The following is a 262,473-nucleotide window of genomic DNA, read 5'->3' as shown; positions in this document are numbered from 1 at the left end:
CCATTCTCTTAAAATCCAGTATACATGCACTAAACGCTCTGCTCTCTCTCCTTAAAATTGATATAAGTTGGCACCAACCACTATTACTCAGAAAAAATGCTGCCACGCGAAGTCATTACCACATGGAAATAACAAGTAAATTGGCTCGCGTCGCTTCAAAGGTTGCCGGACCCTGGTTTACAATAATAACCTACGTAAGGTTTGGTCAAACCTCGAAAATGAACCCAACGAAGCAATTTCACCCCGAGAAGCCATCCAACTCAAATAGCGAAGTATCTGCGCTCATTTCCTGAAAAATCGGGCCAAGAAAAAAATCATCGTTCTTTTTCCTGATTGCCGTCGCGATTGTGGGTTTGGGGGGGTGCGGGGGTGCGCCACGTCACGGAACAGTGAACGTGAAGGCGAGAGTCTGCCATAAATTGCGTCGAGACTATTTGTTCGTCGATAACAAGGCCCGCGAACCAGCAAGGCGCGTGTCTCTTCAGTCAATATTTACTTAATCGTTTTTCTTGTTAATCTACGATTAAAATGTTGCGCGCATCAAACGCAATGCGATTGAGTCTCTGATAAAGGTTAAGGAAAAGGCGCGGATACAAATATTGTGATCTAATATATGGGTTTCCAAGGAACTTCTACAGTAACCGTCCTGAACTACTAAGGGGTCGACAGCCTTTTTTTGTACTGCAGACAGTTTTTGAAACTGAAAGTCTATCGCGGACCTGCCTACTAAAAACTAAAAATATTCAGCAATAAAAAAACGACTAAATTAGTTTACCATCCCCGGGATACATGTGCAAAATGTTTTAAAGCATTTGGCCTGAAAATTATACGGCCCGATACTAAACTTCTCGCGGACCGGTGGTTGCCGACCACTGAACTAAGCCAGTGGTTCCCAACCGGGGAGGAATTCTTCCAAGGGAGAAATTTCAAATAATTGAGGGGAGGAATTTTCATGTGATTTGTAGACAAACACTTAAACTCTGAGAACATCACCTGTGAAGTAAAAACCATTCCGACCCACAAATGCTAAACAGCTAAACAGACGATACTAGTTACATTACAACTCGGCATTTCAATACATTAGGCCGAAACACCACAACAAAACATTTTCTGAGTGTTGATTTTTACTTCAGTTAAAACAAAACATTCAGTGAGCTTGTATATTCATTTGCACTGATGATGACAATAGCTGTTGTAAAAAATACCTAACAAGCGTTTGGTTGCATATTTACAAATTTGTCGTTCAACTGATGTAATGCTAAACAAAATACTCGTTGTTTTGATCAAGAACTTGTATTTTTGCTCACGTTTCGCCCACCAGAACGGTAGGGCTTCTTCGAAGCCAACGTCCTTATAACATGTATTTACCAAGACCTGGCGGTTGTGCTTTAGATTAAATCTGACCTCATAAAGTCGTGATGCCTCTGCCATGTCACGAGTCAGTGCCACACTTTCAAACAGGTTTAAAACATCGTATTGTGCCAAATGATAAATCACCTGTCTTTCGTTCAATCTTCATATAGCTAATCTACCGTTACCAAAGCCGAGAAACAAAAACGGACACATGTTGATCAAACGAACCTTTATGTCAAACACGAATTGAACCATTTGTTACAACTATGATATTTTCAGGCACTGTAGAAATAAGCTTCTTAAAATATCTTTTTGATTGATTGACGTATTGAATGACCCGGTGTTAAAAATGTGGACCAATTTTAGCGCAATAAAGCCGCGGATATGTACACATGATAAAGCAATTTTTTACGTTACCATAACAAACAAAATTTTATCAACGGCACCCAAACCGTTGATAAAACCTTAATAGTTTTAATTCAAAATAATTTATGTACTTTAAACTTAATAATAGAATCTCCCAGCTTGTTGCTTGGTGGAAAAAGTACGTAATGAATGTTAAGTACACTGATTTAAGCCTTTTTGTCCTTAAGATTGAATGTTTGTTACGAACGGATGGAATCGTTAGTTAAAACTGCTACATTTTTAAGTACAGGGGTAAAGTTTTTGTTAGTACATGTAGATTAAATATGTCACGTTTGATTGATTGACATATTAAATGACCCAGTGATCCGTGGACCAATTTTAGCGCAATGGACTCGTGAACACATGTTCATGTGACGAAGCAATTTTGTACGTTACTGTAACAAAGAACATTTTTATTTATAGTTAAAATTTTGGCAATTGCTATGTGTGACAAGTATTGAGAAATGTACTTTACGAAAAGAGAAATGCAAAACGAACCAAAATGTTTCACGTTTTTTTCATTCAAAGTGAAACATATTATTACAACGCCTTATCGGTGATTATCCGCCTAATTAGAATGTTTTGGACCCAAAAATTAAAGTAAAACTATGGGAAAAAATAATTCCTAAGTTATGGGGTTGCCATTATTGGCTATTTGCATGAAGCTCCTTATGGTTACAAATATTTTACATTTAAATACTTTAGTGCAGGACGATTACAGTGAAAAAAACATTTACAGTGAAAAATACGATTTACATTAAAAAAAGGAGATTTAGAGTAAAATAAATTGACTTTCAGTAAAAAAGGACGATTTACAGTGAAAAAAGACGATTTGCAGTGATTGTTTTCAATCTACCAGTTGAAAATCCACACGAAAACCAAACATCACCGCGATTATTTGACAACTCGATCTGATGCGGGCGACGTTAGGGCCTGAGTTTATACAGCAGACAAAACAGGCGCCATTCACCCCCGTCGTGGCGTCTTTCATGTGCCATGGCGTGTCCCGTGTTAATCAAAACATCGCGGCACAATCGGTGAAAGCGCCGCAATTTACCTTTCGCCAATTGACATCGAATCTGGCCTTTTAGCGCCAGTTAATAACTTGGCGCCACGTCCAGATGCGCACTGAGGCGTGACGGCGAGAACCGCAGAGCGAGGTCACGTGACTGTCGGAGAAAACGTCTTTTTTGGGCGTGACGTAACAATTCGGTTGAAGACAATATACTGTGATGCAAATGCCGTACAACATTGGGTTTTATCATTAGTGGGATTCAGCCGGTTTGCACCGGTGTTATAGAACCGTCTCACGAAATTTGATGAGATCAGCGAACCGGTTAGCATTACTGGTTACTGTCAATGGACTTTTTGTAACAGAACCGGCTGAAAAATATAACTTTTGTGATAGAACCGGCTGACTAAAAATTGAATCCCACCACTGGGTTTTACCTATTACAGACTTGGAACTGTTCTTGCAACCATCGGTGAACTTCATGATAATGAAATTTTTTTATTTGTGGATTCGAAATTTAGTTTTATAAAAAAAATCGCTTGTTAAACAAAAAACATAGCGACACAATTGTACTAAAATCACCAAGTCGGAAATAACTGCGCAACGTTGAAGTGTTATGGAGCGCCAAACAGTGGATGGCACACTCGGTAGATAAATGGCTGAACGCGCTGCAGCTACACCGGCATTGCGGTATAAGCAAATTGATTACATGAGGTGTGTGTGGGTGAGTCCAGATAGGTGAAAATGGGTGTGGCGGGTGATTAGGGTAACGCCCAATTTCGGCATGCAGTGTTTGACGTCACAAATAAGATAGACAGTATTTCTTTGATTCCCTGTTAAAAAGGACTTACAATAGTTAATAAACCAAGTTAAAATTATACAACTTCAATATGAGAGCATTGTGCTTTCTTTTACTTTTTGCGAGTTTAGTTTAGTATGTTTCGCTTGGTGAAAAAACACATAGCAACACAATTCCACTAAAGCAATCACCAAGCCGGAAAAAATTAGAATAGGACAGAATCTACCCATAAAAATTACCGAACAAGTGTTTGGTCCACCAGGTTGCATATTAACAAACTTGTTATTTGTCAACGGTGAAGAAGCCGTTCTGGTGGGCGAAAGTCCTTGCAAAACAACTAGTATTTTGTTGAGCATTACACCAGTTGAAAATTTGTTAAATAAAGAACGTGCTTAGAACAACAACAACGTAGTTCTGGACCTGGTTCGTTGTTACCATCAGAATACAACAGAACTGACTTTGATGCCTCGATCATTACCGGCGGCTTGTCGGGAACATTTACGGTACATGTGGATGGTATCTGAGGTCAAGATAACTGGAAAATAAGAATGGAGATATGCCACGAAATAGTGTTCAATCCACCTAACCTTTCTGTAGGGTATTTTACTTAGGCCTTTTATAGTCAGAAACAAATATCTATCAGGTTTTTAATGTCTGTACACCGGTCAGGCGCCCTGGACTCTTCGGCCAAAGCTACTAACGTAAACTGACGTTGCTATAGCGCCATCTCGTGGGTAAATGTTTCAGGAATTGCTTGACCCGATATATTTTGTTCAAAATCAGAGTTGATTCGGGGCAATATATAATCATGTTTGTAAAACCAGTTCCAAATCATAATTTGTAAATATATTCAAAGCCGTTTTTCTTGAGGAAATCGGTGTAAGGTATCATAAAAGAGTCAAAATTGTCGAAAAACGCACAAAAATGCTTTAAAAGATTGAGTACAGTTTAGTTTTCAACTTGATTTTGAGGAAGAAACTGTCGGCTGTTTAATTTTGCTGCACAAGTTAAGAAAGGAAGTGAAATAAAAGAAAAAGTCAAACTATTTGCCAGCAGCAGAATCAGAGCACTAATGAAATGTCGCAGTGTGTTGCCAGCGGTCGTTTCCTCTTCTTAAGAATCCATTGCTGATGCAAATGAAGTCGTCGAAAACGTTAAATCCTTCGGTCATTATTAAAGTGAGACCGCAAAAACAGTGAAAAAATTCATGAATCAGTAAAACTATTGAAAAAGAAAAAAAAAATATTCCCGCAAAGTGGCGATTCCAAAATCTTCCCAGAATAGCATTTTTTAAGATAAATGGAAGAATGACATCTTTATGCACTCTTTAATACAATAACATTATTATTAACCTGAAAAAAATATTGACACACCACATTCTTACTTATATCAAAACTTGTTTCAAGTTACACCATAGGACTTGGTATACCACCGAAATCAATTTGTTTGACAAAAAATATCATTTCCCACTTGCTGGGTTTTCCTTTAAGAAAATCTCATCGTGAAAAGTTAATTGAAACTTTGTCATATGATCGATTAAGTTAATGACATCGTGATATTACATCATCATCATCAATCACAAACCCAAAAAGTTGAACATGTCTTGAAGCTGCAAACTTCTTGAAGTTGCAATCATTTCCTTGTGTGTCTTGGCAAGAAACATGCGTCTGCAAAACTACAGAAGTTCGGTTCGTAAGATTTCAAGCAAACCTCTGTTGTTGGGGACAATTTCACTCCTAGTTGTGGCATTATGCGTTGGTAGTTTTGTGCACAGAGCAATCGTTCAACTCAGACAGTAAGTTGGCGTTAATGTTTTATATTTTTTGTAAGTTTCTGAAATTTTTCTTCTTGTTTTCCCCTTGGAAAATATTAAGATAACATTTACCCTAATTTTTTTATTGACGTGGCGATGCTGTATACTTTAAAATATTATTATTTTAACTGTAGCATTTAAAATGTTGCCCTAATGTTTATGCTTGTATGTTTTGTTGTTTAGCTTCGAGCAGTTACTAGAGGAACAGAAGTCTGGAACTGCTGGAGCAGATTTGGGTGGAAACCGTCAACAATTGCAACAAGTTCGTCATAAAAGATCATCGGTAAGTAAGAAATGTGAAACTGAAAGTCATTGTTGGTTTATGCTGATCGCTTTTCTAGCAGGAGGAAGACTTGCCAGTGTTAGCAACATTCGGAACAGGTAAAGATTTAAGTGACTACCCAATTTTGTTTTGCTGTCGCTATATTTGCTGTAAAACACCATGAAATAAACAAACAGTATTGTGCAGTCCCCTGTGTAACTGATCCATCCTTTAACTTTTTAACTTTTCTTAAACTTGGTCCAAGTTACGAAATCAGGCTTGGTATACCATCAAAATCAATTCGTTTAAGATAAAATATGTTTTCCCACATGCTGGCTTTCCCTTTAACGAAAATCTCGTCGTGAAAAGTTAATTAAAACTTTGTCATATGATCGAGCAAACTTTGCGGGCGGGCAAACACTATGAAATAAACGAAACGTAACATGTATTCCTTCGTGTAGCTGATCCAGTATTTACCACTCAAAGAGCCATCAGAACTTGTTTTACACACGAAACAGATTACTGGGAGCTTTAAAAAGTCCCTTTTAAAGTTTAAGGTTCAGAGTTTTATTTTAAAAATAATTGAAAAACCTATTTTAGTAAAATGCTCATTAATAACTGAGGAAAACAACGGCCCCAATACTCTTGAAAAAAAAACGACATGCTTTAACAATAATCAAAATTTCGGCAAAAGCTCATGCCCTCATCAGTGATATCAATTAATGACTCAATAATTACTTCCCAAATTGAGTCGCATCAGAAGAATTAAAGAGCCGTATATGACCCCGAAGGCTGATATCTTGGATTTTCATAGAAATTAACCGAAACATTTCCATTTCAATCAGGTACAACTTACGTTCGTTGGGGAAGATATGATTGCCCGATCAAGACTGGAACAAGTTTGGTTTACCATGGTAAAATACTTCTGCACTGTAAAGTCCGAACTACAGGATGACAAAGTAATTTTGTGCAGGTTATACTGGTGGATCTTACTACAGCCACGTCGGAGGTGGATCTGATTTCTTGTGCTTACATCATAATGTGACGTACACCCAAGGACATTACGTAGAAGGAACGCAAGGTTCGTTGCAAGAGTATGAGTATTACAAGAAGTGTAAAATTATTGTGTTTCGCGTTCGTTACAATAACACACTCTTAACCAGTAGCGGCTTCGTTAAATCTTCCACTCTGACTCGACAGGACCTGCTCACATTTACGGAGCAGAGTACAGAGACGGATCGAGTAGATATTCGCTTTTCGATTTATCTTTCATTGAGGAAGAAGCTCTTCAATATCAAGGAGTTCCTTGTGCTGTTTGCTTGGTGCAAAGCCCAGCGAAGGTGGTCGGCCATGTTATAAATTTAAGCAGAGTTGTAAGTCGGGTTCGAGCTCGAGTTGCAATAAACGGATTTTGTTCTTGTACTTTCAAAAACAAACCGGGTTTAGGCCCCAATTGTAGGCCCTCTTACAATTCTAAATTAAATTTGTTTGTTTTTCAAAAACTGATACGAGCATAAAAAGTTCGCCTTAAGTTTTAATGACATACGTTTAAACGTTATGACTTTGTTTTGTTTTATTTATAATTTTCAGCTTATGATTCCAAGTCGAGAAACTTGTCCGGAAGGTTGGACGTTAGAATACACCGGATATATAATGACCGGCTCCCACAACACAAAGCACTCATCCAGTCATCTTTGTGTTGACAGAACGCCACAAGTGATTCCGGGAACAAAGGGAAGCCAACATGGTGCTTATCTGTTTGTTGCCGAAATCGCTTGTGGCTATAATGTTCCTTGTGAACCGTACGTGCAGCATAGAGAGGTCACTTGTGTTGTATGTTCGCTAGGATAGGGAAAAGTGTTTGTTGGTTAAAATGGGTTAAAATGTATCCAAGCTTTAAGGAAGTTTTGTTTACATGTAAATCCAATTGGTCGAATTGTTTCATTGTAAAAACAAGACACATTTACCTTTCAAGCAACATCATCAAGAATTCATTATTATGTTAAAAGTCATTATTGCTCGCATAAAGTAACCACCTTCACCATGTATATATGCCTTGTTGAATTTTTCCCTCCTATGTGTGGGTTAGCTATCTAATAAGTGTAGAAAGTAAATATTCACCGTTAAGTTTCTTATGACACAAATATTGTCATTGTGTGAAGTTTGAAATCCACTTTACAAGTAAAACACAGTTGTACCATCTCGACCACGTCTATCTCTATGAACAAGAAAATTAACGTGGCATTGGTCTAATCTAGTGAAGCTTCATAGTTTGAACTAAACTGGTCACCAGCTCCAAGCGAACATAACAAATAAAAAAATAATCCAATGGACTTAGCAAAAAATGGCATTGCCCCAGTTCAGTAAAATCTGAAGAGTATGAACTAAATTGAAGTCACCAACTGCCAAAGTCGAAATAATTGAATAAAAAGGAATTTAACGGATTTGCAATAAACCAGTCAGCTCGACGGCGGACTCTTTGGGAGCATTACGCATACTGGATTGGCCCGCACACCGAGCACAGAGGATAATAATGAAACAATTTAACAAACTAACACATATTTCGTAATAATATCAAGAAACGGATTTTACCAGAACAATTATTCCAAAGTATTTATTTATTTATCAGTAAACACTAGAGACATCTTGAAATGAATAACATGAAAAGAATTTAAGGGAAGGATCAGTTTTTGAAGACGAAAGTTTGCGAATCATCTTTTGGTCAAATTTTCAACTTATGGAATCGAAAAATCGAAGAATGTAAAATGTCAAACATATTCTGCAAAAAAAGTCATTAAGGTCATCTTTAAACAAGATACTGATGATGCTAATAAGACAAAATACATACATCACAAAATCGTACAAACGAAACACTGAATGTTTTTTTGATGAACTTTAACCTACTGACATAAAGTTTAATATTGTCTTCATTTACCAATTAATGAGCTGGTATTACATCATTCACTAACTTTCAAAATTCTTGACGCATAATTGTCAGACGTTAAAAGTTGAGTTAACCGAATAACGTCGCCCACTGTAGGTCGGTAATGACGTCATTTACCCTTTAATTTAATGAAACTTAAAGCGAGCAAGACGGCGTTATTTCTCCGTTGAAAATTGTGATACGGACATGTTCCTTCGGCTCACCCGATGAAACTAAAAGCGACTCTAAACTGTAACGAAAAGAAACAGGTAAGGAAGAGATTTATGAAACACTTATTTACTTAAAAGTATGATTAAAGTTTAACATATCCGTGTCTTAATCTGGTTGCAATATCGCGACTGATTTCTGTTCACAAGGTTGGGGGTTCGAACCCGGCCTCATCCACTCATGTTTTTCTGAGCAAAACTTTAAATGGCATCGCCCAGTCAAGAAAAATTGAAGGAAGACGAACTAAATTGAAATCACCAACGTCTAAGTCGAAAGAATGATTCAACAGACTTGATTTAAAGCAAGTAACTCGAGTGCGTTTAACCTTTTGTTGCGAGCTTAACAGATTCAGGCGTTGCCCGTCCACCGAGAACAAAAATAAAAACCAAGCCATTGATTTAATCATGAACATTACTGCCAAAGAACTGGTTTTTGAAGAATACATCAAGCAGACGTTTCAACAATCTCTGTTAACATCAGTGCAGGTCTTTATACACCACGCAGTAATGTTCATGATTAAATTACGTTTCAATTCCGTGTATAGTGTTCCTAAGCCATTAAGTCCTTGTAAAAATTACCCACCAGATATTACTGTGATCGATGTATTTTGGTTTTTCTTTAGAGTCCAACTTTGCGATTTTGGCTTTTATTTTCTTTCTCACACGAGGTGAATTGCCAACCTCGGGAAATGCGATTGTATTTTCGGCAGTCGAAAGAGGAATTTTGCTTGAAGAAGGCTGACTTTGAGAGAAAATGATTGCAGAAGTTTCCATAGAATCTGTGGTCTAAATATGTCAGGGCAATAATTAAAATGAACGAATAAAGTTTTGTATTACCTACACACAGTGGTGGGATTCAAATTTTGTGTCAGCCGGGTCTACCACAAAAATCATATTTTTCAGTCGGTTCTGTTACAAAAATTCCATTGACAGTAACCAGTAATGCTAACCGGTTCGCTGGTCTTTTAAAATTTTGTGAGACGGTTCTATAGGACCGATGCGAATCGGCTGAATCCCACCACTGCGTACAGAGAAAGTTGTTTCACGAAAAACGCTATTGTTAAAACGTTTAATTTATTCACAAAAAATGTTGGACCTTTCTTGTGAAGAAAAAGAAACAACAAAAATCATCAGATATCTTGTGAAAAAGGGTATCGCATGCGACTTAACGAAAGTCTGAATTGAGGTGCAGTTTTTTGAAAATATTTTGTCCTAATATTACAGCACCATTGGATCAAAATAAGGTACGATAAAGTCAAACGTTGCTAAAAAACTTTGTTGCGCTATTATAATTAACAATCCCTGCAAATAGTAAAGAACTGTTGTGCTAAAACAGTGGTTCTTAACCTTTCGTGGATCGTGGGCCCCTAAAAGTAACATTTGGGCCTCGTGGCCCCTTCAAGTAACTCTGTAAGTCATGTGGCCCCCTAAAAAGTGTTAATGGCCCACTCGTGTTTAAATTCGGTACTAATTTCGGCTTTGAAAAGGTCGAATTGAGTAAACAAGAATCCGTAATCGTGAAAAACCTCAATAGAGACAAATAGTATGTGAAATAGTCGAGTAAATCGACTTGAGAACCACTGTACTGAAACATGTTTAAATTTAACATATCAACCAGTGTGTAACTAGATAACATTATTGTGGAATAATACACAGAAAACCTTGGAGTATTGACGTAATTGTAGTTTGTTGGAACGCTTAGAAGTACGACTGGGTTTGTTTTTCACTTTTACAGGTTTCTTTCGTCTTTGTATCTCAGCTGCACATTTGGCGCGGTGTGATTTGTTCACATCCGGAAAAAATCTGTTCGTAAATTTTACAATTAACTTCATAATTGCAATGATTTTTAGCGTTGAACAGTTCACAGTAAATGCGATGGTATTTTCTCTGGTTTTTTCGGTCGACTTTAACCTTGTGTTATTTTGTCGTTGTTTGTAGGTGATCTACCTCGCAATAGGGGCGATGTTCCCGGTTGGTAGAACGGAAGTTCGAACAGAGCCGAGTACAATTTGTTCCGATGTGATCACGTGACTTATGAACTGGCAACTCGGGTCAACAGATGCTGTTGAATAAAACCCTTTTCATCAGAAGTCGTTTTATATCATAGTACGTCAGGCCTAGTGAAGTCGTTATTTTCAGTCCCTGATGATCTCCAATAGTGGGTTCGAGTCCCACTGCAACCCTTATTTTCCGACTTGATTCGGTATAACGCCTTCAATAGACCTGGTGTCATATGATTTATGTGTAATTATGCCTTCGCTGGTCGACATAAACGCTCCAGGGCTGATCCAATAGTGAATACATATTAGTAGTTTGGTGGCAAAATAGTTTGCTGTACCTGTCACTTGTTGAAAGTTTAAAGTTTTGTTGCAAACGTTCAAGGGAATCAGTAATTGACAATTCTGCTGGAATTGTGGTTGTTGATGACAAACCACTGCGTCAAACTGTTGTTGACTAACATTGTGCTGATCCTGGTTGAGTTCAAGTACTTGGTTGTGGCTGTATTGTGGTTGTATTGCAGAGTTTGATCGTTGTAGCTCCACTAAGCTTGGCGACACCTCGTGTTCGGTGTCGGAATTTCGAAATGAACTACAAAATGTGGATGTTAACCATCAGGTAAAAATATTAAGCTCCTAGCATAGACCTTTTCATAAAAAAGTTGAAACAAGTTTGACCTGTAGTCGTGGTTTTGTTCGTCCAAACTTTTAAATTCCTGAAAAGCCGCCTCAAAGTTGAGATTAACACAGCAGGTTTCAGTTTGGGAACCGAACACATGGTTAAAGAACTGGCTGTCCAAAGCAAACGGCTCCAAGGATTGATCAAATACATTACTTGTGATTGAATTCATCACTTGTATGTCTGCATCACAAGTATATGAAGCAATAAGATTCAACTTATGAAGTCTAATTTATGACAACACCACATCGAGAATGACGTTATGGCTATTGCGCCATCGGTCACGTGTGTTCAAGTAAAGTCGGATCAAGCGAATGTGATGACGCAGCAATAAAATTTAGCAGATCTTTCAAAATAGTTATAAACACTTTGCGCTTACAACTCCGGCCCTAACGATCATTACCACAACTTCCCTTGTGTTCCCTTGTGTCAAGATGAATCCCTTCATCGTCCCCTAAACTTTGCATTTGAACTTGACCGAATGCGGCATCGAATGGATTTGTTTGTGAGGTTGTTGTTGCTTGCCATTGAACATTGGATGCGTTTTCCGACCTAAACACACAATGTAGTTTTGCTTGTCAAATTATACAATGTTTAAAGTCCAGAAAGGCTCGTGTCATAAGTTTGAATCCCATCGCTGGATACATTTTCTAGTCTACGTCTTGCCGTGTGGGAATGCTAAGGATACCGGCTGATTCGGTATTATGTCTTTAATGGGCTTGGCGCACTATGATTTATGTTTGGAATAATTACTAGTTTTATAAAAGTGGTCGAAAATGAGGAGTTTTTTTGAAAAGTTTAACTGTTTTTGTAACCGATTGTGAAATAATCGTATTTCAGAGTTTCGAGATTTTTCGAAAGAATGTGATAACACTTTGAATATGTGAAAACACTTTGAATAAGTGTTCAACAACACTGAGCGGATATTTCACGAAACTTGTCGGTTGTTTTTGTGAGTAGGTTGGTTAATCATAGTCATTGTAGTTGAATAATAGTGTTACACAAATTTCCTTGTAACAAGGCATTGTCCTTGGCAATACAAGTAAGCAAATAAATTACCTTAAATAATAACAACACCAGGTAGATACTTTATGAAATGCGTCGTTTTGTTATTATGAGTAAGTTTGGTAAGTCAGGGTGATTATAGAATCAAATATTGCACACTTTTGCTAGCAAACAAAACATTGCCCTTTTATAACAGGCCAACATATTTCACAAGGAAAACGTAAAACCCAGAGCGTTGATCTATCAGCAAAAAACTAGGTCAACGAACAGTACCACGAAAACATGACGTCACAACTTTCGAACGGCGCAAACAGTCACGTGCAATTCAGGGAAAGTTAAAAAAGTTCAAACTGCTCAACATTAACGAAGTTAACGTCGTGCAACAAGTATTGCACAATCGCTTATCGCGTTAAAATCTTTGCGCCTTTTCTTTTTTGACTTTGTTATATTTCGCATTGCGTTGTGGAGTTCGATAGTGACGAAACAAGCGATAAGTAATTGTTTGTCACAAGCCAATTCAGCCGGTTCTCACCCGTTCTAAAGAACCGTCTTACGAAATTTTATGAGATCAGCGAACCATTAGCATTACTGGGTACTGTCAATGGGCTTTTTGTAACAGAACCGGCTGAAAAATATGACTTTTGTGATAGAAGTGGTTGACAAAAAATTTGAATTCTACCACTGGATATGGCGTATTATTAGTTATTCGTAAATTTACTTCTTACATTTGTTGGTTTTGTTCCCTGGATTCTTGTTCCACAGCCAGAACGTAATTTATTAAGTCCTCTTCGTTTTCTAAGTCTCTCTGCAACAAAACAATCCTAATAATATTGCACAGTGTTTCCAAACCTTTTTTTAATTAAAGTACAAGTTTAGACATGATTTTAATTGACTTCTTATAGTTTAAGACGGAAAAGGGGAAATAATTACCAGTATTTAGAAAACGTCACCAAGAAGTTTGATAAATTTTTTAACTTACACGAAATACAACAAACACATTGCTACACAGTTTGTTACAAATCAAGTACAAAAAGCAAAATATGGACTCACCAGATGTGATAACATTGACATTTTGTCTTTGAAATCTTTCCAAATCCAAAAACGTCTAATGCACCACTTTGATTTTCAAGAACACAATCTAACGTTAATTTTTTCCACACGCTAAGATGACAGCAAAAGCTGCTGACAAGGCAAAATACGTTCAATAACAAATGAAGGTCAGTTTGAACTGCTCCTGGCCGACTGCCAAATGTTTTTGCGTCACATCGAGGTTTGTTGAAAGTTAATTAAGAGAGTGTGGAGTCAAGAGAAATAAGGAGGAGCTCCAATGCTCTTGCTTTTCTTGCTTTAAAGCTTTAAACAAGAGTGAAATGGAGACTGGCTTCCTGTTTACAAAACTTGTCTAAAAATCTTAGTTCGCTGATTCTTCTTGTCTGGTTGAATTAAAAAATCGTTTAAAACACAATGATTTAACGATTATAACAATCGGTCAGTTGAAAAAGCAACCATTGTGTAAAAAGTATATTAAACACTTTGAAGTAACCCAACTTGGAGGATATCGTGGAATTTTGTAAAGGCAAAGGAAAAATGCGTTTAACCTAAATGATAAGCAGGTATACTAATGCTGGTTTAAATGAAACCCAGATTTCAATGTAAAACTATTTTAGCCACACACGGCTTAATTCAATAGCAAAACATTTTCTTGAAGGTTTCCATTCTTCAATCAGTTATTACATTTCAATCCATATCCGCAAGGTGGCACACCGCTCCATCTCTTTGCCTTATGATGCTTTGTGGATCTCAACGTATTCCCTGTGCCTAACACTTGTATACAACAGTTTGCGACAATCTGTAACTGATCTCTCGTTTACGTTTTGTAAAGCTAGATTCCCCTAAAACAGAGAAAAGTTATAGCCTTTGTTTATTATTTCCAAGTTCGGATTCAAACTGGCATAGTTTCGATGTCTGCAATACAATCACTGTTGTGACAAGGTCAGGTCAAGGTCGTTGATCTAAAGTCTGGACAATAAAATAAAAATCCACTTCTACTGAAATGTATGCACATATACTAACGAATGCTAAACCACACAACGACTTGTTTCCGTCTCAACTGGAAACAGACAATCACTGTTTGTTAAAGATGCTTTGTGAGGAAACAAACCAGCAAGTGTTGTCAGTTTTTTCACATAGAAATATATGCCGCAAATTGTAATGTTTTCATTGTTAACAAATAACCAAGTTCAAGACCAAATTAGTTCAATTTGATTTTTTTACAGTATTTACTTTCATTGCCCCGGCGACCACTTCCGGTAAATATGATTGTGGCAAACTCTTGGCCCATATGCCGTAAATATCAATATTAAAACATTTATTTCGTTTATTTTTGATCGCAATGTTTTAACTTTGGCCGCTAAGTGGTGCTCGTGCTACGATGGCGTTTTTTCGTTTTGTGTTGTTCCTGCCGATCGAGAAACTGCTACCACCAACGTTTGATTTAACTTAAATGGACGGGCATCGTACAATCAGTAACCACTGTTGCCATCAGCAAAGTGACGTCAAACAACGACCTTGATAGCAGAATACAACTTAAGGCTTCCTTGCATTATGATGTGTTACACTTTTTCGCTTGTTAAAAAAATAGCGACACAAATGCACTAAAACAATCACCAAGCCGGAAATAGCTGCACAACGTTTAAAACGGTATTGAGCGCAAAAAAGTGAAGGTCACAATTGGTGTATTACGGCTAAACGCGCTGCAGCTACACCGTACTTGATGAGACTGCCCCTGTGTTTTACCGAATCTCGCAGCTGAGTGAGGTTTTATTGTCAAGTCCGGTGCAATTTCTTCTTTATGTAAATACAAGTTACGCCAGGGTTCGAAAAATCGGTTAAACTCCAGGTGTCATTACTATAAACATGACGAAACGCTTTCGTATTTTCTCCTAGTGTAAAAAAAAACGCTGAGACAAACAGCCTGTCGCTTTCCTCCGAGCTGGAAATCCCAGTCGAACTTCATCCAAGGCCTATCTCGATAGGTTTATCACAGTTTAACATTAGAAAAGCGCAGGTATAGGCTATGTACGGATAATGCGAGTGTATTCTCAGAAAATCATGTAAGAACTTCACCTTAGCATTATGCATAATCAGATGTAAACGTTCCGTACATAACAACCCTATATTACTATGATTATCACCAGAAAATCGTACGTGACACAAACATGAACGAATCGGGACAATTTTCCGCCTGGGCTGAAACATTACACAGCTACGAACTGTAGTGAACTGTAGCGTCCTTCACCAGGAAGATTCTTGTCAGTTTGGTGTAATCAAAGGTGAAACCAAACCATGTGCTTTAGATTTTCTTTTTGTTTTTTCACATCACACATGAAAAAGCTACAAGAGTTAAAATTAAAAAAACTACTGGAGCATGTTATATAGTCAATCATATTATACAAAAAGTTAAGTCATGCGCTTGTTTGAACTCAATTTTCATCTCACAACGTAATTACCTTTAACTTATGTTACTGTTAACAAAATGAAATTCTGCCACAAATCAATTTGAATTTACAGTCATTTGCTGGTAGAAACAAATATAGAAAAACAAACATTCACTACAGATTTTGCCATTAAAGGTTTAAGGCAAAAAATATTTTGATTTCTTCAATCTTTCCTGTAACAGTTGTGTGGGGTAAGTCATCCTTGTCTCCGAGATAACTAAACAACAAAATAAATTGATTATTTTTAGTTTTTGCAAATCAGCTCGGTATCATGTAAGCTAAGTTCAATTAAAATAATTCGACAATACCATAAACCTGCTTTTTGTAATTTTTGACATAAATTTTAGACACATAAAATGTATAATGATGAAAACGTGCCTTTTTATCGCAAGCTAAACTTTTATACTCACGTTTTGATTATAGCTTTTGCCTCATTGAGTCGTAGTTTGTGTTTGGGAACAAATTCGATGTTACCAAGCGAATCCTGACTGGCTTCGTTTTTTTTACGTGACCCGAAAACCAACTCCAAACGACTTGTCTGACCCATTTCAATCGCAATTTTGATGCAAGCAGCAGTAGGAATGTGCTTAATGTCTTCGTGGTTCAAATGAAACGGCATTTTGGGTTTCGCCATCTCTAATGCCAAGCCATAAAGAAAATGGCGTTCAACTAGATCCATTTTACTGAATGTGGTGCACCATAGTTTAGGAAAAGTTTCTGCAAATTCCCTGCGTTTTGTTTCAAGATCAGCTGGCTCGTATCCTGGTGTCCCAAGATTCCTCCAAACTTTACACATCCTGTCCGAAAATATAACGTCCCAATGTATTGTTTCATTCTCATTTTCCTGCGGTGCGTCAAAAAGTTCTACCCGGCCCTTTGTAAACACAACAATCGCTGCATCAGGCTTGTCGATGTCTTCCACCGTCAACCCGATACACATGCCAGGTTTGTAAAATTCCTCTCTGCTAAAAACCGAAATAATTTGCCGAACAAGTAAGTTTCCATTTGAACCAGAAACATCCAGCGATTTGTAAGTGAGCTTGGAAAACGTTAGTTTTATTTTCTTCTTCTGCACAATTTTTTCAATTCTTTTCTTAATTTTTTTCTCCAACTGTCCACCTAACTTTTGCATTTCCCACAACTCAGGCACAACTTCATCGTTTGTCGTTATTACGTCACAAAACTGCTCAACGGCGTCGTCAATACTACACGTCATGGCTGTCAGTTTACGTCTTGTTGGGAAGTAATCCAGATACGAACTGTGCTTTTTATTGAAGGTCCCGGTTTACTTGTACAAACAGATTGAGCCACACTGTCGAAAAGGAGAATCCCCCGTTAGCTCACTTTTGTTTCCCCTATGCGAGTTAAACCTGATCACGATATACGTCACAATAGGACGCGCGTGGATTCTACGTTGACACAGTGGGGGTCAATACTTAATTATCATCACTGGTTAGGTTTGCGTTACTTGTCCATTTTCGGCTTCAATAATGATTAAATATTGCAACAACTTCTAACTTAGTGTGAACAAAGTTTACAACCAACATGTCCCTGACGCGTCCAGCAACGTGATATGTTATGGATAAACGATATTTCACTGATCAAATTCCCACCCATGCCCTTTGTTCTGGTGTTACGCCACGGCTTCAGTAATAGATAAAGAGTAAAGATGAATGTGTTGCGTCATGTGTAAGCGATTTGATTTACGTTGCTGAGGTGGCCCGCAACACTTTATAATAAATATCGACCAAGAGTTAATATTAACTTAGCGTCATAAAGATCATGTAAGAATAATTGACGAAGTATTTGACAGTGCTTTCTAATCAGAATTAGTCAACAAATGTTGTTTAACGATATATATTTCACCGATAAGGGCATCATCAGTCGTTCTTATTCAAACAGAATCAAACTAAATGTCATAAAGATCATAATCGTTTATTACCAAATTAGTTTTGAAATATAGCAACATAATTGTATTATGTTAAACACAAACATAAAGTAAGCGCACACGATATACGATGTTATTCCATTGGCAAGTTGCCGCTAGTTTTCCAAGGCAAAAAACTGCTTCACTTCTTCAACCTTCGCTGTAACGTTCTCATGTGAAAAGGTTTCCCCATCTTTGTCTCCGAGAAACCTAAACATGAAATAATTTGGTTACTACCAACGACATCGTTATCGCTTCAAACCGTTTTGTTTTGTTACTGGTTATTTGCACCGAATATGTTTGTAAATAATTAACCGAATATCCGCTAAACGCGTTCATATTTTGGCACTAACTTTCGATAATGTCCGGATATAAAAAAATGAGCAAAAATTAGCCAGACTGGTTTGTAAAAAAAAGTTTTGAGGACGCCATAACTTATTAAGATAGTCACACTAATTTCTAAACTAACGATTTGTTAACGAAAGTAATGAACTAACACGTTAAGTGTTTTGCCAAAATTTACATTTAGCCTCTAAAAGATATATACTTCTCTGTCTCAGTTCGAACGGGTAAACTTACATTCTGATGAAAGCTTTTGCTTCACGAAGCCGCCGTTTGTGCTATATTCAGAATAAATTCAGATGCGTGAACTACATCTTGACCAACTTTACTTTGTGCCTGCTGTCTGACTCGCTTTGTACGCGCCCCAAACACATTCTCCAAACGACTTGTCTGTCCGGCTTCAATTGCGATTTTGATGCACGCAGCAGTAGGAATGTGCTTGTATGTATCGTGATCCACATGAGACTTCAATTTGGGTTTTGCCATTTCTGTTGCCAAGCCAAAGAAAATGTAGCGATAAAGTGGGTCAATTTCCCCGAATGGAGAGTTCCAATCTTTGGAAAAAGTTTCTGCAAAATCTTTGCGTCTTGTTTCAAGGTCGTTTGACTCATATTCTGTTTTTCCTTTTTCCCTCCACACATCACACATGCTGTCTGCAAATATTTTATCCCACATTGCTCTTTGATGCTCAGTTTTCTTCGGTGCGGTAAAGGTTTCAGGTCGGCCTTCATTGAACACGACAATCACTGCATCCGGTTCGTTATCCACCATCAATACGATACACATGCCAGGTTCGTACATTTTTTGTCGCTAAAAATAGCAATGATTTGCCGAACGAGCAAGTTTCCGTTCATACCAGAAACCGCGAACGATTTGTAAGTTGGCTTGCAAAATGCTATTTGTTTCTTTCGTTTTCCCTTAGGATTCGAATTCTGTCCATAATTTTGTCCTCCAAAGCTCCCCCCAACTTATCCATATCCCACAACTCAGGAATTACGATATCGTTCATCGATATTACGTCACAAAACTTCTCGGCAGCGTCATCAATGCTACACGTCATGATTGTCAGTTCATGACCTGTTCGCGGCAAATCTGGTGCAAATGCGGCTTTTTATTTGAAGTCATAGTCAAGATGAACATGGCCCAACAGTATATTGTGCCATACAGGGTCACGCCCCCTTTGGCTGACTTTCCCTTTCCGTCTCGCGAAAACCCTAACTTCCGCAATTTGCCTTTTAAGAATTCGTTCTGGAGCACGTCCAACCAATACCGCGAAAACATTACAAAGCAGCGTTTGAGCTTTTTTTAGATGCAGAATCTATTTAGATGTTGTGGGTGAGTCCATCTATAAATGTTTCTGGGCGCGTCAAAGTTCAATGTCACGGCTGATTGAAAGACAATATTTCTCACACAAGTCTGTAACTGCAGTTTTTGAAACCCTTGCACCATCGAACTTGTACTTTCGGGTTCGGGCTCCAATTTCAGGACCGTTTACAACTCTACTTAAGACTCATACGGTTGGGGGTAAATAGGCCAGATTGTTACTATGCGGCCTGCTCCTCTGCACAATGTCGACCTGTGCAAAGTTGAGCGAAAATGCAAATGCCGGTGCGAAGACGATTGAGCTTGACCCAGGTAGGTCTAGGTTTCTAGGGAAATGCTTTCCAGGTGGTGATCATGCGCTGTCGACACTAAAGAGCGCATGGAGTCGGGAAGTACTTCTCGCCACAATCGATACATCGTGTATTATAAAATCACGTTTAAAAATACAACAATCAAACAGTGGTAAAAGCAAATACAGAACAAGTGCATACGATGTAAAAGGTTGCTATCAGTTTTCCAAAGCGAAGAAGTTTTTCATTTCCTTAAACTTCGCTGTGACGTTCGCCCGAGAAAAGTCATCTTTGTTTCCAAGATACCTGAAAATCAAATCATTTGATTGCTTTACAATTGCTTCCCAGCAACTCGGCATTGTGTTACAAATGTTATGTTCTATATAGGCTATTTGGAAATTAGAACTGAACAAGTTTACCGATTATTTAAATTTATCGTCAAATATATATTTTCTTTATGAGTATAATATCTTCACAGAACTCGAACCAATAAACAAAGCTTGTTGAGCTAACTTCATACTTCTGAAATGTTGAGAAAACTTAACGCATCAGGTCTTTGTGTCTCAAACCGAATGTTTTGACTCACGTTTTGATCATAGACTTTGCTTCACTGAGTCGCTGTTCGTATTTCAAAATCAAATCGTTGCTGTCAACTAAATCCAGGCCAGTTTCGCTTTTCGCTGGTCCATCCTGCACTCGTCGCGAACCAAAAATCCATTCCAAACGACCAGTTTGACCAGTTTCGTGCGCAATTTTAATGCAAGCGGCAGCAGGAATATGCTGGTAGCGACGATCCCAAAAAAACGGCATCTTCGGTTTTGCCATTTCGAGAGCCAAGGCATAGTTTTTGCTGTAGTACGCTCAGAGCTGTAAGCGAAGCCGAACTTGACCCGGGTCTAAATTTTTTCTTCAAATTAATCCCGATCTAGAGCTAGCTGCAACTTAACAAAAATACGACACAGGTGTAGCTAAGTATAAAGTCAGGTCCGATTCAAGCCCGTTTTATTCAAGCCGTTCCCGAACCTGGCCTGAAAAGCTCGGCCGACGTACATCATCTATTAGTGCGCAGCCGCTAGTTGGTGCTACATGTTGTTACGCCGGCAATTGTTTTTTTGTTTTGTTTTCGGGGCGGAACTTGGCCGAATGTCCTGGCGCGCCTGACCCACATACATAAAAAAACTTTGATCGGGATTCGTCCCCGGAAGCGTCGAACCCATTGAAAAAAAGTTCTCTTATTTTTAAGAAAGGAAGTTCAATTTAAGAAACGCCATAACTGATATATGCAGGCAAATAACGCTATATTTAAATAACACCTTGTCCAACTTTGTTTTGCTGAATTCTTTTACTCCTTGAAAAATTACATTTACAATTACATTCATACAGCACATAGCGAAATTTCCTTCAGAAACTTATGCGACCCGGCTATTCGTTAATATTCAGGACACTTGTATCACGCTTATTGGATTAAATACACCTAAAGTTATAACTGGGACCAGCCCTGAAGCGTAAATGCAGACCAGCGATCACGGCACAATCATATCGCAATCACGGTACGCCTTGTAGCGAGGTGTTTATTCGAGGTGCATCGTAATAGGACAACACAATGTGCGAATACGACGCATAAAACGAGAGTCAGAGAAAGAAGGCAATCTGTCCAGTTCGCTGTAGTATGGAAGCACACGACAACGGTCGTGAGAGAGGCCGCTACAGTCTGGCCTTTTGGCGTTAACGCCTTCAACAGGTGTGGTGTACTATGTTGCTTAGTACAGCCCTATTAGCATATAACATAACTTAATGGTGCTGTTTTAAAATGAAACTTTGCGGGTTGTGTGACAAAATAAATTGAATTATAACATCATAATCATATATGTGATAAACACAAACATGTAACAAGTGCACACTATATACAGTGTTGTCCTAGTTTTCTAAAGTTGAAACTAGTTTTCTAAGGCGAAAAACTTCTTTATTTCTTCAACCTTTGCTGAAACGTCTTCATGTGGAAAGTTTTCTCCGTCTTTGTCTCCCAGATACATAAACATAAAATAGTTTCATTACTACCAACGACATCGTCATCGCTTGAGTACGTTTTGTTTTGTTACTGGTTGTTTGCACCCAACATGTTTGCATATAATTAACCGAATATCCGCTAAATGTCGTTCACATTTTGCCACTTAACTTTTGATAACATCCGGATATAAAAAAATGAGCAAAAATTAGCCAGACTAGTTTGTAAAAAAAGTTTTGAGAACGCCATAACTTATTAAGATAGTCACACTAATTTCTAAAACAAACGATTTGTTAACGAACGTAATAAACTAACACGTTGAGTGGTTTTGCCAAAATTAACATTCCACATCTGAAAGAGATATACTTCTCTATCTCAGTTTGAACGTGTAAACTCACATTCTGATCAAGGCTTTTGCTTCACGAAGCCGCCGTTCGTGCTTTGGAACTAATTCAGATGCGTGAACTACATCTTGACCAACTTCACTTTGTGCCTGCTGTCTGACTCGCTTTGTACGCGCCCCAAACACATTCTCCAAACGACCTGTCTGTCCGGTTTCAATTGCGATTTTGATGCACGCAGCAGTAGGAATATGCTTGTAGACATCGTGATCCACATGAGACTTCAATTTGGGTTTTGCCATTTCTGTTGCCAAGCCAAAGAAAATGTGGCGATAAAGTGGATCAATTTCACCGAATAGTGAGTTCCAAAGTATGGAAAAATGTTCTGCAAAATCTCTGCGTTTTGTTTCAAGGTCATTTGGTTCATATTCTGTTCTTCCTTTTTCTTTCCAAACCTCACACCTGCTATCTGAAAATAGTTTGTCCCACAATGCTCTTTGATGATCAGTTTTCTTCGGCACTGTAAAGGTTTCAGGTCGACATTCTTTAACCACGACAATCGCTGCATCCGGTTCGTTATCCACCGTCAACACGATACACATGCCAGGTTTGTAAATTTCCCTATTTGCAAAAACAGCGATGATTTGTCGAACTAGTAAGTTTCCGTTCGTACCAGAAACATCCAGCGATTTGTAAGTGAGCTTTGAAAACGTTAGTTTTATTTTCATCTCCTGCACAATTTCTTCAATTCTTTTTCTAATTTTTTCCTCCAACCCTCCCCCTAACTTGTTCATATCCCGCAACTTAGACACAACCTCATCATTTGTCGTTATTACGTCACAAAACTGTTCAACGGCGTCATCAATACTACACGTCATATCTGTCAGTTAAAGTCTTCTTGGGAAGCGAGCCGAAAACAAATCCACTTCATATTGAATTTTCCAGTTCATATACACAAGCAGATTGCGCCATATCATTGAAAGGGGGCATGTCCCGTTTGCAGACTTTCGTTTCCCCTTCGCGTGATAAACCTAAACGCGCTACGTCACAAAGGGGTTTTGAGTTCTACGTTGACACAGTGAGGTCATTACTATCAATTTTATATCACTGGTTAGGTTTGCGTTAGTTGTCCATTTTCGGCTCTAATATTGCAGCAACTTCTAGTGTGAAAAATGTTTACAACCAACATGTCCTTGACGCGTCCAGCAACGTTGTATGTTATGGATAAATGTAAGACGATATTTCACTGATCAAATTCTCACCCATGCCCTTTGTTCTGGTGTTACACATCGGCTTCGGTAAATGAATAAAAAGGAATGTGTTACGTCATATGTAAGGGATTCGATTTACGTTACTGTGGTTTCGCGCAATACAATCAAGTAAATATCCACCAAATAGTTAATTCTTAACTGAGCGTCATAAACTTTTCAAAAGTTCGATATCTTGGTAACAATCCAACATTATATTTCTGTACAAGGCGTGGGAATATTTCGTTGTTTTTTACGGTTTCATTTGGCTTTCTTGGCGGCTTTCATAGTTTTGCTGTAGTACGCTCAGAGCTGTAAGCAAAGCCGCACTTGACCCGGGTCCAATTGCTTTCTTCAAATTAAGCCAGATCTAGAGCTAGCTGCAACTTAACAAAATTAAGACACAGGTGTAGCTAAGTATAAAGTCAGATCCGATTCAAGCCCGTTTTATTCAAGCCGTTCCCGAAACCGGCCTGAAAAGCCCGGCCGACGTACATCATCTATTAGTGCGCTGCCGCTAGTTAGTGCTACATGGTGTTACGCCGGCAATTGTTTTTTTGTTTTGTTTTCGGGGCAGGAACTTGGCCGAATGTTCCGGCGCGCCTGACCCACATACATAAAAAAAAATTTGATCGGGATTCGTCCCCGGAAGCGTCGAACCCATTGAAAAAAATTTCTCTTATTTTTAAGAAAAGAAGTTCAATTTGAGAAACGCCATAACTTATATATGCAGGCAAATAACGCTATGTTTAAATAACACCTTGTCCAACTTTGTTTTGCTGAATTCTTTTACTCCTTGAAAAATTACATTTACAATTACAATAATACAGCACATAACGAAATTTCCTTCAGAAACTTATGCGACACGGCTTGTCGTTAATATCCAGGACACTTGTATCACGCTTATTAGATTACATACACCTAAAGTTATAACTGGGACCAGCCCTGAAGCGTAAATGCAGACCAGCGATCATGGCACAATGATAGCGAAATCACGGTACGCCTTGTAGCGAGGTGTTTATTCAAGGTGCATCGTAATAGAACAACACAATGAGCGAATACGCCGCATAAGACGAGAGTTAGAGAAAGAAGGCAATCTGTCCGGTTCGCTGTAGTATGAAGGCACACGACAACGGTAGTGAGAGAGGCCGCTACAGCCTGGTCTTTAGGCGTTAACGCCTTTAACAGGTGTGGTGTACTATGTTGCTTAGTACAGCCCTATAAGCATATAACATAACTTAAGGTGCTGTTTTAAAATGAAACTTTGCGGGTTGTGTGACAAAACACATTTGTGATCAATAGATCGTTTATTACAAAATAAAATTGAATTATAACATCATAATCATATATGTGACAAACACAAACATGTAACAAGTGCACACTATATACAGTGTTGTCCATTGGCAAGTTGAAACTAGTTTTCTAAGGCGAAAAACTTCTTTATTTCTTCAACTTTTGCTGTAACGTTGTCCTGTGGAAAGTTTTCTCCATCTTTGTCTCCCAGATACCTAAACATAAATTTATTTTTCATTACATCCTTCTAAACAGCTATATATAGCGTCTATATACGTTTCGTTTACCTTTCGGAAATGTAAACTCCACTGTTTTAGGTAAAATGGCTTGTTTTAACCCAAATTATTCGATGATTTAAATTTACAACAAATATTTGAAGTTATCCAATAAAAAAGTCGATTTTTTAACGTTGTGTTAGACCAAGGGTTCTTAACCAGGGGTACAGGTTCCCCTTGGGGACACAAAGCACCAAAGCAGGGGGTACGACAGTCGGTGTGAAATTATACATTATTTAGGCATATTTGTGAAGAATGCGTAACAGATTACTTTGTTATGTGTAGTTGATTTGAATTGACTGATTGTTGGTGTTGAACTTACAAGACTATTTTAATGCATGCATTCAACATGTAAGTTATAAATACACTGAGTTTAATTCGCATTACTGTTTACTTCCATCGGCCATTGTAGACAGGGGGTACGAGAAAATGTCATGAAAGCTCAAGGGGTACAAGCACTAAAAAGGTTAAGAAACACTGTGTTAGACGAACGCTGCTACTCACATTCTGATCATGGCTTTCGCCTGATTGAGCCGCCTTTCGTGTTTTGGAACGCATTCGGTGTTGTCAACTTCATCTTGACCAGCAGCAATTCTTGCCTGTGGGTTTGGGGGTTTACGCGCCCCAAACACTGTCTCTAACTGACCTGTCTGACCAGTTTCCATTGCGATCTTAATACAAGCAGCAGAAGGAATGTGTTTAATGCCATCGTGATCCAAATGAAATGACATTTTGGGTTTTGCCATCTCGAATGCCAATCCGTAAAGAAAATGGCGTTCAACTGGATCTATTCTCGCAAATGGTAATTTCCAAATTTTGGGAAAATTTTCAACAAATTCTCTTCGTTTAGTTTCAAGATCAGTCAGCTCAAAACCTGGTATCCCATTGTTCCGCCAAACTTCAGACAACCTGTCAGAAAAAATGTGGTCCCAGCGGACGGTATTACATTTCGGGTTTCCCTGCGTTGTTATAACTTCTGACCGCCCAGCTCTGAAAACGACAATCGCCCCATCAGGTTTGTGATCCACCATCAATACAACACACATGCCAGGCTTGTAAATTTCACTTTTGCTCAAAACTGAAATAATTTGCCGAACAAACAAGTTTCCGTTTGAACCAGAAACCTCCAACGATTTGTAAGTTGGTTTTGCAAACGTTATTTGCCCGTGTTTTTCCTTTTTCAGAACTCGAATTCTTCTCATAATTTTTCTTTCCAACGCTCCACCTAACATTTCCATGTCCTTCAATTCTGTTATAACGTCATCGGTTGTCCATGTTACGTCACAAAACTGCTCGGTAGCGTCATCGATACTACACGTCATGTCTGGCACTTCACAGGTTGTCCGCAGATAATTTCATAACATACAAGTGAAGATTTTAAAAAAGTCGCAGTCCTTTTCAACATGATTGAAAAAAACATTTCACAATACAATTAAAACGGTAAATCCCCCTTCTGGTGACTTGACTCTCTATTTCAAAGTACTTTGTCACAATGCTGTCACTCATCAAATTACTCTTCTCCTGTTACATATTGGATGTTCCAAAACAGGTTTTGAAAGGTATTGTTTGACGTTGCGCCATCACAGTAACGCAATATAGTCGTGACAGTTGGAAAACAAACTGGTTTTTGTGAATGTTGTGAGCAATCAATTTTTATATAAAATATAAAAATATAAAGCAAGAATAAAGTTATTTATGTTCACGTTTTGTTGACAAACTTTCGTTCACCATTGCATTGCCTACTTTGAGCAAAAACACTTATTTGAGGGCGTTTATTAAACACATTGCGGAAGCACAATATATAGTGGAGCGGACAAACCACAGAGAAGAAGTCAGAACCTCCATAATAGAACTCTCACAAACATTATAAATTTATCTGCAAAGTTCCATTTATCCAATTATGTAACGCCACGATAACCCAAACAGGTGATGCAATAATAACGCGAACTTGTGACGTCACATAACCTAAAAAAGTGACGTCATAATACCTCCAACTTGTAACGCAAAAAATCTTTGGACGCTATTATTAATAGGTGTGAATATTCTGTGTTCTGTTTATAAAAAAAATATGCCACGTTCGGAGCAAAACACATTTCAAATCAACGTAAGATTTATTATAAAATTTGATTTTTATTTACGATCTGTGATGAACACAAACACAGAAGAAATGCACACGTGTTTTCACTAATTTTCTAAGGCGAAAAACTTCTTCATTTCTTCAACCTTCGCTGTAACGTTCTCCTGTGGAAAGTTTTCCCCATCTTTGTCTCCAAGATACCTGAACATGAAATATTTTAATCACTATCAACGACATCGTTATCGCTTCAATACGTCTTGTTTTGTTACTGGTTCTTTGCACCAAACATGTTTGTAAATTAATTCTAAATGGTTGACGTTTCAATTTGCCACACAACTTTCAATACCGACAGGATTTAAAAAATCACAACTGTAGGCAGTTTGCGAACATAAACCAATTAAATTCAGTAATACGCGTTACTTTTTTGAAAAATTTACCCGAAATATTGATCAGCATTACAAGAGATATTTGCCTTAAACTGAGCAACTTCACTCACATTTTACTCATGGCTTTCGCCTCGTTGAGTCTCCATTCGTGTTTTGGAATAGATTTTATGTTGTCAACTGCATCTTGACTAGCTTCGCCCTGTGCTTGTTTGGTTGGGCCTTTACGCGCCCCAAAAACATTCTCCAAACGACCGGTTTGCCCGATTTCAATCGCAATTTTGATACAAGCAGCAGTGGGAATGTGCTTGTATGTATCGTGATCCAAATGAAACGGCATTTTGGGTTTTGCTATTTCGGAAACCAATGCATAGAAAACATGACGATAAAGTGGGTCAATTTTCCCGAATGGTAAGTTCCAAAGTTTAAAAAAAGTTTCTGCGAAATCTTTGCGTTTTGTTTCAAGGTTAACTGAGTCAAACCCTGCTATATCGTTTTCCCTCCACACATCACACATGCTATCTGAGAACATTTTGTCCCACAATGCCCTTTCTTGCTCAGTTTTCTTCGGTGCGGTGAAGGTTTCAGGTCGACCTTCTTTAAACACAACAATCGCTGCATCTGGCTCGTTATCCACCGTCAACACGATGCACATGCCAGGTTTGTAGATTTCTTTGTCGCTAAAAACAGCAATAATTTGCCGAATAAGCATGTTTCCGTTCGAACCAGAAACCTCAAACGTTTTGTAAGTTGGCTTGGAAAATGTTATTTGTTTCTTTTTCTTTTCCCTCAGAAATCGAATTCTGTCCAAAATTTTGTCCTCCAGCCTTCCCCCTAACTTGTCCATATCCCACAACTCAGGAATTACGTCATTGTTTGTCGTTATTACGTCACAAAACTGCTCTGCAGCGTCATCAATACTACACGTCATGACTGGCAATTCACGAGTTATTCGCAGAAAGCCCTTTCAAAATTGATGCTTTGATTTCATAAGTCCCAGTCCTTTTAAACATGGTTTAGAATGAGATTTCACAATAGAGTTAAAAGGTGAATTCCCCTTTCGGTGACTTGACTCTCTATTTCAAAGTAGCCTAATTTGTCGCAATGCTGTCACTAAACACAATACCGTTCTCCTGTTACATATTGGATGTTTCAAACAGGTTTTGAAGGTATTGTTTACCATTGCGCCACCACAGTAACGCAATATAGTCGTGACAGTTGAAACAAACTTGTTTTGGTGAATGCTGTAAACCAGTGGTTCCCAACCTTTTTCGTCCTGTGCACCCTTTAAATCGATATTCAAATCTAATTTTCCCCTACAAATTTAGTTTGCTAAAATATCGTTTACATTAGAAAAGAAATTAAACTCTCGATTATATAAGCTCTATAGCCTCAAATTTTTCCTCTTTGAACTATATATCATGAACTTTACTAAAAAAATGCACAGACAGCCAGTAAGAGATTAATATTCTAACACCAATTTCCCGCTACAAATTACAAAATTTCCCCCTAGTGGGGAATTCCCTCCTGGTTGGGAACCACTGCTGTAAACAATCAAAGCAAGGATAAAGGTATTTTCGTTCACGTTGGTCGAGAAACTGCTGTTCAACACAATACATTGCCTATCTCGAGTAATAAACATTTATTTTAGGACGTTTATTAAACACATTGTGGAAGCGCAATATAGTGGAGAGGACGAACCACAGTGAATAAGTTGGGACCTCCATAATAGAATTCTCACAAACATTTCAAATTGATCTCCCAAAGTTGGTTGGTGTACGAAAAACATCAATGCAAACGCGTTTTTTTATGTTTGGACCAACTAAAATTGTTATAATGTGCTACCAGACGTCATATTAATTCAAGTATGTGACGTCACATTACCTTGAGCTATGACGTCATAATACCGCAAACTTTTGACGTCAAAAAAACTCGAACTGGTTACATCACAAACCCGAACAAGAGTTGACGTCAAACAATTTCTTTTTAGCAGCGCTGCTGTAGAGTCTAGTATTTTACCAGCGGGCCAAGCAACACTTAGAAAGTGACACCAGCAAATTGACGAAAACTCGTTGTGTCCAAGAAAACCAAGTTCCAGTAGTTTCGCAAAACATGATACTATTTCTACAACACTGAATTTATAGACAAGCAACGTTTAGGCTTGTCACCATAAACGTCTTCTACGTTTCAAGGCAAAAATGTTAATACTACAATTTTGTAGTGACAAGCCGTACCGAGTGTCCTTTGTATGCCATAAACCGGTAACTTTGTTAAAGAAAAAGTCACTGGTTGCAAAACGATGGGCAATACCGCCGATAGGAAAAGCTGTTTTATTGTTTTAGACTTGACTAAATAGGTTTGTGTTGAGCTTGCAGACAAATTGAGACCCAAAAAGTTGAAATATAAAAATTTCATTTTTAGACTAACGGATAGTTGGGGATTTGAATCATCAACTTGCTTGGAAAGAAATTTTTAAGGTCTATAATTCTAGATTAATAGATACGAAGCATAAATATAATCGTTTAAGTAAATAAAACAAATATTCGGTCGGCACTGTAAAGGTTTCAGGTCGACCTTCTTTCACCACGACAATTGCTGCATCCGGTTCGTTATCCACCGTCAACACGATACACATGCCAGGTTTGTAATTTTTTTTGTCGCTAAAAACAGATGATTTGCCGAACTAGTAAGTTTCCGTTCGTACCAGAAACATCCAGCGATTTGTAAGTGAGCTTGGAAAACGTTAGTTTTATTTTCTTCTCCTGCACAATTTCTTCAATTCTTTTTCTAATTTTTTTCTCCAACCCTCCCCCTAACTTGTCCATGTCCCACAACTCAGGCACAGCGTCATCGTTTGTCGTTATTACGTCACAGAGCTGCTCGACAACGTCATCAATGCCACACATCATTTCTGTCAGTTCACAACTTCTACGCAGCAAATCTGGTGCAAATGCGGGGTTCTTATTTAAAGTCATAGTTCAGCAGATAAACATAGCCCAGCAGTAAACTGCGTCTTACAGGGTCACGCCCCCTTTGGCTGAATTTCCCTTTGCGTCTCGCAAAAGCCCCAGCTTCCGCATTTTGCCTTTAAAAGCATTCGTTTAGGTTCACGTCCAACCAATACCGCGAAAACAACACAAAGAAGCGTTTGAGCTTTTTTTAGATGCAGAATATATTTAGATGTTGTGTGTGTGACGACAGAAGTCCATCTATAAATGTTTCTGGGCGCGTCAAAGTTCAATGTCATGGCTGATTGAAAGACAATATTTCACACACAGGTCTGTAACTGAATTTTTTTGGAAACCCTTGTACCATCGGAATGATGTAATAACATCACCAGCTAATAGTTATCAAAAGTTTTTGTAAGTACGTGAGACGACTAGGTTATTTCAACAACCAACATCGTTGTGGCATGTCACGACATTAGCAACACCGAGTCAACAAACATATGTATGCTCATTACGTTGCATGAAGTATAATCAACACCAGTTTGATTAAGATAAACATAATTTCATAACTGGGATCAGTCCTGAAGCGTCCATGCAGACAAGTGAACACGGCACACTCATTTCGAAATCACAGGACGGATTACTTCATACTTTCTGCTTCAAAATTATCCTAATGACTTTTATACTGCAAGCATAGCAGCATATAGTATAGAATCTTCCTGGGTGCGTTGAGTCGCTAAGGAAAATTGATATTACACGTTTTGTACTTTCAGTTCTGTAAACTGGGATTCTTCTTCGTATGAGCAGGATAGTTCAGAAGATCATCTATTTAAATTGATAGATTCGTCGACAGCTGTCCGACTTTAAAACCCATTCGGATGACGGTAAATGTTGCAGGATGTTATGATGTGTTCTGATCTTCTGTGTCAAGATATATGTGCATTGACGGGCGAAAAAAGAGATTAAGCTTGACACAGGAAAGTCCAGAAAATTGCATTCCAGCTAGTGTCGAGCTGAAGACGACACTAATGAGCGCTTGGAATCGGAAACTGCTTCCTCGCCACACAAGCTTCCATTTGTGACCTGCCCATCGAGACACACCGGTGCCATGCAGCTCATTAGATTCTTTTAGCAGCTCCAGTGAAATGAATGTTGTGATTTGTGTTGCCAGTGTCCTATGTTGTGAGAAGCCAGGAGGCTGTAAGGGACCATGTGTTCAGGTTTTTTGTAGTAAACAAGGCAGAAATAGTACAGCTTTTTGTACGAAGCTCGGTTGGCAGAATTCCTGCTAAAACTACAGATTTGTCGTTGATGTGGCTAGCGCAGGCATCTAGAGTCTAGACACGAAAAACAATATGGCGCCGCGAAACCAGACTTTGGCACAGTAGTCGGTAGAAGAGCGTACCATTAGTCTCTTTATTTTTTGGGCCTGTCAAGATCTATCTTATTAACACCATCCTAATAGCCCGTGTTTATATTTTTTAGGTATATGATTTCCACTAAATTTGAAATTTTCGTGAGAGTTCTGTAACGGAGGTCCCAACTTATTCACTGTGGTTCGCCCACTCCAATATATTGTGCTTCCACAATGTGTTTAATAAACGCCCTAAAATAAATTTTATTTTTGTTTTTTTGTTTTGTTTAAGATAGACAATGCAATGGTGAACGAAAGTTTCTCGACGAAAGATGAAAGCAAAACCCTTTATCCTTGCTTTGATTGTTCACAGCATTCACAAAAACAAGTTTATTTTTCCAACTGTCAGGACTATATTGCGTTACTTTGGTGGCGCAATGGTAAACAATGCCTTCAAAACATGTTCGAAATATCCAATATGTAACAGGAGAATAATAATTTATTGAGTGACAGCATTGTGACAAAGTACTTTGAAGTAGAGAGAGTCAAGTCGCCAGAAAAGGGATTCACCTTTTTAACTCTATTGTGAAATCTCATTCTTAACCATGTTTAAAAGGACTGGGACTTGTGAAACGAAAGCTTTACTTGCGAGTTATAAGATTATCTGCAGACAACCCGTAAAGTGCCAGTCATGACGTGTAGTATTGATGACGCTGCCGAGCAGTTTTGTGACGTAATAACGACGAACGATGACGTTGTAACAGAATTGAGGGACATGGACATGTTAGGCGGAGCGTTGGAAAGAAAAATTATGAGGAGAATTCGAGTTTTGAAAAAGGACCGGCAAATAACGTTTGCAAAACCCACTTACAAATCCTTGGAGGTTTCTGGTTCAAACGGAAACTTGTTTGTTCGGCAAATTATTTCAGTACTTAGCAAAAATGAAATTTACAAACCTGGCATAGGTATTGTATTGATGGTAGATCACAAGCCTGATGGGGCGATTGTTGTCTTTAAAGCGGGGCGGTCAGAAGTTATAACAACCCAGGGAAACCCGAGATGTAATACCGTACGCTGGGACCACATTTTTTCTGACAGGTTGTCTGAGGTTTGGAGAAACAATGGGACGTCAGGTTTCGAGCTGACTGATCTTGAAACAAAACGAAGAGAATTTGTTGAAAATTTTCCCAAAATTTGGAAATTATCATTTGCGAGAACCGATCTAGTTGATCGCCATTTTCTTTACGGCTTGGCATTCGAAATGGCGAAACCAAAAATGCCGTTTCATTTGGATCACCATGGCATCAAACGCATTCCCACTGCTGCTTGTATTAAGATCGCAATGGAAACTGGTCAGACAGGTCAGCTGGAGATGGTATTTGGGGCGCGCAAACCTCCAAACCCACAGGCAAGAAGCGAAGTTGGTCAAGATGTAGTTGACAACACTGAACATATCCCAAATCATGAACGGCGGCTTAATCAGGCGAAAGCCTTAATCAGAATGTGAGTAGAAGCATTGGTCTAACTCTAACCAAATATTGGTCCACTTTTTCAAATAATAACTTCAAATTTTGTTTGAATATCCTGTGATTTTCGTCGAATAATTTGGGTTAAAACTTTGGGTTAAAACAAGTCAATTTACTTTGATTTCTTTAATAGAACGCAGCTTGCTGTAAAATTTATAATTTTTTTTAACTTTAAGGTATCTGGGAGACAAAGATGGCGAAAACTTTCCACAGCAGAACGTTAGAGCCAAGGTTGAAGAAATAAAGAAGTTTTTCGCCTAGGAAAACTAACGATAACTTGTCAGTGGACAATATATTAAGTGTAGGCCTACTTATTGTACATTTGTTTTTGCCACTATATGTTTGTAAATTATCAACATTGCTTTGCGCCTTTTATGTTTTGGCAACAAGCTTAAAACTAATGGTTTTGTAGTTTACATTTTCCAATTATTTTTGATTGACGTTTTTACTACAAGTCGCATTTTATTTGATAATGATTGACCGGCAAACGAGATGCAAACCTGTACTTACTCTGTGCTTGTGTCTAAAACTTCTCAATGAGCAGGCCAACGACACAAAAGTTATCAAAAGAAATTAGTTTGCAACGTTAGTGTGATGGAATTGCTTTTATGACAAATAAGTATGAAATAACTTTAAAACGTTATCATGCAAGCCACATTTGTTCATCAAACCCGAAAACATAAGAGAATGTTTCCAGTACAAAATAACGAATATTCCGCTGCACGCTTTGACATCTCTGCGGGATCATCAGCGTGCCGCAGAATACAGTTGAAGAATCACTGGGTTAAGTATTAACTGATTGGCGGGTATTTACTTTAGAGTATTGCGCGAAAGCTCAACAACGTAAACCAAAAAGCTTACAAGTGGCGCGATACATTCCTCTTTAATCATTGATCGAAGCCAAAGTGTAACACGAGAACAAAGGGCATGATGGGGAATTTGATGGTTGAAATGTTGCTGAACGCGTCAAGGATATCTTGATTGTGAACTTGTCCAGACTTGAACCTGTCGCAACATGTAAGTTTCCTTTGAAGCCAAAAACAGACAAATAACCCTAACTTTACCATTGATGAGAAAAAAATGTTGATCTCATTGTTTCAACGTAGAACCGACGCCCGTTTCCTTGTGAGATATCGCGATTCTATTTGCATTACTTCCCAACAAGACGTAAACTAAAGAACATGATGTGTAGTATTGATGACGCCGTTGAACAGTTTTGTGACGTAATAACTACAAATGATGACGTAATTACAGAGTTGTGGGATATTGACAAGCTAGGGGGAGGGCTGGAGGAAAAAATTAGAAAAAGAATTGAAGAAATTGTGCAGGAGAAGAAAATAAAACTAACGTTTTCAAAGCTCACTTACAAATCTTTGAATGTTTCTGGTTCAAACGGAAACTTGCTAGTTCGGCAAATCATTGCTGTTTTTAGCGACAAAGAAATCTACAAACCTGGCATGTGTATTGTATTGACGGTGGATAACGAGCCAGATGCAGCAATTGTCGTATTTAAAGAAGGTCGACCTGAAACCTTTACCGCACCGAAGAAAGCTGAGCATCAAAGAGCATTATGGGATAAAATATTTGCAGATAGCATGTGTGAGTTATGGAGGGAAATAGGAAGAACAGAATATGAGCCAAAAGACCTTGAAACAAAACGCAGAAATTTTGCAGAAACTTTTTCCAAAGATTGGAACTCACCATTCGGTGAAATTGACCCACTTTATCGCCATATTTTCTATGCATTGGCATCAGAAATGGCAAAACCCAAACTGCCGTTTCGTTTGCATCACGATACATACAAGCACATTCCCATTGCTGCTTGCATTAAAATTGCGATTGAAACAGGCCAAACAGGTCGTTTGGAGAATGTGTTTGGGGCGCGTAAAGGCCGAACCAAACAGGCACAGAATGAAGTTGGTCAAGATGTAGTTGACAACACTGAATTTATTCAAAAAGGCGAATGGAGACTCAATCAGGCAAAAGTAATGATTAAAATGTGAGTAGAAGCATTGGTCTAACCCAACATTGAAAAGTCAATTTTTTAAAATGATAACTTCACAAATGTATTGAAAATTCAAACATCTTCTGGTTTTTCGTCGAATAATTGAGGTTAAAACAAGCCGTTTTACATGTTTGTTTTTTTAAATTGAACGCAGCTTATAGACGCAATATATTTAGCTGCTTGAGAGGAAGTAGAAAACATATTTTATGTTTAGGTATCTCGGAGACAAAGATGGGGAAAACTTTCCCCAGGCGAACGTTACAGCAAAAGTTAAAGAAATGAAGAAGTTTTTCGCCTTGGAAAACTAACGACAACTTGTCAGTGGACAATATATTGAGTTCACCTTTTGTACATTTGTTTTTGCCACTATATGTTTGTAAATTATCAACATTGCTTTGCGCCTTTTATGTTTTGGCAACAAGCTTAAAACTAATGGTTTTGTAGTTTACATTTTCCAATTATTTTTGATTGACGTTTTTACTACAAGTCGCATTTTATTTGATAATGATTGACCGGCAAACAAGATGCAAACCTGTATTTACTCTGTGCTTGTGTCTAAAATTTCTCAATGCCCAGGCCAACGACACAAAAGTTATCAAAAGAAATTAGTTTGCAACGTTAGTGTGATGGAATTGCTTTTATGACAAATAAGTATGAAATAACTTTAAAACGTTATCATACAAGTCACATTTGTTCATCAAACCCGAAAACATAAGAGAATGTTTCCAGTATAAAATAACGAATATTCCGCTGCGCGCTTTGACATCTCTGCGGGATCATCAGCGTGCCGCAGAATAGAGTTAAAGAATCACTGGGTTAAGTATTAACAATTTGGTGGGTATTTACTTTAAAGTATTGCGTAGAAGGTCAGCAACGTAAATCAAAAGCTTACAAGTGGCGCGATACATTCCTTAAATCATTGGTCTAAGCCGATGTATTAACATAAGAACAAAAGGCATGGAAGATAATTTGATGATTGAAATGTTGCTGGGCGCGTCTGGGACATTTTGATTGTAAATTTGTCCAGACTCGGAACCTGTCTCAACATGTGCGTATCCTTTGAAGTCGATAAAAGACAAATAACGCAAACTTTACAAGTGATGAAGTGCTAATCTCACTGTGTCAACGTAGAACCCACGCCTGTTACATTGTGACGTACGTATATCGTGATCAGGTTTATTAAGTGAGGGGAAACAAAAGTCACCTAACGGGGAATGCACCTTTTTAAAAGTGTGGCTCAATCTGCTTGTATAAGTTAACCTGGAACTTCAATAAAAAGCGAAGTTCCATCTGGATCGCTTCCCAACAAGAAGTAAACTGAAGAACATGACGTGTAGTATTGATGACGCCGTTGAACAGTTTTGTGACGTAATAACGACAAACCATGACGTTCTGCCTGAATTGTGGGATATGGACAAGTTAGGTGGAGAGTTGGAGGAAAAAATTGTTGCCAGAACTCGAATAATAAAAGAGAATTTAAGAAAGCAAATCACATTTTCCAAGCCAACTTACAAATCGTTCGAGGTTTCTGGTTCAAACGGGAACTTGCTCGTTCGGCAAATCATTTCGGTTTTTAGCAGAGGGGAAATTTACAAACCTGGCATGTGTATCGTGTTGACGATAGATAACAAGCCAGATGCAGTGATTGTCGTATTTAAAGAAGGCCGACCTGAAACCTTTACCGCACCCAAGAAAACTGAGCATCAAAGAGCAATATGGGATAAAATATTTGCAGATAGCATGTGTGAGTTATGGAGGGAAATAGGAAGAACAGAATATGACCCAAATGACCTTGAAACAAAACGCAGAAATTTTGCAGAAACTTTTTCCAAAGATTGGAACTTACCATTCGGGAAAATTGATCCACTTTATCGCCATATTTTCTATGCATTGGCATCAGAAATGGCCAAGCCCAAAATGCAGCTTCATTTGCATCACGATACATACAAGCACACTCCCATTGCTGCTTGCATTAAAATTGCGATTAAAACAGGCCAAACAGGTCGTTTGGAGAATGTGTTTGGGGCGCGTAAAGGCCGAACCAAACAGGCACAGAATGAATTTGGTCAAGATGTAGTTGACAACACTGAATTTATTCAAAAAGGCGAATGGAGACTCAACCAGGCGAAAGTAATGATTAAAATGTGAGTATAAGCATTGGTCTAACCCAACATTGAAAAGTCAATTTTTTAAAATGATAACTTCACAAATGTATTGAAAATTCAGACATCTTCTGGTTTTTCGTCGAATAATTCAGGTAAAAACAAGCCGTTTTACATGTTTTTTTTTTTAATTGAACGCAGCTTATAGACGCAATATATTTATCTGCTTGAGAGGAAGTAGAAAACATATTTTATGTTTAGGTATCTTGGAGACAAAGATGGGGAAAACTTTCCCCAGGCGAACGTTACAGCAAAGGTTGAAGAAATGAAGAAGTTTTTCGCCTTGGAAAACTAACGACAACTTGTCAGTGGACAATGTATTAAGTGTACTTATTGAATGTTTGTTTTCGCCGCTAAATGTTTGTAAATTATTTACATTGCTTTGCGACTTTCACACTTGGCAACAAGCTAAAAATGCTTTTGTGGTTTTAAATTTTTCAATCATTTTTGATTGACGTTTTTACTACAAGTCCCTTTTTGTTCGATGGTGCTTGGACGTCAAAGGAGACGCAAACAAAAGACCTGGATTTACCTGGTACTTCTGTTTAAAATTTCTCAATGCGCAGGCCAACAACACAAAAGTTGGTAAAAGAATATTCCGCTGTATGCTTTGACATCTTTGCGGGCGCATCAGCGTGCCGCGAAATACAGTTTAAATATCACTGGGTTAAGTATTAACAATTTGGTGGGTTTTACTTTGAAGTATTACGTGAAAGCTTAACAACGTAAATTAAAAGCTTTCACGTGGCGCAATACATTATTTAATCATTGATCAAATGCGATGTGTAACATTAGAACAAAAGGCATGGAGGGGGATTTAATGTGTGAAATATTGCTGGACGCGTCAGAGACATCTTGGTTGTAAACTTGCCCAGACTGGAACCTGTTGCAACATGTAACTATACTTTTGAAGCCGACAAACAGACAAATAACGCGAACTTTACCAGTAATGTAGACCGAAAAAAATGAATTGTGTCAATGCAACAGAGTTGTTACTCGGTCGGGTTTGGGTTGAAGTTTTTTTCAAAAAAGGGCCTGTTTTACACTCGGTGTCAGTTTTTTAAATAAATTTAACAAGCAAAGTAGCCGTTGCTAGACCCGACCGACCGTGTATATAGGCCTGTCAATCAAACTTTCAGGCCTAACGGGCTTCTCAAAAACGATTCGGGAACGAGCCGGGTTCAGGCTTGTACTTTCAGGTTCAGTCTCCAATCTCATTCTCGTTTAAAACTCTGCAACGCAGACACTGCGACGCTCGTTTCATCGCGACGTAGCCGGATCACGTTTGCCAGGTTTAGGGGAAACAGAAATCAGCAAACTGGGGATGCCCCTTTTCAATGATGTGGCGCAATCTACTTCTACATATATGTGTGTGGACTGGAAACGTTTTTAGAAATCTCATTCGTATCTGGATCTTTTCCAAACAAGACAAATCCAACAGCTATGACGTGTAGTATTGATGACGCCGTTGAACAGTTTTGTGACGTAATAACGACAAACGATGACGTTATGCCTGATTTGTGGGATATGGACAAGTTAGGGGGAAGGCTGGAGGACAAAATTATGGACAGAGTTCGAATCCTAAGGGAAAAGAGAAAGAAGCAAATAAAGTTTTCCAAGCCAACATACAAAACGTTTGAGGTTTCTGGTTCGAACGGAAACATGCTTATTCGGCAAATTATTGCTGTTTTTAGCGACAAAAAAATTTACAAACCTGGCATGTGTATCGTGTTGATGATGGATAACGAGCCAGACGCAGTAATTGTTGTGTTTAGTAAAGGTCGGGTAGAGGCTATAACCTTGCCAAAAAAGACCGATAAAGATAGAATGTACTGGGATAAAATATTTTCAGACAGCAGATGGAGAAATCAAGGGCTATCGAGTCATGAACCACTTGACCTTGAAACAAAACGCAAAGAATTTGCAGAAGTTTTTCCAAAAATCTGGAACTTATCACTGGAGAAAATTGAACCAGTTTATCGCCATATCTTCTATGCTTTGGCTCTCGAAATGGCAAAACCGAAGATGCCGTATTATCAGGACCGTCGCTACCAGCATATTCCTGCTGCCGCTTGCATTAAAATTGCGCTCGAAACCGGTCAAACTGGTCGTTTGGAATGGATTTTTGGCTCGCGCCGAGTGGTCCAGGGTTTAACAACGAAAAGCGAAGCCAATCAGGAATTAGCTGACAACAACGATTTCATTTTGAAATACGAACAGAGACTCAGTGAAGCAAAGTCTATGATCAAAACGTGAGTCAAAACATTCGGTTTGAGACATAAAGACCTGATGCGTTAAGTTCAGTCAACATTTCAAAAGTATCAAGTAAGCTCAACAATATGTTTGGATGGTTTAAGCATAATAAAGATATTATAATCATGAAGGAAGATATACATGACGATAAATTAAAATTATTCGTAAACTTGTTCAGTTCTAATTTTCAAAAATAGAACATAACATTTGTCACACAATCGAGTTGCTGGGAAGCAACTGTAAAGTAATCAAATGATTTTATGTTCAGGTATCTTGGAAACAAAGATGACTTTCCTCGGGCGAACGTCACTGCGAAGTTTAAAGAAATGAAAAATTTCTTCGCTTTGGAAAACTGATAGTAATCTCTTATATCGAGTGCACTTGTTCTGTAGTGCTTTCTACTGAGTGATTTGCATATCTTTCAAAACGTGATTTTATAATACACGATGTATCTATTACAAATGTCCCTTGTGACACACCTGCAGAATATTTTCATCACGATTAAAGCAGCGGAAAAGAGAAAAAACAGAGGATTAATCGCGTTGCCGGGACTCTGTATGAGCGATGAATTCAACAGTTGTTTATAAGCGACTAATCAAAGTTTACTTTGGTTCACATTATCAGCTTTCTGGAATACTTATACCTGGCAGATTATGATGAACACCGGCCGTTTGTTCTGGCCACAATTTTGTCTTCCAACTCTCCCCATAACTTGTCCATATTCCACAACGTCATCGTTTGTCGTTATTACGTCACATAACCGGTTTGAAAACCAAACTTATTTTTGTAAACGCTAAGAAACATCGGAAGCTAGTCAAGTTAACATTAAAACTCGAGCAACTGTTTACAAACTGTAGTTCACCATTGCATTGTCTACACCAGTAATAACACTTATTTTAGGGCGTTTATTAAACACATTGTGGAAGCACAACATAGCGGAGTGGACGAACCACAGTGAATAAGTTAGGACCTCCGTAACAAAATCCTCACAAACATTTCAAACTTATCTCCCAAAGTTGTTTCGAATACGAGAAACAAAGATGCAAGCGCGTTTTTTTGATTGAACCAACTAAAATTGACTAAATAATGTGCTTACCGGACGTCATTTTAATTCAAGTATGTAACGTCACATTACCTCGAGCAATGACGTCACAATAAGTCAAACTTGTAACGTCATAATATCTCACACAGTAACTCGAACTTGTGATTTCACAAAGCCGAACAAGTTCCTTTATGTCGTCACTGAGGCTCTTATTGACGTCAGACAAAACAAAGCACGTTTTTTTTTCACCCAAGTTCACGTTTAACACTAAGCAAGTGTTGACGTCAAACAATGAACGAGCAGAGCTGTTTAATTCCAGGCCTAGCAACACAAAGTGACACCAGCAAATTTACGAAAACTCATTGTGTCCAAGAAAATCCATTTCACTTTGAGGATTTACAGACCTAGGAGTGGTTAGGCGTCATCATAAACGTCTTCCACGTTTCAAGGCAAAAATGTAAATGCAACAATTTTGCGATGGCAGGCCGCACCAAATGTCCTCTGCAGGTCATGAACCGGTCCAACTTTGTTAAACGATGGGCAATAACGCCCACAGAAAAAGTTAATTTATTGTTTAGAACTCAACCAGTTCCGTTGCGTTAAGTTTGCGGACAAATTAAGGTTGGGAAGACGTAGGCTATATTCATAAAATTCACAAGTCCAATTTAAACCAACCGATAATTGGAAACTTCAAAGAACGATGCGAGTCGTTAACTGTTTGGACAGCACTTAATTTTTTATAGGTCTATAATTCCAGAATAATAAACGCGAAGCAAAAATATAATGATTTGAAAAATAAAACAAATATTTGGTTGCAGAAAACCAAAAACATAATAACTTCGTTTTTTTGCGACATGAAACGGTGTGAATCATTCTTCGCCAGTGAACTTGAACAATGAACTCAGATTTCATATGACTTGATTTCCAGGACAATCGCAAAGAGGTTGTATTGTCTCCAAATTGCCCTAAAACCAAAAACTAAATAAATGAACTCCAAAACTAGACAACCCAGCTTCAGTCAAGCGTGGCGAAAATTCCTCTGATTTCTATGACTCCTTGTTTTGTTGCATCATCATCAACATTCCCAGGGATTGGTACCCGGGGGGTGGTCAGGTTTGGGGGAGCCTTATCACCCCCACACCCCCTCCAAGTCGTCTGTAGTGCATTCCGTCATACATTCTCCACGTGTTAGCTTCAGGAGTGAAAATCTCAATCGTTTTGAGGTAGCTGGTTCCGTCAAAGCCTCCGACAGCCATAAGTTGTCCGTTCACTACAGCTAAGCCAACCTAAAAGCGAAAAAAATGGGTTAGAACCTGCTCGAACCTCTTGTGACTGCACAGATGTTAACATTTTTATAACTTAGTTGGGTCTGATGAGCCACAAACCAAAGTTGTAAGTCGGGCCGGGTTCTGTTTCGGGCTTAGGTTTAGTCGAACAAACGGGCCTAATTCAGGTCGGACTTTAATTTTTTTTCAGATTAATTATGCAATTCAGTAGCTAGTTGCTGGACTTCACCTAATGCCCAACAGCATCAAAACGCGGTTTTTAATTATATTCTGTACAGTAGTACGTCTTGTGAGCTTTTGAAGAGGGACCTGTCAATCAAACGGACCAGGCTTCGGACTTGTACTTTCAGGCCCGCTTACAACTCTCCCACAAACCAATTTTAACGAAACATTTTGACCACGGAATAACACATCCGCAATAAATGCTCCTTTCTTGCAATTTACCCCGCTTCTTCGTGAGTTCATAGCGACAACTGTGCTCCACGTATTGGTGTTGGGGTTGTATTTTTCCACTGTGTTCAGCTCAGTGGTGTCGTCTCTTCCACCAACAGCGTACAGCATGTCCTGTGTGTAAGGGCTAAACTATATTCACTTTTACTCGGCACTCAGCCAATCAGAAAACTTTTAACCGGCACTTAATAAATCAGAACACTTTTACCGGCACTCAGCCAATCAGAACACTTTTACCCGGCACCCAGCCAATCAGAACACTTTTACCCGGCACTCAGCCAATCAGAATATTTTTGACCGGACTCCACCAATCAGAACACTTTTAACTGGCACTCAACCAATCACAACACTTTTTTCCGGCCCACAACCAATCAGAACACTTCCAGTTTTTGCCATTCCCCTTCTACTCACCCTGTAGACCGCACAACCGAGATGTTTTCGTCTTGTGCTCATGGGTGCCACGTCAGACCAGCGGTTTTCCTTAGGGTCATATCGTTCCACGAGATTCCAGGGCGTTTGTCCGTCCGACCCTCCAACTGCATACAAGTAACCCCCCAAAACCGCTACAGATACCCCGAGACGTTTGGTTCGCATCGAACACACTTTGATCCAGCGGTTTGCCTTTGAACTGTATCTACAATATAAGTAATGTTGTTTAAGTAAACAGTTATGCATTCCAGTTACGAGCGACATAATTAGAATATCAGCAAAGTAGTAAATTTCTAATGAGTGATTCAGAAATTCGAATGTAGGTTTTTTTTTTATAATAATTTAAACCATTACAATACTTGTTTTGCGCTTGTTTTGATATGAAAATCCTAAAAGGGTCTACACGAATATGTTTGTATTCTGATAACAGGTTTAATCAGCTCACACACATCGCTTTTACACACACACAAACGTTGGCACTTGAAGTCATTGCTATTCTGAGGGCAAGTAAATTGGTACACGGTGATTAAAAGGCCGCCCACGTCTGATTTAAACAGCGATCACCAAATTTCAAAAGATAAACGAAGTTCAGTTGGTTAATTAAAATTGCTGTGCCACGATTTAACTACTGACTTTTAAATTATCGTGTAAGTGCGTACAGCCTGTAGGTACATACACATTCAGAATCAGGACCTAAACTTACCGCTCAACAATGTTTAGACACGACATTCCGTCTTGCCCTCCAACAGCATACAGATATCCATCCAATACTGCTACACCAACACTGGTTCTACATGTACTTGTAGGTGCTACGTCGCTTGACCATTGGTTCGTCTGGGGATCGAACCTTCGAAATCAAAAAACAGAACAAGATAAATCCACACTTTCCATCATACGTCCTCAGCCCCTTTTCTCTTTTTTACCCATTTGCAGATATCGAGGATAAAATTTAACCCCAAAATTTAACATTCTAATTTCGCATGCATACATTTTAATATATCTTGTTATTATTGCTAGACGTAAAGCATGTCAGTATGGACGTATAATGAGACACTATAATTTCCACACGTTCCGACAAAAGTCAATGCAATATATTTTTGACAAATACAACAAACGACTGAGCATTTTGCTAAAACGTTTATGCAGGTTTTTTACGTCCGTTTAGGCTTCTAAATTTCTCTTGTTGAAATCTCACAAAACACTTGGGGTCTGGAAAAGTTCAAAACTTTTGAACAGTAGCCAGATTAACACACAATATGGGACACGGCGTTGCTGACAATATTGTGCAAGAATGCCCAGCAAGTGTTTTCAAACTGACCCTTTAATATGCAAATTCCATTTTGGGAAGTGTGTCTCAAGATTAGGTTACGAATTGGTTGTCTACAACAGGATGGTCCAAAAGTAAGAATATGAAGGGCCACATTAGGGTTTGGTAAATACTTAAAGGCGATCCAATTTTTGAATTAAAGGACTGGATTTGCTGTTCTAATCGACTTGTTTTGAGACCCAAATGTTATAACGCACAAAGCACTTTTGCTAGAGCACTCAGTTACAACTGTTTTAAAGTTTATGGAGTGTCGATGCTTGCAACAAAAGCAAATCACCGCATTTGTGTGGTCACAAAAGAAAGACTGTATAGCAACATTACGTAACACACCTTTCGACACTGTTTAGGTAGGACGTTCCATCGTGTCCACCCACCGCATACAACAGGTCGTCTAGTACAGCCACGCCCACGCCACACCTCCGCTTGCTCATCGGCGCCACCAAGCGCCAGTCACGTGTCTCCGGACAGTAACGCTCCACCGAGCTGATTGCGTCACCACTGCACCAACCTGTGTGAAACAAACGATTCAAATAAATCATGAATCATCGTTTTGTTTAACAGAGCTTGTTTACCTTCTTTAACCTAATAGTTTATCACAATACCAGTCTTGTATTATGAACAAGGGCTCTTAATTTGGAAAGCTTGGGAGACCACATGTTTTCTGAGCCCTGCTTTCAACGTAAAAATAGCTTCAAATTATCCATTATCAAAACCAAAATTTGTAGTATTTTTCTTTGTTATTTGGTGGCACAAAAAAGGGGAAAACAAGACTTTATCTATAACAGTGGTTCCCAACCTTTTTTGTCCTGTGCACCCTTTTAGTCGATATTCAAATCTAATTTCCCCCTACAAATTTAGTTTGCTAAAATATTGTTTACATTAACTTTTTAAAGTAATTCTTAGTAAACTCTCGATTATAAGCTCTATAACTTTCTTTTTCTCAGCTCTTATATGGCAAATGCAGCAATAACACATAGCACAGACAACCAGTAAGAGATTAATATTGTGGCACAAATTCCCCCCTACAAATTACAAAATTCCCTCCCAATGAGGAATTCGCCCCTGGTTGGGAACCACTGATCTATAACAAAAAAAGTGGAAAGTAAAAAAGTTTAGAAACACGCTATGTTCCATAATAAAAAAAGAAATACAATGTACTTACCACCAACTGCAAAAAGGACTTCTCTTGTAATTGGTCGTCTTGGTCTTGTCCTTGGGCCCTGCATTAGAGGTCGTTCTTGTGGCAACAACATATAGTTCTTTGCCTCATCCACTAAATCCCTGCACTGCTCATCATTGTGGATGAGAGGGTCGACACTTACAACTCCAACAAGAAATTTTGGGGTGAGCAACGGGAGACGAACATGTTGCAAAACCTGAATGAATATTTGGAACACTATATCTGGATCTGTTTATAAGTTTAATGATGAAAATAGCAGCACAAATAGATTGTTTCGGCAAATGTATTTCAAATGTTTCAGCAAATGCTCATGCCATCATCAGTAATATGAAGGACACATCGGTTGTGTTTGAAATATAAAGCATGTCGCTTTTTACATGTATTTGGTCCGTTATTTTAACCATTAAACTTAATGAATATGTTTTGCATTTTACACAGTTGCTTATAGTTTGAAGCCTAAAGCACAAGTATGTGGTCATGCATTGAGAATCTCAAATTAGAGCATGATATTTGAACAGAGATTAGGTATACAATTTGCAGTTTTAAAAATCCTCACCAGAAACAAACAAGCCAGATTATTAGTTCTTTTTGAGAGTGACACAAATGTTTTACACTAATATACTGACTTTAAACAGGTTATTGAAACAACTGTATAATCTAACATCATGACAATCACATCTTTTATGAGTCGGACAAGCTGCATGCACAAGGAAATCCCAGGTTTAATAGAGAGGTACTAAAAGTCACATGGGTGTGAAAAGGTGGTGAGATTTGTCATTTTAAACATAAAACCTAGGTGTGATGTGCTGTGACACACAAACCAAGCTAGTTTTCACCAAAATGCTAGGTAGAGTTAGTTTCTTAGTTCAACATGATATGTATATGAATGTTTAGTGCATTGGGGTTTAGCACAAGTTACAAAGCTACAGTCTGAATGCATAAACTTCCAAACAAACTTGTCCTTAAAACTTTTGGGCTTTAAACAAAACTTCCAACCACCACAAACTGCAGCTGTCAACACAACACAGCTGATATAGTAAAGGATATACTCAATGGTGGGATTTAATTTTTTGTTAGTCGGTTCTGTTACAAAAGTCATATTTTTCAGCCGATTCTGTTACAAATAGTCCATTGAAAGTAACCAGAACCGGTTCGCTGATTTAATAAAACTTTGTATAAAGGTTCTATAGAACCGGTACAAACCGGCTGAATCCCACCACTTGGTATACCTGAATGTGACCTTCGCAACTTTATGTATGGCTACTTATAATGCTTTACCTTAGGTAGCAATGGTCTTCTCTCAGCGATATCATGTTGTGTCCATGTCATAAGTGCTTTGTAAACATGTTCCTCGGACCTGACATTCAGATCATCAGAGCTTATGATTTCTATTAACTGTTCCACAGGCAAAAGACGAAATTCTTCATTCTCTTTCACCTTCACACACACAAATAACATTTTTACAATAATTTTTATAAAAATGCAACCACAGACTGAACTGTGAAATAAATGTTTTTCCTACAGCTACATAATGCCCAAGCCAAATTTGTTTGCACATACAAGAAAGCAACATGAAACATTAACCTCAATATATAATAGGGTTGGCAAGCCGGTCAATTGACCGGTCAAATACGGTCAATTGACAGCACTTTATTTAACCGGTCAAATACTATTTTTAATTTCAAAAATAAAATGTGGTAAATTTTCTTGGACTTGCTTTTTGGTTGTTGAAAAGGGTGATTTATTTCTAATAACCCTCAGGTAGAACAGTTTAGGGCATACTCTTGTATTAATAAGTGATTTTTAAGCTAATGTAGATGTGTTTTGTTCATTTGAAAAAAATCCCATAACAATTAGGATATATATACTTTTCATTTGAAATTAAGATCTGATTTACGTTATGGCAAACTTTGCACGGTTTCCAATGCAATTAAAAAACATGGATCACTTCTAGCACCGTTTTATCTTAATAAATTTGAGTGTGATAGGTCCATGAGGGGAAGTTAGTTCATTGGTATTTACTTAGGCATTTTGCAAATGTTGCACATTTTTACTGACAGATAAAAAATCTAAGTAATTTAAACCATCTGTGTAAACTTGTAGGCCCACAGTCCTTTTTTCTATAGTTGATCCAAAAATTGTTTGTAGCTATATATTTAGCTTATAATTGCCCAGAATAGATTTTTGTAGATAAGTTACTGTTCAGTACTTATTGGGATAAAGTACGTACATATCAAGCTTTTGTATATTCCTTTTTTGTCATGAATGGACAACAGCTTAACAGCATAAATTACGATTTTAAGCAGGATAAGCGAGTTTTGCAGTTAAATCTCAGTCAAAATTAGACTTTAATCTGATGTATATAGAATATTATGAGAATCCAGTTCACAAATGTGATTACTGAATGAAAATTACAGACACACAGGTGGGGCCATTGATGAAATGAAGCATGCAATGCGGTCGGAAAAGTCTGTAATATAATATAAACTGAACATTTCCTATTTCACAAACAAATTTACATGAGTTGAAACCTCCATTTCCATTACTTATGGTTTAGAAGAAGATTAAACTTCCAACTTTTAACTAAAATTGCAATTTAGTAATGTGAATAGTATTTGACCGGTCAATTGACCAGATTTTATTTGACCAGTCAATTGACCAGATTTTATTTGACCGGTCAAATGCCCAACCCTAATATATAATACTCTTGAGCAAAAAGATCAAAGCTAGTATTTAATCTTCTGAAGGCTATCTTTGCTTTTTGCTCAGAATGTTTAAAACCACATTATTTATGCATTGTGTACCTAAATGTAATACTGATTCAGAATGTTGCTTTTGCTAAACACAGATGATTTGCAATGCATTTTCATGACACCAGTAAAGGTTCTTGTCATGTTTTCCAAACCACAACAAACTTACCTCTTGAAAGTTAGCTTGTGTGAATTTGTCGGCTACTCGTAGTAACTCTCTGCAGGCATGAGTGTCGGCAAATGCACGAATGCCGAGACAGTTTGATGGGTCCAGTTGTCTTTTCAGAAACTCGCTGCATATTTCTGTTTAACAAGGTCACAGTTGAGTTTATTTCGCTTTGTGAGAAAACATAGCGACACAATAGCATTAAAACAATCACCAAGCCGGAAATAGCAGCGCAACGTTAAAACGTTAGTTAAAATAAACTTGCACCAAAGTTTGTACTTTGATTAAAAAAAAGATAAAGAAAGACTGTAAAAAGAAATCTAACCAAGTATTGCTCATCCAGCAGTTTTATAGTAAACAATCGACATTTTGACGTCCTATACAAGACACCTTTATCAGGATAATGACATATCTTGCAGGACAAAATTCTTATAAAGCGACAAAATGCAACACACACACTCGCACCAATGCAATGATAACACAAGCTCAGTGGTCTAATAAAAAGGAGTCTGTTCAATCCTGGTATTTTTTTGAAAATTAGGTTTAAGCAAGAAGTATAATATGCTTATCAAAAATAAAACTTTTCAACCCTAAATCCGATGAGTTGATTTATGATTTGCATAAAACAAGTATATGCAACACCTAGTAGTATTAAGTTATCACTTTGAAATTAGCTTCTGGGCAAATAGGCCAATTCTCTCAGCTGTTAAGTAATGCTTGCTACAGTTTACAAAAACAATATCCTGGTGTTCTAGAAACAAAACTATCCACCACAACACTACACAAATCTACCTTGAATCTCAACCATCTGTAGCAAACAAGCAGCAGGCAACAGAGACTGCACGTTGCTTTCCTCCACTGTGATTTGCGATGTGTATGCGAAGTCAACAAGCAGTTCCATAGCCCGTTCTTCAATGTCACGAATCTCAATCTCTCTTAAGTGACTCTCAGCCAATTCAACAGTGAACATTGCCTAAAAAATTTGAAAATTAAAGGTATAAGACAGGGGTGGGCAACATTTGTCACTGTGGGGCCAAATACAATTGCTATGATTAGATCGCGGGCCGCACCTTTATATGACACAAGGTGATTTTACTTCGTTGCATACCAAAAATGCCTTAATACAAATAAAATTTGCATTCGATTCTAGCAGCATATTGTAATGTCACTGAACAATATACCAGGCGCATTAATCTCCTTAAAACATATATATATTATAATTGGACTCATTTGCCAGTACATTTGAAATCCATGTGGCTCTGCAGGCTGCACAACTTTAATCAATGGGCCGCATGTTGCCCACCCCTGGTACAAAAATGATGAATGATGATGATGACTTCTTGAAGCTATTGTGTTGTAAACGCTTTTTTGCATTTACGCAATATGTAGTACTTCTGGCAGATGCTTGCCATTGTGAATTCAATTCCTTTGTTGTCTATGCCCAGTTGTGAGATTAAACAGACTTGATGAGACGTGGCTTTTAAGCCTGTTACTCCCAACAAACCAAAGTGCCATAATCCAGCAATATTAGCCTATACAACCAATGTCTTGTCACCAGCTGTACTGATGAGACCTTTTATGTCGAAACAGTGTACACTGTCTGCAGCTTAATGTTCACAGTACTTACATGAAAATATGGTGATGCAGCAGCCAAAACTGCTCGATGGGCAAATAACTTGAGAGTTCCTACTATAATTGTGACATCACAAAGTTCTCTGCGTTTGCGAAGCATGTTGAAAGAATCCATCATTCTTCGTGGATGTTTGTCCGATGAATGGGAGAGTGAAGTAGGTTGGTATGAAGTACCAGTGGATGGGCTCCGTGGCCCACATACTGATGTTATGTCAATGGACATAGGTGTGCCATGATCAGCGTACATTGCCTTGAATTAAGCCCTTGTCAAGATAGCTGGAACACTTGACATAGGCTAGATGGAACGGTGAGAAAATGTCATGACTGCTTAGTGCTTGGGAAACAATTTTGCTATAAGTTGACTCAAAAACACTATATTCAAACTAACCAAGACTTTGTCAAAAACACTATATTCAAACTAACCAAGATGCATTTGTAAAAAATAAAAATTGAGCAAAAAGAATTGGTATACATTGGTATAAAATCGAGCAAAAAGAAACTGCATGTCTGGCAATATTTGGGCGTTTAGAATAATTAAAACGGAAAAAAACGGGAAAACGCCTGTATAGTCCTCCGATGTCCTGGCCTTGTTCATTTACACTAAGCTAAATTATTTCGTTTCTATGATACATGATTAACTAAAATGGCCTTTTTCGTGCAGCTTTTTCAATTTCGTTCATTTATCTGCCTTCGTGATCAAGAATACAAGAGTCAAGACTAAGAGCTTAGAACTTGACTTGATTATTCACAAACAGAAGCGACGAATAACAGGGCAACCACAGGGTGACGTCAGAATTTCTAAAAAATGCACGATTTCTATGGGGTTTGGTGCTGTTAAAAAATCAAGCACCAGAACTTTTAATGAAAAACTTTTCAAACTTTGGGATGTGTTGAATTCATCCGTTTAATACGCTTAAGATACAATTAATACTATTGTTGCGAACAAAAATTATCGTGTTGCAAAAATCATCTTTTTAGGTAACGAATTACGTAACAGTGCTTCACCAATTTTGGGTTCGAAGCCGTAAAGTTGATTGAAATTCCGTGTCAAAACTAGTGAGTAAGGCCAGTACTACAGGCTTTTCGATGTATCATGTGCCAGTAAAAAATGTAGAAAAAAATACTTTTTGATGGCTGGGACCTGGTGTAACCATCAGATTATGTTGCCTGCGCCAGCTAGGATTAAACTGTGTATTTGCCATTTTTTGGTTATCTTGGGATTTTTGGTGAGGGAACTTCTCAGTGGCAGCCCTGGCAGCGCGTCTACCATCTATCTACCGATTGCGCCCTCAACTTTGTCGCGCTTTTCAACGTCTGAACGTTGCGCAGCTATTTCCGGCTTGGTGAATATTTTAGCACAATTGAGCACCTACGGTTTGTATCACCGTTGAAATAAACTCAACTCAACTCATTCCTAGGTTATATTTTAATACTGCAGCTTTACGTAACCCACGGTCCTTCCAACAGCCCACAACCCTCTCAAAAAGCCTCTATATACAATGTAATAAATCCACTGGTGTGGAAACAAGATCATTTGCTACATACTTTATTTTTCGTTCCATCAATTATTATCGCTTACTTCACTTAAGTGAAAACACATAACCCATTGAATTGTATATGAAGGCTTTAGGGCCGATGTCAGTTTGTGTGTATGTTCACATTAGCATAGATGGATCGTATTTATATTGATAAAGCATTCCAGTTTAAATTCACCGCTTTACCCAAACGATAAACAATGAGTGTATTGTAAATAAAATTAATTTATAAATGCAGCTAGGCCAGGCCTATGGTTTGATGCAGCCTTCCTGTTTTTTGGTTTACCCACTGGATGCAAACGGTTGCCGGCCATGCGTAAATGCTTGATATGTCAGTTCTGGTTCGGTTACAAAACTTTGGCGTGCGGTGAAGGTAATTGAAGTTGTCGCTACGACTGGTTTCCTCCTTCAAGCTTTAGCATATACGATCGCGTTTACGGTTGTTAAGTGCACGAAACCGTGAACAAACGTTACAAAATTACCTGTCGTTCATGGCCAATTCGTATTGTTACCCATTGGCTGCATTTATTGCGTTATGTATGTATTGCAGGGGCGGACAACCTACGGCCCGCGGGCCGCATGCGACGCTTTATTAAAGGTTGTTCGGCCGCAGAGACGCTTGGATTTCAGAAGTACTGGCAAACGAGTCCAATTATTACATATTTTTAAGCTGATCAATGCGCCTGATGCTAGTTTTCTGCGATCTGGCAAAATGTGGCTAGAATCAAATACGAATTATACTTGTAGTTAAGCATATTTGGTAAGAAACAAAGCAAAATCACTTTGTGTTGTGCACATGTGCGGCCCGACATCCAATTTTGACATTTATAATTGGCCCTACAGTAACAAAGGTTGCCCACCCCTGATGTATTGTGTCAGCTATCGCAATAAAATATAAAAGAAACAGCGGAAAGCAAAAATTTACAAAGGAAGTTTCCATTGTCTGAAATTGTTTGCTTTTGGGAAATTCCCCTAATTAAAAACTACACTTTCTATTTACCGACGACAAACATTTACGCAACCTTCTAACGCGGCTCAGTTTTAGTAACCCGAAAATGAAAATTACAATGCATAACATAACTGTACCCGCTTCTGGTAGCTACAACCGCATTTATACCTTGAAACGAACTAGCGACGCGCAGGTTACCACGCGACGTGAGACGCTATTTTTTTCGCAGTGTGTGTGCGCGCGCACTATATGTGTTAAACAAGGACATATTCTCAGCAATGTAATAAACGTTAACAGTGGCATGACATTTCAAAAGAGCTTTGTTTACCATGTAAAACGGCTCGGAATACTCTTTGAGCAGTAAAGGTTGGCGACTCTTGGTATATATGCATACATAGTACATACAGTCTGTCATGTACAAAACGAAAAGATTATAGGCGGTCTATGAACGAGGTTATACAATTACATTTTGTTTGTTAGCACCGAAGAGTATAATGATATGATAAAGAAGTCTCAACTTGACATCATTGAGATTGTTGAGAGTGCTGAAATGGTAGGCCTATAAATTAATTAGTGGTATGAGTATAATTTTTATGTTAAAAGTTCTACTGCCTGTAAAATTCATTGCATATTGGAAAATCCGATTTTATCAAAGCTTTTCTAGATTGTTTTTTGGTAATTGTTGGTTTGATTTGATAAACCCCAAATCAACACCCCCTATCTCGAATTTGAAAATTATAAAAATCTCATTTTATTTTTGTTTCATATCATGCCTTAGCATTGGAGTTTGTCGGGATAATAGACCAAACTTTCCATACTGTTATATTCTTGCAGGCATCAACCCCAAACAAACAGACACAGAAACCCATAACATCAGGGAGAACATTACAGAGTAAAACCAAGGTGTTTGTGACATTCCACTTGTAAATTTAAAGAACAATTTGTTTTGAATCCTGCTTGATTTCTAAAGCTGGTTATATTAAAAAAATACTGCCTTGATGAAAAATGTAGGGTGCGATTTTTTTGTAATATGCTATTAATGTAGTTTTATTTAAACCTGCTTATCTTATATGTGATTAATTGTTGTTTGTTCCACATTGTTGACGTTTAAAATATTTTTACTGTGATGGTTTAAAACAAAAGTTTAACTTGCTTACAGCATATTTTAATACAGAATTTTCTAAGTAAAAAAATAGTGTAAATACACATGTCACACACACACACAAAATACTTGTTATGTTAATGCCATAACTTTTTGCTGTTTAATTACCTATAAATTACCCGTTGTTTAATTTGCCAAAATGTTATATTTTAGGCCAAGCGAATTAGATCAGAAGAGCAACAAGAAAAAGCAGAGAAACCGGTAACAGTGTTTTCCACTCTAACAAAACACCTCATTTTTGGTGAAAAAGAATATAGAAATTACCTGTTTGTTATTTATTTTGTTTAATTTTGATTTATTTAAAACATTTACACATTTGCACAAAAGTTGCAACTTTATTTTAGCCCATATAAAGAGTTAAAGAGCCTTACCATGAAGAAATGCCCTCTAAAAGTAAACCAAGAGAATTACTTTGACATAACATGTACAGTATTCACATTCTTTTTGACATTTTAAGGTTAAGTGTGAGTATTAAGAATTTGTAGTAATGTTGCAAAAATAAACTACAAAATTGTTCAATACGGTAGGACATAATTAAGAAAATTGTAAGGTTTTTTCGACTTACCTTCAGGCACAGGACAGCGCGCCAATAAGAGAAAGTCTTTGCTGTTTAGACTGCCAACCACCGTATCATGGTCAGTGGTTTTATTAAATTGCCAGTCACAAAGTGCAAATTTTTATTTAAATAAACTGGTTTGTGATTTTCCAGGTGATTTCCTTAAAGAATATGCTATTTGTCCTAATTAGGTCTTATTAGTCATTGTATAAGGAGCATATTGATTGTTTTGTATACATCTTATAAATACATGCCTTTTTCAGGAGAACAACTGATGGAAGCACTCAAATACCAAGCTGGCAAAGATGCAGAGTCAACAATTTTTGGTGTTGACATTCAGCATGACTGTGATGCTGTAGAACTTGAGCTTACGGAAGTTAAAGTTCAGCATTTAAATCACTATGAGTCTACAGCTTTTCTTTCAGAGCAAAAGTTATACCAACGCTCACAGTTGCTTACATTGTACAATGAAATGAAAGGTACATTATCCATCGATCAAATATTTATCAGGTCACAAAAATGTGCTAAAAGAAAAGCTGCCAAGTTAAACAAAGATGCACAGTACATGGAGTTAAACAGCAAGATTGTTGGTGTAGTAGGTCAGGCAGGAATTGGCAAGACAACATTTACCAAGATGCTTGTAGCAAACACCTTGCACGATGAGGGGTACCTTGGCCCTGTTTCATTCATTTTTTATCTTTTTGTACGAAAAATTGATTTCTCTCGGCCCTGCACTGTATTTCAATTTTTAGTAGAGAATGCTGTACCTAAATGGCAACTGGCAGCACACTCCTAAATGCAACAAGGCCATATTAAAGCAGATTGCCAAAGACAACAAGGTCTTGGTGGTGATTGATGGTTTGGATGAAATATCACTTCCGAGTGGGAATATCCAAAAAATTTATTCTATTAACAAACAGACAAGACCTGCAATCATTCTACTAAATCTATTGTCTGGAGCTATTTTGCCAATGGCAAGAAAAGTTTTTACTTCCCGACCAGAACATATGTTTAACCTTGGACAGCCTTATATTCCAGAGTTTATAGTGCAAATTAATGGCCTAGGTCAAGACTCCCAGGATACATTAGGTCAGCAGATTTGTGGAGATGCATTTGAAAAAGTGAAAACTGATATACATTACAACTCGGACTTATATTTGTATTGTCACATACCAATTTATTGCACTGTGGCATATTCATACCTGTTCAAGAAAAAAGAAGTAACTTCTGTTTCTCCTACTCTAACCTCTCTTTTGACATCAATTTTTGTTGATTTTGTGAGTGCCAGTAAACTGATAGAAAGAGGTTTTGAACTGAAATCATTGGGTCACCTTGCTTGGATTGGCATTCAACGAAAACAGTTCATTTTTTCTAAGGGTATGCAAAAAGAAGTAGGTCTTGATCCTGAGCTTGTAAAAATATTTACCAATCATACTTTACTACGGGGATTGTATGTTAGTATCCTTGCAGGACGTCAGTTGACTTTTTCTCACCTAACATGGCAAGAGTTCTTGGCTGCCATCTACCTTTTTTCAGGCCAAACAGTGAGACAATTTGAGAGCTCACTTGATAGCAATATTCCTGAAGTCATGTTCAAATGTTTTTTTGGTCTCTGCAATCAAAATACCTTTTCACAGATAAAAGAAGTCTTTCCCGAACTTTCTGTGGAAGACTGGATCTTGAAGAAAACTCTTCTTTGTAAATACATGTTAAAGAAGTATGGTTCTTTTACAACAGTAAAATTTAATCATTTTGCCCGTTTGTGGGAGGCACAGGATGAAAGCATGTGTGCAGAGTTTGTTAGTAATGCAGCATGCAAGTCTGAAATGACTTTAATTGGGCAATGGTTTCCAGTTGATGTTGTGAGTTTGTGTTATGCTTTGAAAGTGGTTCAGACACGATTTGGCAGTGTTACAGAAGTGCGTGCTGCATCTGACCAAGAATACCAGAAGTGTATCTTTGTGAGTAATTCTCTTGAAAGATTTACTGATGAAATCAAGTCTGGTATAAAGGTATGTTTTTTCTATCTATGTCCTCTTGCTATTGTGATGTGTGTGTTTTTTGCATACTTATAAACTGTAAAAAATAGTTCAGAATGAACTGAAACTTGGTATAAAATAGTAATACCTTAGGGGTCGCCAACATTTAAAGTAAATTTGGAGTATTATAAAAATATTATACTTTTTGAAGCATAGGACTGAAAAGCATCTACCAAATCTCTTTTATAAAAAAATCTGCTAGACATAGCAATATTTAATTTTTTCTGTGATTATAAATTTTCTTTTTATCTTTTTTTAGCTTTTAATTTCTACTCCATGACGCAAAAATAAACTGTATTGTTGACACAGAAACCCTTTATTAAACATAACAATGCCTTGTCATACATCACAATGAGAAATTTTATAGTATTTTGTTTCGTTTAATACTCACACTTTAGAAAATTTTTCATTAAAAACAATGAACTTTCTGAGGCAACAAAATGATCTCTGTTTGAAGTAGATTTTCTGGCCCACAGTTCTGCAAGATGACCAACCATGTTATTTTGTTTAGATTGACACACTCATCCTATCCACACTTAATTTGCAAGAAAACTGCTGGAACTCCATCTCAAGCAGTGTTCATCTCTTCAAGCATTTACATGTTGAAAGATGCAAAATCACACATCATGGATTAGCAAATTTAAGGGACAACCTGTTAAAACTGGATGATCCGGTATGAAATTCCAGCCACTTTCAGATTGGAAAAATATGTTTGCTTTGCTGCTACATTTTTGATGTTCCATTTTAGCCATTTTTAAGAAACTAAATCTCTTTAAGTCTGATTTTTTTGATGTGTTATGGCCATGTATAAATTTTGTCTTTAACTTACATATTGTACAGATAACCGAACTGAAACTTGGTGGAAACAAGCTGACTGATGCTGGTGCAGAACTTCTTGCTCCAGGCATCTCCTACATCAAGCAGCTGCATCTAGATGATTGTGGCATCACCCATGTTGGGGTAGAGAAAGTGGTTCAAGGTTTGAAAGACAACAATGCACAGGTGTCTTTTCAGAAACCTTTAATAATGCCAATATGATGCTAATTGTTACTTTTAAAGTTAACAAAAATGTTTTTAAGACACAGAACTCCTCAGTTGTAGTATTTACAATCACATGAGTACCGTATTTTACGGACCATAAGGCACAACTTAAATCCTTTTTTTTCCTGATAAATTGATCGTGCGCCTTATAAGCCGGTGCGCCTAATGTATGGACCAAGTAGTGCTTAATTGCTTTGTTTAATGAGCGTTATACGGTAACCCATACTCCTTAAAATACGTTGCGTTCTATAGCCCGCTGCGCCTTATGTATGAACAAAAAACTAATCAAAGCAATTTATTGACAGTGCGCCTTATAATCGGGTGCGCTTTATGGTCCGTAAAAAACGGCATAAAAAATGACAGTTATTATGTCAATGCAAAATTATGCTGTTAATATTATGTGCTCTTCAAAAAAGCCTATAGAGGTGGTAACCTTTAAGCAAGTTACTTGTTATTTGCATATGGTCATGTCTTGTGCCAACACTTTCGTGAGTAATAGGCGTTTGTTCCAGCTAATCTCAATAGTAAGCAGAATGCAGAGTGCTTTGCATGTAGACTGGATTTTATGATTGTTGCACAGTAAAATAGTGAATCAGCATCTTGACTCAAAAACCAAAAGGTTAATCGTTCCTTCCTATTTTTTTTCTATTTCCTATAAATTTAAGATTTCATTTGCTGGTAAAAATAAACTTTGATTGATTGAAAACAAGCAATGTAATGGTTTAAATAAGTACTTGGAAATGCAAATTGCTTGATTGAAAAAAGATAATCGCTTGTTTAAAAAAAATAAACAAGCAAATTGCTTGATGTGCTAATCTTTAATTACTTTGTTCACAAAATTGAAACACTAAATATGTCACTTTTCAATCACTCTTTTGGCACTTTTCAAACTACATTAACTGTTTTTGCACACAATCAATTTATAAGTAGCTAACCACACAGTTTCTGATTTAAAGTGGCTTAGTAACTGTGTGGATAGTTTAAAGCACCTTTAAACATAAAGAATTGTTTCAGCTTGACTATCTTAGCCTTGCTGGAAACAAGATTGGCAATGATGGAGCTGCTGTGCTTGCTGAAGAACTGCATAGAATAAAAGGACTAAACTTGCTTCTATGCCACATTACTGAAGATGGTGTAGTCAAACTTGCAGCAAAGGCAAAAGAGCTTGAACATCAGGTAAGTGCACACCACAAAATCACTCTGATAGCAACTTTAAACACTCCAGCCTTCAGACGACTGTTGATGATGAGCTCTAAAATGAAGCTAGAAACAACTGCGTTAAAACGTTATTGAGCGCACAACGGTGAAGGGGACAATTGGTCGATAATGGTTGAACGCATTCAGCTACACTGTATTACAAGGCGCTATCTTACAAGAAAGAGAGGTTGGCGCATTGTGGTTTGCACTGCGGCAAAACACTTCTCGCATAGTAAACATTTATGCTATATATATCACATAATCATTTGGAGATTTAACATTTATATTTTTAACAAACAAGTTCTGTTGTAGATGAGCCTGCTGGATTTTTCAGAAAATGTGATAGGAGAAAAAGGAGTGAACGAATTGTCTCTTTGTGGAGGGAAAATTCGCAAACTTATACTACGATTTTGCAATTTGTCAGAATCTCTGGAGAAAGAACTAAAAGATAAATTGGTATGAACACATTTTTTCAAGTTGTTGAAGTACTAACTCCTTTTTTCTTTAGGTCACAAGCGTGATTTTTTCAGAAGATAATTGATGACTACCTGAAATGATGATTGACAATAGTGGAGAGTGAAATGGTTACAATTAAACTGAAATATCCACTTTGATGTTAGTAGAAAAAATTGCTCTGTACATTGTTGTAATCATATGCTTGTGGTTATCATGTACCTAAAAATGTCGGTGTATTGTGTGGTGTAATTGTTTTTAGCTTTAAACTTTCATATTTAATTGATTTTGGATTTTTTAATTGCAATTCTTTAAAGTGTGGCCGATGCTTTTATTTGTGCTTTTACTATGTCCAGTATCAAAAGGTTTTAAGAAATTGACTTTTTTGTTTTAAAAATTTGAGTAAATCATGCTTTATTTCCACCAAGCTTATAATGTTTCATAACAGCCTGTAATTTCTTGTACAAAATAATGCACCTTTGCCTGATAGTTGTGTACATAACAAAAAATGTAAGTTTTACCAAACTATCCATAAGTGGTTTTAGACTGATGCCCTATTAACCTTGATGCTTACCGTAATTTTCCGTGTATAATGCGCAAAATTTAATTAATTTATTGTCCTAAAATCTAGGGTGCGCATTATGCATGGGTACAACAATTTTTGAATAAAATCTGCCTCGAAATAAACCTTGAAATCAGACCTTTCTTCTTGTTTGTTGTCAATCGCGCATCACATTTAGCCATCCTGCCCAACACACTTAGTCAGTAAAATTCATAATTGACGACACATCGTTTGATGCGATGGTGCAATCCTTGATGCTGTGTTATTGTCAAATACTGCACACTGCTCATTTAGCGACAACGTAAATGGGGTGATATCATTGCCGATATGCAACGGATCGAACTAAAATTTTGTATATAAGTTTGAATTTAATTATTCTGATTTTTAGGTATTTTAATCTGATACATATTAAACTTCATTTGTGTTTTAAAAATAAAAATGTTCTCTGCAAGTATTAAGATCGGTTCCGCTTGAACGCGACCAGTAAGATCTCGTTTGCTGTCACGATGTACCCTACACAAATCCTAAACATTTTTCGCTATCGAGTTTGCGAGCGCATGCGCAGTGATACTGACCGGCAGAATAACATCCGGTTGTTTCAAAAGATGATCTTTTTTCTGAAATAATTTTACGTTTACGGATTTAAGAGTAAAAATTTGGGTGCGTATTGTACATGGGTACAGGCTTTTTTCAAGCATCGACATGCCATTTTTAGGGTGCGTATTATGCACGGGGGCGCACTATACTTGGAAAATTACGGTATGTTTTGAGTGAAGTTAAGCGTGCACTGAACTTGCTTATAAAATGTAGTGGCAACTTTTGTAACACAGGGCCAGCTTGATAAGTAGCAAGTTAGGTTGTTATTTGGCTTTAAACGTGTTTTGTGACAAAAAGCTCATGAACTGTAATCTTGTTGTGTACATACATAATAAAATAATGGTACTTAACTCTTATTCAAGCACTTGAGATAAAGGTAGAGTTGAGTTTATTTTGCTTGGTGTAAACTGAAAAGTGTATTTGTTAGCCTGAGATAGTTTAAGCGGAGTTGTCTTTTTTTGTTTGGGATGAAAATAAAACCAGACCACAATGGGTGATCAGTATTTAACAGTCATTGCAAGTCATCAAAATATTCCTGTAGTGGAATATGCCAGTACAACAGGGGTACCTGATTTGCGTGTTGAGGTGTCACATTAGCAAAATTAGACCTTGCAAAACTTATGCGCTGAGTACAGAAAACATGCTATTCAATTCTTATTTTTGTACAGTTTAAACCTTTCCATAGAAGTTGTAATGAATAAATGGATTGAATCATTTAATATCCCAAGTTAATAAAAATTTCGAATGGTAAACTGTTGTTGTGTTTACTTGCAACGGTTCGTTTAAAGATTGTAAATATTGTTTGCCTAATAACGACTCAATTTAATGTCTTTGCTTCTCTCGCTACCACTTAATCCGTGTTGGCAAGCGATGTGGAAATTACCGGTATTCCCCGTTGTATCTCTATTATGTGTGTAAGTTTTAGGCTCAACATTCAATTCGATTTCTTTGTTTTTGGATTGCTAAGAGTAGAACCAATAAATGAAACAATTAATTAACTTCTGCAGGGTGCAGTATCCAAATCGAAAAGCACGCCAGGCAAAGACCCCCCGAAAAGCACGCCAGACAAATATTATAGATGGTTTTACAAAACTATCAGATTAAGCTTTGTTTATACACATTAGGCTTGATACACCAGTATGGTTCTAATTTAAAAAAAAATTGCAGTCTGTATCTCAGTTGAGTTGTTTTTGCTTGGTAAAAGAAAACACTATACCGGGTTGACTAGTCCTATCTTAGGCTGTTAATTTTAAGTTGTTGGGGTCAGTACAGGCTTTAAAAGCTAAGTATCCGTGTTAGGAAAGATGGGTAGGGTTCGACAGGAAAAGAAACCGCTAAGAAAACCTGGCAGAAAGGTTCAAACAAAATTTTACAGCTAGCCTTTAACTTTTCCCGTAAATGCCTACTGGTAAGTCGTTTCCGATTCCATTACACTCTTTCATCTTTAGCAGATGCAGGCACTTTTATTTACGAATGCCGAGTGTGCATGGCTTCATGAACAGACGTGACTTTTATAGCCCTTCCGTTCGTGTTTAGACAGTACATTTATACGTTGCCCATCTCACGGTTTATATTTGATAAGTTTCGGATCGGCTCTTGCGACAAAATGCGAAAGAAACTGTAGCGGTCGGGAGCCGTAACGTCGAAAACTGCGAGCCCGCTTAGCCATGAAAGAGGTTGCGCGAGGCCTAAACGGACTAAGCAGGGTGTAACCGAGCGCAAGCGGAATATATGGGTCGGGCCGGGTTTAGGTTTTCTTCCAAATAGCGGGCTTGATTCAAGCCTGACCTTGCATTTTGTGTCAGTATTTTTTTCAATAAATTTAACTAGCTAAGTAGCCAGTTGCTGGATCTGACCTAATGTCAAACAGCCCTAAAACGCTGTCAAAGACCAATTGTCTATTGCGTTTGTTGTGTTGGTCTTTCCTAAGACTTATTTGTATAGGTCTGTCAATCAAACTTTCGGGCCGAAACAGGTGACAACATAAAATATATTGCGCCACCTTGCGGTAGACCTCTCTGTTAGCGCCTGTTGTGCCTACTCAACTCGCAATATCAACTAAATGCTGGTTAGCCTAAGGCCCTGTGTAGCCCTTACTCTTGCTGTAAGTAACGAACGTTATAGTCACGATTCGATCGTGTTCATGTAACACTTTTTAACACTCGGCACAGTTGTTTCTAACAGTGGTTGCCTCTTAATTATATTGTGAATTATCTTCACTTGTATGAGTGTGACGTAACAAAGTTATTATAAAATCCATTGTAACGTCATACGCGCAGTTGGACGCCGAATGGCCTGGATTGGCATTTATTGTTTATTGAGATGTGTGACGAGCATTAATGCGTTACGCACATTAAACAAAATAGCGCACAGGCACATTGCTATTCACAGTTTTGTCTAAAATTACAAGATTTAATACTAAAACAGCCGGTCAAAATTTCTTGAGGGGGAGGGGGGCATGGCACCTTGTCAGTACTGCATTATTGTATTGTATTTTGTTCATCTGCACCCTGACGCAACAAACATAGTAGCACATTATGATAATACGCCAGCAAAAATGCACGGTTACCTGGTATAGAGAAAGAGCCTGAGAGGTTGGGATCTCGCGGCGCTAAAGGCAACGCGACTGGGTTTGACATCAGGGGTAGATTACAGCCGGCTGAAGAACAAGTACATTATTGTGGTTACAAGGAAACGTTCGTGAAAAAGCATGCTTTGGTGTCTGTTTATACTTGCCTAACAGTATTTTTCACAAATTGTGTTGTTATCGGGGTTCTTGCAAAATTAGTCAAAATATCAAGGGTTTCCTTACACCAAAAAGATTGAAGAGCATTGTCTTGAACGAAATTAAAGTGCCCAGTACCAAGGTAGCGTGCCAACTATCTGTGCCCTTTGTGATCGTATATTGTTTCGGAGGGAGGGCTATTGAAGCTCCTAACAAGGTGGGGCTCATAACAAGGAAGGTACGTTCAATTACTTTACGGTTCATAACGTCTCAACATAGCGCATTGTGACTGAGGTTACCCAGAAACTGTTTTGCTACGCTACGTTGCGTAATAGCTACAGGACTCAGCCAGTTTTGCAACCGACATGATAACCCAGGAGACTACAGTTTGTCTGAATATAAATAAAGTCATTAATATCTTCAATATTTGGTGTACAATTTTTTTCTCAAATTCAAAATAATTTGAGAAAAAAATAAATGGTGTACAAATGCATATTTGGCCACTGGCCTTATTTTGGGCTATTAGAAAACATACTTTAAACACAATTCTAGGTCATACTACGGCCCAAGCCCCGAACTCCTTCCTCACAATAATTTATTGTATGTAACATGTATCCTTGTCTTGCTCATTCAGATTAGACTCAAGCTGAATCGTTTCATTTCTGTGATACATGATTAACTAAAAGGGCGTTTTTTCATGCGTCTTTTACATTTTTGTTCATTTGTTTTCCTTCATGATCACGAAAGACAAGAACTTGACTTGATTATTCACAAACAGAAGCAAAGAATAACAAACCAACCACTGGGTGACGTCATACTTTTTGCACTGAAAATCGCATGATTTCTATACCATACGCCATGGTAAATTTTAAATTAAAATATCAACCACCAGAACATATAAAAATATATTTTTAGTGGTTTTTGTCGCTTGATGAAGGAAAACATAGCGACACATGTAAACTAAAACATTTTTAGATTTTAACAGTCAATCCTAGGCTAGATTTTAACAGTCGTAGCTTTACACAGGTTTTCTTGTATCGTCGACAAAAAAGTTTTTCCACGTTTTGAAACACGTCTGGAAAGTTGAAAGGTTGTTTGTATGACGTAACAAAAACTGTAAGACTTGATTTGTTAACGTTCGATGGCAAAGATTCCTGCAACATTTACTTGTTAAAAAAAGGTTTTAAACGTAGAAACTACGTTGTGTGTTAGCTTGGTAGCCATTACTTTTACCGTTAATCACGGATCGGCAATCTACGGTCCTCCAGCCAACTCAGCAAAGCGTCTATTTATAATGTGGTAAATCTTGTAGTGTGAAAACAGGCTATCATTTGTTACATGCTTTATTTGTGCGCATGTGTGAATAATTTGATTCGTTCCATCAATTAGTATCGTCTCACGAAGTACTTCACTTACGTGAAAAAACATAACCCAGCAGTCTATCATTAAATTGTATGAAGGCTTCAGGACTGATCTCAGTATGTGTGTATATTCACCTTAGCATAGATGGGTTGTATTTATATTCACAAAACATTCCAGTTTTAATTCACCACTTCAACAACATGATAAACAGTTAGTCGATTGTGAATAATATGAATGTTATAACAGCAGGCCTATGGTTTGATGCAGCTTTTCTGATTTTGGGTATTGCCTGCTGGATGCAAACGGTTGCCGGCCATGCGTAAATGCTTGGTATGTTTTTTTTACGGGGTTCGAACCCAGGACTCTCCCTGGGACGAATCCCGATCAGGTTTTTTATGTCTGTATACGGGCCAGGCGCGCCAGATCATTCGGCCATGTCAGTTCTGATTCGGTTACTCGGTTTCAAAACGCTGGCTTGTGGTCACGTTAATTGAGTTTGTCGCTATGGGAGGATGCATCATCCAAACTTTAGCCTATTAAGCGATCGCATTTACGGTTGTTGGGTGTGCGTGTGCACGAAGCCGTGAACAAACGTTACAAGATTACCTGTCGTTCTTGGCCATTTCATATTGTTACTTATTGGCCGCTTTTTTCGCACTGATGTATGTTTGTGGTGCTCTTGGCTCTCGCGATGAAATAGAAGAGAAACAGCGTGGAGCAAAAATTTACTGAGGAAGATTTCCATTGGCTGAAATTGTTTGCTTTTGGGAAATTCCCTCATTAAAAACTACACTTTCTATTTTCTGACGACCAATTTTCACCCAGTAACTTTGTACGGTATAAGTTACGTGTAAAAAACGTTAAACAAAGCTCATTCAATTCCAGCAATACACTTATGCATACGTTTACAAATAAAGTACTGCTTTTAAATCAGTCTGAAAGTAAGCAATCCGTATGTCCATGCCTTTTTTATCTTGACGATATCGACTGTATCAATATTCACGACAAACAAACCTGTGTATCTACAAAAGGTTCCCCATATGATGTTTACCAAGCGAGAAAACGTTTTAAAAATGTACTAACGGCGTGGTTCGCCCGTTTTGTCTCGGTTGAAAGAGTAAATTAGTTGAGATGAGATTATAGTGGCACAATAGCACTAAAACAATCCCCAAGCCCAGAATAGGAGCGCAACATTAAAACGTTATGGAGTGTAAAACAGTGAAGGGAACAATGTGTGTATTATGACTGTATCGGACTTTGGACTTTTTAATTCAAAACATTTTAATTCGTGTAATTGTCGTGTCATATCATCACGGTCAACCCCGTTCATAACTCGCCTTTTTCTACACAAAAGCTTGACCGGCTATTTAAACATGTTTTTCTTATGACTGAACCGGTCAATTACTGCTTAAGGCTATCGTTTTATCATCCCCTTACGTGTTAACGTAAAGCAACGTCTTAATCTGCTTCCAGCCATGTTAAACTTGACACTTCTATAAGCAATTTAAAGAATAATTACGGTTTAGAACACAGTTAATCTTCTCGGGCGTACGTTTTACGACTATGCCGGTGATAACGAGATTTGACCTGAACGCTATAAAGATCGACACATTTTAGACTTAAAATCAGTTCTAAAGTTACCTTAAGTTACCTTAAGCTACCTTAAGTGACTAGAGTACGCATTAGAATTGATGTCTCACAGTTGATTCGTGCGCGGTGACTTTTGTGTTGCGTGTTTAACCGCAAGAGGCGCTTTCGTGGTATGCCTTATTAAAATATAATGTGGGAACGTTAATTTAGCTTTGCGTCTTGTTGTTTGTTTAGATAGCGATAGTTTAATTATTGGAGTCAGATATACGGCAGTGTTTAATTGTCTACCCACTGGGTCAGTACATGACTAAACACGCTGCAGCTACACCGTAGTTAGTTGTTTAAATCTGTAGCACTACTTGTATAGCAGTGATGTGTAAAATCATACTTCTTCACTTTCAGCATAACCGACATCATAAACTATTACAGTAGCATGGCACATATCAGGAAATGGTTACAAAACCCCCACGCTTATAGTGCGTCAAACCAACGACCACATCTATCATTTTCGTGTGGGCTGGTATATATGCATACATAGTCTACAATATACAAAACGAAAAGATTATCAGTGGTCTATGAAAGAGTTTGTACAATTACATTTCATTTGTTGACTTAATGGGAGTTTTTTGAAGTATAACTGCCAGCTTTGGTCGATTTTGGCAAATTTTCCTTTTTTCACTTTAGAAATTTTAAATAATTCCTATAGAAGAGTGCAAATCTGTTAGCATGGAGGAGTATGATGATGCGATGAAGAAGTCTCAACATGACATTATGGAGATTGATGAGGGTGCTCCAATGGTAGGCCTACAAATTAATTAGTGGCATTACTTTTATGTTAAAAGTTCTACCGTCTGTAAAATTTATTGCATATTGGAAAATCTGATTTTATTAAAGTATTTTTGGTAACTGTCAGGTAATGTATAAAAAGAAACAAGCTAAGACTCCTTAAAATAGGCTCTTGTTATGAGAAATTTGTCCTGCAAGTTATGTCATTATCCTGATGAAGGCGTCTTGTATAGGACATCGACTGTTTACAATAAAACTGCTGGATGAGCAATACTTGCTAAATACTCTCTATCGGGACTCTAAAATCAAAAAACAATAGGTTGCTGTTTTATTTTTGTTTCACATCATATTTTCGGCATTGGAGTTTCTCAAGATAATAGACCAAACTGCTTCCTATTTTATATATTTTTGCAGGCATCAACCTCAAACAATAGTCCACAGAAACCGATAATAACAGACAGAAGATTACAGAGTAAAACCAAGGTGTTTGTACCACTCCACTTGTAAATTTGAATAACATTTTGTTTTGAATTCTGTTTTTTTTCCAAGTTGGGTATGTTCATAAATTATACTCTGATTAAAGATATAGAATACTTTGCTTTTGTAATATGCCATTGAAGCAAGTTTATTTGAATCTGCCTGGCTTACACATGTTTAATTTGTTTTTGTTCCACATTTTTCATGTCTTTGAAATAAGATTGTTTTTTTGTAAAAGATGCTACAACTTTGTGTTGTTTTAATATCTAAGACCAACTAGACTTTGATTAAACTGCTTATATAATATTTCTTTACCTTTGTGTCTGTTTTAGGCCAAGCGAATCAGTCCAAAAGAGCAACAAGAAAAATCAGAGAAACCGGTAACAGTGTTTTTCACTTTAACAAAAACTACCTTTGCTTGGAAAAACAATGTGAAAATAATCTATATGATGTAGATTTCATTAAACTTTAAAAAAAAAAAACTATTTATAACACATATTTATAAATCATAGTACAACAGGCGTGTTATAGTGAATCTGCCAGACACCAAGCATTCCCACAGGTGATATTCTTTTACGGAGATAACATATGCAGCATACAAGGCAGGCTATGGTGCTTGTAATTTGACCTTCAACCCCCCAAAAAGAACATGTTGTGGTGTCAAATCCAACGGCAAAATACATTTGTCTAGCCTTGGCCTTGCCATATTTGGGAATGCTTGTTAACTGGCTGATTCGGTATGACACCTTCCATAGGCCTGGGGTGCTATGATTTACATACTAGTGTGCCACGATCGCTGGTCTGAATGAATGTTTCAGGGCTGATCCCAGTTATGAATTAATCTTCATCTTAACACTTACTGCTATTTTTGAAAATGATTTTACTTTATTTTAGCCCATAAAAAGAGCTAAAGAGCCTGATCATGATGAGTTGCCTATTGAAAGTGAACCAATTGAAGTAAGTGAATACTTACACCTAACATGTACTGTACACACATTTTTTGACATAAGTCCATGACATTTCATAATAATGTTGCGAAAATAGACTGCATTATTTTGCCATTGGAGTAAGACATACTTGAATGAAGTGTGATGTTTTTTTTGGCAAATCTTATCTTTGTTGCAGGCACAAGGTAGTGCCACAGTAGAAAGCGGTCTTTGCTGTACAAGCTGCAAACCACCATATCATGGTCAGTGTTCCACTACTTTAAAACATCAAAATTTTGACGTTTTTAAAAGCTGTAGACAGTGCGCACTGTTGCAAACTATAAGGTCTCATCACTGTGGCTGGCATCAAACAGAATTGGTGCGACATAGCTTTTTAGCCAATCGCTGCCAAAAAACTGGATTGATGTTAGATGGCTGCACCAGCCAATAAGGCCTACCTCTTGTCACCAGCTGCACTGATTTTATAGGTCGAAACAGTGTGCACTGCAGCTTATCATTTGTTGGCTGGATGCTTTCAAATTCACATTTTTAATTTGGTAGTTAATGGCTGATATAAGGTGTCAATCAGGGTACAAATAATTGATTTAGGATCCTTTGGACCCCTATGATAGTTTAGGTATTTTTTTATTTTGTTTATTCACAAGCTAACAATACATGGTGCATAAAATACCAACTACATTCGGTTCAAACCAAAGTTTCAATCCTTGTGTTTGGGTTGGGATCGGAAATCAATAAGAAAGACCCATATTATTGTGATGTGACAGTGTTTGCCACTGACAATTCACTTCTGTTGCATCACAATGAGATTAAAATGTCACCATGCATTTTGGGGCGATGCCTATGAAGAAGGTTTTCAAACAAGTTTCCTGCGTATTTAAATAAGCATCTTCAAAAATAGCCATTTATTAATGTGGTTTCGCATGAATTAAAAAGTTGTCACAGACCCCCTGAAATTGCTTTTCAGACCCCTGCTCTAAAGGAAGAACCAATATCACAATAGAAGGACCTTTTGTACAGGGTCTTCCATGTTATAAGTGCTTGCATATGTTTTTCAGGAAAACAACTCATAAAAGAACTGAAATGCCAAGCTGGCAAAGATTCTGCGTCAACAATTTTTGGTGTTGACATCCAACATGACTGTGATGCTGTAGACTTTGAGCTTACAGAAGTTGAAAAAGTTCAGCATTTAAATCGCAGTGGCAGCTATGAGTTTGAGCAAAACCTATACCAACGCTCACAGTTGCTCATAACGTACAATGAAATGAAAGGTACGTTATCCATCGATGAAATATTTATCAGGTCACAAGCAAGGGCTGAAAGAAAAGCTGCCGAGTTAAACATAGATGCGCAGTACATTGAGTTAGGAAGCAAGATTGTTGGTGTAGTAGGTCAGGCTGGAATTGGCAAGACAACGTTTACTAAGATGCTTGTGACAAACATTCTTCACGATGAGGAGTACCTTGGCCCTGTTTCTTTTATATTTTATCTTTTTGTACGAAAAATTGATTTCTCCCACTGCTGCACTGCATTTCAATTTTTGGTAGAGAATGCTTTGCCTAAATGGCAGCACACTCCTGAATGCAATAAGGCTATAATAGAACACATTGAAACAGACAACAGGGTCTTGGTGGTGATCGATGGTTTGGACGAAGTATCACTTCCAAGTGGGAATATCCCAAAAATCTATTCTATTGACAAACAGACAAAACCTGAAATCATTCTACTAAACCTGTTGTCTGGAGCTATTTTGCCAATGGCAAGAAAAGTTTTTACCTCCCGACCAGAACAAATGTTTAACCTTGGACAGCCTTATATTCCAGAATTTATAGTGCAAATTAATGGCCTAGGCCAAGACTCCCAGGATAAATTAGGTCAACAGATTTGTGGAAATGCATTTAAAAAAGTGAAAAATGATATGCATTACAATTCTGACTTACATCTGTATTGTCACATACCAATTTATTGCACTATGGCATATTCATACCTTTTCAAAAAAAAAGAAGTAACTTCTGTTTCTCCTACACTAACTTCTCTTTTGACATCAATTTTTCTTGATTTTGTGAGTGCCAGTAAACTGCTAGAAAGGGGATTTGAATTGAAATCATTGGGCCACCTTGCTTGGATTGGCATTCAGCGAAAAGAGTTCATTTTTTCTAAGGATACGCAAAAGGCTGTAGGTCTTGATCCTGAGCTTGTAAAAATATTTACCAATCATACTTTACTACGGGGATTGTCTGTTAGTATCCTTGAAGGACGTCTGTTGACTTTTTCCCACTTGACATGGCAAGAGTTCTTGGCTGCCATCCACCTTTTTTCAGGCCAAACAGTGACACAATTTAAAAGCTTACTTCATAACCATATTCCCGAAGTAATGTTTAAATGTCTTTTTGGTCTCTGCAATCAAAATACCTTTTCCCAGTTAAAAGAAGTTTTTCCCGAACTTTCTGTTGAAGACTGGATCTTGAAGAAAACTCTTCTTTGTAAATACATGTTAAAGAAGTATGGTTCTTTTACAACAGTAAAATTTAATCATTTTGCCCTCTTGTGGGAGGCACAGGATGAAAGCATGTGTGCAGAGTTTGTTAGTCGTGTAGGATGCAAGTCTGAAATGACTTTAATTGGGCAATGGTTTCCAGTTGATGTTGTGAGTTTGTGTTATGCTTTGAAAGTGGTTCAGAAACGATTTGGCAGTGTTACAGAAGTGCGTGCTGCATCTGACCAAGAATACCAGAAGTGTATCTTTGTGAGTAACGCTCTTGAGAGATTTACTGATGAAATCAAGTCTGGTATAAAGGTATGTTTCTTCTATCTATGTTGTCTTGCCATTGTGATGTGTGGTTTTTGCATACTTATTAACAATGAAAAAATAGTTCAGAGTGAATTGAAACTTGGTATTAAATAGTAATACCTTAGGGGTCGCCAACCTTTAAAGTAAATAAAAGAAATCATTTGGAGTATAATTTTTTGGAATATTATAAAAATATTATACTTTTTGAAGCATAGGACTGAAAAGGATCTGACAAATCTCTTTTGTAAAAAAATCTGCCAGACATAGCAATATTTAATTTTTTCTTTGATTATAACTTTTTCTTTTTAGCTTTTAATTTCTACTCCATGACGCAAAAATGAACTGTATTGTTGACACAGAAACCCTTTATTACACATAACAATGCCTTGTCATGCATCACAATAAGAAATTTTACAGTATTTTGTGCCGTTTAATACTCACACTTTAGGAAATTTTTGATTAAAAACAGTGAAATTTCGCGGGCCAACACAATTATCTCTGCTTGAAATGGATTTTGTGGCCCACAGTCCTGCAGTTGGACCACATTGTATTTTGTATTAGATGGCCAATCATGTTATTTTATTTAGATCGACACACTCATTCTCTCCAAATTAAATTTGCAAAAAAACTGCTGGAAGTCCATCTCAAGCAGTGTTCATCTCTTTAAGCATTTACACGCTGAAAGATGCAAAATCACACATGAAGGATTGCCAAATTTGGTGGACAACCTGTCAAAACTGGATGATCCGGTATGAAATCACCTTTGGATTACAAAAATTTGCAATGTTTTGTTGTCGCTACATGTTTACTGTTACATTTCAGTCATTTTCAGGGGACTTTTTTCTCTTCAAGTCTGATTTTTTTACTATGTTATGCCCATGTAAAAAATTGGTCTTCAACTTACATATTGTTTAGATAACTGAACTGAAACTTGGTGGAAACAAGCTGACTGATAAAGGAGCAAAACTTCTTGCTCCTGGCATCTCTCATATCCAACGACTACATCTTGATGACTGTGACATCACCTACGTTGGTGTAAAGGAGGTGGTTGGAGGATTGAAGGACAATGCACAGGTTTGTTTTTTAGAAATCATTTTTAATACCCATATGATGCTAATTGTTACTTTTAAAGGTAACATCGCATGCTTTTTGAGAAACGACAGATATTATGTCTATGCAAAATATTATGTACCCTTTTTGAAACAAACTATAAACCCTTTCAAGTGAAATGCATGACTTTACTTGTTATTTGCACGTGGAAATGACTTGTCATGCCAATATGTTCAGGAATAATAATTTTTGTGACAGTTGACCTCAATAGTAGTCAGAAAGCAGAGCACTTTGGGCATGTAGGCTGGATTTTGAGATTATTGCAAAATAAAAAAGTGAAAACAGCATCTAGAAGTAAAAACTAAAAGGGTAATTATTGTCTTCCCTACTACTTTTTAATTGAAGATTTGTGTTTGCTGGTAAAAATAAACATTGATTGATATAAAACAAGCAATGAAACAGTTTAAATTGTTACTTCAATATAAACATGCCATGAAAAATATGCTTGAGTACCAACCTTGGTGCGCATGCAACCGCTGCTATAGTATATATGCAACATGGTAAAAGCTATTCCTTACCCAACTTTTGTTCACAAAATTAAAACACTTAAATGTTTCACTTTTCAATATCACTATTGGCACTTTTCAAAGTACAATAACTGTTTTTGAGTGCAACAAATTTAAATTTCTATCTATCAAAACAAAAGACTGATGGTATTAAATAATTAACCATCCAGTTAGTACTATGCTAATAGTTTAAAGCACCTTTAAACACAGATTATTGTTTTAGCTTGAATATCTCAGCCTTGCTGGAAACAAGATTGGCAATGAAGGTGCTGCTGTGCTTGCTGAAGACCTGCATAGAATAAAGGGACTCAACTTGCTCCTATGCAACATTACTGAAGAAGGGGTAGTTAAACTTGCAGCAAGAGCAAAGACACTAGCACAACAGGTAGGCATGCACCTCAAGTTCTAAAAGTGTGATTGGCACTTTAAACTTGCTTCACAAATAATAATAAAACACTTGCTGCATTATAAATATATATGTAACAGAGATTTTTTAATTGTAATTAAACCTGGCATCTACTGGTAACTTTCAAACATCAGACAGCTTAAAAGTAAATCATGTGGAGATTAAACGTTTACATTTATCAGTAAGAAACAAAAATGTTCTGTTCCAGATGACCTTGCTAGATTTATCAGAAAATGTAATAGGACGAAATGGAGTCAGCGAACTGTCACTTTGTGGAGGGAAAATAGATGAACTCATACTACGATTTTGCAATTTGTCAGAAGCTCTGGAGGAAGAACTAAAAGATCACTTGGTATGAACACATTTTTTTTAAGTTGTTTAAGTACTAATTCCTTTTTTCTTTAGGGCGCTAGCGTGATTTTTCAGAAAACAGATAAGTGATGACTATCTGAAATGATGATTGAAAAAGTGGAGAGTGAAATGGCTACACTTAAACTGAAATATCCACATTGATGTTAGTAGAAAAAATTGCTCTGTACATTGTTGTAATCATATGCTTGTGGTTATCATGTACCTAAAAATATCAGTGTGTTGTGTGGTGTAATTGTTTTTGGTTTTAAACTTTCATATTTAATTGATTTTGGATTTTTTAATTGCGATTCTTAAAAGTGTGGCCGATCCTTTTATTTGTGCTTTTACTTTTTCCAGTATCAAAAGGTTTTAAGAAATTGACTTTAGGAGTTTTTGTTTTAAAATTTTGAGTAAAAACATGCTTCATTTCCACCAAGCTTATAATTTTCAAAACAGCTTGTAATTTCTTGTACAAAATAATGCACCTTTTTTGAATAGTTGTACATTGCAAGCTAATGAAAATTTTACCAAACTATTCATAAGTGGTTTCAGACTGATGTCCTGTTCGCCTTACTCCTTCTGTTTTGAGTGAAGTTAACCATACCCTGAAATTGCTTATACAATGTAGTGGCAACTTTTGTAACACAGGCCAGCTTGATAAGTACCAAGCCAGTTGTCAAAAGTGTTATTTGGCTTTAAACCTGTAAGTGTAATATAACAACAATCTCATGAATCGTAATCTTGTTGTGTACATTTATAATAAAATAATGGCACTTAACTTTTCTTTGGGCAGATAAAGATAGAATTGAGTTTATATCGCTAGGCGAAGAGTGTATTCGTTTGACTACTATAGTCAAAGCGGAGTTGTTCTTTTTTAGTGGGGATGAAAATAAAACCAGACCACAATGGGTGATCAGTATTTAACAGTCATTGCAAGTCATCAAAATATTCCTGTAGTGGAATATGCCAGTACAACAGGGGTACCTGATTTGCTTGTTGAGGTGTCACATTAGCAAAATTAGACCCTGCAAAACTTATGCGCCGAGTACAGAAACATGCCATTCAATTCTTATTTTTGTACAGTTTAAACCTTTCCATAGAAGTTGTAATGAATAAATGGATTGAATCATTTTATATCCCAAGTTAATAAAAATTTCCAATGGTAAACCGTTGTTGTGTTTACTTGTAACGGTTCGTTTAAAGGTTGTAAATATTGTTTGCCCAGTAACGACCTAATTTAATGTCTTGGCTTCTCTCACTACTACTCACATTTCACGTCTATGTGTTTACTTAATCCGTGTTGGCAAGCGATGTGGAAGTTACCCGTATTCCCGTTGCATCTATATTATGTGTAGTAAGTTTTAAGCTCAACATTCAATTCGATTTCCTCGTTTTTGGATCGCTAAGAGTAGAACCAATAAACGAAACAACCAAATTAAGGGTACAGTATCCAATTAGCAAAACACGCCAGGCAAAGGCCTTAATCATACAGAAGTTTTTGAAAACTATCAGATAAGGCTTTGCTTATACACATTTGGCTTTATACAAGTATTGTCCAAATTTTGTTTGGAAAGATCGGTGGGGTTCGACAGGAAAAGAAACCATGGCAGCAGCATAGCCTTTAACTTTTGCCGTAAAGGCTTACTGGTAAGTCATTTTTGATTCCGTTACACTCTCTTTTAGTGTTAGCAGATGCGGACGCTATTATTTACGGTTGCCGAGTGTGCATGGCGTCATGAACAAACGTGACTTCTATAGTCCTTCCGTTCGTGTTCAATCAGTACGTTTTATACGTTGCACATCTCACGGTTTATGACTAAGTCCAGTTTCGGATCAGCTCTTGCGACAAAATGAGAAAGAAAATGTGGCGATGCAGGAGCTGTTGATGAACCTTAACGTTTAAAATTGCGAGCTCGCTTAGTCCACGCCATAAAAGGGGTTGAGCGAGCGGTGCCTTCAAAAACAGCAGGTCCTCTTGGTGCCCTAAGTGCGCTTATTCCGCTAGGTACTTCGCTAGGTATACTACAGGTAACTCGTTTTAATGAAACAAAGCCCGTAAATAGTGCAGGTAACCTATTTTAAAGCGAGGAAACTGGTAGTTACTGCGACGTAACGTCATAATGCTGTAGGTACTGGTTTTAATGTTTGGGTTAAGGTTAGGGTTGGGGTTAGGTTTGGGTTAGGGTTTAAGCTTTAAGTTTGTGGTATGTGTTAGGACTATCTTAACACCTTTTCAGCATTATTTGCGTGTTTTAACGTTCACTGGAGCAGTGGCGTAGCAGCCACTTGGCGGTTCTGGCTCTGCGCCAGGGACGGCAGGCTATGAGGGGGCTGCAAAATGACTAATATTTTTCAAAAAAACGTTTTTTGTTCTTATAAAAAAGGAAATTATATCAAGATTCTGAATCTGTAAGCCTTTTTTCATAATTCAAATTATTTATTTGTCAAAACTTACTTCAAAGTGAAAAGTGCTCTCAAGTGTGTCGATGGTAAGAAAATTATCAGTATATGCTAGTATGGACTAAATTACACACTGATCAGTTTTATGAACTATAACCTAGTCAAGATTTCGGAGATATTATGGCTGATTTTGTTTCGGCGAAAGCTCGAAAAGTTCAATTTTAAGGCGGCTATTGATCTTTTATTTGCCTAATACATTTGTTCTCCATTTTTTGTCTTTTATTGTTTTGTCTATTATGCCTTAACGCTGAGTCAGTGAGACTTCTTTCTCGAGCAATATACCACTTCTGAGACGCGGCACATTATTTGCAATTATTTTTGTTGATAAGATTGCTTGAACATAAAACTATTTCAAAATTTGCTGCAGTCTACTTAGGGCGGCATTTTCAACGAAAGCCAGGGGCGGCAGCATATGATCCTACGCCACTGCACTGGAGTATTTCCGATTTGTCGCAAAAAAGCAGGACAGCTGCATTACTTTCGAGTTACGTCGTAACTGTTATGAGTTTAATCGCACCAAAGAGAGTTACCTGCACAATTTTGGAGTTACGTTGCACAAAAAAGGTTACCAAGCGCACCTGTAGTATTCGAAGGCACCCTTGAGCGAGCGCTTAGCGGACTAAATAGGGTTTTAAACGAGGTCCAAGCGAGCTTTAGCGAAATAAACCAGACCAAAGAGCTATAAGGGTGACGCGTGCTAAGTGGCCTTAGTGTAATCTTAGCGGGCTAAGTGGGCTCGCAGTTTTAGAAGGCACCCATCGTATTGGCCAGCGTGTGTTTGCTTCTGGGAAATACCCGTAGTGAAAACCACCCAATCACGTTTTACGACGACAGGTAGTTTTAGCTTGCAATGTTTTGCATGAAAAAGTATATGCAATGTATTATGAAAAAGTATATACAATGTATAACTATATATTATACATGCAACTATTTTTTAATTTTAATTTAAACAAACCTTACTTCCTAATGGCAGGATTTAACAATCGAGCTCAAACTTCGTGAAAGCTGCCAGAGAGTGGTTTTCCCAACACTGCTTTCCAAAGATTGGAAGTGGGCAAGCTGTTTTAAATTTGGCTCTGTGGTCCTGATGTGTGATATCCACCTATATTAGGTTTCAGAATCATGAAAATTGGCATAAACCGCAATGCTTCAGGCTGTGTTATTATAAATGAGCAGGCTCTAATTAATCCTGGTAATTGTTAAGACTTTAGGTGTGTAAAACGTATAATGTTTTGTCTTCGTCATGTACAAGTTTTTGTTCATGCTCCGTTTCAATGGTAGAAGTTGTACTAGTTGCTACATTATTTGAACAACTATTTTATATTTAGAGGTCTATTAAGAATTAAAGTTGCTAATTGATTAAGTTTTAAAATCTACCTAATCATGTCAAAATCATCTAAGCTTAATATTTCAACATTCTGGATTGAGTTATCTGGGTCTGCTACCGAACATAGTTCTTCTGTTCTTGGGGCAACTTCCGAATATTTTTCAAATGTTAATCTTGGAACTGCTGCAAGAATCTTGGAGGAAATCTACATCACACTATGGTCGAGAGACTCATTCGTTTTCAGTTTTGAAAGATCTCAGAAATTGAAACTAAAAGTGGTCACAAAAAAGGAGGAAGCATCATTTAATTTGTTTAGTCGATGTCACTCTGGACAACTGCTACAGCAAATAAATGACAGCATCTCGGCTCTTACTCAAATAACAGGGTTCAATTGTGGCACAATTGAAAGCACAACCATTACTGAGATGAAATCAGATTCTGTCAGCATCCAGGAGTATAATGAAATGATGACTCAATCTCAATTCAACATTTTGCAGCTTGTAAAACAAGATACTCAAGAGGTTACAACAAATGTAAGTTTTTTTGTTAAGAAATCACTAGGTTTTACAATAATATAAACACATTCCTTACTAAATTTGCTGAACAGCATGTTTTGCTCTGAAATCTGACAATATTATTAAAACAGATCTGCCTAATTGCATACTGTTTAATCATACAGTCTGCTTAATTGCACATAGGGACTGTTAAACTACACCCTTTCACCTGTGTAAAAAATTATCTGCTTATCGCATGGAAACGCTTGTCAATTGGTTTAATGCGATTAACCTGTATGCAATTAAAGCAGATTCATTTCTATAATATTATCAGATTTTATAACAAGCTGCAACTTGGTGCTACTACATTTTTGCAGGCATTAACCCAAGATGAGAATACACAGACACCAACAACACCAGCCACATCACTACTCAAAAGTGCAGGAGCCCAGCCAGAACAAGTTGAGGTAAAAATCAGATTTAGTAGGTGCAGCATGTTTAGGGCTGATCCACCCATTGCGCCCACCACTATTTTGCGCTCCATAACATTTCAATGTTGTGCAGCTATTTCCCGCTTGGCGTTCGTTTTTGTGTAATTGTGTTGCTATGTTTTTTCACCAAGCAAAATAAACTCAACTGAACAAGGACTCTAAATGTTGCAGGATGTTGGCACAATTTCACCAGCTGGACAGAGCAACATCACTGCAGAAACCATCCACAATCTCCACATTAATGCTACTCAAGCTCCAGTTCTAGATGTTAAGGCTTTAGGTTTGTATATTTTAGCAGCAACTGATAGAAGTTAATGCAGAACTTTGTGGTCTCAAACAAAAGCTCTGTTTTTGGGAAGCAAACAATTGTAATGATAAATACTGACAAACAAAAAGTTGTGGGCAGACCCAAATGTTCTCAAATCTCCTGACATTAAATGTGTTTGGTATTTAAACAGATCATTAGTAACAGTTTTTGTTTTGTAGATTGGGATACTGTGGTTGGCCCTTCTTTACTTCACAGAAAAAAATTTGCACACAAATGTATAGGGGCCTGCTAAATAAATTCACCTTAGGTTTATGCTGCCCTAGACATGAAGATTTTGTGGCACAATATGAAAACTCAATACTGTTACCATTAAATGCTGTGACCATTAAATGCTGTGTTACTTTTTTTGAAGGAGACAATCTACAGCAACAACTTTGGTCACAAGCTGAAGCCAGGTCAAGTTCCTTGGAATCTTCTGTGGAGATTAACAAGGCCTACGAAATGGTCCAGCTTGAGTTAACAGAAAAGGCTGGTCTAAGTAATAACAACTTTGAATATGAAAAAACCTTTCATGAACATAAGAAAGATTTACAGAAGTTCAGTCATATTCCAGGCAATATGTCGCCAAATGAGATTTTTATAAAGTCACGAGCATATGCTGAATCACAGAAAGCAACACAATCCAGGATGAGACAACCAATAAGTACAGTCCAACAACTCAATCCCAACATTATTGGTTTGGTAGGTCAAGCAGGTATTGGTAAAACAACACTTACCAAAATGTTGATCCAACAAGTGTTGTCCGGCCACTTTCCAGAATCTGTTTCTTTTCTCTTCTATATCTTTGTGAGGGAAATAGATTTTACCAAAGATTGCAATGTTCTTCAGTTTCTTGTACGAAGTGGCTTGCCAGAGTGGAAATTTACGGAAGAACGCGATCATGCATTGATAGATAAATTAATAGCTGATGAAGATATCTTAATTGTGATTGATGGGTTTGATGAGGCAGTGCGCACAGATATCAAGTATTCACATATTTCTATCTACGATCAGACTTCACCTGAATTAATTCTTCTAAATTTAATGTCTGGAAATATTTTGCCATCGGCCAAAAAAGTAATTACTTCTCGACCTGCTGAAATGTTTAATCTTGAGCCCTGTGTCAGACCAGCCTTTTTACTGGAAGTTCTTGGCTTAAGCAAAGAGTCACAGGAAAAGGCAGACAAATTTGTCGTGAGTCGTATGAAGATCTGAAAATAATGTTGTACAAAAATCCTGATCTTTCTCTGTATTGGTATGTTCCAATCTACTGCATCATGGCTTTCTCTCACTTTGCTAACACAGAAAACATGGAGTTAGTTTCTCTTACCCTAACTTCTCTTTTGACAGCAACTTTAATTGATTATGCACAAACTGATCACATGCAAGATAAGGGTGTTGAGCTTGAAAACTTGGCACATCTTGCTTGGGATGGTATATTAGAAAAAAAGTGCATTTTTCCAATAAGTTATTTGAAAGAATTTGGTCTAGACTATAGCACAGTTCAGGCATTTCTTCAGATAGCCCTGTCCAAAGGTTTGAGAGTTAACATGAGTATTCTCCAAGGTTATAAATTAACCTTTTTTTCTCATCTGATATGGCAAGAATTTTTCGGTTCCATCCATGCAATGCAGAAAGTGTCCACAATGTACCTTCATGATTACTGTCGGAATTATTACAGTTCTCAAGTTGTCATAAAAATTCTGTTTGGTTTGTGTAACCGTAAGGTTTTTTCACAACTTCAAACAATCATTCCTGGGTTTTCAGCAGGAAAGTGGTTAGAGCAAAAAAAATGTCTTGCTCAATATCTGCAAAATAAAGCCAGTTGGCGTTACACCCATTTGTTAAACGTAGGTTCACTATTACTAGAAGCTCAAGATGATGATATGCTTGCTTCTGTTGTTGATAAACTGCTATCATGTAGGGAAAAATCCATAACATTAGAAGGGTCAGTGCTTCCCAGTGATGCTGTCAGTTTGTGCTATGTGTTAAAAGGTTTCACTAGTTTGTCCAATTTGTCAAAATGGAAAAAAATCGAAAAAGTAAAAGTGCAAATGAAACCAAAACCATGCAACTTTGTTGAAGATGCCTTTTACAGGCTTATTAATGAAATTGGATCAGGCATTAAGGTAAAATCATTAAGGTATTTGGCATTAACTTGAATGTAATAGTTTTGTGGCAGCTCTTTTGTTAAAAATACAGTAGATACCGCGTTAACTATTAAATAAAACCCAAGCAAATAAAACATTTTAGAAATTGTTGGCAAACACCACAAACAAAAGGGAATTGTACACTGTTTTGATTGATTGCTAATATGACTTATCTTATTTCTAAGAAATGTTCCTTTGTTCTTCATAATTGCATCTTAAATCGCAACAAAATAAAATGTTAATTCCTCTCACTTTAGATGTTGTGCAAAACATAATCTTAAAATTATTTCTTACAACCTGACAATGACAATAGCACTTGTCAAAACGTAGTTGTGTTTTACACAAATATACTGGCTCATGATTTTTTTTGCTCAGATAATCCTAAAACATTCTTAAAATGTAATATGGTCTATTGTGCATGTGCAGTAACAATATGACTAGACCAACCATCCTAGAAATTTGTTTCATTTCTTCTAGATCCAGAGGTTTGTCCTTTCTGGTGTCAAGTTCAGAGATGAGGGAACCAAAGCAGTCTCTGGTTGTATTCCCCATGTCGAACAACTGAAAATCGAGAGATGTAACATCACACAAAATGGAATTCCACACATTGCTGAGAAACTGTCTGAACTAGATGAACCGGTATATTACAAATTGGTTTCATCAAAAACAAATTGCCAGAGAGTGCACCAGCATTATTAAGTGTTTCTTACATACAAGCTCTCAGGCTGTTTTGTTTTTGAAAGGTTAAGTTTCAGGTCAAGGTCTAGTGTTTTTATGGGGCAGGTTGGTTTAAAAAATGATAAAATTATTCTGCGTAAAAAACCCTTTGTTGTAATTTGGTGCTAAGCATTTCCCTGTTGGTAGTCAACCACTTATTTTGGTTTCGTATTGAATAAACATAAAGCATTCAATAACGTTTACACGGTTAAAAAAGTTTTGTAGTTCAAGACATATAGTTGTAACATCATTGTGTAATAAACTATTTTTACGAGGACACTTCTTCACTATACAGATAACTGAACTGAAACTTGGTGGAAACAAGCTGACCGATGTTGGCGCAGAACGTCTTGCTCCAGGCATCTCTCATATCAAGCAGCTACATCTTGATGACTGTGGCATCACCCATGTTGGTGTGGAGAAAGTGGTTCAGTACTTGCTTCTCCGTTCTGAACCGGTAACTTGTTTTGTTATAGTTGGTTTCATGGATTTTTTTGTCAGTAGAATTTTTCAAGTTACTTTGGCTCCCAGAGTAGATTCTCACTGCAATGCACAGCATGTGACTGCATTAGCTGTTACTGGTACGATAAAAATCATGCTCGTAACACCTATATTGCACAACAAAGCACTTTGGTTTTTAAATTTTTTAGTATACAATGCAAGTCATGCCAAAAATGTATTGAGCTTCATGCGTCAATGGGATCAGTGTGTTTTTAATTTAATTAACAAGAAAATCCATCAGATTAAACTTAAGGAACCATAATAGGAGATACAGGTTTATATCACACAATATCAGAGGGAAGTTGGACAACAAACATCATAACTTTTTTTAAACTTTAGATGGACTTGTTGAACCTTTCTGGGAATAAAGTCGGCAATGAAGGCGCTAAATCGCTCGCTACAGGTTTGGACAAGATAAAGAAACTCATCTTGCTCATTTGCAACATCACAGGGCAGGGTGTGTTGGAACTTGCAACAAAAGCAAAAGAACTGGAACATAAGGTATAGAGATGGTTAACAATTGTGGTGGTTTACTAACTGCATCTGACTGCAAATTTATAGGTCAGAAACCTGCCTTAGTGGTTACCCTTTGTATACTTTTTAAATATTGCACCAAACTGATGATTTATATCAGTGGTTCTCAACCTGTGGTATGGGTACCACTAGTGGTAGGTCAGGGCTTTTCATGTGGTACACGAGTACTATTCTGTCACACTCAAATAAAGAATTGCAACTCAAATCTGTCAACTGATCAGCTCTGGTTTGGGGTGCAAGTCATTTTGGACATTCTTTTGAATTGCTTACCTTGCTGGTTTCAGGAAAAATGCTAGCCAGCCCAAGAAAAAAATCATCGGTTGTACGCATTCTGTGTAAGTTTGAGGTTCACTGATGTATACTCATGGTACCAAATTGTAAAACTAATGCTTCTATAGTGCAAGCATGGGACATACTATTACCATAAAAAACCTAATTGAGGTTTACGCTCTCATGACTGCAATAGTTAAAAAGCGTTAACATGACTTTTTGCATTAATTGTTTTTTGCAGATGGATTTGCTTGATTTATCTGAAAATGAGGTTGGAGAGGAAGCTGTTCAAGCATTGTCACTTTGTAAAGGGAAAGTGGACAAACTGAAGCTTCAGTTTTGCGAGGTTTCAGTTCACCAGAAAGAACAGCTGAAAGTAAGTGTTTTTCTCAGAAGGGTTTGAACAAGTATGCTTATAGTATATATTACAGCTGTTGAGAAACAGCAATTGTGTTATATACTTAACGAATATGAGATAAACATCTACCACTATGCTGGCACCAGATAAACTCAACTCATATATTTACTAGTGATGGGACGATACCAGATTTTGAAGATTTTAGAGAAAAAATATACGTAACCTGGCAGAACTTTTTCCCGATTTGTGCTGTCCAAAACAAATATTGGCACAAAGTTGCTCGTATTCTTATAGTGTAAACTGGCTTTATCGAAAACTGAGGCAAAATATTTTTATACTGAGTATGAGTGTCAATACCACTGAAATCATACCAAGTACCGGGTACTTGTCCAATCACTAATATTTACAATTCATTATATGTATCTAGCAAAATAAAATGTATCAGATATATTTCACCTGGTAATGATATATTCACCATACCTTCATACTAGAGATTGCAACTATATCAAAAGCACATAGTTCATTTTAATGCAATAAGTGTGTATGGATTTTAGTATGTCAAGCAATAGAAGACATCCTTACAATTTGTGTTTAAAAAAATGGAATAATGTTTCTTTTATTTACAGGACATGGATGTGGAGTATTGAAGTCCAAGAAAAAAACAATTTGTTTTATTCATCCAAAGTTTTTTATTGTCTCACAAATTTGAAAACTTGCTAATCTCATAGTTTGTTTGTTTGTTTTATTCCTAGTGAGTTCACGTATACACAGGGGACATAATAGCTTTTATTATACATGGTTATGTATGTTATTTTGCATGTTTACAAAAAGCATTGTAGCTGCAGTTTTTATGTGTACTTTTGATATTTTTTGTATCGTTTAATGTAGATATTTCCAATTTCTATCTGTCTGTGTAAGATTTTGGCAAATGTTTTTGTATCTGAAATGGACATTAAACCCTATTAGCACAAAGGTTGTTAAATTTTGCATATTGGGAGAGATAAGCAATACATAAGACCAGTGGTTTGTATTGTTTTAATGACTCAAACCTTTTTTAACATTCAATTTAGTAAACTTCTTCAGCCTACGTTAACCCTTCTTGTTTTTGTTGTTGTATTTAGTCTTTTGTATTTGTGAAACGAGGCAGCTTTTTGAAACTTTATTATAAACATTACCATGCGGGTAAAAAGACTCGCAAGTTAAGAAAAAACAGAAAACGCAAAACAGACGACACTCGCGAATTCTGGAAAAGTAGTTTAAAACCAGTTTAAAACAGTTTAAAACCGTAAAAAACGCCACAAAACAACAAAGTCAAATATTAGCGTTTGTTTGGAAAACGTACGTTTACACCGGTGCACTTAACCGGGGATCTGCATAACGTTTGAGTTCCGTGCAGCACTATCAGCGGTTTGTAGTTAATTAAAACCCAAGCTAACAGTATTATTACCATCGTTACGACCAGTAACGCTCCGAAAACAATGCAATATACGACGCAAAAACTCCACGTCATTAAAAATATTGAACGATGAGTGTTTCCTTTGTTGGGTTTCGAGCAACAGGTTAAACATTTACCACGATTTTTATTGTGCCTGTGTAACGCTTCACCGACAAAACGAAAACCTTTTTAACACCCCAACCAGAGTTATAAGTCGGGCAGGGTTTGTTCTTTGGTTTTCTTCGAAAAAGCGGGCTTGATTCGGGTCCAACTTTACACATTAGAATAAATGAATTAAGTAGCCAGTTGCTAGACCTGACCTAATGTCAAACAGCCCTAAAACGCCATGTTTAAGACCAACTGTCTATTGTGTTTGTTGTCTTGGTCTTTTCTGAGGCTTAGTCAATCAAACTTTCGGGCCTAAACGGACTTCTAAAAAAACGATTCAGGCTCGGGCCGGGTTTCGAGCTTTTACTTCAGGTTCAGGCTCCAATTTTAGACCCGTTTACAACTCTGATCCCAACATTACCTAAGGAGCAGAAAAAACCAGTTAGTTGATTAAAAGAATAGGCTACGTACAATATTGTATCGAAGTCAGTACTGCATTGTTGTATTCTATGTTCTTTACGTGCACCTTGACGCAACAAACATAGTAATACATTATAGTAATGTGGCACAAAAATAGATGGGTACCTGGTAAAGAGAAAAGACCTGAGAGGTTAGGATCTCGCTGTGAAACAAGTAGCGCTAAAAGCAACGCGACTGGGTTTGACAACATGGGTGAATTATAGCCGGCTGAAGCATACATTATTGTGGTGATAAGGACACGTTCGTGAAAAAGCATATTGTTGTTAATTGGGGTTCTTCAAAATTAGTCAAAATATTAATGGTTCCGCTACAAAAAAAAGATTGAAGAGCACTAGTTTGAACAAAATTAGAGTGTCCAGTACCAAGGTAGTTTGCAGAGTCTTTGTTTCCTTTGTGATCTTGTATAGGCTAGGAGGGAGGGTTGTTGAACTTCTAATAAGACGCGTTCAATTACTCCACGCTTCATAACGTCTCAACATAGCGCACCTGTATTGTGACTGAGGTTAGCCAGAAACTGTTTGTCGCGCTTCATGGGGTCTCAATGCGCAACGCTGCGTGGCGTAATAAGTACAGGACTCAAACAGTTTTGCTAGAGACATAATAACCAAGGAGACTGCTGTTTGTCTGAATATACAGATAAATAAAGACATTGGTATCTTCATCATTTGGTGATCAGAATTATTAGGTTTGTATTAGGGAAATACCCTAATTAAAAACCACACTTTCGAATACCTCGTGATACAAGAAACAGATTTTCGCTTGCTTCCTGTTTGCCTTTTTCACAAAGCTAACAAAGGTGTTAGAACAGACTGAAAGCGTAGGTTAATGTCAGGTTCACTTCTGTAGCAATATTTAACGTAACTATGAGGAAAAGCAGCAACAAGAAAATTGGTATCATGGAATTTTGGTTTATAACTTTCGAAGCATAATGACAACTTATAATTTCATTGGCTTGCCAGAACCGACTTGTGTCTTTTTAGATGAAAATTTGAGCATATTAAAATGTTGTGTATGAGTATTTTAAGACACTTGTATGATAATTTAGGTTCGCGGAAATTATATTTTTGTTTAGTGCATGATTTGTTGCATTAAGTACATTTTGTTGAAGTACCTGTGTTTTCACACAGCCTATAGTAGTCTTTCAAGTAGTTCAACTTAAGCCAGATGTGTGCAAACTGCAGCACGCGTTTCAATGCGATTCAACATTCAACAATGCTGTTTGAGTCACTTGCGAATTTTACTGGTAGCTATTGCCTCAACATAGGCGGGTTTGGTGCACCATATATTTGTACGCAACACACAATTCCCCGATTCAACAGTAAAGGACTGGTATTGGTCAGAATAAAAGACTGGTATTGGTCAGAATTAGTTTGAGTTTGGGAAAACCTGGAAGTAGAAACTATACTCTTGACTTTGTGTTGTTTCCAAGAGACTGTCATGGTTTGGTTTAGGACGTAAAATTTGAGTACAATGTTTGCGCTATTACAGGATAAATATTTTTACCAGAATCTTTCAAGCGTACAAGTTAATACCCAAACCTAGAAAAAAAATTAGAAAGCTGAGCTTGCGGTTAGATTTTACTTTACGAAACATAGTATTTCATAAAACATTCACCGAAAAAGGTTAAGAAACAAGAAATAGTCCATAGAAAATCTGTTTTATAATCATCCAAGTTTAAAGCTCTGAAAAATGCCTGCTGTTCTGGAACCTCTATGCCGATTAAATCTATTAGTTTGTGAATATTTGTAAATGTAAAATGTTTATCAGGCAAGACACACATATTTGATAACTAGTCCTGGCTAGAAAAATAAGTTTAAGTTTGGTAATTAAACTAATGTGTAACAGAAAGTGTTGCCAGTGGCTGTGGCAGGATGTGAAGCAGACATCACTATCTTTTTGTAACAACGTTTTTTTATTATTTTAAAGCAAATAATGCATTAGGCAGCTGATGGGTTGTTTGAAGTTGTGAATGAACTGCCTAAACATTTTCCACTTTAGGAAACTCTTATACATGTGAAAAAAATGTCTGACGAGATTAAATTTTTTACTATTTGGTTTGAGCTGTCTGGCTCTGCAATGAAGTATGCCTCTTATGCTCTTAAGCCATCTGCAGCATCTGATGGACCGATGACAGACGAGGATCTTAAAACTGCTTCAAAAATCCTAGAGCAAATCTACATTGCACTTTGGTCAAGACATTCATTTGTCCACAGTTTTGTCATATCTAAAGATATGAAAATAGAAGTAGTTACTTCTTATGAGGAAGCAACACTTGAGATGATTAACCAGTACCATTCTGGTAAACTAAAAGAGCAATTGAATAAAAGTATTTTAGCTGTTCAGCACATGGCAGGGACTTATGGTCTTGAGATTAGTTTCATATGTCTCACTGAGATGAAAACGTACTCTGTTAGCAGCCAGGAATATGGCGAGATGAGGGAACAGTCACAAATCAACATTATGCACATTTTGAAAAAAATGCCAATGAGGTAGGTGTGCAAAACTGGGAAGTTTGGGGCAAAAAACTTTTTTTAAATTAAAAACAAATCACACACTTACATTTTTGTTGCTATAAAATAAGAAGGTACACAATTCACGGTTTTAAAGATTCTAACCAGAAACAAACAAGCCAATATATTTGTATAAAGCATAAAAATGAGGAACGCAAGCTTTTAATAAAAATGTTGCATTGTATTGATTTTAGAAAACACAAGAACCTCAAGCTTCACATGCAGACCCCAGAAACACGGACAACATAAAAGCCCAGGCGGGACCATCTCAGGTAAAACACAAATTTAGGAGATACAGTATATAAACTCAGATAATACGGATCCTGCCTAATATGGACACAATTTATAATACAAATGATTTGTAATGTTTTTCCTAACTTCTCCAAATTAATTTAGGCTTTTCAGGTGCCATTAGATGGTATATATATAAAATATAAGTGTATAACTGTAGCTTTACGGTATAGCTGCAGCGTGTTTAATCATGATCCACCAATTGTGCCCTCCACTTTTTTTGCGCCCCATAACATATCAATGTTGCGCAGTTATTTCCGGCTTGATGGTTGTTTTAGTGCAATTGTGTCGCTATGTGTTCTTTTACCAAGCGAAATAAACTCAACTCAACTCAAGTATTTCTCTACATCATACCCATTAATGGTTGTGTAAAAATTTCTGTTTTAAAACGGGGTCGCAGAGCAAGAAAGTTTGAGTAGCCCTGATCTAGAAAACGTAGGGCTTAAAAATGACATTGGACCAACCAGATTTTGTATAGTCCGACAATTTTTAGGACCAATTGGGTCTGGTATAGGTTTACTGTATGTATTGTACAAAATAAAAGAATATTGGTTTGGCAGCACTTTATTTAACATGAAAAGCAACAACACTTTTTTACTTTCAAAAAAGGTATGTTAAAATGCCCATGTTAAACAAAACACTTGCAATTTTGATCCAGACTTAGATATTTTTACAGGTCATTCTTTCTTTAAAAATAATGTTTAATGCTCTGACAAATACCAATGCCTTTAGCAGTGAAGAATTTGGAAAGAAATTGTACCACTTAAGTCAACCAAAGCGCAAAATGACCATACTTGCCTCACTAAATAAAAAACTAAGGCACTATCACCCAACCAAGATACTACAGCACTTACAAAATGTTTTGCAGGAAGTTAGCACTACAGTTCAGGTTATACAACCTGAGCAAGTCACATTTAACACAGGAGACCACTATCACCAAACAATTAATCGTGACAGCACTGCACTGGATGTCACAGCTCTTGGTTTGTATATTTTATCCTACTTGCTTGTTATTAAGTTATATCAAAAAAGTGAGTGGCAAATGTGTATTAGTAAAGTTGGTTGAACTGTGACAACCTTGTACCAAATTTGCACACATGCTTCTTTCTACCGTTTGCACTATCAGCATCAGTTGCTAAATGCACTTTTACCAGGTACAAAGTAACTGAAGTGTGTTATTGTGTGTAGATGAATTTGGCATTTGTAGGTTTTGATTATTTTTTTGTACCACCATGTCTGTTTTTTAAATTCTTTCATTTCTTTTTTAGTGCAGTATAATTATAAAGCTTTTTTTATAAGTATTGCTTATATTTCAGGTAACAAATTGAAGCAAGAACTTAAAAACAAAGCCAAAAGCCGCTCAATGTTCGATGAAGCTCCATTTAATATTAAGAAAGTCTATGAGATGGCACGACTTGAGATTGCAGAAAACAAACCTCTAAACGTCAGCAACTTTGATTATGAAACAAAATTCCATGGACGTGAGAAGCTTTCACAGAGGTTTGGTCAGAGTCAAGGAAATATAAAAATAAATGAGATTTTTATTAAGTCAAGGGAACAAGCAACAGCCAAAATACCGGCATATCGCCCATCTTATTTAATCAGAAATACCCAGGAGTTAAATACTGACCAGTTAAAAATTTCCAATATCATTGGTGTAATTGGGCAAGCAGGAATTGGTAAAACAACATTCACAAAGATGTTAATCCAACAAGTCTTGTCCAGGCAATTTCCAGAACCTGTTTCCTTTCTCTTCTATCTCTTTGTGAGGGAGATTGACTTCTCTAGAGATTGCAATGTTCTTCAGTTTCTTGTTGGAAGTGCTTTGCCAGAGTGGGAGTTTCATGAGAAAGATGATCATGCACTAATAAAAAAAATAAACACAGATGCAAATGTCTTAGTTGTGATCGATGGGTTTGATGAGGCAGTACACACTAATTTAGGGCATTCACATATTTCTATTTATGCAGAGGCATCCCCAGAGTCAATTCTCCTGAATTTAATGTCAGGAAAAATCTTGCCCTTGGCTAAAAAAGTGATTACTTCTCGTCCTGCTGAAATGTTTAATCTCCTACCTGACACACGACCAACTTTTATGTTAAAAATTCTTGGCTTAAGCCAAGAGTCTCAGGACATTCTTGGTGAACAGATTTGTGGTGAGAAGTACAAAGATCTAAAAATGATGTTGTATAAAAATCCAGATCTTTCTCTGTATTGGTATGTTCCAATCTACTGCATCATGGCTTTCTCTTACTTTGCCAACACAGAAAACATGGAGTCAGTTTCTTTTACCCTAACTTCTCTTTTGACAGCAACTTTAATTGATTATGCACGAACCGATCACATGCGAGATAGGGGTATTGAGCTTAAAAAGTTGGCACATCTTGCTTGGAAAGGCATTTGGAGTCACCAGTGCATTTTCCCAATGATAGATCTCGAACAGGTGGGCCTGGATTACAGTTCAGTTCAGGCATTTCTTCAGATAGCCCTGTCCACAGGTTTGAGAATTAACATGAGTATTCTTCAAGGTGATAAGTTGATCTTTTTTCCCCATTTGGTATGGCAAGAGTTCTTTTCTTCCATCCATGCAATGCTAAAAATGTCAATAACAGAAGTATATAACTACTGTAAAAACACAAAGAGGACCTCAGAGGTTGTTACAAAATTTCTTTTTGGTTTGTGCAACCGCAAGATTTTCAACCAACTGCAAACTATCATTCCTGAGTACTCAAGCCAAAAATGGGTCGAGAAAAAAGAATTTCTCACACAATATCTGAGAAGCAGAGTCAGATGGAATTTTAAAAGCTTGCTTGAAACTGGGTCTCTTTTGTTAGAAGCCCAAGATGATGATTTGCTTGCTGCTGTTATTGCTGCTTTGCAATCCAGCACAGATAAAGCTTCCATAACTTTGCAAGGGTCAGTGCTCCCAAGCGATGCTGTTAGTTTGTGCTATGTATTGAAAGGTTTCACAAACAAGGGTGGGAGTATAGAAAGAATAGCTGCCCAATCCGATCCTAAAGAAAACAAACTATCCAACTTTGATGAAGATGACTTTAATAGCCAGGGTAACATATTAAGTCAATTTCCCGCACAACCAGCATACCATTCCTACGAATATCCGGTAAGTCCCACCAGTTGCTATTCATAAAAACATTAAACTTAACCCACCGTATTTAACTTGCACTTTGCCTACTTAACACATCGTCCGAATTTAAAAATCTCTAATCGTCGTCTTCATACGTTTGTTGAAAACCTCTTTTCCAGGGAATATTTACAATTTTACGCCGAGAAACACATCGTTATTAAGGTTGTTAGGCCACTTATGAAAATTAGCGCCAAACAGCCCTGTGTACATCTTTTTTGTTAAACAGATGAAATGCGCATATGCATTGCGAAACAAACACATACACCATGCCGTGTGTTAACCTGTGCATCGCCGCACTTTGGAAATGTAGAGACATAACGCATCATGATGTTAGCAGTTTTAACAAACTAATAGAATCTGGTGCAGTTATGTTATTCTACCATAATATATATTTTTGACTTTTTGTCCACCTGTCAGACAAATGGCGAATAATAATTTCCTGCGAGTAGGAGTGATTTCCTGGGAAAGAGCTTCCCAACTTCCCCACTTTTTCCCACCATGTTAAAAGATATGATGATAAAATTAAATCTGGTATTAAGGGATTTTAAAAATACCTTTTATTGGGCTATATTCACAGTTTTTTGTATCTTGTGTTTTAATTTATTTTAGACCAAAAAAGGTGGCCTTGCCGATGTTCCCGAAGAAAACAAACCATGCAACTTTGATGGAGATGCCTTTAATAGATTCGCTGATGAAATTAAATCTGGTATTAAGGTATTTTAAAAATACCTTTTATTTGGCCTAATTCACAGTTTTTATGTATTTTGTGTTTCAATTTATATCAGATCAAAGAATTTGTCCTTTCCGATGTAAAGTTTGGAGACGAAAGAACCAAAGCTGTGTCAAGTTGTATTCCTCAGGTCGAACAACTTGCAATTGAGAGATGCAACATCACACAAAATGGAATTCCAGACCTTGCTGGGAAATTGTCTGAACTGAGTGAACCAGTATGTGACAAATTGACATGAAATAAAATGTTTTATACTTGTTTGTTAAGACCACACTTCTGCGATTGGTACACACATAAAGTTTAAAACATAACTTTTAGTTCTAGCTTTGTTTTAAATTTACTTCCATTATGTATTAATTTTTTTCAAGATAACACTTCTTTATTTTACAGATAACTGAACTAAAACTTGGTGGGAACATGCTGACAGATATGGGTGCAGAACTTCTTGCTCCGAGCATCTCTTATATCAAGGAGCTGTATCTAGATGATTGTGACATCACTCATGTTGGGGTAGACAAACTGGTTCAAGGCATAAAGAACAACAATGCACAGGTTTGTTTAAAAATAACTACTATGCAGTACTGTACTTGCTCTTTTTCTGAATATGCCAGGACTATTGAAGGTGTTGTACCGAATATGCTGGTCACCAAGCATTACCCATATACCAAAGCATAGGCTAGAACAGCGTGGTCCAGCTGCAGGCCCGCGGGCCAATTGTGGCCCGCAAGATAATTTTGTTGGCCCGCGAAAGTCCCAACATTTTAATGACAACCAAGAGTTTTGTCGTCATTAATTCAATGTTTTTAATATATCAGTATTAACGCACACTAAATACTATAAAATCTCCTATTGTGACACATGACAAGGCATTGTTATGTAATAAAGGGTTCTGCTTCTCCAAACCGTTCTGGAAACTGAATATTTTTGACAGCTTCTATTAAGTAAATAACTATAAAATAAACTTATCTATAGGTAAAAAAAGGTGTATAGTTACCCTAGAGTTGGCCCAGAAAAGGGTTTTTACTGCAAAAATTTAAACCTTGGTCCGCGTAGTAAGTTAACAATTTTAAATGGCCCGCAACAAAATAATGTTGGACCACACTGGGCTAGAAAGATTTAGCCTGAGGTGGGATTTGAACACACAACAGGAGTCTTTCCTGGGCGCTTTTAATCACAAGCATCGTTGTTTGCCTTGTATGCTGCACATGTCAGCTTTGTAGTAGGGGATCACCAGATTGACCAGTAATCTACTAATCTTCAGGGTTGGTTTCAGCTATTCATCTTTGTCTTAAATCATTTTTTGTGTTTCAGATGGAACTCCTAAGCCTTGCTGGAAACAAAGTTGGTGATGAAGGTGCTAAATCACTCTCTACATGTTTGAACCAGATAAAGAAACTCATCTTGCTCATGTGCAACATCACAGGGCAGGGTGTGTTGGAACTTGCCACAAAAGCAAAAGAACTTGAACATAAGGTATAAAGATGGTTAAAAGCGATATTGTGCTGAATATTTGGCCCACCATTTCACATAGATTCAATTTTTGTCAAATAATTGATTTTGTGAGACACAACTTGTTTGCCTGGTAGTAAAACCTAAGATTGAGACTCAACTGTTTGCCTGGTAGTAAAACAGTTTACATGTAAAAAGTGTAGCACAAAACTTTGTGTGACAGCAAAAATGATTGGGGTAAATAAATGTGACAAAACTGCCAAATGATCAGTTGCGGCCCTAACCTGATGTAGGTGACTTGGTCGATCACTAGTTAAGAGTGTGGTTCTCCATTTATATAATAAATAAGTTAGTACAATTCAACAAACTGACAGTTCTACAGGCCGAGTTTTTTTTCACTGCCTTCCTGCAGTCAAACAAATCACAGGATTAATACCGTCAGATTTTTTTCTCATTAAGAAGTAAAATATATGGTATACACCAATCTTAATTGTACTAGGTGTGTAAACTGGTATTGTACATAATGTGATTGTAGATGGACCTACTGGATTTATCTGAAAATGAGATTGGAGAAGGAGGACTTCAAGCACTGTCCCTTTGCACAGGAAAAATAGACACACTGAGGCTACTGTTTTGCAGTGTGTCAAATCAACCTTTGGAGGTAAAAATTTAGACTTTTTGAAAGTAACAATAACAATATTGACTGTTTTGTTTTTTGTTTAGGGCATTAATGTCATTTACTCAGATGACTTAAATGATGAAAAAGAAACACTTTCCAAGCGTCGAAAAACTGAATTATAGACAGACACTAGTGATGGGACGAGTACCCAGTACTGAAGATTTTGAGTAGTATCGACACCCATACTCGGTATCAACATATTTTGCAGTTTTCAATACCAATGTTCGATACCGAAGGCTGGTTTACACTATAAGAATACTGGCAACTTTTTGCCAATATTTGCTTTAGACAGCACAAATCAGGAAAAAGTTCCGCAAGGTTGCATATATTTCTTTGCTATTGTGTGGTAATCACATTTTTCTACATGCTTCTTCATGTGTGTGTGTGCATATGTAACCCGACCATGGTAGATAAATTAGCTAGTGATATACAACTGAGTACAACACTATATTTAAGCACTTGGTACTCCTACTCGGTATTGAAGGTATATATACGTGGTACTTGTACTTGCTTTTGGTACTCACTGCAAAATCTGGTATTGTCCCATCAGTCATCACTAACAGACATATTGTTTATTAGGGTTTTTGTATGTCAGGGGTCTCAAACGCGCGGCCCTCCAAGGGTTTTTGTGCGGCCCGCGAAGGTACTTTTAGAAGTTATATGTGTTTTGCTCGGGTGGAATAACCTGTAAAACCAGTGAGTTTACGTAATATAATCATTCTCTGATAGTGGTATTTGCAACGTTTAAATGGCATTATCAAAATAGTGCATCTTCAGAATCAGCAATTGCGATTGTTGCATCATTTTTTGATTGTTGTGTCACTGTATGCCATTTTTTGTGTCTTTCACTGTATGCCATTTTTTGTGTCTTTCACTGTATGCCATTTTTTGTGTCTTTATTACTGATTGTAAATTTTTGGATATACTTGTGTACCAATATTTTGCATATGTTTTTGTATAAAAGCTTCATAGAAACAAATGTTCAAATCTGGCAAACTAGTATTTTCAACAGCTCAGTTTCAGTTCCAGACAAACTTACATTCATTGGTTGAGGGGCCCTAAACTGATGTTTTTCATAAAATTAACCATTGATTGAAAGTTAGATTTACAAATAACCTAAAACAGAACTGTTCAAGTTTTAAAAAAATCGCTTTGCTAGTTTACTTCTCTCAGATCTTGGGCCACCATCCGGTCTGTTTACCATTTTACAGCACAATGCTTAATAATTATAAACTGCAATATTATAACACAACTCACATAAGTTTTACTTTATATTTTGTTGAGTTTTCTCTTTCTATGTGAATTATTGCCCCAAAAACAGAACAATTAATATCATACTGGATACTGAAATATGTAATGCTATTTTTTAAATATCTACTTATCAACACCTTATTTTCTTACACTGCAAAAAGCATTTAAATATGAATCATGTAACAATGCTAAACCTAATTTATTATTATGCAAGCTAAACAAAAAATTCACTTAACTGTTTCTTAAGTTCCGTTTTCCACAAATTTAAATATCCTTCATGAGAAATGCTGTATCCTTGTTGATGATTTTGTTCATGTTCATCGAGATATTGCCTCTTTCAGGGTCACATATCCATTCAATATTGTAAAGCCATTAAAGGTAAAGGTAATTGCAAAGATGTCTTGGGTTGCCCACTACAAAACAATTATATCAATATGCACAGCACATATACTTAGTAATGATAAAGTAAAGTTTTAACCCACCTAAACTTCGTTCTTTTTTAATGAGTTTGTCATTGTCTTCTAATGACCAATTTAAAGCACCTTTTTGTTCTACGGTTGTGCAACAATATTTATCACTTTTGACAGTTAGGTCTAATAAGTCGAAAAATCTTTAAAAAAACAATTCATTTTTTTAATCCACTCAAACCGTAGTTGAAAAGATAATCATTGTATAACACTACAGCACATTTGTGTTACGACTACTTTGTTCAATTAGCAAACTCAATTAAAAAAATCAAAATACAGCAAAATTTATACAATAATGCGCGGGCATATTAATGGATAAGGGAAGCCTTCCGTTTCCGGCAATATTTTTTTATTGTCCTGTTTCGGTCGAATCGTTTTTGCCGTCCTGGTAAGGGCCATAAGAAGCCAGGCCGGTATTTTGTGAAAGTTTGGAATGTAGGGAGCCAACCAAACGCAAACGAATCCAACCAACATTGCTCGCACACTTCTCATACTTATAAAGCTACCTATGGTAAATAAATAAAACCGTTATTTAGGCCTACGGTTATAACAGCAATAGGCAATACCATTTGTTAATTTCAATTGGCCCCGAATCTCTTTTCTTGTGAGCAGTTACGGTCGCATAACGCTTTACAATACGGTGCAGCAATCACGTCCTATATTTTTTGCACTGCATAACATTCCAACGTTGCGACAAAAGAGTACAAGAGTAATTAAATCGCCACATTCCGCGTTAACCAACGTACGAAAAACACGTTTCAACTTTTTTGATTCAAAAGATTTTTTTAGTATTATATCATAGTACGCCAGGCCTGTTAACGGCGTGTACCGAATCAGCCGGTCTCCCAAGCATTACCCTATGGCAAGGCACAGGCTTTTTTAGTATTAGGTTATTTTAAGGTATTGATTCGTGGACACGCAAGTTTAAAAAGTAGTTTATAAGGAGTAACAGTAGTCATGGCGCAAAAACGTCCACCAAGCAAACCACAAACGAGCAACATGCAACTGGTTGCACTATTGAGCAACAGAAATCTTTTGTTTGTGGTGTCCAGTAACATACAAATACGTTTTACACTTTAAGGGCTTGTGGGGTAAATGTTAGGACTACAGGGTTGAACGCAACAATCGACACATATAAATGGCATACTATACAAGAAATCCAAATTTCAGCCAATTCTGACACTGTTTAAAAACTCACCCATTTTAGGGGGCGAGCGGGGTAAATACTGGGGTTATCAACAAAAGTGGGATGCACATCTACATGAATATATCTACCAGCTGTGTAAATTTCAGCCAAATCCATCAAACATTTGATGGAAAAACGAGTCGGACAAACTTTGGGTAAAAACACCCATTTTAGGGGGCTAGCGGGGTAAATTGTGGGGTTATCAACAAAAACAATGTGGGGTGCACATCTACATAACTATATCTACCATCTGTGTAAATTTCAGCCAAATCCATCAAACATTATTTGATGGAAAAACAAGTCGGACAAACTTCGGGGGGAAAATACCCATTTTAGGGGGCTAGTGGGGTAAATTGTGGGGTTATCAACAAAAACAATGTGGGGTGCACATCTACATAACTATATCTACCATCTGTGTAAATTTCAGCCAATCCCATCAAACATTATTTGATGGAAAAACGAGTCGGACAAACTTTGGGAAGAAAAAAAAACAAGACAAAAAACAAACAATTTGAGTAAAATCAATATGTGTCCCCTTCAGGGAAGAGGACATATAAATATACGGGATTGAAAGAAATTGTGGGATTTTGTTGCGTCAGCACCATGTACTCTTCCTTTTTTTACCGGTGAATAAAGTTCCATGGAAAGCCTTTGCGTTAAGTGGCAAGTCGCCAAAACCCCAAAACGTAATCAAAACTATGACGTAACATACGCAACAGAATTTAAAAAAATCCGCCGCGGGCCACGTAAAATGCCGCCGGGGCCGCACTTTGGACGCCCCTGTTGTAGGCTATAAATGGTAGGGCAAGGTAGGTTAGGTGCAACTAAGTATAGTGTAAACGGGCCTAAAGTTTCAGTATGTTTGTTCACTACGTGATGTTTTATTGGCTTGAGAGGGTTTTGAAACTACACGCCCAATACAAAGACTAGAGCGCATTAAATTTCTTCACGCCCACGTCTCAACACCGCGCCACTGTATTGTGACTGGTGTTCCCTAGAAAATACAAAGACTAGAGCACATTGAATGTTTTCACGCTTACGTCTCAACACCGCGTCACTGTATTGTGACTGGTGTTCCCTAGAAAATACAAAGACTAGAGCACATTGAATGTTTTCACGCTTACGTCTCAACACCGCGTCACTGTATTGTGACTGGTGTTCCCTAGAAAATACAAAGACTAGAGCGCATTGAATGTTTCACGCTTACGTCTCAACACTGCGCAGTTGTATTGTGGCTGAGCTTCCCTAGGAAATATCATCCATCACTGCCCTTGCGCTTAAGTGAAAGGCAACAGATCTGCTAACGCAAGAGACTGCGTTTGTCTGAACATACAGATAAAAAAAGACCTTGGTATCTTCAGTATTTTATGATCAGAATTTTACGTTTGTTTTAGGGAAATACCCTATTTAAAAACCACACTTTCGACGAGATGATGACAATAAACAGATTTGTGCTTGCCTTATGTTTGCCTTTTTCACAAAGCTAACAAAGGTATGGTGACATTAAACAGGCTGGAATGGTAGGTTGACAAGCTTAGTGTAAGGTTTAGCTCTGTAGCCATATTTAACGTTAATAAACGAAAAACAGCACCAACGCAACGGAAGTTTGGTTTGGATATCTGCGCAGTATGTGTTATGGCTTTTACTTGTTAGATCATGTTTGTTGCATTTTCACAATAACTATTCTTTTGTACTACATTTTTCAAAAAATGTATCCCTTTTTATGTTGGTTATCTTTTTAATCAAGGCCCAGTTTGGTTTTTAATAAACAATTTGGGATGAAGATATCAATTTTTGTGATCAACGGGTTTGCTGTTAACAAGGAAAATTTAAATAAGTTACTCATGCTACACTTGTGCAAAATGTGCATGCTTTTAACCGGTTTGGGTTTTTGAGTTACCATAGTGACACAGTTGCAATAGAACAGGGGCGTACAACCTTTGTGCTCTTGACGATCACACGACAGGCTATTTTACCAACCGCCGTATGATTGTTTATCATTTAATGGGAATTTTTTAATGATATCCCATCTACTGTAGTGCCTTAAAGTCAGGATTGATTGACAACTTAATCCACAGATTGAGCATGATTTGGCGATCTAATTTTGCATGTTTTCACACATTAGGCGTAAAAAGTCTGTCCGGTAGCCTACTAGGCCGGCAATATATCTTTCCAGTCACACAAAATCCTTTCGGATTAAATTTTAAAGTAAAATGTCCAGGAAAAGGGTTTTATTTAATGCATGGACACGAGAAAGTGAATTTCGCGCATTGTAAACACGAGTGGGGGATGATTGTGCGTCATATGAACTCAACTTGGTTCGCGATTGGTTGAAAGCAAAATTAGCCGTTAGAGAAACGCGTGATTGGCGCTTAAGGGCTCTGCACACCAGACGCGGTTGCGGCTAGCGATGTCAGCGCCGGCGGTTGTTGGCGGATTTTCCGCGTAACGTTGGGCGCGACGTTGGCCCTTCACACCGACAGTGCGGTTGACGTCAACGACTTTTTTTGCTAAGAAAACTAGCTCAATGTGTTTGACATATTGAGTGTTTCTACGTATTAAGAGAGTTGCTACAAAATTCCGTTGAGTTTATTTTGTGACAATATATAACGTTGGTCATCTTCCTACTGTAAAATGTTTCCAAAAACAATTGCAACAGCAAGACTGGATTTAGTTTATTTCTGTCATTGCTGTTGAAACACACGTTCCTGTTTTACAGACACCTTCTGTTTAAAAGTTGGCAATATAATAACAATAACATAAATGAACACAATTTAGAAAACACAAGATTGCAGAAATGCAAAGAAAACACTCATATAGCAACATACAAAAATGCCTAAATGTAAAAAGATGCATATACATTTTAATTTTATCACAAACTTGTAGATTGTTGCACAATCACATGATTCTAGATGTTGTCAAATGTGAGAAAAAACTTGTATTCTTTGGCTGGTGGCATTTTTTTAAGTTTGTAACTTCATCATTTTGCTGTGCAATGTTGGATGAGGTTTTCAATGGGAAATTGCTTTCTATAGTCAGACAAACATGTCACAATTTCATGTCTTGAACTCTGGAAACATATGGAACAGTTGACCAGCATAAACTACATTTTTATTCAAGTATACCAACCTGGAAATCCAATTATATACACATTTTCTTTTCGTGCAATAAAGTTTTTTGAACTACTGCACTGGAGTTGCTGAATCAGTCATAGACATGTAGATTAGAAAAAGTTCCTACAATTCTGCACCAAATCATAGTTGTTAAAGGAACGATACCATTAGAATTTATACCAAAATTCACCTACACATAGCCTCAAATGAATAGTGTTTCCATCCTGGTAAGATTTCAACAACAGCACCTCTCTTTCACAAAGTAGTGGTTTCATAATTACAAAATCATTTCATTAAAAATGACCAGTTGACCACCCAAGACTAAACAAACAAGGTGTATATAAAACTTATCTGTTACAAAAACATTAATCGACAATTTCAAACTAATTTGCTAAAAACAGCCCCAAAACAATTAAAACAAGACAATTTGTACCAATACTATCAGTACTTCATTAACTCCATTCTTATTTTCTTTGGAAATAACAACAAAACAATCCACCCACAAACAAAAAGTTTTTCATCCAGCAGTCTAGCGCAACCACTGGAAAAGTTAAATACAATTTAACTTTGCCGTCAGCCGCTTCAACCGAGAAAATCACGCCGTCACGGCATTTCGCTGTCTGGTGTGAATACCCCGTTGCTATCTGCCAACCGCGTCTGGCTTTCTGGCGTGAATCTTGCCATAAGCTTGATGTTTCCACATTTTAGATTGAGTTGTCTGGAAGTGCCGCTGAAAATGCTTCCTATGCTCTTCTTCTGAACATTTGTATCTTGGAACTGCTGCAAAAATTCTAGAGCAAATCTACATCACACTGTGGTGATAGGAATCATTTGTGCACAGTTTTGTAAAATCTGAAAAGTTGAAAATGAAAGTGATTACAAAAACTAAGCAAGTCTCAACTAATTTGATAAACGTAGTGAGACACATCAACTGTGGCAGCATTTTAACAATAGTATCTCAGCTGTTACCCAAATTACTGAGATTCATTGTGGCATGATTGAATACACAACCGTTGCTGAGATGAAAAAAGATTCTGTTAGCACTCAGAAGTATGATGAGATGATGACAAAATCTCAATTCAATATCATGCAGCTTGTGAAACAAAATGCTTCTACGGTAACAATGTTTGGTACTTTTTACATGAACTTATAATTTGTGTAGCAGCCAACTTGCAACAATAAAAAAATAACTTTTATTGTGTTAAAAATTTAAATTTAAGTATTATATCTCCACAATGGTCAGAATAGGCTTTTTCTTGTATATCGTTTTTATTGCATATTTATGGGTCCCCTTCCCTGAAGGGGTCACGTATTGTTTTTGTCTATATATTTTTTTCTTTTTTCTGTCTAACGCTGGTTTGTCATACGCGTTTGGTCAAGAAAGACTGCTTCAAATTTATTCAAATTTACAGAGATGTTAGTTAATAATCCAAATTTGATCCTCCAGTTTGACCCCGAATAACCCAGCGGTTCACCCACAGCCCCCCAAAATAGATTTTTTTTAAAACGGCTATACTTACTGAAGTACAGCATCTCTGAGTGATATGCTTTGTTGTTTGGTACAATACAAGGTATTTCAAAGAATTTTGTATCTTTTTTTCGATTCACCCACTTTCACCCCTTAAACCCCAAAATATTCACTTCTGTCTAATGCTAGTTTGTTAAATGTGTTTGGTCGAGAGAGAGTGCTTCAAATTTATTCAAATTTGGACAGATGTTAGTTATTAATCCAAATTTGATCCTCCTGAAGTTTGACCCCAAACGACCTAGCGGTTCACCCACAGCCCCCCTTTTTAAAGTTGGGTTATTGCTCTAATAAGTTTTAAAGTTGGGTTATTGCTCAAGTAAGTTTTTACTTAAGAATCTAAAAATAACCAGGATGTTTGATTACCGTAAATCGGCACAAACGTTAGTGTGGGGACCCATTCGTTTTTGCTTGCAAAAACAATCATATGTGTAGATCAAATGATGTGTATAGTAAATTGGTAAATATCCTATATAATATATAAAATGGAAGTATATCAGAAAGCCACTTTTCTAGTTACATAATGCACTGTAACTGGACTTTTTACGTATACTTGATTTTTTGGTATAAAAGTGATTTGGCTTCATGCAGGTAATTCTGATTTCTATCTATTATTGTTAAGCTTTGAAATGTTTTTTGCAATGGGAATGGACATTAAACCATTTTAGTATTTTGCATTATAGTATATTAGGGACAAATGGTGAATTTTGTGTGAAGAGTGTCTAAATTGAATGAAATTTAAACAGTTTGTAGAATACACATCTCAAGATTTTGTTGTGTTTTAGTCAATGACCCATTAGCCTCCCAAAATGATAAGTTTTTAGAACAATGTTTATATTGCAGGGAGTCAAACCGCTTGCCATATGGGTTCAGGTTCACTTGGTTTTGTTTTTAAGGGATCGGGTTCGGTTAAGGTTTTTAAAAATGTATATTTTCGGGTTTTGGTTTGGCAAATTATCCGGGCCAAACCGGTTTGCGGTTTTTAAACCGGTTCAAATTTTCATTTGTTTTAATTTAATTCTACCCATCATCTACCTTGCCTTATGAAACTCCAAAAGAATTTTGCCTCTGCACTGTTATTTTTGACACGCCCTATAAGTGTTATCTTGCGCATTCTTCAGTGCGCTGTTTTCAAAAAATCACAAAATAGAAAACAGACTGCATTTTTTACTGGTTTGGTTCTGGTTGGGGTCCAACGCCAAACAAAATATGGGATTGAACTCCGGTTCAGGTTTTCCGAAAAACGTGATTAGTGGTTCAGGTTCAGGTTTAATGAAATTAACTGCTCAAGCTGGTTTGCGGGTTTGGGTTCAGTTCCGGTTCGACTCCCTGGTATAAGGTACATGCCATTTTTATAGAAAAAAAGGCAAATGTGTGGCAACAAGAATTAACTTAAACATGTTTTTTTGGATTAAGTTATTTGTTGTTTAGGAATGACATTGTACCACAAGTGTTGTGTGTAGTTAAGTGGTAAGCTTTAGTTGCCATGTCATTGTATTTGACGCTTTCATTGTGACAAACTGCTCAAATTACAGAGTCAACAAAAATCATTTACTTAAGTACATCTGTCCCAATAAAAAACACACAGGGTGAGGACTACGCAACAAGGGAGGTCTTTAGATCAGTCGTATGTGAATAAAAGAATAGTGAGGCTTGCTAAGGCTCAGTTGCTTGTAGTATTAGCATCATTACTTCCAAAAAACTCTGTATTATGAAGATCATATAAGTAATACGATTTCTGAATAATGTTTTTGGGTTGCAGCATTTATTAAATCATGTCACAATCAGAAAAACTTGATATTGCTACACTCTGGTTAGAATTGTCTGGCCCTGCAACTGATTATGCTTCTTCTGTTCTTCCTGGAGCAACAGCAGGGCCTTCTGCACTTTTGCCAAACATTAATCCTAAAAGTGCAGCAAGAATTCTGGAAGAAATTTACATCACCATTTGGTCAAGAGACTCATTCATTCAACATTTTGAAAAAAATCAGAAGTTACGACTAAAAGTTGTAGCTAAAAAAAATGCATCAATAAAATTGCTCAACCAATGTCATAATGGGGAACTACTGTTGCACTTGAATAACAGCATCACAGCTGTTTCTAAAATTTGGGAAATAAAATGTGGTGCTGTCAATGGTGTTTCTGTCACCAACATGGAAACAAATTCTGTAAGCACTCAGAAGTATGATGAGATGATGACACAATCTCAATTCAATATCATGAAGCTTGTGAAACAAAATGCTGATAGGGTAAGGACGTTTAGTACTTTATCAAGTTTTTCATTAACTTACAATTTGTGTAGCACCAGCCTTGCAAAAATACAAAAATACTAGTGTTTATTTTTTTTTTCAGAGTGCAGTAAATACACTAATTCATGCATGTTTATTACAAAATATATGGAAAAGATACTTTTTCATGGTTTCTTTTCCTGTCAAGGATGGATAGCTTTTCTGATGATGTTTACTAGGCAACTGCAACCTAATACTCATGTGATAGCTAACACGTCTCCCATTCATCACGCTGTAGCTAGAGAATACAATCGACCATTGCTACAAACAATGTGCCAGATCATGTGATTGTATCTTACAGAACATCAATGCACAAAATCACAAAACATCTAAACAACCAATTACATTCTCTAATGAATGTCTCTAATGATTTTTGTGCACAGTCCACAGATAAATTTTGCAATATTATGCTGCTGTGATTCACATCACAGAACAGAATAATACTTGTAAAATTCGTAATTTAAACTTTGCCAGTATACACAGGGGTTTCTGAAAATGCATTCAAACATAAAATTTAAGTTTAGCAATTTTTAGAAGTCTGCTAAAAAATCATAAAGATTGTGATGAAATTATTATGTTATTGTTTTGGATTTACCCAGATCAGACACCCTTGGGATCGTGCGTCATTTTCTTTAGGAAATACACCAGTGCTCGATGAAACCAAGGTAAACTAAATCAAATTTGCAATTAGTTTGTGTCGTCTAAAAATATGGTTTTATTTCACCTGGATGTATTGTCAATTTGTTACTTGTGTTTGTTTTAGCCCAAACAGATCCTACAATCTCAATATGGAGAAAATATATGGCTGATGCTTAAATGTGGCTGATGCTTTAATCACATGCACCCTTCCTTATCACAATTTTTATCACACCATTTATAGTTCCTGTATGAAATGTTTTTTATTTTATTAGTGGATGAAATAATGTTGGTTTCTGCTATAGGGAAGATTTGAATTTGTTTGCTTCATCATTATTCTTTCCTATAGAAGAAACTCCTTTTTACGATTTTTTTCTTTTGCCTTACACACCCTCTTTCCTTAAAACAAATGGTTAGCTTTTTGTCTGCCGATGTTGACTAGGCAACCTGTAACACAATAGTCATGTGATACTACTCTAAAACAATGGACACAAAAGACAACCTTCAAACCACTTGATTCACACCACAGACCAGTCATCATACATGTGCTGTGACTACACAATACAAAGAATTTTACTGCAGCAACTCACCATATTTGTCATCTATGACATTCATTGGCCAGTGAATGGAAACTTCCAGAACACTAATGTATAATACCACAATAAAATTTGTACGGTACATTCAGGGCTTTCATGCTTGTTTTGTAAATACTTCACTAATAACTTTCTGTATCCATGCATTTTTGTACACAGTCTCACCAGCTATCCCATACAATAGGTCAAGTTCAATCCATTCTTCAATTGAATGTAATTTGGATAGCTTGTTTGCAGAATACCATGATTAAATTTGTAATGTATCAAGCTACCAAGTTTGACATCATGGCACAAATGATATTTGTATCTGCATAATTTACATTTTACATGTACACACTAGAGTTTCTGCCGGCAGAAGCACCCAAGTTACCAAAAATGCATTAAAATATAAAACGGTAGAGTGAATGTAAACCATTGTTATAGCACTGTCAATATCCGCTAAGCTACCCTCTCAGTTTTAGAACTCTGATAGTTAATATAAAGAATCATAAAGATTGTGATGAAATTATTATGTTTTTGTTTTGGATTTACCCAGATCAGACCTCTTTTCGGCCCTGCAGCAATTAAAGCACAAAATACAGATCTGCTTGATGAAACCCAGGTAAACTTAATCAAATTTGCAATTAGTTTGTGTTGTCTAAAAATATGGTTTTATTTTACCTGCTTGTATTGTTACTTGTGTTTGTTTTAGCCCAAACAGATCCTAGAATCTCAACCTCAGCATGAAGAAGACAAAAAGGAAACCACAGAAACCCAGAGGGAAACATCTCAGGTAGAAATCGCATGTGGCTATCATTGTACAAAATCATTGCAAATTCGGTTTAATTGCTAAAAAAAAATTTCTGGTAAAATCTAAACTACAAATTCAAGCAATGTTCAAAATTCAGATTAGGATAATTATTGGTGTGTAGTAGGGTTAGTTTGGTTATCAAAATATAGATATACTGATATTCTGAACTTAGCTATCCAGTTAACCGAAATAATAATGAGTCAATTACAATCTCAAATAACTGAGGATTATATATTGGTTTTAACAATACACCAATTTTCTTATTCCCCTCTTATGGTCATTTTTCCAAGTAAAAAAGGGCCCAAAACAGGGGTTTTGTCATTATGGCATATGAAATACATTTCAGAAAGCTTACAATGTTGTCACTTGACAATGTATGTATTATAATTATCTATTTGATTTGTGTTTCTTTGTGACATGTTGTGTCAATTTTCTGATAGGTTTTTCTAGCGGAAGGGAAAATGTAAAACAAATGAATATACTTAAATTGGACAACAGGAAGTTGTTCGCTCTAACTATATGGTCTCTTAAACTTATAAAAATGGATAAAACACTTGGGCAACAATATTATTTTGTTATCCAGTTAACTGACAAAAAATATCTCAGTAACAGAGAGCAACTCCTCAGTAAATTAGTTAAACGTTATGTGTATGATTTAACCTTGGTGCTTGGTACTTAAATATGGATGGTGCTGCTAAAATTCATGGTTGAAAACATGGTTAAATTTAGTCACATGCACTTTCCATTTTCCCTGTTTTGTTTCTACATTTCACTAGCAGAATAAAGATTGTATTGTTTCACTTTTGTGGTACAAATAATGTTGCTTACTGTTGCTGTAACTCAGTGGTTCTCAAACTTTTTTAGCTTGCGGTGCATTGAAAAACTATTTTTTCTTCCGCGGCACACTTCGCATGTAAACATGACAAAAGTTGTTCTGGAAATATTCATTTTCAACTTTATAGTGGTGGGTAAGGATGCTTTTGATTGCCAATGACAAAGGTACGAGCTTTGAAACGTTGTCATGCACACCAGCATTTCGTCACAAAGTCTTAAACCGCCAAGGAATGTTTTTATTTTAACATAGGAAATATTTCGCGGCACACTTGGAAATCTCTCATGGCACACTAGTGTGCCGCGGCACACAGTTTGAGAATCACTGCTGTAACTACTTAGTGAAAATTCCCAACCTGCTATGATTTCAGCAGGAAACTGGCACATTTCACTGGGGACCCTCTGAGCAGACAAACATCTACACAGGAACTGTCAACCAGTTCAAAACATCTGTTAATCAAGAACCTGTTGTGGATATTGAAGCTTTAGGTATGTAATATATTTAACCGTTTTTGCAACAGAACCTAATACAAGATATGACGCATCTAAAACACAGATATGTGGTTGTGATAAACAAAAAAATGTGAAAAAACTTTTTCTGTTCTGTATAGAAAGGCCATTTCTTGCTTCACCTAAATACCAATATATTGGCTAACAAGTTGCAATTAAATATGGGAGATGCGGGACCATTGGGCATGAAGGACCTTTGGGCCATCATGCATTTCTCTCAAACTGGTCGCTGTAGCGAGTTCTCAGTCATACGTTAAAGTACTTGTGTTGCAATAGTTTTAAAGCTGTAACAACAAGAAGGTCAGTCACTTACAGAAGAAAACTGAATTTTGGTCCAATGGTCCCGCATCTCCCCTACATTTTGAAAAGTATTGTAATATTTTTTTTTACTTGAATTAATGTACAACATTATTTGAAATATCGGAGTTTACAAGAAAGTTCTAAGGGGTGGTTTTTGAAAAAAAGCTATGGTTATTTTTTCATTTATTCAGTCTGCAGTAGTAAGTTTGCCCACAGATACTATTTTCCAGAATTAATAACATTGTTTATGCTTACATTTAGTTTTTTGTGTTTGTTTTTAAGGACAGGAACTTAGTCAACAACTTTGGTCCCAAGCAAAAGCCCGTTCAAGCTACCTGGAGTGTCCTGTAGAAAATGAGAGGACCTATAAAATGGCACAGCTTGAGATTGCAGAAAATGCCTCTATGCAAACCAATGGCTATGAATATGAAACAAGTATTCAACATCGTGAGCAGCTCTTACAGAGGTTTAGTGAGTGTGCAGGCAACATATCAATAAATGAAATTTTTATTAAGTCAAAGGCACATGCAGGATCACAAAAAGCCAACCATAACCAAAATGTTGCTTTTCCATATGGCGTAACCATGGGTACTTCCCAACCACCTAATCCAAACATTGTTGGTGTGATAGGCCAAGCCGGAATTGGCAAGACAACATTTACAAAGATGTTGATCCAACAAGTATTGTCCCAGCAAATTTTGAAATCTGTTTCTTATCTCTTCTATATCTTTGTAAGGGAAATTGATTTTAAGAGAGATTGCAATGTTCTTCAGTTTCTTGTTCGAAGTGCTTTGCCAGAGTGGAAATTTACAGAAGAGCGTGATCATGCATTAATTGAACAAATAAACACAGATGCAAATGTCTTGGTTGTGATCGATGGGTTTGATGAAGCAGTGCGCACAACATCACGATGTGAAAAAATTTCTCTGTATGAGCAGACGTCCCCTGAGTTAATTCTTTTGAATTTAATGTCAGGAGACATTTTGCCATCAGCAAAAAAGGTGATCACTTCTCGTCCTGCTGAGATGTTTGGGCTCCATTCCACCGCCCGACCAGCCTTTCTGTTAAAAATCCTTGGCTTAAGCAAAGAGTCTCAAGATATTCTTGGTCAACAGATTTGTGGTGATTCTTATGAAGATCTGAAAATAAAATTGTACAAAAATCCTGATCTTTCTCTGTATTGGTATGTTCCTATCTACTGCATCATGGCTTTATCCTACTTTGCTAACACAGAAGGAAAAATTTCTGAATCTTTTACTTTTACTTCCCTTTTGACTATGACCTTCATTGATTATGTGACTACTGATCACATGCGGGGAAAAGAGGCTGAACTGGAAAAGCTTACCAATCTTGCTTGGATTGGAATATTAGGCAAAAAGTGCATTTTCAGCATAAGTTCCCTCAAGAAAGTTGGTCTAGACTACAGCTCAGTTCAGGCATTTCTTCAGATGGCCCTGTCCAAGGGTTTGAGAGTTAACATGAGTATTCTCCAAGGTGACCAGTTGATCTTTTTCTCCCACCTAGTATGGCAAGAGTACTTTGCTTCTATTTACTATTGTTTGATTATGCCAATTGATCAATTCAACCAACATTTAAAAAGCAATATGATTGTAAACTCTGGTGTTGTGCTAAAGTTTGTCTTTGGTCTTTTGAATCATGATATCTACTCTCAACTGCAATCAGTTTTTTCAGTCTCTTCAGAACTGTTGATGGCTAAAAAAAAACTTCTCTACTCACTTATGAAAGACTTAGGTTCGAAAACAAACAATTCTTTGAAGGATCTTCTTGAATATTCCTGTCTTCTGTGGGAAGCCCAAGATGAAAGCATGCTGCAAGCTTACATCACTGGAATCAACCCTGCTTATGTATCCACACCAATAACCTTAGAAGGGTCATTACTTCCCAGTGATATTGCTAGTTTATGCTATCTCTTGAGAGGGTTTCAAAACCAAAACACAAGTGTAAGAGGAATACACATAGCAAGTGGACCACAAAACAGATGCACCTTTATAGGTGATGCTTTTACCAGACTGGCCCTAGAAATCGGATCTGGATTAAAGGTAATTTAAGTCACCTTTTATTGAAATGGCTTTATTATCATGAAAAGTTTGAAAATGACTCTAATAGATAGATGAAGGTTTCAAGGGATTAATGTGTTTTATTTTTATTTTTTTGCAGTTTACAATTTTTTTACAAACAGCTCTGTACATTTTACTGCATATGTTCTGTCAGATTAAGAATGCATGTTGACCAAAACAACTTCATTTTACCTCAGCTTGAGGAACTTAAACTTTCTGGCTTTCGGTTTGGTGATGAAGGAGCAAAGGCAGTCTCAACTTGTGTGGCAACAGTGAAACAACTGCACATTAATAAATGCAACATCACCCAGAAAGGACTGCCTGAAATACGTGATAGACTGTTGCAGTTGAATGATCCAGTAAGTTGGTGTAATTGTTGCAGAAATAGTTGTTGAACCCAACATTGTTTTCTAATCGCAGTGTGATTTAATCTGACTTAATCCTAGTTTTACTCAACTTGTACATTTTGACCTGTTGTGACTTGTGACTTGTATAAAACTTCAAATGGACCAAAGATGTTTGTTACTGCATGCTTTAGATGACAGAACTTAACCTGGGTCAAAACAAGCTGACAGATTTTGGAGCAGAACTTCTTGCTCCCTGCATCCCCTACATTCAAGAGCTACACTTGGACAATTGTGACATCACAGAAGTCAGTGTGCAAACAATAGCCCAAAATGTGGTGCTATTAAATGGCTCAGTAAGTACAGTCTTGCAGATACTAATTCTAAAGATTAGTGTGATTACCATTAATTTGTAACATATTTTAAGTTTACAAAAATTGATGTAAATACTACATGTAAGTAAGCTGCAGGCGGGGCACACTTTTTTACCAGCAGGGTCACTGGCTAAACAAGCTAATGTAGCCACCTTGTGACACTCAAGTTTGTTAGGCGTAGCAGACTTATAAACCGTGTCTCACAAAACCTGATTGGTGCCTTGAACATCACATGTAGTAAGGTGACCCTATTGTTTGAAACAGCATGCACTGTCTTTAACTTACTTATCCGTTACTGGCTTGGTGCTTTTGTATTGATATTTATGTTGCATTTAAAGATTGAACTTCTAAATCTTTCTGGAAACAAAGTAGGCAACAAAGGAGCTGCTGCACTTGCTAAAGGTTTGCACAAAATAAAGCAACTCATCTTGTTTTTGTGTCACATTACTGAGGAGGGCTCAACTGTACTTGCAACAAAGGCCAAGAATCTACCAAGTCAAGTATGTTAGTATTTCTTTTTACAGGTGTAGTTCTCAGTTCTTTGGCATTCAGAAAACCAGAACATATTGTCAGTTTTACTGCAATATTTAGGTGCATTTTTCCATCAGGCCAAATAACACTTGTTTTATGCCTGATCACGTTTAGTTACTTTATGTGCTTGTTTAATCTTTACCAGTTTGTATATATGATAAGAGGCAAGCTGCAGGCAATTTTACATATTACAAGGAATTAAACCAACTCTACAAATACAAACTAATTACCAATTTAGGATTCCTGGTTGTATGTTATGCTGTTTCAGATGGATCTGTTGGATTTATCCGAAAACAAAATCGGAGATGAGGCAGTTGAGGCATTTTCCCACTGCAAAGAAAAAATAGGAACACTGAAACTAGTGTTTTGTAGCATGAATGCATCCCAAAAAGAACTATTGAAAGTAAGTCTTGTTATTTATTGAGCCTACTCGATTGTAAGCTGTTGCTTGTAAGTGTTTACTGTTTGTGCTGCTTACATGTTTGTGTCATATGAATACTATTTTTACATTCCCGCTTTTTGATTTACTTCGAATTCAAAATTGTTTTTACATGTAGCCATTATATACAAAGTGAAAATCTGTTCTGTTGGGTATAATTATTTGCGTGACAAACAATTGTTGACAAATAGTTGGACTATGTAACCATATAAAAAATTGTTCTTAAACAATAGTACCGAACTTTGTTACATACGGCTTACATTGGAGCAAATAAGGTATATATATACAGCAACTTGAGTAATACTTTTCTTCCTTTGTAGGACATAAATGTGGAATACTAATGCCGAGGGATACAGCATGTCGGACAACAAAAAATAACCATTTAATTTTGAACATTAGCTTGTAATTTATGTCAATATTTTTTATGTAAATGTTTTTATTTGTTTTTTTAGCCAGCCTAGTTTTGCACTTCTTTAGTTTCTACTTTGATGCATAACCCTGTCTTTGTTAGTACTTTGTAAAAACATGTACCATTTCGCTTATTGTACAAATTGTTTGCAATGTCTTGTTTAGAAACCACCTGTGTATAGACTTTCTTCAATATTCATCAATCGACAGTTTTCCTTTATATGCTGTATCGTGTTTATGCATCATATTCCAATGTTTTGATGTCTTGTATAAATCTATTATACACCAGTACATAGTCAACTTAAATTAAAAAGCCTTTTTGGTTTGCTTACTGAAAAAAATATCACTGTAACTGTTGATTATAATTTCAAATGTCATACACATGTGCATGTAAATAAATTAAAGTTGCTTAGAAACAAGTTTTCAGCGCTTTTGAGCTTGGTTCTTTTTTTAATTTTCAGCTATACAAACAGAAAACGTCATTTTAATTTTAATTCTTAACAAGCACTAAGTTACAACTTCACAGCATGTATTTAGCCTAGTAATTCTAAACCGCGGTTCTCAAGACCGCATGCGGCTTTAAACAATAATTCTTGTTGCTCACATGAGACTTAAATGGTTAACTCAACCATGCCTAAACAAATCCGGCATCTCAGAATGACTTGAAAGAAAATTATTTCAATTTGTAATAAATGCTTGCACTTCCAAAGCGTGTTTGATTTTACATTCAAAAAAGTTTGAGGACCACTAATTTAGGCCAAATTATTCCAGCCCACTAAAACTGATGTCACATGCGGCAACATTTTTTTGACAATGCGGCATGCAACGTAGTTTTTTTGATGTAAAACGGCAAAACGGCGATACAAGCAAAACGTGATGATTATAAATGGATGAGGGAAAACGCACAATTCCGACAATAATTTTTAATATAAAAGTTGCTTGGGTGTGAAAAAGTAATGTTCGTCTGTTTCAGATTGTCGCTGTACATATAGGCTTTGGGATTCAGCCAGATTGCACCGGTTCTTTAGAACCGTCTCACGAACTTTCATGAGATCAACGAACCGGTTTGGATTACTGGTTACTGTCAACGGACTTTTTGTAACAAAACCGGCTAAAAAATATAACTTTTGTGATGGAAGCGACTGACAAAACACTTAAATCCCACTATTGCATATAGGCATCCCCACTGTAGGCAACGCCAAAAATATTTTTTTACCTGCCAAAAATGGAACATAACATGAAAAAAATGAAACAAATTATTACAAAAATTATCATCTGAGGGTGGCAAATTAACAATAATCACGCATATTTGCTGTCTTGTTTCGGCTGAATTGTTTTTGTGGTTTTGGCAAGGGTCATGAACAGCCAGGCGGGTATTTTGAGGAAGTTTGGAATGTAGGGAGCCAACCAAACGCCGACGAATCCAACCAACATTGCTCGAACACTTCTCATACTTAGTGGAGTTCTACCTGTGTAGACAAAGTGCAAAAAACGTGTATGATGGCTAAAACAACGCAAAATTTTAAAACGTTATAAAGCGCAAAACAGTGTAGGGAACAATTGGTGGATAATGGTTGAACGCGCTGCCATTACACCGTATTGTAAAGCATTGTGTGACTGGGGCTCCCAAGAAAGTGAGGTAGGCTCATTGTGGGGATACAAAGAACGCACAGTATTTTTACAGTGGATGATTATTATTTACAGTGGATAGTAGGTTTACCAAACATCTCCATGCGCCAGGACGAAGTGCTATAAAAACCTTTTTGCAGACTTAATTTTTGTATAATGTCATTCAGTTGAAAATACGTTGTTTTAAGCAGAACTCGGGCGAATTTGACATTATAAGTTGTTTAGTTTATATCAGTGATTCTCAAACTTTTTAAGTATACGCACACAGTGCCGGATGAACCATTAGGCAAAGTAGGCACGTGCCTACAGGCCAGTCAAAAATCTAGACCACTTTATAATCAGTAGAATGATTTGGCAACACTGACAGTTCTAATTTTTTAGTTGGCAATCCTGATTTTCGGGCCACTTATAAATTGTGCCTACAGGCCAGCAGACCCTTAATCCAGCACTGTGCGCACATTTGCAAAAAATATTTTATAACGGCACACTATGAAGGCCAGCAATAAAAAAAAACGCTATTAGAAGCATGTTAATTTGTAACTTAGTGCGGTGTGGCAGGTTGATTGCGTTTGTAACAAAAAGGTAAAAAATAAGCTTTTAAAGGTTCTCATGCAGGCATGCATTTTGCCATCACGTCCTGAATCATCAAATAATGTTTTAAAATTTTAAAATAATAACTAAGATGAATGTATATTCATAACCGGGATCAGCCTTGAAGCGCCGATGCAGACCAGCGATCACGGCACACTTGAGCATGCCAGTCGCCAAGTCTATTAAGTACCGAATCAGCCAGTCACCCAAGCATTCCCATATCACAAGGCACAGGCTAGAAAAATCTAATAATTTGAAACAATGAATTTTTCTCTGCACACTTCAAAATCTCTCTGAGCGCAATGGTGTACCGCATAATAGAGCTTGAAAATCACTGGTATATACCATCGATGTCTTTCAATCCATATTCATCAGCAATGTCAATTGAAAAGAAAACTTTTCCATTCCGTTTCATGATGTCGGGATCTAAACAAGAATACACGTGGTTTGTTTGGTGCAAAATCTGCCTGGATTTGCAAATGGGCCGGATTTGGAATCTCAAATTTGCAAGTCGAAACATCAGTATTACATTACCGTGCTAAGCTTAAAATGTTTGGACGAGTTATGTTCAATGGTGGGATTCAGCTGGTTCGCACCGGTTATATAGAACCGTATAACGAAATTTTAGATCAGCAAACCGGTTAGCATTACTGGTTACTGTATGTTGACTTTTGTAACAGAACCGGCTGAATAATATGACTTTTGTAATAGAACCAGCTTACAAAAAATTTCAATCCCACCACTGTTTATATTTCGAAAATCAGTTCTTACCAAGTAGCAGACTTGCAATACACTTCCCTGTAAACTCTGTCGTCTCACCGTGCTCAAATAACCACTGAACCTTTGAGAAGGGACAAAATTTAAAAACTGTATGTGACAAATTATTAAAATGTCGACAAGAATATTGTAGAAAATACTGAACATACGTTTCGTCCACCAGGTTTAATATTTATTCAAGTTATCGTCAACTAATGTGGTGTTAAACAAAATACTAGTTGTTTAAAGGAACTTGTAAATAATATACTAACTGGCTAACAAAGGTATTGTAGGAACCAGAGTTGCAAACGGGCCTGAAACTGGAGCCCGAACCGAAATCGTTTTTGGGAAGCCCGTTTGGGCGCGAAATGATTGACAGGAAAAGTCCAAGACAACAAACACAAGACAATTGGTCTTAAACAAGGCGTTTATTTGAGCTGTTTTACGTCAGGCGAGGTCCAACAACTGACTACTTAGCTAGTTAAATTTATTTTTAAAAATACTGACACACAAAAAAACTGAAACGTAGGACTTCTTCAGAGCAATGAATGACGAATGCAAGCAACAAGCGAAAGGCGCAAGAACAGCGTGATACCATGAAAAATAATCGCTACTCTTTTCGGATGGCCTTTGTTATAATATAATTATTTTTCATGCTATCACGCTGTTCTTGCGCCTTTCGCTTGTTGCTTGCATTTGCCATTCATTGCTCTGAAGAAGTCCTACCGTTCTGGTGGACGAAACGTCAGCGAAAATACACGTTATGGATAGAAACAACTAGTATTTTTGTTTAACATTAACACCAGTTGAACGACATTTTTGTTAAATATGCAACCTGGTGGACGAAAACGCCTGTACAGCATTTTCTATTATCAGAAGAGATTATAATGAAGCGAGTCTACCAGCGGTCAGAAGGTATGTCAAGGCAGTCGATATCGGTACCATCAAAAAAGAATATGGCCACATCAGATTTGGATAGACTACATTACGAACTTAGGCCCAATCGCTCCTAGGGGACAGCTCGATGTACCAACGGTTTGAAAAGGAATCCACCCAAGACGCCCGACCAATCCATCAAATTTCGGACATTAATGCCGCTTCATCGTTTGGCAACGGACGCTACTCTTTTCGGATGGCCTTTGTTATAATATAATTATTTTTCATGGTATCACGCTGTTCTTGCGCCTTTCGCTTGTTGCTTGCATTTGCCATTCATTGCTCTGAAGAAGTCCTACCGTTCTGGTGGACGAAACGTCAGCGAAAATACACGTTATGGATAGAAACAACTAGTATTTTTGTTTAACATTAACACCAGTTGAACGACATTTTTGTTAAATATGCAACCTGGTGGACGAAAACGCCTGTACAGCATTTTCTATTATCAGAAGAGATTATAATGAAGCGAGTCTACCAGCGGTCAGAAGGTATGTCAAGGCAGTCGATATCGGTACCATCAAAAAAGAATATGGCCACATCAGATTTGGATAGACTACATTACGAACTTAGGCCCAATCGCTCCTAGGGGACAGCTCGATGTACCAACGGTTTGAAAAGGAATCCACCCAAGACGCCCGACCAATCCATCAAATTTCGGACATTAGTGCCGCTTCATCGTTTGGCAACGGACGCTACTCTTTTCGGATGGCCTTTGTTATAATATAATTATTTTTCATGGTATCACGCTGTTCTTGCGCCTTTCGCTTGTTGCTTGCATTTGTCATTCATTGCTCTGAAGAAGTCCTACCGTTCTGGTGGACGAAACGTCAGCGAAAATACAAGTTATGGATAGAAACAACTAGTATTTTTGTTTAACATTAACACCAGTTGAACGACATTTTTGTTAAATAGAACTGGCTGACAAAAAATTTCAATCCCACCACTGCTTATCATATACATCTCGTCACCAGCTGCACTGACGAGACCTTATAGTTTAAAACAGTGTGCACTGTCTGCAGCTTATCAGGTATTGGCCCGATGCTTTTACATATCATGTACCTGTTTCAGTACATCGTCTCGTCTTTTTCGACGACCCCCAAGAAGTAGCCAAACATATCATTTTTAAAGCGATTTTATATTCAACAAAGCAACGCAGCACCCATACATACGCAACCGCTTCTAAAATCGACTCCTGAAATCAACAAAACAGCCACACACACATCAAGATTCGCGGGCATTTACCAATCAACCACTTGTGCCTAAAGCAACATTTCAATCGCAGTCACAGCCCATGCCAAGGAACGCATTCAAAAACAAAAATTTGTGACAAGCATGTGCTAGTTGTAGTCACCAGAAACGTATAGTATGATTCCAATTAAATTAGACAGTACATGGCTAAAAGCACAAAAAACAGGGCCTATTCCGTAGGTAAATCTTTTTAATCTAAAATAAATTGACTTTAAGCTAATTAACATTTTATTCTGTACAATGATAATCTTTTATAATTGATTCAATTTTTTTCGATTTATGTTAAAAAACGAAGCAAATTCTCGGCAAACCAAGAAAACTGTGTTGCCTATTAACGTGCCGATGCCCGCAGTGATAAAGTACACGATGAGAAGAACTAATTTGTTGTTGTACCTTAGTCCTACTTGATTAATCGCGTCCCATCCGTCGATTGGTTGATCCCAGAAGGTTTTGCTCGCGTGGTCTATCATCCACTAAAACAAAAACTATTTGTCGTGAAAATTTGTTTGCCGTTTGGGACTGGTAACGTATAAATGTTTGAAAATAAAAGTATGTTTTCATTTGCGCAACTATGTTAATTTATTCCCCTATATAGGCTACGTTAAATGCTTTGCGTTTTTATTGTCCACCACTTAGATGTTTGTCCACCACACTAACTGGTATACACTTAAATCACTGATTATGACAAGTGTTTTTACCCAAATGTTTTAGAAGAAAGCATATCTTTGAGCCACTATTTCAGTGTTTTCTTCATATAAATCATAGTACGCCAGGCCTATTACAGCCGTTATGCCGAATCGACCGATCCCCAAGCATCCCCATAAGGCAAGGCACAGGCTAGAAAAACGGGATTCGAACCTTTTTCTCTTATTATATTTACATTAATAGCCGAGTAGGCGTTGTTGACAGGGTTGCCAGGTTGGCCTATTTTCGGCCAGAATCGCTCATTCTGGCCTTGATTCAGAGCCCTTGGGCGAACAAAATTCGGTCTGGCCGTCTGGCCGAAAGTTTGGGCGTTCTCACACTTTTATCATGCGAGCACGCTTCTCAGCAGGATTTGACGCTTTTCGGTCCCGACCTTTTTGTTCTCTTCGCTATCGCGATAAGCGCCGTGTCTCGAACGATATTGCAGCGCAACATGACGCTCTGAATCCCGTCGCTGCTGAATAACACCGACTTTATCCGGTTTTGTGTCTAGTATCATTGTCTGAACTGTAATACTTACTCCGACTTCATGGTTTCCATTCGGTTAGCGCCATTATCATTGTCTGGATAACTTATCAACAGCCCTCTACCCCCCGGCAAATTTAAAATGCTATATAACTTGTCCCTTGTCCGGACTACCTGTATTACATTTTTGAGTAATTTTTCAAATTGCCTTGCAAACAAATTGTCCAAAATGAGTAAGCAGTGGAAATCTAAGTATGATTCCAACCGAAAGTATCAGACTGAATGGGAGAAGCAGTTCAAATGGGTGAGAAGAGCTACAATTACCGGAGAAGATGCGTACTGCAAACTATGCAAGGTAAAAATTACTCCAAAGCATAGTAGACTGGCTGACCACGAAAAGTCCAAGAAGCATTCAAGTCTTATAGGAGCAGCTGCCTTAAGTGGACCGCTGAAATTCAAATGTATTGACGTCAGCACAAAAGTTAAAGAAGCTGAGTTACACTTAGCTGTTGGTATAGCCTGCTACTGTGCCATACGTTCAGTTGACCACTTGGGTGAAATTGTTGCAGCGCATGGCAAAGGTAGTACATTAGGATTAGGAAGCACAAAACTTGTTTAACAATCTGCTGACTGATTTTGACAATTGATACTCGTATTATTTTTTTCGTATAGTCTTGGTGTCGCGCATGCCATGTTTTCTGAATAAATGTTTACTTGAGCCTCGTTTTTCAAAAATAATAATACACATTTTCCGCCACTTGAGGGCGCTAAACGAGCAGTTTTAGAAATTTAGCATAAATTGAAAGTTTGGGCGAATTTTAAGCGTTCTGGCCTACGGTCTGGTCGATTTGCAAAATTTTAACCTGGCAACCCTGGTTGTTGACCAGCAGATCAAGGCGACCGCCGTTTTCTTTCGCGATTAAGTTGAACAATTCTTCGATCTGATCATCCTTACTGTGATCGCATTGAACTGGGATGCATTTGCCACAAGCTTCTCTATTTACTGCCTGCAAATAAGAAACTCTTGTTATAATACTCGCAAAAAGTTGTAACTCCGTTGTAGGCTATAGGAGACGTTATCTGACACCGTCTGATTATGAGTTATGTCTAGACGGGCCGTTATTTGTGTCAACATCCAATTAAAATAAGTTATGTATATATGTTTAGTAGTGGATAGAAAAGGGACAATCACTTATATGTAGCTAAAATAATCACAATCAAGAGGTAAAGCAACTTCATATAAAAATAAATGTAGCGGAATTTTAAAATTGCTTGGTCATGTACATTTGCATTGACACATATGAGATACAATATATGGTTCAGTACAATGGTATATATTTTTTTCATGCTTTAAACTCGGCCAAACCCGGGTGAATTGCATATGCCAAATTCCATTTTACTTTTAAAAGCTTCATAATCATCATGCTGCAATGGAATGCTTAAAATATTGGAACATGTATTTGCAAGGGGAAAATGAGACAATTCAGTAAATTGAAGAGAAGGTGGTGGTGAAAATCCTAATGGGGTTATTTCATCTGCCCCAGTGGCAAAAATTAAGATACCTTGAAGCGAGCATTCAGAATCTTTTTCTGTAATAAAAAATCATTAAAAAAAAAATTAAGATAGTACACACAACAATCAATATAACAAAATATTAGTCAAAGTACCTCCCACTTCATCTACAAAGTGTCTCCACCAGCTTAGCACCAGGTTTTCCCTATGTCTTTTGTTGCTTCCAGATTCAGATAATTTTGGGGAAAACATTGCTATAATTTTATTTCCTGAAAGCGGATCACTGCAGTCACTTGCAATAAAAAGCATTTTAAATGCATTTGGTGCATTTTTCATTTGCTCCAAGAGGCCAGTTTGGTTTAAGCCTAAACTGAACCTAAAAATAAACAAACCTTATTGAACTTGCAAATGACAATTTTGAATGTAACAAACCTGTGAAGTGGTTCTGACTTGCCTTCTGTGTAAAACTTCATTGCAGTCTTTATAATTTCATTTTTACCCGTTAAATTTGTGCAACGTGTGTGGTAACCAGCTAATTTCAAAAAGTTAAATGAATCCATCAAGCAATCATTCAGTTCATCAAGGGTTACTGCATCATGTATCTGCATAAGCAAAACAAGGTAACTATGTAACAAATACACACATATGTACAAACAGGAAATGATGAAAATTGCTTTACCTTCTGAAGCTGAGAAATATATTCACAACCAATATCAGTCATATCCGTTAGAGCCTCCATATAGTCCCTCGGGAGATTTAGAATTTGACTGTACAAAAGCTTAGAAAAACATTTTGGACCTGGGCCACCATGCAGTAGTGTGAGAGATATGAGAGTTCCGTAGATGTAATACATATCTTTAGCAATAGCTAGATAAAAGAATACACATGAAAATGCTATGTTGTAAAAAAATGTTTATGTATTTAAAGTATTACCTATCGGATTGTGAGTAAGAAATCTTTTATTTTATTTTCCTTCGAAAATTATACTGTTCATGATTGCATGCATTACCAGGCGCAAAAATTCTCTAGTTGGACCTCCAGCATCCACTGCTCCTTCAAATTGGCCATTTTCATCACTGAACTCAACACTAATACTGGCCATTGGTTTAAAAAATTTGCGTTTGACAGTTCGCACAGCCCCATCTAATATGTTTGACCTAATAACATGAAACTTATTGACAGCTGATTCATCAATTTGTTCTTGCAAAGTTTCTAGGCACTGTTCTGCGGTGACATTGTTTTGGGATTTCCTGCAATGTAAATATTCGTTGGTGACAGTGTACATTATTGACAAAATTAAAGGAAATATAAATACATATGTAACTGACTCTGATATGGATGGTTCTCCAAGCAAAGATTCTTGAATGGCCTGCTGGATGTCCCCATCACTTGAACAATTAAATTCTTCATTGCAACTCGCAATGAGATTGACATACTCACTACAGAAAAAAGATTTAACTTGCAAATTTGTTATGTATTTCTGTATGTTTTCTACTTGTAAATTGAAGATTCTGCAGTGGTTTCAGAACATTCATTTGATGTATCTTCTAAAACATTGCCTTTTGAACTGTTGGGAGTATCATTGCATTCCTAAAGAATGAAGTTTAATTTATTAGGTTAATGTACAAAAGAATAAATGGCAATTGTAAAACTAACATACCATGTCACAATGGTTAATTGCAATTTCCACAGTTTTGATTGCAAGATGATCCTTTGTGCAGATATATATATATTTAGTATTTAATGCAAGCACTGCTCTGGCATTCCACATAAAGTTATCATCCACTGCTGCTTTTGTCAGTAAATTAAGGCCTGGTTTGTGCACCAAGAAGTCAAAAGCAGAAAAATGTGAAAAGCATTCTCCAAAAGCGTTGATGATTGCTGTTTTCATTTCAGTCATGTTCCACGCATTGTTAATTTGCAAAACATGGTGCAAACCCATTGTTTTTAATTTGTTTTGGCATCTTGGTATAGCCATAAACCATTCACCATTCATTATTTGTATTGTTTGGAAAAACTCTTGAAGCGGTATGCACACCACAGTCCTTGAACAGTACCGTTGTTTTTGTTTATTTTTAAGAGATAGTTTACGACCTCCTTTGATTGCAGTTGGTGTGTATCTTTTTCCTGTGTATGAATTAAATGGACGGAAAACTTTCTTTCGCTCCTATTGAAACAGACAAAAACCATGTATAATATTTTTACATGTATCCAAATACAAATATAAACATGCAAGCTTACAGGTTGAAAGTCATCATCATCACTATCTGTTAGAGTGGGATGACTTGGTTCATTTTTGTCATTATCAAAAGTTGGATTCTGTAAATACATCACAAATATCATATAAAGCAAAAGCATTTTGGCGTAGTAACCCAGGGTATAAACAGATACAAACATGCTTAGCAATCTATAGCATGTGATTTTACATACATTATTTGTCTGCCCTGTCCGCTGGTGATGTACCTGTCCACTCCTGGAAGTTGATTGTCCAGTAAGAGTTCTACAAGTATTAGCACTGACGCGTCCGGTTTGTTGCCTTGATAGTTGTAGTAACAACTGAAGTCAACTGATTTACAACTTCTTGCAAGTCTAATTGCACGTATTTATCGTTGGATTCCATCATACAATCCAAACCGCTATTATTATGTACTAATAGCAGAATACATACGCACTCAAGTGCAATAAAACGATATGAATGAGCAAAAGGATTAAACATCATATTTCGCGGGTATTACAACCACGTTACCGGAACCAGCTTCGGTTTCCCACAATGCACCGGGTAACTTGCGACGCTAAGTTGCGGCAAGATAGCTATCTTGCAGCAACTTAATTTATTCGACAACGGCGCCCCATAACAAATACACCAGGCAAGTTCATACAGATATCCTGTATTTTTTGTCAGATGATCACCATTATAACAGATGGTGCATTCACAAAGTAAAAAAACAACAACCTCAAAGTTGTTTAAGTTTAAAATGTGCAGCATATCATGTTACAGACAGTGTCAGAAATGATTACAAAACATACACAGTGGAAGTGGAACAGCATACACACAAAAAATATTTAATCTGTTTCCAATCCCTCTGTAGTGTATTTGTTGTCGAAAAAGGCTGGATTGTAATCTTGCAGTGTCATAAAGCTTGAGGGTTTGGGAGGAGACTGAAACATTCCAGTGGAATTTCACCAGAGACAATAAAGGTTGCTTATTGGAGAAATATAAACCCTATTATGTCTGAAATGTTTGGAAACAAATTTATCATAAATGTAAAATGGAATTGCAAAATTTCATAATATCACCATGGCAAGATAATAAAGACCAAAACCAAATGCACTCAATCGAGAAAAAAAAGTCACATAGTGTTAAAATAGTTGAAATATTATTTTATTTTTTTGTGATTTTAATTAATACGTTATTCCACATGTTGGTCAGAATTTCCTGAAGTTTGATAACAGTCAAAAACAGCAGTTTGGATTAGCACAAGGTAATGTCACACAAAGAATTACATCATCTTGTGTGAAGGAAGTAGCCATCTTGTTGGATTCATGTCTAAAATACTTAAAAAAGCACGCAAACCACTTATATTGCATAATAAAACATTTATTTCCACTTAGTAATGATTTATTTCAACACTAACTTAATAACGTATATCCAGTACACCTACACTAATACACATCACAGTCAATCTACGCATATTTATAGGTTATTACACACTCGAATACATGCGTCCTATTAATCTACAAATCATATCTGCAAAAATCGCTATAAAAATGCCTAAAACAAAAATTATCGTCATTTTTCCACTCTCTCCCCATTGCCCGCAATGCATTTTTGGGGCTTCCTTTTCAGCCGCCATTACGCTTCAATTTGCTTCAACCGTGACGGCCAGTAGCGCAATCCAGGGTTTATACCATCAGTGTTTTGTGATGAGAATGTGTTTGTTTTAGGGAAATACCCTAAGTAAAAACCACACTTTCGACGACATAGTGACAATAAACAGATTTGTGCTTGCCTTTTTCACAAAGCTAACGAAGGTGTGGTGGATTTGGCCAGGCTAAAAGCGTAGGTTGACAGGCTTAGTGTAAGGTTTAGCTCTGTAGCAATATTTAACGTTAATAAATGAAAAACAGCACCAAGAAAATTTATGCAACGGAATTTTGGTCTAATAATTTGGATGTTTGATATGGACATTGATTTAGTGTATTGACTTAGCAGAACTGACTTTTGTTTGGTGGGTATAATTTCGACGATGTTTAAATGTTGTGTATGGATATTTTACGACCCTTGTGTGATAATTCAGGATGACCGATATTATCTTTTTGTTTGGTGTGTACTGACCCAGTGGGTAGACAATTAAACACTCCGTTTATCTGACTCTAATAATCAAACTAATGCTGCTTAACTAAACCTAAAAAGACGCAAACTGATTTAACGTTCCCACATTATATTTCAATAAAGCATGCCACGAAAGCGCCTCTTGCGGCTAAACACGCAACACAAAAGTCACCTCGCACGAATCAACTGTGAGACATCAATTCTAATGCGTACTCTAGTCACTAGTCACTCTTATGATAACTCTAGATGACTGACTTTTAGTTTGAAACACGTCGGTCTTTATAGCGTTCAGGTCATATAGTTGTTATGCGGCATAGTTATAAAAACGTACGCCCGAAAAGATTAACTGTGTTCTAAACCGTAATTATTGTTTAAATTGCTTATAGAAGTGTCACATATAACATGGCTGGAGGCCGAGTAATACGTGGGTTACTGTTAACACGTAAGGGGATGATAAAACGATAGCCTTAAGCAGTAATAAGTAAAACAGGTTTAACTGGCGGTCAAGCTTTTGTGTAGAAGAAAGGTGAGGTTTGACCGAGTTTGAGACCGGGACAATATGACACGACAATTATACGAATTAAAATGTTTTGAATTAAAAAGTCCAAAGTCCGATATGTTTTAAATGAAAAGTCCAAGGTCCGATACAGGTGCATGGTTTTAGTTAAATTAAATACATTCTTAAAAGTAGTTTAATTGGTGATCTGTCGTTCAAGTGCAAAAAAGACCAAATCATATTTTATTTTCTTCTAGAAGTTTTTACTTTTTTGAATTTGCTGAATAATGGCAAAATCAGATAAGCTTGATGTTTCCACCTTTTGGATCGAGTTGTCTGGGACTGCAGCTGAAAATGCTTCCTATGCTCTTGAGGTGTCAACAACATCTTCTGAACATTTGCCAAATGTAAATCTGGAAACTGCTGCAAAAATTCTTGAGCAAATCTACATCACACTGTGGTCGAGAGAGTCATTTGTTCTTGATTTCACAAGATCTCAGAAAATGAAAATTAAAGTTATCACAAAAAATAAGCAAGTCTCGTTTAGCTTGTTTAGTCGATGTCATTCTCAACAACTGAAACAGCAATTAAACGATAGTATTTCAGCTGTTACTCAAATCACTGGAATTGATTGTGGCACAATCGAGAGCACAACCATCAAGGAGATGAAAACAGATTCTCTCAGCAACCAAGAGTATGATGAAATGATTACTCAGTCCCAACTCAACATTATGCAGCTTAAAGAAGATGCTCACAGGGTAAAAACAAACAAACAAGACATGTTTTCTTATCATTAAAAGCACTCGACAAAAAGAGGACCCTTTAGTATTTCTTTTGTTGGTTCAAATCAAAATGACACATTATTGAAGTATTTAGTTACTAACAACAAAAATTAGTTTGCATTCTTGAATAGCTTAGACAGAAGCGGATTTTTAAGCTTTGAGTTGTTTTAGCATGAATTTAGTTTTAAGAAATCTTATTTGTATTTTTGTTTGTTGTTCACAGGTAACTAACGTTGCTTTACTTTTAGTCCAAACCAAGACTAAAGTATCCAGGTAAACCAACAACAGGTGCAGAAACAGAAACTGCACCAGCCACAATACAAACTCAGGTATATTATGCAAGTTAACACATAGTTATACACAGAATATTTAAGGAGTTTTTTTATTTATTTTGTTAGATTAAAGCATATAGTTTTAGAAGTACACTGCAAAATTTCTCAAGAAGAACTTTGTTGCCTAATTAATGATCATGTATGCTTTATCTTAAACTGAGGAAGAGAAAAAAATGAAATGTAATATTGTGTAGTTGGAAATAACACCAGTTGGAAGTGTACAGGCCACATCACCAGCAACGGTATCACTTGGTGAAACTGAGGTAAAAATAAAAAAAATCTGTTACACTGTGGTACTTGGATAACACACATAACTTGGGATGTTATAAGTAAGTGTAAAAATTTTAATGCAAGTTATACATTCGTTTAGTTAAAATTTATCCTAAATTAAAGTGCAATAGCTCATGTGTGTCACAGCACAGAAAACAGCACTGTATCTTGTTAAATGCTGTGTTCCTGTCAGAGAAAACTTCTAGTTTCGAAGCATTGGTTCTTACATGTGAGATAATTGTTTTTTATCTTATACAGACAGAAGAATTCCAAGCACCACATGCAAAACGTAAAAAGATAGAAACAACCGATGCTCAGCCAGGAACATCTCAGGTAGAAAACATATTTAACAAAACATTATTTGTTCAAAATTAGATGAGTATTTTCTTAAAAGCATAGTGATATAGATTTTTGAAAAACACAGAACTTAACTTAAAACTTTGTTCACCAAAAAATTTAATCCATTGTATTTTATTTGATTTAAATATTTAACAAACTATCCTAGTGTGCTATGAAACACATGAATTATTATTATAAAAGTAAAAAGAAAAGCGAAAAATGTTGCAGGAAAATAGCACATTGCAGTCCCAACCTTGCGAGCTGACCAACATTAATGCAAGAACTGTGCACCATCTCAACATAACAGTTCCCCGAAGTCATTTTTTGGATTTTAGGGCTCTAGGTTTGTATTCTTATTTGTGCAAACAAATTTATTGGATCTGAAACAGATTATGTCATGTAAAACAAAACTAATGAACTCGTTAACACAAAAGATATACTATGAATACTTTTCACCGAATGCTCAATATATAAGCTTGCTGTAACTGGTTAAAGCTGTTTAAAGGTGGAAGTAAAAACTATCTGGCACTGATCAAATGCACACAAACTGTAATGAACAGATGGTTTCAGTAAAGCATAATACCCTGCTATATGACTTTGTGATGTTGCCTTTCTTACATAAGATTGATTGCAGACACACCACTACCTTCCAATGAAGCTTGAAATATGCTAATGACCTAAGCTTGTGTACCCAATCCCTAAATCTTTAAACAATCCTTTAAATAGCTCATTTAATCTTGTTTGTTTGCTTTCACATCTTCTACAACTGTATTGAAAAATTAGAAGGGAACTTAACAACATTAGCTTACATCAGGTCTGTCAAAAGATGCAAATAGGGAAAGCTATGGTTTTTAGCACACTCAACAAGGGAATTTTTTATGATAATTTCTGTTACATTCGTAGCATGTGTTGTTTTTATGGTTTTAAGGAGACAAGATGAAGAAAGAACTTTGGACCCAAGCTGAAATCAGGTCAAGTTACTTGGAATGTCCTTTAGAGATTAAGAGGACCTATGAAATGGCACGACTTGAGATTGCAGAAAATGCCCAAATGCAAACCAATGGCTATAACTATGAAACAAGTATTCAAAACCGCAAGCAGCTCTTAGAGAGGTTTAGTGAGTGTGCAGGCAACATATTAATAAATGAAATATTTATTAAGTCAAAGGAATATGCAAAATTAAAAGAGGCCAATACTTACCAATCTGTTCATTCTCCACAAATCATTCGAAATGTTTCATTTGTCACAACCATAAGTACTATCCCACAGTACTACCCCCCACTACCCAATCCCAATATCATTGGTGTAATAGGTCAAGCAGGGATTGGCAAGACTACATTTACAAAGATGTTGATACAACAAGCACTGTCTGGCAAACTTCCTGAATCTGTGTCTTTTCTCTTCTATCTCTTTGTGAGGGAGATTGACTTCTCTAGAGATTGCAATGTTCTTCAGTTTCTTGTACGAAGTGCTTTGCCAGAGTGGAAATTTACAGAAGAGTGTGATCATGCATTGATAAAACAAATAAACACAGATGAAGATGTTTTGGTTGTGATCGATGGATTTGATGAGGCAGTACTTTCCAATGTTTCTTATGCAAATGTTTCAATTTATGATACGACATCTCCTAAACTAATTCTTCTAAATTTAATGTCTGGAAATTTTTTACCATTAGCCAAAAAGGTGATTACTTCTCGTCCTGCTGAAATGTTTAATCTTGACCCCTATGTTCGACCAGCCTTTCTATTAAAAATTCTTGGCTTAAGCAAAGAGTCTCAAGATTTTCTTGGTCAACAGATTTGTGGTGAAAAGTACAAAGATCTGAAAATGAAGTTGTACAAAAATCCTGATCTTTCTCTGTATTGGTATGTTCCAATCTATTGCATCATGGCTTTCTCTTATTTTGCTAACGACAAAACAAGAATTTCAGAATCTTTTACTTTCACATCCCTCTTGACTATGACCTTAATTGATTATGTGAGCACTGACCACATGCGACAAAAAGAGGTGGAATTGGAAAAGTTTGCCAATCTTGCTTGGATTGGTGTATTGGACAAAAAGTGTATTTTTAGAATACGTCACCTCAAGCAAGTCGGTCTAGACTACAGCACAGTTCAGGCATTTCTTCAGATGACCCTGTCCAAAAGCATTCGCTATAAAATGAGCATTCTTCAAGGTGACCAGTTGATCTTTTTCTCCCATCTTATATGGCAAGAGTATTTTGCTTCTATCTACCTTTTTCTGATTATGCCCGTTGATGAGTTTCAACAGCATTTCCAAAATGACCAGTTTACACACTCTGCTGTTGTGTTGAAGTTCATTTTTGGTCTTTGTAATCGTGAGGTCTTCTCCCAACTGCTATCTGTTACCTCAGTTTTGTCAGAAGCATGGGTGGCTAAAAAAAGATTGCTTTATGCATATGTGAAAAAGTTAGGTTCCAAACCAGATTGTACTTTTCAGAAACTGCTAGAATATGCCTCTCTTTTGCTTGAAGCCCAAGATGAAAATATGCTTCAGGCTTTTATTGCTGGAATTGGCTCCAAATATGACTCAACTCCAATAACTTTGGAAGGGTCCCTGCTTCCCAGTGATGTTGCTAGTTTTTCCTATCTTTTGAGAGGTTTTCAAAACCAAAACATGAACATCAGAGGAATAAACATAGCAACACACAGACAACATATTCTGTGTACCTTTATTGATGATTCCTTTACCAGGCTGGCACTAGAAATCGGATCTGGATTAAAGGTAATTTAAGTCCTCTTGCCTATAATGGCTTTTTTATGAAAGTTTCACAATCGCTCAATTAGGCAGTTAAAGGTTTTTTTAAGGATTGATGAGTTTTTTATTTTTTTGCAGTGCAAATTTTTTTTTACAAACAGCTCAGTAGATTTTACTGCATATGTTCTGACAGAATATCAAAGCATATTGACCAAAATAAATTTCATTTTACCTTAGCTTGGGGAACTCAAACTTTCAGGCATTCAATTTGGTGATGAAGGGGCAAATGCAATCTCAACTTGTGTTGCCACAGTGAAACAACTGCACATTAATAAATGCAACATCACCCAGAAAGGATTGCCAAAAATTGTTGATAGATTGTTGGAGTTGGATGATCCAGTAAGTATGTGGTTACAGAATAGTTTTTGATCCCAAGATTGAGTTCTGATATAGTCGTGAAATAAAAGTTTAATGCTAATCATTACTCTACTTGTACTTTTTGTCCTTTCAAGTTGCGCAAAATTCCAAAATAACCCAAAGACGCTTGTTATTGCATGTTTTAGATGACAGAACTTAAGCTGGGTCAAAACAAGCTGACAGATGTTGGAGCAGAACTTCTTGCTCCCTGTATTCCGTACATTCAACAGCTACACTTGGACACTTGTAACATCACAGAAGTTGGTGTGCAAACAATAGCCCAAAATGTGGTGCTATTAAAAGGCTGGGTAAATACAGATATTGAATTCAAGCATTAGTGGGATTTCATTTCTTGAAAAAATGTCTCGAGTGTACTTAAGTTGTATTTCATTGTATTTAAAGATTCAACTTCTTAATCTTTCTGGAAACAAAGTGGGCAACAAAGGAGCTGCTGCTCTAGCTGAAGGCTTGCACAAAATAAAGCAACTTATCTTGCTTATGTGCAACATAACTGAGGAGGGCTCAACCGTACTTGCAACAAAAGCCAAGAATCTACCAAGTCAAGTAAGATAGCATATCATTAAAACATGTGTAGTTCTCAGTTCTTTGACATTCAGGAAACTATAACATATTGTTAGTTCTACTGCAACATTTAGGTGCCCTTTTGTCCTGAACATAATAAGCCTTGTTTTATTAGTTACCTTAACCTTATGCGTTTGTTAAATCTTTACCAGTTTGTGCATGAAAATAAAAGGCTTGCAGTAATTTTACATGCAAGATATTAAACCAACTCTATAAATACAAACTGATTACCAATTTAGGGTTTCTTGTTGCATGTTATGCTGTTTCAGATGGACTTGTTGGATTTATCCGAAAACAGAATTGATGAGGAGGCAGTTCAGGCATTTTCCCACTGCAAAGAAAAAATAAGAACACTGAAACTAGTGTTTTGTGGCATGAATGCATCCCAAAAAGAACTATTGAAAGTAAGTGTTGTTATTTATTGAGCCTACTTGATTGTAAGCCGTTGCTTGTAAGTGTTAACTGTTTGTGCTGCTTAAATGTTTGTGTCAAATGAATACTATTTTTACATTCCGGCTTTTTGATTTACTTCAAATTCAAAATTGTTTTTACATGTAGCCATTATATACAAAGTGAAAATCTGTTCTGTTATAAAGGTATAATTATTTGCGTGACAAACAATTGTTGACAAATAGTTGCACTATGTAGCCATATAAAGAATTGTTCTTAAACAATAGTACCTAACTTTGTGACATATGGCTTACATTGGAGCAAATAAGGTATATACAGCAACTTGAGTAATACTTTTTTTTCCATTGTAGGACATAAATGTGGAATACTAATGCCGAGGGATACAGCATGTCGGACAACAAAAAATCACCCTTCCATTTCAACACATTGCTTACATTTAATTTTGAACATTAGCTTGTAAATCATGTCAATATTTTTTATGTAAATGCTTTTATATGTTTTTTTAGCCAGCCTAGTTGTGCACTTCTTCAGTTTCTGCTTTGATGCATAACCCTGTCTTTGTTTGTACTTTGTAAAAACATGTACCTTTTCGCTTATTGTACAAATTGTTTGCAATGTCTTGTTTAGAAACGAACCTGTGTATAGACTTTCTTCAATATTCATCAATCGACATTTTTCCTTTATATGCTGTATCATGTTTATGCATCATATTCTAATTGTTTCTGTATTGTACATATCCATTTCAAATCAGTGCAGAGCCAACTTAGTAAATTACAAAAACTTTTTGGTTCGTTCACTAAAAAAATTAGCACTGTACATGTTAAAGTGATTATAATTTCAAATGTCATACACATGTTCATGCACATAAAAATAAAGTTGCTTAGAAACAAGTTTTCAGCGCTTCTGAGCTTGATTCTTTTTTAATTTTCAGATATACAAATAGAAAACGTAATTTAAATTTTACTTCTTAACAAGCACTAAGTTACAACTTCACAGCATGTATTTAGGCTAGTAATTCTAAACCGTGGCTCTCAGGATCGCATGCTGACATGAGACGTGCATGATTAACTCAATCATGCCTAAACAAATCTGGCATCTCAGAATGACTTAAAAGAAAACTATTTCAATTTGTAATCGCCTGAAATGTCAAAACACTTTTATTTTGCGCTTTAGGGTGGTATGTTATGTACTTTGTTCTGTTTTTCTTTCATGGTTACTTGCGACTTTTAAAGCGGCTGCGACATACAGTAATATTGAGAACCACTGATTTAGACCAAATTATTCCAGCCCACTAAAACTGATGTCACATGTGGCAACAACTTTTTTGACGATGCGGCATGATGTTGCTTTTTTGGTAATATAGTTCTTTCTTGACGTTAGAAATTCGTTACTACACAGCAATACAAGACAGAAAAACAAAACAAATTTTGCTACAGCAAAACGTGATCAAAAATACGCGGGATTATAAATGGATGAGGGAAAACGCACAATTCCGACAATGATTTTCAATATAAAAGTTGCTTGGGTGTGAAAAAGTAATGTTCGTCTGTTTCAAATTGACGCTGTACATATAGGCTGTGGGATTCAGCCAGTTTGCACCGGTTCTTTAGAACCGTCTTACGAAATTTTATAAGATCAACGAACCGGTTTGGATTACTGGTTACTGTCAACGGACATCTTTTTTTTAACAGAATCGGCTAAAAAACATAACTTTTGTGATATAACCGACTGACAACAAATTTAAATCCCACTACTGCATATAGCCATCCCCACAGTAGGCAACGCCAAAAATATTGTTTTACCTGCCTAAAATGGAACGAAAAAATTGAAACAAATTATTAAAAAAATATCATCTGAGGGTGGCAAATTGACAATAATCACGCATATCTGCTGTCTTGTTTCGACTGAATGTTTTTTGCCGTCCTGGCAAGGGCCATGAATAGCCAGGCCGGTATTTTGAGGAAGTTTGGAATGTAGGGAGCCAACCAAACGCCGACGAATCCAACCAAAATTGATTGTACACTTCTCACACTGAGCGGTGTTCTACCTGTTAGTATATAACTTAAATAAAAAATGCTAAAATTTCCAAGGTGCATAACCGTTATGTAGGCTACAGTGCAAACTGCATTTCGTCCTTTTATTTTCTCACTGAGCACCGAACATGTTTTCTTGTGAGGTTTGGTCGCATATAACGCTTTAGAATATACCGTAGGCCAGGGGTCTCCAACTCAACGGTTGTCCCGGGCCAATTTTCAAATTTTCTAGAGGCCGCGGGCCACCTGTAGTCTTACATGTCAAAATGTTCTTAAAGACCTTTATACTGCACGCTACCAATCATAGAAAAATATGTGGTTACATTACTGTGGAATTGACACTCTACGCCAGATGTTTCCAAACTAGATAGTTCATGGTTCCTTGGTGGCTAATGGCGTTATTTTCGTTGACCTTCAAGAGCTCATGACTTTACAATCTTACTTGCGTGTTCATCAATGCTTTTTATTTCATGAAAATCAACAAAGAAAGCAATTGTTTGCGCATAATTCCATATCGTAGTTTTGTCTGTGATGTCACAACCCGCTCTTAGATCATTGATATGCGTAGCCAATTGATAACATTTAGGTAAAATAAATCCTAAAGCTGTAGTGGTAAAAGTTTAAATTACTTTTAGCAGCTTAAGCTGTTTAATTAGTTTTAGCTGTTAATTTATCGTGGACCGCGGAAAATTACGAAACGTCTGTTATGTAAATGAAATGGTTTGGAAACCACTGGCCTATAGGCATCTGAAAGTCAATGCGACCAACATAAGTGTCAACAAAATGTTGGTTGGCCTTCCCGGACTTAAAGGAAACAAAAATAGTGAACACAAAAAACTTAACGGATTTTAACTTCACGCTTTGATGATCAATAAGATTGCATTATTTCATCACAATAATAATAATGTATCACAAAGGTTAAATTTGGTATTTTTAACTTAGTGATGTATGATTTTGAATTGCGAAATACTTGAAGGGTAAAACGAACACATCCTTTAAATTTTACAAGATAATAATTTAGTTTTTCATCTGCTAATAACGCCGCGGGCCACGGAAAATTGCTTGGCGGGCCACATGTGGCCCGCGGGCCGCGTGTTGGAGACCCCTGCCGTACGCCTACCATATTTTTGATTGTCCTCGAAGAACAACAAGATTTTTGTTTAAAAAGAACATAAGTCCTCCAAAAAGAGGACGCGTGGTAGGAGCAGCTATTGTGCCCTCTTTTTGCGCTCCACAACGTTTCAACTTCCAACGTTGCTTCGATATGTAAACTCGGCCCGACAACGACAACAGGAATCGGTATAGTAAAAAAGTTATTTACATCGCCACATTCAGCTTTAACCTTCGTAGGAAGAAAGATTGTTTTCATATTTTATTTATATATTCATGGACAACTTTTTCATTATTTTTTCAAAACGGTTTGCCATTATTTCGAGGGCTCGCGGTCCTTTAGCTGGAATGAGTATTTCAGAAAAACGAAAGTTAATTGCAGGATTTTAGCTAGTTATGCAAAATTACGCTTAACAATTATCCTAAGACAACTTGTGACATCACAGACAAGACAAAAGGCATTACAATTGTGCGCGAACAATTGCATTTTTTATAGTTGTCAGTCGATTCTTAATTCTAATTAAATTCAAACTTATTCAGGGGCTTTGTGTTCATACCATCAACGTCTTTCAATCCATATTCTTCAGCGATGTCAGTTGCAAGCAAAACTTGCCCACTTCGCTTCATAATGTCAGGATCTAAGTATGTAATTTAGGGATTAATACTATTTTGTTATTGGTTAAGAACATTCATTATTTACCGACAAGAAGACTTGCAATACACTTTCCAGTAAACTCTGTTGTTTCGCCGTGTTCAATCAACCACTGAAACTTAAAACATATATTAAGCTAGGATTAAATACTTATTAGGAAATTTTCCAACTGTTCCGAAACACACTTTAAATGCCTTTTTGTTAGATACCTGTTCGTGTGTGGAACAGACCTGATTATAAATGTAAACTGTTTATCATTTTTTAATGTGACTTAATATGTTATAAACCGGTGCAACTGATGTGGCACCTCAAATCACTCAAGGTGGCATGAGCATGTAGCTTTTTACGTCTATTTAGACCGTTATTTTCCTCATGTTCGTTTGTAGTTTGTAGCAATAAAGGAGATCTTTAACACTTTGCTTTTAAAATTATGAATAACAAGTAAGTGAGCCTGAAGTTCGAGCCCAAAACCCGGCCAGAACCTGAATCGTTTTTGAGAAGCCTGTTTAAGCCTAAAACCTAAGCCCAATCCTGGCCCGACTTAAACCCTTTACCTAGCGCAAGCTCTGCGAACAGCACATATTAAAAAGATACCTTAAAACAAACCCGGCCCGATTTACAATTCTGATTCACCAATACTCAACTGATTCTGATCCGTTACAGAATTCATCCATTGAGTCGACGACAGTCTTAGTACGAACCGGTCCAGGCCAGACAGATACAAAAGCAACGTTGAATTTTTCTAAATCCATGCCGCAATCCTTTGCCATCCGGTCTTGCTGCAAACAGGCAAAAAAAATCAAATGTTGTTTTTTCTACAATCATAAATTGGTGTTTTTGAAAGTAGAAGAAAACACTTTTTCAAAATACTGCGTAAAAACGTTACAAACATTACGTACTGCTAGTTTTCCAATCCCATAAGCCGGTGTTTTGAAATAAACCACCGCACCAACTGAGCTGATGTTGACAATTAATCCTTTTCTCTGCTTGACCATCAACCGAGCAGCGTACACTGAACATAAGTAGTTGTTTCTGCAATAGAAACCAAACTATAGCACTCATTTAGCGGCTTAAATAAACTGCTATATGTTTCAAAATCATTAGAAAACTTTACACGGATCTGTTCATAAGTTTAACGACAAATATTTCGGCTCAAATAGCTAGATAAATCTTCTATGCCTTGGCATGCCATGTGGAAATCTTTGGTGACCGGCTGATTCTGTATAACGCCTTCAATTGGCCTGACCTGGCGTAGTATCATTAATTATTTCTTATCATGATGTTTGGCCAAACCATTTTGAACAAAAGCAATCGTTGACTTGAGAGCATTTTGGAGCTTCAAAATTTTCCACCAAAGTTTTTTAAGTCCCTAAACACTTATTGTTGCATGTTGAACCTTAGTACCTTAGCCCGACGTTGTTGATTTTATCCCACCCGTCTATTGATTGATCCCAGAAGGATTTGTTCGCGTTGTCGATCATCCACTGAAAGAAACTTGTTTTTTATCAATTGTTTGTGTTGAAAAATTGCACTAAACCTGTGACACAAACGTTTGAGATAAAAACAAATTAAAATCACTGCCGATCAAGAGCTTATATATAATAAACACAGTAGACCTCGGTTAAACTGGATTCGGATAATCCGAATCGTCGACTAATTCGGACAATAACTTAAGGTACAAATGATTTGTAATGTGGTAAGGCTTTAACTAATCAACATCGGTTAATCCGAATCTTCGTCTAATCCGGACATTTTTTGGGTCAAAACGGATCCGGATTAACCGAGGTTTTCTGTACTTCGAAACCAAAAGACGTTTCAACAATCACTGTTGTCATCTGTACAGTAAAAAAAACATGCTATGCCGACAATAAGAAAAATAAAATAAAATAAAAGTTGAAAAGCCATAATTACTTTAATAGCTGAGTAGGCGTTGTTAACAAGCAGATCAAGGCCACCGCCGTTTTCTTTCGCGATTAAGTTGAACAATTCTTCGACCTGATCATCATTACTGTGATCGCATTGAACTGGATTGCATTTGCCACAAGCTTCTCTGTTTATTGCCTGTAAATAGAACGCATACGATTATGCAAGAAGTTTGGTAAAATATTACCACAGTGTTGCTCGATTTTTTTTGTACCCCAGGGCAAAAATATTAACTGTGTAATAGTCTATATATAATCATAATATACGTGTAGCGGTCCGGCGCGTATCCACCAATTGTGGCCTTCACTTTTTTGCGCCCCATAACGTTTTAACGTTGCGCAGCTATTTCCGGCTTGGTGATTGTTTTAGTGCAATTGTGTCGCTATGTTTTCTTACGCCAAGCAAAGTAAACTCGACTCAACCTTGCTACCTTCCAGGGCGCACCGTTTGGGAACCACTGCATTGTAAGAACGTACAATACCCAACATACCCATTATTTAGTTTCTTGGTTAGTCTCCACATTCTGACACATTATTCTGTTGTGTTTGTCTGGTAGTAAAACTCATGTCAAACGCTTAGCGCACGACTGAGTTCGTATCAGGAAATCGATGTGTTTGTCGAATAAAATCGCGAATCGAAAGTTTGGCCAAGCAAAAATTTAGCCGATGTTGTGCATCTATAGCAGAGGTCGGCAACCTTTTTGAACAGAGCGTGCCGATTTACTTGTTATTTCCATGTGGAAATGGCTTCGCGTGCCTACATTTTTGTGGGTAATAGTGGTTTGTGCCAGGTGACCTTAAAGAGAGTTTTGTGCATGAAGGCTGGGTTTTACGACAGTGTCATGATAAAAACTACAACAAGCAATGTAACAGGTTAAATTGGTACTTCAATATAAAGACGCAAATCGGTTGTCGTGCCAACAAAAATCACCTCGCGTGCCAACCCTGGTCGCGTCCCGTGGGTTGCCGACCCCTGATGTATAGAAATAAAAACTTTTTACCTCTTCTTTCACAAGATTAAGCTTTTCCAGATCTCTTCCTGTGATGTAACAAGTCGCTCCATTAGTAACCAACTGAAGAGCAATTCCTCTGCCAATTCCACGCGATGCTCCAGTTACCAAACACACCTTCCCTTTCAGATACGGCATTCTGTCGAGAACACTCGAATGCAGTTTCTAACTTGTTCAAAATATTTTTGTTCCTCTCGTACAACAGACTACATAGTCGATTCTAAGCCATAAAAACATAAACTTATTTCAAAAGTGGGTATCAACGTTACTGCTCTACAGATAGTATACTGCAATCGGTAATCGGATAGGTGACACGACTTTAAACAATTATTAACTTTTTGGCTAAAACCAACTCTATGCTGACCACTCAACAAATGACGTTTTATTGGTTGTAATTTCGCTACGATTTTATAGAGCGCTGTGTCCGTCGGAAAATCTAATAACACAGGAACTCACAGACAGGCCGGCTAATTTCCAAAAGGTGACACAACAGAGCATAGGCTTTTACCATTGCAATAATTGCTGACTCAGCAAATTGCTGATTTATGTCAATAATTGCTGGTTTAGCAAATTGCTGAGCAATTGACATAGCCTTGCCGTAAATGCTTGGTGGCCGGCTGTTTCGGTATCACGCCTTTTAGGCCTGCCAAGCTATGATATATAAGTGAGTATTCCATGATCGCTGGTCTGCATGAACGCTTCAGGGCTGATCCCAGTTATGGATTTATGTTTATCTTAACTAATTATAGGAAACATCTCTATTTTTTGCCGAATCTCGATCATATTTTATGTCTGAATATAGGTCAGACGCCCTGGACCAGGGGTTCCCAAACTTTTTTGGTCTGTGGCCCAAATGTATATTTTAATAGCGATTCGTGGCTCACCACGTGCTGTAAATTTGGGCACAAACAAAAAAATAACTCAAAAACAGGGAAATGGTTTCTACCAATTTATTTTAATGAGATATATGCTCCTGAAATTTGGCTACAAGATTCGGAATTCTTTCCAAATATTATGTTTTTCAAAACAAAGCGCATAATATCTACACTATAACAAAACAGTAGAATCTGTTCAAATGGCTCTGTGGCCCAATGAAAATGTCTTGGTGGCCTAGTACTGGGCCATGGCCCACAGTTTGGGAACCACTGCCCTGGACCATTCGGCCAACGGCTAAGTTTCTGCCCTAAAACTTAGCAATCATCTTGCGGTTTATTAATAGAATTTCGACTGTCCTCATGCTGATAAGAGTTAATAAAACGCTTGCGACTATTTTCAACTCAACCAAATCACAGCCTCGCCTAAGGCGTTAATCCACGCTTCAGGAAACAAATATTTCACGTTTTTAATCTTTTCATAATTGGTATGCGACAAGTTACTCTGGCCAATTTAAACAATCCAAACGCCATTCTTCAGCGAATTTGGAGAGTATGCGTTGTTTCACAAAAATAAACTAAATTATTTTACAGTTTCTTTCAGTTTATTTCCGTTTTAGCAAAATTAAACTGTTACCACATTGTTGCGTATTAAGCACTTTTGATTTGTCTCAAATGTAATTTTTCAGCTGAGCTCAATTAGCCGTTAGGCTTAGTAGCACTTAAAGAAATCTGATGCCTATTGTTTTACACCTCAAATGACTTGTAATTATTTTGAACCGCATTTTTGCCTCATGACATCCATTCAACCACTCCACAGCCTCCCATTACCCGCAGCACCACAAATACTTCAAGCTTCAGGAAACATTTTTTTTCTCACATTTAATGTTACTCGGGGTTAAAAAGATGCGATTACAAAACCACAGAACCTCAGTTCGCAACATTACGAGCAAACTATTGATATTTGGAAGCACTTGCACTAAAACAATCACCAAGCAGGAAATAGCTACGCAACGTCAAAACGTTATGGAGCGCATAAAAGTGGAGGACACAAATGTTGGATAATGGCTGGACGCTCTGCATCTACACTGTTTTATAAAGCATATGTGGCTGGGGCTCCGTTTGGCGCATTGTGAGTAAACACGGCTGGTGGTAAAACATTGGTGGCACCATTCGAGGGGCCTACAAGCTAACCACCAGTGTCAGTGAAAGAGGATTAAATATAAGGTCACATTTCGTTAAAATATTGTATCGATTTACGTACTACATTATTGTATTCTATTTTGTTCATGTGCATCTTGACGCAACAAACATAGCAAAAAATGTTATTGTGCCAGGAAAAATACACGGTTACCTGATAAAGAGAAAGGGCCTGAGTGGTTTGGATCTCGCTGTGAAAATAGTGACGCTAAAGGCAGCGTGACTGGGTTTGACAACAGGAGAAGATTACAGCCGACCGAAACACAAGTACATTATTGTGCTGCGTTAGTGCAAAAGCATGCTTTACTTTCTATTAATACTTGCATTACAGTTTGTTTTTAAAATTGTTGTTTATTGGGGTTCCGCAAAATACCCAGTTAGCTTGCGAAGTCTTTGTGAGCTTGTGTTAGTTAGGAGGGAGAGTTGTTGAACTCCTAATAAACTTCAATTTTCGTTCAATTACTTCACGCTTCATAACGTCACAACAGAGCGCACCTGTATTGTGGCTGACGTTAAACAAGTAACTGTTCTTCGCGCTTCATGGAGTCTCAATGCGCAACGCTGCGTGGCGTAATAAGTACAGGACTCCAACAATTTGCAACAGAAATAATAACCGAGGAAACTGCAGCTTGCCTGAATATGATAAATAAAGACATTGCTATCGTCCGTATTTAATGATCAGAATGTGTTTGTTTTAGGGAAATACCCTATTTGAAAACAACACTTTCGAACATGCGACGACAAACAGATTTGCGCTTGCTGCGTGTTTGCTTTAATCACAAAGTTAACAAAGGTGTGGTTTGTCAAATTTAGCCAGGCTGGAGCGTAGGCTGACAGGCTTGCTGTTAAGTTTATTTCTGCAGCAATATTTGACGCTACTACAACAAAAACAGCACCCAGGAAATTTTGGTTTAATAATTTGGATGTATGATGAGGACTCAATTAATTTGGTGTTTTGGCTTAGTAGAACTGCCCTGTTTGTGTGTTTGAATTTAAATATTTTTTAAAGTTGTTTATGTATACTTTACAACAGCGGTCAGCAACCGCCGGCCCGCGGCCCGGTATCGGTCCACGAGGAGTTCGTTACCGGGCTGTATAATTTTTCTGGGTAAATGCTATGAACATTTTGCTCATGTATTTCGGGGATGAATTTAAGCGTTTATATTGCTAAATATTTGTAGTTGTTTTTATGACCGGTCCGCGGTATAATTTTGATTTCAAAAGCGGTCCGCAGTGCAAAAAAGGTTGCCGACCCCTGCTTTACAACACATGTGCGGTAGTTTAGGTTAAGAGATATAGTCTGATTTATTTAGTGCATGTTTTTTTAAACTAGGTGGATTTTTTTCAAGTAGTTTAATTGCTGCATATCTTTTTAGTGCAAAACGGCACCCCTGAATCATATTTTTTTACTTTTAAAGTTTAGGCATTGCCTTGTGGACTGAATCATGCCAACAAAATCCGATAAGCTTGATATTTCCACATTTTGGATCGAGTTGTCTGGGACTGCAGCTGAAAATGCATCCTATGCTCTTGAGTTGTCTTCAGAACATTTGCAGAATATGGATAATGGAACTGCTGCAAAAATTCTGGAGCAAATCTACATCACACTTTGGTCAAAAGACTCTTTTGTGTTCAGTTTTAAAAGATCTCAGAAATTGAAAATTAATGTGATCACAAAAAATAAGCAAGCCTCATTTAGTTTGTTTAGTCGATGTCACTCTCGGCAACTACTGCAGCAAATGAATGACAGCATCTCAGCTGTTAGTCAAATAACAGGAATTTATTGTGGCATAATTGAAGACACAACTGTTACTGAAATGAAAACAGAATCTGTTGGCCTTCAAGAGTATGTCCAGATGATGTCTCAATCTCAAGTCTACATCATGCAACTTATCAAACACAATGCCCATCGGGTAAAAACACATATTTTTTTTACATGTCGCTGGTCTGATGGTTATAATTCTGCTGTAATCACTGACTTCGTACTAAAGCATTTTATTGGTGAATAGCACAGAAGTTTTTTGAATTTTTAGTGTCAATTCTTAATAAAATTTGGATTTTTTGAGTGGTGAATGTAAACCGGAACAACAATCAGTTTCCATATGAAATTACATCTGTTTTTTTGTCTTTGTCATTATTTTTTTATGTCACACCACTATAGAATTGTAGAATAATAGAAAACAGTTTTGTACAATTATATCAGTACAAAAAGTCTACTTGTGAAAAGCATTATCCCATGGTTTTGTTGTACGTAAGTCATAGTTTACATGAGCAATTACATACTTATACAGGCTTCAACCATAGATGAAAGTACACAGACTCTTGAAACAACCCTGACACCAGACCCAGCTGTGCTAAATGAAACCAAGGTGACTTGCAGATTGTAAATTGGAAGGTTTATTTGTTATGAATGGTTTGACTGCTTATGCAAAAGTTCTATAGTACTAAAAAAGAATTTGTTAAAAATTCATGTACATTTCTGCACCTCTGCATAAATATAATGTTACTTTGATAACGAATGTTTTTTACATTAGCCGAAGCAACTACTAGAAACTGAAGATCAACCTGCATTGGATGAAGGATCAGAAACTGAACAATTACCTGCACAACAACCTGTGGTATAAAGTCAACATTACTATAATTTTAATGAAAATATATTTTAATATTGTCCAAATTTCAAATTTTATGGTTTATAAAAAAGACCAGCATTGCTACACCTCATCTAATCACCACTGCAAAAACAAAATAACAAACACATAACATTTTTTTGTATCATATCATTTAGATGGATTTAACCCAGGAGATATGTTTGCAGACTACAGAGCCATTTACATCATCAAGTGCAGAGTCACGTAATGAAACTCAGGTAAACTAACATTTGACATTGTTTTGTGTTACACTAAAGTATTAGTTTTATCCACATTTGTTGTCACATATGCAATGTTTGTTTTCAGCCCAAACAGATTGTAAAACCCAATGCACCACAAGTGAAACCGGGAAAAAAAGAACCAGAACCATTAAAGGTAAAGCACAAACTGTTTATTTTTTAACACAAACTTCCGTGAAAACTTTAAACATAATGTTTTAAATTAAAGAGATTTGAAATACTACAATTTTGCAGAAAATGGGCACAGTCCAGCTCCCAGCTTCTGATCAAACCAACATTAACGCAGAAACTATCCAACATCTTACTATAACTGCTCCCCAAGCTCATTTTCCGGACTTTAGAGCTCTAGGTTTGTGTCTTTATCAATTTGCAAACAGTTAGACCAGAGAAGATAATTGATAATAAACAAAACCAATGGTTAAATCAGTGTTTAGTTTTAAACATTTGTATGCTATATACTAATTAATAACTACCGTAATTTTCCAAGTATAGTGCGCCCCCGTGTATAATACGCACCCTAAAAATGGCATGTCGATGCTGGAAAAAAGCCTGTACCCATGTATAATACGCACCCAAATTTTTACTCTTAAATCCGTAAACAAAAAAATATTTCAGAAAAAAGATCATCTTTTGAAACAACCGGATGTTATTCTGCCGGTCAGTATCACTGCGCATGCGCTCGCAAACTCAATAGCGAAAAATGTTTAGGAATTGTGTGACAGCAAACGAGATCTTACCGGTCGCGTTCAAGCGGAACCGATCTTAATACTTGCAGAGAACATTTTTATTTTTAAAACACAAATGAAGTTTAATATGTATCAGATTAAAATACCTAAAAATCAGAATAATTAAATTCAAACTTATATACAAAATTTTAGTTCGATCCGTTGCATATCGGCAATGATATCACCCCATTTACATTGTCGCTAAATGGGCAGTGTGCAATATTTGACAATAACACACCATCAAGGATTGCACCATCGCATCAAACGATGTGTCGTCAATTATGAATTTTACTGACTAAGTGTGTTGGGCAGGATGGCTAAATGTGATGCGCGATTGACAACAAACAAGAAGAAAGGTGTGATTTAAAGTTTTATTTCGAGGCAGATTTTCTTCAAAATTTGTTGTACCCATGCATAATGCGCACCCTAGATTTTAGGACAATAAATTAAGTAAATTTTGCGCATTATACATGGAAAATTACGGTAGAAGGGTGGCTTAGCACATTTTACTATAGCATATACACTACAACCTATTCTGCAAACTGTAATATATTCTCTATATTTATTTATATTGGGTCCTATATTAGCCAACATTTTTTATAATCTTGATTTGTTTCTGCAGGCAGAAACTCATGGGTCCCCAAAACCGCAAAGTTGTAAACAGACAACCATAAGAAACGGTGCTATAAAGTCAAACACAGTGATTGGTAGTGTTCCTAAAAAAAAAGTTATGTAAAGTACAAACTGTCTAAATCTCATGCAATTGAGACATTGTTATAAGTTTGTGTGCCTAAATAGCATAAAACACTGACATCTCAAAATAGCATATTATACAAACTGTCAAAATGTATTGTTGATTAATTCACACATTTTGGGGGGTTGGTAGGGAAAATTATAGGGCTGCAGGGTGAAACACAATATTCGACAGCTACAAATGCCAAATTCATAAAACTATCAAAAATTCATCCAAATCGGACGTTTTTTAAAAAATAGGTGGCTTAAGCAGTAAATATTGGGCTACATGGTGAAACACAATAATTGACGCCCTAAAATGGCATAATGAAGAAACTGTCCAAATTTCATCCGAATCGGACATTGTTTAAAAAAATCACCCATTTTAGGGGTCTACTGGGGTAAATATTGGGGCTACAGTGTAAAACACAACAAACGATGCCCTAGAAAAGCACAATGAACAAACTGTCCAAATTTCATCCGAATCGGACATTGTTTAAAAAAATCACCCATTTTAGGGGTCTACTGGGGTAAATATTGGGGCTACAGTGTAAAAAACAACAAACGATGCCCTAAAAAAGCACAATGAACAAACTGTCCAAATTTCATCCGAATCGGATATTGTTTAAAAAAATCACCCATTTTAGGGGTCTACTGGGGTAAATATTGGGGCTACAGTGTAAAACACAACAAACGATGCCCTAAAAAAGCACAATGAACAAATTGTCCAAATTTCATCCGAATCGGATATTGTTTAAAAAAATCACCCATTTTAGGGGTCTACTGGGGTAAATATTGGGGCTACAGTGTAAAACACAACAAACGATGCCCTAAAAAAGCACAATGAACAAACTGTCCAAATTTCATCTAAATGGGACATTGTTTAAAAATCACCCATTTTAGGGGTCTAGTGGGGTAAATATTGGGGCTACAGGGTAAAACACAACAAACGATGCCCTAAAATGGCACAATGAACAAACTTTTCAAATTTCATCCAATTCGGACATTGTTCAAAATTTGCCCATTTTAGGGGGCTAGTGGGGTAAACACTGGGGCTATCGAGTCAAACAAAACAAATGGCACATCTACATAACTATATCTACCATCTGTGAAAATTTCATCCAAATCCATCAAACATTTCTTGGCAAAGTGGGGTGGACAAACTTTGGGTAGAAAAAAAAAGAAAAACAAACAAACAAATCGAGTAAAATCAACATGTGTCCCCTTCAGGGAAGGGGACCCATAAATACTGTTTGCACAAGTGTGCAGGTCCCTTAAAGAACTTATTTTACTTTTTAATGACATTGGTAAGGTCAAACCTATGGTTGGACACAAAAGTTTTAAGTAGGAATGTAAACCAGAACCGCACCCCAACTTCTGAATCAGTATGGAGTTAAACCATTAAGTGTGTTGGGTGTTAAGCTAGATTTTTGGGTCAGTTTATTTGCCTGAAAAAACAAAAAAACGAAAATAGTTGTTTCTAAAACCTCAACCAAACCTGAACCCTTACAAGTAGCAAAAGGTAAATCGAACCGAACTCCATTTGACACATAGCTAAATACCCTGGTGAAAAGCACCTTGTTATAGATACACTTTAGACACATAACTAATGAATGTAATGTTTTATTTTTTTTCTTTGAAGGTGAAAAATTGAAGAAAGACCTTTGGTCTCAAGCAGAAGCCCGGTCAAGGTTCTTGGAAACTGCCGTAGAGATCAAGAAGGTTTATGAAATGGCACAGCTTGAGATTGCAGAAAATGCCCCTATGCAAGCCAACAACTACAATTATGAAACAAGCTTTCAACAACGAGAAAAGCTTTTACAGAGGTTTAGTCAAAGCACAGGAAACATAAAAATAAAAGAGATTTTTGAGAAGTTACAGGCATATACAGAATCACAAAAAGCAACACATTCCCAAACTGTGGTTATTAACAGACGACAACTAAGAAATGCTCCTACATCGCAAACGAGTAATCACAACATCATTGGTGTCATAGGTCAAGCAGGGATTGGCAAGACAACTTTTACAAAAATGTTAGTCCAACAAGTATTGTCTAAGCAAATTTTAAAATCTGTTTCTTTTCTTTTCTATCTCTTTGTGAGGGAGATTAACTTCTCCAGAGATTGCAATGTTCTTCAGTTTCTTGTACGAAGTGCCTTGCCAGAGTGGAAATTTGCAAAGAAACAGGATGATACGTTGTTAGAGTATGTAAATGGAGATGAAAACGTCTTGGTGGTGATTGATGGATTTGATGAGGCATTACTTTCTAATGCACAATACGCAAAAGTTTCTATCTATGACGAGGCATCGCCTGAACTTATCCTTTTGAATTTAATGTCTGGACATATTTTGCCATTTGCCAGAAAAGTAGTTACTTCTCGTCCTGCTGAAATGTTTCAACTCCGCTCACCAGTTAGACCACCCTTTCTATTACAAATCCTTGGCTTAAGCCAAGAGTCCCAGGATATTCTCGGTCAACAGATTTGTGGTGATTCATACAAAGATCTCAAAACAATGTTGTATAAACATCCTGATCTTTCTTTGTATTGGTATGTTCCCATCTACTGCATTATGGCCTTTTCCTATTTTGCTAATGACAAAACAAGAATTTCAGAATCTTTTACTTTTACATCCCTTTTGACTATGACCTTTATTGATTATGTGAGTACTGATCACATGCGAGGAAATGGGGTGGAACTGGAAAAGTTTGCCAATCTTGCTTGGATTGGTATTTTAAGCAAACAGTGCATTTTCAGAATAAGCGACCTAAAGCAAGTTGGTCTAGACTACAGCACAGTCCAGGCATTTTTCCAAATGGCTCTGTCCAAAGGTTTGAGATTTAATATGAGCATTCTCCAAGGTGACCAGTTGATCTTTTTTTCCCACCTCATATGGCAAGAGTATTTTGCTTCTGTCTACCTTTGTTTGGTTATGTCCGTTGCAGAGTTTCAACAGCATGTGCAAGGCCATATGATTAGAAACTCTGCCGTTGTGCTGAAGTTTATTTTTGGTCTTTGTAATCGTGAGGTCTATACCCAGCTGCAATCAGTTATCCCGATTTCTTCAGAAGCATGGGTGGCCAAAAAAAGATGTCTTTACTCATTTGTGGAAAAGTTAGGTTTGCAAACAGGCACTGTTTTTCAAAAATTACTTGAATATTCCTCTCTTTTATTGGAAGCCCAAGATGAAAGCATGTTGCAAGCGTATATCAGTGGCATAAGTTCCACATATGTATCCACACCAATAACCTTACAAGGGTCATTGCTGCCAAGTGATGTTGCTAGTTTTTGCTATCTCTTGAGAGGTTTTCAAAACCAAAACATGAGCATCAGAGGGATAAACATAGCAACAAGTGGAACGCAAAACAGGTGCACCTTTATCGGCGATGCTTTTACCAGACTTGCACTAGAAATCGGATCTGGATTAAAGGTAAGATGGGTTCCTATTCTGGAACATTAGATTATTACAAAAAGTTGATTTGCATCAGGCAGGCAGAAGGGTTTTGTATAATTTGTTTGTTACTTGCTTTATTTTGTTTGTTCACATGAAAATACATAAAGATGATAAACAACAGTTTTACAACGAGTTTTGTACCTTTTCCAGTTAGAATAAGTATGGAGGTTGATTAATATTGTTTTTATTTCACCTTAGCTTGAGGAACTCAAACTTTCAGGCATTCAGTTTGGTGATGAAGGGGCAAATACAATCTCAACTTGTGTGACAACAGTCAAACATCTGCACATTAATAAATGCAACATCACCCAGAAAGGATTGCCAAAAATTGTTGCTAGACTGTTGGAGTTGGATGATCCAGTAAGTTGGCAGTTATTCAGTTTTTGATCCCAAGTTATTTCTGATCTTGGTATGAATTGGGCATTAATAGTACTAATTATTGGTGATGTACCAGATATTCGGTTTGCTGAATTGGCTAGTTTTACAAAGATTTTGTTTCAGCTGGATTGCAGAAAATTATTTGGCTGAAACAAAACCTTTGTAAAAACTGAATGATTTATAAACACAAATTTAAAGTGTAAAATATATCTTTACACCCAGAGAAGTAAAATGATATTGAAACACAAGTATTCTGTTATGGTAACACCATTGTTTGCCTGGTAGAAAAAAAAGCATAGCCTCTGACTTCGCATGATGGCATAAATGATTCGGTTGATTTAATGTGTTTTAGCCAAACCCAAATTTAATCGTTTCGGTGCATGTGATTCTGTATAGTTTCGTTCTACAGCATATTTGTAGAAAACGAGCATTTTTACGATAAAAGTCACCAAAAGTATGACACACCTACCTTTCAGATGACAGAACTTAAGTTGGGCCAAAACAACCTGACAGATGTTGGAGCAGAACTCCTTGCTCCCTGCATTCCCTACATTCAACAGCTACACTTGGACAATTGCAACATCACAGAAGTTGGGGTGCAAAAAATAGCCCAAAATGTGGTGCTTCTAAATGGCTCGGTAAGTATGGATATTGAACCTAAGCATTAGTGTGATTACATTTCAAGTGCAAAATACTGTGAGTGTGTCTAAGTTATGTTTCGATTGTATTTCAAGATGCAACTCCTTAATCTTTCTGGAAACAAAGTGGGCAACAAAGGAGCTGCTGCACTAGCTGAAGGTTTGCACAAAATAAAGCAACTTATCTTGCTTATGTGCCACATTACTGAGGAGGGCACAACCATACTTGCAACAAAAGCCAAGAATCTACCAAGTCAAGTAAGTTGGTATATTATTATACAAGTGTAGTTCTCGGTTCTTTGACATTTAGGAAACCAGAACATATTGTTAGTTTTACTGCAATATTTAGGTGCATTTTTTTCCATCAGGCTAATAACACTTATTTCAAGCCTGTTCAAGTTTAGTTACTTTATATGCTTGTTTAATCTTTACCAGTTTGACTAGTAATTTCACATATTACAAGGTATTAAACCAACTCTACAAATACAAACTAATTACCAATTTAGGATTCCTTTTTGTATGTTATGCTGTTTCAGATGGACTTGTTGGATTTATCCGAAAACAAAATTGGAGAGGAGGCAATTCAGGCATTTTCCCACTGTGAAGGAAAAATAGGAACGCTGAGATTAGTGTTTTGTAGCATGAATGCATCCCAAAAAGAACTATTGAAAGTAAGTGTTGTTATTTATTGAGCCTACTCGATTGTAAGCTGTTGCTTGTAAGTGTTTACTGTTTGTGCTGCTTACATGTTTGTGTCATATGAATACTATTTTTACATTCAGGCTTTTTTGATTTACTTCAAATTCAAAATTGTTTTTACATGTAGCCATTATATACAAAGTGAAAATCTGTTCTGTTGGGTAAAATTATTTGCATGACAAACAATTGTTGACAAATAGTTGCACTATGTAGCCACATAAAGAATTGTTCTCAAACAATAGTACCTAACTTTGTTACATACGGCTTACATTGGAGCAAATAAGGTACATACAGCAACTTGAGTAATACTTTTTTTTCCTTTGTAGGACATAAATGTGGAATACTAATGCCAAGGGATACAGCATGTCGGACAACAAAGAGTCACCCTTCAATTTCAACACATTGTTTACATTAATTTTGTACATTAGCTTGTAAATCATGTCAATATTTTTTATGTAAATGCTTTTATTTGATTTATACCAGCCTAGTTTTGCGCTTCTTTAGTTTCTGCTTTTATGCATCACCCTGTCTTTGTACTTAAAACATGTACCATTTTGCTTATTGTACTTTTTAAATTGTTTGCAATGTTTTGTTTAGGAACCAACCTGTGTAAAAATTTCATGGTTCTTCAATATTCATCGACACTTTTCTTTTACATGCTGTATCATGTTTACGCATCATACTCTAGTGGTTTCTGTAGTGTACAAATCCAACTTTTTATCAGTGCAAAACCAATTTAGTCAACTACAATAACTTTTAGGTTTGCCTACTAAAAAAATATGACTGTAAATGTTAAAGTGATTATAATTTCAAATGTCATATGCATGTACATAAAATAAAGTTGCTTAGAAACAAGTTTTCGGCGCTTCTGAGCTTGGTTCTTTATTATTTTTCAGCTATACAAACAGAAAACGTCATTTTAATTTTACTTTTTAACAAGCACTAAGTTACAACTTCACAGCATGTATTTAGGGTAGTAATTCTACACCGCGGCCGCATGCGGCTTTAGACTGTAATTAAGATGTGGGTTTAGACTGTAATTAAGATAAGACTTTGTGAATCGTTAATTCAACCACGCCTAAACAAAGCAATATGGGTGGAAAAAGTGGGGGAAAAAAATATTTCAATTTGTACAATTCTGAAATGCGAAACACGTTTATTTTGCGTCTCAGGGTGGTATGTTATGTATTCTGTTCTGTTTTTTTATGCTTACTTGCAACTTTTAACGCGTCTTTGATTTGACATGCAAAAAAGGTTGAGGACCACTGATTTCGATCAATAATAATTATTTCAGCCCACTAACTTACGTTCACATGCGGAAACAACTTGTTTGACAATGCGGCATGCTACATAGCTAGTTTTTTTTTTATGTTATAGTGTTTTCTTTGCGTTAAGAAAATCGTTACATAGCTTACAAGACCAAAAAACAACAAAATAATGATACAGCAAAACGTGATCAAAAATGCGCGGGATTATTAATGGATGAGGGAAAACGTATAATTCCGACGATAATTTTCAATGGAAATTTGCTTTGGCGTGAAAAGGTGATGTTCCTCTGTTTCAAATTGTCGCTGTACGCATAGGCATCCCCACTGTGGGAAACGCCAAAAGATAATTTTTTACCTAAAATGAAACATCACATGAAAACAATTGAACAAAATTAAAAAAATATAAAACAAATCATCAATTAAGAGTACCAAATTAACAAAAATCACGCATAATTGCTGTGCTGTTTCGCCTGAATTGCTTTTGTGGTCCTGGCAAGAGCCATGAAGAGCCAGGCCGGTATCTTGAGGAAGTTTGGAATGTAGGGAGCCAACCAAACGCCGACAAATCCAACCAACATTGCTCGAACACTTCTCATACTTAAAGGCGTTCTACCTGTGTAGAAAAATAAAAACGCTTATTATTTTTTTAATTCAGTTTTCGACACTCCGAACGAAGCTACTCTAAAATACACAATCTACACAAAACCTAGGGCTGTTGGGGTTTGGGCGAGGGCTTGTAATTACAATAGCATTTATCTCATATCAATCTAAGATACATGTTTAAGGCTAACATTCCTAAAAGCGCTACCATGTTAATACTCGCAAATTTTAACACAGCGGATGATTTTTTAATAGGATCAGCCCTAAAGCGTTTATGCCAGCAGGGGTCGGCAACCTTTTATGCGACGCATGCCAATTTGTTTGTTATTTCCTTGTGGTAATGGCCTCGCGTGCCAACGTTTTTTTTTTATATAATAGTGGTTCGTGCCATCAGGTATCAATGATAAAAAGAAAGCAGAGTGTTTTGTGCATGAACTTAAAGACAATGGCGTGATAAAAACTATAAACAAGCAGTGTAATAGGTTAAATTGTAACTTTTATATAAACACGCAAATTGGTTTGCGTGGCATAAAAAAACACCTCGCGCGCCAACCTTGGCACACGTACCAGGAATCGCCGGCCCCTAGTTTATGCAGGCCAACTGAAACGACTCAGTATGATGAATGAATCACAGCACACAAGGGTTGCTATGTATAGTAGGTCTGTCAAACATCTTTATGTGCAAGGACGGAGTGCTATAAAGAACAAAGCCTTTGCAGGCTTCATAGCCGTAGCGTGATTTAGTCGGAAATACATCGTTTTAAGCAGTGAATATAAACATTACAAGTTGTTTAGTTTATACCAAATCACGCGGCACATTGCCTAACTAAATTGTTTTTCAATGGCACACTACAAAGGCCAGAAAGTTGTTTAAGGCAAATTAATTTTTGCAATTGAGTGTGGTGAATGGGATTGCTGTTTATGACAAATTAGTAAAAATCAACTTTAAACGTTCTCATGTACGTCCGCATTTCGCAATTAAGCCCCAACACACCGAAGAATGTTTTCACTTTCCAAGTAACGAACATTCCGCTGCACAATTAACTAACTGTACAGTTTGAAAATCGCTGGTTAATACCATCGATATCTTTCAGTCCATATTCATCAGCAATGTCAATTGAAAAGAAAATTTTTCCACTTCGTTTCATGATGTCGGGATCTAAACAAGAATACACGTGGTTGGTTTAGTGCAAAATCTGCCTGAATTTGCAAATGGTCGGATTTGGAAACTCAAATTTTCAAGTCGAAACATCAGTATAACATCACCGTGCACAACTTGAAAGTTTTTTAACGAGTTATATTCAGTAGTGGGATTCAGCCGGTTTGCACTGGTTCTATAGAACCGTCTCACGAAATTTTATGAGATCAGCGAACCGGTTAGCATCAGTGGTTACTGTCAATGGACTTTTTGTAACAAAACCGGCTGAAAAATATGACTTTTGTGATAGAACTGGCTAAAAAACATGACTTTTGTGATAGAACTGGCTGAAAAAAAATGTGAATCCCACCACTGTTTATATTCAGAAAACCCTGTAAACTCTGTCGTCTCACCGTGTTCAAATAACCACTGAACCTTTGAAAAGTGACAAAGTTTAAACACTGTATGTGACAAATAATTATTGATTGATATATTTTGAATGAAACAAAATGAACATCCTGCAGACAGTGCACAATGTTTCGACCTATAAGGTCTCATCAGTGCAGCTGGTTACGAGAGATCGGCCGCATTGGCTATAGCGCCATCCGCAGCGTCACTTCGGTTTGTTGGGATGTGCGATGCCACAACTGGGCATAAATCACAGAGCTGCACTAATGAGACCTTACAGGCCAAAATAGTGTGTAGCCTACTGTCTGCAGTTTACTTATTACTTATTGGCTTGATGCTTTTACATAAAATAAACAATTTGTTTCAATTGCGCCGTTGTCCTTTTGAAATCTCGACAATAATGTTCTACAAAATACTGAACATACGTTTTGTCCACCAGGTTGCATATTTAATCAAGTTATCGTCAACTGATGAGGTGCTAAACAAAATACGCGTTAAAACACGAAAAAAAATACTGACACGGAGTGTAAAGTCAGGCCCGAATCTAGCCCGTATTTTTTTAAGAAAAGCAAACCCGAAAAGCCCGGTCCGACTTACAACTCAGGTAGAGACTAACATTTCATTATCGTTTATTACTCAACTGGATTAGGTTTAACGCGTCCAATTGACCTGGCGTACTATGATTTATAAATGAATGTGGCGTGATCGGTGGTCTGCGTAACTTCAGAGCTGATACCAGTTTTAAATTTATGTTCAACTTAATTATTACTCAACTGATTTTGATCCGTAACTGAATCCTTCCATTGACTCCGTAACAGTCTCAGTACGAACCGGTCCAGGCCAGACCGACACAAAAGCAACGTTGTATTTTTCCAAATCCATGCCGCAATCCTTTGCCATCCGGTCTTGCTGGAAACAAGTAAAATATATGAAAAGGTTGTTTTTCTACAAGTTTAAATCGGCCTTTTCCAACAAAAGAGTTAAATGGACCTTTAAAAGGTTTTTGTAAGTTGATTTATAACATTTTTTTTAAATCCATGCCGCAGTCCACGGAAATTCGGTCTTGCTGCAAAGAGGTAAATTTTTTAATAAACTTTTACCTAAAATTATAAATTGGTGTTTATCAGCCCAGAGTTGGGTCTACAAAGGTTTTTGTAACTGAACAAAGAAATTTATATTTTAATTCAAGTTGCGCTCATGATGACAACAGAGATTGTCGAAACGTCTGAACGTTGTATTCTATATACACCAGTGCCTTGGCAGTAATGTTTATTATTAAATTCAAGTTGTTTTCCGATTTTTTTCCTTACAAAAACACAAACAAAGAAAAACAAAAAGATTTAACAAAAATGATAAATGCTGATTTAGACTGGGTCCACAGGGGTCATGGGTCACTATAGGGCATCGTATATCAGAGTCAGGGTCACTATAGGACATTGTATATCAGAGTCAGGGTCACTATAGGACATTGTATATCAGGGTCAGGGTCACTATAGGACATTGTATATCAGGGTCAGGGTCACTATAGGACATTGTATATCAGGGTCAGGGTCACTATAGGACATCGTATATCAGGGTCAGGGTCACCATATGACATTGTATATCAGAGTCAGGGTCACTATAGGACATCGTATATCGGACAGGGGTCGCCAACCCGCGGCTCTTGGATCCTTCTGATGCGGCTCAGTTTTTGAAATTACCAAATGTATTGATTACACTTTCTGTGACGATTATGCCGAACACAAAGTCGAAAATGAAAAATTGCATTGCAATAACGTGAGCGAACCCGCTTCTAGTAGCTACAATTAACCACATCTATACCATAAAACGTTGAAAGAAGCAAACTGGCTGCGCGCAGGTTAACACGTAACGTAAGGTTATTGTTCCGGTCAGCGTGTGTGCGAGCGCAACAATTCCTGAAAGAAATGAAATCAGCGTCTCAAGTAAACATAACATTCAATGCTAGTCGCTGTACTAAAAACTAAAAAGATACAGTACAAGTAAAAAGTACGCAAGAAACCAACTAACAAAAAAAAATCAAAAGTCGTGAGACAAAACGTTTTTGTGGTGGCATTTTATTTTGAAACGGCTTTGCGGCTCCCAGCGTTTTTTTTACTGTGCAAAACTGGCCCAAATGGTGACAAAGGTTGGCGACCCCTGCTATAGGACATCGTATATCAGGGTCAGGGTAACATCGTAAGTCAGCACACAAAACGATGGATTAGCTTCGTGAACCTTGAACAGTTTGTTCAGCCTGGCCCTGCACATATTTGCTGCGGCAGTGGACTTACATTTTTTCTCACATTTACGAAATTAAAGTTGAAAGTTAACTTTCTTTCAACAACTTTTGTGTCGTTGGCCTACAAAGCACCACATACTGAAAAGTTCAACAACTCTAAATAAAAAAATCGTCAACACATAAAGTTGCAAACATTACTTACTGCTAGTTTCCCAATTCCATACGCCGGAGTTTGGAAATAAACCACCGCACCAACTGAACTAATGTTGACAATTAATCCTTTTCTCTGCTTGACCATCAGCCGAGCAGCGTACACTGAACATAAGTAGTTGTTTCTGCAATAGAAAGCAAGCTGTAACACTTATCTCAAGCAGTGCATCCTTTAAGGTTGCCAGATACACCTACAGTCTGATGATTAAGTATGTCGCGTTTTTGGTACTTATCATCAGTGGTGGGATTCAGCCGGTTTGTACCGGTTCTATAGAACTGTCTTACGAAGTCTTATGAGATCAGCGAACCGGTTAGCATTACTGGTTACTGTCAACGTACTTTTTGTAACAGAACCGGTTGAAAAACATGACTTTTGTGATAGAACTGGCTGACAAAAAAATTCAATCCCACCACTGCTTATCATATACATATCTCTTGTCACCAGCTGCACTGACGAGACCTTATAGTTTAAAACAGTGTGCACTGTCTGCAGCTTATCATTTAATGGCTTTATGCTTTTACATATCAAGTAGCCAAACATATCATTTTCAAAGCGATCTTATATTCAACGCAACCACGCAGCTCTCATACGCACTCTACCACTTCTAAACGCAACTGTCGAAGTCAACAAAACAGCCACACACACACATCAAGATTCGCGGGCATTTACCAATCAACCACTTGTGCCTCAAGAAACATTTCAACTGCAGTCACAACCCGTGCCAAGGTGCGCACTCAAAACAAAAATTTATCACAAGTGTAGCCTAGGCTATGCTGTAGAATCACGAGTCACCAGAAACTTAGTATGATTCTAATTAAAACAGATACAGCACGTTCCTATTACGTAGGCGAAACAAAATTTATCTTAAATGAACTTTAAATGAATTCAAGCAAACCAAAGTTTCGTTTGGTAAAAAATAATATGTTTCATAATTAAATAATTTGATTTCGTATTTATGTTAAAAGTGCGCCCGGAAGATTTTTGGTTTCACAGGTGCACACTGGTGTATAAAGTTAAAGAGAAACACTGGTCCAGAGGCACAGGTTGTGTCTTACGATTGTGGTTTTTGACAGCATGCTACGTTCGCAAAGGCTGCCTAAGTAAGGTAGCTCACATCGTTGGAGGTTTGCAAAATTGTGCGATATTGGCAAGTCATAAAACATTGAAGCTTGGATTTTACAAAAAACAATATAATGTAAATTTAAGCGGTTATCCTGGAAACTGGCCAAGAAAAAAAAAACAAGAAAAATGTATTGCCACTTTTCGTGCCGACGCCCGCAATGGTAAAGTACACGATAAGAAGAACTAATTTGATGTTGTACCTTAGTCCTACTTGGTTAATCGCGTCCCATCCGTCGATTGGTTGATCCCAGAAGGTTTTGCTCGCGTGGTCTATCATCCACTAAAACAAAAACTATTTGCAGTGAAAATTTGTTTGCCGTTTGGGACTGGTAACGTATAAATGTTTGAAAATAAAAGTATGTTTTTATTTGCGCAACTATGTTAATTTTGTCCCCTATATAGGCTACGTTACATGCTTTGCGTTTTAAGGATTTGTTGTCCACCACTTAGGTGTTTGTCCGCACTAACTGGTATACACTTAAATCACTGATTATGATAAGTGCATTTGCCCAAATGTTTTAGAAGAAAACATATCTTTGAGCCACTATTTCAGTGTTTTCTTCATATAAATCATAGTACGCCAGGCCTATTACAGCCGTTATGCCGAATCGACCGATCCCCAAGCATCCCCATAAGGCAAGGCACAGGCTAGAAAAACGGGATTCGAACCTTTTTCTCTTGTTATATTTACATTAATAGCCGAGTAGGCGTTGTTGACCAGCAGATCAAGGCGACCGCCGTTTTCTTTCGCGATTAAGTTGAACAATTCTTCGATCTGATCATCCTTACTGTGATCGCATTGAACTGGGATGCATTTGCCACAAGCTTCTCTATTTACTGCCTGCAAATAAGAAACTCTTGTTATAATACTCGCAAAAAGTTGTAACTCCGTTGTAGGCTATAGGAGACGTTATCTGACACCGTCTGATTAAGAGTTATGTCTAGACGGGCCGTTATTTGTGTCAAAAATGACATACAGAGTGGTAAACATGGCAACCAAGAGCAAGATTTTTCAGCTAAAAGTTGTTTTAAAATTATTATTTTTAAAAGCATAAAAGTTCGCTTTAATTTTAAGCTTCGATATTCACGGACCCGTCACGGCGTTTCAGCTTAATATCCCTTATTTCAGGGGTCGTTCGGCAACCTTTTTTGCATTGCGGACCGTTTTCGAAAGAGAAATTTTTTTCGCGGACCGGCCTTTAAAAATATAATCATTTAGCAATAAAAACGCTTAATTAGTTTATCATACCCCACATGCACGGGTAAAATGTTTCAAAGCATTTAACCTGAAAACTATACGGCCCGGTAACGAACCTCTACCGGACGAGCATTGGGCCGCGGCCCGGCGGTTGCCAACCACTGCCCTATTTCATCTCTATTTAACTTTCGTTGTTAGCAGTTTTCATAGACTGACGATGCCTGTTTAGGTAACATATATATATAGATCCCAATGTTTTACAACTTAAGTTTAACACGAATTCGTTTTAGCTGATTTTGAGTCAAAAGCATTTGCTTCTTTATTATTATGAAGAAGTTGCAAAATAGTAGGAATCTGCACCTCTTCTTTCACAAGATTAAGCTTTCCCAGTTTTCTTCCTGTGATGTAACAAGTAGCTCCATTAGCAATCAACTGAAGAGCAATTCCTCTACCAATACCACGCGATGCACCGGTTACCAAACACACCTTTCCTTTCAGATACGGCATTCTGGCAAAAACACACTTGTAAACTATAGTTTGATCCTGTATGGCGCCTCTACAATATGTCTGGCGTTGTATGAATCCAGTTTGAGTGGGTTACCAATACGGTTTTATACCGGACACTACAATGCCCTAGCCTAATAACAGTTTGGGTCAATAATTAACTTTTACGAGAAACCTTAGCTGTTTTGGCCAGAAACTGGTCGGTCACAGACTAAGCAAACTTCGCATAATGTTATCCTTGGCAAACATGCAAGTGTTGCGAGAACATTTTTTATAATTTTTATCTGATTAAAAATACCACATTTGGCTGTAATTTGATCCGCTTGATGTCGCGAATCCAGTTCTACCACGTGTTAATGGATTTTTGGCCGCAATTTTCGAAATCTTGGCCGAATGGTCCGGCTCGCCTGACCCACATACAGACATAAAAAACCTTGATCGGGATTCGTCCCCAGGGGCGTCCTGAATTCGAACCCCATAAAAAAGAGATCTCTGTGATAAACGTTATGCGATGAGTTAATCAATTCTAACAAACCAAATGCCCTTGTCCAACGGTTATTGAGTGTGTTCATGGTTTTACGCTAACAAAGCAAAGTCTCTCCACACATTATGTGTTATTGTATTTTTTTTGCTTTTAGTTTTATTTTGCTTCGTAACAATTATTCGGCTAAGTTGCAAGATTTATTAGTCTTTGTTATGTGAACATTGAGTATTTGGATTGTTTCACAGGAATATATTTAGGAAAAGTAAACTGTCACCACATTGCGTGTTATGATATAATTTGTTTTGAGAAGTTTTAATATGCCTCACATATAATTATTCAACTAAGCTACAAGTTAATTAGCCTTAGGCGTGTTCACAATAGTTTCTCGCACGTGAAGAAACAAACAACTCGTTTGCTGCTCATTTTATTTTACACCTGATGTGACTAGGATTTGGAAAGATGCGATTACAAAGCTACAGAATTCCAGCTCGTAAAATTTCGAGCAAACTATTGATATTTGGAAGTTTTTTACTCGTTGTTGTTGCAATTTGTATTGGATGCTTCGCACGAGAAGTGGTTCTGTATTTGAGACGGTATGTTGGACTTTTTTTAAAAAAAATTGTGGGTTCTAAACAGAAACAAAGGTTCTAACAAGAAACAAACAGGCCAATATATTTGTGACGTTTTGACGGCAAATGAACTTTCATTTGGGAATGACATAAGTTGCTGTCGAAATGTTATGTTCTATCCAAAAAACGGCATGTTTGTTTCTAGTTAAAACCTATAAAACAGTGAATTTAAGAGCATTAAACAATGTTAATCTGAACAAGATTTTAAGCAGTTAGTTGCACAATCCACATTAGTGACGGTTGCCACTTAGACTTGGACAAACAAACATACATTTTCTGTACAATATGTCTATAACTTACAGCCTAGAAAACAAATTGGAAAGATATAGTGAAGAGGCTGAGAGATTGAGGGATCAGAACCAGCAGCTGCTGAAGCAGCATTCCATCCACAAAAGATCCCCGAATGTAAGTTCAAAACATTGATATTTTTCCTGTTTAAAAATTTCCTGGACGTTTTTCAGTAAAAACCCCACCCATATTTTGGGTTTTGAATTCACCTACTTTAAGTAAAAAATATATATTTTTTGCAGCAAGGTGTTCAGTCAACTTCAATAACAGGTAACATATTAAGTAAATGGCAATATCTTGCGAAATTCATTGAAAACAGTGTACCAAGCAAGGTTAAATAGACGTAATAAAAACTAGTGATGTACCGAATCGGCGAAATTTCGATTCGGCCGAAACCGAATATTCGGCGGTTTTGCCGAATAAATTCGGCCGAATCAACCGAATCATTTATGACGTCACGCGAAGTCCTACGCTACGCGTTTGACGTGAAAAAAATGTTTATCTACCAGGCAGCCAGTGCAAAATAGTTGTGTTTCGTCCTTATTTCAGTTCTGTGGGGTTTAAAATTGCCTTAAGCATGATTGGCAACCTGCCAATGAATTACTAATTTTTTTGACTACCGTGGGAAAAACGATAATGTGTTGAAAAAGATAAACATTGACGCAATTTTCGTTATGTTTGGGCTTTTGAAAGATTGCGTGGACCTTAATAAGCAGAAAAGACACGTTTAATGCTTTAAATTTGTGTTCGTAAAAGATTCAGTTTCGGTCGAATCGCAAGAAATTATTCGGCCGAAACCGAATCTTTGCAAAAATGATCGATTCGGCCGAATAAATTCGGCAAACCGAATATTCGGTACATCTCTAATAAAAACACATATTTTCCACAAAAGAAAATGTGTACAGGTTAAATCTGTTTAGCACTGGGTTTTTTCAATTCTGCTTTACAAGTTATACTATATTAAGTAAATAAGAGGTAATTTATGTATGTTGCTGTAGGGTTTGTTGCGACATAAACAACAGTCTAATTATTTGCAGCTAAGCCCTACAACAAAACAGCAATAAACAGCTAAAACTTTTTTGCAGTAAAATCGAATATGTCTCAATACCTCTTCAAAAACAATCAAAGTTAATTCCAGTTGTTTTACCCAGGAACAACTTACGTACGTTGGGGAAGAAATGAATGTCCGAGCAAGACTGGAACAAGTTTGGTTTACCACGGTAAAATACCTCTGCACTGTGAAGTCCAAACTACAGGGTGAAAGAGTTTCGTTAGCTTGTTTCATTTTTATCCTTAGTGTGCGGGCATCACAATGAGTCCGCTGTCGAGCTGTTGAATTACTGTTTACTGCAGTTTTTGTAATTTTGTGCAGGTTATGCTGCTGGTAATCACTACACTCACGTCGGAGGTGGATCTGACTTCTTATGCTTACATCATAATGTGACTTATACCTCAGGACATTACGTGGATGGAAATCAAGGTTGGAGTTTTCAGTTTTTCGTTATGTGATAAACAAATCATTTACTCTGTCATAAACATAACTGCGAAAGCACCGGTGTATAGAATACATCATGCAGACGTGTTCTACAGCTCGATTGACAACCTGCAGTGACGATGACAACAGTGATTATTGAAACGTCTGCATGATATATTCAGCGGTGGGATTCAGCCGGTTCGCACTGGTTCTACAGAACCGTCTCACGAAATTTTGAGATCAGCGAACTGGTTAGCATTACTGGTTACTGTCAATGGACTTTTTGTAACAGAACCGGTTGAAAAATATGACTTTTGTGATAGAACCGGCTGACAAAAAATTTGAATCCCACCACTGGATGTATTCTATATAGCCTACACCAGTACTTGGTAAGTAGGTGTATGGTGTTCCAAATCGTTTAACCTATATACGTATATCGATTACAGGGCCTGGTTGGATTTACGGCGTTGAATATCGCGATGCATCCAACTTGCATTCCTTGTATGATCTGTCCTTGATAGAACAACAAGACTTCCAATACCAGGGCGTCCCGTGCGCAATTTGCTTGGTTAAAAGCACAGCTCATGTACGTATTTCTGAATAAAATTATTGACCATGTTTTATATTTATCTCTTGTGGGTATAGTCAAATTGTTTCCAAAAACTTTTAGGAGCGTTTACAGGTAGGGCCACCTACCGGAAATTCCCTAAATGGGCGTCTTGTGAGTTCCTGTGTTAGTAGTTCCACCGATTTTACAAAAGTAACCGTATGTTTTGGGACAATTCCCCTAGCGATAACATTTGGTCGCCTTCGTTCTTTTTCTTTTAAACACAAACCAACTGAATTTAAATTTTGATTATATTTACAACAAAACGTTTCAATTTTAGCTGATGATTCCGAGTCGTGAAACTTGTCCGGAAGGTTGGACGTTAGAATACACCGGATATATAATGACCGGCTCATACACCGCAAGCAAGCACTCATCCAGCCATCTTTGTGTAGACGACACGCCTCAAGCAGTGACTGGGACTCAGGGCAACCAGCACGGAGCCTACTTGCATGTTGTACAGATTGCATGCGGTTACAGTGTCCCCTGTCAGCCTTATGTTAATGGAAGAGAAATTCGTTGTGTCGTTTGCTCGCTTGGCGAATCAACACAGTGATCATTTTAGAGCGATTCCCATCTGTTTGTTTGTTTACTTGCTTGTCGTGCTCAGTGTAAACAACAAACTAAACAGGTTGTTCTTGTTTTGCTTTAATATAACCACAACTTAGAGTGAAATACCGTTTTAATCCCTGTAAATTAGAATTTTGTTGGACTTAGGAAGTTTTTCAAATTACCAATGTGGCGTAAGATCACTGAAGAAATTCAGATGCATTTAAAATGCATTGTAGGCACCGAGATAAAAGGTTGGCTTCCGAATAAAGATAGTTTTCTTTTCATATTACACAAATGAACAAATGCATGACAATATTTGTCGACGCCTCCCGCAGCAAGCTTTCACTTCTTTGTGCGCAATAAAAAAAATTGTGTAGTTCAATGCTTTGCCTAGATTTCTCAAATTTGTAAAATTTGCCAAATACATTGCTTTTGGGCTACTATAAAGGACATAATATGGTTTCTACTCTATAGCGTTTTCAACAAACTCATTTACAGGCAACGATTGTGGCCACCACAAGAGTGCGCCTTCGAGCAACGAGACGAAAATATCGTAGCAGATTTTCGTATTGCGCCAATTCGCCACCGGCTCGAATCCGAACTGATTTATCGCCGGGCGGGTCGCGCGCATTTATAAGCTCTTCTAAATTTAGTAGAATCGTCCATTACGCATCGTTGCTTTTCAACCATGACGTAATGGATTTGAACGCCTAGTGGTAAATGTTTCTGTCTCATTTTCACGTAAGCTTTCCAGGCAACTAGTTGATAATAAGTGTTGGAGACTTGGAGTATATAAGTGTCAGAAAATATTTATGACTGACTTCGTTGGTTGAGTAAGATTTTAGCGCCAAGGTGCCAACATTCTTTATTTTGTGATCGTTTGACTGTTGAAAACCTTCAGCCAGAAATACCTCACCGAAATGCCTGCTTTGATTAAACGGAAATGCACAAAAATGTCAATTGTTTCGCGGAATCAAGATTGCAGACTGACAGGATTAGCACTTGTTTTAGCAGCTTTGAATGGTAACGAATTTTAACAATAGAAGACGTAATAAAAAGGTAATTTTAACACGGAAATTTGGAATGAATATCAACTGTAAGTATTTCTAAATACTGGCCCCATTTTTGGCAGTAAATTTCATTGGCAACCATTGGAAACTAAACCTGAAAAAATGCTAGTTTAGTGTGTTGAGAAGTTGGGTACTGAAATTTTTGGATGCATAAATGTGTGTTTAAAAACATGTGAAGGATAAAATTACTTTCTAGAAAGGATTTTCTTTTAATAAAAGATTGCCTCTGGCAAAATGTTTTATTGTTTTTCAAACAGAGATAACATTGAAACTTAAAGTTCGTAGTACAGAGCACTACAATATAAAATAGCTTAAAACTTGTAAAGTCTTACCAATAACCATGATCCATCATTATCTGGCAAGTCAATAGCATTAAAGGCAAAAAGCCTCTGGTTTGGTTTATTTCATCTGCAGTGAGCAGTGAAAAGAATATCTTCTTTATGAGTTTAGTTTGTTTTGTGAAAGAAAATGAAACAACAAGACTCCATTGTATATCAGCAAACCATACAAAGCAATGAAAGTTGCGCGGACAATAAAGCCCGAAAATTGGTGAATCGAAAACTGGTTGAATTAAACCACATATCACTGTGTAGGAGTAATGCTTCCAAATTTTGTTTAATATTGGAATTGGAATGCATTTTGCCAGCATAAGACTGATGAGGTTACGATTTGATCACGATGCTGGAGTTAATGTGACTTAATTGACAATACAAAAATCAGGGACCAGAGAGAAAGCAGCAAACAATGGCATTAGCTCCATGTATTATTATGCATTTTTTAACAATTATAAATTCCTGCCTTAAAAAAACCTTTTGGTAACAAATCAACACACAGTAAAAAATATGAAATAAGCTATTGCTGCCAGGCATAATGTATGAAATATGTTCGGTATCCCAATAGAGCTTGTAAAAATTTCATTTACTGGTACTGAGTGATTAAACTTTATTGGTTGTTGTCGTAATGTGGCGTACATTAGGACCTATTAGAATGCTCTGCAGTTAGTTGGTGGAAACAGACTCACATAAACAATGAATCACCACAAACATATGTAGGTGTTGTTTCCTATCTCTTTACTTCCTTGTGTTGCGAAGTCTTTACAAAAGGTGTGTTCACCAGAATGAAGTAGAGCTTTATTGGTGGTTTTATATTCTCCTAACCACTCTACTAAACTAGGAAAGGAATCATGGAGTTCAGGTGTATATTTTGGCCGACTAAGCATTGTGTCAAGTTTTGGAGAAAAGTTTCTTGTTTTCAGATAGAAAATTAAGTACAAATCTTTATTTAAATATATACTGCCTATAGCAGGAAATGGTACCAAATACGTTTTGTGTGCAAGTCATAACAACTTAAAATTGTACGAAAAAATGAATGAAAAGTCATGCAGTAGTATCGGTGACAAAATAACACGTTTTTATGTTTTTCAGCTGGCGATAAAAATAGAATAAAGTTAATTGATAATAGAATTCCTGTTTGTCTCATCAATTTGGATCAGAAGACACTTCCAAGATGCCGAAAGTAGTAAGTAACTCTTTACTAATACGCTGTTGTCTAAATTATAATATAACCCAGGGTGTACAATGAATGTATAACTTACTTTGTATTTGATGAGAACATTTGATTCCACTGTAGGCATTATAGAATTTGTGATGTTTGAATAAAATCTAATAAAATCATAACTTTGGGTCAAAGTCATATGGACTCATGTAACATTGACATTAGAAGAGAAAAAAACACACAAACCCAAAAGCAACAGGAATTTTGTACATTGTATAACAGCTAATTTTGTTAAAACATAACTTTTAGTGATTTATGGAGTAAATCAGGCCACTGTGCTTAGCAAATGCCAAACCCCAACGCAAACAGAGTAGTTTCGAAATGCAAACAAGAGGATTGAGCTCGCTGTGTTCAACAGGTTCGGTGCTGTCCGTTAATAATTAATGAGTCCAACCCTACTTCGCCCAACCCTTACCTAGGTAACTTTATGTGTGAGCGCTTAACTCCAACTACAAATGTGAAATACCTAATTTTAAAGTCTTGTCAAAGATCCAAAAATGACACTGCCTAATTTTGACCAACCTCATTTCAACAGGTTGTAAAAGTCCTGAACATGAAAACAAACAAAATTTACAAATAGCACCGACTGTAACTGATTAAAAAAACATTTTGTTGTAATTTTTACTTATATCAATTTTTTTGTTATTGAACTGACAGGAAAGGTTTCCTTTAAATTTGCCTATTAATAGTTTCAGAACTGTTCAAGCAGGTCTAGTCTTGGTTAGAATAATACACAATTAGAAACTTGGTTGCTATATATACATTAAAAGTTTTCTCTTAACTTTCATAATTCTACTGTTGATGCCAAAAAGTTACAAATGTGCTTTTGGTGACAAAGACAAGACCAAAGAACAAAACAACTGAACAGCATTAGCTGCTATTCACAACCGAAGCTATATTCCAAACAAATTTCCCACTTTTCAAAGATATTAAATTATTCATTTAAACTACAATGAATATTACCATAATCTGGTAGATTTTGGGTGAAAAATATATAAAATGGTAATCAAGAATTGAGTTAGAATGAAAGCAAGTTTCATTGACAGAATGGAAGGAATGAAAAGTGTTTTAGTACTGTGAACGTTCACAGAGGTGCAACAAAATGTAGGTTGTACTTGCAACTACTACCCAAGTACCGGTAACATTTGACGAGACCGCACAAACTAAATAAGCCTTTGTCGGAATGTGTTTGAACGAGAAAATTCAGGAATGCTTGCCGGTTGTTGAAAATAAACTGCATGACGTCACGTAACGGATCAGTAAATGCCGTCTCGGTTCACCGCACACCATTACTTTTGTTTTTTGTGCGTTACTCGTCGTTCTTTGGTTGTTGGTGTCTAATTATTCGGAAATCATTGATGAACTGAAGACTTCACCAAAGTAGCCTAAGAGGTTTTGTATTGTGCCGCCTTTTTCGGTGTAACATGACACCTCCTTTAAATCGGAACTTTATGCCACGAAGTTGTAGCACTGCGAGCACGTTTTGCAAAGTTTTCAAGAAAACGAAAATTTGATCGTGGCGTACATATCATATGTAGCATGTGTATTTTGTACAACGTACGTCCTACATTACAACTTAAAACTTGCTTACTTTGCCGTGTATAACAAATCGGAACTTTATGCCATGAAATTGTAGCACTCCGAGAACGTTTTGCAAAGCGAAGTTTTGATCGTGGCGTACATATCTTAGGTAACATCAACGTCCAGCGTTTACAACTTTAGACTTGCATACTTTGCCGTGTGTAACACCAATGTGTAGATAGCGCACAACCAAAAATATCTGGAACCTTGCCACACATTCCAGCATTGCAGTGTGGGAATTTGACTTGGATCGAATTACGCAGTGATTTTCCCGGGAGATGCACGCAGTTTACATTTTTATCTTGCCTTCTTATTCCAACAACAAGCTTGTGAGCGACGGGAATCACTTTCCAACAACGACAGTCGATTACTTCCGTTTCGCTACAACGACTGTCGCTTTTTGATTGGTCGATGCTTCCCACGTGACAAATTGCCTTCGCTGTGTATTGTGGCTTGGGAAATTGATAAATTTTCAAATGTGGTGGCTGCCTATACGCGCTCTTTATGAAAATATTTGTTCGTGGTATCTTCTGTTACCACACGCACTTTAGAAATGGGTTACTGAAGGTCACTAACAATTTCTGAACCATGAATGTAAATACCGTACATGTTTTCGTCTTATTTCCACAAGTAGGGTTTTAGTACGTTGCCTTCTGCGGTCTTTGATGAACTTTATCTTTTACTTCAAACGCTCCGCTCAGAGGGTTGGTGATGGATAAAACACACAAGGATTTCTGTTCCAGTCAGATCTTGCTGTGTTATTTACCAATTTAAGGCTTATATTATATTGTGCTTATAATCGGCAATACAACACATAAAGCTTAAAATAGTCGGGTACGATAAATGTGACGTCATTCTGTTTGCGGGCGTAGAATGCATTGTGACGTCACAACGTTAGTAAGCTTAACAAGGAAACGTAAAGGCAAAGCCTAATCCTTGAATTGACCTCTATAAATGCGTCACATCGTAGGGTTTGTCGTGATGTCTACTAGTTTAGCCATAAAACCTCTATTACTCGTTGGTCTATTGTCTATAAATCACCTAATTTACAAGCAGTGGAACCATAAAATCAGGTTTATTGATCGAACGACTTCATGTTACGCTCGATGGGTGTAACAAACTCGAATGACCCAGGTTCTTTCTGTTGATGGCCAAAAAGTGAGCATCTTCTTAACGTTTTTACGGATTACTACACAGGACAATTTTGTTTTAACCTAACCAACATTTAAATATGCGTCAAAGAATCGCTATGTTGAAAAATAGGTTATTGTATCATACCATCTCAATAGTGAACAAACGTTTCGTCCAACAAATTGCATATTTAACCAAATTATCGTTCAACCTACCACACCAGTTGAACGATAATTTGGGTAAATACCAACCGGTCACGACAACCGTGCACTTTACAAAACCACATGTACAACGTACTGGGGCCCTTATTAATACCCATTATACTCTGCGAAAACACTGTGTTGTAAACGTACATTTTTAATAAAGCTTTCCCGAGCCATCAAGGCAGCCTCCCAGTGCGTTTAATCAACATCAATAATGTATGGCATCCGTACTGCTGGTTCGCTTGCATATTGCAAGGGGACGTCCTTGCGTTCCCGACCGATTCAAAGGTAGCGTGTGCATGCTAACTACGTGGGGAAACAAACAATCAATAGAACGACACAATAAGCAAACTTCGTAATCTGCAAACGAGAGTTCAGTAATTAGATTGGAATGTTCAGAGCTGGAGTTCGCTTAGTTAAATGGCAGGTTTTTGACAGTAGAATGCTTGATGATGTACACTGCATTGCCAGTCCTTGCAACTTTAGTACAAGAGTATTTTGGATTATGGTTAAATAATCTAAGGCGCAAATATAGGGCACCCCTCGACAACTGGCAGTATAGTAAACCAACGTTTGAAGTTGGTATAAGCCCAACAAGACAAATTTGACCGCAATTGTCTGTGAAAAGCTTGAGAAAATTCCAATTTGTTTTTCATTTATAACTTGTTTAGGTTATTAGTAGTTGTCATGTTGCAGAAAGTAGGCGTGTGAACATTGAAAAGCCTCGTTTTGCCTTGGCTATGACGGCTTGCTGTTTATGTAGCAAAAGAACTAAAATCGTGACCGCAATGACGTTGTTAGAACGAATGTTTTTGATGTAAAATGTCATTAAACATCATTAGAGGTCAAACTGATAAACTGACAGGCCTTTGAGCACGACCTTGAACTGGTTTGCTTTTAAGCCAACCTTGTGATTTTCAACGAATTTTGCCACTCAGTGTCGCTTTACGTTTGAAATAGTTGCAAAAATTTGTCTTTGAGACAAGTTTATTACGTAAGTGCTCACGACTTTAATCGATAGCAATGGAATTAGAGTTTTCTTCTACACGATTGTTGGCCCTTTTGTTCGCTGGCGTGTTACCTTTTCATAAAACTCTTTTTGTAAGAGCAAAGCCACGGGAGGTTACTGAAAAACGTGGGAAAACGGTTTGATAATGTTGGAAATCATAAACAAGCCCGTTATACTCACGGTTAGAGCAAGTTATTGTTGGTTGCCGCAGTTATAAGATCGTTAAGGCTGAATCTGTAGGAAGTTGATTCGTTTTTGAGGTTTTGATCTTAAACGTAAATGGTTTGTGATGTCATAAGGCGAGTATTGTGATTCAACAGTCGGTATTGTCATGTCGAACTATTTTAGAAATATTGTTTGTTTTCTGTAAATGTCGGAATCGTTGGTTATCAATGGTGTTTATGTCGTCATTAAAACACAATGTGAGTGGTCTGGAACAGGAAACTAACTGCAGACAAACCAATTTAAGTTGTCGAAATACAAGCAGCAACATTTAACTATAAATTGCGTTCAATATACTAAACAAACGTTGCAGATTTATAAGTTTTTCTACCAACTGGAGTAAAGTTATGCAAAACACCTCTTTTTTGGTTAAAGAACTTGTAACTTTGCAAACGATTCGCTCACTAAATTGCGTTGATTCCTGATTTTCTGATGTTTGATGATCCAGTTGATTGGATGCTACGCCTTGTTTGCAGAGCGAGATCAGGAAGTCTGCTCCACTTGATAAAGTTGCAACTAGGTCAACGTTTTCTCTTGGCCTTGGGTCAACGACATTGCGATTGCGTCTGTTGCCGGCTCTCTGTGTGTATTTGTTGACCAGAGAGTAAACGACTAAACGAGACTCAGTTACTCGAGTTATTTGAAGTATTTGCTATTTACGGACCAATAGTGACTTGGCAATGGCAAACTACAATGGTTTTCGATCTACACTACACCATATAGTTCCTGGTTATATCAACTTGAAATGTAAAAAAATAATTTTAAATTTGTTAGCAAATTTGTCGGAAATATTATCAGCTTTAAAAGCAAATCATTATCAGTTTGTATTGTAAACTGGCCAACTGTTTAAAATTGCACCCAAGTTTGTTGAACCCTATTTATTGAAATACCAACATTTGAAACGAACGCATTGAACATGAAATGTACCTAACCAAGTGTTAACCCCAACCCACAAGAAATTGATGTCCAAAGGTGTTTCTCTCCTTAGGTACAGTACATTCTGTAAATGTTTTCGATAGTTGGTTCGCAAGCCAATACAACACTGATAAATCGATTTCTTTCGCCATGACTGATTATCCAATAATCGAGCGAATATAACCCCGTACTATTCCCTACTTCCTCATCTCGTTAAAACACTTGACAGGAGCAAGATAGATTCGCGCTCCCTTTGACAAAGTCATCAGTAACCCACTATTTCCACGCTGTCATGATTCTCCAGTGGCCTGGTAGACAACTCTGACTAATGTTGATGCAAAAACAATGAAATGTTTGTTCCTGAAGTGACAATGCATTGCGTTGTGTTGTGAACTTTCAATCAACTTCGATTCGCGCGTCAGATCGGTTCAATTTTATTTCTCGCGCGCTGATTGGTTGTCGGGGTTGTCACGTGGCGTGGTACTTAAATTTGTGTTTTTGGTCTTGTGTGCGGAACCCATATAACAAGCCTCAGGTTTGGTTTTTCATTTATGTCAGTTATTGTTCATTATCCTGACTATCTCTTGTTTCTTTTAAACATCTTGCTTCAATCAGTGGCTTGCGTGGCAAATTTTAGACAAAGTTTCCCCGAAAATTGGTTGCTTTGTTACTGGTCTTAACGATAAAGTCTCTGATATTATACCCCATTGTGACCTGGTGTGCGTGTTTATGAAGTCACAATGTTCGGTGTGACGAAATACAGGGTGGATCCTCGTCGTTACCAGCGTAAAGTTTGCAAGAAAATACAAAAACAGGTAATATTTGCAAACTATCAGATTGCTTCTGTATCACGTAGTACAACCTTCGTTCCTTTTCTCCCAGACTACACTGACGTAGGTATGTGGTGCTGTATAGACTTGTACAGACGTAAACAACTTTGTTCGGGTTAGTCACACCCGAGAAAGACCAGCCCAGTTAACACTTGTCATTGAAGCTCGACTGCTAACTTTAAAACAAAGGCTCTGGTTTCTTCCGCGTATTGTTCTACGAAACAAAACTGAAATCGCTCGAATTAGCCGAAAATGCACAGGTGGTATTAGTGACAAAACTGCATTGTTATTGGGGGCATCGAAACAGCATTGTATTGTCATCTTAAGTAGCCACAATTCAACGCTAGTTGGACGGTATTTTGTCGAAAACAAAGTTATAGGGATGAACTTGGCATACCTTAGGGGTAAATATAAAGTGAACAAAAAGTTGTTGGATATGCAGGATTATTCTGTATTGTGTAAAAATACGTTGGGCGTAATTTTGTTCTCAAAACAGTGCCACAGGGATAAACAACAATTTGACCTTTTGGTCTAGAAAAACTATCTGGAAATGATTTTTTAAACAATCTTTGCGCATGAACATGAAAACACCTGTGGAACTCTCGAAATCAAAACTTTTTACTCTGACATTCTTGGCACGTTGATTTGTTTAGCCTGTATTGCTATGGCAACTACGTGGTACGCGACGTTTGCTATTTACCATTTCATCATAGATTTGGCATTTAAACAATTACTAAGCAACAAAGGTTGGGCTTGAGTCAGATTTAGAAGTGAACGTCATGTTCTGTTCGACGCCCTGCCCTTCATGTCGCAAAATCCATTTCTCAATTGTATCTTACCGCATTCAACATTTTTTCGTAAGTTTCAGTATGTAACCGCTTTATGACATGCGTGATAACGTCCAAACCTTACGCCCCTTTGGCAAACACCACATCGGACGTTTTACCAAAGGCGTAACTGCGACGCGACCGCCTATGACGTCACAATATGTGTGCTGAATGCGTAATAGATCGGCGGTCCCGCTATCTACTCGAAACATTCTCCGTTCTGCATCAGCGGGTATTCGCGACTTTTCAATCAAGACCACCTCGTTATGCGTGGATGGACGCTTTTGGTAAAGTGGTTTTGCTCTGCTGCGCTCAAACACTTCGTGGTTGAGCTGAAATGAAAAGGACATTGGCCCAGCGAATGATCACGTACCAGAAAACAAACGGTGTTTGGATTCGCTCTTCGTCTGCTTTTGTATCACCAGCCCTTTCACTACAAACTCTATTTCTTTCTGTTCAAGTTTCAATCTTTTTTAAAACTCTTCTTCAATCCAGTGCGTGGCTTCATTTTTCACATACAGAGTGAATACAAGTAAACTTTTTTGAAGTTTATATAATTCTTACACTTGCCAACTTTTTTCATGGAGAGTTATTTCGCAAAATAAGGAACTGCTGTACATAATATACATTCATGCTTCACCAATTTCCACAAACAAAGAAATAATACACAACAGTATTTTACCTGCTTAAGTAGTTTTATTACTGATTGTTTTCTTATTTTTTTTAAACCCAGTCTAAAAATGCCTCCTGATCACACGCTTAGAACTAGTCCCAAATCAGCCTTATTAGGTGCCATCATCTAAAGGTTGTTTCCTAACCCATAATTATGTCATAAGCGGTATTATTTTCTTCCAATTTAATGCAATTATGACTCAAACAATGCCATATGAGCATTTGCCTTCTCTGAGAGTAGTTAGTTCGAAAAGAGCAAGGCAGAAGAATGGTTGAGGGAAAATCTTTCAAAGGCTATGATGTAAAAATTAGTTTAGTGTATAACCTTGATGTAGTTCAAAATGTTGCACACAACCTGATGTAATTTTATTGCTTTGTATTGCTTTTTGCCATGTGAGCATGGCCTTCTTGTTGAACTGTTAACAAAAGGTTTAACTTAAAGCTAGACTGAAACTATCAAACATAAAGTGGTGAATTCAATGTTTTCGTTTTGTGACTTTAAAATAAATTGATACTTTCTTGTTTTAGATCAATGTTCGAGTCACTACGATGGACGCGGAGTTGGAGTTTGCCATTCAGCCCAGCACCACAGGCAAGCAACTTTTCGATCAGGTATGATTCCACTTGTTAGGCTTGTAGGGAAGGCACTAGATTAAATTTGCTTTTTAAATCTTGTTTCAACATATCATGCTCGGCACATGAAAGTTAAAACAAGAAGTCACAATTTTCTTGGGCATTTTTAGCCTGATGTGTTCTTTTATGAGCCTTTTTTGTTCCTTATATCTGAGGTGATTTGATTGGTAAAATGTTAAATGCAAAACAATTTTTGACAGCAATACAATGTTAATTAAGAAAAGACATTGAAACCCCTTTGCTCAACAGTATTATTGTTAAAGAATCATAGAATGTGAAATAAAATAGTTAAGGTGACTTTGTAGTATTTTTACGCTCAAGTATTTTCACCTTTACCCGGCCATTGTCAAATGCCGGCTCAAGAAATACTGTACAAAGTGTGTGTCATGTTTCATAATGCGCACAGACACTCGTGTTAAGCGACGCTCTTGAAAGGGACTTGTGCCGTTTTTGTTTATTAACTGAAGTCCCTTGATGCTGTTCAACTGTGCCAAAAAGGCCTCCACGGTGTAAACCCTTTGCGGCGATATGTAATTACAGACTTTAGGCTACAGTTAACCCATTGCCTCCTCGAAGTACAGATCATCTCATTCTGTTGCAAATGATTCTGTATAATATTTCCCCTTAGTCGTGGCATACAAAGACATTTTTTAACTCACTTCACTGTATCGGTTTTGTTCATATTTTACCTTTCGCCAAAATTGCTCGTGCTAAAATGATGAAAACAGTTATATATATATATGTTATGTATGTATCTATAAAAATATAAAAAATCAGTAAAAATAAAAACATTCAAAGACCATTGTAAACCAGTGGGGTATTTCATTATTGGAATATTGAGTTACCTGATTTAACTGGTATTTTTTCTTTCTTTTTGTAGGTTGTAAAAACAGTTGGACTCCGAGAAATTTGGTTCTTTGGTCTGCAGTATGTGGATTCAAAAGGCTACGCAACATGGCTTAAGTTAAACAAAAAGGTATGGTCTGCAATACATCAACTTTACAGTCTGTAATACAGCAGTTTAACTTAGCCGACTATGTTATTGTACGTACAAAGCTTTTAAAATTTACACTCAGTGGTGGAATTCAGCCATTTTGCATCGGTTCTATAGAACTGTCTCAGGAAATTTTATGAGATCAGCGAACCGGTTAACATTACTGGTTACTGTCAATAGACTTTTTGTAACAGAACCGGCCGAAAAATATGACTTTTGTGATAGAACTGGCTGAAAAATATGACTTTTGTGATAGAACCGGCTGAAAAAAAAATTGAATTCCATCACTGGTTACACTTATAAATTTCTTAAATAGGTTCAACAGCAAGATGTACGAAAGGATGCAATTTTACAATTTAAGTTTCGTGCCAAGTTTTTCCCGGAAGATGTTGCTGAAGAATTGATTCAAGACATAACACAGGTGGGAACCCAAGTACTGAAGCTTAGGATCAATATTTGCTGATTATGTCTGTGCATGTACCTACAAAAATAACTTTTAAATTGGGAAAAATTGTTGTGAAAAAGGGGACTAAAAACTTTTGTACTTCCATGGATTTAAGGTTTGGAGCCAAAACTTATAAAAAAGGTGCTTTGTGCTAAAGTTAATATGATTGGGGCCTCTCGAAACAAACTGATAAAAACTACATTAATGTTAACCCCTTATTAAAGTTTACCCGTACAAGCTCAATTATATACCATTTTGTGGTGCAGTTATGATAGCATTTATTCATGACAAATTGTCCTTAACATTACAACACACATATGTTAAAGGGTATGTAGGTAAATCTTGTTCTGACTTTGCTACACGGGCTGCATGTACCATTGCACAGTTATATATTAACTAGGAACTGTTTCAACCTTAGTTCAATTGGCCCACTGGGATCATTTAATGCATGTGCTCCCTGCTGAAATGTCTAGACCTTCATCTAGAATGCAGATTTATTTAAAGTAGCTTTGTATGAGATTGAACTTTACCATGAGTCCTGCATCTAAACTGCATTAAATGTTTGATGGGATTCAATTTAACCTCCAACAAATAAAAATAACACTTTTTCTGTCAGTTGAGCTAGTTATTTGACTAAATTGAAGTTTAAAATTTCTAAAACATTATCACGTTGTCAAATTTTTGGTTAAAATAAAAGTAGCTTTAACTTTAGAAGACACTTGCCAGCAAAAGTATCATTGCTTTCTCAAATTTTCCTGTTAAGATCAAAATACATTGAATTTGAGAAGACATTTATCAGTAGTTGGGAAGATATTTGGCAAGTATGATAAATTTTTTATAAGTGTCCCAGTCAATATTATATGGATACCTGGTATTGCACTTTGCTGGGGTGAAATGTCAACATACCAATGCTGTTATCAGTTGCACATTGGTTGCATAGCAGCGGAATAGCTAAATATCTCCTCGGGCAATTTAGCATAACCAAACTATTCGGTAATGCCACATGACAACGCTACCATGTGCATACATTCTAGTGCACTTACTAAAGAGCAAATTTAGTGGCTGCTGTTTTCTTAATATGGTGCCGCAGGAATTTTAAATTGTTTGTGGATTGACTAAACACTCCTTAGTTTGTGTTTGTAAAAAATTCTTACATATTTAACTTAAAAAAAATACTTCTGCCCAGGACCTTTTTATCATGACTTTTATTTCAAGCAAACATTTCACTGATTTATTACACATTAACTTCAATGAAAAATTGTTCCTACTATGTGTATTAGCATATTTAAGGATAAAGTATCAAAGTTGTTGTTCCCATAAGCCCCATTTTCCTTGACAAGTCTGAAGTCATCCACCATTTTTTGTGTACAAGTATATATATTTCACCTAAGTGATAGAAATTATCAGTATGTTATTCAAATAGAATCTCTCCATCTCTCGTACTGAGTCTCTGGTGACTCGTGATTGTAAAATATACTTCAACCAGATTACTCTGTACCAACTATTAACAAAAAAACTTTTTTCTGCAGAGATTGTTTTTCCTTCAAGTGAAAGACAGTATTTTAGCTGATGAGACCTACTGCCCACCAGAAACATCAGTTCTGCTCGCTTCATATGCTGTACAAGCTAAATATGCAACATATGATCCGGACAAGCACAAGAGTGGATATCTGGCCAACGATCGTCTGCTTCCAGAAAGGTTGGTGTATTTTACATAAAATCTTTCGATATGGAAAAAAATTGTCCTGTTTTTTTTAATGTGCTTGCGATAGATTGGTAAGTTGTGCAAAGCATGCATTTGAGTTTAAATTGGCAGCAGTGACTAGGCAATTTAATATTGGCACAGGGCAAAGTACTGCCCACCACATTCAGTAGAAACAAACATTAGGAAGTATTCCTTATGAACATTTTCATTTCTCTCTGATATACTACATAGTAGATGCTAAATCATACAACAATCATTTAGAATTGGGTCTTTTGTCAATTTCACAGGTTATATTTCCAGAGCTTAAGTGTTTAATTACGAACCATGTGTACTAATGAAATGTATCTGTATGCTGAAATTGTTCTAGCTACACATTCACGCCTGTATTGACATACTTGCTTTAAACAGGGTTTCGAGTCAGCACAAGATGACCAAAGATCAATGGGAAGAGAGGATTCAGACTTGGCACGCTGAGCACGGGATCATGCCACGAGAGGATGCAATGATCGAGTACCTCAAAATCGCACAGGTAACTTACACAATTGTGAATACTGACACAGAAAAGAAAAACCCAATACATGCTATCAGTATTTATTGGTACTTGTTGTGTAATTGGACTTTTTCCTTTTTGTAGCTGTGAAACAGTTTTAGATTAATCAGAATATTGCAATATTGTAAAGTATTCAGTCTATTTGGTATGTAATTCTCGAAATCAGCCTGGATAAGCAAAAATAAAAATTATTTGTCTATTTAGCCACAAAATTAACTCGTTATTTACACATAAAGCAATTCTTTTGAAAAGTGTATCTCCAAATGCAATAAAGTAAAGATTAAAATATGTAACTTGCATTTTAAGTTGCTTGTTTTTTACCATATTGCCACCTCATAAAACAAGTCAAAAGTTGGCCAAATTGAGTAGAATATAGATAAAGAGAAAGTATAATATAATTTTCCAAGGGTTAGGCAACCGATTGCTTGTTTTACATGTAAATTTAAGATAAGAATGTTTACATGTCTTCATGTTTTACCTAATTTGGACTGCATATAAAGTTAAGTAAACAACATAGAATAGAAACTGATTTGCTGATCAGTCAAGTGCTAAGCATCATCATTATTATGCTCTATTTTGGAAAATTTAAAAAAAATGGGCTTGGTGTTGTCAGGTTGAATTTGTTCAGCTGATATATTGCTTAATATTACAAAGTACAAAATATGTTTCCATCAATGCCTGGATGCAATTATGAGTCTTCTTTCTTGAAACATATGTTTTCATAAGAATTTTTTTGTCTAATGGTGGTTTATTCCACCTATTTGGCCAAGAAAATATGGTTTAAACTTTTTCAAATTTAACACGTCATAGTAAGTTAGATAAGCTTTTGCTCTCATGCATAATATTAACCTCATGGAGATCTTCCGGCTATTGTATTTTTGTACCGATCTTTCAACGTCCTATACAGGTTGCTTTCATTATAGGCTGTTGAAACATTGGTACAAAAATACAAATGCCAGAAGAGCTCTGTAATAAGTTATTTAGAGTTGATCCCCACAAACATTTATTTATAGAGATCTTTTTGTTTGAGAAGGCTACACCCTTGTGTTTGTGCCCTGCATGCAATTCAACCAGTGTCTGTTAGCATATCTGGTTACATTTTGCCCTGAAGCCCTAATGCCATGCATTGTAATTTGCAGGACTTGGAAATGTATGGGGTGAACTACTTTGAAATTCAAAACAAGAAGAAGACCAGTCTCTACCTCGGTGTTGATGCTTTGGGCCTCAACGTTTATGAAAAGAATGACAAGTAAGTGTAAGACTTTATCTCGAAGTGCCCTAATTTCGACAGAATTCTTACAGCCAAAGAAACCTGGGAGAACAAAACTGAGCGAAAGTTACTAAAACATCACCTGATAAAAGATGACCAAATAAAACCGCATGAAGATATTGAATTACTGTTACCACGCTGTGTTGTTCTGATATGCAACAAAACTATGTAAAACACACACAGAAAGTCAAGTATTATAGGATGTGATATCTTTCTAAACACACAAAAATGATGTAGTCTGTGAACCACTAATTAACATAACATCAAACAAATATTGGCTTTGATTAAAACTCTTGAACAATGTTTGTGGTGCCCATTAAATCAGGATGTTTTACAAGATTTATAGATAAGTAAGTAGGTTGGAAAACATGGCCAATATTTCAACTCAATAAATAGAAAATGATATGGACCAAATTGTAGGTGAATCAAGATAAATAAACTTTTTTGTGGTTTTAATTGATTGAATTTCATCAGGTGTATAGAATTAGTTCTATTAAATATGGGGTTTATTTAAATGCAGACCCCACTAAAACACCATGGCAATAAGATTTACTACCTGTGTGCGTACACTCTATAAGGGGGGTCTACAGAAACGTTTAAACTGTTTTTTTTTTCATTCTGCACCGCAAGTATAGAGTCAATTTACACATAATGAGCGAAAACTGTTGCTTCAATTGTGTTAAACTCCCCAAACGACCTAAACATGTGACTTTTACTCCAACTGTTTTGTACTCAGTCAAGCAAACCATGCACTGGCCTCTCGTACAAAACCTCACCTAACTTGGCTAGTAGCCAAGGTTGAACGTTTGTGTAAAAGCAAATTCATGTGTGTTTACAGATGACAGGGTTTTATCATTAAGTCGTATTGCTGTGTTCATTTATTTTTCACCCAAAAAGAATAAACTTTAACTAACAAACGAATAAATTTTGCAACTTTGCACTCTGAGCAATAATTTGTTAACGATAAAAATAGTGAGTTGTCACGTTTCAGTGGATTCAGTTGGCATACGGCGGACAAACAACAAATGGCTATGTAGAATGCTTAAGGCTTAAGCAGACGAAACGATGTAGAATGCTTAAGGCTTAAGCAGACGAAACCTTAAGCAGACGAAACGATCGTAATGCTATGAGATCCAGTAAATCCCATCCTTTATCCGGATAATCTTGTGTGAATTAGTGTGAAAAGTTGCCATAAATCTGTCTTGTGTTTTACAGACTGACACCGAAGATCGGATTCCCATGGAGTGAAATACGAAATATCTCTTTCAACGACAGAAAATTTGTGATCAAGCCAATCGACAAAAAAGCTCCGGTAAGTTGAATTAGACGCATGTGATTACGTTGAGATGTAATTCTGAAACTTTTTCTGTGTCAATCCCAAAACAAATACTTGGAGTAAAAATACTTCCTGTACAGGTAAAACTTATAACTATGGACCTAGTCTGTTTTCGAATTGCAAAACATTAATTGTTTGTCAGGCGTATTTATCTGTTTGCTTTGTCCGACCTCTTAACGTGTTTATTTAAACGTCTGTTGTAGTTATGCCTAAGCGCAATCGTTTCTAACAACAGATGCGGTACCTGTAGCGATTTAATTCACAAAAATTAGAACGTGACACGAAAACACGAGCAAATGTGCTCTCTAGTGACCCCTGGTGCTTACAACCACGTTATAACAGCACAAAACTCTCTGCAGGATTTCGTTTTCTACGTGGAGCGGTTACGCATCAACAAACGCATCTTGGCGCTGTGTATGGGAAACCACGAACTTTATATGAGACGAAGAAAACCCGACACCATCGAAGTTCAACAGATGAAGGCTCAATCTCGCGAGGAAAAGCACCAGAAACAACAGGAAAGGTAGGGAACCCGTTTTGTAGAGTTTAAACCAGAGGTCGGCAACCATTCGACCACCGAGTGCCAGTTCAAAGTTGTAAGTCGGGCCAGGCTTAGGTTTCTTAAAAACGGCTTGATTCGGGCATGACTTTACACTTTGTGTCAGTATTTTTTAATATTTAACCAGCTAAATAACCGGTTGCTGGACCTCTCCTATTTTGTTTATTGTCTTGGTCTTTCCCGAGGCTTTAAGTATAGGTCTGCCAATCAAACTTTCGGGTTCGGGCTCCGATTTCAGGTCCGTTTACAACTCTGTTCCAGTTTACTTGTTGTGCCAAAATAGTACAACTTCGCAGGCCAACATTATCGTGCGTATTAGTGGTTTGTGTCAGCTGGTTTGAATAGCGACCAAATAGCGACATAGCACTATCTGTAGGTTACGTTCATGGTGCTACTTTATTGTTACCAAATTAAGACATATGATGTAATAATTCTAACCTCAACAAACTGTACTGAAATACGAAGTCGGAAATCACTGCTAACGGTTGTAGCTGCTTGCTGTAATGTATCTTGTGTAATGTAAGATTTTAGGTAACACCGATTTAAATATTTTGCGCTCCCACTAAACAACATCAATAAAACTACCAGCATTCAGAGTTTAATTCGAACGCAAACATCTCTACTATTCATGTATTGTTATATATTGATGACGTCATAAACCCCTTTGATCAAACAGAACATTATCATTGTCTCTTTGTTTGCACTTTGATTTTAATGTAGTTTTCCTTAAACTTTAGTAAAAAATTCGCTAACGTTTTGATTATTTCACGCAGACAAGCGTTGGAACGGGAAAAGACCAAAAGAGCGCAGATTGAGAAGGAAAAATTGGAGGCAGAAAGGAAGACGGCCGAGCTGCTGAAGAGAATGGAGGAGTATGAGGCTGATAACATCAAGTACAGGGAAGGTAGGGATCAACATCTCATGTGTTGTGTTAACTTCTTGTAACATATTTGATCCAGCGCACCGCCACCGTAAAAGTAATTACACTTTGTCAGGTATTTGTAACACCCCAAACCAGTTGCATAATGTTTTATCCTAAGGGGCTTTTAGGAAAAATTGAATATTATGCGAAGAAAAGCATAAATCTTAAAACGAACTATATTCAGAAGTAAGTATCATTCACACAACAAAAGTGGCTCTATTATATATGTAGGTGTTAGTACGTAATGGAAAGTGTAGGCGACAATATCCTGTTGTGGGAAGTCCTATAATTCCTCAATGAATCAAACCTGTCGTTTTAGTTACTTTTAACAAACACGCGATTACGTTGTGTTTCCATAAATGGACACAAAATCGCGATTGCTGTTATTTTGTCAAGACAAACCGCCAGACCGCTGTAGCGTGTAACTTTTATTTATAAGCCAAACGATACTATTTTGTGCTCCACATACCACAAAGACTCAGAAATAACCATAGAGTTTCAAAAGTTTTTCAGGGTTTGGGTAAAGAAATGCCTACTGGATTCAAACCCTAGGTCGCTTACATTTGCGTCGTAATATCACGTTCTTGTGCAAATGCCAATGCGCAGAAGTGTATGTTAATGTGTTCCAAACAACGGGACATGACTAAAGGTCTTCATGCAGACCTCTAAAGATTGAATGATTCGTTAAAATAAACTGTCCACAATAAGTATTAGAACTTAAGACGTTAGTTTTCGGGTGTAAAATACAGCTAACCTCGGTTAAACCGGATTCGGTTAATCCGGATCTTCGCGTAATCCGGACAAAACTTGAGGTACAAATGATTCGTAATGGGGTAAGGCTTTAACTAATCGATATCGGTTAATCCGGATCTTCGCGTAATCCGGACAAAACTTGAGGTACAAATGATTCGTAATGGGGTAAGGCTTTAACTAATCGATATCGGTTGATCCGGATCTTCGCGTAATCCGGACAAAACTTGAGGTACAAATGATTCGTAATGGGGTAAGGCTTTAACTAATCGATATCGGTTGATCCGGATCTTCGCGTAATCCGGACAAAACTTGAGGTACAAATGATTCGTAATGGGGTAAAGCTTCAACTAATCTACATCGATTATTCCTGGCAGTTTTTTTGGTCCAAACGGGTCCGGATTAACCTAGGTTTACTGTATGTAGGTACTGATAGTCGCTCAACCCATATGTAGGTAATAGTTACAACTTTAATGTGAATTTTTATCCTTAGAACTTGAGGAGAAACAGAGACAGGCACAGAAACTTGCAGATGAGAAGAAACAAGCGGAGGAAGAAAGGAAACAGATTGAAGAGCTCAGGCTCAAAGCTGAAGAGGAAGCTCGTCAGATGGAACTGGTACGTCGGTGTTATCAGAGGTCATACAACTTTTGAGGGGTCACTAGCGGCCATCCAACTTTTATGGGGCTACTGTCGGTCAAAGCAAATTTAGGGTAAACTGAAACTTTTAGTACACTTAAATCAGCCTGTGGTTTTCTGTTTTGCCATCTTAAATATGGAAATCGATTTGGTCGATGAATGGCATCCTCAGTTCTTTCATAGCAATTTGTGGGATTACTAACTGTCGTAGTAATTTACAGGGTTACCATCGGTCATATTACTTTGGTTGGTTCTCTGTCTCTCTCATACGACTTTGCGGGGTTACCATCGGTCATGGTTAGGTTGTTGGTTTCTGGGTTACGGTAGGGGAAAATGTATTTGCAATAGATCTTTCGTTGCCAGGTTATCGACGCTTGTCCTCTTCACAGAAATCTGTCTACTTGTGTGTACGTTACATGCCATGCGAAATAAACTGACACCTTACCTATGTTGGCTGTAGTACGGGAACCCGGTTTTTGTAACGATGAACTTGAACGTGATTTTATGTTTTTAAACTGTTATAAGTTACATCCAAATCCTTTGTACGAAACTTGTCTTCAAAAACGTTGTGGTAATTACTTTCAACCTACAAAACATAGTTGTGTCAAAACTAAATTGTACAACAACGTTCATTACTGGGATCAGCCCTGAAGCGTCCATGCAGACCAGCGACCATGACAACCTTATGTAAAAATCATAGTACGCCAATCATAAGGGGTGTTATACCGAATCAAAGCATTTATTTAAGCTCTGCAAATGCGTTGTAACGTCCCTGTAAACCTGGGTGTGCTGTGAACTGATCCAGTTCAACTGTGTTCATTCGCTTTATGGTTGTTTTTTTACAGCGTGCTGCCGAGAATGAAGAACTGAAATATGCGATGGAAAATGAAGTGGCGGCGAAACTTGCTGAGATTGAGAGGCTAAAGTTGATTGAGCAGGAGAAGACGGAGGAGAGTGAGAGGTGGAAGAGCAAGGTGAGCTCCTCTTTCTTCTCTTACTCCTTTGTTAAGGATAAAGCCTTAAACTGGTGGTTCCCAACCTTTATCCGATTTCGCACTTAACAATTTAAAACATTTTCATTGCTTCCAATAGATGCTAAACTAGGGTCGTCCGGAATTTCCCGAACATGTACGGAATTCGGGCGTAAAATCTATGTTCGAAAATACTATTTGATAACACTCTCAATGTCTGGAATGTAACGTCAAGTAGCTTAACCCACAGTAGTTTACTCATTTTTTATGGGGGATTTTTATAGAAAGTTTACATTTTAACTGTTGTCTGTGCTGATTTTAATGTACGATTTACCTTGCGGCGAATATTCATGCAAAACAACCCGTCTCAAATGCTAATAATAAACAACGCGTTGTTTTATATTGCCCAAGCCAAAACTTACTAAAGCCTCAGTTTTATTGAATGCTTTTTGCAGGCTGAAGAGACTGAGCGTCAGATTTCGGAAAAAGAACGGGAACTGATTAATCTTCACGAACAACGCAAGATTGAGGCTGTGAACGCTACTCAGGAAAACTCAATGGCTGAGGTGAGGGTTTGTGGTCTTTAAAGGATGTCACGAAAAACTCATGCAAATAACAAACAGCAGATACTAAGTTCAAGCTGCCCTTGCGAAATAACTGTAATGACAAGTTTACCAGATACAGTTCGTGCGGGATATCGCCTGTACTTGCTGTGCTGCTAATTGCATTATTTAAAATCGTTCACGAGTTTGCAAAGAAACTTCACGATTTACCAATTAGAATTTATGTCTCCGATTCTGGTTTAAACCGATTTGGTGGTTCGATAGGAGGCAAAAACAGTTTGAAACTGGAATATTCCGGCGAAACCCCACCCAAAACTGGAGTAGAAATCTTCGTTCATTGCTTGTTTAAATCTGTCCACATCTTATTTATCTTTTATTTTTCCGTAGCCCTAGAAAGGTGAGGAAATACTGGTTTAAGCAAATGCTATTGTTGTAGTCAGTAGAAAAGATCTGACTGGAAACTTGGTAATGCCCGGGAATTTACTGATTTTTTCACTTTAGACCGAGGACGACCAGTCGAGGAGCGATTTCAACCACGAGATTGGTGAGAACGACAGAAGCGAAGAAAATCGTCAAACGGAATCGGAGAAAAATAAACAACTACAAGAGCAACTCCTGGTCAGTGATGGTTGCATAAAAAATTGTTGGCTTCGCGTATCTTTGTTATCTTCCAAACTGTTGTCTGAGATTGGCTTGTATTGTTGCAACGTCAATGGAAATTCAGCCCTGGTTTTAACAAGATGCAAGTTGACAATGAATCCACGGTTTTAAATAATGACTCTTTTGTAAATTGCGTCAGTCTGTATAAACTATAAAGCTTCGACGTAAAGTTTATGCCGTTTTTGACGAACTAAGTTGAAACGTGTCTTAAAATGTTTGTGACAGAAAATGAAAAGGAGTTACAAAGCAAACATTTTTAGTGTTTTTTAAACCCATCTAAAAACTGCGGGTTCGCCACTGAGCCGAAAAAGCTCAGTTGGTAGAACGTGAGTCCCGGAAAAGCTCATGTCGTGGGTTCGAATCCCACCGCAGGCTAGATTTTTTAGCATGTGCCTTGCCATATGGTGGTGAATGCTTAGATGGCCGGCTTGATTCATTATAACACGCCTTCAATGGGCCTGGCGTGCTATGATTTAAAAAAAGCAATGAAAATTGAATTTTAAAACGCCATGAAATAAGCTATTCCTGCCAGGCATAATCTTTAACCGAGTATTGCTTATCCAGCAGTTTTATTGTAAACAATTGACGTTTCGACGTCCTATACAAATGCCATATTTCGAAACAATCCTTTGAACACCTTTCTTCGCGGCATTATTTATGAAGCAGTAACAGCTTATACCGTGCATTAAACGTTTTCATGTTTCAGGCTCTGCGCAACCAACTGGACGGTATGCGAGACGAGAAAGTCAACCAATCCCAGCTCGACTTGATTCACACCGAGAATGTCAAAGCGGGTCGCGACAAGTACAAGACCTTGAAGCAGATTCGCTCGGGAAACACCAGACATAGAATCGACGAGTTCGAGTGCATGTAATCGTTGGTGACGTCAGCAATTTATTACGTCACCGCTAATAATGATGATTATATGAAAGTCACTTTGATTTGTGAGAGCTTTGATTGGGAGGTCGCGCTTTCGCTCCTCTTTTCTCTCTTATCCCGGGGGGTGCGACCAGTGGTGGGATTCAAAGTTTCTTGTCAGCCTGTTCTATTACAAAAGTCATACTTTTTAGCCGGGCCATGCCCAGGCCGTGTTTCTAAGCGCACCTTTTTTTAGCTAGCCGGTTCTGTTACAAAAAGTCCATTGACAGTAACCAGTAATGCTAACCGGTCGCTGATCTCATAACATTTTGTGAGATGGTTTTATAGAACCGGTGCGAACCGGCTGAATCCCACCACTGGATGCGACCCCCCAACAAGCACCTGATTTGTACTGCTGTAATTGATCGACGATGCCTTTTCTACAGTGACATCATATATCTATATTCGTGTGTGTATGTTTGTAATAACCGGCCCAACAGTCCTATATCTATTTTTCTTCGTTTTATTTCTTTTTCCACGGCCTGAGGAGAAAGGAGAAAAAAATATGTAATTCTCGTGTACAAAGCAATTAAATGGACCGGCCCTCTCTTTTACTTTGTTCCCTTCGCGCTTCGATCGTGTTTTTGTTTTCGTTCACTAATTCTTTTTCACTCACAATGACGTAATAATCGCCTCATGTTAAGTTTGCCCCCCTGCTGTTTTTTGCAATTGCACCCCCGCCCCCCTGCTGTTTTTTGCAATTGCACCCCCGCCCCCGACATCTACCAATCATGCCCCTTCCCTGCCCGCACCACAACTCACGTCACGTGATTTCTGCAACCCGGAAGTGAACGCTGTAACGTCAGACGTGCGTGTTGTGACGTCACAGTCCCCTGTCGCCCGCATCAAGTGTTAGAGAGTCGTGTATAGCGCGTCGTAGTTTCACTGTAGCCGAGTTGTACATTTGCAGGCTCAAAATAAAATACATACCCTACACGCGGTGGCGCTCGTGTGCTCTCTGTTCGTCACGTCACAATGGGTAAAGAGTTGCCGTTGTACGATTTTGTCTCGCAAGTCGGAACCTATGTATTGTTTTTTGAAAGTCAAAGAAAGGTCCTATTTTGCGTTTAATTGAGCAGCTTGACGGCTGTAAGGGGACATAAATGTGGCCTACAAGAACAAAAAATGTTGTTTTCTCATATAATTTTAAAATGTATACGTTCTCTCAATGAAATCAGAGTACGCCAATGCATTGGAAAGAAAAAAGCAGGGTTTCAAATAACAAATCTCACTTTAAAACCAAAATATCCAAGTAGTCGTTTTGGTCTTTGAAAAGTCTTAAAAATCGCATCAATGCTTTGCAAAAAACAATCCACCGTTCAATATAAATGTTTTTACTAAACGTGTAATATAACAAGAAGTTATTTCTGAAAAACAAAAAAGTTTATGAACCATAAAAACAAAAATATTTAAAACAAAAAATAGGTTGATTAAATGATTTTCGCCATGTTTGTTGAAATACCTGAAATATATGCAGAAATACAGTTTTAAAATTTCAAACCGCACCCATTTTGGTTGATGAAAGAGGGAAAACGCAAGCTCAAAATATAAGGGCAAGCAATCGGTGGATGAAATCTTCGTTGATCTCTCGCACGTAACCGGTGTTAGAATGCTTCGGCAATCGAAAAATGTTTCTGAAAAAACGTTGGAACCGCCATCGTCCCTGCGCGGCTGACGTAAAAGTACACAAACTTGCCTCAATTAACTGCCCTGCATACAACCGTCGCAAATTAGCTTATAAAGTAGAAAGCGAGTCTGTCGTGTTTTACAACCACCCAAATTGTCACTGCCCCATTATGACAGAGTGGTCGGGTCAAGCAGGAATACGAAACTGAAGTTAGTTAAATAAGTTAGCCTAAATCCACGAGTAAAATAAAAATGGCTTGACCAGTGAAATGGGAATTAGGGGCATCAGCGCATCTGGTTTGCTGTTACATGAAATAATTTATTTTACAGATTTATCACGATTATCTGGAGTTTTAACATTACATGCTTGATATCCAATTCGCAGTCTCTTCTTATTGAAGAAAACATTGAACCGGATTAACAAGCATATGTAATAGACTGGTCAAAACCCGAAAACCACAAATCCCTAATTTTTACAGTTAATACAGGCGCAACCGTTTGTTTAAAAGGAACAGTGACGTTTATAGCGTATAACTCGACAACAGCGTGTCACTGCCCCTTGCCCTCAGAGTCCCCCCGCAAGGACCCAAATGTTTTACGCAAACGCAGGGCTGGGAAAAAATTAACAACAGTTTGCGCCCTACCAGGGTGGATCACGAAACTTTTCGGGCTATATGCAAAGCCGTTTTCCTCTGGTCCAAGAGCCTGGACCTTCATTGGAAATAGCGGTGTCCCTACTAAATATCGTCTACACCGCGGCCAATGCAATGCGGTGGAGGCCATGCCAAGGCCGTGTTTCTATGCGCACCTTATTTTAGCTAAAGCCATTTAGCAACGCGCCACACCTAGCTAAAAATCGTTCTAAGCTAAAGTCCGTACGTGGCGCGCGAATCCCAAACGTACCCCACCTATGTTAACTATACCCTACCCTTAGTTAAAGAGTGCTACTCTAGTTCTATCCCTAGCGCCAACTTGCTGACACAGAAGCACTCCTACAGACTTGGACCATTCTTTGACCACCGAGGAAGACCTCTTTTTACGGGTCCTCCTCGGACAAAGAATGGGTCACTCAACCCTAGCGCCAGTTAGCCTAAGTTAGGCCTAACAGTTCCGCAAACCCGGTTGACCCACGACAGACTCCTATGTTTACATACAAGTAAATATTTGGAGTTAAAAAACGTTGGTTGAAGGACGAAGATATGGATGTCGATAAGACGTGAAATGGTGAATCTGTAAAAGAAAATAACAGTCAAGCATTTTTCCACAGGCAAAATGTAAAGCTTAAAGTGAGGCGTTACTTCTGCGACCGGCGCTGATTAAAATCCCCGTGTTTTACTTTAGGCGGACTCAGAACACGCCTTGTGTATGAAAACGGTGTAGGCATTGGGTGCTTTAGTTGTACTTTTTAATTAGTAAGTCAATATATAAGCTATAACTGAAAATTATACGTAGTAAGTCAAGTTTTAACAACAAAATAATTTGCCATTTTTTATTGAAAGCAAAACGTAATGTAGGCTATGCAACTAATTTCAATGTCAATTAGTGAATGAAACAGGTTCATAAGCATGTGAATGTTTGACCATTATCATTGTTTTAACAGATTCTAAAAGTTCCCTAACTCAACAACATGAACCAAGCTTTCGTTTACCAAAGATTAAAACAATCGCAAAGTTTGGAAATAGTTGTAGCTTACCTTGTAACAGACCAGCTTTTAACTTCCGAACGCCAAGACTTGACAAACCAAATAACTTCTTGCGACTTGGAAACGCATTGGAACGCGCGTCTGATTGGTCGTGACGTCGTCGTATTTACTTGAGCGTGTCGGATGACGAAGTGGCGCGAAAAATAATTTTTGTTTTTAGTGAATTTTAAGACGTAATAATGTCTTTTTTCATGATTTCTACGTTACTATTCCACTATCTAACCGAGATTATTACTTTTGTAACGTATAAGTAGCAGTTTTATGCGGAGAAATAAAAATATTAACCTATTTATAATGTTTTAATTTTTTTAATTTTTTTTTTTTATTTAAATTCTACAAGTTTAGACTGCTTTTAAATACTAAAGTATCATCTAATGCCAAAAAATGCACAATTTTCGCTTCGAGGTTGTTTACCATTTTTATCGTTGTCGTTTAGGTCAGGTCATGCTCTGCGTGCTACTGGTAATATGTAATCCAGTACTACCTGTTTCATAATCGGGTCGTCGGCGACTAAACCGGCTCACCACACTACACTTATGCAGTGTGGAGGGTGGCTAGCAACCCGTTTAGGACCAAAAAGAAGACCTAATAAAGGGCGGATGAGCTTAAAAATGCCAACGGCCAGCTGGATAGAGATGGTGTCTCGAAAAAAACACACCCGCAGAAGGAATGTGGGGACTCCACTGCGGATACTTATGCCCTTAGTAATCAGCCATGAAGTACAAAAACGAAAAAAGAAAAAACGACGTTAATGGGATCAAAGTTGGAAAATCACTTGATGCCTCGTCCGGTAGGGGTATGTTGACCACGCAGGGCAACCTCGACCTTCATCCAGCGACTGCGTCATACAGACTAGCAACGTGGAACGTTCGTACCTTACACCAACCTGGAAAATTAGAAAACATTTTGAATGAAATGAGAAGGTTAAGTATTGCTATAATGGGTGTAAGCGAAACAAGATGGATTCAAGCAGGCAAAAAGGTGGTAGATGGAGCAACTTTCATCTACTCGGGACCAGAGAGAAAACATGAAAAAGGTGTTGGAGTTATACTTGATCCCGCCACTTCACGTAATTTGATGGGACATTGGGCAGTTTCTGAGTTATTGTAGTGCAACTAAAGGGGCACCCTCTCAACATCACCGTGATACAAGTGTACGCACCAACAAGCTGCAGTAGTGAAGCAGAAATAGAAAAGTTCTACTCAGATTAAAATAGAGCCATTGAACATTGTAAAGCGCATGAGATTGTATTCGTAATTGGTGACTTAAATGCTAAACTGGGCAAAGGTAAACAATCAAACGTTATAGGTCAACATGGCCTTGGTAGGAGAAACATATGTGGAGATAAATGGGCTGGATGGTGCGAAGCTAACAACCAAGTTGTCACAAATTCTTACTTTAAACACCATCCAAGACGTCTGTGGACCTGGAGAAGTCCTGACGACCACACAAAAAACCAAATTGACTATATCACAATAAACAAACGTTTCCGTAACTCTGTAACACAAGCTAAATGTTACCCCGGAGCAGATTGTGACAGTGACCATTCTGTCGTTGTCGCAACAATCCGTTTGAGATTACAAAAGTTGAAGAGACGCGTTGTCACTTCAAAATTAGATCTTACAGCACTAAAAAAATGTGACATCCGTACCAAATTCAAAGACTCTGTTCAACAACGATTCCCCGACATTCATGAATTTATTGAGGCTGAGGAGAGTTACGGAAAATTTAGCGAGGTTATCAGGCAAGTTACACGTGAAGTGATACCCACTCTACCGAGGATAAAAAAGCAAATTTGGATGACTGAAGAAATTTTGGAACTAATGGACGCCAGAAGACTCTCCGGACGCTTCACAGACGAATATAGAAACATCAATAGGATTATCCGACGAAAATGCCGTAATGGGAAAGAGACGTTCTACCAAAAACAATGTCAAGAGCTTGAAGAACTAGAAAAACAATTTCTAAAACAATTGGTCAGTTTAATATAAGCTAAACATATTTTTAACTTGTTCAATTTTATTCATTACATGCAGTTTTATGTGTACTGGTTGACTGTATAATTTGTTCAATTGCATAGAGATTGTAAGCCCCAACTGTAGCCATTTGTTTAAAAAATGGTTTAGGTTATCGCATAACCCAGTTAATTGCATAGGAAAAGCTTGCTGAACTGGATTTCTGATCAACAGTGTGGCCTGTAGCCTATTGTATTGAAATCCTTTTTTCAAATACATATATGCTTGAAATAAGTGTCCTCTGTTGGTGAAGTGTACTGATTCATTTTTGGAAAATTGGGAACAAATGCTCTAATACATATTATATTCTTAATATATAAAAGGTGTAACCTATCAGTATTTAGGAAACTATACTTTTTTAGGGAAAGTTAGGAAAAAGTCAATTGCCTATTGCAGTTAATCACAAACTAAAGCAAATTATAATTGATCTTGCTGTTCACCCGAAACCAGCTGTACTTGTTTATTGTTGTGTGTCCAAACATATGTTGATTTAAGTTTATTGTTACAGGGTGATATGTGTCCAGAAATGCTGTGAAGAACATGATAATAGAGAATCATCATAATTGATGGTTTTCATGGGAAGGATGAGCCATCTGATTTTTAGATGAAGTAGTGTTAAGCCCTAACCTGAATTGGATAAATATTGCTGACAGTTTTTTTACCCCATTTTCGCTGTTCTCCCATGTGAATGTATATGATTTTTAAATAGATTATGTTTACCACAGTGGTAAACTATCAGTTGTGTTTTGATATATTACCGAGGTTAACTCAAAGTGTAAAACACGAATGACTTTCTTTAGTTTTTATATATGCCAGCGGGAGAACGATGGGTAGACGAAATCATTGTACTCATAACAAACCTATAAGACTGCTTGGTTCATACGTTTATAACAGGGGTCGGTAACCCCTGGCACGCTAGGTGGTTTTTCATGGCACGCAAACCGACCTGTGTTTATATTAAAATGCAATTTACCTGTTACACTGCGTGTTTATGGTTTTTATCACGCCATTGTCTTAAAATTTAGCCTTACATGCACAAAACACTCTACTTTTTCTTTATTATTAAAATCTATTATTTAGAAACGAACCGCTATATTTAGGCACGAACCACTATTATTTAGAAAAACGTTGGCACGCGAGGTCATAAACACAAGGAAACACCAAGAAAATTTGCACGCGTCGCAAAAAAGGTTTCCGACCCCTGGTGTACAATTTTCTTCGCATTTTTCTTGCTGTGTTATTTCCAACGCTTGCGGATGGACAGTTGTTCGCATGCCAGCGGGAGAACGATGGCCAGACGAAAACATTGTACTCATAACAAACCTATAAGACTGCTTGGTTCATACGCGTACAATTTTCTGCGCATGCTGTATATTTTCCAAGGCTTGCGGATGGACAGTTGTTCGCATGCCAGTAGGAGAACGATGGCCAGACGAAAACATTGTACTCATAACAAACCTATAAGACTGCTTGGTTCATACGCGTACAATTTTCTGCGCATGCTGTATATTTTCCAACGCTTGCGGATGGACAGTTGTTCGCATGCCAGCGGGAGAACGATGGGCAGACGAAAACATTGTACTCATAACAAACCTATAAGACTGCTTGGTTGGTGTTTACAATTTTCTGCGCATGTGTAGGCTATTCTTGCTGTGTGTTTTCCAACGCTTGCGGATGGACAGTTGTTCGCATGCCAGTAGGAGAACGATGGCCAGACGAAAACATTGTACTCATAACAAACCTATAAGACTGCTTGGTTCATACGCGTACAATTTTCTGCGCATGCTGTATATTTTCCAAGGCTTGCGAATGGACAGTTGTTCGCATGCCAGCGGGATAGGCGGTCACACGGCTTACAGATTTTAAGGCGAAGTGAAAACCCCCAACTGCAAGTGAGTCTGTGCTCCCAATTGGTCACTAGAAGCATAATGAATTTTTGCAAGCGCAATTTATTCATCTGTCCTTAAACAACTGTTGCAACCGCAATTCAATACAGTTCTTTTACAACTCAAGTCCAAACTTTAAAGTCAAATTTTTGCTTTCTGCAGAATGCTGTGTATAAAACCACTCTTAATATTAAGCACTGGCTTAGGTGCTTTATCAATTTTAAAATGTCACTGTCAGTACAGCTGGTGACAAGACATCGACCGTACTGGCTAGGATATATGGAATCCAGTTTTAAGGGAGTAACAGGCTAAAAAGCCGTGCCTCACCTATTCTGTTCGGTGCCACAACTAACTTAAACTACAGAGAAAACAAAAGTTGTAACGGTTATCTTTATTTTATCGTGTCCTATCATAATCTTGCGTTCTTTACATTTAAGAATCGCCTTTTGTATGAATTAAGCACGGTTTGGTTCAAGCCAGGCCGTATCGCGACAACCCTTTAATAAAATGAGTAATTCTATGTTAAAAATTGATGTTTGTTACAGCACACCAGTCATCATGACTCTATATTATGACAAAAACACGTGACTTGTTTTCATAGTTATGTCATATCACGTGACTTGATTGGAGAAACTCACTTTGCTTTGTGTTGGAGAGTTGCCTTAAATGTAAAATGTCCTATACACGCTTAAAACGTTTTTTTTTCTACTCAGCTTCTTATAATCAAAACCAAAAATGGTGGTTATTAATTATACGCACGACTTTGTCGAGTCTAACATACGGATCAACGCTTAATGTTGTTTTCACTGTCGAACGTACAGAGAGTATGTAATGCACATCCGCATTTGTCAGTGGATTCCAAAAAAACGCCGAATGACACCGGTGTGTAAGATCGGAAGATAGAAGGCAGTGCTACGTATCACCTGTCGTTTCCGATTTAATGTCTATAAATTAACCGCAAAAATGGGTTTTCCTTACAGTAAAAAGTGGTACAGCAATGTAGATCGATTAAAGGTGAACTTAAAATAGATTGAAGGTAAACTTAATGCTAAAGACTTCTGCGAGATATATTTCAGAAACTTACAGAATGGGCAAACAGAATTGTTTGTCGTCACTTCAATGTTTGCCCATTGGCTTAATTTTTACAACAAAATTAAACTAAGCTCTTATGTTAACAGCAAAACGGAAAACTTAGACATGTTGTGGTTTTTGTTTCTTATGCTGATCGTCGGATGCGCGGAAGGTGAATGTCCGGGTGAGGATTTCAGTCTTGCTCCTCGACCTTATAAAAGTAAGTTTTTCTATTCCTAATTTAAAAGTTAGTAAAAATTTGGTTTTAAGCAGGGAGTCCGCTTGTCATATCGGTTCAGGGTCGGTTCGGGTTCACTTCGATTTGTTTTTAAGGGTTCGGGTTCGGTTCAGGTTTTAAAAAGCGCATATTTTCGGGGTCAGGTTTTGTTCCGGTTTGGGCAAATTATCCGGTCCGAACCGGTTTGCGGTTTTTAAACCGGTTCAAATTTTTTTTTTTTAATTTTATTAATTTAAAATAAATTTAATAGTTCTGCCCATCAACTACCTGGCCATACCACACTACAAAAGAATTTTGCCTGTGCAATGTTAGTTTTGACACGCCCTATACGTGCTATCTCGTGTATTCTTCGGTAGAGCTACTAACACTGAGCTTGGGCTGGCCCCGGCCTAAAAACTTGTAGTAGGTGGCGCAAAAGAGCATAGGCGTTTATGGTGCTGACTCAGCAATTTGGGTTTATGGTAAGAATAATTGCTGAGATAATGCTTACAAAAGTATTGTGTTAAAAAATTTTTGTTCAGCTTTGTTTGGTTCGCGAGATATTGGGGTCGAAAGTGAACCCCTTTTGGACATTTTGAGCGGTAGCGCGTCATTGTTTGCTGGCGAGCGGGGACGGCGGCATTATGCGCGAGGTATGAACTTCAAGTTAATAATCGGAGCAGAGCCCCCGATATTAGAATAACCAGTTAGGGCATTATGAAAACGGCATGTTCTGCAGAAACAGAATATGTTGGTGGCTTTTATGCTGCGAAACGCGTTAAAGAGCATTAAGCAGTCATATTCATAAGCGTATTAATATTTGTGGTTTGATATTTTTTCAAACCAATGCCATCGATGGTTTGATAATGCTTACAAAAGTATTGTGTTAAAATTTTTTTGTTCAGCTTTGTTTGGTTCGCGAGATATTGGGGTCGAAAGTGCACCCTTTGCGTGGTTGCTGGCGCCGTTTTTCGCTGGTTGCCAGGATCGCGTAGGTGCCCGCGACCACCTTTTTAGTTTGCCAAATCGTATTGATAACTTTGTAACATTCAAAAATTAATCTACTCTCTACAAAAGTTTTTCTGTGACGATATGTAGATTTGTTTCATAGGATTACCTAGTTTCATAGGATTACAACGCACGGGATTGATCCAAAGCCAGTTTGTTACGTCATAGAGAAGACTATAAAAGTGTCAATTTTGCGCAAACAAATGCTTTCTTTTGTTAGTTGTGACGTAATATACAGGATTGCTCGTAAGATGAAACTAACTAATACCGTATTTGCTCGATTGTAAGCCGCGGCTTATATTGTTTTTTAGCTGCCGTTTGTGCGGCTTATAATCGAGGGCGGCTTACAATCGAGGGCGGCTTATATTTTTATTTTATACCGATATTATTTCTCTCCAAACTTTACACTCCTACATTTTAAATTATTTGGAGTTCAAAACATGTATGCGTGTACAGATTATACGTCAATATACGTTCTGTTGGGTACAGTTATCAACGTAACTAACGGATATGGGCAAATAGTCATACCATATAACAACAGAAAGATGTATTAAGAAACAATCGTATCTAAAATTCCAGCGTGCGGCTTACAATCGAGGGCGGCTTACATTTTTTTAACAGTGCCTCAACATGCGGCTTACAATCGAGGGCGGCTTACAATCGAGTAAATACGGTATACAATTTAACAATCGCATAACAAGATTTCAAATGGGATTGTAGACAGACCATATCTTGGCGCACCTAGAAAAATCGTACTCGGGCTAAGTTTGGAAAGTCGGCGTTTGGGGCATGTACCCCAGTGGTTCCCAACCTTTTTTGTTCTGTGCACCCCTTTTTGTCGATATTAAAATCTAATTCTCCCCCCTACAAATTTAGTTTGCTAAAATATCGTTTACATTAACTTTTTTATGTAATTCTTAAAACAGAATTTAACTCTGATTAGCGATTATATGAGAAATTTCTTTTTCTCAGCTCATATATGGAAAATGCAGCAATAACACATAGCACAAACCACTAGTAAGAGATTAATATTGTGACATAAATTCCCTCCTAGTGGGGTATTCCCCCCTGGTTGGGAACCACTGATGTAAACTATACGGCCCGCGCTAATTATTTTTAAACTTATACGACCCGCAGTGAAAAAAGTTTGGTGACCCCTGTTTAAGACGAAAGGTGCAAATATACGACTCCTTCCTTAGAGGTCCACACCTAAAATATAATAATAATACGTCACGCTTAAACTACAAGGCGGCTATCAGCACAAGCGTCACACACATACACACGTACAGCTTGGTAATAATATTATTTGAGTTACACAAGCGTGTTAGTACACATTATAAGTGTTAGCAAAATTAAGCCCCACTAAGTTCCTTTGATATGCCTAAGTGCCTTAAATATTATTTGTAACTTTACCCACAGAACCTGACAATCTCTCGGTGTGCGAGGAACCGTACCGCGGTCCTAACTGCACCTGCCCTTCTTCAATGTTCGAATGTGCTTGTCACAAGTTTGGTCGGTGTGGGGACAGACCAGGATGTATTGACATGTTGAGGGTAAATGACTTTTCCCTACACCTAACTGGCAATCTATTGTCAACTGGTTTTGAGTGGTTCAAAATATACTACAACGACTGCGGTGATTGGAGCGACGAGTATAGTGAGGTTTGTCCTGAAGGCAACTTTCAGTGTGACTGCTTCAACACAACTTGCAAAGGTCATGTGGGGTGTGTGTTGGAGTGGGATCGATGTGATGGAAGCACAGATTGCTTAGATGGCAGTGATGAAGTTAATTGCACTTGTCCAGCTCATACATTCGAATGCGATTGTTACAAAACAATGAACTGCAGAACTATATGGGGTGGTTGCATCGACAAAAACCGGCAATGTGATGGAATTAATGACTGTGGAGATTGGAGTGATGAAGTTAATTGCACTTGTCCAGCTCATAAGTTTGAATGTGATTGTTACAAAACAAAGAACTGCACATCTAGATATGATTGCATTGACAAAGACTGGCAATGTGGTGGAATTAATGAGTGTGGAGATTGGAGTGATGAAGTTAATTGTACTTGTCCAGCTTACATAGAGTTTGAATGTGATTGTTACAAAACAAAGAACTGCACAAAGATATGGGGTTGCATCAACAAAGACTGGCAATGTAATGGACGTAATGACTGTGGAGATTGGAGTGATGAAGCCAATTGCACTTGTCCAGCTTATAAGTTTCAATGTGCATGTGTTGGCACAAAACAATGTGATATCAGTATAGAGGGGAGTTGTGTTGACCGATCTTTGTTGTTTGATGGAAATCGTGACTGTTTGGATGGTAGTGATGAGACAAATTACGCATGTAACCGCTCTGGAGTTTATGCAAGATGTCCGTGTGATCCTGGTAACAAACATTGCCTATCTACTGGCAGATGCATACCTTTTGACTGGATTGGTGATGGATTTGAAGATTGCTATGATGGGAGTGACGAACTTTGTTCAGTTTCAAACTTCACATGTCAATCTTGCACAATGTTTGCCACAACTTGTAAGAGTGAACAACTTGCCAGGTATCTTGTACATTCCACAGTTCCAGCAGAGTGTAATACCGTAATCCAACCATCATGTGCTGATGACATCAACAGTTGCAAAAGCAAGAATGTGATTTGTGTCTCTTCAAACTGCCGAAAAATAGAAAACTTTTGTCCGAAACAATTTATTTGTGAAAACCAAGAATTCCTTCCCAGAGGTTCATTTTGTGACTCAATTAGGAGTTGTAACGACAATAGTGATGAAATCAAGTCAGGATTTGGATTTAAATGCTCTGGATCATCGAGACAAGGTGTTTGTGTTTTGCCACAAACCAATGTTTACGATTCAGTTGCTCAATGTTCTGATAATTCTGATCTTTGTTTTAAAAACGGACAGTTCAGATGTTTTCAGTGCTTGGATAAAAAGTTGATCATATCACCCAAGCAAGTTTGTGATGGTATAGTGGATTGCTTTGATATGTCAGATGAGTGTTTGTGTTTAAATCAAAGTTTGTGCAATGATATAAGGGGTGTTTGTCCACCAAATCAGATGCATTGCCAAAATCAATCTGCATGTTTAATTGCAGATGGAAAGTTGTGCAACTCAAGTGTGCAATGTGTTGATCAAATAAACACGAAATACTGTTTGACTGCCATGAATATGGAACAATCTCAGTGTTTACCAGAAAACATTGAAGACCTTAGCATTGACAAAATATTTAAGTGCGCAAAAACAGACAACAAAGCACTGAGGAGTAAACTTTCGAAATTTTCAAACAGAAGAGTTTTGTTAAACTCCATATGTGATGGAATTATTGAGGACGACTTAAAACTACTTGGTGAAGTAAACTGTACAAATATGTTTTATTGCTTCTCAAATGGAAAGATCAGCATAAAAAGCACTGAGGTATGCGACGGAAAAGTAGATTGTGATGACGGCTCAGATGAATTTCCAGAAGTTTGTAACAAAACCCGGTTTTATTGCAAAAGCAAAGATAGGGTTTCCATTGATAGAAACACTGTTTGTGATGGAATTATCGACTGTGACAATGAATCTGACGAAAGTAGGTGCCTCTGTGAAAGCAACAGGTTTTATTGCACAAATAAACAACCTTTGTCTGTTGAACAAAAACTGGTACAGAATGGAATTCAGGATTGTTCAGATGGAAGTGATGAATGTGTAAACTTGGCTGGGGACGCATTTGCAGATGTGAATGAAATGATTGCTAATCCAATTTATCGAGCAATCTTCTGGATAACAGCTGTGTTAGCCTTGGGAGGAAATTTGTTTGTGTTCATTGCAACTGCTCACAGCTTATGGAATGTAGACAGAAACAAAAACGTTTTCATTATTACTAGTATTTTCATTCTCAACCTCTGTTGCTCAGATTTCCTTATGGGAATTTATCTGTTTGCAGTTATAGTGCAAGGAAACCTATTTTCTGGGACATATTGTTTGTTTGACAAGGAATGGAGATTAAGTAGTTTGTGTTCTGGGCTTGGAGCACTTGCAATTGTATCATCAGAAGGATCGGCCTTGACAATGGCAGCCATGACCACTTTTCGCCTTGTATCAGCCTTCAAACCATTTACAATTCGAAGTGTAGGAGTCTCTAAAATAATATTTACTGAACTATTTTGCTGGATTTTAGCTGTTGTTTTGGCAACCGTTCCTTTACTGAAAGTCACTTCGGAATATTTTATAACTGATGTTTGGTTTCCAAACAACATTTTTGGAAATGACTTTGTTTCCAGGGAAAACATGTCACTTCTTGCAGAACGAATTACCGATATAGAACCAAAAAGTTGGAACGATGTGAAACAAACTATCAAAGAAACATTTCCTCGCAACTCAATCAAAGGGGAGTTTGGTTATTATGGAGAAACAAGTGTCTGTATGCCACGTTTGTTTGCCACAACCAGTGAATTTGCTTGGGAATATTCAACTTTTCTTATCACAATCAACTTCCTCATGTTTATCTACATGGTAGTTGCATACATTCTCATTTACAAACAAAGTAATCGCATGAAAGAGTCCAGAAGCAATGATGTCAGCTCCAAGATGCAGAAGAGGATCTCGAGATTAATATTAACAGACTTCTGTTGCTGGATTCCAATTTGTGTAATGGGTTTTTTGAGTGTTGGAGGAATCAAGATGCCACCAGATGCTTATGTGCTGAGCGCTTGTCTGTTGCTTCCAATCAACAGCGCTCTTAATCCCTTGCTTTACTCAAAAGCATTAGAAGATCAACTTGTCAGGGCAAAGAAATGGCTGATGGAGAAATTGTCCTCTCTACGAGCATCTACAAATGGATCATCGGATTTAGCTGTGAGATACAATGCTGGTGCAGAGGAAGAAGGCGACAGAGTGATTGAAATAGTTGGATGAAAAAAATAAAAACCAACTCAACCAAACGATAACTCGTAACTATTTGCTGCAGTGACGAAGTATTAAACCAGGAGCAACCCCTGGCACGCGAGATGTTTTTTCATGGCACGCCAACCGCTTCGGGTGTTTATATTGAAGCAACAATTACCTGTTGCACTGCTTGTTTTCTGTTTTTATCATGCCATTGTCTTACAATTCAGCCTTACATGCACAAAACACTCTGCTTTCTCTTTTTTATTGATACCTGCTGGCACGAACCACTATAATTGCCACATGTCGCCTAAAAGGTTGCCGACCCCTGAATTAAACCATATTATTGTTAATCTGCTTTTATTATGAAAAAATGCTTTTGTGAATAATTTTTCCACGGTGTCGTGTCCTTTGTGAAATATTTGTGTGCATGTGATAACAAGTTGTACAGGAGTGTTATCTATTCATTTGACTTCAATATTTTTATTCAAAGCAAGTTATAAAGATTGTTATTTGCAAAAGAAAAACAGCATTTCAGGCGTGAAGCAAGGTTTTAGAAATGAAAGTTGAAAAATTTCTTAAGATGTGTTTTCCTACATCACAATAGTCAGTAAAACTCATTAGTTTCATTGACATTTAACTGCACCCAAACAGTTTACTTTATAACCACTGACCTGATTCAAACCCTTATTGCAAATCCAGATTTGGTAAGCAAAACACTTGTAGATTCAGATTTACTTTGGAAACAGATTGCAGAACTTGAGCTGAACTACAAAAAAAAACATATATAGCAAAAAGTATTATTATTTTTATTTAGAAGGGGACATTATTACCATTTTCGATAAAATAAATAACTTAAAAATATTGTTTGCACTGGAATAGCCACAAATTTTAAAATCTCTTGCTCATCAAAAACTTTAGACCACCATCCAACTACACAAAGACACTTATATGTCATCATAAAAACAAAATAGAAGGTAATTGCCTAGTTTTCTAACCATAAAAAGATGAAAATGTACTATAGTGGTAAACTGTGTTATTAGTTTGCTAAGAACAGTAGGCTTTGTTACTTCAACAAATAAAGGAAAAAATATTTTGTTTATTGACTGTTAAAAGATGGACCAACATGCTGATTTAATACATTACTACGATTTTGTAAAATATTAGTTAAACGCAGCACTAAGAACAAAAAAAACTAGATAACATAAGTGCAAAGAGCATCACTAATAAGGAAATTCTTCAAAATTAACTTTTTAATCCAGTTAAACTTAATACAAATTAATTTTTCAACCTCGAGTGCAAAAAAGGAAGTTTAACTATTACAATTGCCAGAGGAGCTCTATAAACTTAAAGAAGTTCAATTATTACTTAAATAAAACTTGAAACTTTAACAAGAGAAAGGATCTTGGCTTGCTGGTCGGTTTTGATAAACAAAAGTACTCTGTTACAACACACTCTTGACACGCTTTCACCTACTACAAGTGTTTTGACGTTTCGGTGTTGTAAGAAACACAAAAAAACGTTTAAATCAACTGTTTTATTGCTTTCAGATGATTTCATTTTGTTATTGCTGACAAACATTAGATAATATTTATAAGCCCATGTTACCCCTACGAAGATGGTAGACAACTTCTTAGGGGCTCTGTACCAACGGGTTAAATACCACTGGTTTAGTACAGAGTTGTAAACGGGCCTAAAATTTAAACCCGAACCCCAATCGTAAAAGTCTGTTTTGGCCCGAAAGTTTGATTGACAGGCCAATAATAATGCAGACATGGATAATAATTGTGCTGAAACTTTTGTTTACTTTTTAATCATGTTCATTGAAAACTGAAACATCATTTATTTGGTTTCAGTTTTACTACAGACTTACAGGCTTATATTTGTTATGTAATATAATGTTTGTGCCGCCATGTCAGCATTTACCATCAACAGAAAAACAAAGTTATTTTGTGTTACATTGGTCATAGTTATAGTATGGTGACATTTTATCGAATTGCTGAAACTGTAACAAAAAAATCATGAGCTTCAGATGTTAGTACAGGGCTGAAGTTGGCAACATTTGAGTAGCTCTACACTAGACGTTAGAAAAGGAAACCAAAATGTTGTTCTTTTCTAAACCGTAAAACGTTTAGTTACGAACTGTGCGACAAAAGAACTAAGTCACACGCAGCATCACCCGACCTTTGTATACTTTAGCAATAACGAGAATACGAACGTGCACGACAATTTCAGAGCCCTAATTTGGTTTTATATGTTGCTAAAATGAACTCACCAATCGTCGCAAGCCAATCAGTGTTTCTCAAGTTTATTTAGCAGATATCAGAAACATACACTTGAATGGAAGAATAAAATTAACATATAACTTAGCTACAAAATGGATTTGTGCAGCAAACTCACACACTTTACACTAACTACACCTCGAGGCGTAAAAATATATGCAAAGCGATTGAAACTGGCTGTTGAAACAAAATTTAAATCTTTGTCACAAAAATATGAGATGGGAAGCCGTAATAATCTGCATTCAAGATTTTGATCTATTTTATTGTTATCGTTTATTGACGTCACTTATTTGTCAAAGTTATGTCACAAGTGTGGTTGTGATTCAAAATCAGTAAGTAAGCGAGAATGCACTTTAGTTGCTGCAGTAAATTTGTTTCTAAAAATTAGTTGCGGTAATACTAACATCCGTAAATCATCAAAAAGTGACTTGACATTATACCTTGGAAATGTTTTGTTACAATTATCTACAAATAAACAGTGCTTCTCAAACTGTTTTTACTCAAAGAAACGCGTTTTGAAATAAACAAAACTTTAGCACCATTATTGTTAGCATGGATAATTTGTTTTGAAATTTAGGGTTGTAACATAAACATATTATCTTTTTCGTTATTTGATTGCGCACCTTGCTAAATTTCAGAGCGTGCGGTTGCGAACCACTGCTGTAGTAAGTATCGGCCTGAGGGCATTCGACTATTAGCATATTGCAAAAACGAACGTTGCACGAGAAAAAGGGCAGGCCCGATATAAGCGGTAAAATATCTGTGACCGTCGTCGTTAAAAAGAGGGGTTAAAAATAATATATACTACTGGTTTGGAATTGTAAGTGTTTTTTTCATAAGATTAGATTCTTTGAAGCAGCCTTTTGGTAGCAACTGTACTTTTTATTAATATATCAGGACTATCCCCTATGAAAAATATTAAATCGTATGGTTTTATATGTTGTTGTTTTTAACCGTGCAGACTGAAAAAAGTAAAAAACTGTAAATTTTTACTCAAGAGTCTGAACTCCAAAAATAACATGTTTAGCTTTTAATAAATAAACTAATAAGCTATGCGTAATAGTCGATTAATTTCACTTAATCCAGCAAAACACGAAACAAGCTCGATTAAATTCGAAACATTGGGTGAAAATTCTTTTTTAAAGTTTACTCATAACATTGTTTTTTTTTGGTTTTAGTTCAGGGATTTAGTCATGGGCAAAATGATTTTCTTCCTTTTTGTGTCAGCCATTTTGTCTTACAGTGTTTGTAGAGCAAGTCCTTCTGCAGAGGTAAGCTTAATAATTTGTTTTATAAGTGTTTCAAATAATTGTTTTAAACCAAATTTATCTCTATCTGTTTAAATTATTTGTGATTCAAACCTTTGAAAAAAACCGTGATGTACTAAACGTTTTGTCTTCATTTTCCAGCCGCCTGAGGGAGATGCAACTCTGGACAATCTATTTCGGAGTAAAGTTGACGGAGTAGAAGAAATCTCGCAGAGTCAGATGGAACTCGATTTATCGTTACTCCACAATCTGACAATTCAAAACGAGACAGAGTACGAGATGTTGAAAGAGGTTTATATGTCGTGGTATAACGAGTCCTCCGAAGATTTAGGAGCCGGATTCTTTCTGTTGACTGATGAGGTAACATGTTTTCATTTGCATATTGTGACTCGGATTTGACTGGAGTCGTCATTCACGTAGACTCGAATTTGACTCCAGTCACAATCTAAAATGACTCGGACTTGAGTCGAGTCACTATCAACAATGACTCGGACTTGAGTCGAGTCACCATCGAATGACTTGAATTTGACTCGTCACCATCCAAAGTGACTCGGACATGAATCGAGTCATCATTCACATAGACTTGGGCTTGGCTTAAATAAACCGAGTTAACTACTCGATTCGAATATGGACTCGGACCAGACTTTGATGAGGTACGATAAGAAAATTACATTCGGGAGGTAAGAATGGTGATAAAATCATCCACAATGACTCAGAAAAGAATCGAGTCTTTATCCACAACGACTCGAAATTGATTCGAGTCATCTAAAACAATGACTCGGACTGACTGAATTACACAAATTGACTACGATTTCGAAATAAACTTCGGTTCCATTTACTAATTTTTTGCTGATGGGTCTATTTAATTTCTCAGAAAACATCTCCTCTTGAAACTTAATCAGTTTGTGTTTTGTCGTAAACAGGAGTTCCATCCCGCGTTAAACTGGCCTTCCATACCTCGTGCCGAGTTTGCGAAGAGTTGGCTGGGAAAGGAACTAAAGAAGAGCCCTGTAAAAAAGGTTCAGTTGGCAGAGTTTATTCCTATCTCATACCGGCGTATTGAAAAGGGATTTTACAGCAAAGATATGTGTTGCAGGTGAATCAAAACTTTTTCTGACTGCAACATATCTTTTGGTGTAAACTAGAGATGTACCGAATCGGCTTAATTGGGGTTTGGCGGAAATTTGGGTTTTTATTAATTTGAAATTTGGGTTATCTACACCTGAATACAGTACTGTACAACTGAATACAGTACTGAAACTGAATACATACTAGTAATCTGACATGCGTTGTGGACCGTATGTTACCGCATGCTAACTCTTGTAAGACTCAATCAATCGCCCAGGACTTGGCGTCCCCTTGCTTTGATGGACACAAGGTCGTTCCTTCGGATCGCACCCCTCTCTAGCGTCTGAACGGGAACCCAAGTTGCAATCCTAACACACTCTTTTTGCCCGGGACTGAGGGCCATTTTTATTCTTGTGTTCATCTTTTTTTCGAGCGTCTACCTGGACACTTGCTCACAGACATTCCAGGGATTTTTGAATCATGGATGTCTCCCCTAGCCTTTTACAAACCAATGCATGACTGCAAGGCAGCAGTTGCCTCGAGTGGGGGAGCCGGTTTAGTCGACGGCCACTCGACCCGCGACAGGTTGTACTGGGCTACGTGGTACCAGTAGCAGGTATAAAACCTGACCTGACAAAAAGACTATTAATCCCAAAAGGATTTATTATATTGAAGTTTTATGTTATTGTTATTACAAGCCCTCACCCCTACCTTAAATTCTAGTGTTATCGAAAGTTACCAAACGTTACAGCTTGGTGGCCTAATTCCATGTAAAACCTCAATAAGAAAAGACAACATGTCATTATGTTTCTTTGCAGGAGACTGAAGACCGTTCCGAATGGTGGGTTAAAAATCACCCCTGTCCGCATAAACTCCTGTGGATTTGTTATCTACTATTTTGTAATGAAATGCTACGACAATTTTTGCACAGGTATCATAAACTAAACTATTTTGATGCTAACGACAGGCTACTTTTAAAGGAACTTTATGGTACAAAACTAAACCTATTAACACGCAACTAGTTTAAATACTAAGCATCAAAGATAGCCTACGTTGTAAAACTGTACCACAATATGCAAGTGGCTTGAAACTTGCATCTTTTCCAATTGCAACGACCTCAGTAAAAGACTTGACTGTAATAATGCTCAGAAACTTGATCAAACTAACCAAAGAATCGTCAAATTATCATATTGTTGAGAACTTTGGGCAATGACCATTTAACTTAAGATGTGGTTTTATTTAGATGAATGCAGGGATTTAGTCACCAATTGCAAATGGACTCATTGTTTAAACTGGTACAATTTGTAAGTATTTGCCGTTTTGTTTTTATAAAAAATAGTGTTCTTTTTGAGTTTCTTCCATAAACATAAAAATTAAAACATTTTTTCACATAAAACATACACAAAAACACAACACTGTTTTGTGCTGAAATTTTTCTTTGTAAGTGGCCCAAAAAGTGGTGTGCTGTGGCCACAGAATGTGCACATCTAATGTTGCTCACAGTGGTCCTCAGTGAGCTTGTGTGTATGCCCAGACACGTGAAAATCTATGCTGCGCATGAACTGGAGTGTGGCCACAGCATGTACATCTAATGTGTACTCAGGGAGCTTGTGTGTATACCGAGACTCATAAAACACCCTAACAATGATTAAAACATTCCAACAATGGTTTGATTTACAATCATTCGCAGCCAGTCATTGTTTGATTTTGTTTTTAGACCTCGATTGCTCCGATGTGCAAAGTTTTGTGAATATTGCGTTGAACCAACTGAAGATGCAGGTAAAAAAGTTGAGTTATTTTCACAATTGCCGCTGTTTCGTCACCACATCAATTATTACATCACAGAACCGCCCACGTCACCGTTAAGAATGGTTGATGTGTACTTCCAAGTGGCGGACCCAAAGACTGAATATGAGTACCGCTTCGTACTAAGACCAGGAAACGTTAAGGCACCATGGAAGCCTGTTTCAACATTGATTGCCGAAACTGCCGCGTTTCCTATATACACGGAGTAGGTTCTTGCATTGGCTTGTTTGTAGTATTTAACCGTATTAAATCACAGTACGCCAGTCCCATTGAAGACGCTATGCCGAATCAGCCGGTCGCCAAGCATTCACCACCATATGGCAAGGGGTAGGCTGGAATAATCTAGCCTGCGGTGGGATTCGAACCCACGACAGGAGTCTTTCCGGGACTTATACGAACGGAGCCGTAATACGAACGGAATAACGAAGAAAAGGAAATTATTTGGGGTCGTTTTGTCTCCCGTGTGTTAAAAGAGAAACTCACGTTACAGTTTATCATCTAGTATACAGTTTTTAGCATTATCGTTTGGTTGACTGCAGACAAAAGAAACATTTGCAGACTTGCAACGACAACCGAAGCAACCGTTAAACCCACAGGACTGGGATAATAATGCTACATAACTCTCTTGTGCTACATAACTGTTAAACGAGTTTTTTGTCCCGTTATTGATCCATGGTACCTTTAGGATTTCGGCAATGTCCGTACAACGTCCAAAACAGGTCCACGTTTTGTACGTTTCTTACTTTATTTAGCTCATAATTTAACCAGTCCTGATCGGACAAGCACCCTTTTTAACAGGGATATTGCAGTTTTTCAATCAAGGATGTACAGCCTATGTCAAAACCTAATGAGTCCGCGACCAAAAAAGATTCACAAACACTTTGTTATTATCACAGTTGTCTAATCTTGCTTTATCCCAAATCATGAAAAGAAGTGTGACATTTCAGTGTTTAATTGCACTTTGTATCTTCAATGCAGACCCTACCAGCAGTTCAAATTTCAAATCTACTTCTGCGAGGCGGGAAAGGGCGCAAACTTGAGGAGTATGATATCAAAGACCAAATGTTCCAGAGGTGCGTATTGTGTCTATCTTCAAATCAATTATCGTAATAAGCATGTGAAGACGATATTCCGGTTAAAACGTTCCCGATTAGCCAAGACATTAAGAATATTTTGGATTTACATTTTAAGGATTTAAACGGAGTATGTGATTAGCCAGGTCGGTTTTTACTTGTCATAAAGTCTATGTAGACGTAAGTGTTCAGTGCCAAAAAAATATTTGTAAATTTTTTACAAGATCTTTTATACCGGGTTTTCTACTTTGCCCGGGTATCACATTGCAGGTAGTAAGATTCAAAATTATAGCAACTGTTTTGATAGCTCTATATATTTGGGTAGAAGATCTACCGTAGAACTACTACCGTAAGAACAACCGTGAGAACCTACAAATATACGGTAGAGCTACTAACGTAAGAACAACCGTGAGAACCTACAAATATACGGTAGAGCTACTAACGTAAGAACAACCGTGAGAACCTACAAATATACGGTAGAGCTACTAACGTAAGAACTCACAGTAGCCAGGTTTAGGAATTTCCGAAAGGTTAGGCAACGGAGCATAGGCGTTCAGCAATTATTGTTACCGTAAACGCCCTATACTCCGTTGCGCCGCCTATCGGAAATTCCCAAACCTGGGTACTGTGAGTTCTTACGTTAGTAGCTCTGCCATATATTCGCGGTAGAGCTACTAACACCATAACGCAAATGACAACCAAAGTCGATTAGGGGGCGTAAAGAGCTGATTTTTTATGTAGCGGCTATAAATGGATTGGTTTGGGAAATAAGTTTTTAAAATTTTTACATTAGTAACTAATTTTTTGGGTTATTTTTGTTGAATTTTAAGTGCTAATACCTTACCCCGACCCTAATAGCCCTAACCGTGAGCATTTTCGGAGATATAACTAACCAAATCATTTGCGTTATGGTGTTAGTAGCTCTGCCATATACTCGCAGGTTGGAGGCAGAACTTTACAGGTTACGTCTCGAAACGTTCGACTCCAGACACTTTGAAACTGAGCGTCGGTTATAGAGATGGCTTCCCTTGGACATCCCGGGTTTCTGACAAGACTTCCGTATGTGCTGGATACCCAAGAGGAACCTGGTATTTTTGGACACCCGCTAACTTGGTGCAAAATACGCGTTAAATGATCGACATCCAGCGGAAACGAAACACGGAACTGATTTTCGGATGATTGTTTTCATTATTTTTTCACTAACTTTTTATCATCGTTACTAACCGAACATGTACTCCAAGCTTGGGCAATACACTGCAACTGAAATTGTGTTTTTACAGCTCGTATAGACGTAAAGAGTTTTAGATTAAACGTCTCCACCCAGATGTATTCTATATACAAGAGTTATGAGTCAGTTATGCATTTTTCGTAAGGTGTACATAGTAAGTGCCGCAGAGAGGATGTTCTTCGAAAATTGGATTTTTTTTCACGGGTTTCGAACCCAGGATACTCCCGGGGACGAATCCCGATCAGGATTTTTTATGTCTGTATATGGGTCAGGCGCGCCGGACAAGATATGTTTTGCCTTTCCGTATGGTGCATCGCAGGTGCTGAATCTATGCTATTTTAACACCTAATCCCTTTTCTTTTCCATTCCATTTAAATAAGAAATTCAGAATAACAAAAAGCAGGTCTGCTATCTGATACATCATAGACAGAGATCTTCCGCAAAACAACATGTTTCAGGTTCACTTAAAACCGGTTGCCGAGCAACGCACTGGGGTAGAGTTTTAAAAGAGCCTGAAACTGATGCCCGAACCCGAATCGTTTTGAAAAACCCGTTTGGGCCCGAGACTTTGATTGACAGGCCTATTAAAGCCTCGATAAGAAGACCAAGACAACAAACACAATAGACAATAGGGCTGTTTGCCATTAGGTCAGGTTCAGCAACTGGCTACTTGCCTAGTTAAATTTATTCAAAAAAGTATTGACACAGTCAGGTCCGTTTTTATAAGAAACCTAAGCCCGAACCCGGCTCGACTTACAACTCTGCACCGAGGTATCTGGTGTAATAACAATAACACAATTACGTCACTGCCATATATATTGTAGCGCGACAGGGGGAGCATCCTGGGGGTGCACACAACAATGAGCATGCGTAGAAGGTAAACCCCCTAATGTAAAACACAGGGTTATTGCAATCGCGAACAAAAACAAACGAAGGTAAAACAAAAAAGAAACACTTTGTTGCGTCACAATTCAGACTAACTGCATCCAGTGACGTCATAAAAGGGATTATTTTGATGAGTCATGGAAAAGTTTTGGGTTTGAATTGACATTTTCATGAATTTTATAATTTTTTCACCAATATATGTAAACTTTTCTGACAAAACTAATTAGGCAGCTTCGCGAATTCACATTTTTTCTTGAATCTTTTCTCACAAACACTTGAAAACTTTCTTCGTCTTGTCGTCGCCGCCAACACAAAAGGGCTCGATTGAAGACAATGTGACGTCACAATACTGTTACAACACGGCGATGCGAAGAGCAGCGGAAACACTGAGCGATGCAAGAAATACACGCGGTGGCGATAGAGAGGACAAAAAACGGAAAAATATTTGGCAAAATAAGGAATAATAACAAAAAGCGCTGAAAAAAAAGAAAAACAGAAAAAATGATGAAACTCTGGAATGGACGCAAGCGGGGATTTCCCTGAACCGCGACTTTGGCTCATAAGGTTGTGCGAGGGACACGTGGCTTAATTTGATTGGCAAGAGATAGTTTGGAAGCGAATATGGCAGTTTGCGGGCCTGGGGGAAAACAAAAGGGTGTGGGACGCCACAATCACCTAATAATGACGTCATAGTGAAGTTACGAAGCAAGGTGTCGTTTTTGTTGAAGTCAGATTTCGTAAAAAACGCGGAAGTTTTACACCGGCGTGTGCAAATTCAATTGGTCGTAGTTGTTCATCGTCATGGCAACCATGCACTTGGCGCCCTCCGGTGGTGAGGGGTATTTCTGCGGGTAAAGTTGGTCGTAACCGCTTCGCTGTTTGGCGAACGAATCTGAACGGGAAGTAGAACGAGCAAGCCCGTTTTCCATTCCTGGAATAATAAAGAAAAAAAATTGTTAGGTTTCCGATTTGAAACGTTTTGAGCACTTTTTGCACTTTTCTTGACAAATTATTCCAGAAGATAAAAGAAAGAGGAGAAATGCATTTGGGGCCGTTTTTATCCCACGTTTAGCCATGTGGATGTATCGGATTCAGATTTTAATTTATTTTCTGTCCCTTGATTCTTCTTTAGGTTTCTGTTACAAAACGTTTAAAGCACTTTTCACACTGATAAATTGGTCATTGAACAAATTGAGTTAGTTTTATTCGCCCAGCAAAACAAATCGTAGCAGCATAATTACGCTGATATATTCACCAAGCAGGAAATAGCTGCGCAACATTGAGACGTTATAAAGCGCGACAAAGGTAAGGGTAAAATTGGTCGATAGTTGGTAAACGCGCTGCAGCTACACCGTATTATAAGCTCACAGAAAACAAAAGGTACTTCTATAGTCTTGTAAATGCCAGATTTGGATTTTAGTTTATTTGCTGCTTACCGTTGTGTCTCGTCATAACAGGATCGCTTCCACCGTGTCTTACGTCACCATCCGTTCCGTTGCTAGGTAACGTGGCAAACATGGGTTGGCGCGGCGTTTTGTACGAAGGAGCTCTCCGTTGCTCGCTTAATGGCGCCACCATAGCGGGCGTGTTTGTTAAGTGTCCGTTTGGTGGCGCGCTTGTCTGCGACTCGTATTGCGGAACAGACGAATAATACGGAGCCTCTGTGGGTTCCTGACGTTTTGATGACGTCATATCGAAATGGGAGTGGGATGAACCTCCTGATGACGACGAATGACGTTGGTTTGACGACACAAACGATGGTTGTGGGGGTGACTGGCTGCCCCCGCGCTGCTTTCTGTGGGAAAAATTGGGGGCTGTGAATGAAGTTTGGGGAGGGGCGGTCTTAGGGGGTCCCGGAGACATCGGGAGTTCCCCTACGACCGGATGAGGGAAAGTCCCCGATCGCGATCGCTGCGATTGTTGACTGAATGACGTCATATGAGGCGGAGGAAACACAGGGTTGGGGTCTTTACCCCACGAGTCCCCGGCGTTACCCCACATTGCTCCTTGTTGTTGTTGTTGCTGTTGCCAAAGCATCGTGTCCGACTTCTTACTGTGATGACTCGATGCTGTCGATGCTTTCGATGACGTTCGCGCTGCGACGAAATCGTTCACGTGATCTGGGATTACCTGATATTCGTGGTCGTCATCTGAAGAAAAGAAAAACGTTTAAGGGTTGTGAATCAAAGATGGGGGTAATATTCTTCAAGCAAAGTATCTTATTCAAAGACAATCAAATCGAATCCTATTTAAATAGAATCATATTTTTTACAAACATTCTATTACTTGTACTTTAAACTAGGATCTCCCAGTTCATTACTTGGTGGACAATGACTATAATGAATTGCATTAGCATTAGGACGCAAAATGTTTATCTGTCTTGTATTCGTAAGGATAAATGACTAAATGTGTTTCATCAAAAACGGAACTGCTCCAGGTGTTTTAAAGTGTAGCAAAAGACAGCTTATTGAAAAATTAAAAGTTAACTCTGAAAACATTCGAACCTGATTGGAAGCTATCAGTGTCGTCATGGTTACTGCACACCCGTCCACCAGGTGTCATCAGAGCGGTGCTGGGTCCTGCTACGTCACTCGCTGTGTAGGAACCCCGCATAGGTGGCGCTATAATGTCGCTGTTGTTTGTCAGCTGGCGCTGCAACGTCACTCCCCCGCGGGAATTTTGAACGGTCACGTGATCTTGCGCGTTCACGATTGGATAAGAGTCGGTATAGTTGTCGTTCTTGAAGAGAAACTTTTGGCTGTTCTTCTTCCCCTTGCGGCTGTTTTTCTTGTCGTCTTTCTTATAGGAAGGCAATCGTACAGCTGCACATAATTAGGTTGTTTAAAATAGTTGCTTTAATGAGAATTTGGTGAATTTCGAGTTTAAATAAACAAACACGACTCAAAATAAGGCTGGATTTATGAGTTCAACATCTTAAGGTGAAATATTTTACTGTTTTTACAAGCACTGCAATTACATAAAAATTTCTTTTACTTGAACAATATCGAATCGCGACCACAGTTTGCAAAGTTGAAGCAACTTTTTACAAATCCCAAACTTCCAACTCACTTTCTATTCCAGCATGGTAAGTGGCATTCGACTGAGAAATCGGCAACTTTGGAACAATTGTTTCAATCTTTGGTTCTTTCTTCCTGCGAATGGAAATAAAACATTTAAATGTGTTTCTATGTCAACTATTGCATGCACGTTGTTCATGATTTATCAATGATCTGTTTACCATTTGAATAAAGAAAAATAAGTTTACAGACCTTAAAAAAACGTCCAAAAAGGCATGAGTTTAGGGAAAGTCGATTTTATGATTTTTTAATCGATATGTGTTATAAATGAGATCAACTGTAACTATTTGATTGTGGCAAAACTAATGGTAGGCCTATGTTAATAGCAAATATTATTAAAACATCTCAATTGATGGTTAGACATATTGCTTTGTGGAATTCATGCTTAATACTATGCAGTTTAACATTTTCTTAAATTGGATCTGCCAAAAAAACGGACGAAAAATTTACGCAAAAAGTTCGGATGCAAGATTCGAACCACCAACTCATTGCTTTTCACACAGCTCACCTTTTTCTCACAAGAATCAACACGAGAGCAGCGAGCAGAATTGACGTCACAGCGAGAGCTGCTACGATCGCGATGATGATAATACTTCGCTCTGTGACGTCATAAAAGTAAGCGGTTAGTCTCGGAACAGCCGCAGTGGCATTTAATACCGAGCGCCAATGAAGCGTGATGATTATGTGATAAATGGTATGTTGTGCAGTTAGGCGTGACGTTGCCTATTCACGTTAAATCGTGTGTGATGTCATAAAGAGATATTCGAAATCGGCTCAATGGGTTTTGTACGAGCAAAGTGTTGAGAGTTATGCGAGTGTTGTGTAAGGTTCGTTTACTTGGGTAAACTACAAAATGAAAAGTCCACGATTTGGATGTGCAATGTATGTTTTCGAAATGCAAAGCAAAATAATAAAACGAAAATATTAATTCTCTGGTAAGCACAACAAATGTGTATTTCAGACAAAAATGCAACAAAATGTCATCTGCAGTGTTAATTAGCTTTCTTGTTCAAAATTCATTTACCGACGATGTCATTTGGGCAAAATGTTTTGTTCCTAAGGTTTTACCTTAACAAAGAAGTATTACATTTACAGCATTTGTCTGCAAACAATCTGCTTTCTTTATTCATTGTTTCTTACCGTTGAGGGGAACCACCGGGTTTTTCTGGCCAGGAGTTTTAGCTGTCGGACTTTTGCTCTGCAGAAAAACACAAAAAAACACAAAAATCAGGAACTCATTCACTTCAACAGTCAGGCAAAATTTTCGAGTCAACTTACAATTGGAATTATGACGCCAGAGTTGTTTAACTTGTCAGGTTGCGTAGTTTCTGAAAATTCAAATAAACAAAAGTTGGAAAAAAACACCAAAAAAATCAGTCATTTTCACAAAATACTCAACATGACGTCATTGCAAAAAAATCATTGCGTTGAGTATTTATGACGCCACATAACTTATGATAATTACGTCACAAAACATAAAATTAAAGTTTTTGTGTCATTTGGCGACATACTGTTCAGTGGAGCAAGGGTGGTGGTTGCCGAGACCACTTGGGTCGTAGATGGGTTGGCGGGAGTTTTAGGGGTCTTCTTAAGGGTAGTAGTGGAAGTCGTAGTCGTCGGAGTGGGGCTTGTGGTGGGGTCCGGGGGTATTACTGGATCTGGGGTTACGAAATCTGTAAGAAATACAAAACTTACTCTTTAACAGAAATTTTGGCGGCCTATGGGTGAACTGCTGGGTCATACGGAGTCAAACTCCAGGAAGATCAAATTTGGATCAATAGCTAACATCTATGTAAATTTGAATAAATTTGAAGCACCCTTTCTTGGCCAAAAGAGCGTTACAAACCAGCGTTAGACAGAGAAAAGAAAAAATACGGACAAAAAGGGAAGCAAATTTTCAAACAAATTTGATATACAGTAAGTACTAAAGTAAATCCGCAAATCAGGCTGTATTAATCGACTTCAGGGTAATTTCGCCGCTGAGCCTTCTATCATCAATGCCCAGTTGTGGCATTGAACCTAATAGGTAAGGCATGGCTTTTAGCTTGTTGCTCCTAACAAACTGCCGTAACCAGTGGTGAGATTCAGTCGGTTGCACCGGTTCTATAAAACCGTCTCACGAAATTTTATGAGATCAGCGAACTGGTTAGCATTACTGGTTTCTGTCAATGGACTTTTTGTAACAGAACCGACTGAATAATATGACTTTTGTGATAGAACCGACTAAAAATTTGAATCCTACCACTGGCTGTAACCTGCCTATATTAACTAATACGATCAATGTCTTGTCACCAGCTGCACAGATGAAACCTTATATGTCGAAACAGTGTGCACTGTCTGCAACTAAATCAGTAAGTTTGATTCAGATAACAACTAACCTTTCAAGGGGCATCCGTTAATCTGGATCTTGAGTGCATACCGATATTTGATGTCACCAACTGGAACCGGATAGATCCGAATATATCGAGCGTTGATACGAGGCCGCACGAAGTTGTTTCGGACCTCAGTAAAGTGATCCATGTTTCCGACAAACAACTGAAAAACAAAAAGGAAAAAAAACATTAAAATGGGTAACATTTTTCAGGCAATCAGCTTTTTTATGTACAGAGTCAGTTGCATTAAAATTTACCGAACAATTTCATTCCTTGTTGTATAAATGGCCGCAGTTGCAGATTTAGTTGTTGCCAATTTGTATCACGGTATTTTCCATAATTTATTGTGTTGTTTTGTAAACTTATGTAGTTTGGCTGATAAAATTGGGTTTAAGCGCCCCATGCATTGTAATTCAAACAGAATAAAAAGATTCGCAAATTTTACCTTATTTTTATGTCAAAGCTTTTATCTAAAACTTAAAGAATGGTTGAGCTAGAAAAAGCAGTCACTTCAAATAGAGTAAAAAAGTTTCGCAAATTATACCTTAGGAGTCGTCTGTCCTTCCTCCTTGTAGTAGGAGAATGTGATTCCGTTGTAACTGTATTTGATGCGATATGCGGTTGCCCATTTGTGAGGCAACGATGAACCTTTAGTTGCGATTGCTGTGGAAACAACAGGTCGGTTTTAATATACATAAAAGTTGATGCAGTCAATCTGGCGATCCCCTACTACGAAGCTGACATGTGCAGCATACTAGGCAGACACAGTGCATGTGATTCGACTTTCGACGGATTCGCCACTGAGCCTGTGTAGCTCAGTTGGTAGAGCGCGAGTCCCGGAAAGACTCCTGTCGTGGGTTCGAATCCCACCGCAGGCTAGATTTTTCTAGCCTACGCCTTGCCATATGGTGGTGAATGCTTGGTGACCGGCTGATTCGGTATAGCGCCTTCAATGGCCCTGGCGTACTGTGATTTATACATGAGTGTGCCGTGATCGCTGGTCTACATAGACGCTTCGGGGCTGATCCCAGTTATGAATTTATGTTCATCTTAACTGATACTGGTCAATCTGGCGATCCCCTACTACGAAGCTGACATGTGCAGCATACGAGGCAGGCACAGTGCATGTGACTCGACTTTCGACGGATTCGCCACTGAGCCTGTGTAGCTCAGTTGGTAGACCTGGAAAGACTTCTGTCGTGGGCTTAAATCCAACCGCAGGCTAGATTTCTTCGGCCTAAGCCTTGCCATATGGTAAGGAATGCTTGTTGACCGGCTGATCCGGTATGACGCCTTTAATGGGCCTGGTGTTCTATGATTTGTCAGGCAATTCTAGATTTTGTTTACTCTTTTCCGAACTTTTCCATTTTTGTCGTCACTTCAACGAACCTGTAATGTTCCAATTCTTCTCCAGATCCACTTGCAGCCATTCATTCGTCATCGGGTTACTAGGTGACCACCCTCCTTGACTACGGAATACGGCCTTATTTGGTGACCACAAACTGTAAACAGCAGCAGATTTTTAAAAACTTGCCCTTTTAACTGACCAACGTTGAACCTAGTTTCGAGTCACCAATTTCATCTACGTCTAGACCTTTATTTTGACCTTTTTTCTGCTTGTGCAAGTGTTACAGTTGGAATAGGTTTATCATTTAAAATGGACATACGGAGTTTGATAGCAGTCCAAATGCTTATATATGTTTTAAATTGTTTTTATTGTCGTAATTCTAAAATTTGTGTTTTGCGGAATAAGCTTTAGGCATTGAGTACATGGTCCTTTAAAGGAGGCTTTTTAGCCTTCAGAAGTAAGTTATAAATAAATTGAACACAATTCCATTATTACAGAATGCAGTTTATACTCATGAAATAAGGTTTCTTACGTTTTCGTCCTTGTTTCGTTCCAATACGAGGAAGCTGTCACTCTACGTGGGTCGTATTCAATCTCTTTGGCGCAATCCTTTGCAACGGGGAAGTAGAAAGTCACGTCCCAGTATCCTCCACTAGAGGGAAACATATTGGATTAGTTTAAAGCGGATAAATAGAAACGTACAATTTTGATCAGCCTGAAAACCTTAATCACCCAAATAAAAATATATTGTTGTTGACAGACGTAATACTTATTTTTGGAGCTTTTAACAAACAAAGTAAAACAACACAGTTTAAAGTCTCACATAGTGAATGTCTTCATCAGGCTACAATATATACGTTGACTTGAAGCTATTGAGTCACAACAAATTAGAGACGAAACAAATAGTGTGTTTTTAGAAATAACGTACCACACTAATGAAATACTAAAACCGTTGAAGTTTCTTCATGTACTTGTTAGAATAGCGACAATAATAAAATAAATGCTATTATATTGATCATCAGCTTAAATTATACGCTAGCCAAAAGATTAAGCTATAAGATTGATTACCGCATTTAATAATGCAATAAAAAGATAGGTAGACGGTAAATACTTCGGTTCATCAATTTATGTAGTAGCTCGATTGTTTTCAACCCACAATTCGACTTACATAGAAGCGGTGACATTGTTTGCAATCATCATGTGGAAAAGAACTTTGTGTGATCCTTTCTTCACCTGCACTCGACCACCAAATGAATCTGATATAACTCCGGCATGTACAGCCGCCAAGCACAAGTGTGAATCCTGTTAAAAGAATAAAAGGGCGTTAACCTTGTATACATTTGCGTTAAAGAGAGTTTGTACTTAAAAAACGCAGTTAGGCATAAAAAAATTAAACATTCAGTAAATGGAACACTTTTATATATGGATTTGTAAGCAGGAAACTTGGTGTTAACTTGGTACATATTTGTGTTAAACAGTTTATACTTGAACAAACGGGGTTAGGGAGCATCAAAAATATTAAAAAGTCGGTTAAATAAAATACCTTCCCACATGGATTTGTAAGCATGGAAACAGTGTGAATCAAATAATATAAATCGTGAGACAATATTCCTACTGATGTCATTGTGGTAAAAACTCTCATGTGACCTTGAGTTGACCTCCAAAACTTCTATGTGGACTTAGACTTAAGATTTTCGACATCGCTGATAAGTTGGGATTTGTGGGATTTCGCTTAGAGTAAAGTTTCAATATTTGCCCATGTGTAGGCGGCAGTGGCACGTGTGGTTGTCGACATAAAGTTACTTGATGTTAAGAATGTCATTTCAAGGTCAGCCGACTTCGCCAAAACGAATATCAAGAAACACGTGTCATGAAAAAGTTGTTTTGTGACGGAGTTAAACAGTAACATTTTTTTCTCTTTATTAAACTTTGTCTTATTTGTTCAAAAACAAAAGCGTAACCTTAACTGTGAGTAACTTAAGTAGTTCTGACATATAACTTGCTTTAATGGTGGACTGGGCTTTGCCTATTTTGTCCAAAATTAAATTCTTTTAAAACTTTGCAATAGTTGACGACTTAAGTTTTTTTTTCTATGTAAAAACTCCTAGGAGCAACTGACATAGAACTTATTTTAAGGGTGACCCTCACCCCGAAACGACGTGGCAAGGATTGCTTCAAAACAACCAAACCACGAAAACAGGATTTTGAAAGAGGAACAAATCAGGTGACTTTATGGTTGCCAGGACGACCACCCACCATGGTAAAGGTTGGGAAAGTGAGGAATGTTTAAAACCGATTAGTTTTCGGGTTAGAGTTATTGGGGTTGGTTTCGCAAATACAGAGGGTTGGACAAAACTGAAGGTCAAACTAAGGTCGAAGCGTAAGTTGGGTTGATCGTTAGACAAATACTAGTCAGGTGATGGATTTAAGTGGCAGAAAACAATTATTTTACATCGTAGAGTGATATAGGTTTTAATTATACAGTGTACAATATATGGCTACATGTCTATAATTATTTGGTATCGTTAGCCATCATTGTAAATATGTATGTGTCAAAATTTTCCCCCTCTAGCAAAATTTTTTGTCAATTTTGCAATCAAGTTTATGTCAAACTTTCTTGCGCTGAGACCTTATCAGCATTATGACATAACACTGGTGATTTCCAACAAGTTTCACACGAAGCCGCGATTTCCAAAACGGTTTCCTTCGAACGCGCACTTTAGACGGTCTCAATCAGTCACTTAGCACCGTGAACTAATCTCTGTAAATCTATAATCCGACAAACGTCACTTAATTTCACGTCACTCAACTTCGTCCACAAAGTCACGTGCTCACAGGCTCGATCACACAGTTACAATTGTTTACTCATATTTTGCCGTTTGTCTCAATTCCAGCTAAGTTTGTCTGTCGATTTTTGATCTTATTTTGTTCGCGCTTGTTCTAACCGTTGTAAATTCAAGTTTCTAAAACGTGGTGCATCTAACTGCAGAAAAATCCACTTCTTTTGAAGGGTTTCCAACTAAAAAAGTAAGCACGTTGTAATATATTGAAGGAGTCGGATTTGAAAAAAACGTTCTATCCTTTTGTAACCTTACTGTTCGTTTCTGTTTTAAACCGATGTAAATTCAAGTTTATGAAACTTAACACATTTAACTGCGAAACAAGCCATTTGTTTTCAAAGACGGTAAACAAAAAATAACAAACGCGCACTAATACATTACAATTGCCGAATTTGAAAAAAAAACTCAAAAGCATTTTGTTATCAAAGAATTTTGCCTGTAATCGCTTCAACCAAACAAACAACAGGGCATTAAGTTATTAGCTGGCCATAATTATATAAAACGTGATGGTGTTAACTGCAGAAAAAGCCACATCTTTTAAAGATTTTTTTAAAGTAAAGGGCAAAGACGTCTTAATATGTTGCAAGAGTAGAATTCAAAAAACAATTTAACCTTTTGTTACCAAGGAAATCTTTAGAATTTTGCCTGAAACCGCGTGATCAAAACAAACAACAAAGTATTAAGTTATTAGCTGGTCGTAATTCGTGCAGAAGATAAATTTGCGTGGCCAATTTTGGTGTAAACATAGAAACAATAAACGCCAGGCACGATATGATCCGGATTATCGGGAAATCTCGAGTTCTTAGTAGAAAGCGGCTAAAATTAATATAAACCACTAATGCAGATTAACATCAGGTGGTGGTTAACAAAAATGTGAGTTGCAGCAAATATCTTGCGCTTCTGCGTCAAGGTGTTTGTTTTTTCAACACGAAATAATCTAGTTAACATTTGAGTGGAAATGGCAAGAATGTCCTCGACGCTAGGTGGCGATCGCGTGCAATTTCATTCCACACAATATTAAAACTATTTTGTAGATTAATAACATTGACAGGAGAGACTCGTTTTGACCTTGAAACGACCCCAGATCTTTAGGGGGATCACGCCACCCCTGTTTACGTCAGAGCAAGCCAATCCCTTGACATACATTTCCCGCCAAATCCTTAAAGTAGAGATAACGTTTTACGTTGACACCGGTTGAAGATCATGTTTTTTTGCGATATTTTAGGCGCGTTTGAAAGGATGTGAGGATTATCGTCAATGTGGTAATGCAGACCGGAAAAGTGCTTTTCTCCAAAGGAGATTAGGGGTTATTTGTTACGGTTCAACCAGTGGTGGGATTCAGCCGGTTCGCATCGGTTCTATAGAACCGTCTCACGAAATTTATGAGATCAGCTAACCGGTTAGCATTACTGGTTACTGTCAATAGACTTTTTGTAACAGAACCGGTTGAAAATTGTTTATACGATACTTGCATATATGCATGGCAGCAAAAGAGTATTTATTTTTAGTATTTTGGGGCTTGTGTCAAATGATCAAAGTTGCATTGAAAACAACACAACCCTGACATTTGCCATGTGTTTTAAATCATTGCAAAAAAACGGTGGAATACTCGTTGATACATTATGCCTGGCAGCAATAGCTTGTTTCATGGCAACAACACAACCATGACATTTGCCGTGTGCAACACTCACCGTGACAAACCACGGCTTAAACTTTGCAAAGCATTCACAGCCTACAGGAATGACGTAGGTACCCAGCTCGGCTTTTCCACGCATGATTAAGTTACCCCCCTCCCAGCAAGACCCATTGTAGACCCACCCCTGGGTTTGCGCTTAGCAGTGGCGTTCGGAAAAGCTGGGTAGGAATTTAGATCAGATATCAGGAAGAATTATCGGTTTTGCTTGCAAAGTTGTTCAGCAGGGAACTACTTAATTCCTTATAAGGAAGAATTGCGGCCTGCTGCAAATGACCTTTGAACTTTGTGACGAACATGAGTTAGCAGGTTGTATTGTGTTAAGTACAAGGTGTTAAACGGTTTCTTATGTGCAACTCTTGTGCTAAAGCTGAATGCATAATATGAAACCGACTGACGAACAAAAAAAAAAATTTAGTTTAAATTTTAACATTTTTTTGTTTTAACAAATGTTTTTTTCTTTGCAAGTAATTAAAGCGACCCTTTAATGTTGCATTAAAATGAATTCGCAATGCAAAAGCTCTTTGTCGTTTTTTCTAAGTTGTTTTCATCAAAACTTTCATTTCGCCAAGTTCAGTAATATGACTACAACAAAATAAATACTAAATTACATAAATTTTACGGACAATGTGCTCAACTAAAAGAGGAATTAAATAATTCTGGACGTTAAGAATTGCTTCAGTTTTCAACCGTTGGGCAGATTTGAACCGTAAAAGAATTCAATCTGATTTAAAAAATCCTTTAACATGTGTTCTACACGAATCCCAGGCCTTCTGTTATCGTTGTTATGTAACAAACAAGTCCCAAAACAGAATGTCCCAAACAATGGGGGTTGTTTATGACGCAACAAGGTGGGACAATAAGATTGGAATTTCGTATAAGTTACCAGTTTAGCTGAAGGCCTAAATGAGTGTGTTCGTACATAAAATGAATTTTGCTGACGCTTTACCAGCTGTTTTTACCCCTATTACTTGAATTCTTTCCTTTTTTTCGTTGGTTAAACGAAGTAAATCCCTATTTTCTACGAATTTTTTTGCAGAAAAACCAAGTTAGCTTAAGACTTACCATGAATAGGTAGCCCTGGTGTGATCGCAATGAAAGAAATAAGGAATCCGTTTCCCGTAAAAGATGAGGGACGCCGGAATAAAACAGTTCCAGTGTTGTTGGGAAGAATAACTGTGTCGGGATTGTTGCCAGGACAATATTTATCTGTAAAGAAAATAGAAGCAACGTTTAGTCACATTAAAGTCATAAGCATACAACAAATCATAACTGTACAAACAGTGACATACCAATTAGTTTTTAAGTCATATATTTGCCCTTCCAAAGTCAAAGATACTTTGAAAAGAAATCAAAATAAAAATGCAAGCAAAAATCTTCAACGTTTTACCACTTCGAAAACTTATTCAAATAAAATCGTTTCTATAACACGCTGCAGCGAATAAACAATTCTGCCAATATATGGTGGCGTCATTAATAATCTATCAACGTTTGTATACCCATTAGGAATAGGTTTTAACGCCACTTAATATAATTTAAAAGTAAAATTATCACTCTCTAGCTCTGCTTGTGGGCGATCAAAGATTTCAACCAACACCTGTGTTATGGAGTGTTACTATCACCAAGTTTAGGTCACATATTAAGGTAAACTTAGCATTCAAGTTGGCTTCCGAATTTAATTTGCTTGTTTGTTGCTCGCCAACTTCCCCACCACGTGCACTTTGTAGCAGAACGTGATTATCCCGCCATATTTTGACACGCTCGGTCACGTGACAATGGGTTTGGGCGCGTAATTATTAAGCGGCAGGAAGTTGGAGTTGATGCCACAAACACTGAGGCTAGGTGCGAGGAATTTAAAACCAGAAACTCAAGTACACAAATCTGTTTATTAGGCTGAAACACTGGATAGAATTAGTAACAATCAATGTCACACGTATATGGCCTGAAACTCCATGTTATTTGTTCGATACCGGTGGAAAAGTTACTTGTCAGTTGTGTTTGAACATCAAGAAAACTTTGCGCAAACTTCCATTAAAAAGTAACAAGAGAAATGTAAAGGTTAAGAACCTTTTCTCTGCGTTTCTGCGATGCAAAATACATTGAGTTGTCAGAAATAATATTTCGACTGGTGTTTGTGTAAAAATAAAACAAAAGGAAAGAGTTGACATTTTTCGGAGCTTTTTAAAAGTTTTTGAGGGTAACAATATCCAGAAATCCACCCTAAGCCGTTCCAACAGAGCACATAGTTCATATTTTGCCAACCCTAACCCCTTGTCTTAAACCGTAATATGTGGGTTTGAAGCGATCATGGCGTGTCAAAACTGAAGTTTCCATCACACATTGCGTACTCCCGTTGACGTGATAGCGGTTAGCAGCACCTGCAGACGTCGGCCCATGTCTAACCCAGCCCAGTTATACTGAGGAGGAGGGAACGCATCATTTCGTGTGCGCAAATACAACAGATAATCGTCGTCAATCTTGTAAGAACTGGGTTTTTGTTTTTCGACCGTCGGTTCGTTCGAGCGTGAAAGAGGTTTGGTGGGGTTCAGTCGGCAATATAGATATCCCCTTATGGCCTATACACTCTTTAATTCCTATCTCAATGCTAAGGCATTAAAATTGTTGGCAACAAAAAAAGAACTCTTGATGTGGTCACCTATATATTTCAAAACACATCCTGATATTTCACCTTACTGCTGCCCCTAGTGTCTTACTCAGCTTCCCGTATTTACGTTTAGGAGTAAGTTGCATTAGTTGCTGTTTTTTTGATTAAAATAATAAGAACCGTAATCTAGCAAGGTGTCAATAAAATCCAAGATATGAAGGCAACAAAAGGTAAGAGAACTTAGCGAAACTCAATAAGAGCATGAGAAGTGAAAGGCAACGTTGCAGAATGGATGGCACATAATATAATCTTGGTACGGCATGACATTATCATGTCCCATAAAATAATCTTGAATCAAACCAAGAGCGCTGACCATCACAAGATGTCGCATTCCATCGTCATGATTTATCTGTTTTCCCACAAAACATCCGATTACGAATCACATGATAAGCGCAGGTGTCTAATATCACAATGACTGTCGCAAACACCCATCTACCCCAACTAATATGGGGCATATTGTCTTATGGGGTAACTGGGCCTCTGTGTCGGGGTTCCAGGGGTGGGTGAATCACGAATACCACTGTGTTGGGAATTCGATATGTTTTGTCATGGGTCGTCAAAATCATCGGCATTACAGAGATCATGGTCGTCTAAATAAGTGTGAAGTTTCAGTCGTTGATGGAGTTTTTGGGATAAACTCCCACAGCTAAATGTTTTGCGTGGGTGGGTCGACCAACCGAAAAAAATCATCATCACTAAATTGTCAAACAAGACACCAAACTTGTGTAGTGTTTGTAGTGTTTCAATCATTTGCATTAAAATGTGTAAAATATTGAACCATTTGAAAGTAGGCTGGAGTAAGTAAATCCATCACATACTTTTCAACTGACATTCCCTTACGTACTTTGACTTTGACAAACTATCGGAAACGCAAAGCTATGCTGAAAAGCAGACACTGATTTTTTTTCCAGTCAGCATCTCAAGTTTTCACCAAATTCTATTCTTAGTCAACAAAATGACATACAGTAACTGTTGGCAATATGTTTGGACAAAAGCTAATTATGACCACAAAACAAAATGGGTTAAAAACCTGTAACGTAACTTGTTGGGGTTCGGCCAAAGGCTGATGAATGTCGTAGGGGTTCGGCCGTTATAAAAAGGTTAAGAACCCCAGATCTAAAATTGTCATCGAGCTTAAAGTTCAGTAGTGTTGTCAGTTTCACCCACATATTCTGTACACGTCTAAGTTGGCACGCAACACGCTACACGTCACTACACAAGCCAAGGCTCGACCAATCAGCGACGAGAAAGATGAGAATAGCAAAGGTTGAAGGGTGAATCATTAAGAGCCGGGTATGAAAGGGGATAGCACGGGGGCTAGGACCCATCATAAGCTTTGGGTAACTTTAAACTTTACTCCACAGTAGTTAAGCACTTAGACTGTTTGTTTTAGGCTTCGCATTCCGCCATGTTTCCAGATAAGCAGGTGAATTAGTGAAGAGTAAAACCCGAAATCCGATAAGACCTGGTTTTGGAAGCAAATTCTTCTTAAACTTCAAACGTCTGTTGTTAAGTAACAGAAGTTTCGGAGCGCAAAACGCCCTATTAGCCAAACTTATTGCAGATTTTACACCTTTTATCGCCCGTTCAGTTTGCAGCATATTTGATGCTGTGTTGAAATTTGAATTCATTTTCAAATACAGATGGTTTACCAATAGAGGATTGAAGAGATCAAAATACTTTTTAATCAATTTTAAATGCAAGACTGTCATATAAAAGAATGTGTACATGTTTGAGCCTTTATATCCTGTTGAAATTCAAAAATTTCCATTACTTTAAATTTTATTTTTTCTACCTCACTATTAACTTCCATATTTGGCGAGGTTTAGGGACATGAGAGTGATTTAAAATATCAGAGGTATAAACCATCAAGTGGCAAAAGTTGTAAGAAAATCATCTACTTCCAAAATAAAAAAGACAGACAAGCAATCATTCAAAACTTTGCACCAGAGCGAACGCAAAAAAGTCAAAAATAAGTTTTCTACATCCGGATAAAGTCGTGTGATAATCAGGTGCAAGAAAATAAAACAGGAACCGTCCCACTGCGAACTTTGCTCAAAAACATAATTACTTCGCTTCGATTTTGCCTGATAATTACCGTGCGCTGATCCGGTGAAGCAAACTTAATTGTCGGTTGGAAGTGATAAGTATACGGCGTGAAACGTGAGAAAACCTCAACTTCGCAGGTGTTACACGAGCCAGGAATCTTTCGTAAAAGAATGAGCTTGTTGGATTAGCGGATTTAAAATCTTCGGTATTTCAACCCAAACGCCAAAAAGTTTGCCATCCGTACCATCCTAGTGGGTGGTCTGTTCCGCTCTATGAATAGACGGGTTATCTGGGGCTCAGGATTATTTACACGATGGCTGGAGGGGTTCGGGGGCGAAAAAAAGGGGTCAAGGCTTCTGCCCTCACACTGAAAGCTAACCCAGGTTATGACCCCATACAATAAGCATGAACCAAGCATTCACTTCGATCATATCGGTTTCCAGCAGTTGCACAACTAATACAATCTGGAAATTACACTGAAGAAATCGCAAACTTAGGAACGCTTTTTATCAAGTGAGTAAATTTAAACAAGTTACAATTGGTCTATCTCGACCAGTGGTTCTCAACCAGTGGGCCATGGAAGCATTTTGATTGGGCCACAGACCAACCAAATAGAAAGCTTTTAAAAAAAATACTTTCCTTTGTGTCACTACACTCAATTTTGCTTGGGGAGGAATTGAGAAGGAATGTTTTTGTTTTGTTCTTTGTTCTGAACCTATTTTATAGTTGTTTTCTTTCTATCTTAAAAATTTACTGGGCCAGGGAATTTTTTTGCAATGAAAGTGGGCCACGAAAGAAAAAAAGGTTGAGAACCACTGATCTCGACAAATCCAGTGTAACAAATTTGCGTACATAGAAAAATATCAAGAAATGTAGAGAACGTGCGACAACAAGATAAGGATAATCATCTGCAACAAAAACATTCCCTTCGTGTCGCAAGCGAATGTTCTAACTAACCAAACGGAAAGCGACATTTAGGACGTGGAACTATAGTAGTTTCTATTTTGTAACAATCATGTAGTGACACGTCATAAAGACAAATAAACAATAGATTTACATCTTCACAGAACAATGAAAACGTTCGAAGAAGCAAATCGGCTACAAACTAGGAGATGTCAACAATCAATCAAACATCGGGCAATATAATAACGCCCCTGGCTACCAACAGATCAGATCAACAACTTGTCACTGAAGGATTTGTGACCCCCTGATATTAAAGCGTATCTTATGCAACTCGTGAAAACAACTAAAAAGTTTGTTTCTTGATTATATTTTTCCATCTCTTGTATTTCTTATATTCTAAGGACATTTTTTCTATCGAAAAATAGCAAGAAAAGGTTATTAAAACGCAAGACATGCTTAATTAAAAAAAACGGTTTGTATATTTGTTCTAACAAACGTTGCCAATTATTTTGGAAATATATCGTCTATCAAGAATTTCAAACAACTAAAAACAGCCAAGTACAAAACTGATTCCTTTCGTCATGAAAGAAATTGCCATTTAATTCAAACCTATTCACCACAACATCAGTGACATAAACCCCGATTCTCAAATCATTGTCAAGTTATTTTAACGTCACAAAACACTTGAAGTCTCACGTAGATTGGTTGAATTCCATCAACAACTGCGGAGGTGTGTTTAGTCATGCGTTAAGTCAACACAGTCACGTGCTGATGCTAAAATCTCGAGGACCAACATTTCTCCTTCGACAAACACACACAATATTGGGGATGGACATTTGCTTGTATTTGTTGGCAGTAATTCCGGTTTTGACATGTTAACCATTATATTGTAGGGAAGTGGTACTATGCATTTTAGTCGGATTTGCGGTCAGTTAAATCTGAACTGCACAACTTTCCGCTTTTTAATGGTGAACATAACGGCCCAAATGGACGTAAAAAGCGAAATGCTTTATTGTTTTTCGGCAAATGCTCATGCCATCATCAGTGATATGAAGGCCACATCAGTTACACCCGTTTATGTACACTTGAGTCGCATGATGGAATGATAAAAACCATTAAATAAACCATTATACTTATGAACAGATCCGTATATGGTGTTTCCGCTTTTCGTTTCGCTGGTACAATTAATTTAGAAAACAGGCACTGGATATTTAATATGTCTTGACGCGGGGTAAATTTATTACATCCTTGGAGGTGAATTTTGCCTGGAATAAAACATTTTACAAAACAAAATCCGCTTTTAGGGGAAAGCTTGATGCTAATTTTCAGAAACATGATGAAGATTTGTTCATATCCTATCGCATAAAAGGTTGTATCACCGATTCACCGCCAACCATTTAATGTTTAAAAAAATCGTTATCCTACTTTTAACAGAAGTAGCTTGCGTTCGCATTTTAAATAAAGTTTTAACAATACAAACGCACTGGTGCCATCTAACAAAACAAGCATTCGACGCGCGCGTTCGTCTGTGACGTAACAAGTACGATTATGGCCACTCGAAGCATCGCGGCGTTGTTATTGGGGCCGACGGTAGTGGAGTGGACTCATACCTAAACTTTCCCCAATAAATGTGGCTGGTTAAGAGAAGTCAACGACCGGTTAAATCTGACAGAAGAACTCTCTCTCTCTTTACGTGTATTGTGGGCGAGGTTTAAATGTGTGAGAAATTTAAGAAATTCATGTCTGAGAAAATCTGTCTAAGATGAAAAGTTAGTTGTTTTGCCAACAATAAAAGTTCAATTTTATAGCAAAAATGAACTGATTTCAGCATCAAGTCACGTAATATAAAGTAACATTTATGTAACAACAGAAAATTTCAGCGAGAAAATCACAAAATTGGTCGCTGTATTTTATTTGTTTTACTAAAACAAATGCATTTCGCTTTTATAAGTACATCAGTGTCTGAAAACATAAATTTAATGACCCTGAATCGTCGCATTCTTTTGCTTTACTTGCGAGGAGATTTCATAAATAAGAAAAAGATTTACTACCTGACTAACAACAAATAACAATCATTTGTTGCAATATGATCATGTCCTTTAAATGTAAATCTATAATGACACCAATAATTCACATTGACAAGATTTCGCTTAATCCGTCAATGAGACAATAATTTGACAAGCACCGTCGATGGGGAAGTCTTGAAAGAATGTGAACACTGTTAATGACCGGCTAAAAATATTTCGACGTTTAATCGCTTGCACACGGACGCACTATAATAAGATTAGCAAGGATTTGAAAGGGGTTTGGGGGAAGTGGGGACTGGGGCTCCAGGAAGGTATGTGGTGGGGTTGTTTGTTTAACCCATAGGGCAAAGCGGGGTCATTCATGCGCTCCAGGGGGCTTGGGGCTGACGGATGAAGTTACTCGATGATTTACAAACCCATGAAGCAGAACACGAGATAGATTGAATGCTGAAAGGTTAAGTGGAAATAACACTTTTAAGAACAGTTCGAAGAAACATTGGTGAGAAGTTGTCGTCAACCGAAATGTTGAAGTTCAGACAACGAGAATGTTTTCGACAAATTAAAATGTTACAAGCATTGAAACAAAGCATATTTTGAACAAATTGGTACCGATCCGGATTTAAACGTTCATTTGATTAAACTTAACGTCCTTCGCCATTCGCCAGCTGCTTTCCCAGTGTTTTTCATTTGCATGTAATCTTTCAACCGTATAACCTACGCAACTAGAAACAGATATGCTGATGATGATTGGTTAAACAATGTGACTTGTAGAGGCATTAAGGATCAATTTTTCGCGATACTTCACTTTATTTTGTTCAACAATCAGGCTTATACTCGCACTCAAGAAGCTAAGTTTTTGCAAAACTTCTGTCTTATAGATGCACTGAAGAATAAATTTTTGTGATACTTTATCCTTCAACAACCGACATTGAATCAAGCCAATTAAACCTTCCCTCCGAAACCGCGTAAAGTCCAAACAAACAAATCCACACCATCAATCCAGCTGCAATGCAACTCCCTGTGAAGATTTTCACCGAGGCGGTCGAAAACACAAACTCGGTTTCAAAACATTTGTCAACCCCGATCAGCAGATCATTGCACACCCAAACCCGCCGAGTTGCCAAGAAAAACGCGATCAGGGTGGGCCAATCGCGCCGGTCTGTGACGTCACAATACGAACATAAAGGCGGCGAGTCCCCCCCAGTTGCTTGCCCAGCGCTTTGCCAGTGATAAGGGGATGAAGGAATAAGATTAATGGGGGCATTAGGGAGGGATACGACGCGCTCATGGGATTTTGGTTGTGTTACATAACGTGGTCACTCTTATTTAATTCCAATGTATCATCATGAAATCCTTTTAATTGTAAGTCACAGGAAAACGTCTTCATTGGCATGTTGTTCAGTGTTATAAATGTTATTGCTAGTTACACTGACTTAAACCGCAATTACCAATAAAATAGCCAACTTTTATCAACTGTCAACTTGCTTGAAGACAATAAAACTTGTTTATTCAGAGTTTAATTTCTTTTCTAGTATTTTATATTTTTCATTGGACCTTATTTCCGCCCAATTATATTCCATCAAAACAACAAGGGCTGCGCTTTCTTTTTAAACGCCACACTAGCCTCACTCCACGCGTGTTAGCTTACAAAATTGCACGGCAGTTTATGAAACTAGAATCTGCGCGCGCTGGCAACTCTATCTCAAACGGGATTTGCCATTTTGATGTTAAGGCTCGGATGAACTTAGATTTCCCGAAACCTAATGAAGGAAATAATCCCGACTTTAGGTCGTTCTAATCCCACATAAAGGTCGACAAATGTCTCGGGAACCAGAAATCATAAAATCCAAAGCCGTTTTCCAAACCACCGGGGTTTCTTCTTACGTTTAGGGGTCACTGAAGAGGCCCCAATAGCTCAGGGGGTTGGATTAGTCATCTTCTGCCACGCACGTAGGTTTGTAGGTAAATTTAGCAACTAAATACTTCTGGTGGGAAATGTAAGAACATGCGATAGAAAATTAATTTTTTTAAACGAAAGCGAACAAAAACATTAAAAAAATGTTTCGGAATCAAATGTGCAACTCAGTATCATTTACAAGAACTCTCTTGTAGCAAGAAAAAGCTTCTGCAAACTTTGACTTGATATTGCCAATAGTGCTGGATGAAAAACAAACTTTGTCTAGTAAACATTTTAACTTGTTTTCAACAAACATTTTAATAGCAAATTTTTGTTACAGTGCAAAAAACATGCCTTTTCACTGCGCTCGCGCAATTTTTATTTTAAACAATCTAATTTTCAGAGCAGGTTAGCGTTCTAAAATGCAAAAATAAGAACTGGTTGATTTTGGTAAGAAGCAGTTTTCTTAGACAATGTGGGAAAGTTTCCATGCAAACTTCGGCACAGTTCAGAACCAGATGCGATTATTTCTGGTTCAAGTTAAGTCTTGTAATCCTGCAAAGCCGCCCTGACACATGTTTACGGGAAAATGCCAGATCAAAGTGAAACGCCGATATTAAGAGATAACGCGGCCTTTTATCCCTGGCGCCGTATTAAGGCTTTTTCTTGTCGATCGCACGCGGCGTGTGGGAACAATGAAAATAGAACGCGAAAACGCGATTTTATGAAAAGTGACAGAAGGAAAAGTCAACACGCTAAGAAATTGGATTTGTTGAAAAAATAACTTAATACCAGTTGTTATTAATTTCGCAGGTTTACAAAACAAATAATGGGTATATTAAACTTGACAGGGGAGTAAATCTGGTTTTAATTTTGCGTGATATGACTTTTTTCACATTGCCATAGGATTTATTAAGGGGAATTATGTGTAAAGGGGCCGGGGAAACTTGTAAAAAAAGTAGAATTTTGTGGACTTGGAAAACCACATTACAAATTCTTTTCAGGCCGCAAACGAGGAATTTTGTTTTCAGGAATGACGTTATTCATTTCTCCCCGGTTCATATATTATGATTTTCGATTCGGTCTGGCAATTACAAGGAAACACGCGTTCCTTGCATCTCAGCTAACCACACTGCAGACTGAGAGGAGCCGTAAATACTTTGTTAATCAGAAAACAAACAACAATTTGGGAAACTTCGATATCCGATGTAGTTTCGGGCTAAAAACAAAATGGTTTCAAAACAACAAATCACTGATCAAAAAGGCTTCCTGCTTCTGTTTTTGACACTAAAGCAATCAACTTGTATTCAATTTTTGTGTGCTTTTATGAAAAATTGAACACTGTTTGTCATAAGAACGTCCATAAACGACTTTTTCCCAATTAAATGCAAAATCATTTAAATCATAAAAATTTGAAGTACACTCCACAAAACGTAAAAGTTCGTTTCAAGTTTATTTGGCAGAACAGTCTGCATTGATTTCTCCACCTGACTGACATAAGCCTGGTAGATAAACTTTCTTCATATTTCGACATGAGACGAATGAAACCGGGTCGTGGAGCGAGATATGGCGAAAACACGAGAAATGAATTAAGATGTTATTGGAGATAAAGAAGACTTTAGTTCGGCGTGGGTCGGCATGAAACATGTATAAGGTGCACCTGTTCGACTTGGTAATGCTTTGTAGTGGCATGTGGTTTGTATATAATGCTTTGTAGTGGTGGTTTAATAAGTAGGTGGCTGTTAGTTTTTATCATGCAGAAACAATAATGCGCCATACAAGATTTTACCATTCTGTATTAAATCGGGTTATATAAGAAACTTGGGTGGCTAAATTTTTCTTATCATGTAAAAACAATAATGCGCTATAGATGGTTTTACTTTAAAGATTTAAATCGGGTTATATAACAAGCTTTATGTAGTTTTATGCAGTCAACCTAACGATGTTACTCAAAACTTATTTAAATTCGAAATACTTTCAATGCAAAAAAGAACTTTATTTTGCTAATTTTCAAAAATTTTGAAACTTATTTTTTTCCAATCGACATGGTTTTGTTTTTGTCAATTCAAATTTTCATTTTCAAATTTAATTACAAGGTCATAAAGGTTAAAAACGGGAGTGGTGGCATATGGTCAAGGTTACATTCCAATCACCTTTTAGGCTAAATCTAATTAAAAATGCAGTCAAACAATTTCATTTCGCGATGTAATATTGACTGACAGGAAAAATTGCCGTAGGCAGTCTGTTGCGTCTGTTCAATGTTTCATGGCAGATAAACCGACCTTAAATAGTTCATTTAGAAACGAATGCTCGGGTATCAGTAAACGCGGGCAAAGAATAAATAAACCTTCACCCCCTTGCTTCAAAGCGTATAATCTCATAATTCTCCTTTCGAGGAGCGCAGAATTTAAACAGGCGTGAAATTTGAGAGGCCTGGGTTGTATAAGCTTTACCTGGAGTTATTAATAATAGATACACAAGGATAAAGAAGTCAATTTTGGTGAAAACAAAATTATTTCCATTTAATTTTTCCGATTTTATTGCAGGGCTTTTATCTTGTATGATACTTTTTTTCAATTTAGTTTTTGTCAAAAATAAAGACTTAACTAATTAATTTCAATCAAATGTTCCAGTGATAATGTTGCTTTAGCTGAAAAAAATTAACCTAAAAAACCCCTTTTATTAAGGTTTAAGAAAATCACCGACCAATGTTTTTTTTATTATTTAGTTAAAAAGTTTACCGGGTGAATATGTTGGCGTTTTTTGTTTGGAATTTTAACAGGACTTTAGTTACCTTTAATAATAACACCGCAAAACAAAATTGTTCGAGTTGTTGTAGAAAGTATAAATTCATTACGTGTTAGAACTACATAGTTCAAATATTCGGCCACACTGGAATGATGGAACGCAACAAATGACAACCTATAATCAAGCAACCTCAGTGAGAGTTGAAGTACTTGAATTGTGGTTCGGTTTGGTGTGAGAGCAAATGATCTAAGTCGAGAATTAAGAACTTAATCGTATTTCGGAGTAGAATTAACCGGACTGACAAATTGTCATGCGCGATTACTTACGATGTGAGTCTTTTGATGCAAGGAATTTGCGTGTCGTTAAGTGCTTTGTACTGTGCATGATGTGAATCAATTCTAAAACTTGACACATTACGTTTTTTGCAGGTGTTCTTGCGGGGATTTTCCGACTTATTTTAACATGTTAAATGTTAATCCAATCAAACGCAATGAATATAAAGTAATTTCTGGCAGACAATTCTCCACTGAGATATTACTTCAAATTGTAAATTTTCATGCCAAATAATTTACATGCTATTGCTATTTCATTCAACACTTGTAAGTTTTGGAGACGTGAAAATCATACGACCGACCCAGTAACACAAACAATTACGTACAAATCCTACAACGTTACAATTTCAAATTTTTAACCAAATGATTTTTACTTGAATTTGAATTTGGTTTAAGGCAGTTTCCAACAAAAACACAACAGCTATAAAGGCATATATTACACAATTTTGACTTAACACTTTACGTGACAAACACAAAAAACGGCGAATCACGTGACTCATGATACGCACCTGAGCGAGCTGTCAATCAAAACGCCCACGCTTACTCTTAACGCCCACCAGGGTAAATAACACGCGAAGGGGTGCTTCTACACTTCAGTCGAAAAGTTTAACTTCGATTGAAATTTTGAGTGTTTTATGGAAAGCATTCTCGGTCACAGAAAATTCAATGCACAACCTAAGACCCTTTTCCTTATTTTTAAGTCTCTGTTACTATAAGATTGTAGTATTTTAGTCGATCATTAAAATTACAGCCACAGGTATTAAGAGGGAAAACTACAACAACAAAAACAGAAGTACTCGCTAAGTTGCCAGTTCTTCGGTTTTTGTTTCAAATCTAATGGGAATGTCAACTAACTTTTGTTTTAAGTAACAGGCCAAAATAATAACTTTGCTCATTTACTGCTTAAATAATGATTTTTCATTATACCCAGAACATTTATTACAACAAACTCCAAACAGACCTATTCTAGTAATCGAATAGAGTATGTTACAGACTTACAGTGCATCTATTTGAAAGTTAACTAAGAACTCGATTGATTAGAATAACAAAATGATTCGTAACTTTTTTTTCAAACGAAGTATTCCCATTTGGAATGTCGGGAACATTAACGGTCTCCTGTCGATTGAATTGTTTCAGAAGAAAGCATTAATTGTTATTGATTGATGTCGCGTGTAATTGCATCTGCCCGCATGGAGACCGCAAGTCCGCTGGGAGTAATAAATAAAACATGCGAGCCCTAAGATGCGATGCAAATGGATTTGTCAAAGATGTTCCACAAGTGAGAGATGGAATAATGGCCGTTTGTCGCGTAGTAATTGAAAATAGTGACATCAGAATGAAACATAGTTGAAATAGAACGATTTCAGTATGTTATAGGAAGTAGTAATTGGTGTTTCAAAAATTTAGACTCGAAAAGTCTTAGTGTTAAAAACGGTTGTACCAAATTGCGTTGTAAAAAATGAGCCTTTGCATTTACTAAACAAAGAAACATTGCATATGTGGTACCGAACTTTACCTAACGTATAATACTTCTAGCATATTAGCAATTTACCAATCTACTTCAAACCACAAGATAGGAACACACCACATGAAAACGAATCTACGGCGGTATTAGTTTCCTTGGAAGTTACGCAAGCCCAAGATTTGCTTGAAAACACGAAAAAGGCGCCAATTATTCGTCAGAACACAAATAAACGCAACCATGAGATGATCGAAGCTAATTCTAATCAAAACAAACACAAAACTAGTCACGCTGGCGCTAAGGATAAAATTAAATCCTACTACAATCCTCGACAATACAGTAAAACATTTCCTTTTGGTTCAAATGTTTAAAACTTCTTATAAGCCACAAACGATATTTTTGTAAGCTCAAAGTTCACATGAAGACGGAACATTGATCATTCTAACTGTGGTCAAATATTATGTTTGTCGATTTTTGTTCATTGCAGTTTTCACAAACTTGTAGTGCTTTACCTTTTTCCCGCCACATAGCAAAGCATCTGGAGCGTTTAATGGCTTTACTCTTTAATTAAATATATAAGACACAAATTTGTCAAATCTAGGGGAAAATTTGTCAAATTCTCAATCCTTTTAGACACGACATGGGTTCAAAAGATTTTTCAATGATTTTCCGATAATACACTCTACTTTTCGTACTTTGTAATAAAACAAGATTTCAGCAACTTTTAGGCCAACCCTGAATCCACACAAATTCACAAATTACCACAACTTACCGATGCTCTGTTTGAATTTTCCCATCCCCGAGAAAACTTCAACTTCTCCTTTATCGCATTCGTCTAAATTTGCGTCCATATTGAAATCTGCGAACTTAAGTTGAATCGCTTTTCCCGCCGGAACACGGAGCTCCCATTTGCACGTGATGTACCCTCCGTTGTCGGGAAAAGTAGAAGAGTTTATTCGGGACTTTGAAGGAGTCGGTGGCGGTTCGGGATAATTTGGCGACGTAAAAGTACCCGATGAGGCCTCCAGTACTGCGTTGCATGAAGATACTGCAAATAAAACAATCGAACTTATTATTTTAAAAACAAATGTCATTTAATCTGTTTAAATCAGTGATTCCCAACCGGGGACGAATTTTGGAACTTGAGGGAAGGGATTTAATCTATTTTTACATGTGGTTTGTAAACAGAGACTTTAGCGCTGAGAATATAACCTGTGATGTTGATAAAAGACCCAATTTTAAATGATCTTTGTGCGGTTTAGCATCTACTATGTAATATACTAATATTAGGGAGGAATGGAAATGTTTTAAATTGTTAAGGAAGGAATTAGTCAAAAAAGGTTTGAAACCACTCGTTCAAACCATTGAAGCTGTAGCTATTAAAACATGGTTGCAAAACTTTAGTTAAGTTTTTTGATGTAAACTATGACAGTAACGACTCCTTCTTCGGACTTTGACACCAGCAAACCCAGATGCACTTTTGGTATGTGCAATAATTACGATGAATCAACTAATATTCAGCTTTCGCACCAAGGCGTGAAATTCCTCGCAAGCAGCCAGTCACCGCCAAGAATACTCTTAGGCAGTGGTGGGATTCAGCCGGTTTGCACCGGTTCTATAGAACCGTCTCACAAAATTTAAGAGAAGAGATCAGCGAACCGGTTAGCATTACTGGTTACTGTCAATGGACTTTTTGTAACAAAACCGACTGAAAAATTTGACTTTTGTGATACGACCGGCTGACAAAAATTTGAATCCCACCACTGCTTGTAGACCACTGCGCCGAAACTGTGGACAATACAAGACCGTGAGCTACACCAGGTCTTGAAGTTAACTACAAAAAAAACTCGTACAGTAAATATTTGGCCAGTTGCATAACAATGGCTGACCCTTCTACTGTCTGTACAACAACAAGCGACCATCGCGACTGGTCACGCTAGGCGACATTGTGACGTCATAATCTGGTCGCGCACCGTCGAGAATCGATCAGGCGCTATGTCATTGAGGCGTGACGGTGGCAGTTCGCCCGTGTGTGCTTCTCGAATTTTGATGATTTTTTTCGGCTTGATGGCGAAAAATGGTGGAAGGTTTAAACTGTAGTTGGAAGGTTGGTTCATTATAAATATCAACTCAATTCCATATTTTGTGATAAGTGTTTTGTTTTAATGCAATAAATAAGAACCGTCAAATTAAAACATTTGTGGTGAATTTACAACTTGTATCTGTTCGAAAACGAACATAGACTAAACGTAATTTTGGGTTTATATGAAAACAACTAAAACCGGCATATTTATGTTTAGATGAAAAAGTCCGAACAACCAACAAGATGTGTTAGAAAAAATCTCCACAAAATTCCGATTGGTAAGCTGGGCTGTTAATTTGGTGTCAATATATTTCACTAGAATGTAAACTATTTGAAACGAAGCAAATCGCAACATTGCCAACACAAAGTAGGCTGACAGAAGAACTTAGCCGACAAATTACACGGCCACACTGCAGGCGTTCCGCAACATGCAAAAGCAAATACACTTGCACAATTCGAAAGAATTTTAACAAGATTCTAATGTCAGTGACAGTCGCAAACTTTGCAGGGGGTTCAAGCATGGCAAACCTGCTGGAACTGCAAGGCTATTTGGGGTAAAGGTCACAGTTTGCAGGAAAACAAGCCACACAGCAAGAAAGCGGTCCCGCTAAGTCGTAAGTAACAGGTGAATGTTGATTTAAAGTCATAGATAAAATACCTAAATTGGAGACAAAAGAATTGGAATAACTAAGAAATTTTTTTAAACAGAGCAATAATTACATAGATTTTATGTTTCTGATGCTATTAATTTATATTTTTTAAACAGAGCAATAATTACATAGATTTTATGTTTCTGTTGCTATTTATTTTCAATTTATGACTGGAACGAGGGGAATGAAAGAAATTGCCGTTCTTTCATTTAATATAGAGGGGCTCAAACAATAATGGAAACGATACCAAAAAAAGGAGAAGACCATGCTCATGATGAGATGACTGAACAACCACAGTAACTAAACCACAACGGTCTTTGTGGCATAAACAAATCGACACAACGTTAACATAAAGTGTCCAAGTTTAAAAAGTTGCAACTACTTGTAAAAACCGACCGCATATTGTGTAGGTTACATGCAAACCACGTGACCATATTTCAAGTGTCCTTCTCCCTTGGAAGAATGTAAGCGGTGATGTCGATAATATAAACATGATCGAGTCAGCACAATGCTCGTCTCTTTCAGGCCACTCGATGCAAGGAAAACACAAAGCGTTATGAGTCCCCGTATCCCACTCAAACCCAGCTAAATGGGGCGGATTTAGCCGGGGTGAGGGGTATTGATTGTGACCTCTTCAGGTTTAAGCACTACGGGCTAAATAAACAATACTTGACAACCTCTTCCTAACACCGGCAGCTATGCTCCTCCCAGGGTTGGGTTTAAAGCGCTATTGGTGTCCACGTGTATCGACGAGATTATTGAATAAATTGGTCGTTTGGGTTCTGGTAAAATTTCGTTCAAGGCTGGATTCAATTGAAACGCTGTGAATTAGTAAAACGGCCCTTCTAAGTCAAAAACATTTGTCATCCAAAGCCACGTGGCCGAATTTCGTTTGAAATCTATTTTATTCGGACGTAATCATGTAGGTTGAACCTTGTTTGATGTTGTTGCGTTTTATGTTTACAAAACACTTTTCTATTTCTCGATGGAAATCACCTACTTGGTCTCTTCTGGGCACGTGCGTTCAAAACAAGTCATCCATACTCTATGCAAAAGTGTAGCATACGTAAAAGTTCCTCTCAGGTTTTAGAAAAATTCCACAAAAAACTCAGACAAGCCACACAAGAGTTTCGCATCCGATTAAAGCTTTAAATTTCAACTTCCTGGACACAAGTGGTACAGATGCGACCCAGGAGCAAAACACAAATTATCGTCTATCCGACCGATATCGGGTTAGCGCAAAAGGCGTTGTGACGTCACAATGGAAACGCGATAAGACCGAGTGAAGTTTGTTCCCAAGTAGAATGGTTTCAATCAAGGAATGAATCGAAAAACGACAATCACCCGAAAGTTTAGGAGCAGGCTTCTGCACAGAACCAATAATTTAGTGACGCTTTTAGATTCGAAAAACTGATAAACTCCAAGCGCTCGTTAACAGAGAATGGAGAAAAGAAATAAAAAAAAAACATCATTTTTTAGTTTTCTTGGCCATTATGATTCCTTAATACAGTGTTTCACAACCCCGAATGCACAGAAGTGTGTAAACGGTTTTCGAAAAACATTTTCAACTATTTTGTTTTTTCTAAATAGGATTTTAATTCAGCAAGTAATTTTGTTGAAGGTTGAGGAATGCGACCTTAAAAACTTGTCTAATGCTGCAGACCGTAAGGAAAATTAACATGAAGTCCAAAGTTGGGTTGTTTGAACACAATATCGCCTCAGTCGTGCCACATTTGCGAAGTCAATAGTGTTTCAAACCCGGGGTGAAGGGTCATGAATTACACGCGGTTGCAAAGATAACAAGTCACTCGACATGGTGTTACAACTTGTAAGGGCTGGTGGTGGTTTCAGACAAAAGGCTACACGGGCCGGCATATGTTATAACACAGGCACAATAGATGTAGACACGTGGACAAGGGATGGTTCCTGTATCGGTGGTGTCAATTTACCGCGTTTGATTAGGAGACAAAAAGCAGGACGGATTTTTACAAAGGAAACTAGGGCGGATTAGTTTTAATTCGATGAAATTAATTTAAACTGAGATTTGAATGAATCATTGCTGGTAGAGAAAAACACAGTTTGAGTTCTAAAGCTAAATCTGGGTGTAATTGCTGAGGCGTTAGTTTAATCATACATCTTAACAACTAGAAAAACGCCAAACAACACAAAATAAATTGGTATGGAATCATTTAGATTTGCTGGCACTTTCAACATCTAAGTGATAAACAGTCTCAAACTGGTTGACGTTCCTATCTTACAAACTGAATCACAGGTTACCGCATATTATAGTTCACTTTAACAGGGTTTTTGCACATTTTTTGGAACCTGCAAACTCTTATTGTCACGAGTGTGCCGTGATCGCTGGTCTGCACAGGCACAGGCACTTCAGGGCTGATCCCCGTTATGAATTTGTGTTCATCTTAATTGTCCAGAAATGACAATTTTCGAGTTACACTTTATAAAACACCCTGGTCCAGTCAGATTTTATTAAAACAGATTTCAAAACGGTTTTAATGGGTAACAACTAAGTCAGATGATTCACTAGTAGTTTTGGCCCCAAACAGAAACCAAATACCAGCTAGTTAGGGGGCAGGAAAAAGCTCCTCCAGACTAAATGAATCAGACAATCTACAAGCTACCACTAAAACTGCCAACCAGCCAACAAAATTTCATTTTCACACCGTAACTAAACAACCCTTAGTCCGTAAATATTTCCACCAACCGTTGGAGCAATTTTACGGCCTATCAGCAACAAGCACACCGTACAATCGAAGGATTCGATTAAAACAATGGGGTTTGAAGTTCAAACAATCGACAATACCCACTTTTAAGTAAAAACACAAACGGTCGTACTTGAGAATGCAAGAGTTGTTGAAACGCACAAAAAGGATCAGAAGGATTGGTTACCAACTTTATTCGAGCGTTTCACTGTAAACTTTAATTAAAACATCAACAAAAGCCTGGATTTAAGGAGAAACGTCCCTTACGTTGGAAGGCCACTTCAGGGGTAGATGGGGTGGCTGTGTAACATGATTCCAGGCATTGTGAAGGACAAGTTAATCAATAGGTCAGCAAGTCGCGAAACCTGAGCGTGGCTTTTTTATGCCAAGATAACAAAACTGACATTTCGGTTGTTTCGCCAAAAAACTGTACAACATGACATAGATTTAATAACATAAATGTCATACCTCGTGTCAAGAACACATAATGCACATTTGCAAACTTTTGGGGCAAACCCATAAAAAAGTATTTGGTTTGTGCTGTTTAACAATGCAAAAATTTGTGCAATATGTCACATACAAATTAACTTTTTGTGTCAAGCAATAACATGGTACATTAAAGTATCTGAACAGACATCTAAAATCACTTTCCCTTTGTATTGTTCACACAACTAGTTAAGAAAACTTTTGGACTAAGTGTTATTGATTTGTGCTTTCTAAATTCATACACTTGTAAAGTTTATTTTCCATTCTCAGAACTTTGTAACGCCATAAAAGCGGCCCCAATGGGAATAAAGGGAATCGAAATAGTTAAAATGTGCGGGACAAATTGAATCGCCGCCCATCCCAGAAACTTGCTACAAATTGACCGCCCAAGGCGAGCTCTTCTCACACAACCAACTCGCAACTGGGTAATTATTAAATCTCTTCGTCGCATTGTTCGGCAATTATTGCACTATTACCGCTTTCACTCCCCGATTGCGCGACGCGAGAAGTTGTTTGTGACGTTATCGCCGTAAATCGTCATTGTGACGTAGTTATTGGAGCGGAATATCAATTCGCGTTTGTGATCAAATAATCGCGGAAGTTTTTATTGGCCGTCGTAAAATAAAGGAAAAGTTTTAGCAACGCGATGTGTGTGTGATTGAGAAGCTGAAATAATTGCCGGGTTACGCTGGTGGAATCAAGTGGGTTTTCGATTCCACTGACAGCTCTTCTCAGCAGCTAAGCCGTTGCACCTTATCGAGATGCGCGTCGCCCAGGGCTATGCAAAACGCTTACACTGGAGCGTAAAAACATGGCGTGAGCTTAAAGAGCGCCACCTTAAAAGTTTGATGTGGTTTTGTACTGCTTCGTAATCTTTTAAATGTGATTTCATTTCATGGCCTTTATATGCCACGCATCTAACCACAAACTCTTGTCATGCTTAAAACATTTTCCCAGCTATTTCATTTGTGTTTGTTACAATACCAGAGACGTTAAAGAAGTGTGTGACATATTAGGCACCAAGATCAATGCACTTGTACGTTTTTTGATCACATTCTAACTAAGTGTTTTACGCAATAATAATCTCCATTTGTTTTGCTGGATTTAATGAATGGTCGAAAACTACTTAAGCATATCTCAAAAACAGAAAGAATGCAAAATATTGTTTGGCTGCCACCTATATTATCAATACCAATCAAAATGTATTGTGTTTTAATTGAACTTTGAACCGTTCCCCAAAAATACAAACAGACTTTAACTAGAATCTATTAGAACAAACCAAATTTAAAGTGCTCATTTCTAATTGAATTTTGTATTATCACCCTAGAAGACAAACAGTTAACTTGATTCAGCAGAGCCAGTTAACACAGCCCATTGGTTTGCAGACATCAGCACCTCACCAAGCCCTCAGCTTGGCCGCATTTTTCACGCCTCAATACGCATGACGTAGTTAGGATTACGGCCCATAAATTGAAGGCACTCTGTTGGGTTTCGCTCTACGTCGCAAGGGACCCAGCTACCACACAAAATCATATCAGACAAAAATGTTCAAAATTGGGAATTATCATCTTTGGTTCAATTTGCTATCTCTAATTTAGCGAACTTAATTTGGTAAATAAAAACTAACAACTATTGGCTAACACACTTTGAGATTATCCTAGCAAACAACGTGCTTTATTTCGGTAAAACGTTTCGGTTTGTAAGTGTAAACACTATCAATAGATTTTTGTCATAAAAATCGAGTAAATACAAATGCTTTTCCCATGGTCTGTCCTATTCAACAGTAGCCATGTTATTGACCACGATCACTGAGTCAAACTGTTTCAGTAAGTGATAATAAAGAATCAAATGCTTCTTCAGAAACCGATCGAATACTCCTATAAGAAATGCATTAGGTTTATTAGGACATCCTGAAAACATGTTGAGGTCAAACCCTCAATCAAAGCAGCGACAGACGAGACAGACTGCGAAATTGCACGAAGCTTTTCAAACTTGCAAATGGCCATCGATTAAAGGCATCAGGGCAATTGTTCGCAGCGCGATTCGTCAATCGGATTACAAGCAGAGAGAGCGTTTCCTCCCAAAAACCCGAACGCGGCCGCTAATACAGAAATGTTTAGGGATTTCGTCCAAGCAGCGACGCCAGATTGCGAGGCCCCTGGGATCGGCCGCAGTTTAATTAAATTAGAGAGCCGGTGTCTAGCAAGGGGATGGCACGACGCGCGCTATTCTTTGTGATGTAACAGCAGCGGCAATGGAAGGTGATTGTCTACGACATAAGGGCGACAAAACTGCTGCCAGCTGTAAAATCGCCGCGACACCGGTTTGTTTGCGAACAATTATTCGCGCAATTATGACGACACACTGCGTTCCATTAAAACTGACAGCTTGAAAACAACGCTTTTTTAACGCCTACTTTAATTCATTGTGAAATTTGCGACTTTGGTTTGTTTAATAGAACGATACAATTAGATAAAAACCATCCAATATACAATACAAGGCAAATCTATATAATTCGGTTAAACATACGCAGCCTCCTGTATTTTCAAAAACAACGAAATACTATTCAGTAACCAAAACCCACTAAAGTGATTTAACCAGTGTGGAACTCTGATTGGATTCAAGAAATTTATCAGCTAACTGTGTCCAGCTCCAAGCCCGCTTAGCACGGAAACCGAAGCTTTGGTCGCGAATAGAGAGAGACTGTAAATTTTGCGGTGATTCATGCGAGACGGACGGAGAGAGCTAGGTAGGTAACTTTACACCACGGATCATGGTATTAGTCGACACACAGACCAAGCTGGGCTCAACTGCGCCCATTAGCTCCTGGTCCTTTCAAAATATACACGACAGAGGCAAATACGTGCGCTACTGATAACAAATTAATGGACGACTAGGGAATCGCGTGTTTTACAGTGCTAGTATCAACAACGGCAGCTCCACACTCAGGCTTCCCCTATTCCTATTTCTATCCTGGTATTTGCACAAGGGCAAGATCCCACAACGCAGAGATAGATTGACATCGAGGCGTAATGCGTATCAAGCGAATCTCGTATCCGTTCTATCCGTTTCTACCGGAAGGCCACACAATAACTTAACCGAATTTCAAACAACCTAAACTTGGTACAACTTAATCCGTGTATGTTCGTGTACGGCATAATCATAGAAAAACTAATTTACACAGCTTCCAAATTAGAAGTTTAAAGTTGTTGCAATAAGTTAAAGAAGTACTTCCACCTAAATTATTGTATTTTACAAAAAAAGAATTTGCCAGACCCAGAAACTAATCTAACTCATGAATGAAAAGTTAAGAAAATATGTGAAGCTATTTCGTTATCTATGTTTGAATTCATGTTTTGTTTTGGGGCAGAAAGGTTACTACATTTGAATTCATGGCTTTAATTGGCAGAAAGGTTACTACAAGGCCAGACAACGTGCATTGATTGGTCGGGTTTCCCAGCGTTTTAAGTAAGACAAAAGATGTATTACAGGAACGAAAAAATCCATTACACTGTGGCCTTTGCGGCAGCAAATCCCACCAATCAGAGAAGCATTTCAATCTGCGAGACGTTTTAATTCGTCAAATGGTTTTACCCCTTGACTCCGGGTCGGCTAATACAGATTGAAACCCGAAATGGAAACATAAAGCAGATTAGGGTTTGGGTTCGATAATAAGAGCAATGCTGGGAGCAGAGACAAAGTGCAATCCCAGATAAGTTGTCAACATTTGACGCTGAACACTGAAAGCGACTCTAGGTTTGACTACTCAGGTGATTGAAAATCAAAGTGATTTGAAACCCATGGGAAATATGACGTAATCGACAGGAGTATTTTAATGTTAAAAACGTAGTTTTGATAAACTTGGCCAAAAAAATCGCAAAAACTTTTCAACGTAAATTTACCAGCACAAATGCGAAAATGTTCCCAGTGTGGCAAATATGCCGAATAACAATTTACGTTGCCTGCCTTTGATGCGTCGTTTAGTTTTAAATTGAATTTCAGGTGCCACGCTGTACCGCTTGGGATTAATTTGGGCCATCAGGCGTAAAACGGGTCCAAACGTCGCAGGTAGGAACAACCCATGCATTGAAGATTGCCATTATATCATTGATCCGCGCCTATCGACCCAGCGGTGGGCAAAACACCTGAGACAATCTGCCGTAACGATTTCTACCCTTAAAAGTTCGATTAGTAACAATCAATGAGACTGGTTGAGTCAGCAAAACGAAATCTGGCGATTGAATACAAAGAGTTTGAGGCATTTTTAAAAGACTTCGTTGCCCAAGCTAAAAAAAACTTTGCATTTTCAATAACTTCCTTGCATTTTTATGAAATAGAAATACACTTATATAAAGCAAAATTTATTTCCAACGTTTCTTCAACGCTTTCGTGTTTAGTAAAGAGAGTAAAACGCACTCATTCCTACATATCGTTGATACGGTGTAAAGTAAAGGAAGATTTTGTACACTTGTGAATAGAGCAACTGATTTTTTACTCAAACGTCCTGGGAAACGGATTTTCGTATCAAAGCATTAAATTATCACAAAAATCTCTACCACTTTGCCAATGGGCCTTAATTAAGTCAAGCATTGGTTAAAGTGAATTGATATTTCCCTCAGGATGCGACCCGGACAAGCTTAGCGTGCAGAGGTGACGTGTTCAACCTCAAGCCTTAAGATCTAACGTAGCCCGAGCGATATAAGTCCCACTGAGCATTGCAACAAGGCAACAACAAGCTGGTAATTCCTGACAAATGTTCGCAAGACCTTGAGCATTACCAGCTTGAACTTTGTAGCAGTGGACGCGAGGGGTTTGAAATAGGAATGTAATTGCGATGGCGCCGTGTTGTTTAACATCGTTTTAGTTGTATTGTTGGAATTTCCAGTGGCGAAACAGGTTGAGGGGGAGATGAACTCAATGGAATATGCAATATGCGCCCTCTTATCTTAGGCAACAAAGTGACCAATCCACGAGTTATGTTATTGTCTATTATTCCAGATTTAAATTTTGGACAAGAACGGTTGAAAAACTTAATCGAGTGACGCCTGTGGTTTCAGCAACCAATTTTAATGAGGGATAAAGTTATGTTTTATTTAATAAGTTCTCATACAATTGTTTCAAATAAATTCCTCTTTAACGAGTCAAAGCGGTTTATGGGAAGCTTAAGCGGCAAAAACAAAACACTCGTTGTGTCTCAGTTAGCGTTCAGCAAACAATCTCACACGTCTGCGCAAATACAACACAGAAGCGCAACAAAGACTTTCTAGGAAGTCATAATCCTCTAAGTTCAAAGCCCGCTTCCAAATAAACAAACAACCGAACGCGTAAACGAAGCCGAAATCCCTATGACATCATAGCATCAAACGTTTGACCATAGAAATCACACGTGGAATTTAGTCTCTCACGCTATAATGAAGCGGAAATAAGTTTGACACCGATGTGTTAGCGGTTCAGGGCTGTTAGTTTCTGAGCCTAACCGCAGCTCTATTCATTAAGTCGGTGCGGCTTGTTGCATATGAATGGGCGCCTCCTTAATTCCTGTGCCCAAGTATGATAACACATCGGGTTGAATATAAATTGCTTGGGTAAGCGGCGTTTGCTCGTAAGGAGGTGTGAGGTAAAATAATGAACTGCTGCACTTTGGAGGTTTTGCTCGGTATCAACATGTCTCTTGGTTGGTGATAACAAAGTAACGTGCTTTGTATATTGCCGACCTTTCCAATTTCACGCAAAGTCATATACTTAACCAACAAAAAAAATATTATTTTGACAACTTTAATGCTTCAACCCAGTCTATAATCAAAGTTTGAACGTCCATTCTATTGTCTCATGGGTAAGTTGCAATGACCAAAAAAAATCAATTTTGTTTAGTTTACTTGATTTCGGTTCAAGTGCTAGTATTTTTTTAACTTCATGGGGAAATAGTTAACAATCACAAAACCCCAACAATTTTCCTGACAAGTGTTAAGCTCCATGAGACACGTGCTTGACATAGAACGTAAACTGTGTTGATCTCTTTAATCTCTTCAGGTATAAACACATTCTAATTAGGGCATTTCAAAGTGCATATCGGCAAGCCTTTCACCTGTCGAAGTCAACGCCAGATGCCATGTCATGTGGCAGAACACCAAACCCGCGAACTGCCAGAGCTTTTCTGTCAAATGTCCGGATCGCCATTAATTATTAAAGCCGATAAAAAGTGCAGAGGCAAAGAGCACGGAAACACCTTCAGCGGAACATCGGCATATGGCACGGGAAAAGTGACATACAAAGAATATTTCAACATTATAAAGCTCCAGGCTGGAACGCAAATCCCGCATCTGTGCATATATCGACATTTGGCAAAATGGGGACATAAGAAATGCATTTGCCCGTTTAGCTTTGCGAGGCAATCGTTTGAATTCTTAAACGTGGTTAATTTCGGGACATTTTTTCAAGAATTTTAAACCTTTAAGTTTGATCGAAATATATTTTTTAAAGGTTTACTTTTATTTGATGTTCATTTATTGAAGTCTAGCCGTTTTGTCACATTTAAAGTAATAATTCAATTCTGCGATGTGCTAGAAATAAGCACAGACAATAGAAAAACTTTGATTGCAATTAGCGCGAAATATGAACTATGTTTACAAAACCAATAGCGCCAAACAACTCATTGGGAAACAGACGGCGTTTTTTACACACTGAGTTGGCATCGAGGAGCTAGGAATAGGAAAGCGCTGAGATGTAACGAAGATTGATGAAAATTAACTGGATGAAGAGCGAAAACGCTTTTAGAAGATGACCTAAGTGGAGCGGGGCAAAACAACCAGAAGTTAGTCTGCCCTGACGCAGAAACACCAGGCACCAGGCGTTGAAAGAAATAGAAAAGATTCGGAGGGGCTTAGCGAGCCTCACAACGGTTCACGGCATTGTTGAGGCATGTTTTAGGTGATTTGCGCACCGGTACGCGTGATTTTAAGCCGCTACGGTCCATAGGCAAGCATTTAGGAACTTAAGATAGCGAGCGGCTTGTTTACGGGAAACACAAGGGCCCAGGACTCTGTGCATAGAACTGTGAAATCTGCTGAACATTCAATTAGCTAAAAACCAAGACGAGACAAAGAGACGGGGGGACTGTTAATTTGTTCAGTCGAGCATGTCGCTGGCTCTCTGTGACGCAACAAAACCCAAGCAACTACCAACAACATTTTGACCAAAAATATTTTGCACAAATTTTTACCTCAATACTACGAACACATGTTCTTATTAATAAACATTACAAAAGATTTTCCAGCTTGTGCTGTATGTTCACGCTTACACAGCTAGTTTGCATATGAATTAAATGGCTAAATTTGCTTAATTTGCCTGTGTAACTTTGCGAGTTAGGACTACAATGTGTGGAGACACAACAACAGTCAAAATACTACAGAAGCAATCAAATAGCTTTAAGCAAAATGCACTGCTCTCAGCAACTACTATAATCCGGTAAGCCCATAATTTCGCGTACACGGGCACTCCTTTATACGGAATCGGACTAAACTAGCCGATTTGCCAAGAGGCGACGGCGACAAGAATGCGTTATAGATGGAGCGTGACAAACTAAGGCGGGTAAATTACAGCACAAGAAAAATCTACCAGCAAAACTAACTACAACTTTGCCAAAAGATGTTATCTAAGTCTACACCAAGCTTGGACCCATAACACAAGTTTTGTATACTATTGCCAAATACTGGTAACTATTAAATTGTCAATGATAAGTTCACACACAAAAATTTCATTTGCTTTAATGGTAACTGGTAAGGCTTTAGAATGTTGCAAAGTTATATATCTGACAAATCTTCAGCAGTAAGGAACACTATAATCCACTGTCATTCCAGCTACTATACCTAGCTTACTTGGTTTGCGAATAAAATTTAATGTCGCAAACATCAAATATAAATGTCAGCAACAAATGAAATCAAATTTACCCATTCAATTCAAATCAATTAGGCATTGTCCAAGCTTATGTCGTCACAAAACAAAGAACAATGCAACAAAACTAAAAGAACATTTCTTGCTTACCTGCTGCATAAGATTCTTTTAAACAAATCGTGGTGAAATAAAACAAAACAATCCAATATTTTCTTCTTGTGTGTCGCTTCATATTATATTCATCTGTGCGCTATCCACCTTTGCAGCACAACAACCAACAATGCGTGCTGCCTGCTTTTCTACTTTGCGCTGGTCCTTGTGACGAAACAAAGCGAGACACCAAATAAATTCTGGAATCCGCGCTTCTTTTTTCTTACGTCGGTGCCGTCAAGCATGATTGGCGCCGAGTCAACCATGACAAAAGGGCTTGCGGCGACATCTTGTGCTTGAGACAATTTGTGTCAATTTAACTAAACTTGAAAAGTGATTATTCTGTCTTGGGTTGGAATTTTGTTTAATATTACATATTTTCAAATTGACTAGAAAATGACAGTACGAATTTTTACATTTATAAAATCATTTATCACTTGCAATTATCAAAAACAAATATTAGTTTTTTTGGGAATAATATGTTTGATTTTTGTCACTAAACTTTAAAAAACCAAACGTTTGGTTGCAAATTTTCTTTTTAAATCGGATTCAAATGGCAGTGAAGCAATGAAGAACATTTCCAATACACATTCGTTTTGAAAGTTTTTAATACAATAAGCTGCGGACAAGGTTCGACCTACAAGATGTCATCAGTACAGTTGGTGACAGGACATAGGCAGTATTGGGCAGTAATTGTTACGAAAGATTTCTAAACAATAAAAAATCGAGCCGTAGTTTAAAACTGGGATTGTTTAAAGTTTATGATGAATATCGTAGGGAAACTTATTTCATATTTGGGTCAAGAAAATTCTATTTGCATCTGTCCATCTGCAAAATGTACAATAAAAATAAATGACAAGTTCTGTTGGTATTGATCTCAAGGACCAGTTTTTAATACATTTACACAGTACACACATAACTCTTAAATGGTTTCTAGAAGTTTTTGTCCCGGTTTCAGGCCAGACAACAGAAACGGTTAATCTGGTAGTCCCTAATTTCTTTTCTTTTTTTCTTTTTTTTCTCGGGGTTCGAACCCAGGACACTCCCGGGGACGAATCCCGATCAGGTTTCTTATGTCTGTATATTTCACATGTCAGCTGCTTTGTTGTTGCTTGTGACTGCACTCTAGCGGTTGTAGATTTTTGAAAATTATTCTGCCGATGGGGTGAATTTGCTTTACAAAAGAATTTTTGACAAATGCAAAACAATATAATTGTGACTTTAAGTACTGACTTCAACGTTAAAAAACAACAGCAGTTTAATATGCAAACAAGGAAATTTCATTGAAATAAGGAAACAAGAAAAGAACCAGGCAATCAGAATCAGACCGATAGCAAAAAAGAAGCAAAAACTAGAAGGTAACAAAACTAAAAAAAATGTACATTGAAGGCATCTCTCATGTAGTCTGAGGAACACCAATAGTCTTATTCAAAATCTGTTTCATCAAACTTGGCTGTTCCATATAGGTACAACTTTAACTTGCATTTCATTCATCGCAATCCAAATCTTCCTTCCAGTTTTGTTCGTTACATGGCGTTGGGTAATCTTTTCCCTTTTTAATGAGATTGGCCAACGCGTGTTCTTTTGAACCTCCACTTGAATTCAAACCTTTGCATAGTTGTGTTTCTCGTGTGTTCACATCCGTACAAGTTCCATCGTAAACCCATTCAGTCTTGACACCTTTCCATTTTACCCTGGGTTCACTGTTGCATTCTATTTCGTGTGAAGCGTAATAAATCTGACAGGACAAAATAGTTTATTAAATTATAAAATAAAATATGAGGGATTGATTTGTCTTTAGGCAAACGGCTCATAACACAAAGCCGGTAAAAATTTGTTTCAATGTTCCAAATACTAACAAGAAAAATGTAAGCCCATTTATTTTACTTCCAAGGTAATGTTGATATTTCTTGGACGTGTCCAAGGTATTTTTCATCTACCCATGTTTTCTGATGGAACTACTTTGGTTTTAAAATACACAAGTAACGTTAAACTAGGTGTCTCAGTAGAACGACTCAATACATCTTAATTAAACAATTTCTCCAACCGTTTCGGATTTATCGGTATAAGTGACGAGTTTTTTCCAGTCAATGGTTCGACATTCTGGTCCTGCAGTGCAAGGTGGACATTCACAAACCGGAAGTTTATCCGACCACTGCTTCGATGCCAGACACGTCACTTTGGCAGGTCCCTATGGAAATCAAACAAGCTTGTGAGACATTTGATGTGGTTGAGTCAGGGTTATTTGGGCAGGCCCCAAAAAGAACACAAAGTCGAAATGTACTTTTATATGCCATATGTCTTACATTTGTAAGATTTCCCGTATTGCAAGAAAAAGTGCAAATTGATCCGACGACATTTTTATTTGTGCAATAAACCTCTCTATTCGGAATCTGCTTTATGGACGCACATTCTGCGAAACAAAATTGTTATAACGGGTTTAACATGAAACCATGTAACGACAAAGCCTTACCAACGGGGGGAGTTTGTTTCTTGGTGGTCAAAATTACTGTTGGAGTAACGATGGCGACCACTGCCAGTATGCCCAGAGTAATAAAGAGCTTTTGGTGAACTGGCTTGCATGGTCCTAAGACGTAAAATTACTTAATTTGAGGCAACACGACGTACTTACTTAAGTGCTTACTTAAGCATTGTGACAGAAATTCTTTGAAATGCATACATTGTAATTGTTTAACAAAACATGTCAACTTAGCAAAATGCTGTGTGGTTTACCAATATTGATGTCTCTTCCAGCAAAGTGAAATAAACTGTCTTTAATTTCCGATTTGTTGAAACTTGCTTGCAATGGAGTCGTCTCGTCCGGTTCTGTCGCAAAAAAAAACTCCTAGTCAATCAATCATTCAATACCAACTATACTCTCTCTTGATGTAATTTAGCGGTTGTCAGTTTGTGTTTCATTAGCTGCATGAGGCTCTTTAAACACTTGCATGCACGATTTCAACACTAAACAAATACTTTAACATCCACCAAAACAAACAGTTGTTTTATATCATGTTAGCTACTGCAAATTTTTATTTTGATCTTCCACTGTCTTGTGATTTTCGTATATTTTCTAATATAAGGTACACTATTCAAACTTTTAAATAATCTGAGCAAAAAAATTAAAGCCAGTATTTGCGTATAAAACAATACTGCGTTTTGACAAATGCTATTGTCATCAACAGGTTTTTAGAATTAAAGTCAACAGAAGGCATGCTACTGGGTGCCGCACAACGATAAAAAAGGTCAAGACGAAGTAAAAGGTAAAAGCAATTAAACGGAGATAAAATGACCTGATGATGACAATAGCACTTGTCGAAACGTATGTTTTACACACAACTACAGACTCAGATTTTTTTGGTCTTTTGCATGTTTGCGAAACAAATTTAAAACTTCGAGAGTACACAGTTGATTCAACAAGGTTATTGAGAACAAGGACAAAGTTCGGCTTGTTAGCAAAGTTGACTTTGTTTGTTTAAATAACTCAAACAACTTAACGCGCCTACCTGCATTAATTGCACCATCAGTCATGCTAACCAACTTTAGTTCAACACTTCATGCAACAGATTTTCTCAGAAAACCATGTTAAGTTGGAAGAAACTAAAAAAACATAAACAAAACAGAAGTGTCACTTGTAAATAACACAAGAAACTTAAAAGCGAATATCCTTGTCCGAGTTGCGTTGGTTTCTTAGAAAAGATTCTTTTTCCAGTATATTACTGAAGAGGAAATAGCGACACGGATTTCACATAACTTTAAACTGAATATTATATCTGTTAAATCGGAGGTTAGCAACTCCCGCGTAATTCAATGGATGTATTTGTAAGATAAGAAATTAGCCTTGTTAATCTAAAGTATTTTTGACACACAAATCCATTTTTAACTTGAAACATATTTAACCCTTACTTTATTTAACTCTTAAACCATGACCAACTTGGACATTGGTTGGTAACTCTTGTGCTAAGTATTATTCCACATACTAAATAAACGCAAAAGCAAATCTCTCACACTTTGTTCATTGAAAAACTCTCACAACTGTTTGCCTTCAGTTTACTCAACCACTTCACGTAAAAGAAGGATCATTTTGACTCTCGGGTGCCGTTTGTGGCAACTATTGGACGACCAAATAATCGAAATTAAATTAAAATATTCCGTTTGCCAGAATTTCCCAGAATGATTTTTTAATTTTATTTAAAAAGTATGTTTATTCCAGAATCGAACCGACAACACAAACAAGAAAAACTGAAAGTAATGAAATCAACACAAATTGCACATAACCCACCCTTCATGTCAGTAAAGCTCTTTGCTGCGCTTTAGCGGTTTGTTTTAAATCATTTTTTTCTAATTGCTCTTGTAGAGTTGAAAAATATATTGAGTTTTTGAGACCGTTTATGATAGAAGATAGAAGCACAATTTTTTGGGGGGAACCCTGACAATGTTACTCACAGATTTTTATACATTGATCGAGCAGAAATTAAGGTGTTCTAAGTGTTCCCGTTTTGTTCACAGGAAACCCACAAGCTTATAACAGGCACCTGCGCAAAGACTAGAGGCCCAATCATTCGTTATCGCGCGGTGTTTCCGTTGCGTTGTGACGTTTATATTCTTTTTTCCTTTGTTTATCGTGCACTGTACTCGTCCCATTCAGTGTTATTTACCCTGATGAAGACAGGACGTCGAAACGTCGGAATAAAAATACATTTGCCAGAAGAGCTCTATAAACTTTATGACAAGTCTGTTAAGGAGTCATCTAATCTTAGTTCATTGATCACAACTCAAATTTCCTAGCCAGTTTTCTTTGCCACAGGGTGTTGGGTAACCTTTGCCCTTTTTAATGAGATTGGCCAACGCGTGTTGCTTTGCACCGTCACCAGACTCCAAATCCTTGCAGAGTTGTGTCTCTCGTGTATTAATGTCTGTACAAGTTCCATCGTAAACCCATTCTGATTTGAAACCTCTCCATCTCCACCTGCCATTGCTGATGCATTCGATTTCGTGTGATCCGTAATAAATCTGGAAACGGAAAACAATATGTAGAACTGACTAAATAACTTTATTGGTGTTGTTTTGTCATCAAAAACACAAAAAAAAACAGTAACATTAACCCAGCAGTAACGGAATCTTTCAGAGATTTTTTTTACTTAACTCCAGTGGTGAAATTCAAATTTTTTGTCAGCCGGTTCTATCACAAAAGTCGTATTTGCCAGCCGGTTCTGTTACAAAAAGTCAGTTGATAGTAACCAGTAATGCTAACCGGTTCGCTGATCTCATAAAATTTCGTGAGAAGGTTCTATAGCACCGGTGCGAACCGGCTGAATCCCACCACTGCTTATAACTCTAACATATTCTATACCTATAACAATTGTTCGGTATGGCGAAAAAAATGTTTTGACCATTGGCTTTTTTTACCCACTTTTTCTGATAAATCAGTGTAAGTAACGAGTTTGTTCCAGTCAATGGTTCGACATTCCGGTCCTGCAGTGCACGGTGGACATTCACAAACCGGAAGTTTATCCGACCACTGCTTCGATGCTAAACACGTCACTTTGGCAGGTCCCTTTGGAAACGAACATGTTTAAACCACAGTAAACCAGGCCCAATGAAGGCGTAAAAAAGATTTATCTGGAAACCAAGCATTCCCATTTAGTAAGGTATATAAGTAAAAAAAATCTGGTCTGCAGTGGGACTCGAACCCATGACAGAAACTTTTCCGAGACTCGCTTCCTACCACATAATCTATGCACTGGCTGATCGTCGAAAGTCGAATCACAAGCACCTTTGCCTGCCTTGAAGTTTGCACATGTCAACCAGTTGGTCATCTAACTTGTTTGAGTTATTATCAGGGTTGCCATCGACATGGACCCCCAAATCGGACAGAAAAAATTGTCATAGACAACGAAACAAACTTTGTTGAGCAAATCTTTGCATTTTACGAGCCATTGCATATCGCATGCCATATTTTTTAACATAAATAATCTGTTTTAAGATTTATAAATGCACCAGTCTGGCTGACAGATCCATAAAGATCATTGGAGTGTTCAGTTCTACGCAACAAAGTATTACACACTTTGTACGCACAGATATTTAGTTTCACCTTAGTAAGATTTCCTTTAATGCAAGAAAAAGTGCAAACGGACCCGACGACGTTTTTATTTGTGCAGTAAACATCTCTATTTGGAATCTGCTTTATAGAAGCACATTCTGCAAAACAAAATTATTTGGGTAAAATAGATTTAGATAAAAAATAGATTTGGTTAACACTTACCACCGGTTTCAGTTGGTTTCCTGGTGGTCAAAATAACTGTTGGAGTAACAATAACCACCACTACGATTAAGCCAAGAATAACTAAGAGCTTTTTGTGAGCTGGCTTGCATGTCTCTGAAACATAAAGTTACGTAGAGACATATTTTGTTTAACATGTTGACAGGAATACAATAATTTTACACGTAATATATAACCCAATACACATCATATTGTTGTCAACCTGTTTACTGTCAACTTATCAAAACATTTGTTTGAAATTTACCAATATTGAGATCTCTTCCAGCGGCGTTGAACCACGCGCCATCATTATTTGTACCGTTGAAAGTTAATCCTACATTTGGTGGCAGTGAGGTCCGGTCTGTCGCGGAAAAAAGAAATTTGGGTCAGTTTAATAAGATACAAATATTGCATTTTTACGTTGAGACAATACAATTCGACATGTTTGATAAAAAAACAAACATAAGACAGACGTTTAAATTTAAAATTTTCATTTTTTCATATTGTTGATATTTTTTAATCATTCATCAAAACATTTCGCTGAGTCAAAGTAACATCAATATATGTCAAGTCTGACATGTAGGTTTAAAGTTAAAGTTTTTTTGTAATTGTTTATCAAAATATATCAGATCACCACAACATATGTTTTGTTTACCATGAATGTTGACATCTCCACCATTGCCGTAAACTGACGTTCTGCCCTTAAATTTTGAATTGGCTGGTGTTTTTGGCAGCAATCTGGTTGACTCATTTGAGCCTGTGAAAAAATTGATGAAATTAAGCAGTTAAGTTTTATTTCGTCATTGTATCTTTATCTTTGTCACTATCTAACACCTTCTGTATATTAGTACTGTTACTTTGCCGACTATGTACTGTATTCACACGCGATGTAAAGGCTACGTTTACTCAGACTCTATAGAGCATTATAATGAGGGAGCTTTAAAGCCAATGTTAAAACGCCGTCCACATTTACAAACCAGAGCAGTGGTATCCAACCAGAGCCCATGGCACCCTAGGGGGGTGGGGTGGGGCATAAGCTGTATTCTGGGGCGCCAAGGGTGTAGGCTCACTAGAAACATCCACCAAACGTCAGTGAAACATTTTCTTTCATATTGCTCAATGTTAAGTGTGTGTTACAAATGATTCAATTTCCTTATTTAACCGAATATTTTTCACACTATTTGTCCATTTTAATGTATATTTTTGGCATAAAAGTGTCCAGATAGATCATGGGCCACGAGGCCCGAAATTTTTTTTAGGGGGCAACGGTGCATAAAAGGTTGAGAACCACTGAACTATACCCAACCAAGCAGTAGCTTACATGTCTGAGCTTAATTACTTACTTGTATTTGGAACACCATCAGCCATGATTATCAACCTAAACTAACATTTATTCCACACCTGCACTAAACTGTCAGCTAAAGCAAAGCAGAAAAGCTGAAAAATATGATCCGTTTTAAGCAAAAAAACGCTTGTAAAACGGGTAGGTGTTGTCCGTAACACACCGAGCACACTCGAAAGGTAAATTTTGTTGAATCATGTCCGTCAGCAGGTTTCGCACAAAAGGATTTCGTCTCAAGTTACTGAGCGGTGGTGCAACGCAATGGTTCAACAACAAGCTGAGATATACATCTGCTGTGTTAGAAGTTCTTAAAATTTCGTTTACGCTTTCCTTCTTTGGTTTAGATTACAAGAATACAATTTCTTTTCGATTTTCCAATGCACTAAATTTTGAAACATTCATGTCTACATGTATTGGCTAGTTAAAGCTCGACAAAGTTAACAATTTAAAAACAGATTTGCAATTGATACAAACCCTACAAAGCGAATACACTTAAAGCAAAAAAGCAAAACCTTAAACCTATGCTTACAACTAAACAAATCCTATGAGTTCATTAGATGGTTACGCTGTTTCACGAAACCTTAAGGGCAGAAACGGTAATACGTTGATGAAAAGGATCAAAAAAGAAAGATCTAAAAAAAGAGCAAAGTAAAAGGGGAGCCAAAGGTGCGCGATCGCGAAAATACGTGGACAAAGAATGCGTGAAGCGTGTCGTGCTCTATTATGACATCATAAGGGTTTTCACCCGAAACTCAAGTCCCTCGTGGGAATTGAAGCCATCAAAAAACGGAACCACAAGACGGACGAAACCTTATTCCGTGAACTTAATTACTGTTCCAAATTTTCTTACTCAATATTGGATTAGCTTTCACAACATGTTTGTATTTAGGACAAATAAAAAGTTTATGTGGGTTAAGGCAATGCCCTCTTTAATATTTGACCTCAATGCCGCCTCTAGTGACATAAAAAGTTTCAGCCAACACAAAGTTAACGTTGTGCGTTAAGTTACGTCACTAAACAAGGGGGAACTTTTCAACTAAACCGCTGATATTTAAATCTGATATTTACTCTTGTCATTTATTGCAAGTTGAAATTACATTTGCCCTTTGTCCAAGTTTTTATATTGTCACCATTTTCACTTCCCTCGTTTTTACAGGTATATTGTTGTGTAAACCATTGCAAGAAATCAGCTTATGCAAGCGTGAGTTAGTCCAAGTCGATTAACATGACAGAAGATCATATTGCTTCTATATACAAGTAAGGAAGTGGAACTGCAGTAATTCTGTGACAAATTAATTTCTTATTTACTCATCGAAGTCGATTGAACCAGTTGTTAGCGGGGACTTAAATTGGAGCTCGAACACGAAAGAGTATAAGGCCGAATCAGGTTTGAAACTGAGCGAAATTACATCACAAATATGCCCGATTACGAAGTCAAGCTTGAGGAATCAAGACAGTTTTATTCTAACTCTAAGTTGAAATCCTTGGTTTTAAGTTGTTTTTAAATAAAGAAGCTGTTTGTAAAGTATAACATTGCTCTTTCGGGAGATTTTTGTTTGTTATAAACAACCGACGTTTCGATTCCCCATGTGAAACGCCTTCGTCAGGATAATGGCATATCATGTTCTCATAAGTGTTTTCGCTTTATTTGTCAAGTCAAATCAAGTCAAAATTATATTTGCATTGCCACTTTATCCAATTGTCATTGATGAACAATATCGTAAAAACAGCTAGAACACTGATTTGTATCATCTAATTGAATGATTTTTTCCAAAAGTGGAGTACAAGTAAGCTTCAGTGAATCAAGGTTTGAAAACTCGTCAGTTTACAACGCAGCGGGAGACGTCAATAACACTTACCCTGGTTAGGATTGACAATATACGCGTTGTTAAATGTGGTGTTATCAAAGGAGTTTAAAGCATCATGTGTGTGTTATGATATTGAACAAAAAAGATTCGGATGTCCATATGCATTTGCAAAATGTGGTGTTTGGTTGTCAAAGGAATTTAAATCGTTATATGTCTGATATAATATTGAACTTTATACGTTCCCGGGACATGCAAGCCAGCTCACAAAAAGCTCTTCATTATTCTTGGCTTAATCGTAGTGGTCGTTATCGTTACTCCAACAGTCATTTTGACTACCAGAAAACAAACTGAAACCGTGGTAAGTGTTTATCATCTAAAATGCTTTGATATGTACCCAAAACTATTTTCATAATTTGTAGAATGTGCTTCCATACAAGAGATGCCAGACAGAGAAGTTTATTGCAGAAATAAAAATGTCGTCGGGTCTAATTGCACTTTTTCCTGCATCAAAGGAAATCTTGCGCAGGTGCAACTGAAACTAAACTTCCACGTTGGAGGCTCATCAGAATTTGCATGCGTCAGGTTTGATCGTAAAAGGTTGAGAATCGCAGCTCTGGTCACTTCAAATGTCTCACAAACTTGTTTGACTCCATAGGGACCTGTCAAAGTGACGTGTCTTGCATCGAAGCAGTGGTTGGATGTACTTCCGGTTTGTGAATGTCCACCTTTCACTGCGGGACCGGAATGTCGAACCATTGACTGGAACAAACTTGTCACTTACACTGATAGGTCTGAAACGGTAGGGGAAATTATTTAAACGAAATCAACCACAACAACTCAGAAATGTTGGTTTTATTACTTATTAGGCCACCTTAATACAGTGGTATCATAATTTTCAGGTCCTACATTCCATGACAAAATAAACACTAACAAAACCAAACGTACACATTGTTTTTCATTTTTTAGATTTATTACGGAGCACACGAAATAGATTGCACCAGCAAAGGAAGGGTACGTGGTTTCAAATGGGTTTACCATGGAACTTGCACTGACATCAACACACGAGACACACACACGTGTAAATATTTACCATCAAGCAGTTCTTCCAAAAAACACGCGTTGGCCAATCTCATCAAAAATGGCCAAGGTTACCCAACAGCTTGCAACGAACAAGGCTTGTTGTATTATATCAAATGCGAAAACTGAACAAAGAGTTTACTGTTTTCATTTTGCTGAAACAATTTAGTCATGTAAGGAATCTCCCGCAGAAAATAGAATGTAAAAAGAAAATTTTAGCAATTTATTTTGTTTGCTTTTTCAGAAATGTTTGCTTTTCCAAAAACTGATGATGCTTGTTTATAAGACTAAATATATATTCTTGTTGATTTAAAGAAAATATTGTTGCTGTGTACCTGTTTGTTATGAAACGGTCTAAATGTTTACTTTGATTTTGTTGATATTTCCTTAAAACTATTCATAAACACTCTTTGTTACAAGCTATGCTAATATGCTAAACCAGTTGTACAAAGATTTACCAATTTATACGATGTAACTTCAGCGCGTTTACTCCTGTTTTCACCCACTGCTCTTACGCTCGTAGCGGTAAAACCTTCATTTTGGCACATTGGTGTGGCTGAACCTATACTAAATAAAAGTTTTAACTTTGCAAGCATAACTTTTCGTTCCCATGAAAATTGTATGTTGTTTTTGCGACATATGATATTAAGCGGTGTAACTTTACTATTCCATGTGTTCTCATGATTCAGTATCTATTGGAAGTCCATATTCAGTGTCCGTGTTCCCACAACGTTACGTGTTCCCGGTTTCCTGATGCATACACTGGGGCAGATATTTTGTGCTTGGTAGTTTGCCAGCTTTAAACTTAAAAAAAACTAATAATTGATGTGAGTAAACGGAAAGCAATCTTTTCCAACGACCGCAAGTGCATCAGTTTAAAAGTCAAGGTTTTATCGTTGATCTTGTTTTTTTTTCTATTCCTTGAGATATAGGAGATTTTATGCGTTGCGTAACCAGAATAAAATACTATAAATGCACTGTTCTTTTTTGGATCATGTCGGCTCTATGCAGCAATCAAGCGTTAAGAATCGTGACAATGGACTTTACTCGCTACTGCAGACGACCGAAACGAACCACGAGAAGCAGTAAAATTAACACAAAGCTTTTGAGTAAAGAATAACATAGCTAAAAAAGCTCAGCTGACGCAGGAGAACATTTCCATTGTAAGAGTCAGTCCAAGGCTTTGTTATTCATTGCGGAAACCACGCGCGTCCACACACTTGGTTGCGTCGTATATAGTTGCGCAGCTTTTTCTTTCTTTTTTGTCATTGAGCAGCACCTCCAAAAAACACGCGTTGGCAAAGAGTTGTGGAAACTGAACAAAGAGTTGAAGATTGTGAATCCCACTTTGATTTTGTTTTCCCTAAACAATCGTAAACAAACTTTGCCCAATCGCTGGTAAAAATCTACTGATGTGACATTTATACGATGTCGCTTTAAGTGCGTTTAATTATTTCCTCCCTTTGTTCTTTACGCTTAGTTGCCTTGTATATTTAAAAATATAGCTGCGCAGCCACTGAAGCGACATTCAGTCCTAAGCGGATCTAAGAAGAGGACTAAGTAAGGGTTGTAGATGGGCTAGACATGAACTAAGCGGGCGTGTAGTTATAGACGTTACTCTAATTGATTTGCATCAATAATTTGACTAATTATAATCCATTCAAATCGAATTAACGTTCTCATGTAGTCAAGTATTTATGATCTTTTTCAACGTCATCCGACATTTGCTCGCCCAATCTATTCTATTTGCACGTCAAATTGTAGATGCGACTGTAGACAAATTAATACGATAATGACAATGGTGATGATGATGATGATAATGATGATGATGTTCAGCGTCAGTCCGTAATGCACCAAACTGTAGAAATATCTGCATGAAATTAGCAGTTTCCTAATAAGAGTGATTATACTAAACAATATCACACCCTGCAACAGACAGCACGGTTGCTGTTAAGTTTCTCACTTTCGAGGGTTTGTATCAACAGCAAATGTTATTTTTTAATTGTTAACTGTTTCGAGCCTTAACAGGCAAATATTAGTAGAAAATAGATGCCAAATATTTGCACAGAAAATATATTCCATGAAGGGTTTTGGCTGCTTCAGTTTCTTATTTAAATACAATATTGTGCGTCATATTGCACCACTAAGGACTGAGAGAAACTATTCAAAGAAAACCAAAATTCCCTTTCTGGTGTTTACTTTTGTCAATTATTATGAGTTGGAATAACACCGATCTTTTGTTCGGCGCTATTTTTACTTCCCGTATTTTCACTGGGTTATATCCGTGTGGGCAAATGCAAGAAATCAGTTTCATTGAGGTGTGAATCAACAGTAGGTCAAGTTGGCTCTAATGACTAATTATGATGGTCCTAATGCTTCAAGTACATCATGTAAGCAATTGCGACTGTAATATTTTTGTAAGAAATCTATATTTGTTTTACTGTTTGAAGTAAATTAAACCAGTGGTTAGTTGGGCTTGAAATTGAAGCTCAAATCCAAGAGTATAAGCCCAAATAGGCTCGTAACTATGAGCAAAATTACGTGATAAATATGGCAGAGTTTGGGGCAAGCCCGAACAATTAGGTCTGTTTAAATCAAACTTAGGTCAGAACCCGACCCGGCCCGCATATTCAAAAACAGCAAAGTTAATTTCAATTTGTGTTAAATAATTTTTGCGACAGACCAAAATGAATGGATACAAATGGAATCCATATCACAAGTGAATGATTCTACGTCTGGTCACTCGTCAGCTGCGGGAGACGTTAATAACACATCGTATGGTAATCCTCAATACTTAAGTAAACATTTTACCAATATGTATTTTAGAGATTGACGTCAGACTATAAGTCTTTTGCTTTCTGAGGTACTGGCTTGGTTTAGAAATAGGGACGGTGTTTTAATATTGACTTTAAAGTTCACTTATTATGCTCTGAGTGAACATATTCTTTACACCGCATGTAAATAGATAGTAAGCAAGATGATAATGGGGCAAAGGTACAAATGGCCAACAGGTATCAGATAGCGATAAATTGCAAACGAGGTCGAAAAACATTTCTGCTTAATTTAATCGATTTTTTCACAGGCTCGAGTGATTCGGCCGCATTGTTGCCCGAAACAACAGTAGTTCCAAATTCCAACGAGTCACAATTGAAGGACGCGTCAGATGGCAACAATAGTGAAGACGGCAACAAAGCACTTCTTGGTGAATAATGTTGATATAACTTTATACGTTACATATCTGACTCAGATATGAGTTGCATTTTCTCGGTAACATTCCTTAATAAATGACCAAACAGAAAGAGAAAATAGCAACATATTTCTGTCTTTTTTTCATTTTTAATGAAATATTTCGGGTTGTGTCGTCTTAACAGTATAATACGTTTCAGACCCAGCTGACAAAAAGCGCCGTACTTTTGTGGGCGTTGTGGCAGTGGTATTGGGAGTGCTTGTCTTTACTGGTATACTTCTTGCAATAGTTTCGGCCCTCAGAAAACCAACTGAAACTGGTGGTAAGCGTTAGAGCCATTTGTGTGGTTCGATATTTACCTAAACTTATTTCTTCAAACAATTTGTTTTGCAGAATATACTTCTATCACTAACACCGTTGAGACAACAAATTCAGTGGTCGCCACTGTTACTCCCACAGTAATTTCGACCACCAAGAAACAAACTGAAACCGGTGGTAACTAGGGTTGGCCCGATACCAATATTTTGAACCGATACCGATACCCGATATTTTACCCCAAAAGTACTGCGATCCGATACCGATACCCGATACTTTGCAAACAAGCAAAAACATTTTCAAACTGATGTATTTGTAATGTGTTTTCCCATCACAGTTAATTTAACAACACACTCAGTCTAATAAATCACTTAAGGCCGTAAAATGCCCAGGTCTGGTAAAGACTCTTTGGCAAATCAGCTGGCGAGCTAACGATGCCCTAACGACGGTGGTGCATTGGAGGCATAACTAACGATTGGTGCACTAGTTGTTACGCATCTGATCACGTGATTACGTTTATGCTACGCGCTTTGCAACGTCTTACCGGCGTCTATTGTTTGTAACGTCTTACCGGCGTTAATGTTTTACGACTTTGACAACAAAAACATTTAACGATCATGGCTTTAGGCAGAGAATGGGATTGTCTGTTAATATCCCCAGTGAAGGAATCCAAAAACATATGACGTTTGGGTCATTTCTTAACGCCAACTTTTGTATTGCAAAATCGCAGGTAGTTTAATTGGGATTTAAAAGTTCACCTAACGGCATATAATAATTTGTCACTGATAACACTAGGAATGTCTAAATACACTTGGCCATACAAATTAAACACCTGCCGTTTCGAAACTTATGCTTACAAACGTCTACAATGAACTTTGTGCGTTGTGACGCTCGCTCGCAATTAACGCGGGCCTAAAAAACGTGTTACGTCATTAAGTCGCTGTAGCGATTTAGGTCATCATATTTCATTAAATCCAAAACGAACGCGTTTTTTAGTTGTAGTCCCATAAATATTTTATCACAGCCGATGGTTGTTGTTTTTTGCCTCCTTTCATTTTCAATTTTACACATGATAAAGTCTCAAAAAAAGTATCGGTACTTGTACCGATACCGCTAAAGTATCGGACGAGTACCGATACTGCTCGAAGCATCGGGTATCGGCGCCGATACAGTACTATCGGGCCATCCCTAGTGGTAACCGTTTATTATATAAAAGCCGTGATGTTTATATTTAACTCATTTCATCCAAACAATTTTGTTTTGCAGAGTGTGCTTCCATACAGCAATTTGCTAATAGAGAAGATTACTGCACAAATAAAAATGTTGTCGGGTCTGTTTGCACTTTTTCTTGTAACAAAGGACATATTATT

General features: G+C 37.4%; 20 protein-coding genes, 2 long non-coding RNA genes, 1 other non-coding gene and 3 pseudogenes across 35 annotated transcripts; 16 read left to right on the top strand and 10 right to left on the bottom strand.

Moving 5' to 3' along the window:
• The first annotated feature begins 3,425 nt into the window (after positions 1-3,425).
• Positions 3,426-7,495, top strand: LOC145232648 (uncharacterized). Its single transcript, XM_080097311.1, has 7 exons — positions 3,426-3,484; positions 5,566-5,665; positions 5,724-5,763; positions 6,490-6,558; positions 6,618-6,725; positions 6,845-6,984; positions 7,235-7,495. Exons 1-7 carry the CDS (start codon positions 3,426-3,428, stop codon positions 7,493-7,495), a joined length of 777 nt encoding a protein of 258 aa, XP_079953437.1.
• Positions 7,496-27,164: 19,669 nt separating this feature from the next.
• LOC145232453 (uncharacterized) lies at positions 27,165-30,019 on the bottom strand. The gene is made up of 2 exons (XM_080097077.1): positions 27,589-30,019; positions 27,165-27,293 (listed from the first exon to the last, which is right to left on the bottom strand). The coding sequence occupies exons 1-2, from the start codon at positions 28,404-28,406 to the stop codon at positions 27,200-27,202; spliced, it is 912 nt and encodes a 303-aa protein (XP_079953203.1). The 5' UTR covers positions 28,407-30,019; the 3' UTR covers positions 27,165-27,199.
• A 2,449-nt stretch (positions 30,020-32,468) lies between these two features.
• LOC145232642 (uncharacterized) lies at positions 32,469-33,654 on the top strand. Its single transcript, XM_080097305.1, has 2 exons — positions 32,469-33,280; positions 33,480-33,654. The coding sequence occupies exons 1-2, from the start codon at positions 32,469-32,471 to the stop codon at positions 33,562-33,564; spliced, it is 897 nt and encodes a 298-aa protein (XP_079953431.1). The 3' UTR covers positions 33,565-33,654.
• A 6,954-nt stretch (positions 33,655-40,608) lies between these two features.
• Positions 40,609-50,710, bottom strand: LOC145232452 (kelch-like protein 20). Its single transcript, XM_080097076.1, has 10 exons — positions 49,981-50,710; positions 49,146-49,326; positions 48,357-48,490; positions 46,716-46,874; positions 45,420-45,633; positions 44,588-44,765; positions 43,634-43,777; positions 42,913-43,135; positions 42,496-42,615; positions 40,609-42,051 (listed from the first exon to the last, which is right to left on the bottom strand). The coding sequence occupies exons 1-10, from the start codon at positions 50,230-50,232 to the stop codon at positions 41,875-41,877; spliced, it is 1,782 nt and encodes a 593-aa protein (XP_079953202.1). The 5' UTR covers positions 50,233-50,710; the 3' UTR covers positions 40,609-41,874.
• Positions 50,711-52,557: 1,847 nt separating this feature from the next.
• Positions 52,558-60,249, top strand: LOC145233678 (NACHT, LRR and PYD domains-containing protein 14-like; annotated as a pseudogene). Its single transcript, XR_013861159.1, has 10 exons — positions 52,558-53,022; positions 53,304-53,372; positions 53,785-53,832; positions 54,203-54,266; positions 54,451-56,199; positions 56,738-56,899; positions 57,067-57,228; positions 58,282-58,443; positions 58,777-58,920; positions 58,973-60,249. The product of XR_013861159.1 is annotated as an NACHT, LRR and PYD domains-containing protein 14-like (transcript).
• Positions 60,250-66,435: 6,186 nt separating this feature from the next.
• On the top strand, positions 66,436-73,940 carry LOC145233580 (NACHT, LRR and PYD domains-containing protein 13-like). The gene is made up of 11 exons (XM_080098335.1): positions 66,436-66,551; positions 66,954-67,022; positions 67,349-67,396; positions 67,911-67,973; positions 68,142-68,205; positions 69,019-70,757; positions 71,339-71,500; positions 71,667-71,825; positions 72,591-72,752; positions 72,982-73,125; positions 73,179-73,940. Exons 1-11 carry the CDS (start codon positions 66,480-66,482, stop codon positions 73,212-73,214), a joined length of 2,718 nt encoding a protein of 905 aa, XP_079954461.1. The 5' UTR covers positions 66,436-66,479; the 3' UTR covers positions 73,215-73,940.
• A 2,990-nt stretch (positions 73,941-76,930) lies between these two features.
• Positions 76,931-83,706, top strand: LOC145234586 (NACHT, LRR and PYD domains-containing protein 3-like; annotated as a pseudogene). The gene is made up of 9 exons (XR_013861299.1): positions 76,931-77,444; positions 77,783-77,872; positions 78,068-78,176; positions 78,577-80,332; positions 80,831-80,992; positions 81,366-81,527; positions 81,911-82,072; positions 82,617-82,751; positions 83,360-83,706. The product of XR_013861299.1 is annotated as an NACHT, LRR and PYD domains-containing protein 3-like (transcript).
• Positions 83,707-83,919: 213 nt separating this feature from the next.
• LOC145233654 (uncharacterized) lies at positions 83,920-95,416 on the bottom strand. 2 transcript variants are annotated; one of them, XR_013861149.1, is made up of 3 exons: positions 95,294-95,416; positions 95,048-95,224; positions 83,920-84,697 (listed from the first exon to the last, which is right to left on the bottom strand). It is a non-coding gene; the product is annotated as an uncharacterized LOC145233654 (long non-coding RNA). The 2 variants fall into 2 exon arrangements; XR_013861148.1 differs by lacking the exon at positions 83,920-84,697 and adding an exon at positions 89,359-89,421.
• Positions 88,484-93,931, top strand: LOC145233653 (NACHT, LRR and PYD domains-containing protein 3-like). The gene is made up of 8 exons (XM_080098428.1): positions 88,484-88,540; positions 88,874-90,678; positions 91,312-91,416; positions 91,488-91,649; positions 91,823-91,984; positions 92,744-92,905; positions 93,417-93,542; positions 93,605-93,931. Exons 2-8 carry the CDS (start codon positions 88,921-88,923, stop codon positions 93,680-93,682), a joined length of 2,553 nt encoding a protein of 850 aa, XP_079954554.1. The 5' UTR covers positions 88,484-88,540; positions 88,874-88,920; the 3' UTR covers positions 93,683-93,931.
• Positions 95,417-102,868: 7,452 nt separating the features above from the next.
• LOC145233658 (NACHT, LRR and PYD domains-containing protein 12-like) lies at positions 102,869-111,403 on the top strand. 2 transcript variants are annotated; one of them, XM_080098433.1, is made up of 11 exons: positions 102,869-103,351; positions 103,990-104,055; positions 105,155-105,220; positions 105,311-105,391; positions 106,615-106,729; positions 107,333-109,110; positions 109,326-109,487; positions 109,667-109,828; positions 110,185-110,346; positions 110,646-110,780; positions 111,137-111,403. In XM_080098433.1, exons 1-11 carry the CDS (start codon positions 102,878-102,880, stop codon positions 111,155-111,157), a joined length of 3,222 nt encoding a protein of 1,073 aa, XP_079954559.1. In that variant the 5' UTR covers positions 102,869-102,877; the 3' UTR covers positions 111,158-111,403. The 2 variants fall into 2 exon arrangements, with proteins under 2 accessions (XP_079954559.1, XP_079954558.1); XM_080098432.1 differs by having other exon boundaries at positions 106,612-106,729.
• A 233-nt stretch (positions 111,404-111,636) lies between these two features.
• LOC145233665 (dehydrogenase/reductase SDR family member 1-like) lies at positions 111,637-116,553 on the bottom strand. The gene is made up of 4 exons (XM_080098443.1): positions 114,473-116,553; positions 114,216-114,285; positions 113,790-113,870; positions 111,637-112,693 (listed from the first exon to the last, which is right to left on the bottom strand). Exons 3-4 carry the CDS (start codon positions 113,857-113,859, stop codon positions 112,524-112,526), a joined length of 240 nt encoding a protein of 79 aa, XP_079954569.1. The 5' UTR covers positions 113,860-113,870; positions 114,216-114,285; positions 114,473-116,553; the 3' UTR covers positions 111,637-112,523.
• Positions 116,554-117,973: 1,420 nt separating this feature from the next.
• LOC145233660 (G2/M phase-specific E3 ubiquitin-protein ligase-like) lies at positions 117,974-122,444 on the bottom strand. Of its 5 annotated transcripts, none has more exons than XM_080098436.1 (7): positions 121,497-122,436; positions 121,308-121,385; positions 120,727-121,233; positions 120,562-120,656; positions 120,395-120,505; positions 120,076-120,316; positions 119,766-119,933 (listed from the first exon to the last, which is right to left on the bottom strand). In XM_080098436.1, the coding sequence occupies exons 3-7, from the start codon at positions 121,060-121,062 to the stop codon at positions 119,823-119,825; spliced, it is 894 nt and encodes a 297-aa protein (XP_079954562.1). In that variant the 5' UTR covers positions 121,063-121,233; positions 121,308-121,385; positions 121,497-122,436; the 3' UTR covers positions 119,766-119,822. The 5 variants fall into 5 exon arrangements, with proteins under 5 accessions (XP_079954565.1, XP_079954566.1, XP_079954562.1 ...); XM_080098437.1 differs by having other exon boundaries at positions 121,530-122,436; XM_080098438.1 differs by having other exon boundaries at positions 119,872-119,933; positions 120,000-120,316; positions 121,497-122,444.
• A 273-nt stretch (positions 122,445-122,717) lies between these two features.
• On the bottom strand, positions 122,718-130,542 carry LOC145233666 (uncharacterized). The gene is made up of 2 exons (XR_013861152.1): positions 130,382-130,542; positions 122,718-129,666 (listed from the first exon to the last, which is right to left on the bottom strand). It is a non-coding gene; the product is annotated as an uncharacterized LOC145233666 (long non-coding RNA).
• Positions 124,183-130,170, top strand: LOC145233657 (NACHT, LRR and PYD domains-containing protein 14-like). Its single transcript, XM_080098431.1, has 11 exons — positions 124,183-124,653; positions 124,926-125,006; positions 125,204-125,272; positions 125,538-125,612; positions 125,847-125,961; positions 126,547-128,363; positions 128,574-128,735; positions 128,900-129,061; positions 129,156-129,317; positions 129,605-129,739; positions 130,097-130,170. The coding sequence occupies exons 1-11, from the start codon at positions 124,183-124,185 to the stop codon at positions 130,115-130,117; spliced, it is 3,270 nt and encodes a 1,089-aa protein (XP_079954557.1). The 3' UTR covers positions 130,118-130,170.
• Positions 130,543-130,894: 352 nt separating the features above from the next.
• Positions 130,895-147,923, bottom strand: LOC145233659 (dehydrogenase/reductase SDR family member 1-like). 2 transcript variants are annotated; one of them, XM_080098434.1, is made up of 9 exons: positions 147,857-147,923; positions 136,465-136,612; positions 135,453-135,602; positions 134,946-135,025; positions 134,441-134,573; positions 134,186-134,320; positions 133,590-133,659; positions 133,447-133,527; positions 130,895-131,793 (listed from the first exon to the last, which is right to left on the bottom strand). In XM_080098434.1, the coding sequence occupies exons 2-9, from the start codon at positions 136,609-136,611 to the stop codon at positions 131,624-131,626; spliced, it is 966 nt and encodes a 321-aa protein (XP_079954560.1). In that variant the 5' UTR covers position 136,612; positions 147,857-147,923; the 3' UTR covers positions 130,895-131,623. The 2 variants fall into 2 exon arrangements, with proteins under 2 accessions (XP_079954560.1, XP_079954561.1); XM_080098435.1 differs by lacking the exon at positions 147,857-147,923 and having other exon boundaries at positions 136,465-136,689.
• On the top strand, positions 139,953-148,737 carry LOC145233656 (NACHT, LRR and PYD domains-containing protein 12-like). The gene is made up of 12 exons (XM_080098429.1): positions 139,953-140,458; positions 140,837-140,914; positions 141,080-141,163; positions 141,331-141,411; positions 141,500-141,568; positions 141,667-141,781; positions 144,532-146,318; positions 146,541-146,702; positions 147,197-147,358; positions 147,455-147,616; positions 147,895-148,029; positions 148,384-148,737. The coding sequence occupies exons 1-12, from the start codon at positions 139,991-139,993 to the stop codon at positions 148,402-148,404; spliced, it is 3,324 nt and encodes a 1,107-aa protein (XP_079954555.1). The 5' UTR covers positions 139,953-139,990; the 3' UTR covers positions 148,405-148,737.
• A 1,023-nt stretch (positions 148,738-149,760) lies between these two features.
• On the bottom strand, positions 149,761-156,748 carry LOC145233662 (dehydrogenase/reductase SDR family member 1-like; annotated as a pseudogene). Its single transcript, XR_013861151.1, has 8 exons — positions 156,602-156,748; positions 155,735-155,884; positions 155,244-155,323; positions 153,913-154,045; positions 152,246-152,380; positions 151,455-151,498; positions 151,004-151,125; positions 149,761-149,938 (listed from the first exon to the last, which is right to left on the bottom strand). The product of XR_013861151.1 is annotated as a dehydrogenase/reductase SDR family member 1-like (transcript).
• A 927-nt stretch (positions 156,749-157,675) lies between these two features.
• LOC145233663 (uncharacterized) lies at positions 157,676-161,092 on the top strand. Its single transcript, XM_080098441.1, has 7 exons — positions 157,676-157,822; positions 158,161-158,263; positions 158,389-158,416; positions 159,298-159,366; positions 159,519-159,626; positions 160,067-160,206; positions 160,508-161,092. The coding sequence occupies exons 1-7, from the start codon at positions 157,689-157,691 to the stop codon at positions 160,781-160,783; spliced, it is 858 nt and encodes a 285-aa protein (XP_079954567.1). The 5' UTR covers positions 157,676-157,688; the 3' UTR covers positions 160,784-161,092.
• Positions 161,093-163,277: 2,185 nt separating this feature from the next.
• On the top strand, positions 163,278-184,647 carry LOC145232315 (radixin-like). 3 transcript variants are annotated; one of them, XM_080096909.1, is made up of 15 exons: positions 163,278-163,367; positions 171,322-171,405; positions 172,307-172,402; positions 172,737-172,841; positions 174,395-174,564; positions 174,979-175,099; positions 176,260-176,369; positions 177,606-177,702; positions 178,086-178,249; positions 179,059-179,189; positions 180,451-180,575; positions 181,442-181,570; positions 182,023-182,133; positions 182,632-182,748; positions 183,497-184,647. In XM_080096909.1, the coding sequence occupies exons 1-15, from the start codon at positions 163,356-163,358 to the stop codon at positions 183,662-183,664; spliced, it is 1,740 nt and encodes a 579-aa protein (XP_079953035.1). In that variant the 5' UTR covers positions 163,278-163,355; the 3' UTR covers positions 183,665-184,647. The 3 variants fall into 3 exon arrangements, with proteins under 3 accessions (XP_079953035.1, XP_079953033.1, XP_079953034.1); XM_080096907.1 differs by lacking the exon at positions 163,278-163,367 and adding an exon at positions 169,051-169,279; XM_080096908.1 differs by lacking the exon at positions 163,278-163,367 and adding an exon at positions 171,047-171,094.
• A 3,103-nt stretch (positions 184,648-187,750) lies between these two features.
• On the top strand, positions 187,751-189,027 carry LOC145232641 (protein CFDP2-like). Its single transcript, XM_080097304.1, has 2 exons — positions 187,751-188,105; positions 188,345-189,027. Exons 1-2 carry the CDS (start codon positions 187,751-187,753, stop codon positions 189,025-189,027), a joined length of 1,038 nt encoding a protein of 345 aa, XP_079953430.1.
• Positions 189,028-195,684: 6,657 nt separating this feature from the next.
• On the top strand, positions 195,685-198,188 carry LOC145233016 (uncharacterized). The gene has a single exon (XM_080097679.1). The coding sequence runs from the start codon at positions 195,753-195,755 to the stop codon at positions 198,138-198,140; it is 2,388 nt and encodes a 795-aa protein (XP_079953805.1). The 5' UTR covers positions 195,685-195,752; the 3' UTR covers positions 198,141-198,188.
• A 3,406-nt stretch (positions 198,189-201,594) lies between these two features.
• Positions 201,595-204,594, top strand: LOC145232637 (uncharacterized). Its single transcript, XM_080097300.1, has 7 exons — positions 201,595-201,663; positions 201,802-202,020; positions 202,584-202,756; positions 203,547-203,659; positions 203,972-204,032; positions 204,446-204,515; positions 204,574-204,594. Exons 1-7 carry the CDS (start codon positions 201,595-201,597, stop codon positions 204,592-204,594), a joined length of 726 nt encoding a protein of 241 aa, XP_079953426.1.
• On the top strand, positions 204,577-206,860 carry LOC145234707 (protein dispatched homolog 3-like). The gene is made up of 3 exons (XM_080099432.1): positions 204,577-204,739; positions 205,513-205,607; positions 206,548-206,860. The coding sequence occupies exons 1-3, from the start codon at positions 204,597-204,599 to the stop codon at positions 206,736-206,738; spliced, it is 429 nt and encodes a 142-aa protein (XP_079955558.1). The 5' UTR covers positions 204,577-204,596; the 3' UTR covers positions 206,739-206,860.
• Positions 206,861-207,633: 773 nt separating this feature from the next.
• LOC145232636 (uncharacterized) lies at positions 207,634-247,350 on the bottom strand. Its single transcript, XM_080097299.1, has 17 exons — positions 247,113-247,350; positions 233,906-234,181; positions 220,116-220,259; positions 220,013-220,071; positions 215,686-215,819; positions 215,050-215,169; positions 214,559-214,671; positions 213,714-213,832; positions 213,176-213,332; positions 212,309-212,470; positions 212,076-212,125; positions 211,938-211,995; positions 211,306-211,396; positions 210,790-210,872; positions 210,225-210,542; positions 209,157-209,870; positions 207,634-208,651 (listed from the first exon to the last, which is right to left on the bottom strand). The coding sequence occupies exons 1-17, from the start codon at positions 247,192-247,194 to the stop codon at positions 208,476-208,478; spliced, it is 2,856 nt and encodes a 951-aa protein (XP_079953425.1). The 5' UTR covers positions 247,195-247,350; the 3' UTR covers positions 207,634-208,475.
• Positions 213,974-214,047, top strand: Trnas-gga (transfer RNA serine (anticodon GGA)). Its single transcript has one exon. It is a non-coding gene; the product is annotated as a tRNA-Ser (tRNA).
• A 1,171-nt stretch (positions 247,351-248,521) lies between the features above and the next one.
• LOC145232635 (uncharacterized) lies at positions 248,522-250,643 on the bottom strand. Its single transcript, XM_080097298.1, has 6 exons — positions 250,619-250,643; positions 249,846-249,938; positions 249,586-249,699; positions 249,419-249,525; positions 249,160-249,303; positions 248,522-248,850 (listed from the first exon to the last, which is right to left on the bottom strand). Exons 1-6 carry the CDS (start codon positions 250,641-250,643, stop codon positions 248,599-248,601), a joined length of 735 nt encoding a protein of 244 aa, XP_079953424.1. The 3' UTR covers positions 248,522-248,598.
• Positions 250,644-262,473: the final 11,830 nt, after the last annotated feature.

Source organism: Phallusia mammillata, chromosome 6 (genome assembly GCF_965637545.1).
Source record: "Phallusia mammillata chromosome 6, kaPhaMamm4.hap1.1, whole genome shotgun sequence".
NCBI classification, from domain to species: Eukaryota; Metazoa; Chordata; class Ascidiacea; order Phlebobranchia; family Ascidiidae; genus Phallusia; species Phallusia mammillata.
The sequence above is the reverse complement of the archived record's forward strand: the minus strand, read 5'-3'. Positions and strand labels throughout refer to the sequence as shown.

Coding starts and splice junctions, on each gene's coding strand:
- LOC145233580 (XM_080098335.1), top strand. CDS start 66,480: ATGGAGGAGTATGATGATGCGATGAAGAAGTCTCAACATGACATTATG. Junction 68,206..69,018: donor CTGCAAACCACCATATCATG/GTCAGTGTTCCA, acceptor TATGTTTTTCAG/GAAAACAACTCATAAAAGAA. Junction 73,126..73,178: donor AAGAACTAAAAGATCACTTG/GTATGAACACAT, acceptor TTTTTTCTTTAG/GGCGCTAGCGTGATTTTTCA.
- LOC145233659 (XM_080098434.1), bottom strand. CDS start 136,611: ATGCCGTATCTGAAAGGGAAGGTGTGTTTGGTAACTGGAGCATCGCGT. Junction 134,321..134,440: donor ATGGGATTGGAAAACTAGCA/GTACGTAATGTT, acceptor GCCTGTTTGCAG/CAAGACCGGATGGCAAAGGA. Junction 133,528..133,589: donor TATTGCAAGTCTTCTTGTCG/GTAAATAATGAA, acceptor TTACATACTTAG/ATCCTGACATTATGAAGCGA.
- LOC145232641 (XM_080097304.1), top strand. CDS start 187,751: ATGAAGTACAAAAACGAAAAAAGAAAAAACGACGTTAATGGGATCAAA. Junction 188,106..188,344: donor ACTTGATCCCGCCACTTCAC/GTAATTTGATGG, acceptor CAAACGTTATAG/GTCAACATGGCCTTGGTAGG.
- LOC145232452 (XM_080097076.1), bottom strand. CDS start 50,232: ATGTACGCTGATCATGGCACACCTATGTCCATTGACATAACATCAGTA. Junction 46,875..48,356: donor CACAAGCTAACTTTCAAGAG/GTAAGTTTGTTG, acceptor GTGTGTGTGAAG/GTGAAAGAGAATGAAGAATT. Junction 42,052..42,495: donor TGAACTCACGAAGAAGCGGG/GTAAATTGCAAG, acceptor TTTCGCTTTTAG/GTTGGCTTAGCTGTAGTGAA.
- LOC145233658 (XM_080098432.1), top strand. CDS start 102,878: ATGTCACAATCAGAAAAACTTGATATTGCTACACTCTGGTTAGAATTG. Junction 109,829..110,184: donor TGGTGCTATTAAATGGCTCA/GTAAGTACAGTC, acceptor TTGCATTTAAAG/ATTGAACTTCTAAATCTTTC. Junction 110,781..111,136: donor CCCAAAAAGAACTATTGAAA/GTAAGTCTTGTT, acceptor CTTCCTTTGTAG/GACATAAATGTGGAATACTA.
- LOC145232642 (XM_080097305.1), top strand. CDS start 32,469: ATGACGTGTAGTATTGATGACGCTGCCGAGCAGTTTTGTGACGTAATA. Junction 33,281..33,479: donor GCGAAAGCCTTAATCAGAAT/GTGAGTAGAAGC, acceptor TTTAACTTTAAG/GTATCTGGGAGACAAAGATG.
- LOC145233660 (XM_080098436.1), bottom strand. CDS start 121,062: ATGAATGGTGAATGGTTTATGGCTATACCAAGATGCCAAAACAAATTA. Junction 120,657..120,726: donor CAATTAACCATTGTGACATG/GTATGTTAGTTT, acceptor TTCATTCTTTAG/GAATGCAATGATACTCCCAA. Junction 120,317..120,394: donor GGAGAACCATCCATATCAGA/GTCAGTTACATA, acceptor TTTACATTGCAG/GAAATCCCAAAACAATGTCA.
- LOC145233665 (XM_080098443.1), bottom strand. CDS start 113,859: ATGAAACGGAATGGAAAAGTTTTCTTTTCAATTGACATTGCTGATGAA. Junction 112,694..113,789: donor TGGATTGAAAGACATCGATG/GTATATACCAGT, acceptor TTGTCTACACAG/GTAGAACTCCACTAAGTATG.
- LOC145233663 (XM_080098441.1), top strand. CDS start 157,689: ATGCGATTACAAAGCTACAGAATTCCAGCTCGTAAAATTTCGAGCAAA. Junction 159,367..159,518: donor AACAAGTTTGGTTTACCACG/GTAAAATACCTC, acceptor AATTTTGTGCAG/GTTATGCTGCTGGTAATCAC. Junction 159,627..160,066: donor TTACGTGGATGGAAATCAAG/GTTGGAGTTTTC, acceptor TATCGATTACAG/GGCCTGGTTGGATTTACGGC.
- LOC145234707 (XM_080099432.1), top strand. CDS start 204,597: ATGGTTGATGTGTACTTCCAAGTGGCGGACCCAAAGACTGAATATGAG. Junction 204,740..205,512: donor GCGTTTCCTATATACACGGA/GTAGGTTCTTGC, acceptor TCTTCAATGCAG/ACCCTACCAGCAGTTCAAAT. Junction 205,608..206,547: donor AAAGACCAAATGTTCCAGAG/GTGCGTATTGTG, acceptor ATATACTCGCAG/GTTGGAGGCAGAACTTTACA.
- LOC145232648 (XM_080097311.1), top strand. CDS start 3,426: ATGGCTGAACGCGCTGCAGCTACACCGGCATTGCGGTATAAGCAAATT. Junction 5,764..6,489: donor GTTAGCAACATTCGGAACAG/GTAAAGATTTAA, acceptor CATTTCAATCAG/GTACAACTTACGTTCGTTGG. Junction 6,985..7,234: donor TGGTGCAAAGCCCAGCGAAG/GTGGTCGGCCAT, acceptor TATAATTTTCAG/CTTATGATTCCAAGTCGAGA.
- LOC145233657 (XM_080098431.1), top strand. CDS start 124,183: ATGGCAAAATCAGATAAGCTTGATGTTTCCACCTTTTGGATCGAGTTG. Junction 124,654..124,925: donor TTAAAGAAGATGCTCACAGG/GTAAAAACAAAC, acceptor CTTTACTTTTAG/TCCAAACCAAGACTAAAGTA. Junction 125,273..125,537: donor TATCACTTGGTGAAACTGAG/GTAAAAATAAAA, acceptor TATCTTATACAG/ACAGAAGAATTCCAAGCACC.
- LOC145232635 (XM_080097298.1), bottom strand. CDS start 250,643: ATGACTGATGGTGCAATTAATGCAG. Junction 249,304..249,418: donor ATACGGGAAATCTTACAAAT/GTAAGACATATG, acceptor TGATTTCCATAG/GGACCTGCCAAAGTGACGTG. Junction 248,851..249,159: donor ATACCGATAAATCCGAAACG/GTTGGAGAAATT, acceptor TTGTCCTGTCAG/ATTTATTACGCTTCACACGA.
- LOC145232315 (XM_080096907.1), top strand. CDS start 169,205: ATGTTCGGTGTGACGAAATACAGGGTGGATCCTCGTCGTTACCAGCGT. Junction 172,403..172,736: donor GGCTTAAGTTAAACAAAAAG/GTATGGTCTGCA, acceptor TTTCTTAAATAG/GTTCAACAGCAAGATGTACG. Junction 181,571..182,022: donor GTGAGAGGTGGAAGAGCAAG/GTGAGCTCCTCT, acceptor TGCTTTTTGCAG/GCTGAAGAGACTGAGCGTCA.
- LOC145233653 (XM_080098428.1), top strand. CDS start 88,921: ATGTTCGATGAAGCTCCATTTAATATTAAGAAAGTCTATGAGATGGCA. Junction 91,985..92,743: donor TAAAGAACAACAATGCACAG/GTTTGTTTAAAA, acceptor TTTGTGTTTCAG/ATGGAACTCCTAAGCCTTGC. Junction 93,543..93,604: donor TGTCAAATCAACCTTTGGAG/GTAAAAATTTAG, acceptor TTTTTTGTTTAG/GGCATTAATGTCATTTACTC.
- LOC145233656 (XM_080098429.1), top strand. CDS start 139,991: ATGCCAACAAAATCCGATAAGCTTGATATTTCCACATTTTGGATCGAG. Junction 141,782..144,531: donor TCCGGACTTTAGAGCTCTAG/GTTTGTGTCTTT, acceptor TTTTCTTTGAAG/GTGAAAAATTGAAGAAAGAC. Junction 147,359..147,454: donor TGGTGCTTCTAAATGGCTCG/GTAAGTATGGAT, acceptor TTGTATTTCAAG/ATGCAACTCCTTAATCTTTC.
- LOC145232637 (XM_080097300.1), top strand. CDS start 201,595: ATGATTTTCTTCCTTTTTGTGTCAGCCATTTTGTCTTACAGTGTTTGT. Junction 203,660..203,971: donor CTACGACAATTTTTGCACAG/GTATCATAAACT, acceptor GGTTTTATTTAG/ATGAATGCAGGGATTTAGTC. Junction 204,033..204,445: donor TGTTTAAACTGGTACAATTT/GTAAGTATTTGC, acceptor TTTTGTTTTTAG/ACCTCGATTGCTCCGATGTG.
- LOC145232636 (XM_080097299.1), bottom strand. CDS start 247,194: ATGAAGCGACACACAAGAAGAAAATATTGGATTGTTTTGTTTTATTTC. Junction 220,260..233,905: donor AAAATTCAAACAGAGCATCG/GTAAGTTGTGGT, acceptor TTTTCTTTACAG/ATAAATATTGTCCTGGCAAC. Junction 211,397..211,937: donor CCCGGTGGTTCCCCTCAACG/GTAAGAAACAAT, acceptor ATGACGTCACAG/AGCGAAGTATTATCATCATC.
- LOC145233016 (XM_080097679.1), top strand. CDS start 195,753: ATGTTTGCCACAACTTGTAAGAGTGAACAACTTGCCAGGTATCTTGTA.
- LOC145232453 (XM_080097077.1), bottom strand. CDS start 28,406: ATGACGTGTAGTATTGATGACGCTGCAGAGCAGTTTTGTGACGTAATA. Junction 27,294..27,588: donor GCGAAAGCCATGAGTAAAAT/GTGAGTGAAGTT, acceptor TTTCATGTTCAG/GTATCTTGGAGACAAAGATG.